We start from the raw sequence: 267104 nt of genomic DNA, 5'->3' as shown, positions 1-267104 counted from the left end.
TATTAATAATACTGATACTGATAGCCGATTATTCAGAAAGATATCGGCCGATGCCAATACCGATCTCTCCCAAATAATGCTGCAAATACAGGGAACCTTCTCATTTTGGTACATTATAATATTAGAGGTTAAAATGAACAACAGAGCTATTATATTCAACTGCTATTTATTTCCCGATATAATATTTACACTCAAATAAAAGCCGAAATGTTTTTATTAAACTCAGTTGCAAATAAGGTAATTTTTAAATTTAGGTAAAAACAGTTCATGGTAAATTCATTCAAACATACATATATAATTAACAGTAAATAAGCTCTTCTCTAGTGTTTTTATAGCTAACTAATGAACTGTGGACACTGGATGACTTTCCTGAGGTAATGTTAAATGCAACATTTAGTGATATTGTTCTCAAGCTGTTTTATTGATGTCTTTCCGTGGTTGAAACGCAGATTGAGTGATTACATGAGTCACGATACGGATTTTGGTAAGTTGTACTGTATCTTTCAACATACCTTCTGATATTCATGCATGTTTTTCTAGATATAATTTGTATTAAGAAAAGACTTGAATTGAGGCATTACGGTGATCTGTCACGTTCCATTTAAGAGCGTCAAAACGTCATTCATTGTTTGAATTTCGTGATAAAATGTACAGATTTTAAAAGCTGAGACTTTGTTTCTTATCAGAAGTAACAGAGCACAAAGCTCATTGTGATTATTGGATGACAGGCGCTTCAAATAATGTTTGATGTAGTGGGGAAAAAGCAGGTCTGGCAACCCTGGCTTGAACTATGAGTGATAGGGTCAAATAAAGCCTGAAATAACGTTGCTAGTTTTTAACTGTTAAAGTGTTAATGTCGTGTTAACTTGCCCTAAATTCAATATGACATTTTCTTCACAAACAGTTTGAGTAATAGTCTGACGCGTTTTTCTGCACCCTCTTGTGACAGGATATAATCGGCTGTTTTTAAACAATCGGCCGATGCGAAAATAAAAGCTCGATACATTGGTGCATCTCTAATTAATAACATCAAATCTTTAATAGCATTGCAAGTTAACTTAAAGAACAGCTCACCCAAAAAAAAAAAAAAAAAAAAAAAAAAAAAATCCTGTTGAACACGAAAGATATTTTAGTAAAAATGTGTTTTAGCAAAACATTCGCTAAAAACTCTGTACACATCAAATCCTTATGTCACACACACAAAATAAATCCAATTAGCTCTAATATTAGCTTAGTTCTAAGCTCTAAAGGTAAGCACAAAATTCATCCTAAACGATTTTACAAGTACCTGGATACAAGTACCACCTAGCACCAATAACCTTTGTGATTCATCTTATCTTGCGACCAATTATCAAGTAACCTTTTTTTTTTTTTTAGCGCATGCTAATCTGCCTGTGTGGTTAAACATCCCTCCTGCAATAAACAGCCAGTGCAATTACGTGCACCTTTGCTCCGGGCTCCTGCTTTATTTCCCTCTTATTTGCCCACCTATCCCCTCATATTGATCTCGGCCACGACGTGTGATCTTAATAATTCCGCCCTTTGTCGCTAGCCTGCGCTTGCCAGCCTCTGTGGTGTTCATCGAGCCCTCAGGCACAGGCCCAGGAGAGCCCGAAAGGTGTGTGCCGATAGACCGCGCAAGTGTGTGATGAGGGTCATTGTGTTTGTCACTTCAGCAGAACTCTCAAGGTCTCCCGTGTTTTAAAAGCGTGCTATCCCTGTAGTAAGTGTGGACGCCGCTAAATTGCTATTGTCAGCAGGGGAGCTGACAGCAGTATTAGGTATGTTTCGCTGGAGGTCGTCCAAGGTGAAATGAAATAGTAGTTAACCTGTGACATCCCCGAGCTAAGGCATATTAATAATGGCCAATGCATGTAAGGAGCGCCATTATTTCTTTCTAATGAGCACTGTCATTGGTGTTCAGAGGGCACGGCGAACGCTGCTATCTACTCCCTGAGCTGTTCGTTTAGAATTACACACGGTTTCTATGCTTGTTTTTTGCAGATTGGAAAGGATTTCTAATGTGTTGAAGCGGATATATGCCACTACCTTGACTTAGAAGAATAGTTCACTCATAAAGAATTCTGCCATAAAATTGACTTATAAACTTAGACAGCCACTTCATAATAGAGAAGGATCAGTCTCTCTATTAACGCTAATCATAACATGTTCTTATTCAGTTCAATTCAATTCCCATTTATTTGTATAGCGCTTTTCACAATACACATCGTTTCAAAGCAGCTCTACAGAAAATGCATGAGTCCACATTACAATTTATGGTGATCTGTTTTCAGAGTTACTTATTTCAGAAATGCACAATTTCTAAATGCACAATTTCAACAATGTAATAATTTAAGGCAGAAACAATGAGATCATTGAAGTAATGAATACTTGTTTGTTAACAAATGATTATGACATTTAGAAAAATGTAGCACTGGTGCATTATGATATGAAATATGATATCAAAATAAATTAAAATTGATCAATTTAAAAATAAATCAATTATTTTGATAGCTTCTTATTGTAGAATGATGGTTTGAATTTATTTGATGAAAAAACTGTAAAAACTGTGATATTGTATAATATTATTAAATTGAAATGTTTTCTATTTTAATCTATTTCAGCTGTTACTCCAGTCTTCAGTGCCACATGATCCTTCAGAAATCATTATAATATGCCGATTTGCTGCATATTAGAAACATCCCTGATTATTATCAATGTTGAAAACAGTCGTGCTACTTCATATTTGTTGTGAAAATCTTGATAAATTATTTGATGAATATTAAAAAGACCCACATTTTTAAAGTTTTTGTTGTCACTTTTAATACATTTTATGCATCATTGCGGAATATTATTATTTTTTTAATAGTAGAGCAGAGTAGAGTGTATATATAGAGTAGCAATAGTAGAGTGTATATCGCACAGGTTATGGACCACTTTAATTATGCTTTCAGCCCTTTTTGGACATTGTCGAAAAAAAAGAGCTGTTCAGTGGTGGAAAAGGGGGTTGGATCCGCATGAGGGTGAGTAAATAATGACATAATTTTCATTCTTGAGTGAACTTGTTCTTTAATCTACAATAAAAACGGTCCCATACCCCAATGTCCTTGCTATTGAATTAAACTTCCTCTAACACAGGCGTATAAATGCTTATAAAGCTGGTTTTTGCTGAATGACACAGCACTTTGCCTGCGGTGAAGCAAATGTGATTGCAGCCTACTTATTCTGCCTCACTACCCAGAGACACTCAGGCTTGGTTGCGGTATGCAGACATATTCAAAGTAATGAGCTGTGTGGACGTTCTTGTAGCAGAAATCACTTGAGAGCTCCGGTGGCAGCCATAAGCCACAGCATGAGTTCACAAATGATCGTCCTCATTATACTGATGAGCGAGGGGAGTTTTCAGAGCCAGACTGGTCCAGGACGCTTCATCATCTGTCAGCGAACTCCAGATGGGAGCACTTTCAAGAGCAATCAGGGACGCCATGTGATTCATCTGCATGGACTCACAGTTATGCTTTAAAATGGCGTTAAAAGAGAGTCATATTTCAGAGTAGCATTGGAGGATTATGTTGTATCTTGGGAACTTTACTCAATTTACTGTGTTCTAGTTTAATTTTCCAGGAATTGGCAACAAGAATGCAAAGGTCTCACTCATCATTATAGTCTTATCATATCATCTATATTTTAAGCATGTGCATTTTCAGAATTAGCGAGTTGTTGCTTGAACAACTAAAAAAATTGAGGAATTGTTGATTTGTTACTCTGATGCAACAACTTTGTGGTTTGATTAACGTGTTGTGCTTAGAATACAATGTAATTTTCTTTGCGTATGAGTTTATTAACATGCGGGGACAATGGCGGATGCACAAAGTTCAAAATTATGCTTTTCCAAGAAATAACGAAAAGATGAGCGAGAAGGAGAAAAAGAGTCTACTTCACCTTTCCACGAGGAGACAGCGAGTGAAGCGGCACCTATGGCATCCCATTTCCAGGACATGTTATTTCATCACTGGACTGTAGTAACGTATCCAGACCTGATGAAGGACCTGCGCCTGGACATGACGACAACACAGTCCTGAAGTGTCAACTAGTCTCTCCCCTGTGAAGGCCTCCTTCTCTTCCCTTTATCTCTGTACAGATAGAACATTGTCAAAATTATTCCAGTTCACGCGATAAACAAATTCTGTATTATGAATTTTTAAGGCCAGACAAGTAATTTGGTGAGGTCAATCTGTAAAGAAAGACTACACGACTGCGCACATATAAATCAAAACGCGCATACCTATAGATTAAACACGTAATACACATGTGCACGCCATCAGCGTTTTCACAGATTTCACAAGTTTGCGTGGAGATGATTACGTTTTTTAAAAAGTGTCCCCCTTCTGGATTGAAGTGTGGATTGCCTGTGACTGACTGTATTCATCAGTCCCTCCAGTTTTTCGCGATTCCGCGATCGCTGAATACAACGCAAAATCAACAAATTGTCGCATTTTTTTGCGATCCTGCATAATTCCTAATTTAACCGCAAAATAATCACAAAAATGAAAAAGACCTCACAAAACATTAAATTATAATCACCCAATTGAAATATCTCTAGTTTAATTAAAGTTTCAATGCATTTTACGTGGATACAGATGTTGCGCACGCGTGATGTCTGTGAGCGGTCTGTCAGAAACATGGCGAAAGAAAATTAGTCTCACCTGCCCTTTCACATAAGCGCCAGGAGCGGGCTAAGCAATATCCTGATATATTGCACGAGAGCATGCACGAGAGTGGGGGTAAATTGTTTTGTGTTGATCGAGTGACTGCCTGACTGCAGTGTGTGTGTGTGTGTGTGTGTGTGACTGACTGCGTGTCACCGCCTGTTAGCGTAAATTCTCTTTATAGCGCTTGAACAAATACACATAGCAACAATTACTTCAAAATATTCATCTTGGCGAGTATTTATGTAAAACTATCAGTAATAACTGATTGGGACGTTTGTCATTACTGTAGTAGGTCTTAAAGTGACAGTAACGTCTCGGTTACGGATGTAACCCTCGTTCCCTGAGTGGGAACGGAGACGTTACGTCGGATGACGACGATTGGGGTTTCGCTTAGAAGCCTATCACCTTCGAGTATATAAAACGAGCCAATGGCAATGAAATGCCATGGGTCTGCGGAATTTGCATAGCGTAACTCCGCCCGCCGCAGGGGGTATATAAGGAAGTACGCTGCACAAATGCAGATATGTCTTCGCTGAGGAGCCGAGACTGGCCCCAGGCGTTTTTCAGCGGTACAGCGGAAGTGGCAGGAAGACGTAACGTCTCCGTTCCCACTCAGGGAACGAGGGTTACATCCGTAACCGAGACGTTCCCTTTCGTGGTCACTCCGAGTTACGTCGGATGACGACGATTGGGGTTCCAGTCTAATCACGCCACCTCGGCTGTCTTCCAGTGCCCTGCGTAAGTCTGAGCTCCCTGTTGTGAGACTAGCACGAACGAAGGAGTCCTACTTAACACAGGGATACCAAGGTACACTGGGAAGCATATCTCCAGAGAGAAATATGCAATTATGCCCAGCCATTAATGGGGGGGACTTAGAATACACATATGACCCAGAGGGCTGCATATGGAAAATCACTGGGGTGTCCAGCCGCAGGTGGAATTTTAAACCCCAGGGGTGGCAAGGTGGCTTGCCAAGGGAAAGACACACGCTCACAAGGAGACTTACAGTGGAATACACATGTGGGGGTCGCCCAGAGGGGGAACCATGCACATGGAGGCACCTAGTCAAGCGCAAAAGCTGCGTTATGGCAGATTGGCATAACTCAGGCGTTGACGTCACCAGTGCTGGAGGAAACTCAGAGCTATCAGACTCACCTGAGAGAAATATCGCACGTATCCCGTCCGTGGAGAGGAAAGGCGAGCAAGCGAAGACACCTGAGCAGAATCTAGCACCGGCTGGTTGAAGCGAGTACATGAGAAGAAACTGGCTCTACTCGGAGATTATAGAATCTCGCGAATGTGTTGGGTGTCGCCCAGCCTGCAGCTCTACAAATGTCTGTTAGCGAGGCGCCATGCGCTAGAGCCCAAGAGGAAGCCACACTACGTGTGGAGTGGGCTTTCACACCAAGGGGGCACGGATGACCTTGCTGCTGGTATGCCAAAGCAATGGTATCCACTATCCAGTGAGATAACCTTTGCTTTGAGAGAGCCTTTCCCTTCAGCTTCCCACCATGACAGACAAAGAGCTGGTCTGAGGTCCTGAAACACCGCGTTCTGTCTACGTAAGCACGGAGGGCGCGTACTGGACAGAGCAGTGCCAAGGCTGGGTCTGCCTCCTCCAAGGGCAGCGCTTGCAGGTTCACTACCTGGTCTCGAAAGGGTGTGGTAGGAACCTTGGGCACGTATCCAAGCCGGGGTCTCAGGATCACGTGAGAGTTAGCCGGCCCGAATTCCAGGCACGCTTCGTCAACCGAAAATGCCTGCAGGTCCCCTACCCTCTTGATGGAGGCCAATGCAACCAGGAGCGCTGTCTTCATTGACAGGAACTTAAGCTCCACTGACTGTAAAGGCTCAAATGGAGCACTCTGCAGGGCAGTTAGAACCACTGAGAGGTCCCAAGAGGGTACGAGGGGAGGACGAGGAGGATTTAGTCTCCTCGCTCCCCTCAGGAACCTGACGATCAGGTCGTGCTTTCCCAGAGACTTACCATCAACTGCTTCGTGATGTGCGGCAATGGCGGCAACATACACTTTCAGGGTGGAGGGAGACAGCCTTCGCTCCAACCCTTCTTGCAGGAAGGAAAGCACGACACTGATCGGGCATTTCGTGGGTTCTTGATGTTTAGAAGAACACCAGTTGACGAAGAGGTTCCACTTCAACGCATAGGCATGTCTCGTGGACGATGCTCTAGCGGAAGTGATGGTAGCCACCACCGCAGGTGGTAGGGTACTCAAACCTGCCTCGTCCCGTCCAGGAGCCACACGTGGAGGTTCCAAAGATCGGGACGAGGGTGCCATAAGGTGCCCCGTCCCTGAGAAAGGAGGTCCTTCCTCAGAGGAATTGGCCAGGGAGGTGCTGTCGCGAGGAGTACTAGTTCGGAGAACCAGGTCCGGTTGGGCCAATACGGGGCAACCAAAATGACCTGCTCCTCGTCCTCCCTGATCTTGCGCAAGGTCTGCGCAAGAAGGCTCACTGGGGGAAACGCATACTTGCGTAGGCCCCGCGGCCAGCTGTGCGCCAGTGCATCCGTGCCGAGCGTGCCCTCGGTCAGGGAATAAAACAGGTCGCAATGGGACGAGTCGTGGGAGGCAAACAGGTCTACCTGTGCGTCGCCGAACTGATCCCAAATCAGCTGGACCGTCTGGGGATGGAGTCGCCATTCTCCAGCGAGAGGCCGAACTCGAGACAGCTCGTCGGCCGCCTGGTTCAGGTGTCCCGGGATATAAATGGCTCGAAGCGACCTCAGATGCTTCTGACTCCATATGAGGAGGTGGCGAGCGAGTTGCGACATACGGCGGGAGCGTAGACCACCCTGATGGTTGATGTACGCTACTGTTGCGGTATTGTCTGATCGGACTAGTACGTGCTGGCCCCTGAGCAGCGCATGGAAGCGGTGCAGGGCGAGACGTACAGCCAGCAACTCGAGGCAATTGACATGCCAAAGGCGCTGGGGTCCTGTCCAGGAGCCCGCGGCAGCATGTCCATTGCACATGGCGCCCCAGCCCGTGTTGGAGGCATCTGTTGATACAACAACATGCCGGGAAACTCGTTCTAAGGGCACTCCGGCCCGTAGAAAATTGAGGTTCGCCCACGGGGTGAAGGTCTGACGGCAGGCTGGAGTCACTGGGACTCGGAGCGTGCCGTGTTGCCATGCCCACCTCGGGACTCGATCGCGAAGCCAAAGCTGAAGCGGTCTCATATGAAGCAATCCCAGCGGCGTTACTGCGGCTGCGGATGCCATATGCCCCAGGAGCCTCTGAAATAGTTTCAGTGGAACCGCACTCTTGCCCTCGAATTGGCGAAGACAAGTCAGCAGTGACTGCGCGCGCTCGCTCGTAAGCTGCGCGCACATGGCGACCGAGTCGATCTCCATACCGAGAAAAGAGATCCTCTGCACGGGGCAGAGTTTGCTCTTCTCCCAGTTGACCCGAAGGCCCAGACGAACGTAGGAAGTAGGCGTCCTTCAGGTCGATCGCTGCAAACCAATCCTGCGGCCGCACACACTGGAGGATGTGTTTGGCCGTTAGCATCTTGAACGGCAGCCTGTGAAGGGAGCGGTTCAAGACGCGCAGGTCGAGGATTGGCCGTAACCCACCGGACTTCTTGGGTACAATGAAGTAAGGGCTGTAAAAGCCGGACTTCATTTCGGCTGGAGGAACAATCTCGATCGCACCCTTCGCCAGCAGGGTGGCGACCTCCGCTCTCATGACAGGGGCATTGCCACCGACCATAGTGAAGCGGACTCCCCTGAAGCGGGGAGGAGATCGCGCGAACTGAATCGCGTAGCCGAGCCTGATGGTTCTCGCGACCCAGCGGGACAGTCTGGGAAGCTCTAGCCAGGCCTCCAGAAAGTGCACCAGCGGGGTCATACGAACCACAGACGTACCGTCGGTGGGGCAGCGAGGCGGAATGACCGGCACCGGCGAGGGTGGCATAGCGGCCCTGTGCGGGGGCACGGTCATTAACCGCGTCCTGCCAGAGGAGGCCAGGGGAGGGCGCGCGTCCCACGGGGGCGTGCTCTGGCAGGGGTCTGGCGACAGAGGGGGATGAGAGGAGCGTGGCCCGTGGGCGGCGCGTGCTGTCATCCCGCACCTCTGGGACAGAGGAGGGCGGCAGTGGCGGGACCCGAGGGTGGCGCGCACTGTGGCCCTCGGACTCTGTCGGCTCAGGATTGGGGAATTCAATTCTGTCTTCAACCACATCAGGGTGCTGCCCGTCGTGGGACGAGCAGCGGGGAGTGGAGAACAAAAGATTCTCCCCCAGCCCTCCACCGGGGGAAGGAGTGGCCCTGCTACCAGCTCCTGGGACAGAATTGAAGCCAACCCTGAGCAGCCCGTCTCAGGAGCGCCGCTTGGCCTGGCGTTTAGCGGGCGGCGGGGCTGGAGAGGGCTGTGGCGCCTGCCTGCGGCTCCCTCCACAACGCGGCCCGGGTGAAGGTTGCTGCTGGGGCCGTGCGGGAGGGGCGGCCGCGGGAGGGCGCCCTCGGCGGCGAGCAGGCTGAGAATTCTGTGCCGACGGCTGAGCAGCGGAGCGTCGGGGCAGAATGTGCTTGATAGCCTCAGTCTGCTTCTGGGCGGTCGAGAACTGTTGGGCAAAATCCTCGACCGCACCGCCGAAAAGGCCGGCCTGGGATATGGGAGCGTCAAGCAGACGAGTCCGCTCGGGCTCACACATATCAGCCAGGTTCAGCCAGAGATGTCTCTCCTGGACCACAGCTGTGGACATCACCAAACCCAGGGAGCGCGCGGTCACCTTCGTCGCTCGGAGAGCGAGGTCGGTGGCGGCGCGCAGCTCATCAATGAGCCCGGGGTCTGTCCTGCCCTCGTGCATGTCACGAAGCATCTGGGCCTGGTAGACCTGCAGGATGGCCATGGCATGCAAAGAGGCAGCTGCCTGTCCCGCCGCACTGTAAGACTTCGCCACGAGAGTGGACGAGAATCCACAGGCTTTGGACGGGTGCTTAGGATCACCACGTGATGAAGCGCCTGCCGGACACAGCTGCATCACGACAGAACGTTCAACCGTGGGAATCCCAGTGTACCCATAAGCATCAGCTCTATCGAGGGGAGGAAAGGCGGAGAAAGCCGACGAACGATCGCGGGAAGACATGGGAGCCTTCCAGGATCGCGTGACTTCCTCATGCACTTCCGGGAAGAATGGTATTGGGGTTGGGCGGCGACGAATGTCAGCGGCCGCTCCCAAAAACCAATCATCCAGCCGCGAGCGCACCGGATCGGGCGGCGGGGACCACTCGAGCCCAATGGCCGCGGCTGCCCGGGAAAGCATGGCAGTCAGCTCGGGATCAGACTCGGGCAATGCTGGCACGCCCGAGGGCGGCAACACAGCCGAATCCTCACTTCCCGAGGACTCATGCCCACCTTGTGATGCAGTGATCGACATTGCATCCTCCTGTGGAACGCCAAACGAAACGCGCAGGGCCTCCGTAGAGGGACCAGCGGTTTCGGTTTGCACGCTCGCGGGTACCAATGCTGAAGAGGGGTGTGTGGACCGTGGACGTGTCGGCGGTTTGTCCCACACAGATACCCTCAGGTCACCCTGGCCACCAGCCGAAGTACAGCCTCTCGGGGAGACCGTAGATCGGGGTGTGGATGAGGGGACTCTCGCTCTGATGAGCTCATTGAGTCTCGGCCGCAGCATGGAGATGGTCATGTTCCCGCAATGAGAACATGAATCATCCACAAACGCTGCTTCAGCGTGATCAACGCCCAAACACGCTAAGCAGAGATTGTGCCCATCAGGAGAAAATACATCGCGACCACAACCAGAAGTGCACGGGCGAGACATCTTTAAAAAGACGTGCCACATGCAATGCTCTTTTTGTGAGAGGAAAACTCCGCGGATGTTGAAGCGAACAGGGAGAAATCACACTAACTGTCAGATCACTGACAAGATCAGCAGGGAAGTGTGCACTCGCTGAAATCGCCGTCACACCAACACCGGAGAGCTCGCTCGTCTCGAAGGAATGAGAAGAAATAACTCAGAATTTCGGCTTACGTGGAGTGGAGAAGTTCTCGGCTCCGAAGCGAAAACATATCTGCATTTGTGCAGCGTACTTCCTTATATACCCCCTGCGGCGGGCGGAGTTACGCTATGCAAATTCCGCAGACCCATGGCATTTCATTGCCATTGGCTCGTTTTATATACTCGAAGGTGATAGGCTTCTAAGCGAAACCCCAATCGTCGTCATCCGACGTAACTCGGAGTGACCACGAAAGGGAACCTAATTTACCTGCTGTTGTCAGTGTTGTTAATGTTAATCAAGCAACAACAATAGCTACAGCACAATTTAAAAAAAAAACGTAAATTATCCTCTGTTTGTAACTGTATCCTTGTATTTATTTGTCCTGTTTTGTTTCTTTTTGTTATTTGTTCCTTTGTTCTTATTTCATTACTGAGTGTTTACTTGATTATTTAAATCATTTCTTGGATGTTCCTGGTTGGGCCCATAGGTTGTTTTAAAAGTTAATTTGATGAGAATTTGATTAGACCAAAATAAACAAGCTTTATGCATTTTGTTTGTGATCTGTGTCATGTATGACTATTGTGCATCTGACATAATACTTTTATGGTAAATGTGATGTCCTAATTATAAAATATAAAAATCGCAATTGTTTTCACAAATTTCTGGAAATTACCACCACAAAATCAGTCATTTTGATCGCAAAAATCACACAAAAAAATCGTGAAATCCTGGAGGGACTGATTCATCGTCTGACTGTATGGATCAAATCCCTTTCAAGCCCCCAAACTTGTTACATCCCCAGTTAGCCTAGGCCAGGGATGGACAAACTCTGTTCTGTAGGGCCACTGTCATGCAGAGTTTAGCTCCAACCTTAATCAGCACACCTGAACCAGCTAATTAATGTCTTCAGGATTACTAGAAGGCTACAGGTAGGTAAGGAGTTTTACCAGGGCTGGAGTTAAACAGTGGCCCTCCAGGACAGAGTTTGCCTACCCCTGGCCTAGGGGATAAGGTAAGTAACAGTAGGCGATTGGTGGTGGTTTGAGGGACAACCAAGAGACCTCCTGATTCCTGCCCCAGCACTTTCAGCAGTTTCACTTTATTTGGATGGTCCCTTTAACACATTCTGTTGACTATAAGTAATGTTGCACCTACAGACCCTTTCCTAAAAATTAGAATATCATGGAAAAGTTTATTTATTTCCATATTTCCATTCAAAACGTTAAACTTCCATAGATTATAGATTCAGGGCCCACAACTTGAATGATTTCAAGTATTTAGTTGTTTTATTTGTACATAATTTGGGCTTTCAGCTCATAAAACCCACGAAAACAGGATTTAAAAAAATTAGAATATTACATGAAATCACACAGTAATTACACAGTGATGCCATGGTCATTGAACAACACAGTCTCACCCCCAAACGTCACATACTAACGCGTCTTGACCAAACGGCAACATACGACGAAAAGGGTACCCCTAAAACGTCCATATGTGATGTGATTCGGGTTATGGGTAGGTTTAGGTATGCGTTAGGGTACCGCTAAGAGGCGCTGCTGGTGCGCTTATGTCTTCGTCTCATATGGACGTTTTAGGGGTACCCTTTTCGTCGTATGTTGCCGTATGGTCAAGACGCGTCAGTATGTGACGTTTTGGGGTGAGACTGGGCTGCATTGAACCAGGTTTTGGTTCTTTTGGCAGTGTGGGCAGGTGCAAATCCTGCTGGAAAATGAAGTCAGCATCTCCATAAAGCTTGTCTGCTGAAGGAAGCATGAATTGCTCTGGAAATGTCCTGGTAGACGGCTGCGTTGAGTGGACAGCACAGTGGACCAACACCAGCCGATGACATGGCTCCCCAAACCAACACAGACTGTGGAAACTTCACACTGGACTTCAAGCATCTTGGATTGTGTGCCTCTCCATTCTTCCTCCAGAGTCTGGGACCTTGGTTTCCAAATGAGATGCAAAATTTGCTCTCATCAGAAAAGAGGACTTTGGTCCACTGTGCTTTATTAAATCCAGAGTCAACGCAGCCGTCTACCAGGACATTTCCAGAGCACTTCATGCTTCCTTCATTTTCCAGCCCAAATTATGTACAAATAAACAACTAAATACTTGAAATCGTTGAAGTTGTGGGCCCTGAATCTATAATCTATGGAAGTTTAACATTTTGAATGGAATTATGGAAATAAATAAACTTTTCCATGATATTCTAATTTTTTGGAAAGGGTCTGTACATGTCTACTAACTCTCATTAGAGTTTTAGTAGAGAATTAGTAGACTGGTAGGGTTTGAGTTAGAATAAATTTGAAATGTAGATGCAAAGTTACTTATAGTCAGTAGAATGTCTGTTGGAGAGCATCACAATAAAGATTTTAACAGTTCAAAGAGGGTGCTATAAATGTTAAGCAATAATAATCAGAAATGTTTCTTGAGCATCAAATCATCATATTAGGATGATTTCTGAAGTATCGTGTGACACTGAAGACTGGAGCAATGATGCTGAAAATTCAGCTTTGATCACATCAATAAATTACATTTTACATTATATTACAATAGAAAACAGATCTTTTAAATTATAATTATTTGTAATCATTTCAAAATATTGCTGTGTTTTGATCAAATAAATTAAGCACATAGACAATGACCTCTATGATGAAACACTTTAACTCCAAATGTCTATTTTTTGACATGATTACTTCTGTTCTGACGTCTTGACACACCACTAGCGTCTGCACAGATGGATTTGGTTCTTCGGTTTCCATGGAGTCAAACAAAATGTGCAATGGTTAAAGGAAGGTAGTGATGTAAATACAAAACATTCAACATATCTTAAATGTTTCCTTAATAATAAAAATGAAATGCTTTTGAAATTACTGTACATGATAGCAATGGCATTCAATGAATGATACCATCTAAATTTGCGCAATCTGTGGTGCTATCAATGCCTCGCTTTGTAATTCACCTTGAGTCACCTGACAGTGAGAAATGAATTTTGGGCATACTAGTGGCCAGAACCAGAAGGTTAACCTTTCATCACACTTTGTATTTGCTCTTTTCTACAGTGGTGCCACTAATGGCCATCATCGATCATCAAAAATGGTGTTGCAGCCTGGGGTGACTTTCCTGCAGCAAAAATACCAATATTACCTCCCACCAAGTCATCAATTTAATCAGTTGTATTGTATTTTTGCAACATTTTTACTTGGTTTAAGTGTTTTCTTTGGGTTTTTGAGGCTAAAATGTGGAAAAAAACCGGGAAGTAACCTAGCGAAAAATAAATAAAATGTGTATATATATATATATATATATATATATATATATATATATATATATATATATATATATATATATATATATATGTAAGGGATAATGTATAGAGAGGCGGTTGTTATAGCGAATAACAAGCCCGACAGGCTGAACGAGACCCCGACGCGAAGCGGAGGGGTCTTGACAGCCTGAAGGGCTTGTTATTCGCTATAACGACCGCCTCTCTATACATTATCCCGCTTATTACATGGCTACCTACAAAATAAATAAATAATTTGACACGAATTATTGATTTAAAAAGGAGTTTATTGATTTAAAAACGATTGTATTGCTTCCGCCAAAGAAAATAGTCCGTTCCGCGTCCATAGCAACGAGCTGTTTTTCATGGCAACGGTCTGTTATACTCCGCAGCGGTCTGTTATAAAGAAATAACAGACCGCATTCTACATTGGAATTCAGCCAAGCCATGTAATAAATATATATAATGCTTGGAAAGGTTGCAGTAAAAAAAAAAAAACAACCCTTTGGTAACATCAAACAGCAATCACATGCACATACAGTTTGCCAGGCATTACTGAAACTTTCATTGGGACTGCTTGGGTTTTATGCTCAGATGAGACCAGAACAAAGCTGTTTTGGGAAAACAGATTTGGTGTTTGGCATAGACAGAAACATAGCCATGTAGAAAATTACCTCATCCCCACTGTGAAGTCTGGTGGTGGATCTTTAATGTCGTGGGGCAGATACTCTTCCAAAGACCCTCGACAACTTGTTTGAATACATGGTATCATAAACTATATTAAATCAACACCTGATTGACCAGCATGACAATGATCCAAAGCACATTTTAAAATGAAAACCAGTGGGATGAGCTGAAGAAAAGGTGCTCTGAATCTGAAGGATCTGGAGAGATCCTGTATGGAGGAATGGTCTTGAATGTCTTGCCATATGTTCATCATTATAGGAGAAGATCCAGAGCGGTTATCTTGGCAAAGGGAGGTTGCACAGAGTATGAAATGAAGGGGTGTTAATAATTGTGGAATACGTTTCAGAAGAAAAAAAATATACAATTTTGGTATGGTAAGAATGGTAAGAATTTTCTTTTTCTTTTTTAAACCATTTGATTTTTGTGAATATTTTTAAATGAAAGACTAAGAGGTGGAACTGCAAAAACAAATGTTCAAACTCATTTACCAGCCCAGACAGCAACATAGTGTCTGCCCAGATCCGGCCCACATCTGGTTTGTGTGGAATCCAGGTGTACCAGATCTGGGCCGACACGTTCTCATCCCCAAGTCGTCATATACTGACGCTTTCAAAAATGCTTCAATATCTGACGCTCAAAGCACCCTTTAGCGTCCATATGAGACGCATAACCCTACCACAGACCTAAACCTACCCATAAACGAAGCGTCATATATTGACGCTAAGGGTGCTTTGTGCGTCGGATATTGACGAACTTTCGAAAGCGTCAGTTACATGACGCCTAAACCTACCCATAACCGAAGCGTCACATATGGACGCTAAAGGGTGCTTTGAGCGTCAGATATTGAAGCTTGTTTGAAAGTGACGCTTTGGGGTGAGAATGTGTTGCGCTGTCTGCCACTATTTGGAAGGATGCCACTATTTGTGGAAGCCACTGTTTATCCTTCCAAGAGTTCACTCTAAGCATGGTGAGTCTGCTTTTAGCTATTATGCCAGCCGCAGCTGGAACCAGCTTCCAGAGGAGATCAGATGTGCTCCTACATTAGTCACATTCAAATCCAGACTCAAAACACTTCTGTTTAACTTTGCATTTAATGAATGAGCACTGTGTCACTGTTTGTCCGACTGTTTATACTGTGTCTTATTTTAGTCTTTATTCTAAACTGTTTTAATTATTTTTAGTTCTTTCTCGTTTCTTTATTTTAAACTGTTCTTTATTCTAAACTGTTTTAATTATTTTTAGTTCTTTCTTGTTTCTTTATTTTAAACTGTTTTGTATATTCTTATTTCTTCTGATTATTTTTAATAGTATGTAAAGCACTTTGAATTACCATTGTGTATGAAATGTGCTATATAAATAAACTTGCCTTGCCTTGCCTTGCCTTGCCTTGCCTTCTACAAATGTGGCACACACATATATATATATGTATATATATATATATATATATATATATATATATATATATATACAAACAAACAAACAAACATACAATCTAACAGTATTTTGTTAGATGCTCTAAACAAGAAAGAAAAGAAAATCCCCCCACAAAAAAGATCATGTTTAGATATTTTACTGGGAAACACAACAAAAATTATGAATGGATTTTTAGATTTAGAATTAATTAATTAATTTGATTGTAAAAAAAATGGCATTAACATAACTCTAAATCATAATGTAGAGGCTGTAGTTGTGTTTTATGGTATTTAAGTCCCAGGGTCCTATCTTGCACCCAGCGCAATTGACTTTGTACACCGACGCATGTATCATTCCTATTTTGCACCCGCGCACAGCAGACTTTTCCCTCCACAGACGCACGTCGGTTAACTAAGAAATACACTTGCGCTCCCCGGGGCGGTTCAGCGCAAAGAGGCGGCGTGTTCCGGCGCAAACGTTCCCTCATGCTATTTTGCAGGTTTAGAAAACAATTCCGCCACTGACTGAAAAAAACTAGTTTAAAGTCAGTGGCGCGTTGCGCATGTTATTCATATGCTATTTTAAGGGCGCATGCTTGGCCATAAACAATGTAGAGTGTGCACAACGCGCATACACTTTGATTCTCTCATCTACACAGAAGCAGCAGTTTTCATTTTTGCAAATCATACATTATTACAATAGATAGATAGATAGATAGATAGACAGACAGACAATTTATTATAAAAGCATACATCTAGCTTACACATTTACCCAAATTATCATACGCCTGTTTAACCGAAGTTAATTTGGGTGTGTTTCTCCATCCCCAATGTCCCTGACGAGAACGTCGGTCTCCTCGGCTGTGAACCGCTCCTGGCACGCGCCTGGCAAATCCGCCGTTACAATAGCAATCCGCTATGGAAAAAGCGCGTCTGCTCTTAAAGGGAATGTGAGATGACGCTCTGATTGGTTTATTTCACGTTACGCCCAAACCACACCTATGAATAATGAAGCTACTTCAGACCAACCCCTTTTAGATTTGCGCCGGGCGCAAGAGTCATTTATCCCGCCGGGAAAATAGCAACAGCGCCAAGACCCGCCCACAAAGTTACTTGCGCTTTGCGCTTGATACTTGCGTTTCAGATCGTTAAAATAGGGCCCCCAGTCTGATACTAACTGATACAAACTAAACATTTTAATATATCAAAGATCTGACGTAATGAAGCTCTCTGGTAAAACCAGCTATTTCTTCTTTGAAATCAGCTTACTCTTCCTTGAAGTCAGATGAGAAACTGCCCTAAATTAGTGGCCAGCTAATAAGAAATTGTAAATGTGTCAGTCTGTAATTGAGCCCTGTGAATTTGAGACTAGTATTTAAACCGTCAAGGGGCAGAGTAGTCTTATTTATGTTCACAGTATACCAGAATCAGGATAGTCGTGCCAATTTTACTTTTATCGTCGTAACCTTTAGCCTTTTAATAGCCAATTTGCCCTGAGGAATATATATATATTACATAATATAAGGACCTTTTCAACAGTGTATTCAAACCGTGTTGCAGTAAATATTGAGTCCTGAACATGAGCAAAAGAAATTCCCTTAAAAGTGCATCATTTTGAAAGTCATTGTTTAATTTGCACAGTGCTTGAATGAAATAGTCAAGTGCCCCATTTGAGCTTTATATCCACAGTCATCATGTTGCTTATAGCTAGCTGTAGAATAACGTAATGCTCCATAAGTTTTCTACAATATTGTAGAAACTTGTTGTCATTCTGAGCTCATTTAAGCAATTGTGAACATCTTTTAGTCTAACTAGATGCTTTGGGCCTTAAAACAATAGCTTAGTGGATTGTTTATTGAATTTTCTGGGTGATACACACTTGAAACGCTCCTGTAATGTGGCATGCCTATTAATGTGTGAGATGTAATGGAATCTCAGGAAAGGTAGAGCCGAACACAAAGCGCCTGTGATAGGGATTCTATTATCTAGGTCTTGCTTCTGGCACCTCATGAAACATGGATGAGTTTTTACCCATAAAAGACTCAGTTTCCCTTTGATTTATACAAGAAATAAATTCTGAAAAGGTGAAAAGTCCAACGGATGCATATTTTATGTGCCTTCCACGGGCTAATGCATTTTAAATAAGCATCCCCAAAATAGAAAAATAAGTGTTGTAGAAAAGGATTAGACATTAACAAAATCTTTTCTCACATTTTGTCAGTGATCTATTTGGGTTCTTAGTTGCAAGTACAAGTCGACAGATGCATGAATACGCTCAATGAGAGTGTTTACTATTTCAGACGTGACTAGAAAAGTATGTGGATGTCACTGATGCCGTGTGTATAATCCAACAGACGCGATGCCTGACACTCAATGAATGAAATGACGATGCAACCACTAGAAAGACAACACAACAAACCATAAATGTTACCGCGAGACAATAAATTGAAGAAACTGAGGGCTTGAATACACAAAGGAAGATCATCAATGGAACAGGGAACAGGTGAGCACTAATAGGAAACCATGACAATGAATGATTAAATGAGAACACAGGCAACCATATAGAAACATGACAGCCATGACTAGAACGATAACTGTATAAGAGTCTACACAGATGAAAACATTCTGTTTAAATGCATTACTGAATGTCACCTGCTGCTTTTAATGTTCAAGCTCTTTAGTCGTGTGGATTCATATCAGCAGTCAATGTTTTTTTGTGTTTTTTTTAAATAATTTATCAGTTGGAAACATAATTTTCTGATTCCAGTTATATAGTTCTTCCGTGTCATTATCATTATAGTTGCGGTTTAGTTGCGGCAGTTTTCTCATAGAATTAAAACGATTATTCAAACTTGAATGATCAGTCAGTTTATAGCTTAGTAATACAGACTTCCAAAGTATTTTTTTTTTTTTTGGAAGCCAATGGCTACCGTCAACTTTCTGGTTGCCAACATTCTTTAAAATATCTTATTTTATGTTCAACAGAAGAAAGAAACTCATACAGGTTTGGAACAACTTAAGGGTGAGTAAATGATGACAGAATCTTCATTTTTGGGTGAACTATCCCTTTAAGTACACAATCTTCTACTTTTGTCATAATGTCCGATTTTCAAATGCCCCAAATCAAAGTTTGTAATATTTTGATTCATCCCGCAGCTGATTGCGTGGTTTATGGCTTATAACTGTATAACACTTTTTCTAAATGGTAAAATGTTCTTCCATACTGATTGGTATCAACCAATCATATTGATATTGAGGGACATTGAGAGAGAAAAAAAAAAGGCTGCTTTACACATTATGTATATTACATATATATGTATATCATATAATCTCATATTTCATTATCTCTTATATTATTTTTACACTGTTGATTATTTTCTCGCAATTGTATTTATTTATTTATTTTTGAGGAGCCGCTGCATCCTTTGCCTCCTGAGAAAGAGTTTAATCCCTTTACCCTTTTTTTAAATCATTCCTCCAACAGGAGATGTTCCTCCACTATGACTCTGTATAGCTCTTCTTTTCACACCCTTACAGTGGGAATACTTGCTGTCGAGTTCACACTCGTGGCCTTTGCGATTTTCTGCCTCCTTCCTCTTAACAAATGTCCTCCCTTTCTCCTTGCCGTTTCTGCTTTGCTCTTCTCCCCCAAAGGATGTTGGGTAGGATGGTGTTTGGAACTAATGACCTGATGAAGAGAAGGAGAGTTATGAGAGTTCACCTCCTCATGGGGAAGTGTAGTGATACCCTGCCATGGCTCTCGTTAACAACTGTCTTCATGTGCTGAGAAGGACGCGTGCACACACACACACGCACACACGCACACACACACACACACCTCTATGAAAAACATCACACGGAGTACAAGCAAATTTCATTAACATTGCAAATCCAGAAATGGAATGGAAACAGAGTAGAAATGTTTTTTCTTTCCTAGGATACCCAGTCAAGACCAGACTCAACAAACTGGTTTTAGGCTGGGTTCAGTTAAGTTTTGTAGAGTTTATTAGAAATTAGATATTATTTTGTAAACACTGGTAGATAATGCCTTAATGCCTTATTTTACTTTCTTTGCCACCGCTGTCTGTGAAAAAGGGATGCGCTTCTGTGCCGCTGCGCGCTCAATCCACTGCACGTTTTCGCTTGTCAGCTCATGCACCACAGCAACATAGGCGTTACTATATTTAGTTTAAAGCTCCACTGAAGTGCCTTGGAAAGTGCAGCTTTGTATGATGCGTTGACGTAATTTCCACTGAAACAGGAAGCTAAGGCGGGACATATTGAATGGCTCCTCCCCATTTTCAAATAGCCAATAGCGTTTAGTTTACCTCACAGACTGCAAGTCGTACTTGACAGCACCATGGAAGCGAATCCGAGCGCAGATGATACGTTGGATTCAATAGTAGAGGTGTGAATAAATTCTAGCTATTTCATTCTTAGCCAACGTACAGTTGGAAAACGCTAAAACTTGAGCGTTTGAGCAACCGAACACACATCTCCAGCCCATGTTGCTCCTTGACGTGTCAACGGTCGCTTTGGCCAGGTGGTGTTTATAGCATAGGGGGTGGAGCTTTAGATTCTAGAGAGCATTTGATTGGACAGAAGATGTGATGAGAAGCTGAAGTCGAGGTGATGTCATAAAAATTCTAATATTGTCAATGTTTTGGAACACACCAGCTTATTCATATCCTTAAGGCTAACATATTCATTCTAAAAGCTGAAAACAACTTGCATTTTGATTTTAAGGGGCCTTTATCATTCCACTTATTAAATATTTAATTCATAGACAGCTTTCTTTTTATCCCCATTATACTCTCTGTTGTCAGTGTTTCCTTGTCTGGACACAAACCCTGTGCACATGCTGCGTGGTATCGGTTGTTGGTATCAGAGCATTTTTATGAGTAAGTGTACACGAGTACAGTATGGAGCTGATATAGTCTGTTGGAAACCATTCTGTATTCATTATTAATCAAAGTGAATGCTGTATACTGTATGTCAATATTATATATATTTGACATGACAGGACACATAATTTTGTTGACATATTGACTTACAACAAGGAAATAAATAAATGATTTGAGAAAATGGAAGAAGTGTGAGGTTGCACCAACATGTCATTGAATGCTTCTTAACAGGTTTAACTTTGAATTTGAATTCATCATTATTCCAAAATATTTTGTTCTCAGTTTTGTGTCCAGTATTGCCCCAGTCCTCAAGATTCAGTGATATTCATTCTTTTCACATCACTGCGCATCTAAAATGCTGCATGTTTGCTTTTGTATTCAGTGCACTGACTGAAGCGTAACTCTTGTCAGCTCTTTCCTGGACTTGTAACATTAGCATGAGCAGAAAAACTCACAATCTGCTCCCTTGGTCATGAGTCAGTATATAATTTACATGAATCCAGGCACTGGTAAGGACAATAAAGGCCCTGGCTCACCACACATTGGGACATGACAACATCCTCATTGTACAACACCACTACTGGTATTTATGAACAACAACAGAACTGAAATCTTTCTGACATAATTTTTTTTTTTTTAATGTCATTTAGAATACATTATGATAAATACATTTATTTTTACATATACATGAAACTTTTCAGCGGTAATTAAAATATACATGTTAGCTAGATTATGTTCATGTCACAACTCGGCTGTATACAAATGCACGAAGATGAAGCAAGCAGATTCAAAAGTCTTTAATGATCCACACTGATGATATTTCAAATAAGGCAGGCAAAAGAAACTCGACCGTAACACAGATGAGACTGGACAACTAAGAGACTGTTTACATGAAACCGTTTTGGCCATTCGTTTACACGACAACAGTGTTTTGGGTGCCTGAAAACGCAAACTTTTGAAAACGTGTTTCGATGTCTCCATGTAAACAACAAAAAGGAGAATCTCTGAAGACGATGACGTCATGCACATGTTCAGTCTATAGTGTTTCATCGCCATCTAATGGTCTGGCAGCAGAATACAGCATTTTTAGTCGTTTTCGCTGCTCCGTGTAAATGGGGATCGTTTTGACAATGGTGTCGCCTGTACGTGGAAAACTCAAAGGAAAAACTTGTAAAAGTAGACACGCCTTCAGTCTGCCTGGACCGGTTTGTCCAAGAGTCTGTGTCATTCCTGTTGTGGTGTATTTATCATCTTAAGCTCAGGAAAACGTACAGATGTTTCCTATTTGTAACCCATCCCTCAAGTCAAGTCAAGTCATCTTCATTTATATAGCGCTTTTAACAATGTAGATTGTTTCAAAGCAGTTTTACAGAGATAAACGTATAGTTTAAGGCAACAGAGATTGTTTTGGCTTTATAGCGGTTCTTTAATAAAGTTATTTTCCAGCTAAAGTTAGTTTTGATTCGCTTCCGTCGCAACGATCATTTGTTATTAAATTAGGGGCCGCTAAGACGACACAATTCCCTCTACACAGACTTTAAACGCGAACCTGTGAGAAACGCTGATGGTGTTCACATGCGCATTAAGAATTGGTTCTATAGTTATGTGCGTTTGAATATATGTTGCGCAGGTTTGGAATTCCCTACATACCAAGCCTAAACAAAGTACTGGTGTTTCCTTATAATTTTTGATACAGAATTTTATTTTATTTTATCAATTCGGGGTAGATACGCAAATTGAGTTTTCCCGACGACGCTTTATCTGTAGAGTGGTAGTGGGATCCTCCATAGGGAGAGACTAGTTGGCACTTCAGCACTGCGTTGTCATCGGGTCCAGGCGAAGGGTCCTTCGTCAGATCTGGATACGGCCTGGATCCGGCAGGCTGCGGGAAAACCTCGGGATAAACAAAAGACACTAAAATTAGCGTAGATGCCATTCTTCTTATGATGTAACAAGTACATCAGGATTTATGGGAAGTGTTCCCGGTTCCAGCTGACCTAATCTATGCAGCCTAATATTGAATTATAGAAGTCTATAATGTATTATGTGAAAGCTAGGTCAAAGAGATGTGTCTTTAATCTGGCTTTGAACTGACAGAGTGTGTCTGCTTCCCGGACAATGTTAGGAAGACTGTTCCAGAGTTTTGGTGCTAAATAGGAAAAGGATCTACCGCCAGCAGTCGATTTTGATATTCTAGGTATTATCAACTGGCCGGAATTTTGAGATCACAATAGACGTGAAGGACTATAATGCGTTAAGAGCTCGCTCAAGTACTGCGGAGCTAAACCATTTAGTGCTTTGTAAGTAATCAGCAATATTTTAAAATTGATGCGATGTTTAATAGGGAGCCAGTGCAGTTTTGACAGAACTGGGCTAATATGGTCATACTTCCTGGTTCTGGTAAGAACTCGAGCTGCTGCGTTTTCGACCAGCTGTAGTTTGTTTATTAAGCGTGCGGGGCAACCACCCAGTAGAGCATTACAATAATCTAGCCTTGATGTCATGAACGCATGAACTAACTGTTCCGCATTTGTCACTGAGAGCATATGGCGTAATTTAGATATATTTTTAAGATGGAAAAATGCAGTTTTACTGATACTAGACACATGACACATCCCTGACCTTTACAGTACCAAAATTTCAAAACTGTCCCCATCTACAGTCAGGATGTGTAACTTTAATGATGTTGTCAGCAGAGCCAGTAAACGAAGTAAGGTATTGACATTGGAGACATTATTGGTCACACATTGGGGAACACTGACTGCAGATAGAGTCATAAAATACCTGCTTAAAAATGAATCTCCAGGCCAGCTGCCCTTCCATTGGAACATATGGATGGGAGTCATGGCTAATAACAGCCATCGCTACACAAAGGAAGCCATCTGCCTGCCTCACAAGGGGATCAAACACACTTCTCCAGCCAGAGCAATATCAGTGTCTGTGCAGGACAACACCTGGGGTTCGGGCCCAGTGTTTGCTGGTGAGCACACGAACTGAGCGGGCAACAGAGAACCAGAGTTTGAGCTAAATGATTGTGATTAGTGTAATAGCCTGTAATGCTAATAATAAATGCTAATTATATTATATGTATAAATGTAATTTTATTTTTATTTCCATAGTTTATGTTTTATTATTTCTGTCATGTGCTTTTGACATATTTTTTTTAATTGCTTTTTTTTTTTTTTTTTTTTTTTTTTAGTTTATGCTAACTTAAAATTAATTTATTTTGTGTATATATATATATATATATATATATATTAGTTTTTCATCTTACGTTTAGATTTTATTTTATATTATATTTATTTCTATTATCTATATCTAAATTCAAAGATGACTTTTAATAGTTTTATTTTCAGTTAATGATAACCGTGGTTGTAGATTTTGGCTAATTTGAGTATTCACTCAGGTTGGGTAACTGATTAAATTTGGGCTTGAATTTATTAATAAATGTGTATTTCACATAAATTAAATACAATTATTTGCATGATCAATATTCTAATAATATTTTAAAAGCGTTGCAGGTAATAGTGAATACCTGAGCTTGACAAAATCAGCTCTCTGTAAAAATCATGTGGGAACGGGATTGCATGCAAAATGTGGGCAGCTATTATAACTTTTGTGTCGTTTTGGTCGCTTGACCGTTTCCTTATAAAGGTCCAAAAATTCAAGTTTTTCATCAGGTGTGTGATGTTTTTTTCTTTTTTTTATGATGTCTTCCAGCCAATCGCTGCATTAAAGTTCATGGTTTGGAGTATGGTTATATCTGCCCTTTCCAATGAACACGCGCAGTAATCTCAGACAAATTAATCCAGATATTTTAATCAAATCCGCAAAATTGGTTTAAAACAACCACATTATCCAGAGATCAGTTATCACAAGATCTGGCGTCTGTAAATTCATCTCAGATGTATTGACAGGTATGAAGAATGGAACCATGGTCTCACTTTAAAGTACACTGGATTTGTGCATTTATTGCTTTATAAAACTTTGCTTCAAAAATTTGTATATTTTACATTGAAAGAGTCATGCAGTTTTATTCATTTCTTTTGCACGTTTGACGTTTCCCAGATTGTTCACACATTCTAGCAACTTCAGGACAGTTTTCTTGCATGATATTAGCATGCTTTACACACAACCTTTCCAAGATTCTCTGATAAATATTGGTTACCCTACTGCTCTCTCTCATTATTATTGCTATTGCTGTTCATCCTTGCCATTGTGATGAAGAAAGAAAGTTTGAAGAAATGTAAAGCGCTTGTCCGAAACGTTTACCGTCTCAGCCATGTCGAGTGTGTGTGTGTGTGTCATTGGCATGCATAGCCGTGCTCTGCTCAGCTGTCGCCGGTTGGTTGAGCAGGTGGGGAATGACCATCTGTAAATGAGCTGTTTCGCTCACAACAATGAAAAGATTGATGCAATTAATTTTTCATTATGTGCCTTCACCACGGATCCTAATCATTTTAAATCGTGCATGTGAAGAGCAGAAAAGTGGCATTTGTAACAGTGCGTTCAGACAGCTCCACTGGGAACTTTTTGAAAGGCTTTATTACGTGTGCATTAAACAACCTTTTTGCTTTCATCTGGGCTCTGCGATGAAGCCCTGGGTCCTGATCAAAAGCTAAAGTGCAACTAGTGTGTTTTTTTATTTGAATAAATAAGACTTCTGGGTGGGAATAACATCATTCATATTCCTTCTCTGCCCGATTCCCTAAAAAATGCAGTATGTGCAAGGAGAAAAGAAGTCAGACATTTCCCAAAGGAGCTGTGAGTCTGTAGAATTCTTTTTTTTTTTTTTTTTTTTTTTTTGTTGGCAAACAGAAAAGGTCAAAATAAGTTCATTGCATCAGCTTAAACTTTTGACAAACAGAATAAGCAATCTGCCAGATAGAGTACTGGAGGACAGCATGTGATATTCATTTGCTGAAGTGCCCTATAGGGGGCCCTCAAGAGACAGTGCTCCGGTATAAATGCCTGAGGAAATAGAAGTAGAAGAACTACAGCAAAAGTCTGCAGAAAACATCTTCATTATTTTTCACCTGTTTACACCCATTGCTGTAGCAAATGATGACACTTTACTTTTAAAGGAATAGTTTGCTAAACAAAAAAAAAAAAAAAAAAAAAAAAAGATGTAATTTACTTACCCTGAAATCATTCCAAACTCAAACTATACTGTGTTTCTTCTGTTAAACAAAAAAGAAGTTTGGCAGAATGTCTGAGCTTCTGTTTTCCATGCAACAATATTGGATGGTAATTTACACTGTCATGTTCTGCAAAAATCACACCTTAAAAGAACCTTAAAGTGGTTCTAAACTCAAAGACGGCAAGAAGGGGAAATTCACTGCATCTATTTTCTAAATGCTTAATGATCTTATTATGATTGATTCATCAATGCATGCTTTATTTTTAAGTTCATTCTTCTGCCTCCATTCAATCAACATCCGATGGATAGAACATCAAAACTACAGTAACACAGCAACAAAAAAAAAATTATAATAATCTGTCGCTATTTTTGTTACATCGCAACTTAAAAAAATAAAGGTTCTTTATTGGAATCCTTTATGTCAAGGTTCTATGAACTCGTATTTTGATATTCTGTTAATGTTCCTGTTTCCCTACTCTGTTTAGTTTAGATTTCTCTGGTTACGCATTATGTCCTCGTTTGTGTCTACCCATTAGTTTTAGCTGTGTCAAGTTTGGTTTCCTTCGTTTTACCCCTGTATTTATAACTCTCTGTTGTTCTTTGTCAGTTCTTATTGATGAATACTGTGGTTTTTGTTTTCTAGCCTTTCTCCTGCGATCTCCTGCCTGTATAATCCATCGCGCTCTTTAAGATCAATAAATTCGAGGCTTTTGGTCATACCAAGGATATCCAGATCAACCAAAGGAGGGAGATCATTTTCACATTTAGCTCCAAAACTCTGGAATAGCCTTCCTGATACTGTTCGTTGCTCAGACTCGCTCTCCCAGTTTAAAACTAGATTAAAGACGCATCTTTTCGGCCAGGCATTCATATAATATTTTTAATCTTACAGTTCAAACTACAATCCGGCCTCTAGTTCATAAACGCCAGAGGAGAACTGGCCCCCGACTGAGCCTGGGTTCTCCCAAGGTTTTTTTTTTTCTCCATTAGGTCACTTGATGGAGTTTTAGGTCACCATTAGGTCACTTGTTGGAGTTTTTCGGTTCCTTGCCACTGTTGCCTTTGGCTTGCTCAGTTGGGGATATTTTGGGGATATTTTATTTTATTTTATCAATCAATAAATTCCACTAGAAACAAACCTTGTTGTATTATTTTAATTTAATACCTCTGAAGCTGCTTTGATACAATCTGTATTGTGAAAAGCGCTATACAAATATACTTGACTTGACTTGACTTGACTTGACTGTTTGTTTGGGGTTATTAATAAAGACTGTGGGCCCTATCATACAGCTGGCGAAATGCAGCCCGACGCAGTTATCACTTTCATGTCCTGAGCCACGTTGTTTAAATAGCAAATGCTTTTGCGTCTATTTTTTCGCCCATGGGCTGCTGGTCTGAAAACCAGGTGTGTTTAGGTGCATTGTTGGTGCGTTGCTATTTTGAGGAAACTGAAATAGACTGGATAGGGATAGTGGCAGGATATATATATTTTTTGTTATTTAAAGAGCGCGTTAGTAATGTGCGCCTATACCTGTAGGCGGGTCCACACTTTGTCCCGTAGATGGTTTCGCTTTAACCTCGCGCACGAGCAGATCCGTTTCCGCGTTAGAGAAGCTTTCAGTTTTTCCGCTTGCAAATTCTGCCATGTAAATAGCGAATCCGCCATGGCGCGAGCTCAACTGGCTTTTAAATGGAATGGGAGATGAGACTCTTGGTTTATTGCACGTTATGCCCAAAACACACCCATTACTCATTAAGAGAATAGGGACAACGCTTTTAGACCATGCGCCGGGAGCACCGACCATTTTCCCGTCGTTAAAACTAGCAAAAGTGGATTCGGACATGACCTAAGTGCACTTGCACTGTGTCCTTTAGACCATGTGCTTAGATCCTTAAAATAGGGTCCTGTGTGTTGTTGGACTTTGTCATTGTGTGATAACCACAGCCACACTGTTACACTTTAAGAGAAGCTTTCAGTTTTTCCGCTTGCAAATTCTGCCATGTAAATAGCGAATCCGCCATGGCGCGAGCTCAACTGGCTTTTAAATGGAATGGGAGATGAGACTCTTGGTTTATTGCACGTTATGCCCAAAACACACCCATTACTCATTAAGAGAATAGGGACAACGCTTTTAGACCATGCGCCGGGAGCACCGACCATTTTCCCGTCGTTAAAACTAGCAAAAGTGGATTCGGACATGACCTAAGTGCACTTGCACTGTGTCCTTTAGACCATGTGCTTAGATCCTTAAAATAGGGTCCTGTGTGTTGTTGGACTTTGTCATTGTGTGATAACCACAGCCACACTGTTACACTTTAACATCCATTAACTTCGTCATACTTAAATCGTCATCTACTTTGCCTGTGTAAATAACAAGCATTTCCAGATTTAAAAAAAAGCCAACAAGAGGTTGTAATGCACAACATGGTGACAAGGGTCCTGTATCTTCGCTGAACTTCTATAACAAACTTTAAAAACTGAGGAGGAGGGCAGAAAATGTAGGCTTTACATGGATGTGGTCTGCTCTGAATTGTGGGTAATAAGATACAGTTCAGATGCCCTGGAGCGACAGATCTGCAGCATGTCTAAATCCACACTCATTTGCATCTTGAGTGCTGCCAGACATGTTCACTGTGGTGCGGTCTTCATGAATACAGAGCAAGTTTAAAAATGCTTGCTTGCCTCAATTAGACTGCTAACATAATGAATTTGGACCAAAGGGATAATTATAATTTGTGAGGATTTGAAGGGAAAATAATAAAGTCATTGATAGAGACTGGCTAATCTGAGAGCAGTACACAATTTCAAAAGTATATAATTTCAAGTGCATATATGAACACAAGAAATTAAGTTGGTCCCATTTGATGTTTCAATTCAAATTTATTTGACCATGTAGTTTATTAAAATGCTTCTTTGTCATCTACAGCTTGATAATCTGTTTTGTAAGTCACAATACAGTCTTAAAAATAAATGTTCTTTGTCCATAAATGTCCATTCTCGGGCCCAGAATTCTCAGCACAGCTGGTTAAGTGTGCTGGCAAAGACTGGCGCATTTGTATTTCATTCCATAGAGCTCGATTATCAGCCCCACTGTGAAAACCAAAGCATATTTGGGCCAGTTTTGCCCAGTGGTGGAAAGCGGCTTATGGTGCCATGAAGAACCTTTAACATCCATGGAGTTATTCAATTGCGCTAAAGGTTCTTTGCTGTGGAATAGGTTCTTTAAATGATTGAATTATTCTTATATATTGAAGGGTTTGGGAAGCCCATAATGGTTCTTCTATGGCATCGCTGTGAAAACCCCTTTTTGAATCTTTTTAAGAGTGTATGGAGAAAAAAAAAAGATTCATTTTGAAATATTTAGGTTCCATTACAAGGTTCCATTAAGAACCTTGCACATCCATAGAACATTTTCATTATACAAAATATTCTGTATATTATATACATGTTCTTCAGAATAAGAAAACCTTGTTCTTTTAAGGACTCTTATGGAACGCAGAAATAGAATTGTACTGATTGCTCTATTCCATGCAATCCTTCCCGCATTAGGACGGAGGCTTTCAAGCTTCAAAAAGAATGCAAAAGCACCATATATATAAAGCACCATATATGTTTCATATACATAAGTAGTCCATTTGACTCATGCACAAGCCAATGTTTGTTGGAAATATTATTCTTACTGAATAATAGTGTGCACCCATGTTTATTCGCTTGTTTATATATAGGCCCTATTATGGGCCAAGATTTGTGGTTACACTTTATTAAGGTGTCACTGTTACCTTGTAATTATATATTTAAGTACTGAGTAATAATAATTAACAACATATACTTACTATAGGGTTAGGTTAGGATTAGGGTTTGGTTTAGGGTTAGTTGCATGTAATTATTACTCAGTAATTAAATGTATAATTACACTGTAACACTGACACCTTAACATAAAGCATAACCCCCTAGTAAATATATGTTTTTAAATAATTTTACTCTCTACTTACATGTATAATTACACTGTAACAAGGACACTGAAATAAAGTGTAACTTTTGACTGTTTTTGAAATAAGTCTCTTATGTTCACCAAGGCTGCATTTATTTAGATGACAAATAACAAATATGAGTAAAAACAGTAATATATACAGTACCAGTCAAAAGTTTGGAAACATTACTATTTTTAATGTTTTTGAAAGAAGTCTCTTATGCTCATCAAGCCTGCAGTTAAAAAAAAAAAAAAAAAAAAAAAAAAAAAAAAAAAGTAATATTATGAAATATTATTACAATTTAAAATAATGGTTCTCTTTTTTAATATACTTTAAAATGTAATTTATTTTTGTGATGCAAAGCTGAATTTTCATCAGCAAGTACTCCAGTCTTTGGTGTCTTATGATCCTTCAGAAATCATTCTAATATGATGATTTATGATCAATGTTGGAAACAGTTGTGCTGCTTAATATTTTTTTTATAACCTGAGATACTTTTTTCAGGATTATTTGATGAATAAAAAGTTAAAAAGAACTGTATTTATTTAGAATATAAATCTTTTGTAACAATATACACTACCGTTCAAAAGTTTGGGAACAATAACTTTTTTTTTTTAAAGAAATTAGTACTTTAATTCAACAAGGATGCGTTAAATTGATAAAAGGTGATGGTAACAATTTATATTGTTAGAAATGTTTTTATTTTGAATAAATGCTGTTTTTATGAATAAATGCTGTTAACGTTTTACTCATCAATGAATCCTGAAACAAGTATTCCAAAAAAATATATTAAACAGCACAACTGTTTCCATCATTGATAATAACTGAGTATCAAATCATCATATTAGAATGATTTCTGAAGGATCATAAGACACCAAAGACTGGAGTACTTGCTGATGAAAATTCAGCTTTGCATCACAAAAATAAATTACATTTTAAAATATATTAAAAAAGAGAACCATTATTTTAAATTGTAATAATATTTCATAATATTACTGTTTGTTTTTTTTTTTTTTTTTTTTTTTTTTTTTTAACTGCAGGCTTGATGAGCATAACAGACTTCTTTCAAAAGCATTAAAAATAGTAATGTTTCCAAACTTTTGACTGGTACTGTATATAAAAAAAATTACAATAAAAAAAAAAAAAAAACTGGTTTCTATCATATCATATCAGAATGATTTCTGATTTCAGCTTTGATCACATGAATAAATTACATTTTTAAATGTAATAAAATAGAAAACAATTAATTTAAAATTGTAATAATATTTTAAAATTAGTGCTGTCAAACGATTAATCGCGATTAATCGCATCCAAAATAAAAGTTTGTTTTTACATAATACATGTGTGTGTACGGTGTATAATTATTTTCTAATACACACACATGCATGTATATATTTAAGAAATATTTGCATGTATATACTGTGTATATATATTTATATTATATATAATTTATAGTATATATAAATATTTTATATATAAATAACACATTTTCTTAAATATATATATATGCATGTGTGTGTATTTATATATAGAAAATAATTATACTCCGTACACAGACATAAATTATGTAAACACAAACTTTTATTTTGGATGCGATTAATCACGATTAATCGTTTGACAGCCCTATTTAAAATATTGCTGAAATTAACTGTATTTTTAAATAAATGCAGTCATGCAGAAGAGACTTTTTTTTTTGTTTTATGTTTCCGAACTTTCGACAGGTACTCTGTGTGTGTGTGTGTGTGTGTGTGTGTGTGTGTGTGTGTGTGTGTGTGTGTGTGTGTGTTTATTATTAATATTAGTAATGTTTGCCACATTCTCAAAAATAATTCTTAGCAAAAGTAATCCGTAAAAGACATGGCAATTCAAATCTCCACATAAACCCATAAACTGTTTAAAAGGCTATTTTTATACTGCATCTCCTCCATTATGATTATATTAGTGCTATTTGTAGAACATAAGCAACACTAATAGTGTTTTTGACCTGCAACTTTTTTTTCTTTTTTTCGTTGGACCACAAATTTATGATTATTGCTTTACAAAGGTGTCCTTTCCCAGATTACACACTGATGGTCATTACAATAGCCAAGCTGATGTTATACATCAAATCACACACATTCTGTTTTAATTACAAGCGGTCATGTGACTCTTCAATGTTGAGCTGTTGTGGCATCAGAACTGCCAACCTTCAGGATGGTCTCTCAGCTACAATTATATCCATGGGCTAAAATGTATCCATTAAATATAAAAAAAATCGGCAGATTGGAAGAAACATAAACCTTCCTTTCCCTGCCGGCAAGGGGCTACTTTGTAGGTGTATCCGTACAGCAGTGGATCAATACTAATGGGAGCATGGTGTAACTTACCCATTTAATTACACCTCCATCTCACTGCTATAAACAGACATGATAGTGCTCCCTAAAAGAGCTTAGTCTCCTGCAAGAAGATCCTCAACACATGCACACACAACACATCTGTCTGCCTTATGTCTCTGGAGGCCTCAGCTGTGTCATACAATAAGGAATGCTGCCCCCTACTGGTACGGCACATTATTTTAAAGTCCTGTTCCACATACATGTATATACACATATGTGACCCTGGACCACAAAACCTGTCACAAGTAGCAAGAGTATATTTGTGGCAATAGCCAACAATACATTGTATGGGTCAAAATTATCGATTTTTCTTTTATGCCAAAAGTCATTAGGATATTAAGTAAAGATCATGTTCCATGAATATATTTAGTACATTTCCTACCGTAAATGTATAAAACATTTATTTTTGACGGTGAACACAAATGAGAATTAAGGATAACAAGTGGGAGGGAAACGCCACAAAGACATTTCAAAACAAGCTCAAAAAGTAGACAGCAGATCAGACTGAAGTCATGACGAGAAAACTCATTTGCTGTTATGACCTGCTGCAAACGAGATGTATAACCAGACACCAGCTTCTGGCAGCGTTTCTGGGGCTGATAAAGAGATATTAAATTTGTACGTATTTTACGAGGTGGTTAATTCGTATGAATTTGTACGAATGACCTACCCCTTACTCTGCCCTGAAACCTGTCACTGGGGTTTAGATAAATCGTACGAATTAGCCACCTCGTAAAATACGTACGAATTGGTCGTGAGATAGCGTTGGTTTTGACAGTGGTTTGTCTTAAAGGGGCATACACACTTTAACTTTTAAAACTACGCATTTAATTAGACACATCTTTTCCAGAACATCAAAGAGAAATCACAGCTGACCATTTAGTTTAACTGGATTCTTTCACAACATATTTGGAATGAATATCTCCCAAAAAACCAGAAGAAAAAACAGGTCTGGTATGTTTAAATTGCAGTTGATTGCTGTTTGTGCAGAGTAGTGAATCAGTTGAATGCCACTAAACAGTGAGGTGTTGTTCGTTCACCATATAAGACAATGGTAATGTTCTTTTCAGTAGCTTGGCACTTAGACTAAACCTCACTCAATCTTAAGCTTGAAATATACTCAGGATACAAAAGCATGATTTCATTACGCCACTGCATTCCAATTCATAACACAAGTGTAATTAGCGCAAACTGTCTTCTTCCATGGTTTTCTGCCACAGCAATACAATGGTTCCAATGCATTGGCCAAGCACTGACCTCTGTGTTTAAGTTCTTGTGTTAAGCATTTGTTTCTTGTCTCAATGTTTTCCATCACTGTAATTTGTTCTCTTGATTGGGACTGTTGGCATTTAATAAGTAGGGGCAATTCCAGATATCCACATAAATGTTTGCTTTGTAAGAATGTACAAGGAGATATAAAAATGCTGACTAATGTTTTCTCATTCAAATCAGATGATTCCTATTAATTCAATAGAATGTGAGGGAATCATATCAATATGGCTATGCGATGGCTTAACTTTATATGACGTCATGAGTAATCCAGTCATTTTTATAGATCAGTGGTTGGCATACAAGTCATGAATCAGAGCACTGAATGTACTGGGAATAAGTTTTAAAGTCATTAAGCATGCTGTGCAAAACTACATCAAAGATTGCTCTAAAGGTGTTTTTTGACTCGCTGCATTTGGTGTCAAACAAATATGAAACATTTAGGATGTGCTTTGGATGCCTTGCACAAAGCGCTTCTTAGCCATTCTATTTGACCCAGAAAAGAGTGTGATGTGTTCGGCTTCACGGTCCCAGCTGACTTAATTAGAGGAGCATAAACTCCTGGTTGAACTCCATAACCTTCAAATCATCGTTTGCTCTCCTAAGTTCTCTTTTCTCCCTCTACCGTGTCTGTTTGTACTCAGGCTCTCTCCTCCGCCGTGAGATTCCACATTTCTCATGGTTCTTAAGGAGTGACGTCTTAATCTAGTCAGTCTGGTCTTATGTGAGGCGAATGGCGCGCTCCAGTCAAACACCACTGAAATGGAGCAGCCAATTAACAGACGCTAGGGCTGCTCTGAGGGGAATAATTGCATAATGAAACGCTGGATGTGGCGTCAGCGTAGTTCATTCTCATATTGTGAGGTCTTTTTCCCTCTTAGCTGTTACATGAGAATGCAAACATATAAGGAATACAGAACAAAATGTGTTTTCTCAGTTTTAAAGGAGACTGACGCTGCGATCTAAAGCAGAGCTCGATGTTCCATCCTTCAGTTCTGGGAGTTCACCATAGGGTGAGATACTTGAAATTAAATATGTCACAATATTTATATTGGCTCTCAGTTATTTTGAGATCCGCAGGCTGCAGCGAGAAATATTCATTGCTGCTTGAGGTAACGTCTTGCCAAAGACTACATACTGTCGGTGGATTTCACTTGGAACGTCAGGATGTGCATTCTCTTGAAGTACCAGACAGCATATGGTGGATGAGTTTAATTAACAGTATATATGGAAAATGCTGGATTGCTTACACTGTACGCCCACCAAAAGCCTACCTAAATATTCCCAAAAGGCCTGAAAATTCCCAAATGCAATTCCTCAGAGTAAAGAGAACATATTTTTCCACATTAAACTACTCAAATACCTTCAAAGCTTCAAATGTCAGAGTCTCAGAGCCTTATATTTTGACCTTGACAAAAAGCACCAAGCTCTGGGAAGTGAAAGTCAGTGAGTTTTAAATATGGTGCACCAGCATATGGTATTCAGCTTATTAGAGTCATAAAGCTCCAGTGGGATGTTGGATCCCAGCTGCTCCAGAGGTGTTTCCTGCACTGCTGGTGTCCTCGTCCATAATCTCCAGCTGACCCCGGTGATGATGTGCTTCTATATTTGCAAGTGATTTAATATTGCTTTAAAATTTTAGTAATATAATTCATATTTGCATTTATGCATTTAGCAGAAACTTTTATTTAAAAGTGGAAATCAGAATCTATGGATATAAACAGCTGGTACATCTGCCCATGTCATTTGCTAAGCTGAGATCAATGCTACAGTAGCATTATGGATTGAGCAATTAACTTTCCAAGGAAACAAAATATCTGTTAGTGGTTATGTTGATATAATAACAGTACAGCTTTAGTGGCTAAACAGTGGTACTGACACATACTGGCCAGGTGGCGCAGATGAACAATGAAATCACATTTAGGGGCTGTTTACACGACAACGTTTTCAACAAAAAATGTAAAACTTTTTATGCGTTTTGGTCGTTCGTTTAAATGACAACGCCGTTTTGGGTGGCTGAAAACACAAACTTTTGAAAACAGTCTCCGTGTAAACAACAAAAACGTGAACCTCTGAAGAAGATGATGTCATTCACATGCATATTACGTGTTCAGTCTATAGTGTTTCATCGCCATCTAATGGCCTGGCTGCAGACTATGGCGTTTTTAGTCGTTTTCGCGGATCCGTGTGAATGGAGATCGTTTTGACAATGATGTCGACTGTACGCGGAAAACTCATAGGAAAAACTTCTATGTTTTTAGCATATCGATGTTGTGTAAATGTACTCTTAATAAACACCAGCAACGAAACGTTAACACAAGACAAAGAACAGAAGCTAACTGAGGGTATAAAGACACAGGATGATGAGGAACAGGTGAGACACTAATATGAAACAATGAGTAACTATGGCAACCATGGAAACAGTGGCTGAATCCGAATTCGCCCTCATAACCTCAAATACGGCCTCATTTGACAGGACAGCGATTTGTAATGGTGTCCGAAATCATAGTGGATGTTATTGAGTGCACTCATTCAATCTCATAATGCACCACAATAACGAGTGTTCAGCCGATGTGCATTCAACGGCTGTCCGAGTTCGCTCACTCGTTTTCATTCACTCCTTCAAGTGAACTGTATTAGTGGACTAACGTAGGGAATAGTGATGGAGGGTTTAGGGGCCGATTTCGGATTCAGCCAGGGACTAAACACACAGGAACTGAACATAGGCAATACAAGACAAAGGAATGTTAAAATAAAAGTCACCGACCAAAGAAACACAGGGATATTGTGACAGGTACATATGAAATAACACAGCCTTGAGCCTTTGAGTCTTTCAGAAACATAAAAAAAAATATCTATAAAAATATATATTTTCATAAATAATAGTAACCAAAGTTAAAATGCATTATGATATTTGAAAATTCCTTGTTATGTCTGAAATTGGTTGTTTGTCATGTGTATACTTGTCATTCACTACACTTTATAAAGGTGTGTTCAGTGAATATAAGGATTATAATGTATTATAACTGTGGTTACAATTATTCATGAGACCATTATAAGGTGCATTGCATTGCATAATTAATGCATTAATACTTTTATAGTGCATTATATAAAAATGATTTAAGTAGTTAAAAAAAAGAATCTTACATACACCAATGTTTACACCATTTTTTTTTTTTTTTGGTATATGAAATAAAATAATAAAATAAAAAAAATATCAACAAAATATTCCAATAGCTATACTTTCCACATTAATTATAAAAATACAATATACTTCTGTGTATGTCAACAATATTATATTTTTCAGTTTATCTGCAAAAATTCTCAATCTCGGAAAAAATGTAAGAACTCCATTATGTCACCTGAGTCATGAAAGAGCAACATCTGAACAATATTCTGAACTTTATCTGGGCAAAAATTTCATTATGAAGCACAACTGGGGGAAAATAATTAGTAAAACTTTACAATAAGGTCTCATCTGTTAACATTAGCTAACGGTGTGAGCAATATATATTTCTACAGCATTTATTAACCTTTGTTAACATTAGTTTATATAAACGTTCATAGACATGTTAGTTCACACTGCATTAGCTAATATAAAATATACAATTATTATATAAAAAAAAATACAATAATGAAAGTGCAATACAAGTGGACCAGAATAAAAAATAATGTGGTATAGAGGATTATGTCAAATATTATAGAATATAAAATATGTAAAAGGTAAAATAATGTATTATCAGAACAAAATAAATATGCTAATACATATACACAGTGTAATTTACAATGAAATATATTCTGGAATATGTATATGCCCATATTATATGCAAGGAACAATGGACCAATCACAGTTGTGTTAGGCCTGTTTGATCCACTAGATGGGGCACAAAAGCAGGAAGTGTAGCATGTGCGTGTGCCATGTGAGTCAGCCTGAACTGCACTGGAGGATTATGATGCAAAATATGCTGAAAAAAACATGACTCACTAATACTACATGTGAGAAAGCTGATGTGAGGAAGCATTGCCCATCATAAAAAAAAAGATCTGAAACATCTCATTAAATCTATGTGCATGTTTAAAAAGAAAATGCTCATGTGCTTCGCATTAGTTGTTCCCAGATTGGCCATGGTGCAAATTTGAAAAACATCTTTCCTCCTGGTTTTTACGATCAGCCGTGTGCGCTCATGCTGATCGGGTCACAGGAATGGCGTTTCACCGAGGGGCCGTATAAAAACAGCCGTCCCAGGGAACTCCCAAGCTGCCTTTCTGCAACTCCCACCCTGAGTTAAATGATTCTGCAGGGTGTGAATCAGCTACGCAGGATGCCAGAAGGTCTCGGTGGGTCGGTTTACGCCACTTGCCTTTGTTTTAACCCGCGCTTGCAGCAGGAGCAACTGAATTGGTTATTCTCTGAGGCATGTGAATATTAAAAGGTCACGTCCTTTGTAATACAAAGAAACAGTGGCTATCACGTCAACACAGTCTGGAGTCGCTGTCCATAAACAAACCTGAATTATTTACTGTCTCGACCAAGCCAAGTGTAACTACATGTTAGTTTAAATGCTCTAATGAAGCATAAAGTTTGTTGTGTTTGGGGAACTTTCTGGTGACCTTGCTTGGAGGAGACTTTTGCTGTTATTTTCAAGATTTCTTGTTAAATGACACCTTCGCTGGATGTTAAATTGATGATAAATACCCCTGTCTGTATTCAAAAAGGTTTTCAAAATGCGGCCACGTATATGTGAAAGAAAATCACTTGGTAATGTCTTAATTTACACTTCTTGACAGCCGTGACATTAAACTGATTAAATCCTGCTACTTGTCTTTAGTTTTCTAAAAGTCATGTCATAGGCTATAGCATACAAAAACTTTTTTAATAAATAATTTTGTTCAGCAAGGATGCATTATTGATCACAAGTGAAAAAAGTAAAGATGTTTACATTGTGACAACACAAATCTATTTCAAATAAATGCTGTTCTTTTGAACTTTCTATTCATCAAAGAATCCTGGATTTTTTTTTAATCATGGTCTCCAGAGAAATATGAAGCAGCACAACTGTTTTTAACATTGATAATAATCAGAAATGTTTCTTGAGCAGCAAATTAGAATGATTTCTGAAGAATCATGTGACGTGATCACAGGAATAAATTACACTTTACAATAGAAAACAGCTTTTTCAAATTGTAATGCTATTCCACAGTATTGCTGTTTTACTGTATTTTTTTGATCAGATACATTTTTTCAAAGCATTAAAACATCTTACTGACCTCAAACTGTTATATTTTCATATTAAATTAAAAAGTCTCAAATTATGATAAAAGCTTTACCATTCTTCCATATTATAAATAGAAAATATGCAGCTCTGTATGTCAACAATTTCATATTTAAAATTCGCATACATGAACAAAACATAAAATATATTTGAGCTACAACATTTAATTTGGGCAAAAACATTATTATGAAGCACATCTGGGGGAGAGAAAAAAAATCCCATGAAGACTACAGGCTAGTTTGATGAAGTTTGGTGGTCTGTGGAGAAGACAGCAACACAATGCCATTATGGGTGGTGGCGTAAACCTCTTGTTCCAAAACACAGACTCCCCCTGGCTAGATCTCTTCAGGACTTCACTTAACAACATGGGTCAGTTCTTGGTTGTCGAAACATAGACATTCTAACTTGAATTTGAGCCAGTTTAGACTATCACCCCTCTGGAAAAACACCAAGTGGAAACAGGATGTGCACGCAAATTGCAAATGTGGCCCAAATACACATGGAGTGTTTGTACTGGTTGGGAAGTTAGTTTCTTAATAATATTCACTACATGGCTGCTTCCTATAGAGAACAGCTGATGTTTAAACTCATAATTACACATTTGCCATTGAGATCAAATTCATCCAAGGTAAGTTTTATTTTTAAGTTTTATTATCCAAAATGACTTACTATACAAATCTGAAATTGTGTATTGTCTGAGTAGGTACTACATTTGAATTGGAATTTACTTTGCGGCCGTTAAAAAAGTATTTTCTATATAGTATGAATATGGGTGGTATGAATACAATTTGGATGCACTACATCCGCCATGTTTTTACTGTCAAGTGACTAACAGGCGTCAGTTGCATCGCTTCACTATAGAATTAAAGTTGGTCCATTGGTCCAAAACAACACACCATTGACTTGCATTGTTTTATTTTTTGAGTGAATTATGCCTTTAATTAAACTGTGTATAATAAAATAATCATATGTTCAAAACTTAGATTCCATTTTTGACAATTATTGAACATTTGTGTTGACTGTGAGTCAAATCTGTGAGAGATCCACTCATCTCTGGCCCTCTTTACACCTGGTGTTTCAATCCATCTCTTTTGTCCACTTTCAACCACTTCTGTCCTGATTTCTTCCAGGGGAGGTGTTGTATTTTATACTAGTACTAATAAAAGGAAAACACAGCTGAACAAGCGTGCAGAAGCTCAACACTCCATTATTTTATTCTGCTTCTTTTTACCTCAACACTCCAAGTTAATAGCGACCCCTAGAGGCAGAGCATATTAACCCAGCATAACATTTTAACCCAACACAACAAGAGGGTCTATGGGCGGGTAAATGTATGTGTTTTTTTTTTTTTTTTTTTCAGATCTTTCGATCTAATGGACAAAATAAGCTTGCACAATTTACATATGAACTGACAGCTGCAAGACCAGCCGAACGCGATGAGTGTGTGTTAGAATTCAGGAATGCTGAGAGAACATTGTGCTTGGTCTTCAGCCGACAAACTTGGGTCTTCAGCCGACAAACTTGGGTCTTCAGCCGACAAAGTTTAAATCATGTCTGGCTAAAGCTCTTCCCATAATGTTAACGCATTAGGCCAGTAGATGGAGAGTAGACGGTATTATGTGGCTGTCTGAACACATTCGACCACATGAGCCTTTACACTACAAAAGCAATCTGAACGAATGTGTTTCCAACTACCTCTGGAAGTGGTCGAAAGTGGACAAGCTCCAAACATTTTAGACCCTGTTTACACCTATGTTTAGCGCCATCCACTTGTGATCCGATCGACTAAAACACATCTTAATACCAGGGGTCCGTTCTTCGAACGTCACTTAATACATCCGAGATCAAATGACACATCCAAGATTATATCATCGTGCTAATTATGATCTGGCTAATTAGATTCTTCGAATATACCTGCTGTTTATGATTAGTACCGCTGGATTGAGTTAGCTAAGATAACTGCGTGTTCATGGGTTGGTTTAAAAGGGGATTTGTAAAAACATTGATCAGCAACGCTGCTATTGGCTGTTCATCATGGCCAAAGAGCGTGCACAGTTTTTCTCCACAGCAGAGCAAGAGCTAGTAGTCGAAGTTTATACGGAATTTGAATGTTTAATGAAAACGCCAGGGAACACCTCAAAGTGTGCAAAAGCCAGGAGATAGGGCTGGCAAAGAGCAGCAGACAAATTAAATGCCTTAGTGGTGACTATGTTAAAGGGTTAGTTCACCCAAAAATGAAAATTCTGTCAGTAATTACTCACCCTCATGTTGTTCCAACCCCGTAAGACATTCGTTCATCTTCGGAACACAAATTAAGATATTTTTGATTAAATCTGAGAGTTGTATAACTCCTCCATAGGCTTCTAAGGGACTGAAACTTGCTGGCCCAGAAAATGTATTAAAGACATTGTTAATATAGTCCAAGTGATCCAGTGGCTCACCACGTAGGCTCACTATTGGCCGACGCTGGTCATGTGTGATACGTGGTGACGTGCAACACAGACGCGCTACGCTTAAACACTACGTGAAAAGACCCGAGGCCCAGAGAGAAGGCAATGAAAAGTGGAATAAAGTCATTATTTTTGTTTGTTTTTGCGCACAAAAAGTATTCTTGTCGCTTTATAAACTTAAGATCGAGCCACTGGAGTCACCTGGACTATATTAACGATGTCTTTAATACATTTTCTGGGCCAGCAAGTTTCAGTCCCTTAGAAGCCTATGGAGGAGTTAGACAACTCTCAGATTTAATCAAAAATATCTTAATTTGTGTTCCGAAGATGAACGAAGGTCTTACGGGGTTGGAACAACATGAGGGTGAGTAATTACTGACAGAATTTTCATTTTTGGGTGAACTATCCCTTTAAATGTTTCTATTACTTATTCGGCCTACAGTATATATATATATATACAGTACCAGTCAAAAGTTTGGAAACATTACTATTTTTAATGTTTTTGAAAGAAGTCTCTTATGCTCATCAAGCCTGCAGTTAAAAAAAAAAAGAAAACAGTAATATTATGAAATATTATTACAATTTAAAATAATGGTTCTCTTTTTTAATATACTTTAAAATGTAATTTATTTTTGTGATGCAAAGCTGAATTTTCATCAGCAAGTACTCCAGTCTTTGGTGTCTTATGATCCTTCAGAAATCATTCTAATATGCTGATTTATGATCAATGTTGGAAACAGTTGTGCTGCTTAATATTTTTTTTTATAACCTGAGATACTTTTTTCAGGATTATTTGATGAATAAAAAGTTAAAAAGAACTGTATTTATTTAGAATAGAAATCTTTTGTAACAATATACACTACCGTTCAAAAGTTTGGGAACAATAACTATTTTTTTTTTTAAGAAATTAGTACTTTAATTCAACAAGGATGCGTTAAATTGATAAAAGGTGATGGTAACGATTTATATTGTTAGAAATGTTTTTATTTTGAATAAATGCTGTTTTTATGAATAAATGCTGTTAACGTTTTACTCATCAATGAATCCTGAAAAAAAGTATTCCAAAAAAATATATTAAACAGCACAACTGTTTCCATCATTGATAATAACTGAGTATCAAATCATCATATTAGAATGATTTCTGAAGGATCATAAGACACCAAAGACTGGAGTACTTGCTGATGAAAATTCAGCTTTGCATCACAAAAATAAATTACATTTTAAAATATATTAAAAAAGAGAACCATTATTTTAAATTGTAATAATATTTCATAATATTACTGTTTTTTTTTTTTTTGTTTTGTTTTTTTAACTGCAGGCTTGATGAGCATAAGAGACTTCTTTCAAAAACATTAAAAATAGTCATGTTTCCAAACTTTTGACTGGTACTGTATATATATATATATATTTGTATTTCAATTTAATAATTAATTTGTTCATTGTAATGTCAGAGCCACCACCCACTAGAACATTGAAACAAGTAAAAGTGAAGTACAATAATATTCTACAAAATGGTAATCTTTACTAGGCTACTTATACTGTTCTTAGTCTCTTTTTGGCACTGTTAAATTATGTGCATGTCTGTTTATAACAGCAACCAAGAAAAAGGCTATGAAAAACAAAACAAAAAAAACGCAGGTGTTGGTCGTGCACCCCTTGTTATACCCCGGCAGAAGAGCTGGCCCTTGGGTTGAATGTGAACCAACCCATTGTGAAGGGCATCCCAGGGTTCAGCTCTTCCTTAGACCCACAGCAAGGGACCAGGGACCAGGAGCAGCAACTCCTTCATTACTAGTTAATTAGCTTTCAATTATTTTAGTACACTGTAAAATAATTTGTTGCTGCATTAAATAAAGTAGGCCTATAATCCAAATGGCTAGTCCAGTCAAATAAACTGTTAAATCTTGAGTAGTGATGAATTGCTTTGACTTATGAAAGTGAGCACTGCATGTAGGCTAGTTAATGTAAAAATATGTTGCCACGAGTTATTGATCACAATTTTCTCCAGTGTACTTTATTATAATGAAATTGTGTTTTCCTCTTTTGTGCAGTTTTACACAATACACCAACAATTTTACCTGTTCCCCAGCATGTGGTGGATGAAGCATGTGTAGTAAGTGGACTTTTTCTAACTTTCCATAAAAAGGGAAGAAAGTGCAACACTTTGAAATGCCCATTGTTTCCATTGCACAGGACAGTGAAGAAACCCTCTCAGATTACTGTCCTTTGGAGGAAGTACCTGTAAGTGCATAAATAACTTTACTTAATTTATACTTGTGTTCCTATTATTTCTGACTGCAATATGAGTTGCAAAAGTCCACATCTACAGAAGAGTCTGCACAAAGAAGTGATACAGAGGTTGGCAGTTTTGTGCTTTTCCTTTCTATTTTTGTTGCATGAGGCTTGTGTTGACAGGTTTTTTTCCCCCAACAAAAATAAAGAAAATGGTGTTTCCCAGTTCTGTCCCATGCAGCTCTGCCACTAGATTGGTCCAAGTGCACTGGCTGGAGGTCATCATCAGGCTGCACCTCCCCAAAGGGCTCCTCTGGCTTTTCAGACACTGAAATCTTCCCTTTAGTTTCCCAAAGGTCATATCAATGCGTGCCCTTGTCCTAGCTAGAGCTGCACTGTTACGGGTTTGTGCTCCGGGGTTTGGGTCAGGGAATGGGGTCATAAAATACTGCCTGCAGTCAAAGCCCCTGTCCTCAAGCAGGATCCCGTCGTAATCACTTGTATAATGGAAAAATGCAATTCTGTTAGGATCAGCAAGTGCATGTGATACAGAGCTTGATATTTATATTTTGCCTTAACACATTCAAATAATGTGCATAAATGTGACTTTAATTTTAAAATGATTGAGTCATGCACAGATCCTGGCCATTTTGCTTCTACATTTGAGAGATTGTCACCTTCCTAAAATAATTGCCCAAGTAATTTTTTCAGGTTTCTCAGAAAACACAAAAAACTGAACCAATAATTGAGGTTGAGTAGATTTTCGTTCTTCTTGCTGCAGCTGACATCTTGAAAAGCTTGTAAAATTGCCTAAGTCTCATTGTCTTTTGACTAGTCTTTGACTAAGTCACACTCTTGACATAGGCCATTATACTACAGGGGTAGAATTGCATGATCTGTTCAACTGAGGATGTGGGCGATTTTACCAGAGGCAGCCAGCATCATGAGGAGATGACTTACTGTATGCAAAAAAAAAACAAAAAAAAAAAAAAAAAAAACATTTTAGTCAAAAAATTACCTAGGCAATTATTTTAGGAAGGTGGCGATATGGAACTTAGACACACTCCATCTAAGACATTTTAATAAGTATTAATATTAATTATTTAATAATTATTCTATTATTTTTGTAGTATTTTTTTTTATATATAATATAATTACTAATCTGGAATAATAAGAATCCTAATAGTAACTCCCTTTCGGTTAACAAAATCTCCTTCATTGAGGCCTTGATGGGAATGTGTGTGCAGTCTATGGCGCCACCAATCACGTTAGGGAATTACTATCATACTGTAAGTCATACTTATTGGCATGATCATGATTGCATGATCTTCATTCAATTATAATGTACCTGCGTGGGCAAAAAAAAGAAATGAAATCTGCTTTACAACCTTGGGTCTTAAGTGGCTTAGAAATACCACAAAAACACCTAAAAACTGCTTGAGTGCCAGGTAAACTTTGCGAATGGCACAATCATCAACAGTCAAATCGTCAACAATCAAATCCAGCTCTGAATTAGCGACGTACGAAGAACAGGTGTAAACAGGGCGTTTGTTTATACTTGTTTGTTGACCTTCGTCGTCAGTGGATTCAGTAAACCCTTTTTCAGTAAGATCGTATTGTTTAAAAGTGCATTATGTTCAAATTCTCTTATAGTACCCTAAATGAAGAAAAGATTAAGTAGCAAGCACAGCGAATTCAATATTGTGTTCCCATACACATATACAGCAGTCCATTTGTCAGAGGATGTGCAGTTGTTTCCAGAATTACATGGACAGACAATACTCCCCTATTCTATGGGCATACAACACATTCTTTGACTAAGTAGCTGTTGCATGGGGAAAGTCATGGTCAGCTCTGTGGATTCTGAGACAGCAGGTGTACGGCAATGGTGAATTACTCCTCTATTTGACACCACTCACATATTTTTTTTTTTTTTTTTTTTTTTTTTTTTATAGTACGTTTCTGCCAAGCTTTGTGATTTGTCTTTGAAGCTTGAACTTTGTCAGGCCAGCTAGCCTCCCATTTTCACCTCTATCTTACTGAGTTTGAATCTGAGGTGGGGGGAATTTATGTGTAGTCTTGTTTAGCCAGATATTCGAATTGAAACATGTTGCTCTACCATTGAGCAAAATCCAGTCATTTCAATAGGAATCCGTGTAGTTTCTTGTGTATAATATAATATATCTGGTTTGATAATTGTTGGAGAAATGAATCCAGAAGGTTTCCACCAAAGCACCATGATTATCTGTCTCGACTTTATGAAACTGTTCATTCTAAAGGCCCCGATATGCTTCAAGTGCAATTGAAAAAACAAACTGCTGTAATGTAATTTTGAACAAAATCAAGCCAAAACGAAGTCTGTTTGGAGTTTGTTTCTGGAGTTTGAAACTGCTGGCCAAAGTGAACTTTCCGGAAAAGTTTGCTCCGACTGATAAACACCTTCAAACTCCCATTGGTCTGTGGTGATGATGTCATAGGTGGGTGTGGCTCTGAGGCCCCGCCTTCTTTGACGTGGAAATCTTCTGTTCAGTCTGTCGAGGTCAGACTCGACTAAAAGCATGAACACACTTGAGTGCCGCTTTATAGTAGAAATGGCTGTGGAAGTTGTTATTCAATTTGAAAGCAACACTGACATTGTTTTTCATGTTTAATTCTGTAAAGCTGCTTGATTTAAAGCAATCTTTTGTTATATATAAATAAATTTGTGCTATATAAATAAATTTGACTTGACTAGAGCGCTGAATCACAGAGCTGGTGCAAACGTATCCAGATCACTATGATCAGATGGTTTCTATGCTGGTACAAACTGCTATCATTATCTGCTTGGTGTTAGTTGTAAGTTAGCAGAACCTTAGGCAAGGTGTTTTACTGTATGTTAATTTTAAGAACATTTCCTATGGGACATCCTTCAGGGTTGTGCAGGAATGGGATGCTTGTTTGTGCAAGTCACTCCTATCGAACTGAAGCTACACCATTTATGTCAGCGGCCCAGATCCTTCATGGATAGTCTACCACTGTACTTTGTGAAATAGTGTGTGAGGTAAGGGCAGTTAACTTCCCATTCTCTTCACACATGCCAAGTTTTCTTCAAACGCAGACGGGAGCTCCATGGGAAAGTAGTTTGATGTGTTAAAAACAACTGAACCAAAATGTTGCCATTTGTTTCGGAATAGAAAAGAAACAGAAGAGAAGATCATGCCCTATTAAAGCTTGCCAACTCATTTTTGGATCTGCCAGTCTGCGGCAAATTGAACCGATTCTGTTTGTTTGAACTAGACAAATGATGCTAGCAAGACATCTTGCTAGCATCATTGCATGCTTAAGCATACAAGCTCAAATGGCATCAAGAATGTGCGATTATTATAAATGAGATGATCTCAATTGGTGAGTCGTGAGGCAAAACTAACCACATAACTATACATTTAGGATTCAAAATAAATTAATTGATCATTCCCTTGTTCAGTATTTAAAACTTTGCAATAATCTAGGTCTAGCACTAATGTAACGAAACATGCGTGCTAACCATTGTAGAGGGATCCCTTGTGAAAAAAAAAGTGTGCTTAATTGTATTGAATGTGCACTTGAAGTGTACTTCAAATCTTGTCAATACCAATGTAAGCACCATTAAAAACAATGATTGTTGACCAGGGTGCTGTACAATATATCAAAATTAAAATTAAAACCATATACAACATAACCGATTACAAACACAGACAAGACCAAAACTACACAAATCAGCTACTGTATGATTAAAAGCCAGAGGAAATAGACGTGTTTTAAGTTTTACTTAATCACTTAAAATGTACTTTAGGGGCAATTCTAATAATAACATGAAGGCTGTTTCAAAGTTTAAGAGCAGTGACGGCTAAAAATCACCTCTAAATTTCAGCCTAGCCCGAGGAACGTTTAGCAGTCTCTGGTTGGATGAGCTTAGAGACCTTACTGGATTGTGAGTAGATAGTAAATCAGAAATGTATGCAGGTCCGTTCAAGGGTTTAAAAACCAGTGACAACACTTTAAAATCAATTCTGTAGCAAACTGGAAGCTAATGCAAGAAATGTGCTCTTATTTCCACACACAAGTTAGGAGCCTAGCAGCTGCATTCTGTAGCATTTGGATCACCCTTTGAAAGTCCTTACAAGAAAGAAATTATTTTACCTTAGCTAGGACATGAAGGTAAAAAAATAAATAAATAAAAAACGGTTGTGATTAGAGAACTAATCTGTTTGTCAAATTTAAGAGCACTGTCAAAGAACACACCCAAATTCTTCTCTAATGGTTTAACAAATGAAGACAAAAGGCTAAAGTTTAAACAAGATGTGCTAACAGCTTCTGAAGTTTAAAAAACTAAAATGTCAGTTTTGCCTTCATTGAGGTGAAGAAAATGTAAAGACATCCAGGCCTTTACGTCAGCTAGACAAGCCAACAGAATATTCAAACCCCTCAGGGCAGATAGATTTGGTATCGAAAGCATAACAATGAAAAGACATACCGTGTTTCTTAAAAAATCGACTCCAAAGGAAGTATATACAAAGAAAATAAAATCGGAGCGAGAATAGAGCCTTGAGGAACACCACAACTAAGAGAAGCTCTGCCCGAAGTGAATTCACCAATGTTAACGGAAATGCTTCTATTACTAAAATAAGACTGAAACCATTTAATAGCATTTCCAATTGTGTCAAATGCTGCACTCAAATCTAACAGCACTAACACAGCAGTCTTGCCGAAATCAACAGTCAATATTATGCCATTCAGAATGTTTACCAGTGCTGTTTCCGTGGACTGGTATTTTCTATAACCTGATTAGAAAAATCTTGTTTTCATTCAGAAAGCTCTTTAGTTGGTGAAACACTATTTTCTCCAAGATTTTGGACATAAAATAAATTGGGGTTTTTAAGAAGTGAATGAACAATGGCATGCTTCATGTCATCTGGTACAGTGGCCGTTTTAAGGCAGTTGTTCATAATCATTTGAATAGTAAATCCAATCACCTCAAAACATGTGGGGGAAGAACATCATTGGTATAGATCCAGAAGGTTTAAGCTGACCTACAATATAGTAGTAAAAAGTGCTCTTGCTATTACAGATATATCAAGTCAGCTTTGGGAACCCTGGTGGGGGTTAAGGTCGGGAAACTCTTCTCTACAGTATTTTGGCACAGATTCATCTGAAATTCAAAACCAGTTGAGATCCACTGCTATAAAACATGTTCTGTCTGGTTATCAGGTATCGGTCTCATTATATAAACAGCTAAGATCAGATTAATGTAACCTTAAAAGAACACAATCACAAGTGTAATTAGTTTCAGCAGCTCACAGCACACATCATATACGCAAACCAGTTATTTCTCTGACGTTTCAGAATGAAAGGCCACTGTTAAACTTAATTGTGTATTACCCCTCCAGTATTATCCATAACCTTTTCCTTGGAAAGGCTTGATCAGACAGGCAGTTACACAGCTCACTTTGTGACTAGATTTTTTTTTTTTTTAAGTTTCCGCTCAAATTCAAAGGTCTTTCTTATTTTAACAGATGTGGGCAGGCCTGTAGCCGATCATTCCCAAGTGACCCTAACATGCACTTCCTGTCCAGTAAGCTAACACCCAGGAATGGAACAATCCCACTTTGTACCTACAAGTTCAGTATTAGAAAGAAGGGCTTTTAGTCCCTTTTAACATTTTTCACTCTTGCTTGATTTATTCCGTGTCTCTTGGTGTGGCCGAAAGCCCATTTAAACCAGTCGTTTTTGAAGTTTGCTGGAAAATCCATCTGGAAGCTGTGTTTTGGAATATGCTAGCTGGTCTTTAGCTGGTCCATTTTAGCAGGAATTAGTCTATTTCAACGGCATGCAATTATATAAATATTACATCAATATATTAATTCTTAATTAGAAATAAATGTCTAAAATGTATTACAGAAGGTATTAAAACAGCGTGTACGTACTCTTATGAGAAGGATTTGTGTGAAGTGTCTGAGGTTGATATGTGGTGAAATGGTACATGTGGCTTTACCACAAAAGGAAAACCCTTTCCACCATAACCAGTTGTTTACATATATTTGAAACATGTCAAATGCCCAGTTGCCACCCTGTGGTTAACATTGTTGAATAATTCTGTCTCTGTCTGTATTTCTAATCTCGAACAGCTTATTCGAGCAGACTGTCAATGTGAATGCCATTTATAACCCATTTTATTTATTAGTGATTTATAGCCCAAATTCATGAGTGAAACAAGATTTTTGACAAGAAATAATATAAAGCTTGATTGTATACATCAGGTACTGATCATTAAAAATAGTTGTCTGAGGGTTAGAAATTAAGAGAGATAATATATATATATATATATATATATATATATATATATATATATATATATATATATATATATATATATATATATATATATATATATATATACTATAGTGAAAAATAAATATACTAAAATGTATTTGAAGTACATTTATTTTATGTTTTTATTTTTATACTACATATACATTTACATATGTATGTACTTAATATAAATACCTCGTACTTTGTATAGTAAATTGGTATGCTTAAAGTCTGCTAAATTGGAACAACTCATTTTGAACTTAATGCACTTTAGTTATCCAGAAATAGTGCTGAGGTTCAACTAAACATATACTTAAGTATATTTGATTGTGCTAAAGTGGAACTATTGCTAGTATACTTCAGGCATACTTTGGCACACCTCAACATTTAGATGAAATTTACACCCCTAGTTTCACCCCTAATATATATATATATATATATATATATATATATATATATATATATATATATATATGCAGCTAGAGTTAAACTCAAAATATATTTCTAAGAGATACAAAAATCAAAAAAGGTCATTTAAAGATGTGCAAACCATTAATTGTATCTATGAATAAGTGAAAATTGAGATGGCAGTTCATGAGGAAATTCAGTCTGGTTTTCTGAAGTCTTAAAATTGGAGGCATATGTGAAAAATCACACACCCGGTTCCACACAAAGCTTCTTTGCCAAGGTGTGTTCACAACTAAAATGTATGAAGGTATTCCTTGTCCTCCCTTTTCTATAGACAGACCTTATATTTAGCCAGCAGTCACGCCACACACATTCAGACTGAACTCTGCCTCCACCCAATCAGAGGAAAAAGAGCAGTGTTGATGGGTACGCCGTTCCCGCCAGAGAGAAACTTCATGGAAAACAGCAGTGCACGTCGGGGAACGCCTACTGTCAAGGGAGGATGATATGGCATTGGCACTTCTCTGCCTGTTCGCTCTTTTTATTACCCTTTGTCATGGGGTATCTATGACAAAACTACGTTTAACTTGAACACCATTACATGTTGCATTCTTTACTGAGAGTGAAAACAGTGCTATTTCGTTAGTGCTGCTTGTATTTCAAGTAAATCACTATTATTATTGTTGTTTAATTTAGATATTTGTACCCTCAGGCATAGGAGAAAAACTCAAAACGTATTGGTCACAAAAAATGGAGCAATGAAGCAACTGACATCCAACCATCTGTTGAAATGTTGACCCCAGTCCAAACAGCCTGGCTGAAACTTGAGAGATTTTTCTTACACAATGAGATAAAGTGTTACAAACCCAACCCATGAAGCCATGTGTGAAGTCCAAGCCTCAAAGTGTTCTTCTGTTAGAGGTTAGGAGGTTATTAAACTATGAATGTTCCCTATTGCTCCTCAGAGGGTCTTTAAAACATTCAAATTTGGAACTCATAATGCACCTGCATTCAGACGAGAGATATAGTTCCTCCCTTCCTCTCAGTATATCTACAAGCAATTAAGGTCTTTGTCTCCAAAAAAAGAAGAATACAGTTTCAGTAGGGTGTTGTACTTTGAAGAGTCTAGCCCCACCATATCCTGAACAGATTATTTTTGGGGACAGCAAGATCTTTTTGTATTCACCAAGCAGGAAAGGTATTCTCTAAAAGTTAAATAATTACAATACATGTGGAAAGTTCTCATAACAACTGTTGCAAAACAAGGTGATGTGCTCACTGGAGACTTATAGCCTTGTATTTCCAGTTTTGTTTTTTTTTTGCTTTTTTTTATGGGACAGTCATTAAATGTGTTAGTAGATGTAGTGCTGACTCACGGCTGACAGCAAAGCAAGTGCGACTGTGATGGCGGTTTGTCTGTCTGAATGTTCTCAGTGACTGTATAACCGCAGAACAACTTGTTTTCTTCCTTGACAATATAATTAAGTATCCTTTTGTTTTGAGGATAATGTTTCAGTCCTTCAAAAAACCCAAATTTAGTCTGACTCAAGTCATTTTCTCACATTCTGGCCATATTTTTGTGAAAATTTACACTTGGCTAGGATTGCTCAGCTATCACTCAAAAAAGAAATATGTAATTCAAAACATTAATGGTTTACTTTCTTCTATGCAACAAAAGCATTTTATTTTGTAGATTCTTTTCACAGTTTTTTCCCCCATACAGTAACAGTTGTAGACAAATAAGCACCAAAAAGCAACACAGACGTTGTACGTGTGACTTGTGTACCATGTATAAAATCCTAATGGAGTGCTGCAAGAGGGATGCATTTTTGTAGGCCAAACCTGGAAATTAGTTAGCATTTTAGCACTTCTGATTCAATCGTCCAATCGTCTTTTTTGAATGGGATTTCTGTTAAATACAGAATTCTGTCATGAAACTCTAGATGGCGCAGGCTGACAGGTCCTTAAATCAATCTGATTGCAATTACGTCCTTCACTATAGGGCACAGCTGATTGGTTCCTGCTGTATCAGTAGCCAATGAGCTTGCTGCTGGAGCGAGTGATTTCCATGTTAAGTCAATGCGTCTGGAGGTCTTGCGGCGGGATAGACGCGTTTAGCGCGAAAGAGGCGAATTGAGAGTCTGGTGCAAATGCAATACGTGCAAATGATTTTATTTGGTGCTTTTTGTGCATTCACACGTTTGAAGCGAATTCGCGTCTCACACCCAAGTTGAAAAATCTGAACTATGGCGTCTGTTCACATAAAAACTTGATTTCAATATTTGAGACATATTCATTTTGTATTTGATACTATTTATTCCATATCCAGATTAGGTGGGTGAGGGCGAGGGTTATCCTCGCTCCGATGCGGGACAACAGGTCATCAAACTGGACATGCGCGGGACAGGCGGATGTACCACTGAAAGCGGCCGTCATCTAGGTGCAGCTCCTGGAGCAAATGGTGAAACTCGCCAAACTGGGTATGCCACTGGGGGGTCTGGTGGACACAAAGTACGGTGACTCTCGATGAATGCTCAATCAACATCAGCCATCTTGCAAACAGACAACAACCTAGCACCATAGACTGTAAAAAATATGGACAAAGCGTCTGTGACGTCACCCATAGACTTTCTCATGAACGGTTTTGAAGCCGTTTATGGGGGGTATGGGCGGCGCCATCTTGGAAAATCTTGGGAAATCCTAACCCCGCCCACCTTCTGGCCAATCCATATATGGGTAAAGGACGCAGCGCGAGTCACTCAGCTCGCTCTGCTACTCCGGTTATCTCTGTGTATATTTTAGGCAACGAAATATGTTATAAAACACCATCGTAACTCTTTTCGTTTTCATTTAAAGAAATCTTAAACATTATAGCCACACAAATGTGGTTCAGGCAACGCATATTGATTATATTCACTGCACATAACGTTTGCCTATTTATAACAAAACAAAATATAAAACACACCTGCCTCTTTTCGTTTTAAATATAATATAAAAATATTAAACATTTTAATATGGTCCAGGCAATATGTGCATTTGTACTAAACAAAGATGTTGCAGTAAACAACATTACAGATCATCTTCGTTGTATTAACATTTAAAATGACAAAACTCAACCGAGTCTATTTTTGTTAAATTTCAGTTTTATCATTATTAGCCATTATAAAAGTATAAGTAAAAGATACAATAAGCTATACAAAAAAAGCAAACAATTCAGTCAAACATCAGCGCTCTAGTCTAACGTTAACCATACAACGGTAAAGTTAAATACTTATAAAGTTATGAAACTTCCCCTCAGCCAAAACGATTGGCCAGGGAACAAATTATAGATTCACGAGACCAAAAATCGCCCGTTAGATACACAAGACGAATTATATCTCATGTTAAACCACTACAGAGACGCCAGAGTCAGCGGCAAACGTCAGAACGACTAGCCGAGGAAAGGCTGTTCCAGGCGGGGTACATGAGCGCCGAGCGCCCGGTCATCGCTGGATCTCACAACTGGATAAAATTTTCATAAATCTTTAAATAAACCACAGATTTGAGCTTTAAACAACTACATTATCGCCTGAAAAACTCTTAAAACTACATTTCATGATACAGAAACAGTAGTATTATATTTCAACTGTGTAAAAAAATGGCGCTTCTTATGTTGTCATTCTCCTTGGTGCAGCCTATGCTCGTTATCAGCTGTCAATCAAACTGTCAATCAAAGTTAACCACGCCCTTATTTGTCATACATTTTATATCTAAATACTATCTAAACTAAGGAGTTAGAAAAAACTTCACTACCCTCGCCGTTGTCAGGCACTCGGAACCTATCGAAAAATACATTAAAAGTCCATGGGACCAACCTGTAAAAACGTGAATTTATGCTGTGAAAACGGACATTTTAACATGGGGGCTATGGACATTTGCTCCCTTTTGTGACCTTCCCCTAGCGGATTTTCGATGTATTGCAGTTTTTCGCACTTCCGGGTAGGCTTCATTTTTCAGATTAGAATGTTGCCGCTTGCCTAGCACTTGCCCCTCCCACAAGAAGCGGATTTCGCCTTGGACCTTGTCCTATTCGCTTTGGACGCGCAAATGGATTCAAAATGTTCAAGTGTCCAACTAGACGCGATAGACGTGAATTTGACGCTCTATTCGCATTTGGTGAGAATGCAGCATAAGAGTTGTCATGACAGACAAATAATAAGGTCTGTTGGTAACCGAAGCTCATGATATGTTCATGTTTTATTGTATAACATAAAATACATCAGTAATTTCTCCTAGTGATTTTTTAAAAGCTTTTACTTACATTTTTATGGTGCTTTGTTTGCCTTTTTGACACTTGACAGCTTCCATTCATTTTCATATCCAATATTCCTTTTTTTTTTTTTTTTTTTTTTCAGTTAACTATTATTTGAACTAATAATTTCTAATATGTGTTTAAAGTACTTTTTTATTATTAGTAGTGGTGGGCCGTTGTCGGCGTTAACGTGCTGCATTAACGTGAGACTCTTATCGGGCGATAAAAAAATATCGCCGTTAATCTATTCTCAAAGTTGGGTTGGGAGCTGTCTATACTACGCAAGCTATGATGACTTTCACTTTGATATTTTAGCGCGGATTCGGTTCGGTGTTCGGTACGCATTTTCAAACCGAACAGTTCGTTGGACCATTTTTCCTACCGACCAAAATTTCGTTATTTCAAATGTAGGCGGGTCGCGCGTGGCAAGCGCGCTCATAATGTAAGAGACGCTGGCGCAACCACAACATTGTCCGACATCAAATGGCAAACGTAATGCAAGCGGAACGAAACTGAGCTACTTGTTATTGTGTGACGGACCGTTGTTTATCAGTTTGGACCAAAGCAGCGCGAGCCGATCTTGATCAAGAGATCCAGTAAATAAAGCATTTGAATTCGCCACAGAAGTAATAACATCGCTGCGAGATCTAGTGAGAAACATTCACATTTCTCCGTTATTAACGGATCAAACAGTGCGTAAACCAGGAAGAAACATTGTGCCATGAATGAACTATCCAGTGTCCACAGATCTGCAACATTTACCATGGATTTACTGTAGTAAAACTAACTGCAACCATGGAAGTTTGGCAGGAATAGTAGGCTATAATGCTTTCAAGTAACATTACATTGGTTTTATTTTGACATTATGAATAAAATTGCTGCCCTCAAATGTTAATCTGAACTAAAAATAGACCTTTGTTTATAACTACTACAATATTAGGCTACATTTAATTTTTTCCAAGGAGCTGTTTTGTTTTATATGCTCATCAAAGTAAAAAAAATAAAATAAAAAAAAAATCATACTTTATTATGTTAGTTTTAATAAATAAATAAAAAATCTCTGGCATTTGTTCACAAGTTCTTTTAAATGTCACTTTGTATTTAAGAAACACGTGCCCTTTAGTCATTATATGGGTAGCACACATATTCTGAATGCCTTCGCTAGAATTCAAATGAGCCATTTTAATCTAGATTAATCTAGATTAATTCCAAGATTACAGTGAGATTAATCTAGATTAAAAAAAAAATAATCTATGCCCACCACTAATTATTAGTTAACTGACTATTCAGAGCATGTTTACATTAGTTATTCTCTTTCGTATTGCAATAAAAGCCACCATCTTGCCTCTAGAGCATTTTTACTTTGTATGGATGTGTGTGGCAGGGGTCGGCTAAGGAAAACAACACACATCACCTTCTAGCTCAGAGAAATTACACATTTCAAATTCCTGTGAAAGGCAAAAGTAGCATTACCTCAGTCTTTCCACTGAATGTCTGCAGGGTAAAAAAAATACTCACTGCCTAAATATTCTCTTTTTCCAAGTGCAACTCATCCTTTCAAGAAATGTTATGCTCTTATCACTTTCTCTCTCTACTCCCCTCACGTTTTAGGAAATATTATTCTTTTTGATTGACATGTTTAAGGTGTTTTGGGTGATTACGTTTTGATTGAATTTATTTTCATTACTATTGTGATTATTGCAGTTGAGGATGATGATGTCATTATTATAATAAATTACTTGAGCTTCTTCAAAAGTTGACACCCTTCTGTCTATATTCCAACTCTGCACAATCTGGACATTCTCTCAATAAATTTCATGAAGTGCATACTGGATGCTTTTATACAGGATTGGACACTTATTGGCTGCTTTGGTGTTTAAGATCATTAGAAACAAATTCCGAACTGTCCGAACCTTTGAACGGTAATAAATGTATATAAATACAAAGAGTAGCATTTTAAAGTGTCCCTATTATGCTTTTTTTTTGTTCAGATATTACCTTCCATGTAGTGTGTAATATGGCTGTTTGTGAATGTAATAGGTCTGCAAAGTTTCAACGATCAAAGTCCATATAAATGGAGATATTGTCTCCCAACAGGATGTTTTTTTTTTCTAGTTATTCCAGTCTTAATGAACACTAACCTATAAAGCAGGGTTCACCAATCTCGGTCCTGGAGGGCCGCTGTCCTGCAGAGTTTAGCTCCAACCAGCTCCAACACACCTGTTTGAAAGTTTCTAGTATGCCTAGTGAGACCTTGATTAGCTGGTACAGGTGTGTTTAATTGGGGTTGGAGCTAAACTCGGCAGAACATCGGCCCTCCAGGACCAAGATTGGTGAACCCTGCTATAAAGGTTTGGAACAAATTTGCATAATGGCAGCCTATGGTCTTCAATGGTCGACCAATCACAACAGACTGGGTCATCTGACCAATCAGAGCAGACTAGACCAATCACAACAGACTGGGAGCAGAGTAGACCAAGTACAACAAACTGGGTCATCTGTCCAAAGAGAGAAGAGTAGACCAATCACAGTAGACCAATCACAACAGACTGAGCCATCTGACCAATCAGAGGAGAGTAAACCAACTACAACAGACTGGGTCATCTGACCAATCAGAGGAGAGTAAACCAACTACAACAGACTGAGCTATCTGACCAATCAGAGGAGAGTAAACCAATCACAACAGACTGGGCCATCTTTCCAATCAGAGCAGAGTAGACCAATCACAACAGACTGGGTCATCTGACCAATCAGAGCAGAGTAGACCAATCACAACAGACTGGGTCATCTGACCAATCAGAGCAGAGTAGACCAATCACATAGTATTTGAAAAACAGTAGGTGAAATGTACATGACCTACTATTTCCTCCAAGATTCTGGACTGCACATTCAATAAACACTTTACTATTCACAGGAGAGGATTTTTGAGTGGTTGTAAAGCAGCGCAAGTGACGCTGGTCGGTCATGTGACAGAGATTTAAAAAAAAAAAAAGCTTATACAGATGTGGCCTTTAAAAATGCGCGTCTCAGAGAAAAGAATGCCACAAGCACTTCCGAAATTCTGCGGGATCGTGCAGAAGGGGGATTAGGTGTTGGACGCAGGAAATACTAAAACCTGTAGATGGCAGTAGTGTTTCATGTGGCCATACTGAGTTGACGAAGTATGACGAATACAATGTTTTCTTTTGCCAGTTACATAAACAGTCACATATTCTTCATAAAAATCCGACTCAAACGCGCATCATTTGTCTTATTTTTTTTTTCCTGTGTACTTACAGTAGAAGAGACGTGATGTAGGCTATGATAACTGAGTCTTATAACACAATAATTTGCGAAGACCTTTAAAGAGACCGAGATCATTTGCGCAATATCATTATCTAATTTTACATTTAGTTCATTTTTGCATCTTAACGTTTTAAATAGTTTTAACATGGTTGTAATGCGCTTTTCTGCATTACACACAGTACTTTTTATACTATCATGTTTCCCTTATAGGCGTCGATTTCGGTGGGGACGGTGGGTACGCACCCACCAGATTTCGTCATGAGTCATTTTGTACCCACCACTTTTAACTTCAGTCCATATTAATTTGACTTTTGGTTCGATTTTTTTTTTTACCGTTTTCAGTGGTTATGAGGAGCTTAATTAATTTAACCTGAGATGTGCGTTATATCGCTTTTTGATCATTCTTTGTGTTGTCGAATTTTGACACAGTTTCATTATTTGTTCATAATAATTTGATTCATAATTATGTCATTTTTTTCTAAAAGTAAAAAAAACAAAGTTTTTTCTAAAAGCAATATTCTAAAGAGATACAAAGACATTGTACGTGTACCCACCAGATTTCGTCATGAGTCATTTTGTACCCACCACTTTTAACTTCCGTTGACCGTTTTCAGTGGTTATGAGGAGCAATATGAGAGAAAAATTTTGTAATCATTGTCTGACACAACAAAAAAATATATAATATTCATTTTATTTTAATTTTCGTGTTCGCATTTATGAGGGAAAAAACAACGTGTCAGTTTACGGTTATGGACGTGAGCGCTCTAAAAGCGGCAATAAAAGTCTGCTTTAAAACTTTCACAGAGACCTCAAACAGAACAGCTGCCTTTCTTTAAATTGAATTTCGTTTTGTATTAATTATATCTTAATTTTAATCAATGTTTCGTGAACCAATTGCCTGGATTTAAGAAGTAAATATAGCAGACAATCACGACATTGGAGGCGCCGGGCGATATCTCATAAATGAACCGAAACTCAGCGTGTAATGCACATTCACATTTACAGTGTATTTAGACACATTTAGACGCATTCATAATCATTACTTTTACCGGTTCTTTGTGGCAAGCTTTATGCGTGCGGTCGTGCGGTCGTGCGCTTGAGTGCGGCTATATTACGTAAACGCTCATGATCCATAAGTAGGCTAATTAAATTAATATAAAGGGGCGATTTGTCCACGAATTACTTAAATGAACAACTAGCCTAGTATACTAGTCGACTACAAAAAAAAAAAAACTTTTAGTCGAAAGCAGCCCGTATTCCACATATTTTCGAACCAGGCAACAGGACATCTGTGTTGAGCGAGGCCGTGGACCCTGAGCGGAATGAACGAGCGGAGCGGAATATTCAGAAATGCGCTCTCCACTCACGAGCTCTGATCGGAACAAACCCGAACCTCACTGTCTGCTGAACTTGCAGAATCATCAAAATATAATATTTTCTAAAGAAGAATTTTAAAACTTTATTGGTGGTAGTTGAGAAGAATTCCTCTTTCCATATCTAAATCATTTCGAGTGCAATATAAATGTATCATATTGTTATTCTTATTATATAAGAATAATACGTATTTTTTACAACATTTTTAACATATAGAGAATACAAGTTTAGCGTGTTGTGTGTATTTCCTAATTATAAGCTTTTGGTGAAATTGCAACAAAACTAAAAGAGTAAAAGTGCATAAAAACATAAAAACATGGCGTCGTCTCAAGAAATATCTGCGTACACACTAAACCACTGAAACCGACTCAAAACGATGTAGCCTAGTATACATACCAGACCAGGCACTGCAATTCTGCCACAGACATACACTAAAAACGGAGAAGACTTAAAGCATGCGCATAAACCTTGCGCGCTATACAACAATAATATTAGGCACAGTAGCTTCTTTTTTTTCTTTTCTTTTTTTATCAAGAACTTTGTTGAACAATATGAACAACCATAAATGGTCTGGTACAAAATATGAGTCACGATATTCGATAGTTAACGGATGCATAAAGCTTGCCACAAAGAACTGACAAAAGTAATCATGTGTCAAATATAGCAAGGAGACATTTTAATTGTTTACTAATCAACTAGTGTTTTATGTGTCAGTCAAAGATGTTGACAATGCTGACTCGTCATCTTCGCAGATATTGTGAACGTGCCTATAGAGAGAAATGCACACTTACAAAAGAGAGTTGTCTGTTTCTTTTCGTTTTGAATTGTTTTGTTTAAAAGTGGACATTTCAAGCTTTCTAGATACATTTCTGAGTTTCGGTTCATTTATGAGACGAGCTCAGTTCACGAGCAATGCAAGTTATATCGCGCCGGTGCCTCCATTTCCTGATTAAATCGTCTTAAATGCGTCTCCGTGTGGACAGAAACCAATGTAATCTTCCTGATTTAATCACGTAAAACACAAGTCTAAACACAAGCACCACTCTTCTGAATGATGGTAACCACAAACCTCCAAGAGTTTGTAAACCAATTGTTTGTAAAACATATTTAATATTTACAAATTCAAAAAAAAAAAAAAAAAAAAATGTTTTACAGTGTATAAATAAAACGACATGAAGAAAGTTATTTCCAAAATGTAATTAATTGCACAGTCTTTGTTTTAGCTGATTGTTTTAGCTGCTACCAATTGCACAGAGTCAAGAAATTACAACCACCCACCCCCCAGGTCTGCCGATTCAACCCCCAATGCTAATCGATCTCCTCTCAGGGAATCAAAAGAAAACCGGTTTTTCCAGTTTTCACCAGCGTGTGGGCGGGGTTTTAATCCCTTGCAGTTCCTTTGTTTAAATGCTATTTAAGCAAATATACTATACATACGCTTTAAGTTATTTCAAATTAATGTTTATAGCTTAATTTGTTGATATCGCGTAACTTAATTTGACATATGTTGATATAACCAACTGACATTGTAGATTCCATTGCATGCCAGGAAGAGGCTTATGCTTTGTTTTAAGTAATGAGCATTTACTATAATATAGCCGCACTCAAGCGCACGACCGCACGCATAAAGCTTGCCACAAAGAACCGGTAAAAGTAATGATTATGAATGCGTCTAAATGTGTCTAAATACACTGTAAATGTGAATGTGCATTACACGCTGAGTTTCGGTTCATTTATGAGATATCGCCGGCGCCGGTGTCGTGATTGTCTGCTATATTTACTTCTTAAATCCAGGCAATTGGTTCACGAAACATTGATTAAAATTAAGACATAATTAATACAAAACGAAATTCGATTTAAAGAAAGGCAGCTGTTCTGTTTAAGGTCTCTGTGAAAGTTTTAAAGCAGACTTTTATTGCCGCTTTTAGAGCGCTCACGTCCATAACCGTAAACTGACACGTTGTTTTTTCCCTCATAAATGCGAACACGAAAATTAAAATAAAATGAATATTATAATTTTTTTTTGTTGTGTCAGACAATGATTACAAAAATTTTCTCTCATATTGCTCCTCATAACCACTGAAAACGGTCAACGGAAGTTAAAAGTGGTGGGTACAAAATGACTCATGGCGAAATCTGGTGGGTACACGTACACTGTCTTTGTATCTCTTTAGAATATTGCTTTTAGAAAAACTTTTAGTTTTTTTACTTTTACTTTTAGAAAAAAACGACATAATTATGAATCAAATTATTATGAACAAGTAATGAAACTGTGTCAAAATTCGACAACACAAATAATGATCAAAAAGCGATATAACGCACATCTCAGATTAAATTAATTATATAAAAAACAGGGAACATTTTGTAAAAGCAAAACTGAACAAAATGCATACTTAAAATAATTGTATTAGGCTATGTGTTACCGAATATTTAATACCACTTCCCCATAATGTTGTAATTATTTTTTTAAAACAACATCTGTCAAACTGTCAATCAGATACCTCTTATCTGGTCATTTTTATTTTATTTTAGAAGTCATAACTGTTGATCACCCTTTGTATGGAATTTGTGAATATGAATATTTAGAAGATTTACAAACTGTCGGCAAGACCTCAAACCAACCCCGGACATTCTGAGACTAACGTGGAAAAATCTTTATGCTTAATGCATTAAGACAGTTCAATTAAAATATTTATTAATAATGTAATGGCAAATCAGATGCGCCCAAAATATAAATGCTACGCGTTGAGCTGCAACATTACCTCACAAGAAATATCTGCACAAGAACAATCACACAAGAAATATTTTCACGAATTAAGAATCTGGGTAAGTCGCATTATTTAATTGCATTATGTTAGGATGATTTTGTGTATATATATAAAAAATACTGCTGGGTTTTTACAGGCAGAGTCACGTGTATTATGCTCACACTAAATTCTCTGTTGCACTTATATAAATGCGCATTGCATGCACAATCATCTTAATAGTTGTACAAAAAAGTTATGCGCTACTGGCAAGAACGTCACTTTGCTGTTTTAATAAAAGCAATGTTAAATATTCTGCATGCACTCATCTCCTGGAAACCACAGCAATGACAAAGCATATAAAAATTCGTAAACGTTGTCCAATACCCCTTCTTGTCTTAATGAACCTTTTGCATTTACAAATATTTTCAAATGTCTGTATAATACAGTAGCCTACTGTAAATATTTGTGTCTATTACTATTTATAATTTATATTTTATTGTGGATGTTTTCTCACAATCGTGACGTAATGAAGTAAAAGAAAAAATCTAACGTAAAGTTGTTTTTTATGCGCCACCTGGTGGATATTCTGTGAAGCGAAACACATTGAGGGAATTTGTAAGTAGCGCCCCCCGAAAGCACTTGCAGAATTCTGCGAGACTCTACGAGACGAATTGCCGAATGCCGCGGGAGAAAACGCGCGTTTTTAAAGGCCAGATCTGTATATTCGTGTTATTTTATTACATTTAACTACAATCTCTCTAGTCTTATTGTTGTAATTAGGTTCAAAGTATGGCAATAATTAAAATATAATTAAGATTAACCACAAATACCACTGGCAAATGATTGGTTGTGTGTGTATGTGTTCATTTTATATTTTTTTTTTATAAGTTTTGGGGACAAAATGTCACCTCAAGGACAAGGATTTCAGATATTGACTTCTTTGTGGGGACATTTTGTCCCCATGACGTATGATTTACCTGAACCCCTATTTGGTCCCCATGAGGAAAACAGCATATGAATCATGTGATGTCTTGATATGTAAAATGTACAAATTGCATACAGTTTTCTGTGATGGGTTAGTGTAAGAAGAGAGAAAATACAGTTTGTACAGTATAAAAATCAGTATGCCTATGGAAAGTTCCCATAAAACATGGAAACCAAAATGGACACACACACACACACACACACACACACACACACACATTACCGGATGTCTGTTAGCACATTTATTTTGTACTCTAAGATGACTGTTATGTAATGATTTCAATCTAATTTCAGATATTTAATTTGATCGCTATACCATTACAGATGTTGAAAACAGTGATTGTATTTCCCATCCACACACTGCACTTCTCTTCTGTGTGCTCATTTCCTGTCTACCTGGCTGCCCAACCCCCATCCTGCTGGAGTAAAGGGAAAATCATTTAGTCTCCGCGAGTAGTTGTTTCCAGATGTGTCCTCCATCTTGGGCCTGCTGTGAACTGCTGCACAGACAACTTCTCAGACAGGAAAGTGCAAGACTCAGAAAGATGATCTCATCCTTCCCAGTTACAGCAACGTGAAGAAAGAGTGAGTAAGAAGCTTCAAGAAAAAGAATAATGAGGATGAATATCATAAATATTAGAGCAAATTAGTGATATTTCCAATCAAACTGTTTGAAATGGATTATGCATGATGGCTGCTGTTTACCGCTTTCTCTAACGTTTTAAACCATTAAAATAAAAACATCCAGCCACAAATAAAAGCAAATGCAGAAAATAAACCCTCTGCCCATCTCATTTCCTGTCATGAAGCATAAACGGTTTCACATTTCACCATGGTGAGCATATTGTAGTGTGTGCGATAACCACGCAACAATGAAGGCACTAGTTTGAATTTCGAATTGTGATGTGTCCCACAAAAGCCACATCCTTTGCTGCACTTGACTGTTGTCCTTGGCAATGAGAAGAGTGCTTTCATGTTTATAGATAGCTTGAAGGGTCGCTTTCACAGGAAATGATGTAGAATGCTTTATTTGTTATTTATTATATCAAGGAAAAACTGAATGCCGATCTATTTGTTTCCCGTACTTTGATTTCAGACAGAATGATCTATTGTTCATTTGGCTATTATACAATATGTTGTTCTAGAGACAGAAATGTAATGTACAGTAACAGCTATTAGTAAGCCACTAGAAGGCTGATTCTCTTATTTTAGTTTTATTTATATATTATTGAAGTGTTAATTCATATTTTGAAAACGCTTTATTCTATTTCATTCATTTTATTTTATTTTATTTCATTCTATTTTAATTTATTTTTTATTTAAATGTATTTAAGTTTAATTAGTTTTAAATTTCAGTTTAGTTTTTTTTTTCAAGTTTAGTCATTTTTGTACTTAAACTTATTTCAGTTTTTTACACTGTAAGAATAATATCTGTAGAAAACAAAAAAACAAAAAACAAAAAAAACAGATCAAGTCCTGTCTGAAAATTACAGACATAAAAGTTTACAGACAATTCCTTTAACCCTAAATCACAACACAATGCAATGCGTAATTCAAAACACATTTTACATTTAATCTTTATATTTTATTTTATGTCAGCTTTATTTCAATTAAATACATAAAAAATACATTTTAGTTTTAGTTATCAAGAACGACACGATTTTGAGACGTTAACCAATGGTGTGATTTTGGGGCGGGACTATCTGTTTATCTGTCCAATGGCAAACAAGTTTGGAAAAGCTGTTTGAAAAATCTTAATACTGCATGTTTTATTACTTCTGTATGTTTTATAAGTGCAAATTTTATTATATATTTAATTTCGTAATTATTTACGGTGCATTTACTTGTTTTGTTTCTGCCATCTTTGCTCATGGGCATGACTATTATTCACTTCTGACTACTGTTATTTATTTATTTATTTATTTTTACTATTGATATGTTGCTTTACAGTATAGACAGCTTATTTTAAGGAAAATGTGACAAAATTGTGTAGTTCTGGCATCTACCAGCAGGGGAAAACTGGTCATATTAACCAGCCAAACCTAATAAAGTCTGTCATATTTGCCACCCGAACACTGCTACTGTACTAAACATTGATAATTACTTGCATACCATGAACAAATCATGCATTAATGCCAGCACCCCTGCAGCTTTTCATAGGCAAGACAAACTGTCTGCATTTTTCTGGGACAAACTCTAGATGACAGAGGACCACTGAGGAGTTCAAGGGATTTTAATGGTCTTACGGGTGGATCTGTCTGCCTGATGTGAAAACACTGAAACCTTGGAAATTAAATCAAATGTAGAATCTGCTCAGCAAGAGAGCTGGGGAAGAAACAGCAACCCACACATACAAACACACACACAAACACTCCTTCCCTGTGATGTGGTACAGACGTCACCCGCAGGCTCGCTGTGCAGCCTTTAACCAGAAGAACTCATAAAAACCCACATGTTGCCCTGCCTAGCACTCAACCACTCTCACATCGAATATGCCTCAGACTGAACAGACCTCCAAACCAATTAAGACAGCTTTAGTACAAATGAACACAATGAATGCCTAAAGAACTGTGAAAAAACACGTCCGGAGCTTCAATAATCAATACAGCGCTTGCAAGACATCACAGTATGGGATTCGTCTTCTTTATTCTCCTCAAGCTATCATGCTAAATGTACAGACTCTTTTCAAACTTGATATAAAAGGGATTTCACATATACAACAAAAACATAACATTCTGTCATCATTTACTCATCTTCATGTTGTTCCAAACCCTTATGACTTTCTTTCTTCAACAGAACACAAGGTATTTTAAAGAATGTTGGGAACCAAACAACATTAGTTGACTTCCACAGAAGAAATAAAGTCGCACAGTGAACTGTCCCTTTAAGGGGAGGGACATTCTCATAGACGGTATTTGATTGGACAAACATTAGTACACACCCCTTAATGCAAGATGAGTCATCAATATTTTACACTAGTTTTCCTCTAAGAAAAATAATATTTTAAAACCATATATATGCTAGATGTTATATTATATGTTATATTATATCTGATATTGATTGCATGAGGCATGTAACAAATTTAGGGTTAAAGTTGAAAAATCTGCCATTGTTGGAATGCTTGTCGAGTTAATGAATTGCAGTAATTTGCAAACTGAATTTTCATTGTTCATATAAATCATGACGCATTCTTGTGTGAAATGACAGCAGCAAAGTAGCTCTGATCCAGCAATTAATTTCCAAGATTTAAAAAAAAAAATCTTTCAATTTGACCTAATTTCAGAATCAGTGTATATATATATATATATATATATATATATATATATATGTGTGTATCCGATGCTTCCATATTTCCTTCTATTCATTCAAATTATGAATGGTCTATGATGACTTATACATCCAGTCCCATTCAGTTGTTTTCAACAACATCCTCACTTTCTGATTTTGATTCTACAGTGGCGCATCTCTATACGTGACATTATGTTAAACAATATATTTGTTATTTTAGTACTGCTATAAGATTAAGCTCTCAGCTCAGCAGTCCCTGATTCTTTCCAGTTTCACTGTATGCGATTCGTCAGAATGATGCAAAACTGTAATAGCCGAATCACGAGATTAAAAAATGACAATGGCACCATCTAGACTGGCCAGGAAAGATTCTGCTCTAATAATTGCTACTCAAATGGACAAAACAAACACTAGAGCAGATGGAAGTAGGAAAACTGTCTCCACTAAGCGGGTTATAAACCCATCCAAAAGCTTTTTCTCTGTCACTACAAAGTTCAGGAATAGTCCACGTTGAGTAAGAGCACACTGTTAGTGTCTCGTGTAATCTTCTGATTCATTGTTATTCGTTTAGTGTTTTTCCGTCATTAATAGACTAGAATCATTACACACATATAGAACATCAAGTATAAATATAGCTGCAAGCAGCAATACGGGGCCAAGCCCTGCAAGGCAGAGCAAGCAACAGCCGCTGTAGCGCAATGCGGAGCCAGAAGAGCAAAACATCAGAAATTTAATGTACATCAAGCACAGTAAGCACATCAATTACAGCAGCACAGCTAGCATTTAAGCACCAACAGCAGTGCAGAGCCGGAAGGAATTTAAATTATTATTTTATACACAATTTCAAAGTCGCCCCACACTGGTCTCGAACCCACGACCACAATGGTTCGGGATTCATGACGCATGGTTGAACCACTTGCGCCACCCAGAGGACATGTTTTACAAAGCTGCAGAGGAGAGGCTTCAGTGTGTGAATGAGCACACAAAATCATGTTAACGAGATTAGCATGCTAAGCTAACTTAATGCTAATATAGCTTATGATGTGGTACATCCAATGCTGGCAAAATAGATATCCTCAGATTCGACATGACGCAAGGAATCGATAGACACCAATTTTATGATTTTGTGACAAACTGTTCACAAGTTACAGCCTCTGAAATAATTATGGGTTGACCTCATTAAGTTTGCGACATCATAACTTTTTTTTTCCAGTATAGCAAAAAAATCGGGGACAGTACTTTTATGCGGCTCAGTCCGAAGATCATTTGAGTACATGTTTGGACAAAATTAGACCAATTTTGAAGGAGGAGTAGCGAAAAAACTGTTTTACATTCACTCCAATATGGCGGCCAGTCACATTGTTGATAAATAACATATGAGATATCGTTGAAATCGGCATAAGCCAAGGAATATATTGACATAAAGAAATCAAATTTCAAGCAATGTTAGCAAAAGTTATAAGCGTTTTTTCAAAAAACAATGATATCTCTGGAACACTAGGTGGCGCTGTGATCAAATTTCTCAGGTACCTTCGGGCCATGCTAATGATGATCCATACCAAATTTGGTGAAGAAATTTCAAATAGTTTAAAAGATATTGCAAATTATGACATCATTCAAAATGGCGGACACGTGGTACATCCCATCATGGCAAAATCGATATCCACGGATTTGTCATGACCCAAGGAATCGATAGACACCAAGTTTATAATTTTCTGACAAACTGTTCATAAGTTATTGGCCAAAATATGCATTTTCCATATCTCATGACCCGTAGGTGGCGCTGTTCCCAACTTTGGCATGGAACCTCAGATCATGCTTCCGATGAAGTGTACCAATTTTCGTTTCGATTGATCAAAGTTTGGCCGAGCTATAGCTTCTGAACCAATTTTGGGTCGACCTCGTTAAGTTTGCGACGTCATAACTTTTGATCAGAGAAGAATAAAAAAAATCGGGGACAGTACTTTTATGCGGCTCAGTCCGAAGATCATTTGAGTACATGTTTGGACAAAATTAGACCAATTTTGAAGGAGGAGTAGCAAAAAAACTGCATACTGTACTTTTCAAAATGGCCACTACTGTAATGGGCGGAGTCTTAATGTAAGATATTGGTTCTAATCAGCATGATGAGATGAATCAGGTGTACTAAGTTTCATTTTTCTAGATCAAAGGGTTCAAAAGTTATAACCATTTCAATGTTGAATTTTTGAACTGCTGGTGGCGCTATAGAGTTGGACCTAGAGACTCAAAAATTGCTACAATTACTTTTCATTACCATCACTACAAGTGTGCCAAATTTCATCATTTTCCTATGTATGGTTCATAGGGCTGCCATAGACTTCAAGAGGAGGAAGAAGAATAATAATAATAATAATAAATATAGCTGCAAGCAGCAATACGGGGCCAAGCCCTGCAAGGCAGAGCAAGCAACAGCCGCTGTAGCGCAATGCGGAGCCAGAAGAGCAAAACATCAGAAATTTAATGTACATCAAGCACAGTAAGCACATCAATTACAGCAGCACAGCTAGCATTTAAGCACCAACAGCAGTGCAGAGCCGGAAGGAATTTAAATTATTATTTTATACACAATTTCAAAGTCGCCCCACACTGGTCTCGAACCCACGACCACAATGGTTCGGGATTCATGACGCATGGTTGAACCACTTGCGCCACCCAGAGGACATGTTTTACAAAGCTGCAGAGGAGAGGCTTCAGTGTGTGAATGAGCACACAAAATCATGTTAACGAGATTAGCATGCTAAGCTAACTTAATGCTAATATAGCTTATGATGTGGTACATCCAATGCTGGCAAAATAGATATCCTCAGATTCGACATGACGCAAGGAATCGATAGACACCAATTTTATGATTTTGTGACAAACTGTTCACAAGTTACAGCCTCTGAACCAATTATGGGTTGACCTCATTAAGTTTGCGACATCATAACTTTTTTTTTCCAGTATAGCAAAAAAATCGGGGACAGTACTTTTATGCGGCTCAGTCCGAAGATCATTTGAGTACATGTTTGGACAAAATTAGACCAATTTTGAAGGAGGAGTAGCGAAAAAACTGTTTTACATTCACTCCAATATGGCGGCCAGTCACATTGTTGATAAATAACATATGAGATATCGTTGAAATCGGCATAAGCCAAGGAATATATTGACATAAAGAAATCAAATTTCAAGCAATGTTAGCAAAAGTTATAAGCGTTTTTTCAAAAAACAATGATATCTCTGGAACACTAGGTGGCGCTGTGATCAAATTTCTCAGGTACCTTCGGGCCATGCTAATGATGATCCATACCAAATTTGGTGAAGAAATTTCAAATAGTTTAAAAGATATTGCAAATTATGACATCATTCAAAATGGCGGACACGTGGTACATCCCATCATGGCAAAATCGATATCCACGGATTTGTCATGACCCAAGGAATCGATAGACACCAAGTTTATAATTTTCTGACAAACTGTTCATAAGTTATTGGCCAAAATATGCATTTTCCATATCTCATGACCCGTAGGTGGCGCTGTTCCCAACTTTGGCATGGAACCTCAGATCATGCTTCCGATGAAGTGTACCAATTTTCGTTTCGATTGATCAAAGTTTGGCCGAGCTATAGCTTCTGAACCAATTTTGGGTCGACCTCGTTAAGTTTGCGACATCATAACTTTTTTTTTTCCAATATAGCAAAAAAATCGGGGACAGTACTTTTATGCGGCTCAGTCCGAAGATCATTTGAGTACATGTTTGGACAAAATTAGACCAATTTTGAAGGAGGAGTAGCAAAAAAACTGCATACTGTACTTTTCAAAATGGCCACTACTGTAATGGGCGGAGTCTTGATGTAAGATATTGGTTCTGATCAGCATGATGAGATAAATCAGGTGTACTAAGTTTCATTTTTCTAGATCAAAGGGTTCAAAAGTTATAACCATTTCAATGTTGGATTTTTGAACTGCTGGTGGCGCTATAGAGTTGGTCCTAGAGACTCAAAAATTGCTACAATTACTTTTCATTACCATCACTACAAGTGTGCCAAATTTCATCATTTTCCTATGTATGGTTCATAGGGCTGCCATAGACTTCAAGAGGAGGAAGAAGAATAATAATAATAATAATAATAAGAAAACTAACAGATACAATAGGTGCCATAGCCCCTTCGGGGCTTGGCCCCTAATTTGAATCAAATGTTGGTGTTGTCTGCCTGTAAAACCAACACAGTATGGATTTGGCTGACGTTTGGTATAGGTGTCTTTTTCTCTTTTCCTAACCCGACATTGAGCTGGAAAACTCCACACAAACAAACGGATGGGAGACGGATTTTACACCACATTACTTTATTCGTGTCCTCTGCCACCCTGTCTACTATCTGAGTTTCACTGTAATTACATATATCTTGTGATCTTTCTGAGGTTTCTAAATCCGAACTTTCAATATTTAGCATGGCTGCTGGCAGAACAGTGTGGCAGATTTAGTTTAGCTTCTTGGGTAAATTTAACCCAAGTTATCTAAACAAGGAGGAGGCAGATTCACATCATGAGGTCTTTCATATCAGACACTGAAAGGAAAATGAATGCTTAACAGTGTGATTTTGATTTCTTAGTACTGTCCTTAGGCCTATTTTAACTCACTTTATTCCAGACTTTTACAGTCAATTCACAAATATTTCCTTGAGTTGTGGACTTGTATCATGAACTAAAGGCAGTACAACTTTCTTTTTGTCTTTCTTACATTCTCTTGCATGACAGTAATGCAAATTGTGTGTGTGTTCATGAAAATAATGTCCCAATGTTAAAGAAATCTTAATGGTTTTGGAAGTACACATATATGAGATAATACAACGCGTTCTCATCCTAGGGCGTCATATACTGACGCTTTTGACATTTCGTCTACATCAAACGCACATGGCACCCTTTAGCGTCAATATGACATGCACAGAGCTTTGTTCGGTTATGGGTAGGTTTAGGTCTGGGGTAGGGTTAGGGTTAGACCGCTAGGAGGCGCCATCTGGCCCATATCTATCTGCGTCTCATATTGACTCTAAAGGGTGCCATGTGCGTTCGATGTAGACGAAATGTCAAAAGCGTCAGTATATGACGCCTTGGGATGAGAACGGGCTGGATAATATACACTACCGGTCAAAAGTTTGGAATAATTACGTTTTTTTAATGCTGTTGAAATATGTCTGATTTGGTGCTTAACTCTTTCCCCTCCATTGACAGAAATTTCCGTCATTTATGACACAACGTTTGACGGAATTTTCCATGTTTACACTGTTATTCTTTAGGGGGCGCTGTTACGCATCTTCTGAAAGAGTACATTTTAGGTGTGTTTGACTTCATGCAGCGCAGACTGATCGGCGGGATTTTCCGCTTGCTGTCGGGGGCGGAATTTAAAACGGAGATGTCAAGTCGGACACTTTCTGCTTCCCGTAGTGACTTACTTTATCACAGACAAAGTGGATTAGATGCAGTATTTGTCAAATACACAGACGTTTCAGACGTTTTCATGAAGCAACAGAAAAACTTTTCATGTGTTGCTTAATACATCGGCATCTGTACAAGAATGCATTTCAACAAAAGCCTATACTACTGTCTAAGTAAGCAATAAGGTACGATAGGCTGTGCTGTATCGTGAATAAGTCACGGCTGAAGGGCGTTGTTAGGCACGACGTGAAGCAGAGTAACCCCTACAGCCGTGACTTTACAGCACTAGCCTCAAGCACCTTATTTTTTTTTTATAAAACGGTTACCACACAATACAAATATTAAAGCCAAAGAATATGTATCAATGCAACTTTCATGAAGTAAAATCACTAAAAGCCTTCCTTCCGCTGGAAAAAAATAGTCCCTGACCTTAAACAGCAACAGAAGTTATATTATTTCGCCATTAGATGGTGGCAAAGACTGTCTTTATGAGTCAATCATTCTGTAGAGTAGACTTTTATATTGAAAGGACTGACACTTGTAAACACGGAGAAGCAAGACACAAATTGGACTCAACTGACAAATGACATGTCAGAGCACATGAAAAACCCTCAACTGTTAAAAGGTCAAGATATCAAAGCGGACATTCAAACGGATTGTTTATTACGAATATAAGACACACCTGAAGGAAAATGCTATATCTAATGCAGGTACACTCGCTCACTCGATCTCTCACAATAATCTACTATGAGCTTCAATGAACAATATCAATGAGAACATATGTTTGCGTTGCTAAGAGTGGTTGCTATGGGGCGGTGTTGTGTAGTGAGATAGAACCGTTTGGTGACGCGGTCATAGTCGTGTTTTATCGTGAATAAAGCACAGATATTGACCAATCAGAATCAAGGACTTGAACTAACCGTTTTATAAATACATAATTTACAAAACAAAATATAAATATACATATGTATATTTATATGTATTTATAAAACAGTTATTTCCAGTCCTTGATTCTGATCAAGGACGTTCGTCAGTGATGTGGATGAAGCGCATGAAGTCGAACACACCTAATCTCTAAATCAAAACTTAGCTAACTTGTTTTGTTTTGGTCATGCATGATTTTCATAACTACAAAAGTTTGGTTTGGTCTTTCTAAGTTTACCTAAGACTGAACGGCACAGCATTTCACACAACCTCTGTTAACTACATAACCATTTGTTCTTCTTGATTGTTGACATTGTCAGTAGGCAGTATGAAGGACTCTTTCAACACTTCTAGTATTGTTTTGACATCAAAGCTTTGCACTTAGCACCCAGCCGCTAATAAGCCATCAGTGAGAGTGAAGACATCCTAGCAGCTGCTGTACTGGAGGAGTGTGAAGTTTTACAGGGGGATGGGATGACCGAACGCAGCTCATTGTGTGCAAAAAACTGACCTCCACATAAACCTTCTGAATTCAGCATTATCCTTTTCACTTTCTCTTGACCTAAAGCCAGTTTCCCATTCTTTTACTTCTCTTATCATTTAACTTCAGATTAGATACGCAATCTTGCAAGCAAGAAGTTATCTCCATTGTAGAAAACAAAAAAGTCTGATGCCATTAGAGAACTTTACAACCTGGTTAGGATGAGAAACCTAGTCTGCATGACCCAACAATGATTAACCTTTAATATAACAAGAATAACATGAATAAATGTTCTATATTTAGAATCCCCAAACTCAAGAACTGTACACAGTTAAAATCGGTATTGATGAGAATAGTCTTTGCTGGACCTACAGAGAACCAACGATGAACCTTTATCCATCATCAGAGTTCAAAAGATTCAGAATGTGCATTTAACCGAAGCCTTACTGTTATTTATGATGAAAACCATCATATAGTCAATCTCACAACAGCTGAACGGGACATGTTTATATTAATTATCTTAATTGTATTACACTTCCAGTCAATAGTTTGAATAATTATGATGTCATGATTTAATATTTTTGAAAGAAACCTCTTCTGCACACCAAGACTGCATTTATTTGGTCAAAAATACAGTTGAAAATAACTGTTTTCTATAGTGAATATATAGTCAAATGTAATTTATTCCTGTGAAAAGCTGAATTTCCTGCATCTTTACTCCAGTCTTCAGTGTCACATGATCCTTCAAAAATCATTCTAATATGATGATTTGATGCTCAAGAAACATTTCTGATTATTATTATCAATCTATTTGTGGGTTTAAACTATGATTGCCTTGTTTTTTTTTTGCATGGGTGTCACAATGAATTAAAGTTTGCAAAAAGAAAAGAATAAGAGTATAAATACATTAGACATCTTTTTTATTAAATAAGATTCATTAATAACTACTGTAAATTGTGTTTAAAAATAATAGTCCCCTAGTAAAAGAAAGTTGTTTTTGCTGCACAATGTTCCCTTTTAAAAAACTGGGACCTTCAGTCGTCCGTTTGATGTGTTCCAAAAGCGTGTGATGTCCACATCACTGAAACGGGCCACATTTTACAAAACCTCAGACTGCCAAGATCTCCATTTATGAAAAACCTGAGTTTGCTATTTAGTGCTTAGCAGCACAACAAGGCTTTCCTTTCTCTCCCGCGAGCGGAGTCCGTCTGGCTAATGTTGGAGGAGCGTTTGGGAGCCAAGGGTCCTGCAGTCACTGCTGACTTCAAAGCCGTAACCTGAGTCTCTCTGCAACTCCACAATAAATCAAATAAACCATTCACTGGGTGTTTAGGGGGGAGGAGGGGAGTGAGACGGGCCAAACGCAGCGACTGAGAAAACAAGCGAGAGGAAGAAACAGACAAACCCCAAAGAAAAAAAGAGAGGGACAACAAAGCGAAAGGAAGCATGCAAAATATTTCAATTTTACGGTAAAAAAAAATGGTAGCTGTGGTTGCCAGAAATTTACCGTAAAAAATAGGGTAGCAACATTTAAGGTTTTACAGAGCTTAACTTAAATTTACAGTAAAAAAAAAAAAAAAACGTATTTCATTTCACACCATCATGGTAACACACATGAAAACTTTAAAAAGCCATAACCATTCATTTAACAACATTACATGTAACATAAAGCCCTGATGGTCATAACTGATTAGAAAAAAAAAACCTAAGAAAAAGTATGAAGAAACATAGTTATTTCAACAAAAATACATAATGTGAAGTGTCACGCATGGAATTGTGGGAATGTCAATTCACGTTTTTTCACTGTAAATTATACAATGATTTTTCACGTCCAAAAACTACATTTTGCGGTATTTTACTATCAGTTATTCACCGTATATAGTACGGAAACTTTCTGTTGACCAATTAACAATTTTTCACCGTAGCATTTTTACAGTCTTTTACCATTAAAATCACAATTTTTTTTTTTTTCAGTGTGGAAATAAAGGATGTTACAAAGTAATAGAGAAAGCCTTCACTGACAACAATTATAAGAAAGAAATATTAATGTGACAACTGTAAACAGCTAGGCCTAATCTCTACTTCACACCATTCTCCTGGGAAGGTCTAGAAGAAACACCTGATTTGATAAGTGAAAGTAAGTCTCCTGAGCTATAAAAGATGCACTCTGAAAAGAGTCTATCCAACTGCAGAGCTAGTCTGAATGCTACAGGTTGTCATCAAAGACCTGTATGGTTGGGGTTCACGGCACAACAACTGGAGGCCACGAGGCCGTAAGAGGTTAAGGAAGGACATCTCAGCGAGGGGGAGAGCTTCCCGCTGAGCCTGCTGGAGAATGCTAGGTATTTCTCGTCTTCGAGAATATGCAGGAATGCAAAGGGAGCTGACTTCCCAAAGATAACATCAACCTTATATCTAGTACATGGAGATTTACATTTACATTTATGCATTTGGCAGATGCTTTTATCCAAAGCGACTTACATCGCATTTCATTTTGTGGAGATGTGCGATTATAACCCTGCCAGCCTCATAATCATCAAGCTGACACTGAAGTCACTGTTTATCAAAGTCTGGACACTAGTCTTCATACTGAGTATTACATTGATGGATGGGAGTGAACTTTCTAAGGTTTTAGAACAACACACACACACACACACACACAAAAAAAACAGTGGCGAAAAAACGAAAGGGAGTCGAGGGGAAAGAAACTAAAGTGCTTTATATGGATTGCAAAAGTCGTTTGGACTCGAGCCTCCTCCGTTGAGACCTCCACCCTTCATTGGTTTGTTCCTCTTTCGCATGTCCCAAAATTTTATAGTTCAGGGTAAGACTGCAGCCAACTTCTGCATTACATCACAACAGGTGGTTGGTCATATGCTTGCCTCTCACCCTCCCTAAAGAGACTCTAAACAAATACAGACATATGAACCGATTTCACTCTCTTTAATGTGCCTAGAATGTGGGTTCACACCCATTGGGGTTGTTTCAAGACTGACTAATGTTATAACCTCAGCACTGACTAAATGATTGCAGTTCATTTAGCATTGAGGGCATTTTAAGATGCTCAGTATACAGGAATAGTTCACCAAAACAGCTTTCAAATGGACTACAAAAGTCGTATGGACTACAAAAAGGGTGCACTGACAAACATCAGTTTCAACTCATGGCAATTTGTTACTGCTTTGTAACAGTTTGTCTAATTGGTGTGAATTTGTGTGTTTTTGTGTAATCTGCTTACGCCCCACTGAAGATAAAGTTTAGAGGCTTAAAAAATCATGCTTACTTTTTAGCAAATATTGCACATTTCTGTACAAATCACATCATATGAATTTATGATGGGGGAAAAAAGGATGGATTGACACCAAACATAATGACCAAACATCATTAAGCATTTCAACACGTTGTGGCAATTCGTAACTAATTTATATATTGGTAACTTCTAGGTGACTAATTGGTACAAATTAATGCAGTTTAATTTGTATTGTATTGTATTGTATTGTATTTTAAATCTGCTCACGCCTCACTGGTGATTAGAATTAGATGTGGACCTTTATACTTGCTTTTTTTGCTAAAAATCGTACATTTCCGTATCACATCATACAAATTTATACAAAATGAGCACTTCGTAAAATAGTTACATTTTCTAATGAGAACGAGATGGGCATTTTAAGATTTAGAGTACACAGGAATAGTTCATTCAAAAAGTTTTTAAATGGACAACAAAAGTCTTATGGTCTACAAAAATGGTGCATTGACGCCAAAAATCATGACCAAACATTTTTTTTTTACGTTTCGGAGTAGTGAATTAATTATACAAATTCATACAATCTTATATGTTATGCTTATTCCAATCTATGGTCAACGGTCAATTGTCCACTTTAGACATTCTACTAAATTCAAGTAACTTTGCAGCTGCATGTCAACTTACTCTCATTAGATTATTAGTTAACTGTCTGCTTCATATCTCCTAACACTTTATTTTGAAGCTCCCCAACACACATTCAACTGACTATAAATAATTTTGCAACTACATGTCGACTTATTCTACTAACCCAAACAGTCTACTACAGTCTACTAATACTCTAATGAGAGTTAGTTGACTTTTAGTTGCAAAGTTACTAGTCAGTAGAATGCCGGAAGTGGACCATTGAATTAAAGGGCCCTATTTTAACGATCTGAAACGCAAGTATCAAGCGCAAAATGCAAGTAACTTTGTGGGCGGGTCTTGGGCGCTGTTGCTATTATACCGGCGGGAGAAATGACTTTTGCGCCCGACGCAAATCTAAAATGGGTTGGTCTGAAGTAGCTTCATTATTCATAGGTGTGGTTTGGGCGTAACGTGAAATAAACCAATCAGAGCGACATCTCACATTCCCTTTAAGAGCAGACGCGCTTGTTCTATAGCGGATTCCTATTATAACGGCGGGTTTGCCAGACGCACACCAGGAGCGGTTCACAGCCGAGGAGACCAATGTTCTCGTCAGGGACATTGAGGATGGAGAAACACACCCAAATTAACTTTGGTTAAACAGGCGTATGATAATTTGGGTAAATGTGTAAGCTAGATGTATGCTTTTATAATAAACAGTTTGTCTATCTATCTATCTATCTATCTATCTATCTATCTATCTATCTATCTATCTATCTATCGTAATAATGTAGGCTATGATTTGCAAAAATGAAACCTGATGCGTCTGTGTGTAGATGAGAGAATCAAAGTGTATGCGCGTTGTGCACACGCTACATTGATTTTGGCCAAGCATGCGCCCTTAAAATAGCATATGAATAACATGCGCAACGCGCCACTGACTTTAAACTAGTTTTTTTTTCGGTCAGTGGCGGAATTGTTTTCTAAACCTGCAAAATAGCATGAGGGAACGTTTGCGCCGGAACACGCCTCCTCTTTGCGCTGAACCGCCCCGGGGAGCGCAAGTGTATTTCTTAGTTAACCGACGTGCGTCTGTGGAGGGAAAAGTCTGCTGTGCGCGGGTGCAAAATAGGAATGATACATGCGTCGGTGTACAAAGTCAATTGCGCTGGGTGCAAGATAGGGCCCAAAGTGTTACCAAAAAGGATGTTCTGTATGAATGTGTGTAGTATGAATGTGATCTGGGCATATTACATTCGTCATGTTGTCTTTGTCATGTGACTTGCGGCATCAGTTCCATTGTTTCACTGCCATTTACAAATCCTCTCTCATGGGATAGTGAAGCGTTCATTGAATCCACACTCAAGAATCTCGCAGTATTAGGTCATCCGGGTACTTTTTGTCTGCTATTTAATGAATACTGTGAATTCAGACATACTTCTCTTCTCACACAATATTTTACACTTACTTTATAGTTGGCAAGTATGTATATCAGGACGTAGCACACAACCAAACCTCACTAATGTCAATGCTACCATATTTGATTTGTGAAGAAATGCAGTGAATATAGTTTCGAGTGTTTGGTAATGTGGTCTCATATGGCTTCAGAACACTTTAGCGCACCAACCACATGGACTGATGTGATTTTTTCAGTCATTATGGAGTTTGACAAAACAAGTTTCACTTTGATTATGTGAAGAAGAACAACTAGGAAATTCTTCAAAGAAAGAAGAAAGAAGGTCATCCATGAGTTGAATGACTTGAGTTTGGTGAGTAAATGATGACAGAATTTCCACATCTTGGCGAACAAACTCAGCACAGACGTCCATCTGAATGGATATGCATGACTCTGTCTTGGACAACAAGGCTAGATATCCAGCTGTGTACGCTTGTGCAACTCTTTCAGACAATAATTTCCCTGATGGACTGTGGAAGTAAACGGTCATCCTCTGTCTTGCACTTCAGTGCAAACTAAACAGGCCACCCAGGACATGAAAGCCTCCAACCCACACTGTCAAAGCCTTTACTGAACAGGCCTCCCATTCGAGATCGCTGGCCCTTCTCCAAACAACAAATTAAAATGTTCTACCCATCGAGCTCCCCTTGTCTCTATTATTTATGTATCAAATATATAACTGAGCTATACTCCCTCCCTGTAACATAATAGCATCCATTACAGTAAAGAGGAGTAATAGACCTGTTCTACAACTTTGATAAGCAGCCAAACCAACTGAGACAGCAAAAACTGTACAAAAGTCCCAATGTAAAGATTAGTCTAATAGAGTAGATTTGTGGTAATGCTCTGTTTCTTCGCAGTGATGTTGAACCGCATGCAAATGTCTCGCTGGGCCCAGAGAAGATGTATGTCAACTTTACGTGTGGAAGCCATGTGTATGATGGTCTGCGTCATCCCGAGAGAAAACCCTCAGCTGTACATCCTGTTAGTGGGTCAATGGGAGGTCTAATGCATCAATGAGCCTCTGGGTAGAACAATCACTTCCAGTTATGTAGCTAGCTAAATCAGTTTGGCACATGTTGATATGACATAATTTGAACCATTTTTCCAGGCTAAAATTTGTTGCACATTACTGGAACCAAACACAATATCATCTCAATCATTTGAGAAATCCAACACAGCTTCATTGGAAAAACATGCCTCTATCTACATTTCTGCAGAACGCTTCATACAAATCATTGCACTTTCAGACTGAAATGAACACTAGAGGCAGTAAAACACCAATAACGTTTATTACTTTAAATACAAATTATGATTTTGTTTCCTAAAACAATACTATGTTATGACCCCAAAACACATTTACCATTTATAGTGCATGATTTGTAAAACTGATACATTTTTATGTTTGCATGAAATAACCAGCTTCATATGTTTGGCTTTTCTGACATATTAAACTAGCTCGATAGCTCACCTGGTGCAGCATTGCACTTGCGATGCGAAGCGCTCGGGTACAAGTCCTGTCAAACATGAGTATAACAGAGCTCAAAGACTCATAGAGTCCTATCATACACCCGGTGCCAGGCGCTACGCAAGTGTTTTTTGTTAGTTTCAGCCCGACGCAATTCTCATTTTCACGTCCTGCGCCACATTGTTTAAATAGCAAATCCATTTGCACCCATCTGTTCACCCATGGGCTGCTGGTCTGAAAACGAGGTGTTCAGGCGCATTGTTGGTGCGTTGCTATTTTGAGGAAACTGAAATAGACTGCGCCATTGACCAACTGAAACCTGGTCTAAAGTCAATGGCGCAATACTTTTTTGTTATTTAAAGGGCGCTATAAGCGGGTCCACAACGCACGTACACTCTGTGCTTATTACACACACAGGGATGCGCAGCAGCACACAAACATGCCACATATTAAACATAAAAGGATTACAATGTAAAAGATTATTATTGTGTACATAAAGATATGGTTGAATCCGGTTTGTCCCATAGATGGTCTGCTCGCATCTCGCACACGAGCAGATCCGTTTCTTCTCTGGAGAAGCGTTCAGTTTTTCCGCTTGCAAATTCCGGCATGTAAATAGCGAATCCGCCATGGCGCGAGCGCAACTAGCTTTTAAAGGGAATGGGAGATGAGACTCTGATTGGTTTATTGCACGTTACGCCCAAAACACACCCATTACTCATTAAGAGAATAGGGACAACCCTTTTAGACCATGCGTCTCATCGTTTTTCCCCATCGTGAAAACTAGCAAAAGTGGATTCAGACACGCCCTAAGTGCACTTGCGCCATGAGCTTTAGACCATGCGCTTAGATCGTTAAAAAAGGGCCCATAGAAGCAAACTAAAATGGGATGGTTGCTTCAGCAATAAATCAGTTAGATTTAGGGTCAATTTTAGTGTTGGTGCTATGTTATTTTTTAAACACATTAGAGCATTATCCTTTTAGCGCCACTCACCGAATATTTCATTTCAGAACTTCTGTACAACAACCAACGCAATAAAATGTTGTCAGATTCACATTCATCTGTTTTTGGACATGCTTTTAACGCAACTTACTAAAACATGCAAGAAGCAACATAATATTAGATTTTTTCAATGAGCCTGGGTTGACTTCCAGGGTAAAATTTATTCCACATTACTGGTACCAAACACGATACCATATCAATCATTTGAGAATTCACAATGTGTCCCTGACTTTAGGCCGACAGTCAAAAGTCTGGCTTTGTGAGTCCAGATGTTAGCTTGTGAGCATGTTAGCATGTAGGCAAACACGAGGCTAACCACATGCATTTACACTAGGGTGGGTCTACACACAGCAATGAAGTGCTACAAGCTGTTAGTACAGCCTGAAATTGACAGACTTAACCAGAGCAAAATATGACGCAGCAAGTGTTTTGGAGAGCCTCCTGTCAGGAAATTTTACTTGTTAGGATTGAACACCACAAAAAGGGCATTTAGCTCCCTTTTTCTTTTCTCTTTTTTTTTTTTTTTTTTTTTTTTTCATAAACTTTATAAGGAGTGTGCTTTGTGTTAAACCATCTGTATAACACATGTCCAAGGGTTAAGAGCGTGATTTTATACAAAACACACCAGTTCCCATGCAAAGGCTTTTAACATTCTTCTTCAACTATTCGCATTAGGAATAGAGTATAACAAAGATGAAGTGTTATAGAGGCTGTTAAAGAGACCAATAAATAATTTGTTTTGAACTGAAGAATCATCTTAATGGAACTTATAACCGTATCTGTAACTTTGGAGATGATGTGTATCAAAACTGGCTTGTATAAAACCTAGTCACTGTGACTTATTCATGTTCCTTTGATCTGACCATGATTGTGTGAATGGACAGGAAGGAATGTGTGATTGAAATGGGGATGTGTGTGAAAAAGCTCTCCTGAGAAATCCAGAATACTGTCTGTCAAACTGACTAATAGGATCCAGAATGCATCCTCATGCACTAAGACTGAACTGAAAACTACAGGTAATTACTTGATCAGATTATTTTTTTAAATCAGTAAATCATATGCTTTTTTTTCTGCTGACTTTGAAAATCTCAAGTAGTGTAAACATAAAATAACGTTTTTTATTTTTATTTTATTAATTTAATGTGTCATAATAATCATTAAGTTGTTGGGTGTTACACTGTTTGACAACGCAGGTAAACTGTTCTAATATGTCATGAATGTCTTTAAAACAAAAACATTTTTGATGATGAATGATTCTGAAAAAAAAATAAAAAATAAAAAAAAATAAAAAAAAAATAGCTAAACTGTGTTATTTTTAACTGAAATAATAATTAATTGATTATAATAATGCTGAAATAAAAAGTAAATATTATATAACAGAGTATAACAAAGTTTAAATACTTCACTGATAATTAGAAATGTGGCCTTGTCAACTACCTGAAATAAAATAATTATTAAAATGACTAAAACTGAAATAAAAATAAATGATAGCTAATTAGAATAAGAAAGAATAACAACGACAAAACCTAAATATAATAATAATAACAATAACAAATGTTTTTTAAAAGAAAAAAAAAAAAAAAATATATATATATATATATATATATATATATATATACACTGTACATACAAACATACATATGAATACAAATAAATTAAAAATAATTTATACAAATAATTTGTGTATATAGCTCCTTTAAGGCTTTTAATTTGACGTAAAAGCACGTATAAGTGCAAACATTTTTTTGAAAATAAATACATAAATAAATAAATAAATAAAATTCAAGCTGCACAAAAAAAAACAAAAACATTAATGTTCATAGTAGATGAGTACATTGTCCATTGTCTTTATAAATGTTAATAGTTTAATCAATATGGACACAAAATCTGCATTGTGTTATTGACCAATATATATTGTTTCCTCTATCATAATGTAAAAAACAAAAGAGGGTCATATGTTGTTGTTATCAGGCTGTAATACAAAAACGCAGATGTTCATAGCCTGGTGGTATGTCTAATGCCAACAAGTTCCTCTGCTCTCTCTCCAGGACGGCCGAGACAGAGGTAGAGTAGGGGGTTGGGGGTAGAGAGGGGGGTTAATTGGTTCCTTATGTCCAACTACACCACGTTTTCCTCTAAATAACAGGGCTTTTTTGTTTCAAATAATGGCTTTTCCATCCTTTTCCATTTGCGATGGTAGAGGGCAAAGCAACAAACTCAAGAATTAAGTGATCAGTAGTTCACATTGCTTGTTTTTATTTAATTTTTTTTTTTTTTTTTTTTTCGTCAAGTTAAGAATTTTGGTATTACACATTACTAGAGTAATGGATATTCTTAGTAAAATGTGGGTGTTTATTGCCTATGCAAAACTCACTGCCACAATACTAGGATGTTCTGGACGGTTGCCAGGGCATTGCTGTGTAGTTGCTAGAGGATTGCTAGATGCTTACCTACTGATCCAAGTTAAAAGTACCATTATTCAAGGATGTTTTCAACCATTTGGTAGTGTGATAGGTGAAACCCTTTTAAGCATGATTGCTTCAAAGGTCATTAATGTATAATAACTGTGTAATTAATATAATAACTTTGTTAACGGTACTCTTTGCTCAAAAGCAACAGTAGCTTTACCCAAAACCAACACTGGCAAAATACATTTTATTTGTTGGCAGCATAGCACCTGTTTGCTCAGCTTGTGAATTGACCGGTTGATCAAAACCATGTAGATACTTGGGGTAATACGGACCAGACCTCAGATGTCTTTGAAGATCCTGTTTTATGTTTTTTCAAACAAGCGTCTCTCTTCGATTTTTCCCCTACGGAGAGAAGAAAGCGTTAGAATAGTAATATTGAAGCACCCCAGTTTATGTGTGCCTATATGGAAGGCATTAACTCAGAAATTCCTTTGAATCTGTGAGCAAACTGACAAGATGGTGGGATTTGGAGTTGCAATTGGCTTCAAAGGGATTCGCCAATCCTGCCATGACCCCCAGGACACACCCACGGTGAGGTATCGCTAACACGCAGTGAAAATGTGATTATTGACCTCACTGACTCAATAACAAACATATGTAAAGAAAGAGTGAATTTAATCACCATGTGTATGACGTTTCACTAAGGAATCAAGATATGTTAGTGCCAAACCATTTGAGGATTTGAAAACAAACAATAGAAGTTTATATTCTATACGGAAACGAGTCAGCAACCATTGGAGTGAAGACAAAATCGTTGTAATGTGCTCACGCTTTCATGTACCTGTCAATAGCCTAGCGGCCGCATTTTGGACTGGCTGTAGACGCGCTAACGCTGTCTGGCTAACTCCTGTGTAAAGGGTATTACAATAAGCGAGTCGTGAAAAAATAAAGCCGTGTGAATAACTTTCTCAAGGTCATTAAAAGAAAGAAAGGTCTTTACCTTGGCTAGAAGTCTCAGATTAAAAAAGCAGGATTTAACAACATTATTTATTTGCTTATCAAATTTGAGTTCTTTGTCAAATAATACGCTTAAGTTCTTCACAAACGCTGTATTGTACACAACCAGGGGACCAAGATTAGAACTGAGAGAAACAGAATTTTCAATTGGTCCAAATAAAATAATCTCTGTTTTATTATCATTAAGTTTCAGATAATTTAAACTCTTGTTATTCTTTTTGAATGGCAGATAAATCTGTGTGTTTCGGCATAGCAGTGAAAAGAGACACCATGTTTACTGAAAATAGATCCCAAGGGGAGCATGTACAACAAAAACAAAAGGGGAGCAAGAATGGACCCTTGAGGTACCCCACAAGTAAGTGGAGCTGAAGTCGACAAACATTCACCAAGTTTAACTGCATATCTACAGTTCGTTAAATAGGACTTAAACCACTTAAGGGCCATTCCTCGGACTCCAACATGGTTTTCCAATCGAGAGACCAGGATGTTATGATCCATGGTATCAAATGCCACACTAAGATCTAATAACATCAAAAATTAGATAAATCTATAGGATCCAGAATTGATTTCTTAATTAAAAGTTGCACTGTAGCATGCTTGAAATAGGCTGGCATGGAACCCGTAGCCAGACAGCAATTTATTAGAATCAAATTACTAGGGCCGAAAACATTAAAAATCTGTTTAAAAATACGAGTCGGAATAATATCTTGGGGACTAGTAGTGTTTAACAATCTCTGCCAGGGTCGAAATGGAAACAGGCTCAAACTGGTGAAAAACAGCAGAGCAAGTCGACGGAGGAACTGATGGATCATGATCAGATGACTGAAAAGAAGATCTAATACCAGCAATCTTGTCAATAAAATATGTACGAAAATCTTCACAGGTTTGTGCAGAAACATCAATACCATCAGAGGCAGGAGGATTCATAGCAGCATTCAATGTACTAAACAAAACTCTAGAATTACAATGATACTTTTCAGTAAATATTTGGCCCTCACAGTTTTGACCATTTCCTGATAATTTAACAACAGACCCTTAAAAATATCGTCAGAGACTTGAAGCTTCTCCTTCTTCCACTTGCGCTCTGCATGTCTACACAACCGACGGAGAGCATGAATGGAATCGTTTAACCATGATTCTAATTTTGGTTTAACACATCTGGCCTTCAGAGGTGCAATATAATCTAAAATATTGGTGCATGCAAAAGTAAAAGAATAGAGTAGCTCATCCGCACACAAATGTGATGGTGAACTTTCATAATACAAGTTGGAGGAGGCAACCTCATTATATAAGCTACAAAAATCATCAATAGTTTCAGAGTTCATAGTACAACACCTGCGAGTGGACATGCATGATTTCCCCACAGGGTATGTTAGAGAAATGTTGAAAGCAACAGACTTATGATCAGATAAATCAGTATCAGTAATTTCAAGATCACATACAGCTAAACCATAAGATAAAACAAGATCCAAAGTGTGTCCATGATCATGTCTTTAACAGACTGGACAATATTAAACAAATCAATAAGATTTAAAAAATCTCTTACCGTAACATTTGATGGACAACAAACATGAATCTTAAAGTCCCCTATCATCAAGATTCTGTCATGCTTCGTCATGATTCCCTCTAAAAACTCAGTAAACTCAAGAATGAAGTCATTATTTGTTTTGGGTTGCCGATACACCAACGCACACAACACCGGATTTCGTAAGTCAGTTTGCATCAGCTGTACTTCAAAGCTTGAAATGTCAGTCTTCATGCTTCGACAGTCAAATTTCTTTTTAAAAACTGATGCAATACCTCCATCACGACGACCAGTGGTACGAGGTGAACTAAACAAATCACAGTCCGGTGGTACAAGCTCTGTGAAAGGGCTGAGGTCACCAACATTAAGCCAAGTCTCAGTTAAAAATAAAAAAATCCGAACATTGCGAGGTTAAAAAGTCATTCAATATAAAAGTCTTATTTAATACCGATCTTGAGTTTACCAAGACTGGCCAAGATCGATTCATAAGCCGACTGTGATGCATAACCCAGCGGGCGAAGATTCATTGGATCTACTCCACCTCTACGGAGATGAGGCAAAAATACCTGAGAAGGATTAGGGTCGAGAGCAGGCACAACAGGCAGAATCCAGCCGCACCGGCGGCTCCAAGCAGTGCCAGGAGGAACAACGATCCAAAACCAGCTCACATCGGTGACCAAACGAATAGGCACAAGGCAATGCCAAAGACGCCAGGTACAGTTTCCCTCTAGTAGAAATACCGCCTCGCTTTCCGCGTCTGCGTCGCCGTTTCCTCCTGGGAGTGGCGTAATACAACCGACGTAAACTTCCCGGTATAGAAAACTCAAATGGAGGAACAAAGGTATTTGATTCTCTTGGTTTCTTGGATTCTCCTGTTTGATCAGTTTTTCAACAGAGTTTCGAATAGTGAGTAATGTTTGCTTGTCGTAGACCAATGCAGTTGAGACATGTTGAAAGATCAGAGAGAAAACAAAACACAAAACAAACACAAACAACCAGGCAAGATGCAGACGGCAAGCCATACACGCTGGCACCATCACAGATCAGCTGAGTCTTTGCGGTCTCCATATATAGCTCCATAATAGCTCTCTATATAAAGCATACAGACTTTATTCAAGCCACAGAAAAAAATACAATCTTCCAGCCTAGGTGGATGTCAACATGTGCATTAAACAACAACTTGGGACTAATATAATCTAATTTAATAGAAAAAAATGTAAGTGGCTCTCATGGGTTGCAGTGTATTGGTAATCAAATAGAGATATATGATGCAGAATGAACAAATAATCAACTTTAATGGACACTTACAGCAATAGCATAACAAAAGAATCAACATAACATCAACACAATATGAAGAGCAGAGTAAAACCGAAGGCTTAAATACACAGAGGGAAGATCACGAATAGGACTAATAAGAAACCATGACAACGAATTAATGCCTAGCACTCAGGCAAATTGTGACAAAGAAAGACAGTGAAACTGAACATAGCTGTGACATCACAGTTCAAACTAAGGAGGGAGGGTGAGGGCTCTGGAGGAGGAGGAGGAGCAGGCTGAGGAAGACACAGAGGATATGATGGCCAGGGAGGAGATGAAGGTGGGTAAAGTCAGGGCAGGAGACTGACCTAAAGCCATGACATAAGGTCATGGTGGATGAGCCAGTAGAGGTGGAGCTTGATGTGATGGTCCATGGTGGAGCTGAAGTAGCATTGAGCCAAGGTGGAGCTGATGGGTTGGAGGGCCAAGGTGGTGTCTGGGGCTTGGAGACTTGAGTCAGAGCTGAGGGATCCATTTAGCAAAGTGGGAGCTAATGACTGGGATGCCCTAGGAAGATCTGTGCAGCAGAGGGGAACCACTGAAGGAGACAGCAGAGGCAAGGCCAAGGGACTGGATGGCTTTGACAGTGGAAGAGGGAGAGGGAGGATGGGAGGGATCATCCACAGTGGAGACTTAGTGCTGGGTTTAACCTGCGACGACTTTTGTGCTAGGCTTAACCAGCGACGACTTGGTGCTAGGCTTAACCAGCGACGATTTAGTTGATTTGAAACTGGATGGGACTACCATTGATTGTAGCATAGAAGAAACCTCCTCATCCAGCTCATCATACAACAATTCCTCAGCTACCAAGATCAGTTTATGTGCCTCTGCAGCAGGAGTATGGGAAGGGATCCAATCCATTTGGATGAACTCCAACAATATGCCCTCGATGATGGACACTGTTGCCGGCTCACACACCTGGACAGACTCCACATTAAGCTCGGGCTCCGGTATGAAAACAGCTTCTGGCGACCACTCTGACTCTGACTTTGTGGTGGGCTCGGGCTGCGAGTCAGCAGTGGACTCTGGCTGTTCCACGGCGGGCATGGCTGACGGCTGGCTGGGCTCTCAGTCTGAAGTGGGGCTGGTGATGTCCTCATCGGCGAGGCAGATAGTAAAAGGTAAGTCATTTCGAACCAGCACCCACATACTCGGAGAAGCTCCCTCGAGGACCATCCACAGGCAGGCGTGCCTTTGACTGTTCATTGAGACTGGTGTTAAAGAAAAAAACATAACGAGTTGTCGGGGTAGTGGGTGAGGCACACCAGATCAAGAGAGTCCCTCTTGTAATCCTGTAGGAAGCGATCCCCCTGATCAAGCAGGAGGAGATGGACAGCAGGGATACTATTTTTTTCTTTGCTGTGAGAATCTTATTTAATGGTCTTGTGTTCTGTCAAGGGATGCAGTGTATTGATAATCCAATAAATATGTGTGAAGCTGAATGAACAAACTTTAATAAACACAGAGCAATAGCATAACACAAGAACCAACATAACATTAACTCAAGATGAAGAACAGAGAAGAAGTGAAGGCTTAAATACACAGAGGGAAGATCATCAACAGAACAGGGAACAGGTGTAGACTAATAAAAAAACATGAATACAAGTCAGGCATATGGTGACAAAGAAAACAAAGACTAAGAAACTAAGCAATACAGTGAAACTGAGCATAACTATGACAGTGGCGCTCTGTGGCGTGGCAGGATTTTAAACAGCCTCCGGAGAATTAGCTGGGTGATGCGGACAGACGCCTCTCATAAAAATCAATGGCAATCAATCTCGTCCATGAAAATTAGCCAGTTCTGCTGAGCTTGTTCGGTCCTCACCAAATGCCAATTTTATGAAGCATAGACTGTTGGGTGGAAATCCCTAGTAGAGTCTTCTTGGACAGTGTTCCCACCAGTACACAATTTGGATGTCTCCCTCATCTGACCCAAACATTTTTGGTCTTAGAGTCCCAATGAATGAGTTGATGAGTTGTTTTGGGTGTGTTTGATTAGGAAGAGCTCAGAAATGGGGTAGATTTGGGTTCCTACAGGAACAGGGTGGGAACTAACAAAGTGCATGTACACTGTAAAAAATTTCTAACCCTCCCAAATCAAAAATTTCAAGTGACCGATAACATCTAAATTTTTCAATTGGCCCAAGTAAAATTCTGTAAATTATAAAATTAAATTTACAGATTTTCACTTGGGCCAATTGAAAAATTTAGATGTTATCGGTCACTTGAAATTTTTGATTTGGGAGGGTTAGAAATTTTTTACAGTGTAACTGCACTTACTGGCTGCTTCTAGGAGATTCTATTCTGCAGAGACTGTGAGTGTTTTATGGACAGTATGTCTTGACTGTGACCTGTTGTGTTTTGCTAGCAAGATGTAAGCGTCACTTCTTGTAGCTTGACATACTCATTACAGCATAGATGTGGGAGTCGACTCATTAGTCTTGTTTGACCCAGTTAATAGCTAAAGTGTGTTTACTACAGATGCCAGTAAAATGCTTTTCAATCAAATATGCCTTCAGTAAAGGTCCTCTGTCATTTGCTAGGAAACTAATAAGACACCAAAGCTCATTGCCTCTATCTCCAGTTTATTTAATCTGTCTCTGACAGCAGTCCGGAAGGTCGCCAACCCCTCCACTATATGACCTCCTGTTTCCTCTCACTCTCTCACCCTCATGTCCTGAACTCTTGTTCTAACTGTTTCGCCGGCCTGTTATGGCAGGAACAAGAGACACCGGGTCTCCTGTCAACTCGCCTGGCCTACATGTTTAGAAATTTCCCTACTCCCCCTGAAAAATATTGAGTAAGAAGCAAGTTGAGTTATGACATGCCTGGAAGAATGAGGAAAATGTGGCTGTGCTTTCAGTGTCATGCTGGCGCTGTAATGCTAATAAAATAATGCTGTCTTTTTTCAGACAATACAAACAGTCACTATTTAAAAGAGATTTGTTTTATGAGAAATCTACAAATACAGACTTTCCTTACTGATTATTTTTCTTTATTCATATAGGACGAGTAGTTCTTGAACTTTTCCTAATGATGGTGCACCATGCAGTGCAACATGAATGTTAAATTTAAGTTTGGCATTTGATGGTACAAATACTGTTAAATAAATTAATAATGCAATTACAGACATTCCTATTTGTAATTTTGCAGTCACTTTTAGAAAGGCTGTGTGAAGAAAAAAACTATAAAAGTCCTCAGGGAAAATAATGCTTGTCTGAAAGAGTTTTAATAAAAGATTTGTAATCTAAAAATCCTAAAATTTTAACATCATCTAAAAAAAAAAACATCTAAAAATGTTTACTGCTTACAAAGTTTATAGTTAAACCAATAAAAAAAATAGCAATAAGATATATATATATATATATATATATATATTAGAGGTGGGCATAGATTAATTTTTTTAATCTAGATTAATCTAGATTAATTTTGAAATTAATCTAGATTAATCTAGATTAAAATGGCTCATTTGAATTCTGCCGAAGGCATTCAGAATATGTGTGCTACCCAAATAATGACTATAAAAGTAAGTCTTTGAGAACGGGTTTCTCAAGCCAGGTTGGCGCATTAGACCAGGGGCTCATCTCCTGTTTCCAAAATGCATCACAAACTGCTTGAGAAAGCTGTTCTACTCATAGACTGTAAAGGTTACTACTGTACTGTTACCGTCCATAGGCAACATTAGGTAGGCCTATGTTATTATCAACTACTATAGGCTATCAATTAGGGATGGGCGATATGGCCTAAAATCTATATTGTGATATACATTGCAGCCTCTTGCGATAACGATATACAGTATATTATAATAAAACCATTTCAGAACAGGTTACACAGACCCTGCTAAACAACTGCTAAATGTATTTTTTTTAAAGGGTATATGTAGTTTTGATAACATATATTGTGCAAAACTATAAGTATACAACATAATTTTGCAGATAAATAAAATTTAAGTACACTAGCTGCAGAGACTTAAGTAGGTCTAATGTTTATTATAACTTTGAGCTTATGAAACCCCAAATTTAAAGTGATAATATTGTCTAACTGATGTCTTTTCAGTTAAAAAGAAACACAACAACGATTCTTAAAATCGGGCATAGACAGAGATTATGTGTTAACGTTACACCACTAAGATATATTGGAATGAGAATAATACGCGCGCGCTGGTATTCAGTGATATCATGTTTCGTTTTGAATTTGAGGTGGTAGAACGGATTAGTCGTGTGTTGACTTACCGAACCGTTACCCCACACACTCTGTCTATAGTTTGCTGCTGTTTGTCGGACGGCTTAAATCCGAACCAAGTCCAAATAATGGATGTTGCAGCTTTCACGTTCAGCCGTGTTTACTTAAGATGACGACGAATATGCGTTGCAGCCGGGTTTACCTCGCGGCCGCGGGTAGATTGCGTCATCATCTCCCAACCCAATTTGGGGAATAGATTAACGGCGATATTTTTTTTTATCGCGCGATAAGAGTTTCGCGTTAACGCAGCGCGTTAACGCCGATAACGGCCCACCACTAATATATATATATATATTAGTGGTGGGCCGTTATCGGCGTTAACGCGCTGCGTTAACGCGAGACTCTTATCGCGCGATAAAAAAAATATCGCCGTTAATCTATTCCCCAAGTTGGGTTGGGAGATGGCTCTACACAAGCTATGATGACGCAATCTACCCGCGGCCGCGAGGTAAACCCGGCTGCAACGCATATTCGTCGTCATCTTAAGTAAACACGGCTGAAAGTGAAAGCTGCAACATCCATTATTTGGACTTGGTTCGGATTTAAGCCGTCCGACAAACACAACGGACGAACAACGGTTCGGTAAATTAACACACGACTAATCCGTTCACCTCAAATTCAAAACGAAACATGATATCACTGAATAGGCAGCGTGCGCGTATTATTCTCATTCCAATATATCTTAGTGGTGTAACGTTAACACATAATCTCTGTCTACGCCCGATTTTAAGAATCGTTGTTGTGTTTCTTTTTAACTGAAAAGACATCAGTTAGACAATATTATAACTTTAAATTTGGGGTTTCATAAGCTCAAAGCTATAATAAACATTAGACCTACTTAAGTCTCTGCAGCTAGTGTACTTAAATTTTATTTATCTGCAAAATTATGTTGTATACTTACAGTTTTGCACAATATATGTTCTCAAAACTACATACACCCTTTAAAAAAAATACATTTAGCAGTTGTTTAGCAGGGTCTGTGTAACCTGTTCTGAAATGGTTTTATTATAATATATATCGTTATCGCAAGAGGCTGCAATGTATATCACAATATGGATTTTAGGCCATATCGCCCATCCCTAATTGATAGCCTATAGTAGTTGATAATAACATAGGCCTATGTTGCCTACGGACGGTAACAGTACAGCAGTAACCTTTACAGTCTATGAGTAGAACAGCTTTCTCAAGCAGTTTGTGATGCATTGTGGAAACAGGAGATGAGCCCCTGGTCTAATGCGCCACCTGGCTTGAGAAACCCGTTCTCAAAGACTTACTTTTATAGTCATTATTTGGGTAGCACACATATTCTGAATGCCTTCGGCAGAATTCAAATGAGCCATTTTAATCTAGATTAATCTAGATTAATTTCAAAATTAATCTAGATTAATCTAGATTAAAAAAATTAATCTATGCCCACCTCTAATATATATATATATATAATATTAATTATATATAAATAATGATATAAATATAAATCCAATTAAAAATGTATTCTGAAAACAAACCTTTAGAATTTTGCTTCCCAAATGCATGTATTTTAGGATTTTGTGGATTGTAAAAAAAAAAAAAAGTAAAATTGTAATACAGGTGAAATCAAAAACAAGGGAGAGCTGGATGCATTCGCAGTGAGTTTACTGGCACATAAAATACATATACAAATCCAAAATAGAGACCAGAGAACCAGAAAAATGAATGATCAAACATACAGCCAGCCATGAAGGACAAGACTTGACAAGAAAAAGTCTTGCTATATCAGTACAAGTAAAAATTGTGAAGTTAGTTTATACAGTTCATATAAGTATTGAGAGAATTGAACTTTTAAGCTCATGCAGTCATTTTATAGCTTAATCTGTTGATTCTAAAGCGTATTTATATTACCTTTATATATTTATTCCTTTAAACTGTGAGTAAAAATAATTGATAAACTAAAAGTGTATGTGTGATCAATTAATAATTGCATAAATATCTAAATCACACAAAATTATTATTCTAAATAAGAGTTACTAAAAGCCCGACAATTTTTTCTTTAAAAAATCATTTGTTATGTAGTGACCTGTAATTTGGAGTAGAAACAGGTGGCCTGACTTTATCATTTGTTCACAGCTGATTGGTCCAATTTCGGTTTGAGTTCGGTTTGCAACCTCTTACCTGGAACATAACCTGCCCCGGACCAGATTAGCCATGGAGCATAAGTTACTATGGCGATGAACACTGCTAAAAGCCAAACCAATTTTATGGTGCCTAACCCAGGGTTGGCGCAAACTAAACTGAAACATAGCTGGCTAGCCACCTAAACCGGCTTCATGGTATAGGCCCCAGGGAACACAGGCTGGGATCATCACAGGTATTTTACAGGAAAAAGATTGTTTGTTTGTTTACAGTGAATTACCGGGTTAATTACTTGTTTCACAATAAAATGTTGATATCTTACACTGGCCAGTCCAAGGTCATTTGACATTTTCATGTTATGAATGCACTGAACAGACAATCTAACAATGTTTACTGCAGGAAGAAACACTGGTGCTATTGGCTTGAAGCTGAACAGTTTATAATAAGAAGAAAAGCTTGTTAAACCCAGCTGTAAGTCAGATGTTGCTTCTTGGTATGTTGTTGTGCAAACTCTAAAAGAAATTTAACCTCAGTTTCAATCAAACAACTGATTACACTGTAGAATGTATCCTTGTTCATGTGAAGGGCTCTAATGGAAACATGTTGGACCACAATTTGGAGCAAAGGTAAAAGACATTTTCTACTTTTATGCAACGTGACAGCATTTATCCCAACAAATAAGATTTGAAGTTTGGTTCACATGCCTAGCATTGCTACAGATGCATTTAATGGCTCGACTCAAAACTGCATTTTACATTTGAACACAGATCTGAAAATTACTCTAAATAAAACGTGCAGCTCATGGACCCTTGAACTGCACACATGAAGTAGTTAAGGAGTTGTTTGCATAACATATTCCTCAAACATTGACACTTTTGCCTAGTGTGAGATATACTACAGTATGTGTCCCCATAAATATAATGCAAATATACTTTCTGCATTTTAATCTCACTTTATCCCAGTGTCTTTGCTGTTAACTTTCAATGATCACACTTCACCATACAAAATAACTGCAATTATTTGATTTAAACATCCTACGGAGCCCTGCACCATGACATGCAGGGAAAAATATTGTAGCCAATACATTGTTTGAAAATATAGATTTATAAATAAAACATAGATATTCCTAATTCTAAGTAACTGGATTTTTGTGTGGGTTAGTCCACTGGTAGTGTACAAAGGATTTTACTTCAAATCTACTTTTACACTTTCCCCGCCATTGATGGAATTTTTCAGCGATCCATGTTTTCACTGTTATAAGATAGGGGGCGCTATTACACATCTTCTGAAAGAGTGCAGAATCTCCGGATCAAAACACAGGTGAAGAAGATGCAGAAACAAGTGGTTGCTTAAACAAATGTAAAATAACGCGATCATCAAATATTAAACCGCGTATAAATAAAAAATGCCAAACGTTACAGAATGAAATGTCGAAAAAGGGACGTTTTGGGGGTGTTGATGGACTCGATCCACTCCATCTGTGTTTTGATCACCGATCTGGATCCGAAATGCGATTTTTCTCCGTTTTTTTGCTGAAAATGTTGCTTTTTTATTTTTTTTTATATGAAACTAAGCCATATTCAAGTTTTTTAAAAAAGGATGCAAAAAGGAAAAAGTTAAAGGTATAAAAAATAAGTCCTAAATAGGAACATAGTATAGCCTACTTGAAGTGCAAAAATAATATATAAAAATATATTATAAGCTACTGTATGATGTTATGTTCACTTAAAGAAAACTTAGCCTACAACTATACTTGCAGTATAAAACTAGTAGTTTACTGAGAGTATAACAAAGAGTACCTTTATAAACTAAATTTACTACACGTACACTTATAAGTTCACTTGTACAGATGCAGTACAAATGAGAAACGTAGTTATGAACTAGGCCTACTAGTTGTGCACTTAAAGTTTACTTCTGTTACACTTATACGTAAAAGTATACTTTTATACACTGAAAAGTGGGCCAATTAATTTCCAAGCAGTATTGAAACAGAACACTAACAAGTTAACTACTAGTACATTGCTATTAGTATACTTACTACATGAGGTATACTTAAAAATATATTTGAACCTTACTTAAGTATACTTAATAAAATTAACTTTTAGTAGACTTCTATTTCGTAAGGAATGGCATTTTAGATTAGATTGAAATACAGCAGCAGGTGCTGTATGGATAACAAGTGCCCAAAACTTGCATTATGTTCAGATATTTTTGTTTTTCTACTTTTGAGAGATGATCTAAATATGTGTGGCTAAAAACAAACCTGTGCTGCAGTTTTGTGGAGGTTTTACCCTCCAGGGCTTCGCACCGGTCTTGGGACTGAAAACTTTATTTTAATTAAAGGACTGTGAATTTGCCTTTCCTTCTGCTTTTCACTTTTGCTCTTTTATCAGCGATTTATTTTTGCATGACGTTTTTGTGGAAGTGTTCAATGTGTGTTGATGTACTGTAATAAAGAGGAAAGAAAAAAAGTGTAAAAATACAAACAAAAATAGTGCTTCATACAGTAAATGCTATACATCTCTCATGAATGTGCCAATGAGATTTAGGGTGGATGTCAATATTATCAGTGAACAACTATTAAAATGTTCAGCTGATTTGATATGATGCATTTGGTAATAGTGTGTACAGCCAAACGGCCTATAAATCTAGATTTTAAACTAAAGTACTCGCGCTCTCTCTGAGAAGTGATCTTCAGTCAGTGCGCGCTCAACCAAAGCGCGCACACACAGCCGCCTCTCGTGAGTGGCAGATTTACACGGTTTATTACACATAAACGTTCAAATACACACGGTTATGTAAAAAATGCTCGGTGAATATTTGCGTCGGTTATGTGAATATGAACAGCATGTGTATGTCAAGTGACGGCAGCCTTTAAAACCTGCTATTAACTGTCTGTAGGCCTATTAATAATGATAATAAAACAACAAAAGAAAAGCTATAGGTTTAATCTATATTATGACTATGCAGTTATTTGATTTGTTTATTCAATTTCTGTAGTATTTTTACTTGAATACAAGACCTACTGTTAGACCTACCTGAAAAAATATACAGCATTGTTTAATTTGTATCTTTATACTATTTTATTCATTTATTTATGCTACTTCTTCTGATATGTTAATTCATTCTTGTTTTATTACTATTGCAACAAATTACCTAATTAAAACACAAATAACATTGTGTTTTTAAAGTTAACGTTTAAGTAGGCTATTATTTTTGTTTGTTTGTTTGTTTTATGTGTGTAACCCCCGTCAGGCGATTTAGGGGTTAAATCACAGTAAAAGGGACAATAGCTCACTAGAATTTAGATGGTTATTTGTAGGAACACTGTAGACCAGATGAATACCAATCAGAAGACACAAGAATTTGTAAGAGGCAAGTGCACACACACACGTAGATGAATTAAATGCACTTATTTATGTAAGGTAGAATAGGTTTTTGGGATTTAACAGAATACACAAATTGAGTGTATCAATGACACTGTATAAGCAAAAACAAACAAAATAAATAAAATAAGGTATAAATCGTTTAAATTGGACTTTTAACCAAATAAAATAACCAAAATGAATTTGAATTGTATGAGACTCAAATGTTCAGGTCTAGGTTTGATTCCCCCTTTCTTTTTTTTTCTTTTTTTTTCTTTTTTTTTTTAACTATGATGACCTTGTCAATATTATTTTAATTTTAGCACTTTAGATTTCAAACTTATACAAAACTCAAATACTATACTCAAGGTAAACAATATATAATAAATCAATAAACCCAAAATATCAGTAACTCTTAGAATGCAATACAAAGTTCAGATATAATGCAGAGTTCAATCATGTCAGTCCGAATAATAACGAACAGTATTTTCTTTCCTCAGTTCCTTATAAAGGAAGATCCAGTAGCCTACTCCAAAACATTTTTTTAAATAAATAAATACTCCAAACCTTCAAGAATCCAATTAAAATATTTTGTTGGGAGTGATGTAGATGGCCACGAAGACAAAATAAACAAGCGTCTCTGATCGTCTTATGGCATGTTCACAACAAACGCCAATTTGCGCGAGTAGATTACAATGCGAAGACGCGAATAGACGCAAATTGGGCGACGCGTTTGCCCCGAAGCTCTATATTCGCCTCAATCGGAAAATTTTAAACTCGAGCGGGAAAATTCGCATGACGCTTAGAAATTTTGTTGTTGATGATGATGATGATGATGTGGTGCGTGAAGACACTCCCTTTCACGCGATGTTTTATTCGCAAGTAATCTAGAACGAGTAACGCGATGCGAATACACTTCGCGTTTGGTGTGAACACACCATTACGGTTGGCTCGCCATCCTCAACGGTGCACATACTAGTGCAGTCCATGAATAGAAGGATCCAGAATCTAGATTTTGAGATAACAAAACTGGCCGATTATCTTGTGTATTAATGATATTTCTTATTTTCTTTCAGAGTTTCACCAGATGACACAAGGATGGCCTACTCCATTGGATTTCAGCACAACGATGGTCACAAGGATCAACAGGATAAAGGTAAGACCTTTCCGAAAACTACTCAACTTTGTTTCTAAACAAAATATCTACAAAACATAAGGGGTTTGTTCCTCGCAAATATATCTCTCAATAAAATCTAATAACAAGATTTTGCACAACTTCTAGCTCATGCTTCTCTTCTCATGTTTTCTCAATTTTCCTAGGGGGAGGAGTCCGCTTGATCTAATTACACGTGATTGACTGCTCCCCTGTGCAGCACTTTGCACATTAAAGGACAAGTTCAGTATTTTACACTTAAAGCCCTGTTTACAGATCGTTTCTGATGAAATAGAACGGTTAAGATTAAAATTTGGACACATGCTGCTGTCCCGAGAATTTTAGGTTTATTTCGCTTCTCCCCCCCACCTACACAATGGTAGTCTATGTGCACTGGAACAATCCTTCCTAAAACGCATTAAACTTTCGATTACAAAGACGTGAAACTCACCGAGTGGTCAGGGGTGTTCACTGATATGCTCACACAAAAATCGCTGCAAAAGATGCTTTCCAACAGGTTTTATCGTAGTTTTTGTCCAACTCCATTGACTTGAATTGGATGAACTGTGTGCGGTACGGTATTACTCCGCCGCTGCTTCTTCTGCTTCTTCTGTGTATTCAATTAAATGCCAGTGGTTTGCTTGTAATTGGCAAAGGTGCATTATCGCCACCAACTGGGCTGGAGTGTCTATTATTCAAGCTCTCAACGGAAGAATCTACGGGTGTGAGACGTTTGGAAAAATAGATCCACAGTTTTACAACGAATGGTAAAACACCTGTTGGAAAGCATATTTTGCAGCGATTTTTGTGTGAGCATATCATTGAACACCCCTGACCACTCGGTGAGTTTCACGTCTTTGTAATCGAAAGTTTAATGCGTTTTAGGAAGGATTGTTCCAGTGCCCATAGGCTGCCATTGTGTAGGTGGGGGGGAAAGCGAAATAAACCTAAAATTCTCGGGACAGCAGCATGTGTCCACATTTTAATCTTAACCGTTCTATTTCATCAGAAACGATCTGTAAACAGGGCTTTAAGTGTAAAATACCGAACTTGTCCTTTAAGCTAACTACAATGTTATAATTAACAACTAGGGGGCTACATAGAACACAAAAAAATAGCATTTTCTGCATGTCCCCACTCTCTATCTCTAAACTTTACCATGACATATAATGATTAAAATCTCTCAGAAATCTTTTTTTTTTTTTTTTTTTTTTTTTTTTTTTTTGCATTGTCGTGTGACTTTATATCCAATCTAAGCTTTAAAATGTTTTTTCTTCATTTTTGTATATTTGATGAAATTGTACCTATGACTGAGAAGGTCAATCTCAACATACTGTCCTGTTACCTAAATTATTTCTTAGATTGTATTTGTTTATTTTAAAAAATATTAACTTTTGGTAAGTCACTAGAATTTGCTCAGTGTCCTCATGCTATTAGCATGTATGCTATGTGGCCATATGCCATGTATTTGATAGCTTTTTGCTTAAAAACTCAGTCCTGTTACTTTCAGTCCTGTTACTTATATGATAAATAACATAAGTGAGTTAAAGTAACAGGAGTGAGTAGAGTCCTCTGTTTTGTTGATTTAATACTGTAAATATTAGTTGATATAATACTATTCACCTGAATTATGAGTTTTAAGGTTGCCATTACTTATATTGTAGACATTAACATTTATTTTTACAATGTGAACACCATACTTCCATGAAGCCAGTCCACCACGAAGTGACTTAAACATTTTGTCTTTATCTTTCTTATATTTTGTAGAAGATGGAGAAAACCCATACTATACAGGTGCCAGAAACACCCACTAATGGCATATTGCAATGGAAGGAGCAGAACACACCCGCAATTAACCCTCTCTTTTCTCCCTTTTTTGTCTTAACTTCCCTGTTTCTCCCTCCCTTCCTCTTCTTCGCTCTCTCCTTCTTTTTCTTTCCACCTCCTTCGCTGTGAAGTACAACTAGCACATAGTGCATCACTTCAACACAGAAACCTTATGCACACACAGTCATGTACACTCTCTCTCATACACACACATATATACACTCATTCCTGTTACCCAATGTTCATTCCTGTTAACCAAGTGTTTATTCATGTTACTATTTTTTTTCTTTCTTTTTTTCTAAAAACACTAAAGTTAAACCTCTGTTTATATCAGTTTTGTTTGGTCCATCATTTATACAATTGTTTAATGAATTACATTATACAAAAATTATAAACTTGAGGCTTCGGTCTTCTTTAAAATGAAATATATATATATATACAGTATATATATATATATATATATATATATATATATATATATATATATATATATATATATATATATATATATATATATATATTTTTTTTTTTTTATTATTAAAATACACCTTGCCTTAATATATAGTGATTTTTTTGTCACAAATATCAATTATTTGAACGTATAACCAACAATGTCTTTAAAATAAACACTTTCTTGTGGGGAAAACAAAGAAATTAATTGACATGCTTTTTAAATAACGCATGACTTTCGGTATCAGGACTGAGAATATGCGTCCATCTTCTGCCTATAAACCTTGTAAAAAAATGAATTAAAGTTGCTTGAGATTGACCAATACACATTTTGAATAGTTAAAAATGTGTAGTATTAGATTCAGTGTTGGAAAAAGAAATCTAGCCAGTGTGTGTTGACACTTTTGACCATTTGTATCAAGGTAATTTTTGTGGACCATGAGGTCAGTTTAAATCATTTTCATCTTTTAAAACCAACCAAATTAATTAAAAGTGAGATAGATGACGGTATGACTACCTATATGAGTAGTCAACACTTAAAAAAGTTATCATCATGAATCACAAGCACATACACACTGTAAGATAGGTAGTTCACTCACAGCTTATACAATTTACTGAGTGAGCTGACAATGTGTTTTCAATTACGCACCACGCCAGCGCGCCTACAGTGAGTGTTTGCATTTGCGTGTGTGTGTGTGTGTGTGTGACGTCACCCTCACATCTCTCTCTTTCGCTCTCCTCTCTGTGAGAGTGTTGCTGCTGAGTCTCAGTGCTGCAGTTGTTCTCCGAGTAACGGGACAGAGGTGAATTATCCCAGCTCACATGCCGTATGCGCGCGACTGCGAGGGAATAAAATGAATATTCACAAACAGCCGTGGACTAAACAGCGCTGAACAACAATCGAGCCCTCTCTCTTAACCAGACGCGAGCTTTTAGTACTTTTTTTGAGGAGTTACTATTCAGTTTTGGAATAACTTTGTTGGAGTTCACTGTCACTACTGCAAGTAAGTATTTAATCTCAAGGTTTAATATATGAAAATGATACATGATATTTGTTTTTCCCCGTATATTAAGTATGCATATGCAGCAAAAGCAAATTTCGTATCTCAGAAACAGTAACGCGTTGCAGTGTTCAGCAGGAGAGGCTGGGGAACTGGAAACAAATATATATTTTTACCCTCTCATTAATGCATCCTCCATCATATTAGTTTAGTGATGCATAAATTAGAAGATATAAATCAGACCTTTTGTGTTTATTTTTTATTTTTTATAAAGCTTTTTAGGGGTAAGCATAAGTGCCACCCTGTTCCCAAAAGGTGTCAAACTTCAGTGTTTGCCCCAATTTACACTAATACCTCCCCCTCACTTCCACACAGACTAAACACTCACAAGAAGATGATAACATGTACCTAACAAAAGGGGAATTGTTTCATACTGTGTTGTGTGTAGGTACTGTTGTACCAACCAGTTCTGGTTTGAAATTCAGATTGATAGCAGTCAAACATTCCTGGCCCTTCTGGCCGGCTCCCAAAATACACGCCTTGTAGTACCTTATTTTGCAGTAAACAGTATGAGTAGGTGTGTTTGGTCCCGATCTGAGTGGACTGTGCAGGATAAAATGGAAAATCATGTCAAGGAATTCATTTATTTTCATTTCATTAGCCTGTGTCATGATGTGGTCACACTTAGTTGTTGTAAGATTACACATGAAACCACAGTTAAGCTGCCTAATGGACTGTACATTTGATTTATTAGGCAATTCACAGAGTGAACGGAACCTCATCAAAACTATCAAATAACTTAAATGGAAATTTAAGGATAAAGTTTAGACCAAAACAAAGCAAAATCTTCTATTTGACCTTCCTGGGATGCACCGTAAACCCTAACGCTCAAAATATTTAATTCGTTTGAGTAGGGTGAACTTAAATCAAACAAATTAGTTCAATCGAATTGACTTACGAGTTAAAAAAAAAAAAAAAAAAAACTTTCTTTTTCTTTTGAGTTCATAAAACTGACACATTTTAAGTAATCTGAATTGTTTTATGTTTTATGAACTTGTTTCATTTCATTTAGACGAACTTAAATTTAGCTGAAACTGGACTGGGATTTTAGCATTTACTGAACTAACTAGTTAAAGCTATAGTCAAGTTTCCTCTACTAAAAATATTTAAGTTGAGATCACATGATAATTTTAAGTTAAATGAATGAATGAATTGGCTTACTCAAATATTTCAAGTTAAGAGCAATTCAAATACTTGCTTGCTTAAACTTTTCTTAAACTTCATTTCAAAATAAAAAATCTGTCATTATTTACTCACCCTCAAGTTGTTTCAAACCTGTATGAGTTTCTGTCTTCTGCTGAACACACAAACAAGATATTTTGAAGAATGTCGAAAAAGTCAATGGGGTCCATCAACTGGTTACGACATTCTTCAAAATAGCATCTTGTCTGTTCGGCAGAAGAAATAAATTCATACAGTTTTGAAACAACTTGAGGCTGAGTAAATGACAGAATTTTGATGTAACCGATTACCTAATTTTTTTTTTAGTTTTGTCAACTTATTCGGGTTTACATTGTGCAGTCAGGTGTATCTCAGACTTTAGATTTGTAGTATTTGTTTGAACCTAGTGTCGACTGAATACATTCGACAATATTTATTATAGAGTAAAATACATACGGCATGAAAGTAAAAATACAGTTGTTGTCGTTTTTTTTGTTTTTTTTCTCCTGCATTGTGCTCTTTTAAAATGGGTAGACTTAACATGTTTAGTGCCAAGGTTTTTGGTCTGACGCAAGCTAGACAGAGACAGGAAAGCCTCCCCTTTACAAAAAACACACATGGTACTCCATGGCCTCCCAGGTCAGGACTGGGAGCAGCTGTGGAGCCGATCGGAGCTGGGATGCCAGTGCTGGTTCCTGCCCTTCCTGCTGTGTGTCAGAGCTGCTGAAGGGAGATATCAAACTCCAAAATGTGTTCAGTGGCCTTCAATTATAGATGCAATGGCGCTTTCTAAATAAATAGGTCGAAATGGGCATGGCTGGGAGGTCCCGTGACTTGTTGCAAGTTTTGGTTGATGATTGTGCTCTATTGTGTGCTATTTTAATGGCCACCCAGTCAGTGGTATAAATAAGATATTGTATTTTGATATATGTGATCTTTTGAGATGTGTGGTTTGTTGCTTTGAATGTTGCAGTTGCAGATGTCAAAACAGTTTAGCTCAGCTATAAGGTTTATTGATTTCGAAACTGTTGGTTATCTTCATAGGATAATGATTTGTTGTGGTGTTGGTGTCAAGCTGTTATCTTAAGATTGTTTTATGTCCTTACTGGAGTTTATGGCGTCTAGTCTGGTTAACTTCAAAGACAAGCTCACTGTATGCATTGTGGTAGGCTGTTGTAACTTTGTGATGACTTGCTTACTTGTTGGGTGTATCACACACACACACACACACACACACACACACACACACACACACACACACACACACACACACACACACACACACACACACACACACACACACACACACAAATGGGGTGTATTCTATACAGTATATAAACAAATATAAAAAAAAGCCTTTCTCTCTTTACAAAAAATGTAAAGAGAGATTTAAAAAAAAAAATGTTTTTACAATTTTACATTATTTTCATGAAAATTAGTTGTTTCTCCTAAACTCTGTTCTGCTTTTTTATTTGTATTTTTACAATTTATTTTAACCACATTCAAATAAAACATTTATGTAATACAATGAGTTTTTTTTTTTTAAATGTCAGCTTGAATTAAAAGCAGTAAAATACATGATATATAAAATCAATACAATAAAATTATATTTACTGTAATATTAAGTTGCATCATAGTAATGAAAATATGATTTTCCCCACTGTGGTAGAGAATTATGAGAGGGGCTGGGGAATGGCATACTAAATGTTTATGAAAATAATGGTATAAAAGCCTAGAAAATGGAAATAATTATGAAAATAATTGCCTTATACAAAAAAGAAAAGTCTTAATAACGATCTTAATTTAATATTCAAAATCTACCTTCTTTAGAAAATATAACCTGTACTTGACTGGTTTTCTGAGAGTGAAAGACTAATCAGTAAAACTAGTATTTTAATAAGTTGCAAGTTATTTGTTGGTATTAAAATGTGTGTCTCACTTGGCATATAGTCTATACAAGATGCATTGTTGGAAATGTTGGAGTGTGCAGCCCATATGAATCCAGGACACACCCATACACAACTGTGACACAACTGTGATCTCATCCAGCCTCATGGTTATGGGGGAAACTTGAGTTTAATAGTTCAGAAGAGTGCATTCAATCACCTTTTGGCTTCTTCCTGAAGTTTTCTTACTTTGATGTCAGTGAATACTCTATTTAAATGATCTGTCATGCTTGTAAAACAACATATCAAGTTCATTAGATCACATTCATTTGTGAATCCAGCTTATTAATCTATTACCCATTTAAGTAATCCTCGTAAAGCTTCAAAAGTCAAGATTATAATTGTTACTGCTAGTTAGCATGTTATAATTCGCTCAGTTCTAACCGATGCCAGCTTAATGAGACCACTTTTAACTGGTTTCAAGTTGGGTGTTCTATAAAACAGTGAATGACACGGGAAGTCCCTCATCTCACGCCGAGATGTTGCCAAGAGAGTTGAGTCGAGAAGATTAACAAGATAGAGTAACTTGTGTTGGGTACACGTTTGACCCTACTTGTAATATCCTTAAGAATGAAAACTGAGTAAACAATTTTGACATATAAGGGTGTTTAACATAACAGAACCACGTCATAAGGGCTAAAAGTAACTACATTAGAATAACAAATGCAGCTGCGGAGATGAATCACTAAGTTGACTGCCAATTAGCAGTATGTGTGTATAAAATGTCTTAATAACAAAAGAAAACTCGCAGTTCAAAGCAAACAGAGTTGTGGCTCCATGATTCACAACACCAAAATTGCCTCATTTGTGAAGGAAAACCTAATAAGAAATCTCAAAAATAAACATATTTACCCTCATATTGTTCGAAATGACTTTCTTCTTCCATTTAACCCAAAGGGAGAGATTCTGAAGAAAGTTCACGCTGCTTCTCTGGAATGGTTTACATGTATTGATGACACCAGGTTTGTCAATGATGACGGGTGACAACCATTGATGTGTGGTTGACGTCAAACCTGGTGTATTGGATCTTGACCATCTCATATTTGGTATGTGTCTCATGCAAATCCATTATATGGCTTTATATGACTTTGAATACAGTCATATAGACTTATTTTATGATACTTGTATGCTGCTTTTTGTCATTTGTTTGAGCTTGAAAGCCCCTATATCCATCCCAGGGTTAATATTGTTTACTAAAACTATTCCTAAAACTAAAATGAAACAAAAATGAATTAAACCTAAATAGTAATACTAATGACAAAAGCACAAGAAAAAAATAAATAAATACAATTAAACTCAAAAGAAAAACTTTAAGAAAAAGAAAAAAAGCTAATCAAAAAATAATATTATTATTACTATTGAAACTATAATATTATAAAATAACACTGAACATCCATTCCACTTTCATTTAGATTTTTAAGAGTAGTCAGGGCATTTCTATATTCCTTTTCATTTCATTAAGAAAGATAGTCATATTGGTTTTGAATAAATGAAGACATAATTTTCAATTCTGGATTAACTATTTCTTTAATGGAGACAGATGGATACTTTACAGGTTTGGTTATGAATACCACAAAAGTATAACCTCAAACTTACCACAAAATTGAACCCCCGTGACCCACTCTGAGCAAAAACGGAGCAATATCATGTCAGGGAGTAGTCATTTGGAAACCACTATAGCTTAAAAAAAAAAAAAAAGGAGCACAAAACAATTATGTTTGAGTGATGGGAAAAATTCGAAATAATCATGTATCCTATTTCCTTCATCCAAGTGAATTTTCCAAATGTTAATCATTGTGTTTCATAATGATTTTGGCAGCCATCTTGTGGGAGTCATTAGGTCTGATGATTGTTTTGCAAGGTTTTATAGCTTCCATTGAATATAAGAGCACTTTAGGACCAGATGCTTCCTATCCAGGATTAAACACTGTTCTGCCATGACATTCCTATAATTCAGGGAGATAATGCCACCATACACAGCTAAGCTAACTTATAGGTTGATTGCATTCACCAAACAATTCCCATGTTCAGATCTAAAAATGACTGAACCATGAAGATCCAAATGTAGATTCCATAATCTGGACTTTCTGAAGAACTGGAGGATTGTATGCTTGAATTGTGTGATATCTCACTATACACAGTACAGGTCTTCCATGTCAACATTTCCAAAAACAACTGTCCATGTGAAGGTTGGTTTGTTTTGACAGTGACCCACATTATGGCAGACAAAAGTTATTTTCGTGTCAATCCTATACAAATCAGTCTGAACGATTAGACTTCAGCAAATCTGTCTGATTCTATGGAATTGATTCAGATTGGTGATGCATTTTGAATTTGATTCCTTGACTGTTTGTTGAAAATCATATTTAAGGGTGATTTTACATTTGGTTTAATTGTCATGCTATGTCCCTGTTTAACTCATGCAATGCAATTACAATTTTAACAGTTTTGATTGGATTTGGATTTGGATTATTTCAAACAGTGATGAAATGTAAACACAGCAACTCTGCATCAGATAATTGAATGCATCGATTGTGTATATTATAATGCTCTACGTTTGTGCATTTGTGTTTCCTTTATTTGGTTACGCGCTTAAGTCTGTGTCACTGTGTTTTACTGGTTACCATAGAAGTGCGATCAATCAATGCAAGTCAAAGTGTTTAGTTTCTCTGGGTTCCAAAATTATTTGATGACATTGTGTTTTTAAATATAGTTACAAAATGAACTTTTAGCTGAGTGCACTCCACTCACCATGCCACCACAGCTGACCAGTCAGGTTTCAGAAATAGGATCAGAAATGGAATTAGAGGAAGTAGCTAAAGTACTGAGAGCTCTTTCCTTCCACCTTTTAGGTCTTGTCTTCCACAAGACGAACGAATGGTGACTCTCCGTTAGTTTTCTGAGGGCACCATACGATAAGTCAATATGACATGAAGAGTACCTGAGGATGTAACAACGAAGTATTAGACACAAACAGTTGTGTAGGACATCCAGAGCATCTGGCTCTACAGACCCGGATAATACAGATTTTTGCACGCCAATCATGCTCTATTTATGTGGCTTCTTAACTTTAGGAGGGGCCACTGCCTCCCTTGGATCCCTACGTCTTTTTGGCATGGTGTGCCACCAGACTAACCAACTCCATTCTCCAGTGGAGTGCCGCCACCAAGTGTTGCAAAGAGGCTTTTGCTGTAGCAATGCTGTAGATCAGGGATGTCCAGTCCTGCTCCTGGAGAGCCAACGTCCTGCAGAGTTTAGCGCCAACCTGATCCAACACACGTGCCTGGAAGTCTGGTTCAGTGTGGCCATCCAGGAGCAGGATTGGACAATCCTGCTTTAGGCAGATGGATGAAGCCCTTACCACATTGAGCCATCAGAAATTGCTTTGTGCAATGTTAGGATGTCCTTCGCTGATTTGCACATAAGAGATACTCTCTTCCCTTGGGATAAAAATCATTTTGAAATACATTTGATCTCCAGGGTGTTCATGATTTTAGTCGAGTCTGACCTTGACGGACTGAACAATAGAAATGAACCGCAGAAAATGTCCATGTCAAAGAACCACACCTATACGTATTCGCCACAGAGTCATGATAGTTCAAGAGTGTTTCCCAGCTGGAGTGAACTTTTCTGGAAAGTTTGATTGGGCAAGCTCTTTCAAACTGCAGAAACAAAATGAAAACTAAAGGTTCTTGGTCACTTTGCTTTTTTAGCAGTTTGGCCATTTTGCGGTTTTGCTCACTTCTGTTTGAACCATGTTGTTAAGATGCTACTAACTAAATGGCTATTTAGCAGGCTGGTTGGGTTTCAGGTTTAGGTGTAATCCACTGCTTGGTAGAAGTGAGCTAGGTTATGTTTTCCCATTTTCTCTTTTCTTGTGTTTTAGATGAGAATTCAAGGCTACCTAACTTCTAGTACTGAACTAACATCTCAAGGCCAAAACAGAAAACTACACTGAAACTGCCCAGAGTTCTCAGCAAACTCTACTGAACTTCAAAACGATTTTGTAACAGTCCACTCACACATTTGTGGTGCAGATCAAAACCCTTTCTTTAGGGGGATTTAATGACTAACTTTAAACACATTGTGTTTCAAGATTGATGTTTCCAAATAAATTAATCAAGTTGTGACTGGTCCTTTGTGATAAGCAATAAACAACGTTGGTACTGTTTTTGTGTCATTTATGCAGTCCATCTGTAATGTTGTAGCCTCTTCCTGAGGCTGTACGCAATACTTTTGATACTTAAGTATATTTTAAATCAATTACTTTTGTTTTCCGGATAAGTACCTTAACTTATACTTCACGTTCCATGAAGGCATTTTTACTTTTACTCAAGTATGACAATTTGGTGCTTTACGCAACATTGCGCTTCCCTTATTTATTTATTTACACAGTATATGTATTTATCTGTTTTCATAGACAGAGGCTGTCTGAGAATCATGTAATATAGGGACACTGTATGTACGGTGTGCACTCCAAACCAAATATTTGGAGGCTTGTATGAGCTTAAGGGTGCTAGAGACAGTAAGTGAAAGAGACCATCAGCACATCTGCAACCGAGTCCCAGATAAACCTGAGGTTCAAGTCCATGGAAGAACATGTCAAAACAGGTTTTATGACACTTGTTGTCTTACAGAGTTTTGCTCCAGGGGAACAATTATGGTTACAATGTTCAGACTGAAACAAACAACTTCCTCCCAAATTAGAAGTGTCTAATGGGGTCAGATGGATGTGGTTTCTCATGAAACAAAGCAGAAGTTCAACGATTGCAAAGCATATTTTCGGCTGGATATTATATATATAAGTATTGTATATATTTAGTTAGCATATAGAACAGTTGGTTTCACCCTTTTGATGGTCCACTTTAAACATTCTACTAACTATAAGTAACTTTGCAACTACATGTCAATTAACTCTCATTAGAGTGTTATTTAGTATACTATTAGGTTAGTTATAAAAGTTATAAAGTTACTTATAGTCTGTAGAATGTCTGTTAAGGAGCATCAAAATAAAGTGTTAGCAGAAATTAAGCAGACAGTCTACTTATACTGAGAGTTAGTTGACATGTAGTTGCAAGTTATAGCCAGTAGAATGTATTAAGTGGACGATCAAAATAAAGTGTTACTTAACAATTAGTAAATTTCTGCATTATCCAAAGCAACTTGCAAATAAGGAATACAACAAGAATTTGGTACATTACATTACATTAATTGTAATCGAGAGCCTTGCCTGTAGCCTATATGACACATTATCTTTTGTAATACTGTAGCCTATATCTTTAATACAGAAATAAGTTTCACTTTATTTTAAGGTGATAGTTACATTGTACTTACTCAAATAAGTTACTTACTCAAAACTACATGTACTTACTATAGAGTTACGGTTAGGGTTTGGTTTAGGTTTAGTTACTTGTAATTATGCATAATTTACTGTTATTACTATAGTACATGTAGTAGCGTGTAACTACGTCACCTGAAAATAAAGTGTTACCTAGAATTGCCCTCAAAAAGTCGATGTGAATCCACCACCACTTTACCTGAGTTCCTGAACTCATCCTCCTCACTGTTTACAGCTTTCACATGCCTGCCTAATTATGGCATAAATTAGTAACATTTGTGTCTGAATCACATTGGAGTATTGCTTCACAGAGCCTATGCACTAATGCGAACAATTTATTCTTTGTAAAAATCCAGTTTCATTGTTTTTGTTTTTTTTTGTTTTTGTTTTTTTTTTGTCTTTTATAGGATGGGTGCAGAACAATGCCTGCATTGTAATTTCAGTCAGGCAAGGGACCAATACTGAAATAATTCAAGACTGGTGCCGTTGCTCGTTCCCTAACCTTATTCTCAGAAAGCTTTCCTGCAGAGTATCTATATTGCATAGTATTGTTTGCTTGTGATGCTATTCAATATTGAGGATTAAGGTCTTTGTCTCATTTATTTAAACTCTTGTATTTTTTTTATTTTTTTTTACCAAGATTGTCATTAATATGTCACTGTTGGGTGTATTGAAACTACAATGGTGTCAAAAAGTATTTGGACACTTTAAACCATGTTTTACAATAACACTGTATGAATGGTCAAAAGTAATTGCAAAAAGGCATCATTGCAAGAAGTCAAATTATTTCTGTAGAAAAGCTCATTTGGGTGAATCACCTGGAAAATGAGAGAGTGCAAAGTGACTGGTAATTATTTGTATTAATTAAATTATGTAGACCTTCTAAACACTGTTTAGAACAAGTGTTTACTTTCACATAATGTTTCCTTGAGTTGCAGTCTTGCACTGTTGTTTTAGCAGGAGATACAGCCGAACTGTGAAGATACAATGTTATCAAATGCACTCAGCCAAGGCCGTTCTGGAATTTCCTTTTCTCTGTCTTTATCCATTGAGGATGGGTTCAGCAACAGTGCTGAAACTGTGGCTTTGAGCATTGCTGCAGCTGAGAGAGGAAGTTCACAGACATTTGTGCACAGACCACTCTTGTTCATTGCCTTTAGTTTAGCGAGATCAGAGGCCTGAGGCTATATGATAAAACACATTGACACACAATGACAGGATCTGTCTGTCTGTCTCCCAGCACTATGGACCAATGTGTGGTGATGATAGCTTTAGAAGTACACAATAACTGTGGAAAGGTCATCCACTCTTGCTTGGCATTTGAATTCTAAACAATTGATAGCATGCTGAGCCTCAGATAGCTGCATGTGAGCTCAAAGAAATGTCTGTTTTGAAGTTTTAATAGTTACAATAAATGGTTCTATTTAAAAGTGTTCAATTTTTTTTAATGATATTCAATGCAACCAGGTTTTCAAACACAACCTAAAACACACATTGTTTATTCAGTTTCATGTTGTTCAACTTTCTTCTGTGGAAAACAAAGTGTGCATTTTTGAGAATACCTTGGCCACACTTTTCAGTACAGTGAAAGTGAGTGAGAAGGAAATTTCAATACATCCAAAGTGACTAATAACTAACATCACATGTATGGCTTTTTAAGGATTAAAAGCTCTAGCCCCTATCCATTGTAATTGCTGGTAAAAGAACAACCATTAGTAGATTACTCAGTTTATGTGTTGGTAAATGACAAAATTTTCCATAAAGTAATTTTAAAGATTTAATAACTTCATGAATGCAATTTAAACAAATTTGGATACTGAGACTGTAGACAAATGTTACCACAATGATTCTTAAAAAATAATGAAACCCTGCTGAACTTTACTGATTACTTTCTTACACATAATAAGGGTTAAACTATCTTGCAATGCCCAAATGGGGCCTATTTCCTGTGTTGGGTGTTTGGAAAGGAGGAATCGCTCAATTCAGTCCTGCATTGATGTGTTTAATAGTTAGTTTTGAGAGTTAGAATACCATGCTTCAGACTACCATTTTCCCCATTTGTGTGTTTATGCAAGCTGTATTTTTTTTTTTTTTTTTTTCAATGTTTAGTTGGCCTTTCCTGGTCAACATTATGCGTTAACATGCTAATAAAACAGGACCAGATGGAAACTGCATGCTAAAAAGCTGATATGTGAAATATCTCACTGTGTTCTGGACATACTGTTGAATTAAATAAGTGCACATTGTTGAGAAGTTTATTACCAGTTAATTTATGTGGATGTAACATGCATTATAAATGCTCTTCTGCAATGTCACAAAAAAAAAAAAAAACATAAAAAACATCAACACTTTATTTCAGAATTATGATCATTGTGCCTATGGCTCTAAATCAATTGGCATCAATGCATGTGGGTGGCAAGTCTACTGTGTATGGCATCAATGTGAAATTACATGCCATAAATAATGCAAGCCTTTAAGCCATATGTGACCTTTCATTAGATTTCAATTAATGCTGAAGCTCTAACACCTTTTTGATATTTTTTTCAGAAACATAACCTTTCAGGATGGACGACGGACAATGCTACTACAATGAAACCATTGCCTTTTTTTACAATCGTAGTCACAAGTATCTGGCCACAGAATGGAACGCCGTAAGCAAGCTAGTGATGGGACTTGGGATTACAGTGTGTATTTTTATTATGCTAGCTAACCTGCTCGTGATGGTGGCCATCTACGTCAACCGCCGATTTCATTTTCCAATCTACTATCTAATGGCCAACCTAGCAGCTGCGGACTTCTTTGCGGGACTTGCCTATTTCTACTTGATGTTCAACACGGGACCCAATACGAGACGGCTTACAGTCAGCACGTGGTTGCTTCGCCAAGGCCTCATCGATACAAGCCTAACAGCCTCAGTTGCTAACTTGTTAGCTATAGCCATTGAGCGCCACATAACTGTGTTCCGCATGCAGCTGCATACCCGCATGAGCAATCGACGAGTAGTTGTAGTTATCGTCATCATCTGGACCATGTCTATCGTCATGGGCGCCATTCCCAGCGTGGGCTGGAACTGCATCTGTGCCATAGATACTTGCTCCAACATGGCCCCCCTCTACAGCAACTCCTACTTGGGCTTCTGGGCCATCTTCAACCTGGTGACCTTCGTGGTGATGGTCGTTCTTTACGCCCACATATTTATGTACGTACGTCAGCGAACCATGAGGATGTCCCGGCACAGCTCAGGTCAACGGCGGAACAGGGACACTATGATGAGCTTGCTGAAAACTGTTGTGATTGTATTGGGTAAGTTCTGCTTTCATTCAGGGTTTCATCATTAGTAATTTAGGCTTGGTGGGCCTGCTGAAAAATCCAGCATAAACCAGCATGAATTCCATGTTGCAACTGGTATAGTGCTTGCTCTTAAGAAAACAGAGCTGGTTTAGCAAGTCCAACAGCAACCAGAATCCCATGCTTGTCCCAGCATGCAAAACCTTATTCTGTTGAACAACAGTGCTGGATTTGTCTGCAGGGGTCCTGCATAGTTTAGCACCAGCTTTCCCCAGCATGGGATGGTGGTCCTCCAAGGAAAAATTGGACAACCCTGCACTAGCATATAGACCCTGATTCCAACCCTGCTCTTGGATGGCCACCGTCCTGCAGAGTTCAGTTCCAACGCTGGTACAGCACACTTCCCTGTTATGTTCAAGTACTCTTGAAGAGCATGATGAGCTGGTTCAGGTGTGTTTGATTGGGGTTGGAACTAAACTGTGGGATGGAGGCACTCCTGGATCAGGGTTGGACACCCCTGATATAGTCTAGATGGCCTAAATGCTAACAGACACAAACTAAAAATTGGAATTTTATTGGGCATTTGAAGACATTTTCATTATTTAAGGACAAGATGTTAGTAATTGCTTCCTTGTTCTTCATATGAAGCTATTTGAAATGGTGCATCCAAATTCGAATACAGCTAATGCTGTCTGAATACAGTAGATGAGGAACTTTGTTCAAACTTAGTTTGTTCAAACAAACTTTGCGACCATTAAAAAGTGTGTATGAATGTGTGTAGTACAAATTAAATATGGATGTACTTCATCCCTCATGTTGTCATTGTCATGTGACCAACCAGAATCAGTTTAATTGCTTCACTGCCATTCACAAATCCTTTCCCATGGTGTCATAGTAAAGTGTCCACTGGATGCACACTTCAAAACCTCTGCTGAATTAGTGGGCCATCTGAGTACTTTTTCACCTACTCTATAGTGGGGAAGTAGGTATATTTGAATGCAGTGTGGGTCAATTCTCACACTCTTTTACTTGCAGATAGATCTACATCAAAATAGCTATCGTATCCTTTGGTGCAATCATAAGCAGATGGCCAAAAACCACAATGACTTGATCAACAAACAAACTGTCCTCACTGATTTTTATCTCATTTTTAAATGTTGGGAAAAAATCATGAAGGTCAATACTCTTGACCACTAAATCTTTGCAAAAAAGCACATGAAACGATCTTTTTTGGTCAACCGCGTTGTGAATATGAGCATCATGGAGCCAAACTGCATATGTTTTCTGAGAATCTGTCCTTTAATGATGTCACTATGACATGGAGATTTGCTCTGGGGATCAATTCGTTCTCTACAATTGCTGTTCACGCTCATTGTTTTTTTTTTTTTTTTTTTGGGTGCAATTACATTTGTCCACTTCCTGTCAAGGGAGGTCCTTTAATGATACAAATTTACGCACTAGGCTCCATGTTGTGGTTCAAAATAACCAAAAGCCCATATATATATATATATATATATATATATATATATATATATATATATATATGAAGAGTTCAGATGCAAAAGCCTCTAAGTGCCATCTGAAATTTTCTTCTAGAATGATCATTTTTATCAAGCTTGTATATTGAAGTTCAGTTATTTCACTTAAATGGCAATGAAAATGACCTATATTAATTGTCATTTAAGTGAAATTACTGAACTTAAATATACGAGCTTGATAAAAATGATCATTCTAGAAGAAAATTTCAGATGGCACTTAGAGGCTTTTGCATCTGAACTCTTCATATATATATATATATATATATATATATATATATATATATATATATATATATATATATATATATATAAACTACTGGTCAAAACTTTTAGATCGGTAAGATTTTTTATGTTTTTAAAAGAAGTCTCTTCTGCTCACCAAGGCTGCATTTATTTGATAAAACAGTATTATTGTGAAATATTATGACAATTTAAAATGACTGTTTTCTATTTTAATATATTTTCAAATGTAGTTTATTCCTGTGATCAAAGCTGAATCTTCAGCATCATTACTCCAGTCTTCAGTGCCACATGATCCTTCAGAAATCATTCTAATATGATGATTTGATGCTCAAGAAACATTTATTATTATTATCATTGTTAAAACAGTTGTGTACAATTATTTTTTCAAAATTCTTTGATGAATAGAAAGTTCAAAAGAACAGCATTTATTTAAAATAGAATATTTTCTAACATTATAAATGTCTTTACTGTAACTTTTGATCAGTTTAACTCATCCTTGATGAATACAAGTATTGATTTATTTTATTTCTTTCCCCCAAAAATAAAATTTAAATTCTTACTAACCCCAAACTTTTGAAGGGTAGTGTTTAATGTTACAAAAGCTTTAGATTTCAGATAAATGCTGTTCTTTTGAACTTTCTATTCTTGAAAACTCTTTTCAACTTTGATAATCATAAATGGTTCTTGAGCATCAAATCATCATATTAGAATGATTTCTGAAGGATCATGTGACACTGAAGACTGGAGTAATGATTGATCACAGGAATAAATTACACTTAACTATATATTCACATAGAAAACAGCTGTTTTAAATTGTAATAATATTTCACAATATGACTGTTTTTGTTTGTATTTGTAATCAAATAAATGTGGCCTTGGTGCAGAAGAGACTTCTTTTAAAAACATAAAAAATCTTAGCGATTTAAAACTTTTGACCGGTAGTGTATATATATATATATATATATATATATATATATATATATATATATATATATATATATATATAGTACTGTGCAAAAGTCTTACACTGTAAAAAATTTCTAACCCTCCCAAATCAAAAATTTCAAGTGACCGATAACATCTAAATTTTTCAATTGGCCCAAGTGAAATTCTGTAAATTATCAAATTAAATTTACAGATTTTCACTTGGGCCAATTGAAATTTACAGAATTTCACTTGGGCCAATTGAAAAATTTAGATGTTATCGGTCACTTGAAATTTTTGATTTGGGAGGGTTAGAATTTTTTTACAGTGTAGGCATGTTAATATCCCCACCCCAAAAATGTCCCCAAAAATGGTTTTAAGTCAGTTATTTATATCTTTTGCTGTAGTGTGTCAGTAGGAACTATCAGTTTACATTTCCAAACATTCTTTTTGCCATTAATTGTAATAATCCAGTGAGATTTGTGTATGCACAAGGAGTCTGACAACAGCCGGTCTGATCTGATCTCACCATCATCGAGTCCGTCTGTGATTACATGAAGAAACAGAAGAAACTGAGACAGACTAAATCCAGAAGAACTGCGGGAACGTCTCCAAGACGCTTGAAGAAACCTTCCTGCAAAGCTACAGTACTGTGAAAAGTACTGGCACTTGTGTTTAAATACTGTAAAGTGAGAATGCTTTCAAAAATAAAATCATAAATTGAATTTATTTATGATTTAACTTCTATTAACTAATTCAAATCAATATATGGTTGTCACGATCCACACACACAAAAAAGGAAAAGGGAAAATCCAAGTGCAGTATGTAATGTTTATTTTAAGGGGTAATCCAAATCATAAACGTCCAGGCAGGGGTCAAAAATCCAAAAAGCAGACCAAAACATAAAACAATAAACAGGAACAAAGCAGAACAGACCTCACGAGTGGTGTGATGAGTAACAAGGACACCGTAACACATACTAAACAGACAGGGTTATATACACAGGGAAAACAAGCTAAACAAGATAACAAGGGGGTGTGGTAAACTGAAACACCTGTGAAGACTAATCAACATAACGGGGAACAACTGAACATGACAAGACACATGGCAGGATCACATGACAAGCAGGGAATAATATGACAGACACTAACAAGGAACAAGACACAAAACCCACACCGTGACAATGGTGTAACGACCCTTTGCGTTTAAAACAGCTTTTGTCCAGGTACACTTGCGCATAGTTTTTCAGGTAGCTTTGCAGGAAGGTTTCTTCAAGCATCTCGGAGACGTTCCCGCAGTTCTTCTGGATTTAGTCTGTCTCAGTTTCTTCTGTTTCTTCATGTAATCACAGACGGACTCGATGATGGTGAGATCAGATCAGACCGGCTGTTGTCAGACTCCTTGTGCATACACAAATCTCACTGGATTATTACTAGAGGTGGGCATAGATTATTTTTTTTAATCTAGATTAATCTAGATTAATTTTGAAATTAATCTAGATTAATCTAGATTAAAATGGCTCATTTGAATTCTGCCGAAGGCATTCAGAATATGTGTGCTACCCAAATAATGACTGTAAAAGTAAGTATTTGAGAACTGGTTTTTCAAGCCAGGTGGCGCATTAGACCAGGGGCTCATCTCCTGTTTCCAAAATGCATCACAAACTGCTTGAGAAAGCTGTTCTACTCATAGACTGTAAAAGGTTACTACTGTACTGTTACCGTCCGTAGGCCTATGTTATTATCAACTACTATAGGCTATCAATTAGGGATGGGCGATATGGCCTAAAATCCATATTGTGATATACATTGCAGCCTCTTGCGATAACGATAATAAAACCATTTCAGAACAGGTTACACAGACCCTGCTAAACAACTGCTAAATGTTTTTTTTTTTTTTTTTTTTTTTTTTAAAGGGTGTATGTAGCTTTGAGAACATATATTGTGCAAAACTGTAAGTATACAACATAATTTTGCAGATAAATAAAATTTAATTACACTAGCTGCAGAGACTTAAGTAGGTCTAATGTTTATTATGGCTTGGAGCTTATGAAACCCCAAATTTAAAATTAGAATATTGTCTAACCGATGTCTTTTCAGTTAAAAAGAAACACAACAATGATTCTTAAAATCGGGTGCAGACAGAGATTATGTGCTACACCACTAAGATATATTGGGAATGATACGCGCGCGCTGGTATTCAGTTTTTCGTTTTAAATTTGATGTGGTAGAACGGATTAGTCGTGTTTTAACTTACCGAACTTACCCCACACACTCTGTCTATATAGTTTGCTGCTGCTCGTCGGACGGCTTAAATCCGAACCAAGTCCAAATAATGGATGTTGCACGGATCTTTTACACCAGCTTTCACTTTCACCCATGTTTACTTAAGATGACGACGAATATGATGCGTTGCAGCCGGGTCGGTGTACCTCGCGGCCGCGGGTAGATTGCGTCATCGAGCCAGCTCCCAACCCAACTTGGAGAATAGATTAACGGCGATATTTTTTTTATCGCCCGATAAGAGTCTCGCGTTAACGCAGCACGTTAACGCCGATAACGGCCCACCACTAATTATTACAATTAATGGCAAAAAGAATGTTTGGAAATGTAAACTGATAGTTCCTACTGACACACTACAGCAAAATATATGAATAACTGACTTAAAACCATTTTTGGGGACATTTTTGGGGTGGGGATTTTAACATGCCTAAGACTTTTGCACAGTACTGTATATATATATACAGCTTTACTTAAATGCTACGTAATATGTTACCCTTCACTCTATTGTGCCAACTTCAAGTCGACGAACAATGTAGCCCTTGAGAAGGCTGAGGAACCGTCATAGTGGTCTTGCGGCCAGTTCCACTGTTTGCCTTGCACTGCTTCAGTGTCATGCCTTGCCGGCTCCCCCAGCGAAGCCTGGCCTGGATGAAAAGGAAGCCAGTCATGGTGCTGTGCAGGAAACAGTACTGTTGTTGTTTGGACCAGGCAGAGCTTGTCTCGAACCTCTAGGAAGGATGGATAATAAGGGTCTGGATGAAAGCACAGTTTGTAGACTGTGATCTCACCCTGGAGATAATAGATGTATATGTGGTAATTACAGTGTGTAATTAATGTTTACATAATAGAATCCTTCAAATTATACTATAGAATATTTAAAAAATATATATATATATTTTTGTTTTTTTTGGTGATTATGACTTGCTATATAGTTATAGCTAGGCCAAATAGCACTTATTCTGACTTAAGTCACACTTTATTTTAAGCAGTCTTTGTTACAGTGTAATTATACATTTAAGTACTGAGTAATAATAATTAACTACATGGACTTACTATAGGGTTAGTATGGAAGCTTGATTCTGCCACAGAGGAAAAAATGAAAAAAGGTAATTGTGACTTTCTATCTCACAATTATGATTCTGATATAAAATAAAGTATGATATGATATATTTATGATTTAAAGTCGCAATTGTGAGTAATAAAGTCAGAAATGTGTGATTATAAACTCGCAATTCTGACTTTTTCTCAGGATTGTATGTTCATATCTGGGAATTCTGACTTTATAACACACGATTGGGAGATATAAAGTCGCAGTTGCGTGTTATAAAGTTGATTTTGTGAGATATAAACTCGCAATTCTAATTGGCAATTGGGAGTTTATATCTCACAATTCTGAGAAAAGATGTCAGAATTGCGAGTCTATTTCTCACAATTGCGACTTCACTCAATTCTGACTTTATAACACGCAATTTCGATTTTATAACATGCAATTTTTAGTTTATATCTTGCAATTCTGAGAAATAAAGTCAGAATTGCAAGATGTAAACTCTGTGAGATAAAAAGTCTCAATTATCTTTTAAAATGTTTTATTCTGTGGCGGAAACAAGCTTCCATAGGTTAGTGGTTAGGATTTGGTTAGGGTTAGTTGCACGTAATTATGCCTAATTTATAATTATTAGTAACTAAATGTTCCATATGTAACAATGACGCTGTAAAATAAAGTGTTACCCTTAGTATTCGGACTAATCTGACTAACTAAATGTGCCCTGGATCTCTGAGGATATTATTAATGCTCGTAAACATTACTTTCTGGTTTAGTGAACGTGTGTCAGGCTGAGAAAAAAAAAGAAAAAAGGGAAAAAAATCACCAGCTGCAATGTGTTTTACCAAGGTTATTTCAGTATTTGTTGGGTATGTTTGTATACTTCGTTAGGAAAATAAATGGCTTTGGTCTGATTAAAATCCCTAAAACGAAATACTAATTATTAATTTATTTGTTTGTTTGCCTGTTTGTTGCCAATATGTCAGACAACAAAATCATTGATTGAATTAAGAATAATGCAAGTTAAAAAGATTGAGGTTATCTAGTCTTCCAGTCCAGTGAGACATGTTCCCTTTAAAAGTCTTAAAGGTACAGTAGCAGTTTGTGTATTTTGTAAACTGGTAGTGTACATTACAACAAAATACTATACATGTTCCTCATCTCTGTCTAGATTAGTTCTTCATTATCCTGTGTGCAGTCCATATGAATGATCCAGGAACTATGGAACAACAGAGACGTAACAGAAACGTTCGCTGGAGTTAAAGATTGGACTTTAGGAAACAAAATCAAAGGCTAAAGTGTGTAGAATACAGCCTCTTTAAAATAAAGACTCTATTTCCCGGCTTTGTCTGTATTAGAGTTCATTGTAATTTCCAAAAATTCTCTTTTGTGCACTACATTCACCATATCCATTAATTATAAATGACTTGAGCTTGTTCTGTCAGACCAGGTGCTTGTTTTTCTAGTGAGTTCTGCTGTAACATCACTGTGTAATGCAATACCAATCCAGGGTTTCATGATATATCCACCAAAAATAACTTTCCAGGAAACAATGAGACTCTGCTTCTCCCCACACTTACAAATAACTTCCACAAGCTATAATGAAATCAGTTTTTGTTACTTCTCAAAGGCATGATTCATCCATTGTTGAGAGTTACTCAAGGGCGTATGAAGTATATTTGAATAACATAGTTACAGTGATGATGAAATCATTGGATCAGTTTCCGCTCCTCAAGAAAACGAGACATCAGGACTCGTGGGGTGTAGAACAGCAGGGTGTTTCATTCTGAACACATTTTGCCAGTGTTGAATTTTCATTTTCAGGCCATTGTTTCTTGCCTTATCAGCATTACTGGATCACATGACATACTAAGATATGCTTACATGGCATACAGATAATTTTTTTGGGGGAAAAAACACATTTGCTAGTCTATGTTATTTTTTTTTTTTTCCTCATCCTAGTTTCTTGGAGGAAGTGACCAGTTCTGAAATAAAAACATAGATTATGATTAGCTGACCGTTGCATATATCATGTGAAAATATTTAGTTGATTTTACTGGCATCTTGCCCCTTGAATCTCAGAAACTGCCATAATCATGATTCCTGAGAAATGTAAACATCACAGCCCATGAAGCAGCAATGAGTTCATGGTTATGGAATTATATCTTCTTGTCAACCATCCATTAAATTGGAGTTAAATCAGATTTCTTCAACTATGTCAGACATAAACAACAAGCAACTGCCATATCTTGTTATGCAAGTGATGACTTGAATATCAGCTTCCCATTCACAAATTCAATCATGAAGTCAGTATTAAATTGCGTTCACAGCTCAACCCGATTCTATTCCATATGGGAGATTGTTTCCGCCACGGAAATTTAATTATAATTTAAAAGATAATTGCGACTTTTTATCTCACAATTGTGATTTTTTTCTTTCTTGCAATTGCGAGTTTATATCTCCCAATTCAGACTTTTTTTTTTTTTTTTTCAGAATTGTGAGATATAAGGTCCAATTCGAGGGAAAAAAGTATTTTTTTTTTTTCAGATTTGTGATTTATTAACTTTATAACACGCAATTGTGAAAAAAGTCACAATTACCATTTTATTTTTTGACACAAGCTTCCATACTTCTATAATTACTTTGTTTCCATCAAAAAAAAGAAAGAAAAAATCAGCCCAAAACACAGTCATCTAATACTGAATAAACACATAAAATATCAGTTGACTTTTCTTATTTGAATAAAACATAGACTTAATGAGCCGATTCCCCAGAAATTCCAAGGAAAAGCTAACTGAATTGGGAGGGCAGAACAAATGCCCGTGCTCTTGGCAAGTCCTCCAGTCTGGAATCTGCTATGCAAAGCATGCACTAAGCACTTCCACAGGTGTCTCTGTCTCACTGAGTTCCCATCAACCTCCTGCTAATGCTGCATATTTTTGACCACAAACATTTGACCATGTGTTGTGGTGTTTGCCATGAAAAAGATAGCACTTGTTTTGCAGAGATAACTTCTACTCGTGGGTGGATAATGGTGATAGACACTGATTAGTTCTGCATTCTAGATTTTAAAGATTACATGATGTTTGTTGAATGTGAGTCAATGTTTGTCATGTGACAGTGAATCATGCAGTGTTGTTGGAAGCAGCAGATAGAGGCTGTAAAATTACTACACAAATCAATATCATTTCTGACAAGTTGCTCAAATAACAAATTCTACTTTTAGTCTCATAAAACAAGGAGGTTAAACGTTATGATGATTTGCAGTTTACATTTAGTACAACTTGCTGCTTAACCGTAGTAACTTTGTTGCACGTCTGCTGTTCGAACCACATTGGTTCAACAATAAAACTGTCGTAATGACGTAATAACATCTGCTAATTAATCGGTTTGAGATCAAATTAATGTGGGGTTATTGTTGTAAATAACGAACATGGCATCTGTGGACTGTGGACATCTTTTGTTCTCCGTTGTTTGTTAGGCCGCATTTACATTACATGGTTGAGACCCAATTCTGATTGTTTTGTATATGACCCATGAACGTGTAAGCAGGAAAAAAACACATCGATGCCTATATTCTCAGATCGGTTTCAAGCCTCATTCATATGTGGAAATAAATCTGATATGCAATGGATACGTGCATTTGCATCTGCCATGTAAGCGGACAGATCGTACGTCATTGAAAAAGTGACGGTGGTGAATTACGTCAACTCTGGTGAACACTAAATGCGATCACATGACTCTCTCCAATGGGACAATGGAGGACGAAAGCTCATGCTGAAGTTTTATGTCTTTGGGGCGAAGAGACAGTGACTTTTAAAGATGGTGCGGAAAACATTTAATTTGTGTCCGTTGCAAATTGTGCTGTTTTTCCTTCTTTTTTGGCCTAAGCTTTTCCATGTCAGTATAGGAACTAGCCACCAGGGTGGTTCCCCGGAACTAATGTTTCCCTCAGGAACATTTTCCTGGTTGCATTCGCACCGCAAGTAGGAACTGTGAAGTGACGTAAGATGCGCTTGATCTTGTAACTTTTATTTTGAAAAATAAAAATACAAAGAAATACAAAATCATGTTTGGCTTGGTCCCCTCAAAGTGGATTTTCTCCTTAGCGTAAAGGTTAAGAGGCCCATCTATCACTGTTTTCCATGTTTGTAGAGTTAGTTTCTGGAGTAAATATATAGGCTGTGTTTACACAGCTTTTTCTTTTTAAATAGCGGGCGCTGTGTTTCACATGTGTTCGGCCAATCAGCGTCACTAACGTCACTGGTAGTTCCTATAGTGCAGGTTTAGACCTGACTCTGAAGTAGGAGGTAAATTAGTTCCCCCAAAAGGAGATCCTAGAGCTAAAATTGTTCCTAGTTCCTAGTGCAAACATGCCAAAAATGGATACTTCTGCCAATAGTTCTAGGAACTATGAAAAGGTTCCTCCGGTGCGAAAGCCCCTTATGTCTACATTGGCTTGTTTCACCAACTGTATAGTGTAAATCCAGATGTTGGATATAAGTCACTTTTAAAAGAAGATTATAGTCAACCAATTGGAATTGGGCATCAACTGCAGTGTAAATGTGGCATTAGTACCTTAAAATTACACATTAGTACCTAAATGGTACATATTAGAACCTTTTGAAAGGGTACCGTCCCAGTGACAACTGTTGTACCTTTTGTGTTATTTTGCGCAAGACGTTTTTTTTAAAAGTTGAACTTCTGAGCGGAGAATGCCATGTCATGTGCAAGATTCTGCAAATGATGCGAGTCCAATTGCCCAACACGTCTGTCTAGAACATGTTTAATAAACGACGGAAGATCAGTGTAGTGGAATGCAAAAACACATTCTGCATCAGTTGCCCATTGACGAGACTCTAGAACTCTCCAGCACCAACTGAACACACTAAAAATATAAAGTGGCTATTATTGTGTTGTAGGTCACACTTTAGTTTAGGGTCCAGTTCTCACTAACTATTAACTATGACTTTTCCTCAATAAACTCCTAATTCCTACTTGTAAAGTTAAGTTTAGGTATTCGGTAGGATTAAGGAATGTAGAACATGGTCATGCAGAATAAGGTATTAATATGTGCTTTAATAAACAGCCAATATCCATTGATATGCATGCTAATTAGCAACTAGTTAATAGTGAGAATTGGACTCTAAACTAAAGTGTTGTAAACATGCTGAATAACCAGAAAAACAATAAATCGCTTGGCTTCTACTTTCTAATAGAATCAAGGCATGAAACCATGTTATCCTTTAGATATGGTCAGGCCCTTGCCTTTGTCAAGGAAAGCCAAAAAATTGTTCCTAGACAAACCCAACATTCATGTGACTTGGCAAAGTAATTTCGCCTCTGAACCTGAATCTCTTGCAGTGTTCGTCTGAACACCCCAGTCATTGTGCCTGGTGGTGTTAATAAGCATTTGCGGAAGTAATAAATCGAAATCCTGCTCTAAGATGAAGCAAGGCTTTGAGCAGCTGCCAATTTAAGCTGCTTATTCAGCTTGTAAGTGGAAGAGAGCTTTAATGGAGGGTGAGGGGTGTCTTTACGGCCCTGTTTGTACCTAACCAATATCCTGTAGTTACGACATACAGAATCTAGGTTGAAATATCATAGCATTACCAAAAAAGCAATACTCCTCAACTGGGTGCTTTTTTAAAACTGAAATGTTTGTTTGTAAGCATGAATCCATGAAGCATTTGGGGAATGATTCGTTTTTGAGGTCCAACATACAAGGCTTTGAAGTCATTCTAAACAGCAGTTTCAGTCAGTCTAAACTTGCTCAGTTTTACTCCGTTTTAACTCATCCACACCCATGGTATTGGCTTTCTTCGTATGTCTGTGAAGCACTGGGAGGAAAACTTACCCCAAACACACAGTTATCCATCAAACTAATTGTTATTACATAAAACGCACTTTAAGGATACAGTGCATCTAATTATTACATGTTGTTGTAAGTGGAAATGTGGTATCATATCACGATTATGCCACTTACAGAATCACTCAAAAGGGCTGAATTAAATCAAAATGGTGTTGTGGTGGATTAAATTCCAATTTAACCAATGTCGAATTTCATCCTAAATTAGATAACATAAATATTACTTAGCAAAATCTAGTTAAATGTTTCTGAGAGAGCATGTCTTCAGTAGATTTACTGTATGCTATAACAGCAGGCTGACAGATTTGATATCGCAGTTCACCACAGTATAGTAAGCAAGACCAAATTATTTGATTTTAAGTCGGGATCAAGTCTGAATCCACATGATCCCGACTCCTGAGCCCAAGGACTCGGAGTCCCGAACTCAACCAAGACCATAACATTTCTGGGATTTTTCTCTCTTCCAAAACAAGCTGATTCTCTGTTTCAAATTAGTTTTCTGAGATGTTCGTGTAAAAGAAGCTCTCGATGCTGCTTCCTTTCTCACAGCTGAACCCACAGTGAAAGTGCTTGTGACGGAAATCATCTTCGTTTCAAGTATATATTTTTATTTAGAGATTCATTATTCTCAGAAGAACTATGAATCTAAAGTGGCATCAAGTTTCCAAGTAAAACCAACTGGACGTTTGGGTGTGGGGACCAGTATTGAGAAAACTACGGTTTCACCTTTGACGTACAAAAGTATCAGAATCTCTCACTTCAAACGCAGTCTTCAGTCCCCCTCGTTCACGTCTCTGGTGGGTTTGCTCAGAGAGAGCAAAACATGTGGCAAAGCCATGCTGGAAACAGCTTGCAGTTTATCTAACGGCTGAGAGTCTCCACATAACTTTCTAGTGATGTCAACCATTCAAGAGCAGCTGCGTTTGACTTAAAGAAGAGTAGTGCTTTTGCAAACGTATTTCTATCTTGCAAAATAACAACTGGGGCCAAAATGTTCTTTTTCAGTAAACATTTTTTGTTTGTCGAAGTCATGTTAGGTTAGATTCATAAGGAAATGATATGAAAGGAGAAGTTTGGCACCAATAAAATTTACTATAGGGATTTTTTTAAGCACTGGGATGCCTGCCTGCCTGCCCTTCTGTTAGTAATGGAAACGGCAGATATTCATTGCCTTATATTATGAGATGTAGGCTCCATCCAAAACTTAGTCTACTGCCTATATAGGGAACTACCTTAAGACACCATCCCTGAAGGAAGCCTTCAAATCCTGTCTTCACACGAATCACATCGGACACTTGACTTGCAATTGGTTTCAATTCCATTTGCTGTTAGCATGTTGGTAAGCTAATGCTATAATACTCTAAAAAGTATAGAAATATATCACACAAATATTGGCTAAAATAGACTATGAATACTTTTCAGCATTTAATAAACATTTATATCACATTGTCCCTTATAACAATAGCAGTATTATTCAAGTTAATTTTATTATTAAATATAAATTATAAACATAAGTAAAATTTAAGTAAATTGTCCTCGTATAGGCTACTTTATGTATACTCACTTACTTATAAGTGAGTTGTAAGTGTACTATTCTCCTTGGGACTAAATTGGGCCACTTTTTAGTTTATAAATGTATATGTTCAAGTGTACTTTAACTCTTTCCCCACCAGCGGTTTTTAAAAAGTTGCTTGGCTCCCAGAATATTTTGTTGTAGTAATATCTGAACATACAATATATCAAAAGAAATAACAGAGCCTCTGCTTAAAAATTGTCCTCTTTTTTATCAAGTTTCATTAAAAAAGCAAAATTTTGAGCAAAAAGCTGAGAAAATCGCATTTTTGTAAAAGACTACGTCTGGATTGGATTCAGAACAATGATCAAAACATGGATCAAAAGATGGAGTAGATCGCATTCATCAACACCCCCAAAGCTTCACAGTCCTATAATAGCTCGTCCTGGGTCGACATTAGGCAGTCTTGATTTATATACTGTTCGATATTGATGATCACATTGGTATTGCTTGTTTCTGCTGCTTCTTCACATGTATTTTGATCAGAAGATGTGCAATAGCGCCCCCTACTGTATGTAAGCAATAAGGTACGAGAGGCTGTGACGTATCCTGAATAAAAGTATTATTCCTCGCTCCTCCCCCATCATGATTGCACACGCCCCCTACTGCTGATTGGCTACAAGTGTGTTGTACTGCTCGGTCCGATCCACTTTCAAAAGCATTTCTCAGAAATCTCTTAGTGCACAGTTAAAGTTATTGAGCTTGACTGTGCTACTTTCACACATTTTACGTTTTACAATACATCCTGCAATTGCCTCAAATGAATTGCATCCATTTCCTTTTGTTTTTCAGGTGCTTTTATTGTGTGCTGGACGCCTGGTTTGGTGCTTCTCTTGCTGGACGTGGTCTGTACCAATTGCAATATCCTGACCTATGAGAAATTCTTCCTCCTTTTAGCGGAATTCAACTCTGCCATGAACCCTATCATATACTCCTACCGGGACAAGGAGATGAGCGTCACATTCAAACAGATCCTGTGCTGTCAACGTCAGGAGAACGTGAACGGGACTGTGGAGGGTTCAGACCGATCCGCGTCCTCCATCAACCACACGGTCCTGAGCGGGGCTCACCATAATGACCATTCAGTGGTCTGAGCTTCTACAGGGGCCAGGATCCACATAGTATAAGCAAGCAGAGACTGTGAAAAAGGCATTTTCATCATCAAAAGACTTTTCTGTCTTCATAATGTTTTGTCACTATATTGAACTATTCAAAGGCTAATCCAAAAGGATTTAAGTAGCCAGTTTAACACAAATCCTATTTGTTCCCGTAATGCCTTAAGTATGGTAAAAGGTTGGATGAGTATATTGGCTAGTTGTAATTTTTTGGCCAGATCGTTGTAAATCGAGGAGTTACACGTTGTTGTTGGTTTTTTTTTTTTTTGTCTTGTACAGCAGGTGTTGAAGTGAAGGACGTAGTGAAGTATCCAGTGAATCTGCACTAGAAAGAAAGAGTGCATGTAAGGGACCACTGGGAAATAAATTTGGTAAACTATGCGAAGTACTTGATTATTATTATTATTATTTTTTTGCACTGCAGGTTCATCCCTTTGATACCAAGCTGGCACCAAATATAATACCCAAAAAAATATTTCTTTCAGCCCATTGAATGATTAAGGGGTCCAAGGGGCTGAGAATGGAGATGAATGCTTGAAAGTGAACATTATGAGGAGTATTAAATATTTATGTGAAGCTGGGTAAACTTATACCTCAGTAACTTGAAACAGCTTAATATACGCAACTTGGCTTTATACCTTTCCTGACACAAAAATTGCCTTATCTGTTGGTTATATCATTCCCAGTAATTTTCAATAGGGATCAGCATCCGTGCCTTATTACTATATACAGTGTGTATATATATATATATATATATATATATATATATATATATATATATATATATATATATATTAATATCTGACACCTTTTTATGAATTATATTCAGTTTTCAAGGTATTCTGTTCACGTTTCTAAAACACATAATACTAAAATAATAGTTAAAATGAAGATTATTTTTATGGATGTTCAATTTATTCCCACAGAATTGACCGGTTCATTGAAGTGATGCAACTTACCTTGTGTCATGGCCATAATCAAAATGAAATGTCATAAAAAATAATGGTTCAACATGACTGAAATTAAATTATCGAAAAGCGTCTTTACTTCATTTACCAACGTATGTACGTATGTATATAATAAGTGTATATATTCATATGTTAGTCAAAAAGGGAATGTTTATTGTTTAAAGTTAAAACATTTGAACCAAGGTATAGCTATTTTTAAATATTTTTGGTTCTAAACATCTTCTTTAAAATCTAATTTCATCATACAAAATATATTTTCTTGGCCAAACATGGAATGACAAGTGTTTTAGTATACAGTGGCCCAAAAAAGTATTTGGACATTTAGGATACATTTAATGATAAATATGACACTTTGTTAGTCTTTGTTACTCGTCACATGTCCTTTCTGTAGTAACAACAGTACATTTTGCATAATTACATGCAACTAACACTAAACCAAAACCTATTCGTAACCCTAACCCTATAGTAAGTGCATGTAGTTCATTAATGAATGACTCCGTACTTAAATGTAAAGTTACACTGTAACATGGACACCTTAAAATAAAGTGCAACCCTTTAACACCTTGTTACAATTTTACATTTAAGTACTGAGTTATTAATTAATGAACAACATGCACTTACTATAGAATTGGGGTTACGAATAGGTTGTGGTTTAGTGTTAGTTGCATGTAATTATGCATAATGTACTGTTGTTACTACAGAAAGGACATGTGACGTGTAACAAAGATGCTGTAAAATAATGAAACTAATTCATTGTAAATGAGAATGGTAAGTGTCCAAAACATGTTGGGGCCACTGTTCAGATCATAATCTAATTCTAACATCTGTGAAGTTAACAGTTTTATATGTTGTATTGTTTATAAGAGGGAACGCTATTCGTGAAATAACCTCCAGTTTAAAACTGATGTAAAATGAGTGTTGTAGAAAAAGGCTTTTCCTTTTATACCCTATAACATTTTGAACTTAATGACAGTATTGCTTTAATGTGTATTCATGTTTAAAATGGCATTGTGTGTAATGAGAATGAACTTTCCACTTTAATATGGATGAAATTTGAAGATTTGCACTCTGTAAATGAATTGAGGATTTGGGGCTGAGATAATGTAATTTTAAAACATATCAGTATTACCAGTTGTCATACAAAAAAAATTATAATAATAAATACTAACATTGTTATTATCAATTTTACACTGAATATATGTGTGACCATTTGAGTTTCTTGAGAACTTTTCATGTTATTTGTCTTTCCAGGAAAACAACCTATAAAACCTCTTTTTTTTCTTTTTTCTTTTTTTTTTTTTTTTTGTTAACCAAGTAGCAAATGTTTCAGCATTTTTGCAAGTCTTACTCTGTTGCGCAAGCAAGTTTGAAGCAGTGCAGTGCTCCAAATGACGTCCGTCCAGAAGAGACAGCTGTGCTTGACGGGTCATGGGCCATAGGTTCATTCTAGGTTGAAAAAACGACACTATGTTTCCTGTTCATTTCAGAAAATGTGACCATATTCCAAAAAAAAAAAAAAGATGCTTGGCTTTACTTGTTCTCTTAATGAAGTCTGAACTCTGAAATCCTGTATGATAACATTCACTTAACAATGTCATTCAATTAGTGAACCTTCTTAAAATAAATCTGTATATGAGTCAAATCCTCATCTGTTGTGCGTTATTTACACATACTTCTCATTTCAAATTACAATGTTCACAGCTTTGCATTGAAATTATGAACTGAACTTACTTGAATATCAGCACAGGCTCATTGGAAAAACATATCAGTGGCATTTTAGCTAATTTTGTTCTTTTGCAAGGGAAAAATGTGTCAGTTCCCCCATAATGTCTTGGCTCACAGTTGACAGATATTTTCCAGAATTACAACAAAATGGAGCTTTCCACCTTTCCTGCAAACTGGTAGGAAATCCTTGTGTTCAGGCTGAAGAGTGATGGGGATATTACTCCGTCTGTGCTGATGTCACTAATACAAGAACTATTATAAAACAAACCCTCTCTGGCCTCATTTTTGGACGCTATACGGAACATGCCTTATATCTGTAAAAACAATGACTGGTATGTGCAACATACAGCCAAAGAGATTCCACAGGACAATTGCAGTTTTTGCTTGGAGATAGCCAAGTTTATAAACCAGAGCAGCTGGCGTCAGAATTCCTCTGTATTTGCGTTCCTCTTTAGTCATGTGTGATACTAGACATGGAGTTTTTCAAACAGCTATGAAGGAGAACAGTGTTCCTGTCCCTTACAGGCCTTTTCAACACCAATGGACTGTTGAATAAACGGCTTAGACTAGTTTTACAAGGCTGGTCATAACTTTTTGTTTAAGTCAGTTACTTAGATTGGTCTAATTTAAATCCAAAAAGTAAGGTCAGTTTTGAAGCAGTCAATCAAGTTTACATGATTTACAAGATGGATTTCCACTATAATCAACAATTATATAAGAAACATGACAAATGTAAACATATAAAAGAAAAAAGAAAAACCGTTATATCTTTCGCGGCCAGGGATTGTGCGGTATTCTGACATGTGACGTCACGGGGTTGGTTGGCTTTAATAAACCCGGCTGAATGTAGGAATATCCCAACATCAAACTGTCTACACCACGGTGTTTCGACCGCGAACAACTAACGTTATTACAGTCATTATTAGCTAACAGCTGTAAGCATGAACTAGCTAACACTAACTTTGTGTTTAGCTAACTTAGTGAAGTTTATTAGTCCCAGACAAAAAGACGACGTCTAACGTTATATGTTTACAAACTGCACATGGAAACATTGTTTGCGATGTCTGCCATCATATTCCTGTCTCTTGTCAACACCATGTAAGTTAGCATGTATAAATATGTGCATTTGAGCCGATACGGCGTGGGAACCGAGCAGTGGTACGTCGTTATGTCGAACAGCCGGTGGTGGTTTGGGGCGAAGAGCGGGTTGGCAACGCTACCTGGTGTCAGTGTGGCTGTTGTACTGCGATGCCCACCGTGTCAGAGTCCATCTGCTTTATATAACGTTAGACGTCGTTAGTTGTTCGCGGTCGAAACACCGTGGTGTAGACAGTTTGATGTCGGGATATTCCTACATTCAGCCAGGTTTATTAAAGCCAACCAACCCCGTGACGTCACATGTCAGAATACTGCACAATCCCTGGCCGCGAAAGATATAACGGTGTTTCTTTTTTCTTTTATATGTTTACATTTGTCATGTTTCTTATATAATTGTTGATTATAGTGGAAATCCATCTAGTAAATCATGTAAACTTGATTGACTGCTTCATTTCCCCTTTAAGACACAGCGGCTATGTTTATGCAACTGGCCACATATGCTAGTTTTTTAATTTGTTGAATGTTGGGATCAAAAAGGTCACTAGTTGAAATATTTGGAAACACTTTATAATAACGGCACGCTATTCTATTTTACATTATTTTCTGATTCACCCTTGTGAAAAAGAAGTGTGGTTAGTGTGCACTTGTAGTGTACTTCAAATCTTAAAATTGTATAAAAAAAAAACTGTACTTGCAGATAATACTTTACAGTACATCATTATGTGTTGACTTGATTACAATTTTAACTGTAGTGTGTTATTCAATGTTGCTTTTAAAGTTCATATATTTTAAATGGGTAACGTTTTATTTTACAGTCGCCTTGTTTCACATTGCATGTACTTAATATAGAAACAAGTCAATTATGCTTAATTACAAGCAACTAACCCTAAACCAAACCTTATAGAAGTACATTTGAAGTGTAACCTTTTAATGTTCTAAACTGCAACTAAATTAATGTTGGTTTAACTTAAAATTTACTTTTTTAAGTACATTGAAATTAAAAAATGTAGTTAGTACAATGAATGGTTTAATAAATAGAAACTCAAAATGTTATCTGAACCACATTAATAAGTTGATTATACAAGTTGTGATAAGTCATTAAAATACTTTTTACAGGATACAGATGTGTAACTACAAATATATTTAAATATCATGACATACAAGTTTCAATAGAAATTACATTAAAGTATGTTTTATTAAATGCCATAAATGCTTCTCAGTGCATTATGTGTAATATAGAATATATACGTAGTTGTAACTTTAACCATATTTGGAAGATAATCAAAGTAATTATGACATTACACATAAAAAAGCACTCTAAAGTTCCGCTTATTGCATTTAATATAAATTTACAGTACAATTTATTTTATTTGTACATTCAGTTCACACTTAAGTGTATATTCTTTTAAAATATATTATTTGAAGCAGTGCAGTGCTTTACTACAGTGCAGTACTACTCTTTTTAAAAGTATGCTATTGTACTTCTTTTTCACAAGTGTGATACAACATTTTTCATTGTAAATTGTTTTATCTTCATTCATTTTGAGTTTGAGAGAAAACTCTTTATAATATTGATAACACTATAGTCCTGCAGGAAATATGAATGAGGCAGGCACTGTAGCTGGTCAATTCAGTTCCAAGAATAACCTTTTATTTACCAAAAGATACATTTTAAACTTGTACAAGAGCGCATATATGCATGATGTGGTATCCATTAAGTAATTCATTAATGCAAATATCCAAATACTACTGTTCTGACATTTAGGAGACCACGGCTATACTAAGCTGTGCGCTCAAGTCCAAAATAAACGAACCGAAATGGGAACAGTCAACATACTGTCCACTTTCCAGGTTTATAATACTCCACCCTCTCAGTCAAAGACCCTGTGTCAGACCCCGAGAAACACCAAAAACTGGCTAGCGATGATTTAGACAGAAATTGAAGGATAAAAGGAATTATGTTTTAGCAATAGAAGAACAAAAAATCTCATCAGTATTTTAGTTGCTATTCCTAGACACCAGTGAGCTTACATGGCGATCAAACAGAGACTTCTAGGTCACTGAAGTTTCTGCTTTCTCCTCAGAAAGTGACCCTAGTAATCTCATGTGTTTCCACATGAATTTATAAGATCTCAATAAAATATGAGCCAAATGATCTGGCCTATGTTATCTATACATTCATTCTACAGCTCATTCAACATTTGATTTTCTTCTAAGGAATTTTATGAGGAACATCTGAGATGTTGATTCTTAAATGAAACAACCTCAGAGCAAAACAGTTTTTATTCATGGCTGAAGAGAATAATGACATTTGTTTGGTTTCTCCCTTATGAAATCCTTAATGCTATCCAATTTCAATAGGACTTTTTCTTTTTTGTATTATAGTGAAAAAAAAAAAAAAAAAACATTTCTTCTTCTTCTTTTGTCTTTTGGAGTGATCAGGAATAATCCGAAATGTGGTGCTTTTCACCGTTACATCACAAGGGTCAGAGAGAGTGTATGGTTTGAATAAAAATCACTGAGGTCCAAATTCACCCGCTCAGTTTTGTTGTGGCCTCTCCGTCTTCTAAACGTTCTCGCTCATGAATCCATTCGTCACTTGTTTTTCCTGGCCTGCTACTCGGACGTCTGTGGTTTTGCCTTGCTTACTCCTGGAAATTTCAGGGCCATTAAAAATACTCATGGCAAAGACAATGTATTTCTAGGATTATCAGATATGACCTGACATTCTTAGATGATAAATTAAATGCTGGGATAGAGAAACTGTCCCACACACGTTGAAAGTAAATCCTTCACCATCCCTCTTCATTAAATGCCAGTGTGATTTAATACTGTCTCAGTAAGTTCCTGTTTTGAATGCTTATAGCAAAAACTGGCTCAAATGCAGAGAAAGATAGAGTCATAAATCATGCTCCATGAGGTCATTGTAGTTCCTGTGATGTAACACTGCCCCCTGCCTGCTAAATTGAAAAACAAGTGTCCAATAGACTAGCGATTTCTTAACAGTTACCTATATACCACAAGTGATGCTATTGGAATTGAAAGGTTTCAAGACAACACCATGAGAATTTTAATAAATAGTTTTATTTCAAGCAGATTCATATCCAACATCTATTCATATAGCTAATAACCACTTATTAACAGAGTTGGTTAAATGATGTAGTAATAATAATATAATAACATGATAATAACACAAAAAGTCATGCTAAGCGTGTATAACAAATTATCAAAGCATATTTTTCTGAATTTTTGTCAAAACATCTGTCAAAGGTTTGAATATGCTGAACTGAAAATGAATTGGTGAGTTCTACCAGACACACAGTTAAGTGTCCAAAATACATGGAAAATTTCATGATATATTTAACATTTTGGTCACTACATATTAAACATACTTCCGCTTGTGTTATTTCATAGGTTTAATTGCTTTTTATTTTTATTTTAAGCTGATTTCTTTGTCTCAATTCATGACAATAAACTCATACCAGTTTAATATTAGTGGATTATGAGATATGATATGATATGATGCAATAATGTTACATACACTTCTCTACAATATTGCCTGATACATTTTTCACTCACTTCTACTTACATCAAATATAATTGAGAACAAACAAATAACCATCTTAACTTGGAATATCAATTAGTGAAAAAGTAAATGAAACTATTATGTTATAACATAAAATAATAAAGTGATGATGTGCCACTTTGGAATAAGCTATTCTACTTAAATGTTTTAAACTTAAATTAAACAATAACAACATTATTCAGTTTACAGCACTATAGCATGTTCTTGAATGAACTTCTTTTATGAATGTTACAAAACCATAACAAGATGCACATTACTCTCACAATTTAACTCAAAGTAGATCCAAAGCAGAAAAAAAAACAAAAAAAAAAACAGTCATACTGTATGTCTCTGCTTGCAGAGATTTCAGTCTAGGTTCTTGCAGTGACTGCACTACATCCGCCTTATTATTAGACGTGGACCTTCTTTACTGGAGATCCTGTTAATATGAAACCACCTCAAATCTTGACTATCTCTCATCTGATGCCTTCGTACATCTGCGTCATTGAAAGAAAACAATTGAAATCCTATGAACAGACGCAAGCATTCATCTTCAAAGACTTTGAGGGATCAGTATTCCTTAAGGTATGCAAGCTTTTCCAAAAAATGTAGGCTTCTTTCCTCAATGCTCCTCTGGGTTTTTTGAGTATTTGTTGGCACTTTAAGGTTTGTTAGGTCTCCTCTGGGTTGTCTGGAGCTCTTGTGGATACCTTAAAGTGTTTTATCCTTCTTCAATATCCCTCTGGGCTCTTTAAGATTCTAATGAGTTCCTGAATAGTTGCAGCTTTTTGATTCTTTAAACTGCATTTTTAAAAGATCCTCAAGATTTGAGCATCTGGTCATGCATTCTTTCCAGGATGCGGTGAATGCTAGCAAAACTAGGCCGGTCAGTGGGATGAGTGCTCCAACACAAACGCATGAGGTTATACAGCTCCTGTGGGCAGTTTTCTGGACTGGCAAGAACATTTCCATCCCTTACAAAGTAGATGACCTCCTCATGGGCCATGCCGTAGTAAGGCTGCATGCCATATGAGAAGATTTCCCATAATACCACACCATAAGCCCACACATCTGATTCACTGGTGTAGCGGTTGTAGAAGATAGATTCGGGTGGCATCCAGCGAATTGGGATGGCATCATTTTCACTGGCTTTGTAGTAATCAGCCGCATAGATGTTGCGTGAGAGACCAAAATCTGCAATTTTCACAACCAAGTTTTCTGCTACCAAGCAATTGCGGGTAGCAAGGTCACGGTGCACAAACTTGCGCTCTGACAAGTACGCCATTCCTCCCGCCACCTGCTTGGAAATGGAGAGCTGCTCCAGGCAGCTGAGGGGTGGGTAACGCTCAGGTTCTGACACAAGACTGCTGCATGTCAAGGTATCCCGACTTAGACTGGGCTGCTGGGTTGAAGAGCGCCATCTCAGAAATTCATTCAAGTCCCCATAGGCCATGTATTCAAACATGAGACACATGGGCTTCCCCACCGCACAGACTCCTACATGGCAGATACACAAATGACAGGTTTAGTTACACTTCCAACTGTTGATACCTAACCAAAAATAGACTTCTGTTATTCTAACACTGGGTCGCGGCATTGAATCTGGTTCCGGAATGCCACAGAGGGGATTGATCCAGGGTTATACACTGGGTCAACTCTAAAATGGATGAGTCGAGCTATTTTAAGGCTTTTTCGATTGCGGTACCCTTGGGGAATGGGCATTCGTGTAATAGGAAGCAGATGTGGTTCATTTTAGGATTGTCCACAAGCAGATGTATTTTAAAAGTGCAAGCTTTTGAAGGCATACAATTGTGATACATTACCCAAGAGACGGACAATGTTGGGGTGATCAAACTCAGCCATGAGTGCAGCTTCTCTTTGAAAGTCATTCTGCATATCGGTTGAAGCTTCCTCTTTCAACATCTTCACTGCCACCATGGTGAATGGCTCCATCGGCGAAAGACATGGGGCTCTAAAGGACAGCAGGCACATTGGGAACTAGTAGTTACAGTTTGCTTGTATCAAATTTAAGTAATTTTAGTCAAAATTTGCTGATCCAACCGATGGATTTATAACAATATGAATCTGGAATATAAATCATTTGATGACTATTTAGGCAGCATTACCCAGCGTTTGAAGTAATGTACTAGGCAGAGCATTACAACTGTAAAATTACTGTACAGTTGATAGTGACATGGTAACCCATACTTGGGATTTGTCCTCTCCATTTAACCCATCCAACTTAGTGCACACACATTAGGAGTAGTGAGCATTGAACACACACACACACACACACATTGCAAACCGCGGACACACACCCGGAGCAGTGGGCAGCCATTCACCGTGCCACCCCGGGAGCGATTAGGGGTTAGGTGCCTTGCTCAAGGGCACCTCAGTCATTTCCTGCCGGAATTGAGAATTGAACCCACAACCTACGGGTTAACAGTCTGACTCGCTTACCATTAGGACACAACTGCCCCTGTACAGCCAAAGCCATGTGTTTCTTTACACGCATGCAGAAGCCTGCAGAGCTTGGCAGTCAGCATATACAATCTTTACTGTAATGATAAACACTTGACTCTGGGCAGTAGTAGTAGGCAATCTTCACTAATCTCAAACCAAATTCCTCCCTACATATTGTCACAAATTGTCAAACAGGTCATAACGCCTTTTAAAATAGTTTAAATGGTGATGCCAAACTGTGGAAACAGCATCACAATGGCAGAAACTCAAGAACCAACTTAGAATTCCATTAAGATTACACTTCCTGTGCAGAAGGCTCCTGTGTGTTCCTGGAGAAGTAAACACTTTTCTAATGGGTGTCTATAAATAACCTCCCCAGCAGGGCTTGCTCACACGATAGTGTCTACAGGGAAGTTTCATATTGAAACACATCACATGTTTAGTGTGACCTATTCAGCATCTTATTTCAGGAGACAGCCATATGGTGTATACATTTTACCCACTGCTGTAATTCCCAGGGGTATCTATATACTTGATATCAGGATTACATTGTGGTTTTGTCTGTATACGTCAGACCTTTGCATGCTGATTTACCATTGGTACATTTTTTTTTTCCCTAAATCTAACTGGTGAGTCACTAAAGAGTTTCTAAGAATTCAGTCATTTCTCAAAAAACAAAAACAAAAAAAAAAAAAACCTGGATTCATTTAATCATTCACACAATGTAAAAGTTCATTTTGACAAAACCATGCAAAAGAAAACATGATCAGTATAAACACTGACAGTGCCAAACCAGGACAGACATTAGCACCACTGGTGTTACATTTGCTTGTAACATTTGGTAGCTCTCACCTTGCCTGAAACACCCTACCGAAAGCCCCCTCTCCAATGTCACGGACATATTCAATGTTGTTGCGTGGATATTCGAGACTGAGGAGCTTGGAGTTGAGAAGGAGAGGCAGCCGTTGGTACATGGGGTTGGGGTGAAGTCTGTCCAGCAAGAGCTCTGAGGGGAGGGTGGTCAGAGTAGGTGTATCCAGTACCCTACTGAATACAGAAGCACATTTTATATATATATATATATATATATATATATATATATATATATATATATATATATATATATATATACTAATAATTTCGGTCATGCAACTTCCAAAGCAACGTCAAGAACACTTTTGGTGAGAGTTTCCAGTAGTAGGGGTGTACTACTCTCAAGGAGGCTTCTGGAGGACCACCTTCCTGCAGAGTTTATCTGACCAAGGTGTCCAGGATTACTTGAACATTACAGGAAGGTGTGTTGGAGCAGAATTGGAGGTAAAATCTATATGACGGTGTTGCCAATCTTACCTCTGGGGGGGGGGGGGGGGGCTACATTCCTGCAGATTTCAGTTTCAGCCCTGCTCCAATACATCTGCCTGTTATTTTCAACTAAGCCTGAACACTTTGATTAGCTGTTTCAGGTGGTTTGATTTGAGTCCACGTGTGGTAGGCCAATGGTAACCTGTGTTCTAGTGCAGGGGTGTTGGAGCTAAACTCTGCAGGACAGTGGACCTCCTGGAGCAGATTTGGACACCCCTGTTCTTACCATAGAGTTACCATAGATCAGGGGTGTCCAAATTCGGTCCTGGAGGGCCACTGTCCTGCAAAGTTTAGCTCCAACTTTCCTCAACACACCTGCCTGGAAGTTTGTAGAATGCCTAGTAAGACCTTGATTAGCCGGTTCAGGTGTGTTTAATTGGGGTTGGAGCTAAACTCTGCAGGACAATGGTCCTCCAGAAGCATTATTGGACACCCCTGGCTTAGATTATGGGTGCTTCTCAATCGGAAGGCTTCATCCTACGAAGGCTGCAAATCTCGGTTGCCACATCATCAAACGTTGCTGAAGGCCATCTCAATATGAAGGATCCTTGGAAGGCAGCCTTCGTTTCACATCCTATTCGGCATGTTTTGAAGGACGCAATGGATGTATCCTTTGCGGCATTAAATCACCCACAATCCTTTGCACATATTCAAATTCACGAAAATAAACTGACGGAAAATGAGTCGGTACTGAGCTAGTCTGAGTTTATTATGAAATGTAATACAAAAATGATGTTTTTGGACAAAGTATGTTATCTTTTGTTTTGCTGTAAATTAATAATTTAACTCTAAATTGCCAATAATGTAAGCCACTGGGAGACCACATACAGTTGTCATTCACTGTACTGTAATAGGACGCCAGTTAATATAAAGATTTGTAATACAAAGTATTTTTCCAAAATTAAATTGAAATAGTATTTTCGTGCGGTGACCGCGAGGTGTAAACATATATGACGTAGCCATGCGCACTTCCTATACCATCTCATATTTTAGCGTTTAATGCTGAGGAGGACACTAGCCTACAAGCCTCCGAAGGACTAGACTAGGAAGGACGCAGCCTCAGTAGGATGCAGCCTTCTGTTTGAGAAGCACACTATATAGCACACTATATGTCTTGCTAGAGTTAGATTTATGGTCGGGATTATGATAGTTTAATAGGAAATGTTGTTTCATGACTAACAATAGATGTAGATACAATACACACCCTACTTGGTACATCTACATCTGTCCTAATGAGTCAACCTCTCTGGGGTTTGAGCCTTCATCCTTTTACCAGCGCAGGTAATTGTGTGAATTCTATGAGTGACTATACGACTTAAATGAGATTAATCAGTCCATTACTCACCTTTTCCTCTTTTTCCACATTTTCTTTCTTCTGTGGCACATGAGGATGAGGATGGTAAAGAAGGCCGCCCCAGCAAAGCCAGCAATGACAAAGATGATAACGCTCATTGAGTAGGCCGTGGACACAGGAGGGGGTGGGTATAACTGGACTGGTTTTGGAATCGAGGGGGCAGTCTTCACACTGATAACTAAAGAAAAGAACAACAATGGTGATGCAGATGATTTGGAACAGCTTTTGTTTTATATTGACTTATGTCAGAGTAAACTGTCAATCTAGGATTAGCTACTCCAGTCAACAATGTATCTTATTAATTGCTTAGGTATACATTTATATACCTTCTCCACATCTGGGCACCAGACAGTACTCCCAGCGTACATTGGGGTTTGTGGTGTAGCACCATGGCCTGTCACTCTCTCCACCTGGGTTACGACAGTAGTTTTCTGCATTTCGCAACTCAGGAATTACATCTACAGAGAGTCTATGTTGATGGGGATCCTGAATGGGATAAAAAGAGAGCGGTCAACAAACAAACTCAAACCTGTGGTCACTCACATATCATCTGTGGCTAAATTCAATATCCCCATTATCCCTGATATTTCCAGCATTCCCAGGTTAAAAACCACTGCATGCATTAAACCTTTCACATTGTTTTGAAAAGAGACAAAATCTTCTCAATTCAAAACTTGATTTCAAAGGAAACTTCTGGATTTGTGTATTTTGACCCTCTATTGTTTTTGCTGTGAAAACAGTGTTTCCTGTGTACATATCGTTTGAAGGTCACTGAGCGCATGCCAACATGCAGCATTCGGATTGTTTGGGGTTAGGGTATTGTTTGAGGAAAGTGATGAAAAAACAAGTTAGTATATTTGATTACAGCTACAGGAGGAAACGATAGCATGTTATAATGCATTTTAGTTTATTCATTTGTGCATTTTTAACCCTTTGTCCAATATTCTAAATCAGGCATGTCTCTTTATGAGCATTTCAACATATGCAAACATTTTTTCTTTGTCAAATTAACTACTGTCAAAGATTGGAAAGGCTGCATTACCTACAATGTCTAAAGCTATGCAAAAGTACTGTAGCTACTTGGCTGACTACTAGCTAACATTATTTTCCCTACACATGTAGTCTAAGTGACGCCAGCCTTTGGTGAAGAGGAGGCAGTACTAGTTATTGCAATTTGATTAAAGATTACGAAGACAAAACATCCTTTAGAGTAACATGCATTGAATAATCTCACAAAATATGAGCAGGAACATTTCTGAGAAAAGTAAATAGAGTCTGATTTTCTGCTGACTTTAATACAAGCATTTACCTGCTCGTTCCATCGCTGACAGGGAATGGCAGATGCTGTGACATTGTGTGTTCCTTGGTAAAATCTTCCTTTGTCATTGTAACATGTTGCTATAGATATATAAATGACAAACGGTCAAGTATATTGAAATGTGTGTTTTTATGATTAATATTGCTGTTTGACAGAAACAAAAAAAAATGTAGTGGAGTCTAAAGGTCTGAGGCTGTTAGTCAACATCTTTATTTTCGTAATTTAAAATAATTTAATTAATAATACTAATTATTTTACATTAATTTCAGTGTTGTTTTTTTTTTTGTTGTTGTTTGTTTTTTAACAGAGGAATTCACATACAACTGTAAATGAAAATAAATCTAAGATATCTTTAACGGACTCTCAGACTTATAGACCCCACTAGATGTGAAGAGAATATAAAGTCAAACTCATACTTACATGTAACTTGATCTTTATTGATATCTGAATAAAAGACAAAAAAATAATGTGTTTTTCATTGAAATTCATTTGAATCATTAACCAGTTATGTTATCATGCAGGTTTCTAAAAGATACACACAACATAATACCCACTTTCCTACCATTTTTCATTACCATTTCATTGCCATTTCCCACTGAATTTTCCCGCTTCACAAGTTAGACAGCAGCTTGCAAACATGGCATGGAAACTTTTAGATGGGAACATTTACTCAGCTGTCCAACATCCCCTACTGATCCTTCCTCACATGCTTTGGCTATAAAACACACTAATCTTGTCCATCTACAGGTTCGCTGTCGTCACATTCCTCACTAGGCATTTCACATAAACAAACAAAAAAAAAATCCTACAGCATTGTCCTGCCAAGAACCATACGTGGCGTTTTTCCACTAACACCCATTGTTTTCATGGGACGGATGCTTTATGGACATCACTGACAATCAGCCCCAAAATATCACAGGATTTTCATAACTAAACAAAGATCGAGCCGAATGTCACCCCACAGGAAGATGTACAGTAATGTAATAGCGTGTCACTCTTACCAACGTAAGGAACTGCAGTACATGAGGATGGGTCTGTTTGTTGGCTGGGTAGAGAGGTGCATTCTGGGAGAGGGGTGCTATGTGTGAACCCTTGATGAGATCTTTCCTCAGCAGAACGCCACTCCTTATAACAGTACAGCTCTTTTACTGCGAGACAGTGCTCCCTGTGAAACAACAGCACAGTTTCTGTTTTATACGTATACTGTATATACAGTATATATAGCATGGGTGGTGCTGTGGTTAAAACTCAGGGCTAGTATTTAAAAAGTTACTGGTTTCTGGGCCGACCACCATTGTTCCCTTAAGCATGATTTTTAACCTCAGGTTGCTCCACTACTGTCAGTTAATTTGGATAAAGGCATCTTCCAAATGACAACTTACTAAATAGTGATATAAATCATTTTCTGCATGTGGTGCATGTTCTGTCCATGAGGAAAATCATGTCATTTGAAAATATGGACTGAATTTGATTATAAAATATATATATATATATATATATATATATATATATATATTTGATTTTTTTTTCACAATATAATGCAAATATACATGGAAGCCTGTATTTGTGAGATACATTTAAAAAAATTACAAGAACTAAATTATATATTTTTTTTTAATATCTCACCGGAAACTACTTTTTAACCCTTAAAGGGTTAGTTCACCCATGAATAAAAATGATCCCATGATTTACTAACCCTCAGGCCCTCCTCTGTGTTTATGACTTTCTTCTTTCAGCCAAGCACAATCAGAGTTATATTAAAAAAATATCCTGGCTCTTCCAAGCTGTATAATGGGAGTGAATAGTAACTGAGATTTTGAAGCCCAAAAAAGTGCATCCATCCATCATAAAAGTAATCCATACGACTCCAGGGCCCTTCTGAAGCAAATCAATGCATTTTTGTGAGAAAAATATCCATATTTATAACCCAAAATATAAACTGACTACAAACTATAATCACTAGCTTCCGGTAATGGCCGTATGCGAGTCTAGTGCCGGTGGAAGAGTGACCTCTGACGTAACGTAAACTTAGGTGAGATTTGACGCCTCTCGCGGTTCAAACAAATAGGGCAACAAACTCAAGCTCCTGAGACATTTCTCCTCAAAAATTCTAGTTTTAGACTTCTAATTCATGACCAGTGTTTTGTTTTCCTCTGCGCTTCCACGTTCGTCAATACGTCAGATGTCACTCTTTTGCTGGAACTAGATTCGCGTACGGCCGTTACCAAAAACGCAAACACATATGTTATCAAAAACTTTACAAAAACGCATGTCTTGGCTTTAGAAGACCTTTATTAACCCCCTGGAGTCGTATGGATTACTTTTATGATGCACTTTTGTGGGCTTCAAAATCTCCCATTATTACTATTCACTCCCATTATAAAGCTTGGAAGAGCCAGGATATTTTTTATATGACTCTGATAAAAGAAAAAAAGGGAAAAAAGAAAGTCATATACACCTTGGATGGCTTGAGGGTCAGTAAATTATGGGATCATTTTCATTTTTGGTATTTGCATGTATGTTTCGACAAACATACTGGTAATTATTAAATAAACTTTACATACTGGTAAATTAAATTTCCGGGTCTTTAGTGACCCTGAACTATATCTAACATGGAAGGATCACTAACTGCCATAATAATATAAAACTCTCCTGATATTTAATAACAATTACAAAAGAATAAAATTAAGCATATTTGGTTTCCTTTTAGAACTTGGAAGGGTTCTACTGGAGCTGTCATCGTCAGAGCTCATTTCCCAGTACATTCAGCATCTGGCCCATATTCATGCTCTCAACCATCAACCAAAACTATCATTTTTAACATCTTCAAAAATCAATATTTTGATCGCTGACAGATTCTTCACCAAATCCACCACTCAGTGACAGTGACACTAATGTTTGACTGCTTATAGTACTTGCTCTGCTAGTTAGGAAATCTGATCCAAGCTACTTTTTATTCAACACTTTTTACTCAACAATTGGTGAAAAGCCACCACATACAAAGAATGACTCATATAACTTGTTTGTTTGGATTATTTTTGTTTACTGTCCTATAGGAAAAAGAGTAGAAAGGAAAACAGTATATTCTACATGGTATATTACCATGTACCCCACATGCACAACAAAACAGAACCTTTTCATTACCTGCAGACAGGTTTAGGTGCTGGTCCTATTCCAGAAGGATTGCAGTCCTGGAAGGTGGCGTGGCAGAGCAAGGATCTGGCAGCAGGCCTGCAGAATGAGCTGACCCCGTCCAGTTCCCCCCATACACTCTGAGCCAGGTACTCCTGCGCATCCTCTGGGTTCGGGAGAGAGTAGTTGAAGAACACCAGAGCGTTGCGACGGAGCAGGTTCCGACACACTTCGCCCCTGTATGTGCTGCAATAGCCAGCGTTGCCTTTGTACAGTCTAAATAGGATAAGACATCACAATGCAATATTAAAGACAACACAATAATGATACAACACATTGCTACAGGTTTTTATTAAATTTGCTGTGGTTGCAAAGGCTTTTCAAAGGATGGTTGCTGTTCTTTATGCATGTTCTGGGTGATTGATTAATGATTCAAGTAAACCTTTGTGAAAAAGAAGTGCACTTAATTGAATTGAATGTGCTCTTGTAGCACAAACAATAAAAAAAATCGTTTTCAACTAAAAACTTTCGGTTTCACTTTATTTTGATGGTCCCTTTAACACATTCTGTTAACTATAATGTTGCACCTACATGTTGACTAACTCAAATTAGAGTATTAGTAGAGTATTAGTAGACTGGTAGGGTTTGAGTTAGAATAAGTTGACATGTAGATGCAAAGTTACTTATAGTCAGTATCTGTTGAGGAGCAAAATAAAGAGTTATCAGATATTAAGCAGACAGTCTACTAATACTCTAATGGCAGTTAGTTGACATGCAGTTGCAAAGTTACCTATAATTAACAGAATGTTCAAAAGGGACCATCAAAATAAAGTGTTACCAAACTTTCAGCTCATTTACATGACAGCAGCATTTTGGGAGCCTGAAAACTCAAACTTTTGAAAACCGGTTTCAGAGTGCAAGTTTTTGAAAACCACACCATTATCGTCTTCCTGTAAACTACAAAAACGTGCATATGTGAAAATGGTGACAATCATTAGATTGTCATTAGAGTACCATTAGGTCACTTGATGGAGTTTTTCGGTTCCTTGCCACTGTTGCCTTTGGCTTGCTCAGTTGGGGATATTTTGGGGATATTTAATTTTAATTTTATCAATCAATAAATTCCACTAAACAAACCTTGTTGTATTATTTTAATTTAATACTGTGAAGCTGCTTTGATACAATCTGTATTGTGAAAAGCGCTATACAAATATACTTGACTTGACTTGACAATCAATCATTTCAACAATACAGCGTTTTTAGTTTTTTTCACAGATCCATGTGAACGGTGATCATTTGGACAATGTTGTCGTCTGTAAGCAAAAAACGCAAATAAAAAAACCATAAACCACAATGAAAAACCGTAATAAGAACTCGTTTTAAAAGCACGTTTAAGTGCACTTCTTTTTCACAAAGGAAAAAGCCAACCCAATCTCACAGCACTTCGTACATATTTTATGTGGTGGCTAACTCGTACGAATTCATATGTTTGTCGAATTTGTACGTTTTTTGCTAAATCGTACATATTTCACGAGTTGCCCAATTCGTACGAATGACCTACCCCTGACCCCACCCCGAAACCTACCCATCACTGGGGTTTAGACAAATCGTACGAATTTGTACGAATTAGCCACCTTGTACTCACTCGTACGAATTCGTACAAATTGGTTGTGAGATAGCGTTGAAACAGCCCACCTTGAAATATTCTGCTGTAGTCCCAATACACGACTTGGCTGAATCCTTAAATATCCATTTTTTCTCATACCAGTTAAAACGTCTGATGGCTTTGAAATGTAACAGCTCAACTCTCCTCAACAAACCACATAATCTGACGCATTAATCATGTTTGTAATACAAATGGTGCAGGAAAAACCATAACTCTCTGAGAAATAATAACAGTGATGCTTACCCTAGCAAACTGTGTTTATGAGATATGTAGTAGGGTTTGGAAGTTGTCAAAGAGTAACTTTGCCCTCATCATTGACTTCTGCTAAACAGAATGGCTGTTTTGGACTCAAGTCATATAAAGATGTTGCTTCAAGGTTTCCATACACAACTCCGTCTCATGACTATGCGCTGACGCATGCACACACTGCGCAATTGACAAGAATAAAGTGCCGTTCTTACAATTAGTTCATTCTGTTTAACTTTGCTCTAATTGCATCCAGATGCTGAATCTGAATCGTTTGGAAAATAGCTTGGTTTATTTAAGTTCATGTGTAACTTAGACCATATGGCGTGTCTGGCTTTTAGGGAAGGAGTGAACTGCGTTATCCAGCACATGTGTATATGTTTGCATTTATCATTTGAAATCAACAGAGACATGATGATTCGATTTTAGTGGCTCTTTCCAGTGAAAGAACTCCAGTCAGCGCAAACGCAACTTCCGACTGACTTGAGTCACTACACTGTCATGATCTGTCTTTCATTTGTTTTATTGCATACAGGTTTCTTATCAATTATAGCTCCCCATCCAAAGATGATGTCATATTGAATGACAAGCCCTATTAACATGATTCACTATCAACCCTGAGTCTTAGTGTGGTGACTCGCTCACGGACAAAACTTACATCTTATCTATTTTAGTGTCCTTGTTACACGTACTTAGGAATAACTATAAAATATGCATTATGCAATAAGTATGCAATAATTACATGCAACTATAGTCCTTAACCAAACCCTAATCCTAACCCTATAGTAAGTGCATGTGGTCCCACTTCATATTAAGTGGCTTTAAGTACTATGTACTTACATTGAAATTAAATAATTTGATACGATAGACATATTGTGTACATGCATGTTTTTACATTGTACTTATGTTTTAAAAATAGCTGCATGTATACAGCTGTAATTAATGTATGCAATTACATTTGTAATTACACTGTTGACCCTTCCCTTACACCTTAGCCCACCCTTAAACCCACCCAATCCACCACACCTGACCCTAACCTTACCAGTATCACACCTCAATAGCAGCAAAAGTGTTTTACAATACATCATGAACACAAGTACATTGCACTTATTTTTCGATGAAAGTACATAGTACTTAAAGCCACTTAATATAAAGTGGGACCAAATAAAGTGTAACCCATAATGTCTTATAACTTTTGATTTTGAGGTGATATGACCTACACATGTTCTTAACAGATTTTGTAAGATTCACCCAGGTAGGACTCATATACACTCTTAAAAATAAACCTTTCAAAAAAAAAAAAAAAAAAAAATTTATATATATATATATATATATATATATATATATATATATATATATATATATATATATATATATATATATATATATTTACAGTTATGCCACAAAATAACCATCATGGGTTTTCTTGGTGAGAAGAACACTTCTGAGCTTTTTTTCCACTATAAAGAACCTTTTGCCCAATGGATGTTAAAGGTTCTTCATGGAACCATAGATGCCAATAAACAACCATTATTTTTAAGGGTGTATATATTATATGCTGAAGTGCCACTCAATAGGATGCAAATTTATTCTTACCTCCATTCTATGGGAAAGTGACAGGATCCAGAGACGGCCACCAGAAACAGGCCCAAGAAGAGAGAAAAGCACAAACAATGTCTGTTTAATGTCCGAGAGTAACACATCCACTCTGTCGGCCTGACCATTCTCCTGTCATGCAGTGCTTGGCTCAATGTTTGTGTGTGTGAGAGGAGGACAGAGACAGAACTTGGGGGGTCTTTCTGGACATACAGCAGGTGTGAAGTTTAACAGCCCTCCCTGATTTCATGTGACAGGATTCAAGAATCTCCTCCACAGAATAATCCAGTCTGACCAACGCTATCTCACGACCAATTCATATGAATTTGTACTAAAAGGTGGCTAATTTGTACGAGTTTGTACGACCTCAATCGTAAGAATTCGTACGATTTGTCTAAACCCCAGTGATGGGTAGGTTTAGGGGCGGGGTCAGGGGTACGTCATTCGTACGAATTCATACGAATTGGGAAACTCGTAAAATATGTACGATTTAGCAAGAATCATACAAATTCGTACGAGTGAGGTCGTAGAAATTCGTACGAATTAGCCACCTTGTAAAATAAGTACAAATTGCCGTGAGATCGGGTTGGTCTGACAGTGTGTCTATCTTCAAAACTTTTAATTTTTTTTTTTTTTTGGGATAAACACCCATAAGAAATAAAACATTAGTCAGGCATTATCACACATGATACATTATTATATCTAACTTTGCAGATGCTGATTGACCAATAAGGGTCAAGTATTCTGGAGAGCCATGTAATAAGGAATATGTGGTAGAAATGAACATCAGATAGACACATTTATTACTCAGTTAATTCAATAATTAATCCCATATTGCCTAATCGTATTGTATACATTCTCTACATGTCTAAAGCCCATTGTGGCATGTTTGCGCAGGGATGCTTTTCAGGGCTTCGAGGAGGCAAACGAACAGCTATGCAAACACAAGGCAAGCTAACTGAAATCCTGGCTCCAGAAACACAGCTGCTGAAACTTAGAGAGCAGTCTCATCATATTTACACAAAGCAGCCAGAGAAACATATGGCTGAAACAGTAGGTCACAGTGGGGGAGTGTTTTACGAAGCCCCGTTTCATGGGCCTTTGTTAACAGAAGCATCTCAAATTGATTTTGCTAAAACATTATGACTGGTGACATTACAGCCTTACAATAATATACTGTGGCAGTAACCTGGAACAGTGACTGTAGTAGTTAGTAATGTGACGTACAGTATATCATATTGCTAAATGAAAATGTACCTTGTTATTTACACTACTGTTCAAAAGTCGGTACGATTTTTTCAAGTTCTTAAGTCTCTTATAAAACAAACATACAGTAACAAAAGTAATATTGTGAAAAAGTATTACAATTTAAATTGTAATATATACTAAAATGTAATTTACTCATGTGATCAAAGCTGTATTTTCAGCATCATTACTCCAGTCTTCAGTGTCACATGATCCTTCAGAAATCATTCTAATGTGATGATTTGATGATCAAGAAACATTTATGATTATGTATTGCTTAATAGTATTTTAAGAAACCATGATATATTTTGTTAGTATTCTTTGATGAATACAAAGTTTAAAAGTACAGAATTTATTTGAAATAGAAATATTCTGTAACATTATAAATGTCTTTACTTTTGATAAATTGAATGTGTACTTGCTGAATAAAAGTTCTCGAAACGTTTGAATGGTAGTGTACACCCATGTACTTCAAAGAATGCCATAGTATTACCACGATAAATGTTGTTTCCAAATTAACATGGTACTTTTTTTGTAAGTGCATTTTGTCATGTCGGCATTATCAATTATAAATGCATATGCATGCACTATTGGACTATTTGGAGATCATTTTAAATAAATGATTTATAACAGTGACATTTGAACTATTTTGAGGTTTCATGTCACCTCTCTATTCATGTGTTATAACCCATATTAGCATTTACCATAGTATCCATCCTTCATGCTAAATACCATAGGTACTACAAGGAATGTTACTACAATAAAATAGTTATTTGGTATCACCACTACTGTAATCTAAATTATAAATATTCTGAAATCTTCACATGCTGTTTACAGGAAGCCCCATTTTTATATATTTGTAGTTATTTTTTACAGTTGAGTATCAGTATTTCAGTATCTCTGCTATTTTACGAGACACTATGGGACTTTTAGGGACAAAGCAATAGACAAACTATTGGATATAGTAAGACTCTTTAAACTGACCTGAAACAGTTATTTTTGCTGTAACTTTGACGGTATTGGCTCCTCCGCTGTGCTGGTTAGTAGCCTGACAGGTGTAGAGAGCTGGTTTATGAACCACTACACGCAGAACAGATAATATGACTTCATCCACCAGCGTCTCCTCCACTGACGCTCCTGAAATCTGCAGATAACAAAATACCATCAGCAACAGCATAACATCCTTTACCATGATAAATTCACTGTAATGTCTGGCCTCTACATTTGATCAAATGCCAATATGTGCAATATAAAAAACACTACCATTCAAAATATTGTGGTTTTTTTTTTAAGACATTAAAGGGGGGGTACAATGGTGTTTCATGTATTCAGAGTTGTTTACAGTGTTAAAGAGATATATTCTCATGCTAAACATGGGCAAAGTTTTAAAAAAATATTTTGGACGAATAACGGAGAATTTCTATGCTGAAAATCTTACTTCCGGGTTGGTACAAGTTTCGGCTGTTTTTTTTTAGATCGTGGATCTAATGACGTAGATCAGAGTGCAACTCCTTATATGAGCATTTCTCCCGGAAAAGCTCGCCCGCGCGCACGTCGACTAGAGGAGAGCGAGACCGCGCACATCAACGCGCTTCAACAGGAAATCATCGGCAGCGCTGCATAGGATTTGTTCAAGAATGTCTCCAAAAAAGTGTGTATTTGGATGTGAGGGAAAGCTTACCGTGTTCAGTTTTCCAAAGAACCCAGTGTTACAGGAACAGTGGATGCCGTTTGTTTTTCCGGGGCAGCAACGGAGTGTAGGAAGTGCGGTTGTGTGTTCTGGTCGTTTCAGTGACGAATGTTTTATTAACAAGGCTCAGGTCGACGCTGGATTTGCAAATCGTTTGCTATTAAAACGTGGAGCGGTCCCAGTGATAAAAGACCCCATTCATGTAAGTACAACTGGATCAGATTTCTGTCTTTTGCTGGAAATAAAGCACTACCGCTTGACTCTATAGCTCCGCCTCCAGGACCTCGGCTTTTTCCGGAGAGAATCGGAAAGCTGTATTTTTCTTTTCTAAATATAATAAAACTAAACACTTTTTTGAGATATTAAGGATGCACTACTACTCTATAGGTACTCAAGATTAACATGAGATTAGGTGAAACTGTGCATGTTATGTAGGGGAGAGTGGGGTGATTTGTGCCAGGGGGGGAAGTAGTTCCACCCCTTGTTCTGGAAAACTATAGAATAATTTGGTCATGTGACCACATAATTTTGAAAAGCAATCAATTTTACTCATCCTCCAAAGAAGAGAGATACATGGCATGAGAGTTAAGCACATTTTAGTGCAAAAAACTGTTTTTTCCCTTTCGAAGTAAATTTTATATGATTAAGGTTTTTTGATTGTAGTGTCTGGACAATTATAGACAAGTTTGAAAACATTTCACACATGTTTTAGTGCTTTAGTAGGCTACACAATGAGTCTATACAGTTAGCATGATGTTAGCTCTTAACTGCTGGATCATGCTAATTATTCAAACTTGTGGGTCTGGGGTGATTTGTGCCAAAGGGCATGGGGTAAGTTGTGCCAGATCCAGACCACCTAGAGACCTACATACTCACAGGGGATAATCTTGAGAAGTGAGGAGATGGGCATGCCTCATCATTGTTTAACTTAGGCCTACCTGCTATTTGTTTAATTTAGCTAACACTGATTTCAGTTTTGAGTTTGCACTATGTTAATAAAGAGAAGTTTAATTCAGTTTTTAAGTGGCCTAAGTCACAATAGGATGTTTAGAAATTAGCCTAGTAACTTTATTCTTATGTTACATAATTGACAGACAGCGTTCTGTCAACAGGCATCTATTGCCAAAGCCTTTTTGCCTGAAATGAGTCACAAATATCATATATTGTGTTGCTATGGTGCTCTAAATGGTTGCTAGGGCGTAGCTTGATAGCTTCACAATGATCCTGAGAGACTGATGGGTTGTCTGAGTAAAATGAGCCCGCCCCCTTGTCTCTATGACACTGTGATCCAGAGTTGTGTTCAATACAAAATCCCCATGCAATTGACCATAGTAGGAAAAACGCATGCTATGGTATTTCAGGGTGACAATATCTAAATAAACCTTAAATTAGTCATTTTGTATTGAATTTGTCTTGCTTTCATATAGCATTACGGTTCATAACATTAAAATGTTCTGTTTTACTTCAGAAAGCACTGGCACAATTTACCCCAACATATTTCCCCAAAAGGCACAACTTACCCCGCACCAGGGGCAAGTTGTGCCATGAGACCACTTTTTTCCCAAAAGCTATATTTCTGAAACTATTTATTTCAGATCCGAAGTTATTATTCTCAGGGATGCACAACATCCTGAAATACATGTACATCGTTAAGTTGAAGGCATTACTGTCATGGCCTCACTTTAAAGTCACTTTGAGTAAAAACTGGCACAACTCACCCCACTCTCCCCTACCCTTTAATACTTTTATTCAGCAAGGATGCATTAAATTAATCAAAAGTGAAAGCAAAGGCTTTACCACTGCTACAAAAATATATATATATACATATATATTTAAAATAAATGCAGTTATTTTGAACTTTCTATTAATCAAATAATCTTTAAATAATGTTTCCACAAAAAAAATATGAAGCAGCACAACTAATTTCAACATTGATAATAATCAGAAAAGTTTTGTGAGCAGCAAATCATCATATAACAAAAATTTCTGAAGGATCATGTGACTGGAAAAGTGATGCTGAAAATTCTGCTTTGATCACTTGAATAAATTACATTTTACAATTATAACAATATTTCTTTTTTACAATATTACAGATTTTAACTGTATTTTTGACCAACTAAATGCAGCCTTGGTGAGCAAAAGAAACTCACCAAACTCACAACAAACTTTTGAACAGTGGATAATAACAACAATAACAATCACAAACAATTCTTATGGCAAGTGATGTACTGTACCCACAAAATGTAGCAACTATAAATTAATATAGCTGAATTAATATACAGTTCTGCTGATGTACGATCACAGGTGTGCATATGCTTTTCAAATATGACTTATCTAATTAACTTCTTTTTAACTAAAACATTCATGATATTATTTTTAATAGCACAGAGATTCCAGTATGTAATTGGGAGCTATTTGTATTTGTAATTATTACAAAATAGCCACTAGTGTTCTTCACAGTATATGTGCAGAAATGCATAATAGAATAGAATAGAATAGAATAGAATAGAATAGAATAGAATAGAATAGAATAGAACATAATAGAATAGAATGGAACAGAACAGAACTGATGGGTCAAATGCAAGTCACATGATTATTCCAACAAATATAACAAATCCCTCTATTTATCGTTTGGATGTGTTAAGACTCCTGCTATTTTGCTAATGTGATTTGTTGAGTTTATGAGAACATTATGAGAGCCTGTAGGAATGTCAGTCTCATGCTGCGATCACGGCTCTATATTTGACGAAGTGCGCATGCAGCTGATTTTAGAAGGCACTTCATCTGGCTCAAGAAAACTAATGAGCTGAGAGTCCTGCCAGAATGACACTCAGACGGGGTAATTTTAATCAACGGTCTAATAACATCTCACAGGTTTCAGAGATGCTCTGAGGGTCAGAGGTCAAAGTTCATTTATCAATCATCATCATCAGCTATGACAGCTCAAACTATTTATCAGAGCAATGTTTTATGTATAAAATGTATTTTCTAAGTTATTTCGTAACATTATCAGTGAAAAGAGCACTAAAGGCAAAGTACATTAATGGTAATGATTTGGTCCAAGAAATTAGTGGATTTAAAAACAAATGTTCCACAAATACCATAAAAGGTATTGAATAGACGTATTATTCTAATAACACATCATTATTGAAAGCTGTATTTGATGTGAAATCTTTTTAAACCGTTTTTACATTTTTTTTGTATGCAACATAATAATGATGACATTACTATTATTTTGAAATGTTGAAATATAAAATATTTAAATAACAAAACAATCAAATAATAAAAAATGCAGATGCTCAAACATAGTGAACATTAAAATGATAAGATGCGCATAACTGCAGCACTAAGTGTGCATGGAAAAACGTGACTGTGATCTTGAATGAAAATTGTTGAGTTTTGTGTATTTTAGTCTATGTCATCTATGCTAGCTTACAACAACAAAAACATACTGTTTCAAATGGGAATATGTCAACAGAGTTTGCTCATGCGTCACCTTCATTGTGATGTGTATGCGATGTTTAATGGGACTTTATATACTTGACATCTCCAAAATGTATACCATTAACTTAGTTTTTTCTCAAAGCGTAGTGCAACAAATAGCAGAACAAGCTGTATATATAAGTCAGTATGTTCATTTTTCTGTTTCTATACTGGCTGATGCTAAAAAGCATTGTAGCACTTGATTGTGTCCAAGGTGAAGCTGCCTCCCCCAGAGATTGTGTTCCCTAAGCAGGAAACTCCTTTTAAGTTCAATGGGTCGAAGCTGCCTCCCCCAGATATCAGGCTTTTTCTCTCTAAGTAGGAAGCTCCCCTATAGTAATAAGGTCGAAGCTGCCTCCCCCAGATATTGAGGTGCCCAAAGTAGGAAACCTCCCTTATTTGTCCAGCTTGTAGCTCCCTCCCCCAGATATTTGTGTTTTCTCTCTAAGCTGGAAGCTCCCTTGTATCTCATTTAGGGTCGAGTGGTCTCACCAAACTTTTTTATGGTTTTAAGTGGTGTCCTCTTCTCCCCTTTGAGCTTCATCCTCAAAAGCTTTCGCCCAAGATTCGCAAACCCTTTTTGTTGTTAGGCACCTTTGGGAGTGCTGGAATCTTGAGATTTTGGATATTTTAGAGTTTCCTGGGTTGAACTTAGAGTAGTATCCTCCCCGCTTCTCGGGTCTTGAAGTAGGGTCTTCTGTTCCACATGTCGAGCTCTTCCGATCTCTAGAACCCAATGGGAAGTTGCTTTTTCGCCCCAGTTTTTGAACCCTTCATGTTGTATGGCACCTTCAGAAGCACTGGTGTCTTGAGATCTGGGTTAGATGGTGATTTCAAGTGGTTGTAACTAGTGCTTTTTGGGTTCCCCTTGATTTGCCAGTCTTCAATATTCAGTGTGGAGTAGAACCCTTCCCCACTTGGTGTGATTCCTGGAATACCATCTCTAATACAGCTATGTTTAGTGGTGTAGCTGTGCTTTTCTGCAAGCTCCCCTTAATTAGCGGGTCCTCAATGTTAAGTGTGGAGTTTAACCCTTCCCCACTACTGGGATTCCTTTCAGTATGGTCTCTAGAACCCGACAAGCGATATTTGCCCCAGTTTGTGAACCATTTTTGTTGTAGGGCACCTTCGGGAGAGCTGGAGTCTTGAGATCTTCGCACGGTGCTGCAGTTTCTTGAGTGGTTGTACAGTAGCTAGCTCTCCGCTGGCTCCCCTTGATAAGCAGATCTTCTGGGTCGAGCGTAGATTTCTCATTCCCTTCTGTTTAGGGTCTTTAAGTAGGGTCCCTAACTCCTCCGCTCCCCTGGCAGGAGCTCGGTCCGATTCCTGGAATCACATTTTCTAGACAGTGATATTGAGTGTTAGTAGCTCGCACTTAGAGAGCTCCCCTTGGTAAGCAAGTCTTTTGGGTTGAGTGTGAGTGGTATTGCCCTCACTACCAAGGTCGTCATGCTGAGTCCTCCGCTCCCCAGAGATACCCGTCTCTGAGCTCCGATGAGAAGTGGCTTTTTGCCTTTTTGCATCCCTTCTCATTGGCAAGCACCTTCGGGAGTGCATGGTCTCTTGAGATTGTGACTGTAGTCAGACAAGGTGTGAGCACTTTTCTACCGAGGTAGTACGATTTCTAGCTCCCCTGGGGTGTCTAGGGGTAGAACTTCTCCTAGTGACAGTGACAGGCTAGGGAATTGACTTACTCCCTGAGCCAGTATTCATTTAAAAGGTAACATCTAATATATATGGATAGCAATACCAGACCTTTGAGTTATGCCCTTGGGACGAGCACTTTCCTTGCAAAGGGTATGACGCGTGGGTGGTGGCCGTAGGGAATATTGTCACTGACAGTCCACCGGTTACCTGAGTTGGGGAATTTTTTGACTATGGCATCTAAGAAAGATATTGTTGCTTTTGAACATGTGCTTCAGACACCTACACGCTCCAATAGTGCTACAGACTGCAGTACTGGGTACTCCTGCAACATAAGCAATGACATACATCTGAGTGAAAGAGACGCCGGGAAGTTAGCGAGGGAAGGATGCTAGTTTACAAAAAAAAAAAAAAAAAAAAAAAAATCCTGTATCAATAGGAAACATGTCAACACAAAAGGAAAAAAAATATTTTTGCACAAGCATGGAAGCAAATCTTGTGCACATACTTGTGCAACTGAATACATTCTGCAAAAAAAAATCTTCAACAGAAAAGCAAGTAAAGCAACAAGCAAGAACCCATCAATGAGAATATCATGCAAAACAAAAATAAAACACAAAAGAGTGAATAGTGTTGTCAGATTTACAGAAAATAGATTAGTTTGGGCAGTCAAGGGTTAAACCATTCTGCATCTATACAACCTCACCTGAGAGGTCAGTCTCTGCTTTAGTCTTTACTGCTCACACTGTTGTTCCATATCGTGCCAAAAAATAGAAGTTTCAACCACCGTTGCTTAGCCAAACCAATATTTATCTACGCACATCTAAAAAGAAGTATTCAAATATGATTGCCAGTATCCAAATGAAAACAAAGAGAGCACAGCTTGTTCAGATCTACTCTTTACACCCCCTGACAGAAGCCTGAGAAATTTGAATCTTGGACTCTCCAGGATTTAAAGACTTAAACGCTTGTTTGCAGACAATATCTTCACCTAAGACTGCTGATCAGTTTTCGAGTTCCCTTTGTTTCTGTCTACCAAAATCCACATCCAAAAACGATCCCAAATAATGATAACAGTGCAGAGGTGTTTTGAATTCTTTTCTTGATCTTGATATGGCTTAAACTTTATTGCTGAGGTCTGATCAGCGCCCTGAGAAATGATTGTAGTTTGAATCCTGATAATAGTGACACCGACCAAAGCATTTACAGAACGCAGGCCTCCCATCATTGTACTGGCAGCACATTTGAGATATGCCGTCTGACATTTAACATGAATGAGCTCTGCTCTCTGTTCCAGTAAGATGAGATGAAAGTACAAATTAATTTGCTTCATAGAGCCAAAGCAAACATGAAGAGCAAGAGATTGATGTAGAGGAAAGATGGGGAGGAGAGAGAAAAAGTACTGTAGAGTATCTTATAAAGTAGAGAATTTACCGTATTGCCATTTTCAAGCCAAGTTATAGATGGGATTGGGTTGCCAGTGGCATTACACTCTAATGTAACCTCTGATCCGATCTGAACTCTCTTCTCCCTGGGAACTTTCAGAATCTTGGCAGGAGCTATGGGAGAGACAATGACAAATTAGAAAACAGAAAATATTTTTAAAAGCTTAGAAATGTACCACTTGTATACATGTTGGTTTCATATAGTTTTGAAGAAAAAAAAAATATTTTCTTGTAAAACATACTCCAATAATCAATAATCCCCAATTATAATACAAAATGTGATGTGGTACAGTATAAACATCAACTTAAATGTGATTAGATGTTAGCACACTGTAAAAATATCCCATTATTAAACAAAATAATAATAATAATAATAATTTTGTACAATTTAATTTATTTTTAACAAAAAAATATTCATTACGTTTTTACCATATGACATTGTACAACCTGAACTAATGTTCCCTTGATGTAAAAAATAAAAAAGTCAAATTATGTCAAAGGCACTAATAGACTACTAACTGTTGGTTGCACCACACAAAATATGTTATTCATATATATATATAACCCAAATTTGACAATTTTCTAATATTAATAAGCAGTGAAGCAGAAAATACTCTTTTTCAAACAAGCAATGACACTGATTGTAAGTTTTAATGCATTTTAAATAAGAATAAATAAGAATAAATTAATTAGTAAAAATAGAAGTCAGCATTGTATCATTGTCTTATAAACATAAAGTGACCCAAAAAGTATCTGGACACTTAAGTCATAATTAAATTGTCTGAATGTTATTGCATTAGAAAATCTGAAGAGTACAATAATACTTGAATGAGGATCAAAGCTATTTTATGACATACCCTGTACTTCAATAGTGACTGGTTTGGAGTAAGCAATTCCAAAACTGTTTCTGGCCACACAGCGATACAGCCCAGCGTCCTCTTTCTTGATGTTGTTAATTTTTAGGGAGCCAGATTCCAAAACTGTTATACGACTATTAACCTACAGGACACATGAATGATGGAGATGTTCAGAAAACACACAATGCTTGAAAACCATATTAATATGGATCCAATAAATTAATACTGAGAAGAAAATTGTACGTTAAGAAGAACGTTCCATTTACCTTAATCAAATCATCTTCTTTGATCCAGGATATTTCTGGTTTGGGATATCCTAATGTTAAACATGGCAACACTGCTTTGGACTCCACAACCAATGTCATGTTAGTAGGATGTCTTTTGATTTGGGGCTCTGAAAAAAGAATAAAAGTTCATGGGACTGATCCTCAAACTTATCTCAAAGCAATGCATAAAAAGCAACAGATAAAATCTTAATTTGGAAAATTCAAACATGTCCACCTAAAATGTGGATTATTCATAAATCAAGCATTGAATAAGCAGTGCTCTAAGTAGTTATGGTATGAGTTGTGAGAGTATTTGAACATACTCATCTTCAGCTGTAAAGCTCCACAGCTCTTGGCTGGTTCTCCAACTCCATTGTTAGCAATGCAGCAGTATTCTCCATTGTCCAGATCCTTTACATTGGGAATGATCAGCATTTGGCCATTTTCTTGTATAATGTATCTGGAATCATAATACCTGCATTCAAAAAGTAAATGTTGAACATACTTCAGAAAACATTGGTGTGGAACTTTGCCAAGGTCTCTTCTGAAACCTCTAAACCAGTTTGTTGTGGAGAATTATTATTTTATTTATTTTTTAATTTTACGGATGGCATAGGATAATAATGAAATGTATGAAGGAAGTTCTAACCGTATTGGGTAATTATTCCGTGTCCATGAAATATCGGCTTGAGGGTATGAATCAACCTCACATATGAAAGTAGCATTATGATCCAGAGAGGCATCCACTGTCTCAAGCAATGTTGTGATTCTGGGTGCTAAAATAGAAAAGGAAAGATATATTTGCATCAACAAATCATAATGAAATGTTAAATTACTGTATACAAAGAGGTATTTGGTTACAATTGTTACAGTGTAACAATTACATTTAAGACTTAAGTACTAAGTAATATTAATTAACAACATGCACTCACTATAGGGTTAGGTTTATGGTTAGTTTCATGTAATTAGTCATAATTTACTGTTATTACTATTGTAAGAAAATGTAATGTGTGTTTTTATTCATCCTTCAGTAATCGTGTTATGAAAATAGGACAGGCTTACAAGACATGCTTTTTATAATTTGACCCTAAATAGTAATAAATCAGACATCGTAACAGTTGTTCTCAGAAAACTATCTTTTCACAACAAAATATTTGACATTCTGAACACCGCGCACAGCTGACCTCAGAGAGGGTGATGGAGGGAGAGCAAGCTTCTGATGGAAATAACTGTGAGAATATAGTGCTGATGTTATCCTAAGAATAAATCCAACTGATAAGAAACACATCCCTTCAGTGACTGAGGGCAGAGTGAAGTTTAGGTCTCGTTACACTAACAACAATGTTTTTAAAGGTAGCATTGTAATTACAGTGATGTTGTTGGTGTGTGGGTGGGGGGTGGGGGGGGGGGATACCATGTTCCCTTCCGAAGGAACTCAACGCTGCGTCAGATTAACTCTATGGGAACGCTTCTGTGTGAGCCAGTGTCTGAAGCATTTGTTCCATTGCACCAATGAAATTTGAAGTAGTCAGGTGACAACATGTAAGTGAGTCAAGCAAGACTATAAATAGACGCACGGACATATGTCATCAGCTTCTTCGTCTTCAGTAAGCCGCTTTCACAAGTTCACACTTACATATAATTTGAGGGGGTAAAGTTTAATGCGTATTTGGCGTGCTGTCCGGAGGGAGGGCTCCGAGCTCGGAGTTCGGCCCGAACCCAGAGTACTCCCCCCCATGTAAATGCTTAGGACTAGAAGCGTGGAGAAGGGGTGGTGGAGGGATGCTGCAAAACTGTCAATGGATTGAGGTGACACTGCTGAGTGTATATATACCTCTTATCATTGATTGCTGAGTGCTCTCCACTTGTGTTAATTATCTGAACGTGCTCCTCCCGAACTTTGTTAATAAAACATCATTTGTTTGACGTGTGAGTCATTGTTTGTCTTAGATTCCATCTGTTGGGAGTTAATATGGCAAGCAAACAATTTAAAAGATGCGTGTCTCTGTGCACACGCTTCCTAACAGAGGATGATACACATGATTTTGGCCTCCTTTGTTTGGGAGTAGAGCACATGCGGTCGACTCTTGAGAGAGGCAGAATGCATTGTGAGCATTCACGCTAAAAAAGCTCCACTTCGGCCAGGCTCACTTTAAAGGGATAGTTCACCCAAAAATGAAAATTCTGTCATTAAAGGAGAACTCCGGTCAATTTTAACATTGAGCTCATTTTTTTGTAAATTTGGAGTGCTGTCAATACAGAGAACAACGACAAAAATCGGTGTTGCCTACACCGTGTTATCCTCTTTTTAAAATGTGCACCCTGTTGACTTCAATGGGGCAAGTTTTAAACCTGCTTTTAGCCTCTTAACATCCTTGATGTGTCATTACAAGTGCCCAGCCATGTGAGTGATTCCTTCAGAGTGAACACGGGTGAATCTGACTGCAGTAGATGTGAAAGATATTAATAAAAGTGATGTTAATTCAGCTAGCGCACATACCTGTATTTTCTTCCTGTTTTCGGTCGAAGTCCACAGTAGTCGATTGTCGAGTTCACACGCGTGATAACCTATGCGCGTGAACTCGGCAATCGACTACTGTGGACTTCGACTGAAAACAGGATGTAAATACAGGTATGTGCGCTGGCTGAAATAACATCATTTTTATTCATATCTTTCACATCTACTGCAGTCAGATTCACCCGTGTTCACTCTGAAGGAATCACTCACATGGCTGGGCACTTGTAATGACACATCAAGGATGTTAAGAGGCTAAAAGCAGGTTTAAAACTTGCCCCATTGAAGTCAACAGGGTGCACATTTTAAAAAGAGGATAACACAGTGTAGGCAACACCGATTTTTGTCGTTGTTCTCTGTATTGACAGCACTCCAAATTTACAAAAAAATGAGCTCAATGTTAAAATTGACCGGAGTTCTCCTTTAATTACTCATCCTCATGTCGTTCCAAAGAGTTTCTGACCCCCTGGGAGCCTGGCATCTGCACCCCGCGGTTCGGGTCCCGTGGCTGACAGCTTGAAGATTAAGATTGTGGGGATCGCAGGTTAAGTTAGCGGACAGATCTGGGACGTGAATTTCCCTTTATCAGTCTTATCTTGGGAGTTCTGGGGGTGGTCTTGGGAAGCCCCCTATGCAGCCTCTTCCGGCCTGCCTGATAATGTAGTAATGGAGTCGGATTTGTTTGAAGTTGAGGTGTGAGGATGTTGACTTGACATTCAGCTCCATTTGTCATCAGCTGCCCTTCTGGGCAAGATCCTCTGAAGTTCTCGTACGTCTCCTCTTAGGAGGACTGATGGTTGAGCAGGCAGTGAGAGAGATAAGTTGTTCTCTCCTGCCCATGGAGTTCCATTTTGTATTTGTTACCCTAGTTTGGGTTGCTTTTAGGGTCTGCGAGACGGGCTTCGACTTATATGGTCCTCTGCTGCCCACTTCAGCTTCATGATAAGACCGAAGGTGAGAGAGGGAATGAGACACTGTGTCACTTTGCCATACTGCACACACACCTGGGCGTCTTCCTTCAGACCATTAGAATCTGATAACTGTCACGTCTCAGTGCTTATTTGGACTTTAAGTTTGTGTTTTGACTAGTTCCTGTTTTCCTTTGTTCTTTTCCCGCCACTCCTTCGTTTCTATGGTTACTGTCATTTAGTTCAGCTGTATCACCTGTGTTTAGTTAATCATCATCATCTGTATCACCTGTGTTCCGTTAATCAGTGTCATCTGTGTTTGTATTTAAGTTCTGTCAGTCTCCGTCCGATCTCCGTTATATTTAGTGTGTGTTGCTACCTGATCTGCTGTCTTGTGATTTATTATATTAAACCTTCGTTTGTGGAAATATATCTTCGTCTCCGTCTGCCTTCCTGCAACCACCCGTGACAATAACGTATATTTTTGCAACTATTTATATTATAGTCTCGCTTACTCGCTCATAGGTCGTCACCTGACTACTTCAAAGGCCAATTTCATGCTTTGGCACACATGCTTCAGATTTTCAAGACTTAGTTTTGTCTTGTTTTAAAATACAAATATCTAAACATTATTAATCAAGATACATTAACTTAAGGAGCAAAATGACATAAGCTATTAAGTCTTGTTTTCTTAAAAAAAAAAAAAAAAAAAAAAAATTCTGAGAAGTACATAAAAAGTAGACAAAGTATGAGTTTAAAAGAAGTATAATAATAGCAAACATTTTTACATCTTTTGAGACCAATTCTGATTATAAACGTGCTCATAGTGAATTTAATGTGTAAAATATTAACAAAATTAAATAGTATGTTTAAGTTCACAAGTACTACGTTTTCAGCCTAGTAACATGTTAACTAACACCAGACTGTTGAAATGAGTTGTGTCAAGTCTCTTCGTGAGAACTGCTATTTGTGTGTCACGTGGAGTTGTAGCCTATGTAGGGTAGTATGAAGTCACTAATAAGGGTCCATTTCATTTCATGCTGCCTATTTATGCAACTAGACAGCTCAGGTTTTGGAACAGAACCAATGGTTGTGTATATGCATTACATGAATTTTAGGTTCACAAAGTAATATTTAGTCTAATTTTAATTACAGCAAGATCAGCCCTTTACTATTAAAGCCATTTTATGTAAATTTAAAATGTATGCTTCTGGATATCACAATTTTAGTTCTGAAATGTTTACTCTTTATGTTACGTAATATTTGTTTTAAGAGTCATTAAAACAGTATTAAACATTCACTATAAAATCTGTGGTCAGTTTATTGTACTTCCCTGTCTGTCTTGTAATAATTGTTTTAGCTGGAGTTTTATTGTTTAGTCTGGCACTGTTACGTCAAGACACATCAACTCCAGGAACTTCTCGTCTTCTCATTTCTTTTGCAATCGCACTTCATTTTTTGTTTTCTTTTCTTCAAAGATTAGTTTCTTCAAAGGGAAATACGACAAGATAAATAGGAATAGCTTAACCTGCCAGAATTTTCTGGGGGAAAAAAAACAAACAAAACTGTATTCGTTTTCCAAATCTCCCCTTTCAAGGTCATAAGCTCCTCTCACATTCAGAAACTGGACCAAAATGGATGCGCTATACTGTGCTCACTAATGTAATTATCACAGGTCCACATGTCACATATATGACGCTTGTGCTAATTTCAGATTTGTTATATTATTAGAGAGAGAACAATGTGCTAACTTCCCCTCTCTCTTACTCTCTTTGAGTGCAATATGAATGGCATGTATTGCATGACGTGTCTTTGTTCCCATTGCATTTATCTGTTGTTTCAGAGGAGTTGAACTGTGAATCAATCAGTTAAGCTACTTGATAATCACCTGATGATCTTTAATGTTCTTAATATAATCACTGAGTAAATTGTGAAGGCAGAACAGCTGAAATGTTTGTCTTTGTATCTCCTCTTTTAAGTCAATAAATTATTTTTTAGTATTATTTAGTGCAGACCTTTTGTATTGTCTGACTAAACAGGTCTCAGCACTTAATTAGCTGGGAGAGTGTGGTGAGTGCTTTGATTGGAGTATTATTTATATACTGTTATTATTTATTCATATTTTAACTAGCTTTTATATTTTATTTTCATTTAAATTTTAGCTTACGTTTTAGTAATTTAGTTTTTAGTAATTGTAGTACTTCAATTTAAACTTATTTCAGATAATTGCCAAGACAACATTTCACATTTTTAGGTAACTTTTTCATTTCAAGTTTAGTTTACGTTTTAGTGCTTTTGTCATTTTTATTTACTTATTTTTGCTTGTTTTTAAATATCTATTCAGCTTGAATTAATTTGAGTAATTTTATTAGACACTTTCAATTTAAAATGATTGTTTTAGTTAGTTGCCAAAACAACATTCCTAGTTTCTAATCTAATATATATTTTTTATTTCAACTAACGATTGAAATATATATATATATATATATATATATATATATATATATATATATATATATATATATATATATATATATATATATATATATTATTTATTTATTTTTAATAACACTGTTTTGCTCTTTCAGTCACTTGGATTTAATGTTAGTTGGTTACACTTTATTTTGAATTACTTTAGACAATTCTACTGATTGTAAATAACTTTGCAACAACATGCCAACTAACTCTCATTAGAGTATTAGTAGACTGTAGTAGACTGTAAGCTTAGAGTTAGGTTTTAATTTTCAAGTTGGTAGAATAAGTTGACATGTAGTTTCAAAGTTACTTATAGTCAGTATAATGTCTGTTGAGGAGCATCACAATAAAGTGTTAGCAGATATTAAGCAAACAGTCTACTAATATGCTGATGACTGCTAGTTGACATAATAGCATAGTTGCAAAATTACTTATAGTTAGCAGAACATCTAAAGTGGACTATCGGACAGTTGTGTTACTGTCATGCCGTATTTCCTTGAATTGTCATCAGTGGAGAAAGATGTGTTTGGGAACCAGACGGTGTAGGTACGTCATCTTAGCAGGGGCTAACAGGGCATAGCTAACTAGCAAAACAAGGATTAAACTTGTCGGCCTGCTGGCCTCACATTAATTTCTGCTGTCAACTGCACACAACTCCTCTAAAATCATTCCGGGAGACCAGCTGAGCACTTTAGGTCGCTTCAAACTTCTTTTTTTTCCCAGGAGGGAATGCAAAGTTCTTGTCTTTTTAAGGTCTTCTCTGTCTTGTATGCAGATGAGTGATAGCGGTGAAGCTGGAGCCTCATTCATTTACACCATGACTATGCAAACCTTGTTTGCTGTCGGCTGCGTTTTCTCACGGGGATGCATTAGCACTCCGCAGGAACACAACCTGCCAATTTCCCAAGTGTGAATCAGCGGATATATCACCTGTTCCTCACAAGAGCATCCAAGGACATCATCATCCCTGACCTGTTAGCAACTTAAGATGCTGCTTAGGGTTTTGTGTAACAGCCTCACTCTTTGCTTATCCATTTTGATGTAAACAATTTACTTCAATGAACTCTTATTTTTTCTTTCATTTAAGAAAAAGTCTAGCATCATTTGTTTGCGGATGCCATCTACTTTGATAATTTGTTATATCTGACAAATAGTTAAGTGTCTCAAGTGTCCAAATACTTTTTGGAAGCCATAGGCCTATATAAAATCTAATTTTAACTAGTTCAGGGAAAGTCTTGATGAACTATTATGAAGATGAACTATTTTACATGTTCATCTTTCTTTAGTGTGTAATGTTGCTGTTTGTGGATGAAAAAGGTCTTAAAGCACAAAGTCCCTCCAGCGGGAGTTATTCTCTATATCAGTGTCAGTGTTTCTGAACTCCCTGAAACGCCTCCATTGTAGTATTGAGGTTTCTTCCGGGAACAAATGTGTCACAATATTTTAAATTTAAATAATTCCTACCCAAGGCATTTGCAAAATAAAGGGGCGAGGCCAGCTTGAGTTGCGTTAGTAACTCACAACACACTGATCCAGCCGACCAATCAGAGCACATTGTACTTTTCAGAAAGAGGGGCTTCATAGAAACCAAACAGGACTGTGTTTCCCCGTTAGCCAACTATGGTCACAACTGTTCAAATCTGTTGGTAACGACGGAGCATAATTGCTATTGGGAAACACAGAGCGTTAAAGTCAGACTGGGACAAGAGGTGCTGCAACAATGTCAAATGTGGGGGAAAATAATGTGTTTTTTGAACATTCAAGCATGAAAACCTTTTCTATTAGAGCCCAAAAACACCAATACTTTGAGAAAGTGCATAAAAGATCTTCATTAAGGATTTCTTGAGCTATATGAATGTTAGTCTTGGTTGCTTTTGCTGCAGTTTTTATTACTGCTTCCAGTAGTGTTGAACATCAGTATTGTCCAGTTTCACCGGTACCTTACTGTGTGAATGACATTTGGTGTGATCCCAAGAAAGACGTACTGTATGCAAAGGGTGAGAAGGAAGATTGATTTTCCTTGTGCAGGACACTGACAGCCAGATGAGGTGTGGAACAGCTACTGATGCTATTCATTTGATTAATTTAATTTGAGGTAGTGTGTACGTCAATATCAAATTTATACCTAACCATCTGATCGCATAGCATTTTGGCATCATCTATTGAGAGAGTGATTTATAGCAGTGGTTCTCAGCTGATTTTGTTCCAGGATCCAAGTGGACATTAAGTGGCGACGCTGCCGAATGTAACCTACAATTAATGCAGGCTGGGTCTTATTTCCTTTGACATTTCATAGTTCATGGTTTGTTAGGATGAATGTATGTCAATGTACCAAGGAACAAATGAATTTGTGCCAAAAATAAGATAACGTTTGATTAGATGCAACTTTTGCCGTCGACAACACTTTTTCTTCTACCCTTTTTAGACAATGTATCCAACTATGCCCAATTCCATGTACTTTTTATTTTATTTTATCAATTGCATTCAGAACAGACCAGCAACTAATTAAGACTTAAAATATATTTTTGCATATGAGCGTTTTGTCAATAAATGGTATTGTCACAAAAAAAAATAGCACTGGTTTTGTGTAGTTTATTTGTCAGGTTTTTTTTACTTATCAATTATTCTTCAAGTACTAAAAAAGTGTTAATGGAATATGATTCTTATCCCTATTCATGACCCATCTGTTGAGAACCATTGCTTTAGAAAGTCAAACTTTCTATTTTAGGTCAATTTTAAACAATTGTGTGCTACACATCTTATACAGTATGTTCGATTGAAAGAAAATAAAATTTCCACCACTGTGTTTCTGGCTATATGAAATACACATTCCAGATCTGGCAAGCAAAGCATTCCACATGCATCCAATACATTACCTAGCAATGCCACACTCAAACAATCTCAATCAATATTTTCCAACAAATCATTCCAAGTTGTCACTGTGTTTGCTCTAAGTAGAACAATTGATTTTAGCATGCTGTCCAAAACCAATACGCCTTACTTATGACCTCATAAGTTATTTTAAGATGTCGATTAGTAACCGCATGAATGTATCTTAAGAAAAAAACGTTGGGCGTTCAGTGTATCTTCCCCATCTGGAAACCAAAATCATCATAAACATTTCCAGTTGGAAGACATTGAGGTTCAAAGCTCTGAGGTTACATATGCTTTAAGGTTCACCAAAAGTCATATGTCACAAATTATAGCTCAGGCTTGACGTGACCTCACTATTTAAATCATAATTACACAAATCGATAATTACACCCATCTGTCAATGATTCTGAGATTGATACTGTAAAACATTGAAAATGATTCTACAATTCTGCTCTGTCTGAAATGGCTTCTCTCAAACGGTCAGGAAAACCAGACTATAATAAATGTTTATTCATTGTGGGTGCAAAGAAAAATGTGAGAAAGTTTTCTTTGACTTGATTTGAAAATGAAAGGTTTGAAGCGCTTGAACAGGGTTTGGTGTACATATTGTGGAACGAACATGCTGGAAGCTTTCTTCCTCTGCTTTAATCTATGATGACATAAAGTATTTGTTATGAATGGCAATTGATACGGCTATTATTAATACAGCAGCACATGTTGTAACAAGGCACAGTGGTTGAGTCAAAAACAGCTCCTTTCATAACAAACTTTTGACACTTCATCCATTACTGTAAATATTGCCATGCATTGAATATCTCATGTAGTGCTTTCTATGTTTATGTGCATTTCACACACTTTAAACAAAAAGTTGCTTCCTTAAATCTTTAACTACAATCAACTTAGATATTTAAGTCATTTCAACTTAAATCACATTAAACTAACTTGAATCTTGAGTTGAATGAGTTGAATCTTGTATAACATAAAAAAAAAAAATTGCTTAACTTATTGAAAGCAATGTAAAAACACATGTTGTAATAACGTATTGATCATCTATTTTTACAGTGTATTTGGCTGAATTGTGTCATTGTGTAATAAAAAAACATAACCCCCTCCTCCTAATAATAAGCTATTTAATTCTTCTATTGTGACAAATACCTCATTTATTGTGACAATAAACTGTTTACATAATAAACTTTTAACCTGGTTAATACCAAATTGATTTAAAAAAAGTAAAAAAAGTACATAATAATATATATATAATTTTTTTTTTAAACTCCATGTTATTCAGCTTGATTTGAGAAGAGCATTCCAAAGAGTATTTTCACATTTAGTGTGCCCACACTTCAACAGATCTTTAATCCTAATTTCTCAATAATCAACAAACTGCCTTAGTTCACCATGTGGTCAATGCTTACACAACACAAGTTAGTTCCTCACAATGAGAAGCCATGACTCACCTCTCTGGATCCCTTCACTCAGGCTGAAATATGCCAGAACAAGTATCAGTGGAATGTTTTTGAGGACCTTCATGTTCACCTTAGAACGATCTGCTTCGAATCAGCTTTAAAATCCATTTGTCAGCCTCATATCAAAGCTGTGAGATGAAGTCCCTGCAGATAGTACAGTATGTATGTGTGTGTGTGTGCGCGCGCTGCAGACAGGCCTGCGATCTGTTCGAGTCACTGTGCTTGTGCAGTTAGCTGAAGATAGACAGGACCAGCTGCTGGATATGCTTACAGTGATATGAGGGGGACGAGGTACAGAAAGTGCCCAGAAAATACCAATAATGCCATTTTTATATAAGGGGAACATGATGTAGTTTGTATGTTTGTACTGCCAAAATTCAGAGCTCATATGATTTAGTATGAACAATTCACGGCATGAATGTAATTGTAGGAAATATATCCCTATCACAGTGTCTGTGCTAATATCACTAGCAGCATTCAAAATATAATCTACACTGCATAATAAATAACTTAATATTTAAAAAAATGCCTCACTTCACTTTAGAGGTTCATTTAGTAGACTTGTTTTAGTGGTATTTGCAAATTTCACACAATTCCTTTTGGACTCATGTTATGAATCCACTTTAACTGCTGAATCATCTTGCTAAATCATATTTATTGACAGTCAGTTTGAGAAGTTATGTGTCTCTCTATGTGACTTGGACAGCACTCAGAAAAGCACGCCTGCCCTCCCTCACTCATAGCAATAGCATGACAGACACAGCCTTTGCATTCAAGTCGCCTTTGTATGGAAGGACCCACCTGTTGCTCACTGGCCCGTATGTACTGATTTATTTTAAGCTGGAGAGTGAAATTTCCCAAAGTGACTGTTTATGTCCCCATCCTCTGCGCTTTTGCCTTTTATGGTTACATGCATTAGAAAATATTATTCTGAGTGCGTACAACTCACTATATGCAATCTGCTAATTATCACTTCTGAAGTGGTGTTTGTTTTGACAGGTTTTTTATGTATAGAACTTCTATCCTGAAAGTACATGCGTCACTGAGTCTGACTTAATTCAGTCGGTTCTGCCAAAATGAAGAGAAATTACACCACCTTTTCTTCAGGCACATTATTTCTACTAGTTTCAGTAGTTATCACCTTTTAGTTTGATTGGATTCTCTCTCTCTCTCTCTCTCTCTCTCTCTCTCTCTCTCTCTCTCTCTCTCTCTCTCTCTCTCTCTCTCTCTCTCTCTCTCTCTCTCTCTCTCTCTCTCTAATACACTAACACACACACTGGCCACTTTATTAGGTAAACCTGTTCAACAATTTGCAGATGTCCAGTACAGAAGTATGTAAATAAAAGTGCAAAAAAACAATCTCTCGACTCCTGTGAATTTTTTTCGTCTAGCTGACAAATTATCTCATCACCCCGACATTAACTTTACAAATTATCTGCTGTCTGGTCTCAAACACGGTTTTAAACCCGGCGTAGAATGTCAGCCCACTCAGAACATCATCTGCAATAATCTTCAATCCTCTCTAACAGAGCCTGAAGTAGTAGACGAACTGATCAAAAAAGAAATCGAATCAGGTTTGATGATCGGTCCCTTCGAAACACCCCCGTTTGAACCTTTTCGTATTAGCCCCATTGACGTGGCTACCAGAAAATATTTAGGGGAAAAGTGCATGATAATTGATCTCTCAGCCCCTCACAACTCCCCATTTCCAAGCATCAATAGTCTTATACCACTCGAAGAATATTCTCTTCATTACCATGATAATGAACAAGCCATAACGATGATCGCTGGCCATGGTGCATGGTTGGCAAAAGTGGACATCACTTCAGCTTTCAAAGTAATGCCAATCCACCCGGATTCATTCCATTTATTATGTTGGATTCAATCCAATAATTACACAATTCCTTACCTTCTCCATTTGCTCGATGATTTCTTAATCATTTCACCACACGATGCCATCCTTGCAGCATCCCTCCTCATGGTGCAAAAGGTTTTCGCAGTGCTTAGGGATCCCGATAGCTCAGGAGAAAACAATGGGTCCAACCACAACCATCAAGTTTAGAATAATTTTGATTGCATCCAGTCTCATAGGGGCTGTTTACACGGCACCGTTTTCAACTAAAAACGTAAAACTTTGTATGTGTTTTGGCCGTTCGTTTACATGACAATGGCATTTTGGGTGCCTGAAAACGCAAAGTTTTGAAAACGTGTTTCAAAGTGCAAGTTTTTGAAAATGGTCTCCGTGCACATGCATATTACATGTTCAGTCTATAGTGTTTCATCGCCATCTAATGGCCTGGAAGCAGGATACAGGGTTTTTAGTCGTTTTCGCAGATCCGTGTAAATGGGGATTGTTTTGACAATGGTGTCGTTTGTACGCGGAAAACTCAAAGGAAAAACTTCTCAGTTTTAAGCATATAACGTTATTGTGTAAACGTACCCATAGACTGCCCAAATTGTTCCAAAATCGAACTCCTCTCGCTGCTTGGCCACCTAAACTATGCTATGCGCATAATTCCGCAAGGCCACCCTTTCATCGCGCATCTCCTCGCCCTCGCGTTATCCGTTCACGTGCTGGAAGACCAATTTATTTTATCTTGTGAGTGCAAAAACGCCCAGCTCCTAGACACACCTCAGTCCTCAGCCTCCTCTGCCCTTTTTGAGCTCTATCCGATCATCGTCGCAGCTTCTCTATGGGGGAAAGAGCGGTCAACTAAAAGCATTCTGGTCCATTGCGACAATGAAACAACTGTGCACTGCATTAACAAAGGCCGTTCTCGCACACCTGCATTAATGCCACTCCTCAGACACCTCATCTGGATCTCCGCTTGCAATCAGTTTATAATAACTGTCAAACACATTCCAGGCTCACAAAATCAAATCGCTGACTCTCTCCCGTTTCTCTTTTCAGAAATTCAGGATGCGGACGCCAGAAGCGGATCCAATTCCAACCCCAGTCCATCATTATTCTCAACTGATCTTCCCATAAATCATCCGCTAAAATCCCTTCTGGACATTCCTATCAATTCCATCCTCCAAGCAGTTTCACCTAGAACCCTCAAAACGTTTTACATAGCATGGAAACTTTCAAAATATTGAAACCACAACCTGCCGTTTTCCCAATTTCTCTCTTTATGAAGTTTTATTAACAAAGTTCGGGAGGAGCACGTTCAGATAATTAAACCTAATTAAACACATGTGGAGCACATTCAAACAATCAAACCTAATTAGACACGAGTGGACCACACTCTGTTATTCAACCCAATCAACGAGGTAAGAGGTGTATATATACTGCAAACTTACCTCCGTTCGTTGACAGTTTAACAGCATCCCTCCACCACCCCATCTCCTCACTTCTAGTCCTAAATACTCTTTCAACAACGGGGGAGTACTCTGGGTTCTGGCAAAATTTCCGAGCTCAGAGCCCTCCCCCGGACAGCACGCCAAATACGCATAATCTTTTGTTACGGTTGTGATGCTTTTGTTGTTGTTCCTGCTGTCTCCTTCTTTAGGATTGGTCCTGGACTTTATGAGAAGCCGTTGGTGGTTGGACCAGAGAAAGAGGCCTGGACTATAAAATCCCCTGGAATTCCTCTGGAGGGAGCTCTCTGTTTTTTTTGCTTGCACTTTGTTGTACTGTGTGTTTGACCTGTGAAAGTGTAACACAATGTCTGCTGTGCTCTTCCTGTGTAGAGTTAACAGAGTGCTGTTAGCCACCTAATTCTGGGTGATATGTTTTTAGAAACCTCAATGCTTGTGATTACATCTGTTATATACCAGCTACATGACTTTGAGAAGCTGTAGGGGGTGAGTGCCTCGTTTTTTTTGTAGGCCAAAAGGCCTTCACTTTTCTCCTGTTTACTGGATAGTTAAGGAGATAGGGTACTTTTTCTGTATCTTTTGTTTCTTTTATTTGTGATCATTAGGGAAGTTAGCTTTCTTGTGGGAAAGTTAGTTTCTGTTTGTTTGTTATTTTGGCATTAGCTCACCCCTGAAGATTTTGCTTCATATATTGCTTTGTTTGATTTACTTGATTTACTCAAAACACTTTGTAAACTCTGAGATACCATATTCTGAAAACAATCAAGAGAGCAAGAGAAGTCAAATAAAAAGACTAACTGAGAAGCATTGTGTTGTTGTTTATGTTACTTCCCTGACCTAGACCAGGGTCCGTAACATAAATTGGGGGCTCGTCCATTGCATATCAATGAATGTAGTTGATATTAGTCATACAAGCATTTTTTGCCTGGTCATTTTTCTTTGGTGCTTGACGAATTTGAGGAGTATTAGCATGGAATTTGATTTAACGTCGTTTACATTGTCTCCTACCACGGAGGAATTTAATAAGTGTCGTAAAGCTGATTTGTTACAAATTGCAGATTTCTTTAATATTGGTGTTCATAGGGAGGGGCCAAAACGATTGGTTAAAGAAGAGTTGCATAGCAAACTGGTGGAGGCTAGAATTTTGCCAGATGAATCTGTGGAAGGAGTAATTGAGAAGGGTGCTGAGGCAGCAGTAGATGGAGATATCTTTCCTTTTTCAAGCATAGATCCTAGTCATTCTCGATTTGATCCTATGCTGGCTATTAAATTGAAGGAGTTGGACCTGCAGTTAAAGAAACAGGATTATGACGCGCAGCTTCTTCATTTTCGGACTCTTGAGTTAGAGGCTGATAATAAATTTAAATTACGCAGTTTGGAATTGCAAGCTAGATCGTCACCTAATGTGCCTGTGCCTGTGCCCAGGTCTAGACCACCATCTCCTCGTTTGCCAGGGAATGTTCCAATTTCACCTGCACAGAATCAAAGTCCACCCGCTACCTCTTCTGTTGGTGCGTCTGCGACCAGCTTTGATGTGAGTAAATACGTTACACTTGTTCCTCCTTTTAGAGAGACGGAGGTAGACTCCTATTTCGTCGCTTTCGAACGCATAGCAGCTACATTACGGTGGCCAAAAGAGTTGTGGTCGCTGCTATTGCAGTGTAAATTAGTGGGTAAAGCTCAGGAAGTGTGTACAGCTTTACCTATTGAGCAAAGTTTGAATTACGATACAGTTAAAGCTGCTGTTTTGAGAGCGTACGAATTAGTACCTGAAGCTTATCGACAGAAATTCAGGAACCATCAGAAAATTACCAGTCAAACATTCGGCGAGTTTGCTCGTGAGAAAACGGTGTTGTTTGATAAATGGTGTGCAGCAAGCAGAGTTACAACATTTGAGCAATTACGTGAACTCTTGTTGTTAGAGGATTTTAAAAGTTGTGTTTCAGAGAACATTGTTGTATATCTGAATGAACAGAAGGTCTTGTCTGTGACTAATGCCGCTGTTTTGGCAGATGAATTTGTGCTCACGCACAAAACTGTTTTTACTCCGTCTGTGTGTAGAGAGAAACATGGTTCATCTGTTGAGTTTCCTGTGAGAAACAGCTCAAGGGTTTTTTTTAAGGGTAAAGGAAAAGGAGAGAATAGAGAAGCAGCTTCGAATGTGTTTCGTAATACCAATGTGGCTCGGGAGGGAGAGAGGCGCGTTTGTTTTTTCTGTCGCGAGCCAGGACATTTGATTGCTGATTGTAAACGCTGGAATCAGATTAAACCTCCTGAGAAACCAAAGGGAGTTGCTCTGGTTCATACTGCTCCCTCTGTGTTTAATTCTATTAATTCGCATACAAATTTATACTGCCCTTTTATTATGAACGGTGCAGTATCTCTCACAGGGGAGCAGGGAAATTTGAAGCCGATTACAATCTTGCGAGACACTGGTTCGGTTCAATCCTTTATTGTGGAAAGCGCACTAGACTTCTCAGAACAGTCATCCTGCGGATCAAGCGTGTTAATCCGTGGTATTGAGCTCGGCTGTGTTAAAGTTCCTTTGCATTCCGTTTACCTTCAATCTGATTTGTTTACAGGAATTGTAAGTTTGGGAGTACGTGCTCAGCTTCCGATAGAAGGAGTAGGTCTGATACTAGGCAATGATATTGCTGGGGGTAAGGTGTTTCCTCAGCCCATTGTTGTGGATCAGCCAGATGTGTCTGGGTTTTGTGAACAGCTTGATGTAGGTCAACAGTTTCCTTCTGTTTTTACTGCCTGTGCGGTAACCCGTGCTCAGACTAGAAAGTTTGATGATGTTTTAGATGTGTCTGAAACATTTATGACTGATAAAGTTGACAGAAATGAATGTATGCAGGATGTTTCTCCTAATGTGTGTGTTTCTGACCAGGATGTTGTAGTCCAGTTGGAGTCTATGCTTGGGGCCGGAAAAGAACAGCTGGCGGCCGCACAGAAAGCTGACCCGTCTCTAGCCAAATGTCTCGCTGAGGCTGTACAAAAAGATGTAGTAGATAAAGATGTGGCTTATGTTTGGGAGGATGGAGTGCTTATGCGTAAGTGGTCCCCATCAGAGAAGGATCTGAGCTGGAAGACTGTGTTTCAAGTAGTGGTCCCTCATAATTATCGTGAACAGATTTTGTGTTTAGCTCATGATCATGCTCTCTCTGGTCATCTCGGAGTAAACAAGACTTTCGGTCGCATTCTTCGCTATTTTTTTTGGCCTGGCTTGAAAAAAGCGGTTTCAGAGTACTGTCGATCCTGTCATGTGTGCCAGCTAGCTGGTAAACCTAATCAGGGAATTCCTAGTGCTCCTCTTCATCCTATTCCAATTGTGTCGGAGCCATTTGAGAGAATTATTATTGATTGCGTTGGTCCATTACCCAAGACTAAGTCTGGTTATCAATATTTGCTGACTCTAATGTGTGCTGCTACTCGGTACCCCGAGGCGATTCCTATGCGTACCATTAGAGCTAAGAATGTGACTAAAGAACTGGTCAAATTTTTCTCTACATTTGGTATTCCCAGAGTTATACAGTCAGATCAAGGTACAAATTTTACCTCCAAGCTGTTTTCTCAGGTTCTGGACTGTTTGTCTGTAAAGCATAAACTTTCTAGTGCCTATCACCCAGAGTCACAGGGAGCACTAGAACGCTTTCATCAGACCTTGAAAAGTATGTTGCGTACGTACTGTTTTGAAACTGGGAAAGATTGGGATGAGGGCGTTCCCTTGGTTATGTTTGCTGTACGAGAAACCGTTCAGGAATCCTTAGGTTTTAGTCCTGCCGAATTAGTGTTTGGGCACACTGTGCGGGGCCCGTTAAAACTGTTTCGTGAACAGTTGTTGGCAGAGACAACCCCCCAAACGAGCGTACTCGAGTTTGTGAATTCCTTCAGAGAACGCCTACGCCGAGCTCGTGAAGTGGCACTTTCGGAGTTGGGCCACACTCAAATTAAAATGAAGACCCGCTTTGATAAAAAGAGTGTTTATCGAAGTTTCCAGGAAGGTGATTTGGTGCTCGTCTTCCTTCCTCTTCCAGGGTCCTCATTGCAGGCAAAGTTCTCGGGTCCCTATACTATCAAGCAGAAATTAAGTGACACAGATTATGTCATTAATACTCCTGACAGAAAGCGAAAGACCAGAGTGTGTCACATTAACATGCTTAAGGCCTATGTAATGAGAGATGTAACTCCGAAGGATGTAGCTCAGAGTTTGCCAAAAGCCACTGATTCCATCTCTGCTGCTATGGCAGCTGTGTATTGTCCTGAGGAGGATGGGCTTAGGATGCGAGATGTATCGTGTGCTCTGTTGGACAATTCAAAGCTTTTAGTGGATTTAAAGTCCCATTTGTGTTATTTGAGTGAAGCGTGTCAAAGTGATGTTGTTGCGCTCATTGAAAAGTTTCCTGTTCTTTTTTCTGATGTGCCTAGTCAAACCACAGTGTTGGAACATGATATTGATGTGGGTGATTGCTCTCCTATCAAGCAAAATTTCTATCGTGTAAACCCCATCAAGAGAGAAATAATGCAAAAAGAGTCTGCATACTTGTTAGAACACGGTTTTGCTGTGCCAAGTTCCAGTCCATGGAGCTCACCCTGTCTGTTGGTGCCTAAATCAGATGGGAAATTTCGGTTTTGCACAGATTACCGCAAGGTAAATTCCATCACGAAACCTGATTCCTATCCTTTACCAAGGATGGATGATTGTATTGATAGGGTTGGCGCTGCAAAGTTTGTAACCAAGCTTGACCTGTTAAAAGGTTACTGGCAGGTACCCTTGACCGCCAGGGCTTCAGAAATCTCTGCCTTTGTTACGCCTGATCATTTCCTGCAATACAAGAGGATGGCTTTCGGGATGCGAAACGCACCCGCCACTTTCCAACGCCTAATGAGAATAGTGCTGGCTGGGTTAGAAAACTGTGAGGCATACCTGGATGACATTGTTGTTTATTCATCTGATTGGGAACAGCATCTAACAAGTCTATATGCAGTTTTTCATCGACTAAGTGATGCATCTCTTACATTGAATCTTGCCAAATGTGAGTTCGGTAAAGCGGTCGTGACATATCTTGGGAAATGTGTGGGTCAGGGACAGGTGCGTCCTGTCAATGTGAAAATTGAGTGCATAATTGACTTTCCAGCTCCCAAAACGAAACGAGAGCTGCGTCGTTTCTTGGGAATGACGGGATATTACCGTGCTTTTTGCAAGAATTTTGCTGAAGTTGCATCACCCCTTACTAACTTACTGAGTCAATCCAAAGTTTTTGAGTGGAGTTCAGAATGTCAGTCAGCTTTTGATGCTGTTAAAACGTTGCTGTGTAGTGCCCCAGTTCTATCAGCTCCGAATTTTTCACGACCATTTAAATTGGAAGTGGATGCGAGTGAGGTGGGAGCAGGCGCAGTCCTTATTCAGGAGGATGTTACTGGAATTGATCACCCAGTATGCTATTTTTCAAGGAAGTTTACGAAATCGCAGCGACATTATAGTACAATCGAAAAAGAGGCTCTTGCACTGTTGCTTGCACTTCAGCATTTCGAAATTTATCTTGATGCTTGTAATGTCCCTATCCTGGTGTATACTGACCATAATCCCCTGGTTTTTCTGTTCCGGATGTCGAATTCAAATCATAGACTGATGCGCTGGTCTCTTTTGATACAAGGTTTTAATTTGGAAATTCGGCACAAGAAGGGATGTGAAAATGTGCTTGCCGATGCCTTGTCACGTGCACCATGTAACCTTGAGGATTAAGAATTGTTTTGTGATTACAAATAATTATTTGTAATTTTAAGGGTGGGGGTGTTACGGTTGTGATGCTTTTGTTGTTGTTCCTGCTGTCTCCTTCTTTAGGATTGGTCCTGGACTTTATGAGAAGCCGTTGGTGGTTGGACCAGAGAAAGAGGCCTGGACTATAAAATCCCCTGGAATTCCTCTGGAGGGAGCTCTCTGTTTTTTTTGCTTGCACTTTGTTGTACTGTGTGTTTGACCTGTGAAAGTGTAACACAATGTCTGCTGTGCTCTTCCTGTGTAGAGTTAACAGAGTGCTGTTAGCCACCTAATTCTGGGTGATATGTTTTTAGAAACCTCAATGCTTGTGATTACATCTGTTATATACCAGCTACATGACTTTGAGAAGCTGTAGGGGGTGAGTGCCTCGTTTTTTTTGTAGGCCAAAAGGCCTTCACTTTTCTCCTGTTTACTGGATAGTTAAGGAGATAGGGTACTTTTTCTGTATCTTTTGTTTCTTTTATTTGTGATCATTAGGGAAGTTAGCTTTCTTGTGGGAAAGTTAGTTTCTGTTTGTTTGTTATTTTGGCATTAGCTCACCCCTGAAGATTTTGCTTCATATATTGCTTTGTTTGATTTACTTGATTTACTCAAAACACTTTGTAAACTCTGAGATACCATATTCTGAAAACAATCAAGAGAGCAAGAGAAGTCAAATAAAAAGACTAACTGAGAAGCATTGTGTTGTTGTTTATGTTACTTCCCTGACCTAGACCAGGGTCCGTAACACTTTACTCTGTTTAATTGATGTAAGGGTGAACTCGTGAATATCCGTTACGTCCTTCATATCTCACCTTAACAGAGTAAGGTGGTCCATAAAAAGCTATCTAAGCGGCATTACATTTTTCCATAAATTAGCCTACAGTAAGCCTGCCCCTGCCATAAATAACTCTCAAACTTCACTTCTCATCAAAGGAATTAAAAGATCCCATCCCACCCGCCCGGATACCAGACAACCTATTACAATTGACATACTCACCAAATGTATTTCAACACTCTGTCTCGGATACCATTCCACCTACACCGCCCGCACAGCAATGTTCATCCTGGCTTTCTTCGACACAAATATCCACCCTACAATTTCAGATTTACAGATCGTAGATAACGAAACCCATATCTCTCTTCATTAAACAAAGTAAAACTGGATGAGCTAAAAAAGGTCACTTCGTTTACATTTTCAATCTGCCAACTCCCATTCAACCGTACCATTCTCTCATAAATTACCTGCAGTATAGACGTTCCATGTTCAAATCCCCACTCGATCCACTCTTCGCAGACGACTACAATCATCCAGCCACAAGATTCTGGTTCCAAAAACATCTTAATGTAGTTCTCATCCAGTCCGGTATCGCAGCAAATCAATTTTAAAGTCATTCTTTTCGTATAGGAGCAGCAACCACAGTCGCCCAAAAAGGTCTTTCCCAACAACAAATGCAAATGCTTGGTCGTTGGTCATCAGAAGCCTTCAAAACCTACATCAGATCCAGACACCAAGCCCTAACTAATTAAATCGTTCCCATCACCTGCATTCATTCATTAAAAAAGAAAAAGAAAAGTCAAACCCATTTTTGCTCACCATATTCACGCCTGCTATAACAAAAATTTGTAATTCGCTTCAGTGTATTTTTACAAACAATTGCAGGCTCCCCCGTTCACACGCAGTGAGGGCTCCCCATTCGTGGGCCGGGCTCAGTCCCCCTTCCGAAGCACCGGTTGAGCCCTTCCGTTCAAATAGCATTGAGAGCCTGCCTGACTTAGTCATCGTCGGACAACTGCGTTTGTGTCGCCATGTGGGCTCCCCGTTCGTTGGGCAGCGAGGGGTCTATTCCCGTGTCCCAAAACCCTTCGAGGCGCTGGTCGAGCCCTCCCGACCAAATACAGTGGGTGCCCTCCGTTCGACTGCAGGTGGGGATGCCGTGGGCACTTCATCCAGGCTCCAGCCGGATACTGCGACGGCCCTCCCGGTCGAACGGCTAAACTCAATCCTGAATCACGCTCGTATAATCTTGCGCAGTACTCAAGAGCTTACAGTTCAAGTGCTGGCGGGGCTTACCCGTCCGATCCCTGCGAGAGCCCTCTCGGTCGAAAGGTTAAGCGTGGTTTTGCAAATACCTTCTCGTACCCTTCACTTTTTTGGGGGGTTAATTTCACATCATTTTAAAATTGCTGTCCTGTGCTTATATGGCTTTTTTTGGGGAGTACTCTGGGTTTGGGCCAAATTAGGAGCTCGGAACCCTATCCCGGATCACGCCAAATATGCATAAATTACTATATTCAAGGTGGCTGTGGATCAGGAGAGGAGAGGCATGGCGTGTAGGGTAGTAGCGCTACCTGGACATAAGCTGGGACCTAATCACCCCAGCTGGGTCGCCTAGGGGAGGGGGTCTGATTGTTGAAAGACCCGTAACCCCCCGTGATCCTAGGTTACATCACTGATGATATGTCCAGGTGCACCAGACGGTGTATCTAAAATCTTCTTTTCTGGAACAACCAGTGACTACCAGGAACAGTCTGGTTGACCACCAAGTACAGATTGGTGACAGCTGGAGAGACAGTGGACAGCCCGGAAAGACGGCACCGGGGGAGTGAGGGGTAGCATCCCAAGCTGCACCTTCTGAGAAGAAGGAACCCACAAAAGCTACGAATCGACCTACAGGAGATTTACCCCTAGGGATTCCCGAGAGGGGGGGCGGAAGAGAATCCCACAGGATGGATCAAAGGACGACGACATATGGCAATGAAAACATGACGATGACAATGGAATGTATATGTGGCAAGATATGCAAGAACCGACATGGCCTGCGGATCCACCAGGCCAAGATGAAGTGTATACAGAAGGAGGTAGAGTCACAGCGCACAGGAACTACACCTGGTGAGACGCAGGAGGAGCCAGGCCCGGAGTCACCCCACAGTGCCCGGAGCCTCCAGGTGATGCAACCACCTGATGCACACAGGACATCAGAACATCGTCGGGTGAAGTGGCCCCAAGCTAGCAAGGAGAAGGAGTGGCGCCAGTTTGATGAAGACGCAGATACCATCTTGGAGGCAACTGCCAAAGGGAGAGCTGATCGACACCTCAAAACGATGACTACAATCATCATCAGCCTAGATGCAGAGAGGTTTGGACTTGAGGAGAAGCGAGCAGCGAAGCCCCCTTATACCATGAACAACAGAGCAAGTAAAATCCATCAGCTCAGGCAGGAGCTGAAGACCTTAAGGCAGCAGTTCAAGGTTGCAAGCGAAGAGGAGAGGGGACCGCTTGCGGAGCTACGCAGCATAATCCGCAAAAAGCTGATGACCTTGAGGAGAGCGGAGTGGCATAGGAGGAGGAGGAAGGAGAGGTCCAGGAGGAGAGCTGCCTTTCTAGCGAACCCATTTGGATTCACGAAACAGCTGCAAGGACAGAAGCGCAGCGGCCAACTCACCTGCTCTAAAGCTGAGGTTGACCACCACAAGAAAGCAATCCTACAGTGATGAGTACAGAGAGCAAGACCTAGGCCCCTGCAGGTTCTTGATCAATCCACCTGCACCGGCTCTGGACTTTGACGGGAAAGAGCCCGGCTGGAAGGAGATCTAGGAGGTGGTTAGAAGGGCAAGGGCAAACTCCGCTCCAGGGCCCAGTGGAGTACCTTATAAGGTTTACAAGAACTGTCCAAGACTACTCCACAAACTCTGGAAGATCCTGAAGGTGATTTGAAGGAGGGGAAAGGTAGCAGACCAGTGGAGACAGGCAGAGGGTGTTTGGATCCCGAAGGAGAAGTCTCAGAAAATCAATCAGTTCCGGACCATCTCACTGCTGAGTGTTGAAGGAAAGATCTTCTTTAGCCTCATTTCCAGGCGACTGACAGACTACCTCCTGAAGAATTCCTATATTGATACATCAGTCCAGAAGGGAGGAATCCCAGAGGTATCTGGATGTCTGGAGCATACAGGTGTGGTCACTCAGCTTATCAGGGAAGCCAGGGAGAACAAGGGGGACCTGGCTGTGCTGTGGCCGGACCTCGCAAATGCCTATGGATCCATACCTCATAAGCTGGTCGAAGAGGCACTGAACCGGCATCACACCCCGAAGAAGTTCAGAGACCTCATCCTGGACTACTATGCCAACTTCCATCTGAGAGTCTCCTCCGGAACGACAACCTCAGAATGGCACAAGCTTGAGAAGGGGATCATCACTGGCTGTACAATCTCAGTCATCCTTTTTGCACTCGCCATGAACATGCTGGTGAAATCTGCGGAAATGCAGTGTAGGGGGCCCCTCTCTAAGTCTGGAGTTAGACAGCCACCCATCAGAGCCTTCATGGATGACCTGACAGTGACCACAACATCTGTCCCAGGCTGCAGGTGGATCCTGAACGGTCTTCAGGAGCTGATGTCCTGGGCTCGCATGAACTTCAAGCCGGCTAAGTCAAGGTCCCTCGTGCTGAAGAAAGGGAAGGTTACTGACAAGTTCCACTTCTCACTTGGCACCACCAAGATACCATCACTGACAGAGGAACCTGTGAAGAGCCTGGGGAAGGTGTTCAATTGCAGCCTCAGAGACGCAGGTTCCACAAAAGCGACCAACCAAGACCTGGAGACCTGGCTGGCCGTGGTGGACAAGTCTGGCCTTCCTGGCAAGTTCAAGGCCTGGATTTACCAGCACGGTATTCTCCCTCGGATCCTCTGGCCCCTCCTGGTGTATGAAGTCCCCATTTCAACGGTGGAAGGCTTTGAGATGAGGATCAGCAGGTTTCTGCGCAGGTGGCTGGGACTGCCTCGAAGCCTGAGCAGCATTGCTCTATATGGGCAGAACAACAAGCTGAAGCTTCCCATGAGCAGCCTGAGCGAGGAGTTCATGGTGACGCGGTCCAGGGAGGTCCTACAGTATCAGGAGTCCAGTGATCCAAAGGTTGCCCAGGCTGGGATTGAGGTCAGGACAGGGCGGAAGTGGAGGGCTGCCGTGGCAGTGGACGATGCAGAGTCAAGGCTACGGCAAAAGGTGTTGGTGGGCTCAGTGGCACAGGGGAGAGCTGGCCTGGGCAGCAGAAGAACTCCTCGCTACGACAAGGCTTAAGGGAAAGAGAGGAGGTCGCTGATCCTGGAGGAGGTGCGTGCAGGAGTTGAGGAGAAGCAAGCTTGCCAGGTGGCTGGGATGCGGCAACAGGGCGCCTGGACAAGATGGGAGCAAACAGCGGAGCGCAAAGTCACATGGACTGAGCTTTGGAAGGCTGAACCCTACAGGATAAAATTCCTGATCCAGGCGGTCTATGACGTGTTGCCAAGTCCATCCAACCTCTTCTCCTGGGGAAAGGTGGAGACACCAGCATGCCCCCTCTGCCAGAGGAGAGGAACATTGGAACACATCCTCAGCTGCTGTCCAAAAGCCGTGGGCGAAGGGCGTTACCGCTGACGGCATGACCAGGTCCTAAAAGCCGTAGCGGATTCTATCTGAGGGGAATTAGCCACAGCAAGAGCCTCCGCCCAGTGAAGACCACAGCTTTTGTCAGAGCTGGGGAGAAGTCAACACCAGCTGCCCGGGGCACCTCCTCTGGCCTGTTGGCAACGGCGCGAGACTGGGAGCTGTCAGTTGATCTGGGCAAGCAGCTGAAGTTCCCTGAAGCAGTTGCCATAACAACATTAAGGCCAGACATTGTGCTCACCTCAGAGGCCTCCAAGCAGGTAATTCTCTTGGAGCTCACAGTGCCTTGGGAGGACCGTATGGAGGAGGCCAATGAAAGAAAGAGGGCAAAGTACTCCCAGCTTGTGGAGGGTTGCCGGAGCAATGGGTGGCGGGCAATATGCCAACCCTTCGAAGTGGGATGTCGAGGGTTTGTGGGCCAATCCCTTTGCAGGGCCTACAAAATGCTTGGCATCACAGGAGCGAGCCAGCGAAGGGCCATCAAGTTGGTCACTGATGCTGCAGAAGTAGCATCAAGGTGGCTGTGGATCAGGAGAGGAGAGGCATGGCGTGTAGGGTAGTAGCGCTACCTGGACATAAGCTGGGACCTGATCACCCCGGCTGGGTCGCCTAGGGGAGGGGGTCTGATTGTTGAAAGACCCGAAACCCCCCGTGATCCTAGGTTACATCACTGATGATATGTCCAGGTGCACCAGACGGTGTATCTAAAATCTTATCTGATTTCATTTATGTGTGAACTCGTGAAATTTAAGTTTTATGTAACAAAGTTCGGGAGGAGCACGTTCAGGTAATCAACCAATCAGCACAAGAGGAAGCCAATATAAATATATTCTTCCTTCACCTCTGTCCAATGACAGTTTCACAGCATCCCTCCACCACCCCTTCACCTCACTTTTGGCTGGTTTTCTATCCCAGTCAAAACGACTGATGACTTCGCAACATTCTTCATAAACAAAACAACAACCATCAGTGGCCAACTCTCCACACCACAAACTGACAAACACATTAAAACAAATACACACTCTCTCTCCTCCCTCTCTCCACTCTCGGAGGCAGAAATTTCCAAACTTATCCTTCCAATCATCCTACTACCTGTCCGCTTGATCCTATCCCCTCTCACCTCCTTCAAGCCATTTCTTCTTCAGTTATACCTGCACTTACTCACATCATCAACACATCTCTTCACACTGGTACCTTTCCCACAGCATTTAAGCAAGCTCGGGTAACCCCACAGCTTAAGAAACCCACTCTAAATCCAGCACTTTTGGAAAACTATAGACCGATATCTCTTCTTCCATTCATTGCAAAGACAATTGAGTGAGTTGTGTTTAACCAACTCTCCATGTTTCTCGCACAGCAACCTCCTGGACAACAACCAATCTGGCTTCAAAAGCGGCTCCTCAACTGAGACTGCCCTGCTCTCAGTTTCTGGATGAAGAACCATCATCTTCAACTCAACTTTGCTAAAACAGAGCTGCTTGTATTCTCAGCCAACCCAACACTTCAGCACAACTTCTCCATTCAACTAGGTTCGTCAACCATAACTCCTTCCAGGTCAGCCAGGAATCTTGGAGTTGTGTTTGATGATCAGTTAAGTTTCACAGACCATATTACTCCAATGACCCAGTCCTGCAGATTTGCCTTATACAACATCAGGAAGATCAGAAGCTTCCTATCAGAGCAGGCCACACAACTCCTTGTCCAAGCGCTTGTTCTCTCCAGACTGGACTATTGTAATGCTCTCTTAGCGGGCCTTCCGGCATGCACTGTCAACCCTTTGCAACTGATCCAGAATGCAGCAGCGAGGGTGGTCTTCAACGAGCCGAAGAAGGCCCACGTCACACCTCTCTACATCAGTTTGCACTGGCTGCCAATACTGTACTGTATTGGCTCTGCACCAATATACCTAAACTCGCTAGTTCAGACGTATGCGCCCTCCAGAAGCTTGCATTCTGCAAGTGAACAACGTCTCGTGGTGCCATCCCAAAGAGGCACAAAATCACTCTCATGGACCTTTTTCTGGACTGTTCTCAATTCGAGCAGCTGAGTCTTTAGACATTTTCAAAAAATGTCTAAAGACACATCAGGCTGCTAGAAAAAGCCATTTTCAAAAAATGTCTAAAGACAGAACTTTTTCGTCTACACCTGACCAATTAATACTAGCACTTACCTTTTCTATTCTATTCAATACTATTCTATTTGTTTAGTTTTTCTGATAAAAAAATAAAAATAAAAATAAACCTTGCTATGTGTACTGTGTTAGACTAACTGAGACTTGTTAAAGCACTTGTACAGTATACTGTTGTCCTCTTGCTGGTCTGTTTGCTTCTATTGTTCTCCTCATTTGTAAATCGCTTTGGATAAAAACATCTGCTAAATGATTAAATGTTAATGTTAATGTAACTCGTTACAACCGAGGTCTGCAGAAGTGCATCTCTGAACACACAACAATCTCTGAAAATAGGTAGGGGCAGAATCTGATGTAAGCAACATGAAAGCATGGATCCATCCTGCCTTGTATCAGTGATTCAGGCTGTTGGTGGTGTAATGATGTTTTTTTTTTTTTTCTTGGCACACTTTGGGCCCCTTAGTACCAATTGAGCATCGTTTAAACACCACAGCAGTCCTGAGTATTGTTGCTGACCGTGTCCATCCCTTTATGACCACTACTTTCAGCAGGATAACACGCAATGTCACAAAGCTCAAATCATCTCAAACTGGTTTCTTGAAATGATGTTTTATTAACAAAGTTCGGGAGGAGCACGTTCAGATAATTAACACAAGTGGAGAGCACTCAGCAATCAATGATAAGAGGTATATATACACTCAGCAGTCTCACCTCAATCCATTGACAGTTTTGCAGCATCCCCCCACCACCCCTTCTCCACGCTTCCAGTCCTAAACACTTACATCCGGGGGGAGTACTCTGGGTTCGGGCCGAACTCCGAGCTCGGAGCCCTCCCTCCGGACAGCACGCCAAATACGCATTAAACTTTACCCCCTCAAATTGTATGTAAGTGTGAACTCGTGAACATGACAATAATATACTGAAACTGACTCCACAGTCTCTAGATCTCAATCCAATAGAGCAGCTTTGGGATTTGGTGGAACAGGAGATTCTCATCATGGATGTGCAGCCAACAAGCAGCACTCTTGATAAAAATAATATCACAACATTTATTTCCATCAAGAGGTGTATACATTTTTGGTCAAGATCTTGTATTGACAGTGCAAGAGTCCAGCACTCTATAAAGTCTCCTCCAGCACATCCCAAAGATTTTAAACTGTGAGAGGTGATGACTCAGAGGTGTCGAGTCATGTGTGAAAAATGATTCTTCATGCTCCCTCCAAACCATTCTTTCACAGTTTAAGCCTGATGAATCTTGACATTGTCATCATGGAATAAGACCATGATGTGTCTCCATGCTACATACTCCATCAATTAGGGTTAGAAGAACTGTTGCCAAACACATAACATGCTAGAAACATAGTAATAACTGCAATAATGAACTGATCGAATCCAGACAGCATTTTTTTATTTTTTATTTTTTATTTTATTTTTGATCACAAATACAGTAATATTGTGAAAAATACATTGTTAACAAACAGTTATTGTAATATATTTTAAAATGTAATTTATTCCTGTGATGAAACAAAATTCAGCTTTGAATTTTCAGCATCATTACTCCAGTCTTCAGTGTCACATGATCCAGAAATCATTCTTATATGATGATTTGATGATCAAGAAATATGTCTGATCTATGTTGAAAACAGTTGAGCTGCTTCATATTTGAGTGGAAATCATTTTTGATCAGTTGCATCTTTGTTTAATAAAAGTATTAATTTAAGAAAAAGCTTGATGAGCCCAATCTTTGGAACAGTAGTGTATGTACTGGGGTTCATGAAATGGAGTCTATTGTAACAGCAAAGTTAACATCATTTGGAGGCTGAAGACAGCTGCGATTCCTCAGATGTTCCTTTCGTAACCCTAACAGTCACCCAGAGTTTTGGCAGACATTGAGACATTACAATGATCACGCAACAAGCATTCTGCAATACAATATGAGTGAGACAGAACTAGACCGCAGTCTGACTCCAAACGTACCTTTCAAAAGGTCCAAATCCACGCAGGCCTATCTATCTATCCAGCTGTAAATCACTGAAAGGCTGAAAATAGTACGTAAATATAAAAACTCCAACACAGTGCCTTCTAATTTCCTTGTAGGTCTTTGTGTCACTTAAGTTATACTGCCATCTCTTGTACAGTTAGAGAATAGATTTCAGCAATGGCACATTCCTATTTAGCAAACTCATAGATTTCAAAAGCGATCCCAATCTGTAATGTGGGCTAACATGTTCAACCAGTTGCACAGCTGTTTTTACTTTTTAAATTTTAGTAGCTTTGTGTGTGTGTGTGTGTGTGTGTGTGTGTGTGTGTGTGTGTGTGTGTGTGTGTGTGTGTGTGTGTGTGTGTGTGTGAAGCAACTGCAGTTTAAATGTGATGTAATGTAGCAACTTTCTAATTATTAAAATGGATGGCTAAAGCAAAATCATAGTGAGTATGTGAAAAAAGAGATTTCAAAACATGGTATATATTGCGAACCTCTGCGCAATATTTTGAAATAGTGTGGAGTTGTTGATGGGTCTTTAAAAGGCTGGACAAAGGTTGAGGGTCAAAGTGCACTTGTGTTTTGTCATTCTTTCTGAATATTGCAGCTTTTGGGAGTGTCTAATTGTTTTATACATCAGAACTTAACACTTTAGCTGCAACACACACACACACACACACACACACACACACACACACACACACACACACACACACTTGTAAGAGGGTGGTTATTAAGTTTTACAAATGGGCAAAAGAAATTGTAAGGTCAAGATTAATTTAAATGTAAAGATTGCATGGAAGTTAGTCTAAAATACAATATATCATTGGGTTGTATTATATCATGACTTGAAAGATATGATTTGAAGTTATATTTACTATTTAATACCATAGCACAAATCTAATAAAACTGTAACATTGTACAATAAGGTTCCATTTGTTAACATGAACTAATAATGAACTGTACTTCTACATTAATCTTAGCTAATGTTAATCTCAACATTTACTAGTTAATGTACTGTGAACTAACATAACTATGAACATTTTTAAATATTATATTAAAAATATAATGCATATTGTTTATGTTTACCAAAAAATTATTGATTCTAAAGTGTTACCAATTAAAAGTATGACCTTAATTAAAGTTATTTAATTTGACTTTTCTATTATTATTTCTAATTATTTTATAATGCAAAACTTTAATTCAGTTTTTTTGTATATTTTTTATTTTATATTTTTATGTTGCTGTTTTTGCTCCACATTAATAATTTTAAAATATATTCAAATAGAAAACAAATATTTAAATATTACTATTTCACAATATTACTGTTTTTGATCAAATAAATGATGCCTTAATAAGCATAAGAAACATTTCTCAAAATTATTGACTGAGGAAATGTTACTATTATGATAACCCTATCAAATATGTAGGTTTGTGAAACATTTTGAAAGACTATATTAATCAAAAACAAATTTATCAAAATAAAGTGTGCAATATATTTCCAGACCTCTTCATTAAATTAATTTCCCATAAATCTCACACCCTGCACACAAATCTTTAAGGTAAATGAAATTAGAACAAAGAAACATCCCACTATTGACATCTAAGGCCACTGCGTCACTAATAATTCAAAAACTTCCTGTTCCGCCGACAAATTCAAACCTATGGGATTCATACCTATGGGTGTGTTCACGCATTCACTGCATTGACAGGCATTCCCAGAAAGTCCTTAGAAGAGGTGAGTTGGATCAAGTTACAGCACAACATTGTCATAACCTCCAGGAAAACACCTGACGGGGACTGTAGTTCTTCATTCTGTCCCGGGCTGTGACACTGCTATAGCCGTGGCCGTTTGGGAAGAGATATGTGACCCCTTCCTTGGTAAAGTCCACTGACACTGGATATAAGCAGACGACAGGTGAGTGAACTGTGAGAGTGTTCATGTGCCACTACAGTATTGTGTTTAAAGAGTTACGGTTACACTCTATTTTAAGGTGTCCGTGTTACAGTATAATTAAGTACTGAGTAATGTGAATTATATGTACTTACCATAGGGTTAGGAATACGGGTTGGTTTACTTGCATGTAATACTGCATTATTTATAGTTATTACTACAGTAACTACATGTAACGTGAAAAAAAAGTACTGTAAAATAGTGTTACCAGGTTAAATCAAGTTTGCTTATGAGAAGTATGCTTTTATATATGTTGCTGGCAGTTGCCTTCATGCAAAAGTGACTTACAAGAAAGTAGCCTATATGTGTTATGAAATTACCAGCTAAGGAACTAAGAAATTCAATTGAAAACATGCTAATGTTATGAATATACACAAGGGACTTCAAATCTTTATCTAAAATGAGTTCTGAATTGAATCAAACACACACTGTGGCTTTAAATTTCAAAGTTGCTTCAGCCATTGTTTGTTTGATTGCATTGGCAAAGCACTGCTGACTGACGTATTTACATACAGATGCACAGATCTTTTGTCAGTCAAAGCTGTTTGCATTTGTATCTGTGGTTTGTAGAGAGCGTGCTCTAACTTGAAAAACCACACCACTCCCTCAAACGCACAAATTCACTCAATGTTTCTGGTCGGACTGAGCAAGCAATGTGAAAGTACAACTCAAACAATCCTAAACACACAAGACCGCCAGTCTATTTTTTCCTCCAATGGCCTCAGGCTTTAGTGTTTTTAAAGCACGGCGTTTTGAAAGGGTCTGATTGCTAATAGCACATTAGCATGGACGCATCAGCTGCCTTCACTCAAATACCAGACACTAATAATGCTGACAAAAAAACGTGTTTGGACACAGTTGGAATTCATCTGAATAAATATCTTGAGAGGGATACAGCAGTCTTGACTTGAAAGTCTTCATGGCTTGAGTGTGTCATTAGTATATTTTAATGGTGCTTAAAAAAATGCATTCTTTCTTTGCAGATCGGGTTGGTGTGTTGAAATGAATGCAGGTCAGTCAAACTCTGTTGTTCTAATTGGTGCCGGAAAATCGTGCTCCAGGTGAGTAGTCATATACCCATATATATATTTGTTTTGCTCATGTTTTCATCATTCAAGTTTATTATTATTATTGGTTACACTTTAATTTCGATGGTCCACTTTAGACATTCTACTAACTATAAGTAACTTTGCAACTACATGTCAACTGACTCTCAATAGAGTATTAGAAGACTGTTAGGGTTAGGTGTTTCGGGTTTGGGTTGGTAGAATAGGTTGACACGTAGTCAACCTATGAATGTCTAAAGTGGAGAATCTAAACAAGTATCTTTCTTACTTTCTTGCTGATTTTTTTCTGGATTCAAAGGGCTCAGTTTTCCTCTTTACTGAACACCTACAACTGCTTTCTTAAAGACTCAACACACCTGCAGCTCACTGTCTATGAGGTAAAACATCATACTTGTATCTTTATGTAGATAATGCATTCATTACATTACTAAAGCTCAGTTAATACATGTGAGACAAGTTTGACCATTCTAGAGGGTATTTGAATGCACCATGTGGTTTTGCACCTGTGTGGACTTTGGGCCTATAATCATAATTTGCCATAAACTGTATTGTACTGCCCTCTGCTGGGACAGAACAGTATAGCATATCAGTAATAACCGTGTCATGTCTGCTTTTATAGAATGAAGGGAAGGTGACATTTGAAGGCATCCTTGGCATTTCCTGGGGTGTGAAGAAACCCATTCAGTTACAAATACAAGATGAGAAACCGATATTTACAAATGAGTCATCAGTCAAGTCACCAGACCCCTTGAGTCCACTCGGAAATAAAAGGTTTGTATTCTTTTTAAAAAAAATTACATTCCATTATTTATGTGTAAAAAGTAAAAACCAGCTGGTCTATTTAAAGGAATATTTCAGGTTCATTGAAGCCTGAACTCTTATCGACAATATCAGTGGCATGGAAAATTGACTCGTTCCTGTACTGTACAATGGATATCTATGGGGCCAGAGTTTAAATTTGGCATGAAACAGAAGTTGCAATAGTCTTTTCTTCTCTAATGTGCCGGATATCCGAGTGAAACTCAGACAAGAAAAACTTGATTTTGTCCGTGGGGAATTGATTGGATGGTTGTGGTTTGTGATTGGTGGATCTCATGTGAGTGACAGGTTGCTCCGCCCTCTCGTCAGTAAACACATCATCAGAGAAGAGGGAAGGGAAGAGATTTTGATTAAAGACTACGAGGCACATGAATTGAAAATGATTTATACTAAATACTGTAATATTTCATTAAAAAAAAATAAGAATTGTCAATTTTGAGTTCATGGTGACTTTAAAGACCCCATGAAACCAAGTGATGCTGTATTGATACATTTTCTACTGAAACAAAGATGGAGTGGGACATATCGAAAACATAATCTCTAGTCTTTAGTCTTAGTTTGCTTTTGGATTACATCATAAACATGCTTGTATGTGGAATTAGAGGAGGGACATTCTCATGCTAGAGAGCATTTGATTGAACAACATTTGGATAAGCATTTGATGAGTCATCAATATTGTTTGGTTTATTTCCAGAAAGAAAATGACTATAAACTTTAAAATATCAGCTAAAACATTACTCATATGTAAATGAGTATATGAATATAAATAAGTAGCCTACGTAATAATTTAAAATCCTTAAGGGATAGTTCACCCAAAAATGTAAATTTTTGTCATAATTTACTCACCCTCAAGTTGTTCCAAACCTGTACAAGTTTCTTTTTTTCTGTTAGATATTTTATTATTAGATATTTTAAAGAATTCTGGTAACTAGACCCCACTGATGGACCCCACTGACTTCCATAGTAGAAAAAAAAAAAAAAAATACTACAATGGGGTCCATCAACTGCCTGGTTACCAACATTCTTCAAAATATCTATTTTCAGTAGAAGAAAGAAATCATACAGGTTTGGAACAACTTGAGGGAGGGTAAATGATGACAGAATTAACACTTTTGAATGAAAATTACATGATAAAAATAAAGTCATTAAAAAAAAAAAAAAAAACTCTAATTACATGAATTAAGTTCAATCATAATTGAATCAGAATTTACAGGTTCACGGCACAATCTTGTAGTCCAGTTTTGAACAGAACAGAACTAACTAAACAATGAGTATATCTACAGTGGGAAGATAAGGTTTGAACATTTAAGTGTGAATAAAATGGGTGTGGCAAGATTATAACAGGAAGCCAGTGGACACAAAACAAACTTTCTGTCTTAGATGAGATTAAGCCATTTGTACAGTCTGAACATGACTAAATGACCTAGAAATCATTGTTAAAGACTTTGTCTTTTTATGCTTTCTCATTAGAGTATATGCTTGTGATTTAATAAAATGTTATGTCCCATTAGGGGTATGACACGATGGGGAGAATTTGATGATCTTCGTATTGATGAACTGGAGGAAGCTGAATCCACGAAACCTGAAAATCCTACTCAAGGTTACATTTCTTATACTTGTATTACAAGTACAGTCAGTATAGAGTGCACCCTTTTTCAGAGGCGCTGGTTCCGGAAGTATTTTTTTCCATTATTTTTTCCCTATAGGTATTTTAAAGTTTTCGTTAAAGAGTTGTAAGCCATGAACCAAGACAATCAGCTACGAAGTGAATCACAACTGGCTACAAACTTTGATTTGAAGCAGTATTTGAAATGCAAACAAAAATACAAGGGTACAAGACTGTGAACTTTACGGCTTTAGTGAGGGAAAGAACTACAATCCCATGAAGCATTGCAAACAGCATATTTTAATTAAAAACGATGGAGAAATATAAAATTACTCAATCACAAATGTTGAAACAATATATTTTAAGATTATTGCAAAATATGCTTAAATACTAATATTTAAGTATTTTGAGGGCGAATGGAGATCAATTCGATTAATCCATTTGCAGTGCTTCATGGGAGTGGGCGGAGCTAACAAGATCTTTTTCCGCATGTTGCCTTTTTCTATGGAGAAAACGAATGTTTTTACTTCGAGAACCCGACTGTTGCGCTCTATTCGATAACAGTGGAATTAGCACTATGGCAACATGTGTTTGTAAACACAGAAAATACATATAAAGAAAAACAGTATAATTACTTAATATCATGCAGTTTGATTTCTGCATTAAAAATGGCATTACTCCTTTAATTAACTAAATCTCTCTTTAAGGCTACATCCAATACGAGAGCAAGACTTTAGGGCCTTCACGGACTGTGCCTATCAGTGAAGAAAGTTCATATCTGACCCGAACCGTGAGTGATGCCTCGCTGGTGAAAATGAGGGTGAAAAGTAAGAAGATGGTAGAAAGTCAGAGGAACAGAAATAATCGCTTCTCCATCAATGGACACTTCTACAACTACAAGGTCTGTACCTTATCTACCATGACCAACATTGAAGCCAGATGTAAATTATCAATAATATTGTTAGTATTATATTGCTTGTTAGTATTATATTGCTTTGATAGGTATTTTATATAGTTTAACTTTATACATACATCTGTAAAAGTCCAAAGGGGAACATGTTTTGTGAACTTTGTAACTTTAAATTTGTACTTGTACTAGCATCTATCAACGTATTTCACCATGATTGTTGAGTTTTCTGTAAATCGTGCTATCGTGCTGTTATCAGAAATGTCCTACTTCCCACTTCTGAAATTGCAATTTCGAACTCATCGTATTCAAGTGCTTTGCTGTCGGAAAGAAAAGGAATCATGGAGGACGCCAGGTTTATTCTTGCCTATTTATTGAGGAAATCTCATTAAAGCCAGGTCAAAACATCAGGCACTGAGGTTGAATCAGTGTTGACAATGCAACATTGTTTCACCGTCTTGCCTTTTAACATGGGTGAAATAAGGTCTTGTATCAACATTGAATTAACATTGAATGCTTCATATAGTATATGTGGACTCATGAATATGCAAATTAGCCCCGCCTCCATGCAATCACACAAGCTCAGAATACCTCATCAACTTGGTCAACTTAACTGTAGAAAAAGCTGCACAATGGCAAGTGGAAATACTGGTTTAAATCAGCCATGTATGTTTGAACCAGAAACTGATTCAGAAGAAGTAGTGTAAGAGTTAATTACAGGCTCGTATAGTCCGTAAGTCAATGCATCAGAATGGTAATGCGTTTTATGTATTGCTCTATACAGCATTGGGCACATCACAGTAATGAATATGATTAGCCTTTTGCTTGACTACATTATTAAACATCTAATGCACAAACCATGTTCCCATTCGCCATCCCAGATTCAGACAGCTTCCTTCTAAAAATCATATCCTTAGAAACGCTTTGAACAACTTAGAACGTCAGTGGAGAAAGGCATTTAGTTTATCATAACATTGTAAAATACATCATATACATAATTCACCCACTATATTGCTAAATGTACCTGATTTTTCATATCAACAGAAAAATATACCAAGATAATGTCTCAGGTTACTTGACTGTAACCCTGTTCCCTGAAAAAGCGGGAATGAGATGCTGCGCTCATAGCACTATGGGAAAACATTTTTGTTTGACCAGTTGTGAGTGTGTGGCAAACACGCCAAGGAAGCTTGGGATGTCGACTCAAGGAGCATGAGCATCCAAGCTATAAAATCTGATGAATGTGTGCAGAGATGACCAGCCTGCCACATCACATATTTGTGGCAAGGGCATCCCTCATCCAGTGTGACATTGTTTGCTTGGTGGAGGTTACGACACCCATAGCAAATGAAGAATTGCTCTGACTTAAACCACTGGCTAGTGCAGTGAACATAAGTCTGAAGAGCACAGATTAGACACATTCGGTGAAGTTTCTCCTGCTTCTGTACTGAAAGGCGGAGGACAGAAGGCTTTAAGGGGCCACAGCTCGGGCCGGGGATTAAATATTGATTAAATAAGGTTCCTCCTGTTCGATAATATCCTTCCTCTATGTTTGGTTGAGGAGGGATTTTATCGCTGAGAACCAATGATCTGCAAACAAGGTGCTATCAATAAGAAGTAAGACCCTTTTTGACACACCTTGGCCAGGAGAGCGAACGGTGCAAATGCATACAGGCACAATCAGGACCATGTATGCGCCATTGCATCCAGACCCAGGGGAGCTGGGGGGCTCAGAGAGAAGTAAAGGGGACATTGCACTGTCTCTTGAGAGGTGAAGAGATCCACTTCTGCTTCGTAGAATCTTTCCCATATCTGTTTGACTATCTTGGAGTGAAGTTTGTGTTTGGGTCGGGTGAAATCAATGTTTTCTTCAAAGCAGCTGTATAGATGAACTAAATCAATACCTTTTTTAGAACAGAAATGAACCATCACAATGAACTTAAGCTGGACTATCAAAATACTTTCTTCTAGATCTGCTGTATAGCTGAAACAAACTTTGTTGCTTTATTTTCCTGTTATCAATGTAAAGCTGCTTTGAAACAATCTGTATATTGTAAAAAGCACTATACAAATAAAGGTGACTTGAATTGGAGTTTCCATTCTCCGTTTGTCACAGCCTGTCTAGATAATGAATCTGCTCCCACATTCAAATGTCCAGGAATGTAAATCGCCCTGAAGGACAGAAACTTGTCCCCAAAGCAGAACCATGTGGACACAGTTTAAGTAGACTACCGTAGTGTTGAGCACCTAGGATATTGTAGCCCCTTAACTGCTGGAGGAAGTCCTTCAGGGCCAGAAATACAGCCATCAATTTGAGACAATTGATGTGCCAATCGAGATGGCCACTCCAGATCCCTCGGGCTGGACGGCCATCTAAGACCGCTCCCCAGGTCGTACAGCATATTGCAATTACAACCCGCATCAAGAGTGGGAACCAGGGATAGGAACTGGGATCTGAGCCACATAGAACAGGTGACGATGCCCACGGCGCATAAACCTTAATTGCCTTTGAGGATCCGCCCTTGAATGAAATCCCCTGGCTTTGAGCCACAACTGAAACAGTCTTATGTGCAAAAGGCCAATAGCTATCACAATGGATGCAGCTGCCATAAGACCTACAAATCTTTGAAAGTGATGCAGAGTAATTTCCACAGTTACAGACACAGTTGTGCCCGCATGGTGACCGAGTCCCAGTACGTTGTCCTCTAGGCAGGAGAGAGAATGCATTTCTTGATGTTGAGTCACAACCCCAGATAAACCAGATGAGTGACAACATTCAGATGTCGAATCGCAGCAGAGCATGATCTGCATCCATGTATTTTGTGTATGTGCGGGGTGACAAGGCTAGGCCGAATGGAAGAACCCGATATTGGTAAGCTTTGCCCCTGAAAGCAAACCTCAGGAACTTCCTGTGTTGTCATAGAATTTCACGATCTCTATATAGGAGCCTGCCCTTGAAAATATGTGAGATGAGTATGAAGCACTTTAACAGTGAGCAATTCACAGTGCTCACACTCGCCATGCTCAAATGCAAGGGGAGCATACCCTTCCCCCAAATACTCAAAGCAAAAATCATGCGTCTCGAACTCTGGGATGGGCCCTTGACAAGCAGGCACGAATCGCCTAATTTTTCACACTTGAGAAATTTCTGCACACTGACAGCTGGAACTCTATCTCCTAACAAAGTGGATAGACAGAGAGAGTAGCACACACACACACACAATGCGGTCTCTGAAGACATAGAAACCTGAAGGCGCACCTGTTTCACATCCACACTGACGTGACTGGTTACAATATTATTTGTGACGTAGAGAACAAGAGTGATTTCAAACTGCGTTTCTGAGACATATATGAGTTTATATTTCACAATTCTGAGAAATTGAATATAGGATTTTGTATAGTGTTCCCTGCATCTCATTTGATTTATTCCATTCAGATGACTCTTCACAAAAACTATTTTTCTGTCAGGACCACTAAATATGATTGACAATTAGCATACAATTAGGATTGGCGGTATGGTTCTGTCCTGGGCAAGAACTCCCTGCGCACCCATGGATAAGAGCAGGGAGAGCAGCAATTAGGGTAAACCGAACAGAACCAACATGACTGTATTCCAGATATCATGAGTTCAAGATTTTAATGTACAACATATTTCGAGAATTTATTCTGATTCAAAGGGGAATCAGAATGCCAAACTGACTGACGAGAGGAGGAGCTGGGGATGGAGGAGGGTAATTAGCTCCAGAGAAACGCAACAGCTGCTGATAATACTAAAGGAGCTTATATATGTATACAGTGATAGGCGTCGTATTCCTAGACGTGGATCAGCTGAGAGTCAGCTGATGCGAGCTTGACTAACGTGACAGAACTGACGCTAAGCTTAATGTTTCTTAATGCAAATCTTTTTCTTTTCTTTTTTTTTAAGTAGCATTAACTACTGAATGCACCTTTAATGTGCTAATAACAAATTTAACTAATTGTATTGTAGTAAAAAATAAACCCAGTTAAATGACAGAATCAACCAAAAAAAAAAAAAAAGAAAAAAAAAGAGAGAGTGTAAATTTGAAGGGTCTTGTGAGCAGACCAACTATTTAAATGAAAAGTTCCCCCATTAATGAAGTCATTATTAATTCATCCGTATATACAAATTTCTTTCTTCTATGAATACAAAAGGGGAATATTGTACTTGTTTTGTGAGCCTTTTTATAGCATTCCGGTTTATTTTGTTTACGCAGACATCTATTTTCACGCCATCATATGGAGCAACCACAAATGTGCACATTACCAGCAAGATGACAACACAAGAAGTCATTACACAGCTGCTTCAGAAATTTAAAGTAGGTATTATTATTACTATTGACAATTCAATACATAACCCCCTTAACATTTTGCTAAGTAATTTCAGTCATTTTGTTGTACTTGACTCATGATATCCACCCTTAATTTTGATAGACAAATTCACAGATAACCTTTTTGTAATGCAGGTAGAAAACAGTCCAAATGAATTTGCTCTCTACTGCATTCATCAAAGTGGAGGTAATGTAGAATTATTAATTCAGTTTTATGTTTTCACCCTCAATTTATTCCAAAACATTAAAAAAAGCAATTCCCAAGGAACAAAATAGTTTTAACTCTTAATTTAAATCTTAATTTAGTTCTAATTGTGGCAGTAGTTTATTTTATAATTATATTATATAACCCCCCCTCCCCCTCCCTCCCTCCCCCCCAGTTTTCCAAGATTCTCTGTCCTAGAGTTTAGACTTTGCTGAAATTCACAGAATCACATTTCTGATTGTTAAATCCACTGTTGGTAGAGAAACGAAGGTTGAGCAGTTCAGACCTGCCACTGTGGGAACGTGTTCTACAGGGACCATCAAACAGCATTATGAAAATGTTCCTCATGGATGCAGACGAACAGGAAGTTAGCCTTGATGTAAGACTAGCTCTCCAGACATGACAGCAATTTGTATTTCATACTCAAATAAAGTTAAACTAATGTCCTGTTTCCACTGCTTTAACAGGTCGCTCAGTACCTCAATTTAGAGATGCCCATTTTGAGAGTAATTCTGCAGAAGCTGGAAGAGCAAGAGCATCAAGAAGAACAAAGAATAATTGCAAAGTAAGCAAAATAAAATGTGTTTTTGCCAATGACTTTAGTGTTGCCTGATAAGCTTACGTATGTTTTTTATCATACAGGTATAAAACGGAACGGAATCTTTTGTTGCAGTGCTTGAAAAAAATGATGCCGGTCAAAACCGAGACAACTGTATAAATGAAGTCTTGGTAATGGAAAACTGTTTTCCACATGAAGTCTCAGGGTACAAAGAGAAATGGAAAATAAGATGGAAACTGGAGTCTTCAGGACAGAAATCAGGACTGTGAGATGTTCAAAAGTGCATGTAGGCCATTTCAAACATGGCTTTAATGTTTGTGGTTGTAGTGTAAATATAATGTAAAATAGTTTTCACATAAATGTAATTACAATATTTATCATGCGAGAAACCAAATAAAATACTGGTATTTGATTTGCAGTTTATTTGTGGATTAATAGCTCTATTGCTATACTGTGGTTTGCTCTCAAGATTGTATTCTTGGAAATGTAAAAAAAAAAAAAAAAAAAAAAAAAAGGTTTACAAAATGACTTCATAAGTTCCAACTGGCTTACTGTAGAATTCTGGAAAACATCTGCCAGTGGCAGATTCTAAACTTAACCTTTCTTGGCAAAATGTATCACTTAAAATCACATATCATTTTGTCATTACATAATTTGTTTTCGAATAGTTTACATATAAATACTGATCTCACTTCACTATAAATTCTCACCATTTATAAAAAAGCTTAAATTTTTAGGTACTTAACAAAATATAAAATTCCTTTCAAAGGGAGCTTTTTTAATCCACATTATAAGTTTTTACAAAAGTACTCCATTCTACATAAGCTATATATCAGAAAAAAAAAAAAAATGTGTATGTCAAGAAAAAGAATGTGTGGTCTGGTCAACTATCCAAAAGTGCAAAACTGTGGCAACTTGGTGTCCATGTGAAATTCAAGAGGATCTTCTGCAGTTCATCTTCTGCACATCGTGGTCATCATTCATTTGGTTAAGGGTTACCTCAAACTTGCATGCCAGTTGCTAAAAAAAAAAAAAAAAAGTAAAAAATAAGACAAGTACAGTAAAGTACATTTTTGTTACACTGGCAACAATCAACTAAAAATGAAGTATATATGTAAAAAAAAAATAAAAAAGAAATTACCTTTTTTGCCATTCCACAAGCCTCAATATTTGCATCATCTGATTTGCGGCATTTTGTCTTTCCAATAGTGGCCTCTATTTTGTAGTTTATCACATTTGTTACCTGCACAGACACGTTCACTCACTGTTATTCAATGCTGATTAGAACACATAATATACACAGGAACAGTATAAAAATATGAAATCTGTACCTGAATGCGAGCCGATGTGATATTGATAAGTTTGAAGTATTTCTTTGCTTTGGACTTCATGTTGAATGCCTCTACAGCTTCTTTAGCAGCTTCTTGAACATCTTCACTCTCTGGGTTGGCGTCGTTCCAGCCACCGAGAAGCTCCACATTTCCTGTGAGACACGGAGAGGGAATATTAATGACAGCACTTGTTTTTTGTTTTTTTTGAAGAAATGTATTTGCATTGCATTGTTCACTTTATGTCAAATTATAGCCTATACATTTCACCAACAAAGATTGTTTTTTTGTTAATCCATTGCAATTATGATACCTTTTTTTTGATAGGAAATGTATTCTGTGAAGTACCATAATCGAAATTGAGACTTTTTATCTCGCAATTCTGACTTTTTCCCCTCATAATTACAAGTTTACATCTTGCATCTACGACGTAAGCTAATCTCTCAATAATAATTACACAGTAGCCTAGCTAGCCTATAAAAACTAGCTATAGTCTAGATATCCTATTTGATATGACAGTTCAAATTCTGATAGGCCTATTTAAAATATTCACATTTAATGCACACGACAATAAAAATAAAATAAAATAAAAACACGTTCAACATTTGAAATTGTGTAAATAACCCAATGTAGAACAATATGAGCTTACTTGCTACAACTATTTCTTCCTCCAAAGGCTGGTCAGTAGTGCTGGCGTGAAACACAGAGAGAAAAGACACGAGGAGTAGAAAGCAGACATCCATGGCTTCGGCTGCGTGCTCTCTGAGAGAATGACCCAGGGAGTGAGGAGAATCCTGCCATGTAGACACGGAATGCGTGACGCGTCCTGGTGCCGCACGCGCCCTATCCCGCCCGTGAGGGTGGAGTTCGTGTGACGCCCACTGATGTAATGAGCCTGAAAGGGTGAATCCACACAGACGGTGAGTCAAAGGAAACATTGTGTATGTATGTGTGTGTGTGTCTGTGTGTGTCTTTAGGTCAGAAAATGAGGAAATAAATGGTAATCTTCTTACGCCGTAAGCTGCCGGTCTGCTTAGACAGATTTTCGGCATGTAATTTAACTTCCTGTCACTTACAGGTGAAGCTTACAAAGAGTTTAACCACACTTGAGAGCAAACGCCACTGCTTATTTATTTGTATTGCATGCAACTGCATCTGTAGGCTATACTGTATATATATATATATATATATATATATATATATATATATATATATATATATATATATGTGTGTGTGTGTGTGTGTTTGTGTCTGTGTGTGTGTTAAAGTACCTTGCATACAACAATCATATCATATAGAAACATTATATCAGTATTACATAATAATAGATTAAAGTTTTGCATGTATGGATTAAGTTTTGCATGTATGGTGTCTAATATGGTGCCCTCTTATAATTTCTTAAACAAAACAAGAATAATACACTCTAAATCCCAAAACATGTTTTGCTGGTCCCAGGAAGATAATCAGTCATTTGTCCTGAACATTGACGTCCAAATACCTCTCACCAAGGCCACATTTAAAAACAAAACAATCTAGAACATGAGCTACAAAAATCACACCCACACTGCCAAACAAAAGCCCAGACAAAACAATCAGCCCAGAGTCACTAAAGGACATGCTGACAGAGCACAACAGATATATATGAAGAGTTCAGATGCAAAAGCCTCTAAGTGCCATCTGAAATTTTCTTCTAGAATGATCATTTTTATCAAGCTCGTATTTTTAAGTTCAATAATTTCACTTAAATGGCAATGCAAATTACCTATTAATTGTCATTTAAGTGAAATGACTGAACTTAAATATACGAGCTTGTTAAAAATGATCATTCTAGAAGAAAATTTCAGATGGCACTTAGAGGCTTTTGCATCTGAACTCTTCATATATATCACCAGTGCTTTATAAAATACTAAAATTCCATCGTCTGTAGGCAGTTCCAGTTTGCCTTGTTTACAATAATCTCTACAGCACTTTTTAGTGGCAATGTAATTGTTCAGTTATCTCATCTGGCCTTATGTCATGTCTGTATGTGACTGCATTTCGGACCAGTGATGACATATAGCCTTTGTAATTACAATGTGTGATGTACTATGGTATTATATTCATTGTGTAATATGTATAGTTTGATTTGAATGGTTTACACCCATTAGAAACAAATGGTTACAAAGAGTTGTGCTTATCAGGCCCAAGGATTTTACTTTGTCAGGGAAATATTAGGGAGTAAATGGGGAAACTCATCCTCTAAGATCAATTATGCCATCAAGTATATCAGATGAATACAGTCTCTTTTATAAGGACTATGATCACCTCAGTTACCCCGTCATGTTGGTCAGTCGCAGTGATAAGCTAAGCCCTGTAGGGCTTAATGCTGTTAAAATGCTCTTCTGTTCTACAAGCTTCTTTAAGGACTTGAACTGACGATGAACTATTAAAACCCCTCTGACATACGCAGACTGATTTGCATGTGTATTTAGGTTAATGATAAACAGAAAACTTTAAAAAGTGTCACTATCAAATACTGCATATATCTAAGTGTATGTACAATGGGTGCCTATATTTATAGTGTTACATTAGGCTACTTGTGTTTAGAACAGGTCTTTCTGATTCTGATCAGTGTGTAATGGACAACGTTGATGTATTTTGCTGTAGTCTGAGAGGATGTACTTAAAGTTTTAGACAAATTAATCCATTTGACAGTTTATAATAGTCATGACTGAAACAGAAAGTCCTACTCTATCAATTAAATTCAATGTGAAATGCTGTAAAAATTGCCCAGTTCTATTAGCAAACAAATGTTTCCCCAACAGATGGCAGCATTTGTTTTCATTTTGCATGCATGGACATTTCAGTTTATAAAATTGCATTTATTTTTCATAATAAAAATATTTTAAGTATAATTTTCATATAGCAGGCATAATTGGCATTTCCTGTAACAACATACAGTAACATTACAATAAAGATGCACTTCAACCACTGACGATATATAGGCTAAATCCAGCTAAGTGGTGCTTAAGAGGGTCTAAACGTGGATCAATAGGCTGTTGGTCCACCAACACTACCTGTTAAGCAGAACTCGCTCTTTTCTTGAGTTGCTAGCAGGGAGAAAAGTGGTGACGATTCCCACTATTTCAACCAACAGCCTGCACCGGACCCCCGGATACCCTACCTACAGCCTGACTTGTGGTATGAGGCCCACCAATATGAATTATTAAACCTCAAATATCTCTGGTGTGACGGTTGAACCCTCGCCAGGCCTGGTGGGCATTAGGTGCATTCACATCTAGAATGATAACTAGTAGATAACTGGCTATAAAGATAACTTTAGCGATAACTATATTAGCGTCCACACCAGTGGACAATATTGTTGTTTATTATAAGTGCGTGCTTGTCTGTCACTTTAAATGCTCAAGCTCTTTAAAGCAGGATGGATTCTGATTGGCTGTCAATGTTTTTATCATTCGTCAGCTAGAAAAAAATCGTTCTGAAAGTGATTCCAACGATATTGTTTCTCTGTGCTGTTATCGTTATAGCTGTGGTGTGGACTGCTGCTATTTTATATGTAGGATGATTTTTAGATCTATATCTTTATCGTTATCATTATAGTTATCGTCCTTGGGGTGAACAGGCTTTCATTCTCGTTTCCATCAGACACTCTCCTCTCACTTATAGGGGTTAGAATTATTCCATTATATACATAGATTATGATCCACAAGAGGTTCACAAAAATCACAAATCACTTCTTGTGCATTTGTGGAACGCAAATTGATCATCAATTTAAACAAAGTGCCCATAGAATACAAAATGAGTCTGTTCCTACCCCAAGTGTAAAGCAAAACGTGATTGGTTGTAGTGAGAATGTGCTACGATTGGTCAGCATGGACCAATATAATGGAATAATGGAACAATTCTAACCCCACACTCGTTCCTCCGTGACTGTTACTTGTGGCCCTGTATGTCTGAGGAGTTCAGTGCTGCCCTGAATATGCAATCTCGAAGTCTCCTCGCCAGCTTCCAATGAGCAAGCTCTCTCTGTTGCCTGTCCCACATCACCCCTGGTCACACAGGGCCGTAGCTATGGCACCCGGGTTGTTGCTGTTGGCTCCCCTCCGGGTGGAGAGTCCCCATATGTCTGAAAAGACTGCCTATACAGCTCTAGAGGCCACTGAAGCGCTATTCTGTCATTAGGGGCTTTCGCACCAGGTAGATATAGAACTTAGTTCAAGGAACAAGACACCAGGGTGGTTCCCAGAGAACTAATGGTTCCTCTAGGGTTGCATTCGCACCGACAGTAGAAACTCTGAAGTGACGTAAGCCGCACTTGTTGTTGTGACTTTTATTTTGACACCGCTGAGAATGCCAGAGCCTGAGCTCACAGTGCGCGCATTCTCCATGTTTATTAGTTTACGATCTATCTAACAGTCCTGTCTAATACGTTATTAGATAGAACTGTTATACATAGAAAGTAGACAGTAATGAAAAGGTATTAGCGTATGCCGTGTGGTTGATGTCCAGTGTCGCAAGCTGAGCAGAAATACATAATCATGTTTGGCTCTGTCCCCCTTTTCTCCTTAGCGTAAAGGTTAAGAGGCCCATCTATCACTGTTTTCCATGTTTGTAGAGTTAGTTTCTGGAGTAAATATATAGGCTATAATCTGTGTGTTTACACAGCCTATTTTTTTAAATGGCAGGTGCTGGTGTTTTGCGTGTGTTCGGCCAATCAGCCGAACACACGCAAGTGTGCTGGTTTAGACCCGACTCTGAAGTAGGAGGTAAATTAGTTCCTCCAAAAGGAGATCCTAGAACTAAAATCGTTCCTAGTTCCTGCGGTGCGAACATGCCAAAATCCGGGAACTTCCGCCAATAGTTCTAGGAACTATGAAAAGGTTCCTCCGGTGCGAAAGCCCCTATTCAGACACTCCAGTCTCCCTGAAGGCATGAGGTCCTCAGTTCATCTTCCAAGTCTGGAAGGCATTCTTCTCCCTCCTAGGTGTGTCAGTCAGCCTCTCTTCTGGCTACCAGTCTCAGACCAACTACCTCATCGACTGGGAGTCTCTCGATCAGGACATCATCCTGGATCCGGTGAAGCAGTCGATTCTCTTCCCTTCCGGAATTCCTGTTCCCCCTCAACGAGGCGTGTCTGCTGACAACACATGTGTAGCAGAGGCATCAAAGCACAGCTGGATGTACGGAAAGTGAAAAAGGCCAAAAGCATTGGTGCAACATTTAAATGTCTTGACACTGCAGCATAATAAAATGGTTCTCACACTCCAGTAATATTTCTGTGAATTGAATTAATCTTGCACATAGTTTTTGCATTATGTCTGAATATATTCAGTTGAATTTTGCCCATACAAATTGCCTTATCTGTCCGTGTTGACGTCCAAACTCAATGCCTCATATTATTGTCTTATTATTATTTATAAAGATTGCAAAACGTCAGAGATGACAGGATTATGATATACAACTTTGTAAACAGTATACAAAATGTATTAACAATATGTTCAATGTCACCAAAATACACATGAGAAAAAGAGTTCCTCATATTATTGTCACAAGGGAAACATATTTTCAGGTGACACCTTCTATGTTCCCTGTATGAAATAAAAATAAATAAATAAATATGAATAAAACCATATATTGCTATTATTACCCTCTTTAATATTTTTCACATGCAAGATGCATGGGTGCAACATGACATTATAATCATAATTAATTAACATACAATTTCAGAGGGCACTAATTAAAGCAATCAATTAATCAAGTTAATAAATGGTGTTATAAATTAGGGAGATGACCACACAACATTGTCGCCTGAATTTCTATTCTTGCTGGCACATTCCAACAATGGATCCCAAAATGTATGAGAAAATCATGAACTATAAAACAAGGCACATGCCCATTTGGCATTAAAAAAAAAAAAAGACCATAAACATGTAATTCGCAGACTTTCCTCCAATTTCCAAATTGATGGTAAGTAATCTGTTCTAAATTATAATTATACAGTGGAGATAACTCTAGATAATTCCACAGACAGGAGTGAGGTGTAGTGATACACCAAGACTTGATACAAACAAAAAGCCCATACTTGTCCATGGACTATAGGCTTCTTATAATTGACTTGTCAGCAACTAGAACATCAAAAATAACCTATCCTGCAATTTCAGTTTAAATTAGCCTATTTCTTTCATTGGGCCTTCAGAACCTCCTTGTAGATTTTGTTTAGATTTTACTAGCAATAAAGCTATTTCAATAGATGGCCAACTTTACTACATCTCCTCAAAAAAAATGGTATGGGTTTGAGAAAATAAGTGGTTGTTGGACAAAAAAAGGCCAACCAAATATTCACAGAATGCCATGCCAGCCCTACGGAGCACACTGTGGAACGGAAGAAACAAAGCTTGCCATTTCAGCGAGGTTCTTCTGGCCTGGACATCGATAAATGGGTAAATACTAAATTATTCCCTTTTAACTTTGCTGTGAAACATACAAATGGATTATGTTTTCTCATGTGGTTATTTCTGAACATCAGGTTTTGCAGTGTGCCCAGTGCCGATTCAGCAGACTGTCCATCAAGCAGGAGCCCAAGTACATCCCAATATGTGTATGTAAGCTTGTCCACAGATGTGCATGGGTTTTGAGAGCGGTATTTCATTAGTTCACAGAATATAAATGTATTTATTGAGCTATTTTAATTTTAAGGTGGATAAGCCTCTGGAACTGCTGGGCATGGACTTGGGAATGGGAAAGTCACCAAAACCAACCAGGGAAAAGAGTACATTTTCGTCCTCGTTGACTATTATACAAAATGAGCCGAGGCATATGCAATTCCAAATAAATCTGCAGCATAAATCTACAGGTTTGGGGCACCAAAGAGAATACTCACTGACCATGGCACTGAGTTTGTAAACCAGGTTTGTAGTTTGTTGAATGAACTAAATTCAGTATGCACGGGAATGTAATGGTCTCACACATTTTTTTTTTTGATTAATGTTAATGTATGTTTTGCAAACAGATCAATGAAGAGCTCTGTGCCTTCCTCAATATTGAGAGAAGCCTCTGTGCCCCATACCATCCACAAACAAACGGGCTCGTGGAAAAACTAAATGGAACCATTCAGAGGTGAACCTTCATTAACGGGTTGCTTTGTGGGAGTGCAATATTCAGGGAAATATTGGTGTCTTTGGTTACTCATAACTTTCAACTCCTTTTGGTTATGACTCTAGAGCCTTGTGCAAACTAGTGGCTACAAGACCAGAAAAATGGGACGAGTACCTAGATGCGGTAATGTTTGGTCTTAGAACCAAGACACAGCTGACAACTAGGTTCTCACCATTCTTCTTAATGTTCGGCATGGAGGCACGATATCCTTGTGAGCTGCCTGAGACGTATGAGGTATGTGATAATTTACATTGTTCCACATAAAGATCATGTAGTATCAATTACAAGTTAGTGAAATAATTTCAATCTTCAATGTTTCTGAAAAGGTAAACAGCACAGAGGAACCTATGATAGCAGAGGAACCGGTGATAGCAGAGGAACCCATATCAAAGGCCATTTCTCTGAAGGAGAAGATGGACAACATTGTAAAAAAAAGAAAAAAAAAAAAAAGAAAAAACAGTACAGGAGACAGAGGGTGGCAAATCAGGCACCATTTTTTTTGTAGGGCAGAAGGTCCTATGAAAAAACATAAGAACCCAGCAGAGGAAAGGGGGCAAGCTTGTGCACTTGAAGCTTGGGACCGTATGAAATTATCCATTTGCATGACAAAAGCACAGATTTAAGGGATGAAAATGGCAAGATATTCCCCAAAATCAACACTGACCATCTCAAACCATTTAAAAGACACACATCCCGGATATCCCATAGAATTACCCAAGAACCACAACATAAAAGAGCACACAAAGAAACGTCATGCCCTTCACTCACACCTGTAGACCTCACCATCACCAAGTCATATGAAAACCAGCCCCCACCATCACCTCCATCCTCACCAATTGACTTATCAATTTGAACAAAGCATTCAACAAAATCTACTAGATCCTCTCCCCTGTCTCCATTGAACTTTTCAATGAAAATGCCACTTTTCTCTCCTGTGTCCCACACCCCTACAGTGACGACACAGGTACCAGCTGACCCAACAGACGCAGTGCATGGCCATAAGTGTTGATGTAAAGTCAGATCTTCTAATAGATCAATATTAGTGTCACGATACTGCTCCAAGACGCAGACGTGAGATCCAAATGCAGCTTTATTTTAAGGCGTAATGACACTAAAACGAAACTTCACAGTGAGTGAATGAGTGAACATGGAATAAATAGGCTGAAACTAACAAGGTAATGAGATACAGGTGAATGCAATCAGTGATGATGAGTCCGGGCAGTGAGTTCTGGGAAATGTAGTTTGTGAGAGTGACAATAGTCTGGTGTGGAGTGCCCTCTGGTGGCTTTCAAGGGCACTCCAGCTGGTGACCGTTACAATTAGTCTGATTTCTAATTTATTTGTGAGGTGATAGCCAGGTGCAATGCTGTTTTTGGTTATCCTCTGTAGGTATCAAAAGTGCCTGGGCTGGAAACAACAGTTATGTACTGCTGTCCAGAGTGGGACCCTATAAACTATTATACAAAGACCTACAGATCGGCCCTGGAAGGGAGTTGGAGAGTGAGGTACACATTTCATTGATTTTGACAGATAAGCCTTTCATCTGCTATGCTAATATTTTGTATTAATGTTTAATTTTGCAATGTTTATCAAGGTTATAAATGCATATCTTTCCCTGAAAGTGAGAAGCACAATTTGACCTCACCGGGCAAAGCATTCCATATGGACACATTTGCCATGACAGACATGGAAGGGAAATTATGAAAGGCTCAAGGTGTCCTGCAAATTTGATTTATTTAGCATTTTATTACTTGTGCTAATACCCATTTTGTTCAGGACTTTGTGTACATTCGTTTGTGCTGTTGGTACATACTCAAGGCTTTGGTTTGCAAGGTATAGATCAGGGGTCTCCAACCCTGCTCCTGGAGGGCTACTGTCCTGCAGACTTTAGGTCCAACCCTGTTCCAACACACCTGCCTGTAATTATCAAGCAACCCTGAACAGCTTGATTAGCTGGTCCAGGTGTGTTTGATTGGGGTTGGAGCTGAAATCTGCAGGACTGTAGCCCTCCAGGAGCAGGGTTGGAGACACCTGGTATAGATCATAATGGTGTGGGGTTTTTTCTTTTCTTTTTCAGATGGACCCTGTAAACTATGAGGTCATAGTGGGCATTGTAAACGAGGGCCACCACTGGTTCCTAGTTGTAAGTATTTGCGGTATAGAAGTCTCCATTGAGTTTTCCCTTATCCCCTTAATACTGATTTGCAATAATATACCCCTATCGTGTTGTCTGGATATTTTTGTATACCCATCCCAACAACAACAACAACAACAACAACAACAACAACAACAAAAACAAAAACATTCTGCTTGACTCAATGGGAGACATCAAGAAGAAAAGGTGTTTGGAGACAACAAGGTATTTTTTATGCACCACAATCATGTGTATTATTGTGTAATATACTGTATGCTTGAAAGAGAACCGTACCATCTTGTTTGTAGAGCCCTGATGGTAGCAAAGGGTGTTTCAGTTTCAAACTGGGTGTGTGAAAGCTTGCCTAACCCACTTCAGAGGGATGCTATATCATGTGGTGTGTTCGCTTTGAAGGTGTGTGATTATAGCTTGGTAGCAAATATTAAATGTTCATTAAAATGGGATGATACTTTAGTTCATTTTTCTTGTTACTTCCTCAGTTTGCTGAACACATTCTGTCCTATGGTAACGCGGCAACTACACATTGTAGGCTTAGTATAATTGCGTAAAGGGGAACAGGAATTTCGGAAGGGAACAGAATCGACTCCTGCCTTACTTACTCCACACGGATAATGATATCAATTACTGAATTAAAATTAATTTTGATATTTGTCTTATCAAAAATATCAGGGTGATCCAACTGTCCGGATATCACCTGAAAAAAACAACAACAAAAAAACGAAAAAAAAAAAAAAGTCATGTCATTTTAATTAATTAATATTTTATCTAATTTTATTATTGCAAGACTGGTCAGCCAAGACAGGGAATTCGTTGTAGTTCCTGAAAAGTGGATTCTGTTAAATAAAATAACTTAGAGCTTTACCATTGCAGATCTTTTTTATGCTCAAACAGCAACACACTTGTTGAAAAAGTGGGAAAGCAATATAGGACCCCTTTAAACAAATACCGGTATCTACATTTTCTTCACAAAACGACATACTTTGAGGGCATGCTATAGTCGAATTGGAAAGCATCATGTTTAGCCTAGGTCATCCTCAGTCGTGTTGGTATCATTCCCCGGTCGACTCGCGATTTAATTCAAAGGAACCGATTCGGTGATTCGCGATCATGAATCAAATATCACTAAAAGAACAAACAGTCCGTCCGTCAGACCGGTGAGCTGAATGAAATGAGGTGAGGAAACGGCATGTGTTAATATACACTATGTCTGGTGTTTTTGTGTTATTCGCAGCTATGTAAAAGCAGTATTTGTTTAGGTTTTTATGTGCATGTAATGTTGGCTAATAAATGTAGTGACTTGCTTTGAGCAGTGGATTAGCTGATGAGCTAGTTAGCAGCAAAGCTAATGCTATATATAAAAAATAAATAAAAAAATAACCAAGCTTGGCAAATATATCCTATCGCAATACTGATATAGTTATCAATTTAAATGTAAAAGCACCACTGTAGTGCAGTTTTGCGAGACTTAAAAAAACATAATGTTACATATTTCGGCAACCTTCATGTACTTTTAATGCAATGATATCTATAACGTTACTTATTGATTCTTTTTTTAGCGATATATTATATATATGTATATATATACACACACACACATACATAGACATTACTTAACATGCATACATATGTGTTTAGATGTGTGTGTGTTTATAAATCTGCTATTAATATTCTTACAAATGTTTGATCCGTTCATGCCTTTATTGATGATGTTGTCATGAAAAGATCATGTGGTCATGATTCACAGTTTAATGGAGGATATAAACAGTCCTGGACAATCTGTTGATGGTGACAGTTTGTCTATTGGAAAATAATTTGTGATGTGTTATTAATATGAGATGACTTAAATTTAAAACAGCAATTGAGAGGAAAAACTGAAAGCGTACTGACACTGTTAAACTCTCATCTGCCCTTAGTCAAGTCAGAACTTTTAGAGCATCATAACTATTAGCCTAAGCACCATCTCATTAGCAAGGGTGCTTTAATTTGTGTGTGCTTGTGTCTTCCAGCAGATCAGGTTTCTGACCCCTCCATGGAAGAGGCCAGCGATGAGGGGTTTTTACTCAAAGCTGGATACCTCATCTTTGGGCATGTCTGTGCCTCTGAACCTGGCCGTGGAGACTGAGAAAGCTCAGGCCCTGCTCCAGACCTTCAGCACTGCCTCTCTGTTAGCCAGCGCAGGCCTGGGCGCTTTCTGCTTCCTCGTCGACCCCTTTCTGACGCTCCCCTTCATCCAACACCATCTGTGGCTCAGGGCTGTCCTTGATAACGCCGTCCATGGCATCATTGGACTCTGGTCCTGGGCCATCGTGATTGGGTTGAGGAAGAAAAGTGACTTCTATGAAGTCGTCTTGGCTGGGTTTCTGGCCTCTATCATTGACCTGGACCACTTCTACATGGCTGGATCGTTGTCGCTCAAAGTGAGACCTATTTGTGTCTTTTATTAGCATCTGAAACATATTTTTTTTCACTTGTACTGAAACAGTAATTACTTAGGTACGCTGATTCCTAAATATTTAGTTAGGAGCGTGTGTAGGTAAGTCCTTCATTTTTAAAAAAAAAATAAATTTAAGTCTTAAATATCTTAAATGGTACAACGTCTTCATAATCATTATACAATGTCTTAAGTTTGGGGATGGGCAAACATGAATCACGATACAGTCTAATGCGATTATTAAACTTCAAAAGACTATGATTTCATTAAATAAATATGAGCGCTGCACGTCTCAGAGTAAACGCTTGTACATTTCTCTTTGTATCCCTTTATTAAGGAAAACACATTCATTGATACATTTTTATTGTGCCACTAAAGTTTTCTTTTAATCCGTTCCTTAATATATCATTTTAGGAGCATGTTATCCCTGGGGGGAAAAAACAAACAAAAATTAAGTGTCAAGCCCTGTTATTAATAATATCATAATCATAATTGGAATGAACAATTCTTCTAGCAAGCAAAATAATGTATTATCCTGACCATAATCTGTATAAGGTTTGCCTAGAAACATAGCAGCTTTGTTCATTAATATAAACATTTGTTTTATTAATTTTAGAGTCTCTTTATGCAGAAAAGTTGGTACAGAAGCATTTCTGTAGTGGCCTTTAGGTGTCTTTGCATAGACTGTTTAATGCTGCTCGAAGGAGCCATACACAGTTACATTACAACTATTTGCTTTGATACTATGGGCTGAAGTGGGTCAGTGCAGGGATGATTTACTTCTGGCTTTTGTGGCATTTTGTCTTTACACTGAATTTTGAGCAGACATAGAGCAGCCTTAAAGGGTTAGTTCACCCAAAAATTAAAAGTCCGTCATTAATTACTCCTCACGTCATTCCAAACCCGGAAGACTTTCGTTCATCTTCGGAACACAAGGAAGATCTTTTTGATGAAATCTGAAAGATTTCTGTCCCTACATTGAAAGATACACTACTGCCAAAAGCTACACTAAGTTCATAAAGTGAGCGTAAAACTAATCCATAGGAATTGAGCGGTTTAGTCCAAATTTTCTGAAGGGACACGATCGCTTTACATGATGAACAGATTGAATTTGGGCTTTTATTCACATATAAACATTCATCAACTCACAGATCAGTTCTGGTAAACGGAAGCTCAAGCATGTTTGCTAGACGTGCAAGAACCAATGAGGTTTGAGCTTCTGCAAGAACCAATGAGGTTTGAGCTTCTGCAAGAACCAATGAGGTTCATTCTTGTGTTGCGCAGCACGTTTGAGCTTTAGCAAGAACTATTGAAGTTCATTCTCGTGTTACGTAGGGTTGGGTATCGTTTGGGCTTTATACGATACTGGTGCCAAATCGATACTTTTAAAACAGTAACGTGCCTGAACCGATACTTAAAAAAAAAAAATGAAAGAACGGCTTTTTTTATTGAAAATAGATTACTTAAATTGAACAATATATTAAGAGTTTAAAGTATACTTAAATCTATAGATATAAGTAAATACAAAGCAACAAATTTACAATAAAAACTCAGCTAACACACCTAACCCAGCTGCAATAACTTAACACTACATACGTTACAGTACTAAAAACAGCAAAAAAGTCGGTGTTCTTGGTAGCTTCAAAATTCAGCAATTCTTTCGCAGAAATATCACCAGATTTGGCTTTCTCTGGCAAAATACAACGCCTCTCCTGACTTATTGCATGTCCTGCACAGGAGAAAACCCTTTCAGATGGTGTCGATGAGGCCTGTACACATGTGTTTGAAAGTGCAGACAATCTGGGGAGGCTGTCCCGCTTCCCCACCTCCAGGCTACAGGGTCTTGTCCTGATGGGATTGAAGACAGACTTGTGTAGATCTCAATCTCTTTCTGGACCTGTTCAGCCAAGGAGAGGGCACCACTTTTAGTGGTCGTTGCCTGAAGTAGCTCTCGGTCCTCATCCCAAAACGGCAAAATGTTGTTGATTTTAAATAGCCTATTACAAGATTATGAACATACATGTTCCTCTGCCTTGTCCTCCTCATGGCCATCCAATCCTTCCTCCTCAATATACTGAAGGCTCTCCATTGTAAGCTGTAGAAACAATATTGCACACATAAATAACAGTACTTCATAATAGAAACTGTAACATGGCACACATGGGAAACAATCTACTTTTGAATTACAATCTACTGAAGATGTTTGAAACAAACAACTTTTTGAGATTTCTAAGGCTACTCTACTTGCTGAGAAGTTGCCTCTTCTCCCGCAGGACGGTCTTAGCCATGGAGGACCTCTTCAGCCACACCACGATAGCTCGAGGTCTGGCACACCACTTTGTAATGGCACTGATGCTGTAAACCTTCTGGGCCGCCAGGTTATGGGATGGGCAAAGCACTCAACCTTTAAAAGCTTCACAGTCTTCAGTGCAACATCCATATTGCTGGCGCTGTCTACTGTAGCAGCTGCAACACTTGTGTTTATCTGGAATTTCTCTAGAATGCACTTTATCTCGTCTTCCACCATGAGGCCTATCTGTGACTCATACACAGCTGTGTTGTCTGCTGAATGTGGCCATCACTGGTGTAGTGCACCGTAACTGTTAAATAGTGGTCCTGTGCCACTTGAAGCAAGAACCAATGAGGTTCATTCTCGTGTTACGCTGCACGTTTGAGCTTCAGCAAGAACCAATGAGGTTTGTTCTCGCGCGTTTTGTTTGTTTGCTGATCAATGATTAAATGTGAATAAAAGCCTTAATTAAATCTGTTCATCATATAAAGCGATCAAGTCTCTTCAGAAAATTTGGACTACACCGCTCAATTCATATGGATTCATTTTAGATGTCTTTATGAAACTTTTTGAAGTTAAAGTGGTAGTTGCGTAGCTGTCAATGGAGGGACAGAAAGCTCTCAGATTTTATCAAAAAGATCTTCATTTGTTTTCCAAAAATGAACGAAAGTCTTGAGGGTTTGGAACGACATGAAGGTGAGCAATTAATGACAAATTTGATTTTTGGGTGAACTAACCCTTTAACTCCGTGGTGTAAATATGACTTTAGACGTTTTTGACTTAACACCCCCTCGTTGTCCAATACAATATTTGAAATTTCAGGTTACATCTTACTTTTTTTTTTTTTTTAGCATTTTAATTTTTAGATTTTCTTTTAAATATAGATATATTAATATATTTAAAGATGATTAAGTTTCCACTGAGTTAAAAAATAATTAAATTTCAGTTTTTAAATAAATGTGCATCTGGATTTGACCAATTTAATCACTTTTGCTCACGGGATGAAATAATCATGGTTGATGACTCAAATTACCGCATTTCTACAGTGACACTTTTGCTACATTTTCACTGCAAGTGCTGCAATTTAAACCCAAACACGGGCCTTTATCCTGATCCAAAGTTTGTGCTGTTCCCCTCCACCAGGCTGCTGTGAATCTGCCGCACAGGCCTCCTCTGCACTGCTCCAGCCTGATCCCAGCGCTGTGCGTGTCTCTGCGCCTCCTCATGTGGGCCTGTCGGCTCAAGGACTCCTGGTGCTCCCTGCCCTGGATGCTGTTCATCTCGCTGACGTCACACCACATCCGCGACGGCGTTCGCCACGGCCTCTGGGTGTTTCCGTTCGGCAACACGGCGCCCATCCCCTACTGGCTGTACGTCACCATCACAGCCACCCTCCCTCACCTGTGCTCTGTGCTCATGTATCTGACCGGCACGAGAGACATGATCTCCACCAAACACGGAGTCGCCATAGACGTCTGATACACTGTCTTAATTGATGTTTGTTTGTCTATTTATGTTTCCCAGCACAAACATGGCACTGGAAATATTTCCATCAGCTGTTCTCTGCAATTATTGCCATTCCAACACTTTTTGTCCTTTTTCCTTCAGAGATTTCCAGTCTGTTTGATACTTTAACTACTGTAGTTGTTCAGGTATGAGTGTGAAATCAGGTTGCATTGACTGTGAAGACTGTGAATATTTTAATATGTATGGTGAGGTTTAGCGGTGGGCGAAGTTAAATTCTAGGTCTATTTTGCAGCAGTTTTAGTACAATATTTCCTAAAAAAAAAAATCAATCTCAGAGCAAATAGAGAAGTGACATTAAGAATTTTTGCAGGTTTTTGACCAATTAATAAGATAATGTCAGTTTATGTATATACACACAGTAGTCAACATTTGAAGTGGATCAAAACCTTTCCCCAAAGTTATACATGAATTTTGAACAATGCCCATTCTTGTCTTAGGACAACTTTGATGAACTCTTTTGATCCACTTTAAATGTTGAGTACTGGTACTCCTGATATTTTTTTTTCGTATAAAAGATGGTCAAAAGGCTTCAAATTACAGACTATTTTGAAAGGATTATTTCTATGTTTGCTCTACATTTTTTCTGATCTGGATCCAGATTCTCATAGTTATAGTAGTAGATAATATTTAAAGTAGTTGATATTTAATGTTGGTTAATATTTAATAATGAATTAATTTTAGCCAATATAACAATAGTAATACAACATTTACCCACATACTGTATATTAAGACGCCACACAAAGGCTTCAGTGAGTGATTTGAGTGATAATGCAAACAAATTGCTGATTTATAGTTTTGAATCAATTTTGGCAAAAAAAAAAAAAAAAAAAAAAGGCCCATTAAAGTCGCTTTCAGAACGAGCAGCTTTCTGTTGGACAATTTGGCAAATCCGTATGACTAACTTGAACACTTTGGGAAATCTTTCAGCCTCGTGCAATTCCCAATCACTTGGATTTCTATTACTGGTCATTAATGCCCCTGTTTCTACTAAGATTTAAAGTTGTAATGTTATTAATGCTAATGAGAAAATGAAGGATTGCGAAGTGACTTAAACTTAATGGCTAAATAAAAAGTGCTTTTAAATCTAGTGCATTTAATTAACATTAGTAGCAGAATCATTGTGAATATTCGATATTGTCGCCCAGCCCTAGTATAGATGGTCGGGAAACACCCTTACAAACCTTATTTGAAAGCTTCAGCATTGTGTTGTTCATATTTAGCTTAGACTTGTCTATTCAAATAATCCCATTTTATTGCACTGATTTTCCAAAGGAACCACAGGCACAAGGCTGTGTTCACACTCGACTCATGATGTGTCATGCGTCCAGGAATAGGCACTGGGAATGGATGTGTTGATGGTCTTAGTGTTTGTGCGAGGTGATTGTGTGTTGTGTATTTGCAGTTGAAGGTCACTGTAGGCGTACTTGAAGGACGTGTTTCTCTCTGTAGTGATAGAAAAACACTGCTAACATGGAAAACTCCTTAAAGGAACACTCCACTATTTTTTGAAATAGGGCTTATTTCACCGTCTTTCCTACATTTAGATAGGTGGGCAAATGCATTTTTGTCTCAGTGCATGCATTGTTTTAGTCTGGCAGGGTCACCGCTAGCTTAGCTTAGCATAATGAAGGGAATCCTTTGTTGCCAGCTAGCATGTCCTGAATAAAAGTGATAAAAAATGTTTTTTTACTTGTGGCCTGCGTATTCACGAGTACAAATAGCAATGCAGATTAAGACTAGGTGATTTCCTAGGCAGATATTGACTTGTATATGGGCTATATTGGGGCGAAGCACTGCTACTTGGGCGCGGAGATATTGCCACCTGGAATCCCCATAGGGGAATCCCCCAACTGTCTCATACCAGCATGACCTGCACCAAGTATACAGTATATGAGAAATATAGCTAGCCCTCAGTCATTTCATTTCACAGGTAACGATAACAGCTTTTTCCTTTTTTTTTTTTTCAGTTTGGTTGTTCAAGTTAAACAGGTTGAACTCAGCATGAGGTTATACTAGAAGAGGCAATTTGAACTATAGTCTATATACAGCAGCTCAGCATCTATCTTACAACCGAATAAAGACACAGATTCATGTAAGGAAGAGTGATAAAAGACAACATACATGTGCACTTTGTTCTGTCTGTGCTTTGAAAATGGATGGGACGGCCGTATCCTTCAGGCGTAGTACCGTCTTTCTGTGTCCATATAGCATTTTTTCAAAGTAGTCCTCCGGAGCAAAATGCTCTTCGCAAACACGATACCGTTTAATTTTGTAGAGAGGTGTTGAAGTACAGATATCCAGAGCTGCTAGCCATTGATTTCTCAGTTACACATTCGATGGAATTCTGTGAAACATTACATTCGTATATGACCTTTTACTATTCATGTAATTACCATATTTGCTGTAGCTGTTACTTCTCAAACTAAACACAGTCCAAAAGCGAAGATATTTGGTGCAGGTCACGCTGGTATGTTGAGGAAAGTTGGGGGATTCCAGGTAGTGTGTGATATCTCTGCGCCCAAGTAGCAGTGCTTAGCCTGTGCTTCGCCCCAATATAGTCCCAAGTCAATATCTGCCTAGGAAATCACCTAGTGTTAATCTGCATTGCTATTTGTACTCGTTGTGAATACGCAGGCCACAAGAAGTAATTAGGTTTTTTATTTAATTGAATCTTTATCACTTTTATTCAGGACATGCTAGTTGGTAACAAAGGATTCCATTCATTATGCTAAGCTAAGCTAGCGGTGACCCTGCCAAACTAAAACAATGCATGCACTGAGACAAAAATGCATTTGCCCACCTATCTAAATGTAGGAAAGACAGTGAATAAGCCCTATTTAAAAAAACAGTGGAGGTTTCCTTTAAGGAATCGGATAACCTTTTAAAACAGCACAGAAATACTTTCTGTTGTTACTGAAGATAATTGCTGCCTTTTTAGCCACAGGCTTTGGAATAACTGTAAATACTTGCCAGCTTGGGTTTTATTCCCGAACCACTTGGAACTTTTAAACTATTAAATTAGAACGGATATTAACCGTCTTTGTATACGAACTGCAATTCTGCTTCTTGGCTATTAATCCAGCTCCACTGGTTCATTTTGTTTTTATTCAGTTGTTGTTTTAATACTTCAAAATTGATGTGAAGTGCAAACATGTTCCTGAAAGCTTCAGATCTTGGACTAAATGCTCACCTCTGCTTTTTTCCAGGTCAAATTATAAACCGGACGTTGTTCAATATTAGCGTTTACAGTACAGTGCATTGTGTATGAATAATTTGTATTTATTTATTTTTTGGTAAACTTTGTTCTTAATATGTTCAATAGCGTACTGGGGTTATGTTGTGCCCAAAAATATTGAATCAATAATTTAATCTTCGCTGTCACATTGTTGTCTACATTCACTGCACCCATTTCAAACAATTAATTTCCAATAAATGGACACAGTTTGTGTTTGTCTGCTAAACTAATTCTCATCATCACACATCAAGATGTTACGTATTTTAAGATTTTGAAAATGTCCGTTGATTTAAATGGATCAGGAGACGCATTTATTATCGTTGTCAAATCAGGTGATTGGCTTTGAGTTACAGCAGTGTACTGATATGCTTATTTTGATAAGTAGTGATAGTATTGCACATTTATTCATTATGGTATTAAGGGTAACAATGTTTAAATAATATTTTTGGTTTGACTGCTTCAGTTGTCAAGGCCTTTTCAACCCTGCAGAGGGAGCTGTAGACCAACTCCAGACAATGAGTTTTGTTCCTTTTATATTTTAATTTTCTGTTTTTTTTTTTTTTTTACTATGTAAGTGGTGTAAATATTTATTTTATTTATATGCTTCTTTGCACTTGATTGAGATTTGTCAATAATGTGGTGTTGATGCATTGTCAAGAAATTACTGAAAGCATTATTTCTGTCACCAGTCACACTAAAGGTGTGTTTGCACTCTTCTGTTATAATTGGTTTCAGTCTTTATTTGTTGCTTCTGAAGCTTTTGATTTTGAACAGCTATAATGAAGCCTCATTTGATGTGCTTAGAAATGCTGTTGTGTTCTCAGGCATTTGTTTAAATAAATCAAGTCACAGTTAAGTCAAGATAATAGTAGGGTAAGATTGGAAAATGTGCCACACTTAAACACAGTGCGTGTTTACTGGTAAATTGTAACATTTCGAGATGAGTTCAGCATGTACAGGATGGTGATGCATCGTCCAATCTGTTATTAAAGGGATAGTTTATCCAGATTCCAGAGAGAAAAGTGCTGTCTTCATTTACTCACCCCCGTGTACTTCTAAACCTTGTATGGTTTTCCGTGAAACACAAAGATGTTTTCAGTGCTAAACATTCTTCAAAATCTTTTGTGTAGTGTGTGTGATATGTAACAACATGAGGGTGAGTAAATGATGACAGAAGAGAAGTTTAAGTTTTGGATGAACTATCCCTTTAAGGAATGTCATATGACAATAAACTATTAATTCATATTGAGTTATTATATTTAATGAACACTGCGATAGCATCTAAATATGTCCACACTATTATGCTTTTTCAAATATTACCTTTCATGTAGTGTGTAATACCTGTTTGTGAATGTAAAAGGTCTGCGAAGATCAAAGTGCAGGTAAATGGAGTTGTGTCCTAAAAAAAAAAAAAAAAACGATTCTGAATTGCCTGAAAAGAGTCGTCAGTAATTCCAGTCTTACTTCTTGCTCGAATCTATGTAGGTTTGTAACAAATTTGCATAAAGTTTCTTCACTGGTTCCTTACGAACAACTTTTTCTTTGACCGGCCCTCAAGCACTGTAGCTGGGACTGGAAGAGTTTGGTTTGTGTTGTCGACATGTCGACATGTCAACCCATGGATGAGGACTTTCTCGAATTTTCATACCAGTGTGTATCAAACGCTGAGGAAGATCTGGAGCTGAAATTCAGATATAGTAATGAACTTTTGGTTTCCAACACGCGTTGTAAGTGGTAGACCAATCACAACAGACTGGGCCATCTGACCAATCAGAGCAGAGTAGACCAATCACAACAGACTGAGCCATCTGACCAATCAGAGCAGAGTAGACCAATCACAACAGACTGAGCCATCTGACCAATCAGAGCAGAGTAGACCAATCACAACAGACTGGGCCATCTGACCAATCAGAGCAGAGTAGACCAATCACAACAGACTGGGCCATCTGACCAATCAGAGCAGAGTAGACCAATCACAACATACTGGGCCATCTGACCAATCAGAGCAGAGCAAACTGTCGGAAAGGCAGGGTTCAACCCATTTCAGACACTGAAATGATAATGTATATTCTATATGATTGCATATTGTATATATGTTATATGTATAATGTTTAATGTATGTATAAGATAATGTATATTATGAGAAAAAAATATTATTTTCTGACCTAGGTTGCAAAACAAAATTAGGAACCTTTAAAATCTTTAATCTGAACATTAAATTCGGTGACAATTTTATGTTAAAGTACCCCTATCAATAATCACAGCCATTCAATAAATGTGTCAAGAGGAAAAAATAAAGGTCAAATATTTCACTTCAACAGGAGTTTCACATTCCCTCAAACCCCTTTACAAAAAATACTTAGACATTCACTGTTGGTCTTATTTGTATCACACTGGCTTTATTCCAGTGACCAGCAGATAAAACTAAAACGGTACAGCTATTGACATTATTTAAAACACCATAATCAAGGTCTTAATATGCAGCATAAATGATTCAGAAGAACATGTAAATATTAGGACTATATGATTTAAAGTCAGTATAACATGTAAATCCCAACAGACTACAAATCGCCATACTCAAATATTGGAGGTATATTATTTTACCAAAACCTTGGCCGAGTAACAGCAAGCTAATTTTGCTGTATAAACTCAATGAGCAACTAAATCCCTTGCCTGATTTTCATGATTAAATATTTGTAAATTGGTTGGAAGCGAGTTGCTGAATTTCCCCGTAGAAACAAACTGATCAGTGAAAAGATCTCTCACCGATCCATGACTAAAGTTGTTCTTCACTTAACTTCACGAATAACCCTATGCACCTCCTGTCCTGAATATCTTGAAATTAAGAAAATCACACATACTTTTTCTTCACATAAAATAACTTTTATTTCACAAAAATATAAACAGGGGAATAATAAAACAGCTTATGTTGTACAGAAAAATATACTATATACATTTACTGTGGACGCCTTTGTGTTCAACTTTCCCTCTTTAACAGGCAACAGTAGTCCATCTTACCAATACATCTGGATTTGACACCATGCATGCAACATTATTAAAAAAGCAAACGGGAAATATATATATATATATATTTCTCCAAGAACCTGTCCTGCTTGAAGTATATATTCTCTCCATCCTGCCAGGAACAGATGATTTCTCATCGATCGGCTTGTTCCCTTTGGTTCGGGTTTCTGGAATCGTGAGGTTGAATTTCTCTGAAGCGAGACTTGATGGTCAGTGTGGAGCGACGGCCAATAACACACCATTAATGAGTCACTTTACAGATGCAGTTATACGACAGAGGTCTAAAAATAAACAGAAATCTGATATTTTCGGCCTGCTATGGTGTTCGGACGCTTTGCTGAAGTGGTTCTCAACTGGTCACGACCCAAAGCTGCAACAAAGCCATTTGCATATCGATTGTTTTAGTAAAAATCTGCACACTAGCAAAACTAGACAGACAGTAAACTGAGGCGGGAAAATCAATATGACCCCAGACTACATTAAATATGGGTTTATTTGTAATGAGGATAAACATAATTTGTGGGGCTCATTTTTAATGGAACCCGAGAGAACATAAATGTTAATATTTTGTGGGCAGGTGCAGTTTATAGTTATATTAATACATTTCAGTGTTTGATTTTAATCATTTTTGTTTACTTTGTATGATTAACAATTTGGTACTGCATTGGCCGCCACATGAAGTCGGAAGCAAAACCAGTTGAGAACCACAGATTTTCCTGAATGCTGATAATCATCATATAAATCAAATGATAATTCAGTCTAGAATAACACTAACCAAATCTATGTACTCTCAACATGCGAGACAACTTTAACCGAAGCAGGGAAGGAAGAACATATGACCGACTAAACTTTAAACCAAGAGGTTGGCTAGTCTCAAATATGAATGACTGACAAAACCAAACACTTTTCTTTTTGCATTGGAAAATGCTTTACGCTGCATAGGTTGGAGATTTTAAAGGGTATATCATAACAGCACAGATCCCATAAGCCACTTTCAGTATAAATACTGCTGTTTTAAAAATACACAAATCATCTTGCTGGTGGAAAGGAAACAGGCAAAAAAAAAAAAAAAAAAAGGAACATGAATGCAGAGGTTACAAGCAAATGGTGCAAAAATGCATGAAGATATGTACAAAAAAAAAAAAAAATAAAACATCTGGCAAACTTCTTTAGTTAATTTTTATGCCGGGTTCAGACTAGATATTTATATCTGTTATGATAGTCACTGTGTCAGATTATGCGATTTCCTAAATTCTTGTCGAGTTGTGGTCAGACTACACATTGCTTCCCAACCAATCGTCGCCTACCGTCTTTAACAACGTGCGACCGACTTCTGGAAACAAGAGCGTAAACAATGGCCACCGTTAGCTTAATGCTAATTCCAGAACTCACCCAGTTTCTGATATGATAGCGGAGTCGCTTCAGAAACTGGGTGATATCTGGAATTAGCATTAAGCGAGGAAACATCATAAAGGCAGGAGTATTGTTGATATATAGTGACTCAACAAACCTTTCCTCCATTGCGTAATTAAACATGCTAGTCTTTGGCTGTGTCCCTTAAACATGACACTATTTGAGGGAATCCGCCATTTTTAGTGGTGTCCGAAAGTATAGTGTATGTTATCGAGTGCACTCATTCAATCCCATAATGCACCGCAGTAACGAGTGTACAACCAATGTACGCTCAGCGGCTAGAGAATACCCATAATGCACTGTGAGTCGCAGTCTGTTGTCGTCCAATATGACACACTACACAAGATGAAACGATCGATTCTTGCGTCCCGACGCCTGATGTTGTTTACGAATCACCACGACACACTACGTCAAATGGATCGTGCCAAAATCATGTAGTCTGAACCCGGCATTGAAAGAAATGATCACAGTGACATCTTAACAAATATTTAAAAAATTTCCCTAGTTATTTTTAATTGGACAAGAATAACATTTGGAGATAGTAACTTATACAAACACAATAACCATTTTATGACTTTGTTTGGACAATGTTCATTATTTTTGTTTGTACCTATATGAAGGATACGTATGCTAAAATCTTATAATTCAATAAAATCATACATTTTAAAAGAATTACAAAATAAACGCATGCATTGAGCTTTATGACACTGGAGAGCAATGTACAACAGAGCAGTATGCTGTGTAGAAACTATTATACAGTATAAATGTATAACACATAATATAACTTTATAGATGAGCTACCATAGAATTTAATATCGCGGATATCTATTAGCTTCAACAGAAACAATCAGCTTTAATCACCTTACAAATGTGTATATGTGACATCGTAAGACTGATTTACATTCATGTCTCGATTCAATGCTTTTATAAAGGAAAAGTCAGAGAAATTAAATGCATTTATTGAAGGTCCTTTTTTTTTGTTGTTGAACACCAGTTCACCGAAAGTTTCTAATCGTTACTGGCGTAAACTTTCAAGACATGAACTCATGATGAAATGCATTTTTACGGGAGTTTATTACCGAGAATTTGAGGCTGGTTGGAAACTAACCAGACGAAAACAATCAACTGCAGATGCGTCCACCTGTCATTAACTTCGTTTCTTGTGAAGAGATTTCGCAGGATGAAAGACAAAGCCGTCTTTGTGTCTCCAAAGAAAGTCCACCGCGTCCATCGCTGGAGTGCCAAGACTTTCCGTCTTCCAAAGATAGCAGCTGTCTAAAGGTCTTGTTCGCCAGATAAGTGAGTTTGAGGACTGAAACACTGACGAAGACACTTTCTCCATAATGCCCCGTATGCTGCGCGCAAAGCCAAGCCTTTTCACAGCGTTCCATGAGTCCCCAGTGGAGGATATCGGGTAGAAGGAATTACACAAAAATATGTTTTTCATTTGCTGTGAGCAGAAGAAAGCAAAGAGAGAAAGAAATCCTTGTGTTTTTCCATTGCATTGTGCTACATTGTAGACTGTACATGTTCACAGTGGACGTCCCTCAGAGCTCTGCTGAGAGGAGAGGTGTATTGTGGGTAACGGAGTCTGTCAGCTGTGGTGGCAGTGGTGGTGGTTCCCTATACTGATGCCCTATGTGGGCTGAACTGGAGACGGACAACTTCTCAAATCTAGAGTTAAACAAGAAAAATAAAGATTTTTTAGAGCCTGATGAACAACAGCAACAAAATGCATGAAGCAACAAAATGATCAGGTCATATATATATATATATATATAATGCTTTTACTGCTTAAATGAATGCTTTTATTCAGCAAGCATTCAATGAATTGATCAAATCTATTTAAAATAAATCGTTTTTTTTTAATCTATCACAAAAATATTAAACAGCACAACTGTTTTCACCGTTGATAATAATAAGAATTAATAGACTAATTTCTGAAGGATCACGTTGGACGTAATGATGCTGACAATTTCTTTCATTTTATTCCCATTTTAAAATATATTCAAATAAAAACAGTTATTTTAAATTGTCATAATATTTCACAATACCGCTGTTTTTACTGTATTTTTGATCAAATAAATGCAGACTTGGTGAGTTTATGGAAGCTCATTTCTGCCATGGAATATAACAAATAAAATAAAATATAAAAGGTAATTTCAACTTTTTATCTGAAAAAAGTCAGAATTGTGAGAGACAAACTCGCAATTGTGAGAAAATTTTATTGCAAGTTTATATCCCACAATTCTGACTTTTATTTTCTCATAAAAAAACGTGCATTTTTGATGAAAAAAAGTCAGAATTGTCAGATATAAACTCGTACAGTAACGAGAGAAAAGTCAGAATTGTGAAATAAAAAGTGGAAATTACTATTTTTATTTTATTTATAAGATTCCATATAAGAGACTTAAAAAAAAAAAAAAAAAAAAGAATGACCCCAAACTTTTAATTGGTAGTGTATTTTGTTGTACATTTTGTATTTACTTTGATATTTTCTTTAAAAAATCATAATTTATTTATCCACCCTCATATCTTTTGAAACATGAATGCTGTTTTTTTTTTAACTATAAAAAATGTAATTAAATAAATAACAGCATACAGACTGGAATGACATGAGAGTGAGTAAATAATGACATAATGTTAATTTTCATTGAAGTATTAATCATTACACCATGTGAGAGAGATTGGAAGATTACAGGCTAATCTAGAGCAGACATTTCTCATATTAATCATCGTATTTACATCTTTTCCCACTTGAGTCACAAATTTAGATCTGAAGACGTATGAAAAGATGCAAAGTTCAAAGTGAAATGCTGTTTATGTCTTAGTCTTCAGTTTTTAGCATTACTAATTTACAACATTCAGAGCTCATATAAAGTAGACTACAAACTAGCTATTACTGTAAATGGACCATGTACTACCTGCTCTATAATATTAATAAGCAAAGTTTTTGTCCTAATCAATTATGGAAAATGGAAATGTGTGGCCAAATTTGAGAGCATAATCACTTACTGTACTTGCATGCGGCCTTATTCATAAAACACCAGCAGAACCAATTTCTGTAAATCATATGCAAGATCATTCCTAGGAATTTCTATGATCTCATTGAGTTCAATGTGATTTGACCAATCACTGAGCTCCGCCCCCTGATTCACGGTCAGATCGGATTGGTCCATTTCTACAATGCATTCACTATCTGAAATCTGAACTCTTTAGCTGCTATGGCCATTAATATGACATGAACTGATGTACTTTAAATGTAAGTTTCTCTCTTATGAACAACTTGGCTGAGATGTGATGCTAGAAAAATACAGAATCAGAGGTATTTGTCTTGACTTGTTTGTAAATTACTATCTCCGAACACGTTTCTCGCACAAGTCCTGCGGTCTGTCTGCAAACCACATTAAACGACAGTACAGAGAGAGAGAGAGAGAGAGAGAGAGAGAGAGAGAGAGAGAGAGAGAGAGAGAGATATTTAAATGCAGCGGCTCAACAACAATAACATAAACAACACATAGAGCCCTTGTTGACGGAGATTTACTAACAATAAAACATCTCAAGTCGCTAATATTACTTACTCAAAATCATCGGGTTAAGCTATTTTTTGTTCAATACGAAAACATTGATTTGGTTAGAACTATGTCAAGCACTGTAAGTTCAGGAGTGACTATTATATTCTGTAAACACCTGAAACTATAAATTAGGGGATTCACTCACACATTTATTATGTGCAGTGTGTTTTTGGCGCTCCTTAAAGCTAAGGAAAAGTCAAGAGGAAGTATAGTTGGTTTTGTTGACTGCATTTTTAACTGAGTTTGTTTTTTATGCAGTAAAAATGGACGGCTGGACACTGATGATATACTCCAAGTATCAACATAGTAACCATAAATGGATCGTTTAGCATGCAGTCTCTTCCAGACTGTTTAAACCGAGATGGGCCAATCGCCAGAACAGCAGACGCGAGGAATGTGAGAATGGAGACAGAAGTCTGAGCCAGCTTACTTTAGATCGGGATGGACTTCATCTTCACCATGGAAGTCAGTTCCTGTTTCTTCACATTGTCTTGTTTCCTTTGCCTCACCCTATAAAAGGAACAGTTCAGAGATCAATAAACTAATTGTCTTTGTCATATGGCTGCAACCGATTTGTATGTATTTAGTTGTGAAATATAGATAAATGTAGCACAATTTTCACCATAGAAGCACGATGATAGTTAATAACACAGCCACCATGACCGCTGCAAACAGCCCCAGCAGAACCAACAGACCGAGGCTTCCGCTGGAGTGTAATGAATCTAAGGAAAAAACAAAACACATGAAAAAAAAACAACAACACATAAAATGAAACAACACATAAAACAAAAAACACAACACAAAACACACGAAACGTACAACGAAACAAAACAAACACAAAAAACAAAACGAAACAAAGAAATAAACACATAACAACAAAAAACACACAACAAAAAGAACACACAGACATAACACAAAATCAAACACATCACACTAAACAAAAATCACAAAAAACACAAAATAAAATAAACATAAAATGAAACAACAGAAAACAAAAAACAAACAAATACACAAAACCAAATTGTTTTTTGTTTTCACACAATACGAAACCCAAAAAAACAACAAAAAATGAAACCTAAAAACACAACACAAAACAAAAAACAAACATAAAACAACAAAAAACACAAAACAAAACACAATACATACAATAAAAAACAAACACACAAAAAAACAAATGCAAAACAAAAAAACAAACATTCAACAAAACACAACGCACAAACATAAAATGAAACAAAAGACAACACACAAAACAAAGCACAATAAAACATAAAACAAAACAAAAAACAAACACACAAAACAATACAAATTGAAAAATAACTAAATAATAATAATTAAGTGAAAAAGAAAATTAGATAAATATTGATGTTTATTGATTTGCTGGTATATTTTTTTACGTACATGTTACTGTGTATAACATTTGTACAACTAAAAATAAATTTGAAAAAAATATTAATAATTATAATAATAATGATTTCCTCCTTTTTCTTAAAAAGTGATTTCATTTGAATTATTTTTTTATTTGCCCTAAAACTGCTGTCTACAGCCATAAACTACATTATTATATTGCCATTTTTAGCAAAACGTATTGAGTATTTTATAGGTCAAATATATTTACTTCATTCCAGCCTTGAGCTGATAAATATGACTCTTGCAATTGTACAGCATGTACACAAGCTAGATGAGTAGTTATAATTAAACGGCCTGGAAACAGTTAGCTAATGAAGAGCAGAATGAGTCATGCTGGTGTCGCCACATAACTGCATGACGGGAGCTTTGATTGGTCAAGGCCAGATGATGGGGAAAACTCCGCCCACCACAAACAAGACCAAACCATCTGGATAACATTTAGGGGGTGAAAAAAAAAAAAAAAAAAAAAAAAAAAATCTGGCAAAGAACTCAAATACATCTGATACTTTGTTAATCTGAGAATGCGTATAAAATTCCCTGCCAACACTTCTCAGTTACTGAGCAAAAAGGTTATTTGTTGCAAAATGCATTTTTAACAAAATAAATAAATAAAGCATATGTAGAATGAAACTGTAAATCAAATACCTGGCGACTTGCCTGTTGTCCTCACAAGAGATGACAAATTGTCAAATGGATAGTTAAAATCTGGTTCCGCTGTTGGCTCTTCCCAAGGCTCTAAAATTGCAAAACAAATATAATTATATATATTTATACTACTTCTGAATTATTCATGACCAGCTCCCCTAAAAAGTAATGTCAGAATAAGTTTTCCACTGACGATCCAAAGCTCATCATTTAATCTGCATTCATGAAGTGGACAGCACACATCTTTACTGTCTGACAACCAGCGAGGGCAAAAACAATATTATGTTGGTACTTTTCTTCCAGTACAGTAAGGCTGACACAGACAGACCGCTCCATTTCAGCACATGTTTCTACACAGCGAACCACAAGACATGTTTCATAAGGAGATCTGCTGAACATGAGTTGCCAACATCTAAATATAATTATCTTCCTTTATTAGATTTATCAGAAATCTGCCTTTGAACACAGTCTAATATCCTGATGAATAGCTGTGATATTATGTGATTTACACTATTATTACATTAGTTATCTGAAGGATTTGATAGATGATGGTTTATATATGGTTTTGATTCATACATGCATTTTTTAATTAAGTTAATTACACAAAAAAAAGAAGCAGCAAATTTTACGGAAAATAACTACATTTTTTATAGGACTTTTCTGTTATTTTAAATTATTCAAAACTCTGTGTGTGTGTGTGTGTGTGTGTGTGTGTGTGTGTGTGTGTGCGTGCGTGTGGACTGACCGATCCAGGGCCGGGCCTCCACCACATCACTCCACTCACTCCACTGGCTGTAGTTGATCAGGGCGTCCTGAGCTCGGATCTGGATCTGATGAGAGTGACCCACCAGAGCATCCATGATCTTCAGACTCGTGTTCTCCTCCGTCTCCAGCTGAGGGATGATACACACACACACGTACACTTAACAAAGGACACTGAGTTCACTGATGCTGTTATGATGATCATAGAATTTAGTGACGAAAATGTGTATATATACTATTGTTCAAAATGTTGGAGTCGGTAAGATTTTTTTTATGTTTAAAATATGTTTTATAAATGTAATTTATTCCTGTGATCAAAGCTGAATTTTCAGCATCATTACTCCAGTCTTCAGTGTCACATGATCCTTCAGAAATCAGTCTAATATTATGTTCAATCATCATGTTGAAAACAGTTGTGCTGCTTCATTTTTTTTATGGAAGCCGTTATACTTTTTTTTCAGGATTCTTTGATGAATAGAAAGTTCAAAAGAACCACATTTATTAGAAATAGAAATGTTTTGTAACATTATAAATGTCTCTACTGTCACTTTTGATCAATTGAATGTTCTTTCGCCTTACACTAACCCCTAAACTACCCCTAAACCGTCACACCAAACGTCCTGCATTTTTACATGTTCAGAAAACATCACTTAGTGTGATTTATAAGATGTTTTCCTCATGGGGACCAAAGCATTTTCCCACAAGGACAAGGATTTAGGATATTGCCATCTTTGTGGGAGCAATTTGTCCCCATAACGTAGGATTTACCAGGACTCACACACACACACACACACACACACACACACACACACACACACAGAGGGATCTAACGACAGCCAACATCTGGTTGTCTGATGAAAGGCCAAGCTGCCTGGTGAAAGCAGATAAGATCAGCCCATGACTGTGGGGCTCTGAGATATGAGAGCAGTGTGTGTGTGTGTGTGTGTGTGTGTGTGTGTGTGTGTGTGTGTGTGTGTGTGTGTGTGTGTGTGTGTGTGTGTGTGTGAGAGAGAGAGAGAGAGAGAGAGAGAGAGAGAGTGAGTGAGTGAGTGTGTGTTTGTGTGTGAGAGAGAGAGTGTGTGTTTGTGTGAGAGAGAGAGAGAGAGAGAGAGAGAGAGAGAGTGAGTGAGTGAGTGTGTGTTTGTGTGAGAGAGAGAGAGAGAGAGAGAGAGAGAGAGAGTGTGTGTGTGTGTGTGTGTGTGTGTGTGTGTGTGGGTGTGTGTGTGTGTGTGTGTGTGTGTGTGTGTGTGTGTGTGTTCTAGGTGTTCTAGGTGTTCTTGTGTTCTAACAACACAAGAGTAAATAATATCTGATTTGTTATTATTCAGTTTAATTATTCTTTTAACTTAGGATGTGTAAAAACAGAGTAATAAAACACTGTAACCGGTGGTTGCGGGTTGTTCATGCTTATGATCATTTATATTTATTAATTGTTTCATTATTACAACATTCATTATTACTATTATTATTATTATTATTATAATATTGCTACACACTTGTATGATAGGATTGTCAGACAGTTATATCTACTGTGCTGATGTTCACTGTCAGCACTGTATCAGGTTCTCACCATTGACCAGAGGTTGGAGCCGATGGGCCGGTAGTGCAGTTGGAATGTTAAGGGAAAAGATGACAAGCTTTCAGTCGGCCAGGATGAAGGATAACTCCACTGGACCAATAACTGTGTGGGCTGACCTTCCAACGGAAGAACTCGAACATCCTCCGGAGGATCCGGTTTTACTGAAGCCACATAATAAAAGACATGAATTCTTATTATGCAGAGCAGAACAAAAGGAAGAAAAAAGATTCTTATTTAAGAATAAGAAGGCATATAAACTTACAGAGTTCATGAGTATCTATTTGGAAAATGGTGGAGTTGGATCCCAGCGGGTTGATTTCGGTGATGTTTACCAGGACCTTCGGGTGGGTCCAGAACTGTGGGTCAGTAATTGTGCACTCCTTCACACCAATGTGCTTCTGCTCGCAGGGTTCGACCCCTCGGCCTCTAACTCTGTATAAAACAGCAGAAGTAACAGTGAAGGGAGTGAATCTCAAAAGGCTGCATTTATTTAATCCAAAAAATACAGTAAAAACAGTAATATTGTAAAATATCATTACAATTTAAAAGAACTGTTTTATATGTGAATATATAGTAAAATGTCATTTATTCCTGTGATCAAAGCTGAATTTGTCAGCATCATTACTCCAGGCTTCAGTGTCACATGATCCTTCAGAAATCATTCTAATATGATGATTTGATGCTCAAGAAACATTTATGATTATTATCAATGTTGAAAACATTTGAGCTGCTTCATATTTTAATCATATTCATATTTGCAGGATTCTTTGTAAAGTTGAACGTTCTTTGAAAAAGTTGCTAATTAAGCATATTCATTTCTTATTATATATATATATACATACTGTACATATTAAATACATAAATAATATTTAATATTTATAATTAATAATTAAATTCAATTCACATTTATTTGTAAAGCACTTTTCATAATACACATCGTTTCAAAGCAGCTCTACAGAAAAAGTAAAGAAAATGCATGAGTCCACATTACAATTTAGAGTGATCTGTTTTCAGAGGGAACTGTCTAAGTTATGTATTTCAGAAAGGTACATATACAAAATCACATTTAGCTAAAAAAAAATTAATTTCAACAATGTAATAATTTAAGGCAGAAACAATGAGCTCATTGAAGTAATGAATACTTGTTTGTTAACAAATGATTGACATATAAATGTGCAGCATTGGTGCATGTTGATAAGTATTATCAACATAATAATAATAATAATAATTATTATTATTATATATTATAATTTTATACAACACAAGATAAGACTGCACCTGTAGGAGGTTTTGTAGATTGTGGGCAGGTGTGTTGTCTTAGTTTGTACCCAGGAGCAGTAGATTTTCATATGACTCGGCATCTGGCAAGAAACACTGACGAAATGAGGCGGATCTAAAAAAGAAGAAGAAGAAAACAAAAATATCTCATGGGATAAGTTTAGACACAATAAACTCTATCTGTTGAACGCAATCCAAAACATCCAAACAGACAGACGACACAAGAGAACGGTTCATAGCGCATGCGCTGCGTTCAAGGACATGAGGGTTCGTAATACGATAAATGAACACACATGCAATCTCACCCTTCCTATCAGAAAACTGTGGAGCTGTGATGTAGGGTCTTCCTGTTAGCGGAAGTGCCCCGAGTTAAACAGAAAGGGCGTAGAACTGCACACTTTCTTTTTCAGCCCCCGGGGCACAGAGTGCTTCCGTTTTACTAGTACATTTCCTGGCTTTCCAAGGATTTGTCCTAGTACAAGCACTATTTCAGAGGCATCACGCAATCACGAGACGTAGCCTGTACCAACATTTCAGTTGTTAATACCATTAATTCTCAATATCAAATATGATCCTCAATATAAATTTCAACACCACAGAAAAAAAACTAATATGCTGCTGTGTTAAAGTGTAAAAGATTTACAATATATAACTATTCACAAAGTAAAATAGTAGCATGTAACATCCAAGTTTTTTTAATTAAGTACCGTAAACATAATTATGGAGAAAGTTGAAGTAAAGATCATAGAAATAAATAAAGTAAATAAATAGCTGTGGTTTTCTCTTAATTGTCTATTATTTGATTGATATAATATCTGCATAAACTTCAAATCTTAACAGTGTGTATATATATATATATATACACACACACCGACCTGTGATCCATATTTGGGTTGCAGCCCACCAATTTAGAACCACTTTCCCATTGAAGCACCCTTTTAGAGGCCTCGAGCACTTCATGCACTTCTTGGATATATGATCTGAGATGAAATGTGTAATGAGTCTAGACCATGATTCAAAGTGTATCGGATGTGTTATGTTTATGTTGCTACAACACTTTTATTTGTGTAAGCCAACATCATTTTTAAAGATGAAATAATCAATGGAACTTAGTCGCGGTAGATGCCATATTTGATTTTATATGGATGAAAATTAGGCTGTGAGGGATAAACGTTGTTGAACGGTGTTAGGGTTAGGAAGGAATGTCTTGGGTTCTGTACAAGTTAAGTTCAATCAAGAGCGTTTTTAGAAGAATGTTGATTGACACAGAAAATTATTTCGATTTAATCCTAAAAGCATAGATAGATATGTCCCTGAGACAATTATTTAAACCCTTTTTCTCATATATTTTATCAAATGATTCACATTGTGAGTCAAAACACGAAACAAGGGACTCTTGTATCTCTGAAGTTGACTTACGTCCCAGGCGTAGTTTGATGGACTGCAGTAAAGCTCCTCGTTCATCATGGCAGCTGTAGTTGCCTTCCATTGAGTGTGTGGTGTTCAGTAGTGCAAGCGAGCCCTCGTGTGTTTGCCACGTCGGTACTGAGCTCCCATTGAACCGCCATTCCACCGGAGACCTGACGACCCCATCCAAAACTCAAAGTCAACATCTCAGTCAAGAACCTTCACCTAGTTTCCTTGCAAACCTGTTTTAATCAAAGATATACCTACGACCAAATAACAGCTATCAACGCCAACTGGACCTACGTATCGCGTTACTCGTTTGTGTGTCTTGCAAATCTTATTTTTGGCAGCCGTATTCTCTTGGATAGCATCTTTTTTGGCGAGAAATATGATTTCTCAACAACTGCATTTATATGAAACACAAGGCTTGCCAAAATCTGAGGCTGGGGAATCAACCCCCCCCCCCCCACCCCCATCCCACCCCCCTCTAAATAGCCTCAATGTGTCCAAACCCTATAAGGACTGGCCTCATGCCCCTACAGAGGGTGGTTAAGCACACTATTATCACTCCTTACAGGAAAGCTTAGCTCTGGAGTCTGATGGATTTCTAGCAAAAACTTAATATAGACTGGAGTACGTACCCGCCATGTGAGCCTCCGCATGTGAGGGTGACCCTGGAGCCCAGTCCACCGAACTGGACGTCTGAAACTGAAAGCAGAAGACATGTGAGCTGTTCTATTCCAGAGTTGTCAAGTGATTATGTTATCAACAAGCCAATAGCACTGGAATTTTGACGGAGCCAAGTGTGCCGCGGCACACAGCCTGAAAAGTGAACCCTAAACATTTTGATCGCCCCCTGGTGGCTGGCTGCAGAATAGGTCATAAACCCCACCCTTTTTTAAATAAAAAATCCAATTACACTTTTTGTAATTTTGTAATAAAAGATGGTTTTTAGGTAGTTCACACTGAGTTATACCCTGGTAATCCAGAGTTCTCGCGAGAGCACAAGTTGAATTTATACTCTGGTGTCGAGTAATGATGCTCATTAAATATGCCCCTCGATCTGAGCTGCACCAATCACATCGGGTTATCTGATATAGGTGGGCCAGAGGCGAGGTAAAAATGACGACAGCGTTGTGACGTCGAAGTCATTAGTAAACATTGCAAGATGGCTATGGATGAATACCAGTTGTTTGAACCGGCTTTGGCCGCTACAATGCACGAGTTAGACATGGCTTTTTATCTAAAAGAGGAACAGAAGACGGTGCTCGAATCCTTCCTTTGCAAGAAGGACGTTTTGCCGACCGGATACGGTAAGAGTATAATCTACCAGTTAGCTCCCCTGGTAGCTAAGTGTATGGGGTTTATTGTTGTGATTGGTCGTAGTGTTATCCAATTGCGTGCAGTGAGATTTTCAAATGCATGCTTGGTGCCGCCCCTCGAGCAGGCCGATTTTCATTAGTCGACGCCAGACCATTAATCTTTTAGATTTAGGTCTGGATTTCCAGGCTAACTGAGGTATGTTCAATTGTTCTTTTTTTCCAATAAGTTTGGTTTTAGTTAGTTATTCGATGCTATAAAAACAGGGTGTAACATCATGATTGAGTCTGCGTGAGTTTCGGGGTCACCTTGATACCGCGGCAGAGCCCGGCTCTATATGGCATCATTAACAATGACCGTTTCAGGGATATTTTGGCTTCATTTTTCTACAGTGGAAGAAAGTGGAGACACGCTGTCCGTCTTTTTTACAGTCTATGGTCGGAGCATTGGTGGTGTATGTTTTTTTTTTACTATAAACTATAAAATAAAATAAATAAATAAAGAGCATAAATATGGCTGTTGAATTTAAAATGTTAACACATGCAATTGATTAAATGCTTAAAAAAGTATTTTTTCATTGTCTTTGTAAGGCTGGACAAACTGGAAGACAGGGCAACTCTCTGAGAGAACAAAGGAAATTAACATTTGAACTCACTCTTGTGCACCATTTGTGTGAGACGCAATTCTCACCTCAGAATCATCCTAATCTACATCTCTTTCCCTCTTCCCCCATTCCTTCTCTCTCATGCTGAGATCACCAAAATTCACCCAAGAATCTATATGGTTTAAAGTGAATAATTATCAAACAGTATTACATGTTTGGTATCATTTGAAATGTCTCAGTGCGACTGGTACAAAGGTCTCACCCCCAAAGAAGTAAACCAAAAGGTAGTTTAGAGATAACTCGCACACAGAGGAGGGTGTGTCTTCCAGGCAAATGGCATCCTGCTCCCAAAAGGTGTAAACTCTGAATGCAAATTTCCATTGTTAGCAAATGTTTCCATGTGAAAGAAGTTTCTGTCTATATAAAGAAATGCAACAAGAGGCTCAGGGCAATTTGTAACTCAAATTAGCCCGTGATGCTGAGTGTATGCAAAACACTTCGCATCATGTATTTTATAATGTCAGGTTCTCATATTCTCTCTTTATTCCAGAGCATTTGATGTTTTGTATTTATTATCTTTGAACTGATTATGAAATTGGCATGATACATTTACCTGACATAATACATTGTTACATTTGATTTTATTCCGACTGACTCTGAAATTGTTTTCCCAAGTAGATTACACGGATTTGTGTATTACCGCAAGTTTTGTGTCAGATTAGTGATGACTAATATTTGGCATCAATTCAAGTGTACTTGGTTTGCAAAGACAAGAAGTGAATTTCCATTTAGGGCAGCAAATGTGCTGCTTGACCAACCTAAATCTTACTTTACATAAGTGTATGTGGTAAATCACGGCATGGCCAATCCAAAGCTATTATAAGAGAAGTAAAGTTGGTTGACGTATCTGTAGTAGTGGCCATACCTCTACTGAAGTAAACGTTATGTTAAATTCATGTATATGCAATTCCATGGGGGCTATAGAGCTGGTAAGTCCCGCCCCTTCCGCTAATCCCCCTGGACCTCTAGGTTGAAAAATCGTCAATGCAAGTGAATGGGAGAAAATAATTATTTTCTGGTCCCGTTTGAATTTTGCCATGAATGTGAACATATGTTGTCTGTGAATTTTTTATATAACTTTTCGTGTAAAGAATACTACAATTTAGCGGGTAGAAGTTTGATACGGTTAGACTTTGTGTGAGAGCACTTTGTGGACTACAACTCTTCGCTGCTTTCGACGCGTTTGAAACATCAACACCACTAGCACACGGACACTAGCTCACGGATCCCGCTAAACATGGCTGTGTCTTTGGTGCACTTCACCGCCTTCTTTCAGGGAGAGGACAAAATCGTTGAGGTTGGCGAAAACTACGGGTAAGTCAACTTTATGGGGTGACGTCACATAGGCGACATGTAGTCTTTCTCGTTATGTCTTTTCCACAACTGCTAGCCGAAGAATCATACCATATACTGTCAAACTCGTAACAAGAAAAGTTATATAAAAAATTCGCGGAAAACATATGTTCACATTCATGGCACAATTCAAACGGGACCAGAAAATAATTATTTTCTCCCATTCACTTGCATTGACGATTTTTCAACCTAGAGGTCCAGGGGGATTAGCGGAAGGGGCGGGACTTACCAGCTCTATACCAAAGTAGCTTTGATTGTGTAAGCGTGAATGCGACCAATCTCAGGTATATAGCATTTACCTCTTTTTGGTGACCAAAACTGATGAGCTTGTGAACGTGAGACCCGCGTTTAAACAGAAGACGTGAGGACCTCTGAGTGACATAGCTTCCTAATCTATACGGGTAAAATATAAGTAAAGAGTTAAATAGAACAATCAAATGTATTGCTAAACTACTAAATAATTGACCAATAACCAATTGGCAATCTAACTTAAATTCAATGTCGTGATAAAGTGGAGTCAGATATAAAATGGAGTCAGATAAAAGCTTAAATGGAATTAAATTACTTTGCCACGCGGAAAGACAGTAACACGCAGAGACCTTCACCCGTCTAATTGGAAACCCCCATTTGGACCGATAAACAGGCTTACACTTTAATGCATTTATACATTTATTGAATTAACAAATGTCATCATCGTGAAACGCTCGTCATTCTTAGACATTTTACTGTGAATGCCGATGGAGCCGTGCAGCAAAGCAGCAAAAACACCTTCATGAAAGATTACGTCCATAAAGTGGTGGGGAAAGTTTATTTATTTGATTTGTTGCAGTCTAAAGGGCCGTCTAACCAAAGAGCGATAACTATAAAGATAACTACAGTAGTCAACATTTGAAGTGGATCAAAAAAATTAATCAAAGTTGTCCTAAGACAAGAACGGGTATTGTTCAAAATTCATGTATAACTTTGATGAAAGGTTTTGATCCACTTCAAATGTTGACTACTGTAAAACGATAACTATATTTGCGTCCACACCAACGAACGATAACGATAACGATAACCAGCAGATGTCCTCAGCATACCGTGTTTTCAAGCTAGTGTAATCGAGCTAATAATCTAACAGTGAATTAAGCTGATGTAGTCAATATAGAGCAATAAAAACAACACAAAGTCTTTTTCACTGCAACTTCAAAGGAAGCAAGACAATGTTGTCGAAACGAGCGCTGGATACCTGATGTAATATTTCACACCATTTATTCAGAGGGTATGAACGATTGTTTTCCATGCCAATTTTCTTGAAAAGTGGCTTGACTTGTCAAACAGTGGTGGCTTTTTCTGGACCTCGGCGATTAACTTCTCCGCAATGTCGTCTGCCATTTTAAATGTGCGAGCCCTTAAACTAGAATTGATTCTGATTGGCTGTCAGTGTTTTATAGTTCATCAACAGCTGTAAAAAAATAATTCCGAAAGTGATCCCAACGATATCGTTTCTCTATATCGTTATAGTTGTGGTGTGAACTCTGCTATTCTTTAATATTGAGAACGATTTTTAGAACTATATCTTTATCGTTATCTTTATTGTTATCGTCCTTGGTGTAAACGGGCCTTAATAGTTGCTTCCCCCAAATTCCACTGCTTCATACGTTCATCATTAAAAGCCTAGCAGAGATTCTATAGCAGGAATCAAGGTGTTTATGTTACTGTGCTTTTCTGCCTAGTCAGAATTCAGTATTTATATCAGACATTTACTGCCAAGAGTTAAACAAAGAAAGGCAAACACACATGCGCACAGAGACACACACACTGGGAGTGGCGTCGTTCCAGTGGTCGGGGTTTTAACTGCGCTCAAGAAACGCTCGTGCTCAATGTCGGCTTTCAGGAAATATTGGCAAAAGCATATTATTTGAAATCCCACCACATTTCTCAAATGTCTCCCTCTCTGGCCAGCTAAATAGCAGCCATAACACACACACACACACACACACACAAACCAGAGTGGCTAACATTAATTGAGCAATTCATATGTAGGGCAATGGAGACTGGGAGTTTTAAACAAAGATGTTTATTGTTCTAAAGAACAAGGCCATAGCTATGTTCCTGGTATGGATTAAAATTAAATTTTCACATGATGAATCTTTTTGCTATCTGGAGTAGTTGTACAGTATAATTTCACCCTGCTTTGACTAAACGAAGACACGCTACAAAGACTTTTGACCAATTCCATATGCAGGAATACAAATCCAAATACTAGCAGCAACCAAGTCCAAATGCTAATGTGACTAGCTATCCTGATGCACTTCGGCTCAAATAAAAACAACCCGTACCTTCATTGGTCCATATCTCTGATTTGACGTGGTCAGAGAAGAGGATGATGATTCCAGTGACTATTAGATCGCCAAGGCATGACACTAAACCGGGCATCTGTGAGGGAAGGGGAAAAAAACAACAGTTTAGGCTGTTAGTCAAAGGGAAGTTAATGGGTATCATCCTGTGTAAAACATCCACCTGCTTAGCAACCGTCAAGGCTGTGAAACAACATAACATTTAACCGCTCTAATTTTGATATAGGCAAACAAGACACCATGGCAATACATGCGTGACCATCTGATATTTCTGTATAAACAGCACAGAGAATCAACATCACTGCAAAGCGGTGTTGACATGGATGATGGTCAGTTTTAACAGTTCTGCAGAATTCTGGGAAGTTATTTGGCTAAGTATATTCGCAATAACTAACTGGTGAGGACATTCTGGGTTATGACGTCAAATGAAAAGGGCCCGCTATCTGAAAAACGGCCCAAAGGAGCCTTGTGTCAACAGACTGTAAACATTTTAAACAAATACTGTAACTGACAGGACACATCTGTCATGTATGCGGTTGGGATTTGCCTGGCAGGTATTGTTTTATGACAAACGGATGCATCTAAAGCGTAAAGGAAAAGCAAAGTAAATGCAGGAAATATCTTAACATTCCAATAGCTGAGGTCAATAAACCTCACAACAAGACTCAGGGGAGTTTATTAATTCATTAATGCCAGAAAATGATCTCCAAACGGAAGTGATAAACAAAAGACCGTATGACTTATTTTTGGGAAACTTAAATTTCAACAAACTACACAATTAGGGAGCAAAAACAAGTAGAGAGGAAAATAAGTAAATGAAATAATGAATTAATTACATTTAAAATAATAACATTTATTTAAAAAAAAAAAAAAAAAAAAAAAAAGTTACATAATGCGGAATGATTTTTTGTTGGAGTGATGATAATAGTAAATCCGAAGCAGATAGACAAGGTATCTTGCTTTGAGAACGTGGTATTTAACATCATATAAAAGACATTTAAGAGATCATCTAGCTCCATATTGCCAGAAAAATCACAGTGAAATTGTACATTAAAAACAAATTAAACACACAAACAAAAAAAATGGACACTGAAATTACCAATTTACTGAAAGTTACAGTACACTGAAATGAGCGCTGTGAAAGATTTTTACTTCCATGTTTATTTTACTTCAGGGCATCACCTTACCATATTTGGATAGGGCTTCAGACAGAACATTAACTTGTTAATAAAATCACATTGTCTTGGCTTGCACATGTATGACGCATCAGACCGCTGTCAGTTTGGAAAACTGATGTTCTAAAACCACAATGTGTGCTGATATCCACTGAAGAAAAACAAACAAAGACACCGTTAAACCACTGGGCTTCCCAGTAAGAACCATGGAACCAAATTTATCTGGGGTCTTTCCTGCTACTTCCGCTTAATGTGAGCAAACCATAGGGTTGTGCGATATGTATCATCTACGATAATATCCCTAATGTTTGTTTTAATGATATGCAAGCCGGCATTATTGAGAATGTCAGTCGCTTTACAAGAACCAAACAACACACTTTCAGTTCATGACGTAGTCTGGCCATTTTTCCCTCCTTGGGTTTAGTCTTATATCAAATGATTAATGACAGCAATGTCACACAAGAGTGCTCTTACTGAATATCAGCACACATTTCATGAATGATTCAATGACCAAATGACTCAGCCTTTTGAATAAATGACTCAATGACTCAACTCGTGAAGCAGCCAAATAGATATAGTACAGTATAGTAATAAAATAAACTTCAGAAGATCTAATAACTGGATTCACTGAAGTTTGTGGCATTACATTTATTAGATATTCAAAGACTTGTTTGTTTAATTCAAATAAATCCGTATTTGCTGAATGTCATAATGTCTTAGTCCAAGAATTAACACTTAACCAACTATTTAGCCCATAGGCTTCGTCCTTATTATTGTTATCATTGTCAACTTCTTGAGCAACTTCATGGGAGAGCAGATGGGTCAGAGAAACCCTCAGGATTTTGTCATCATTCTTGGCAGCAGTAACCCAGTAGCCTGATTGTAGAAGATTATATGTAGTAGTAATCAACAGACACATATTTTAGTGAAAACGACACAATCCTCCAGAGTAAATCAGTTTTCAGAGGGGAAAAGTAAGACTAAGACTCACAGAGCAGTAAAAACATCCTTGATTTTTTATTTCAATATGGTTTAGCCATCATTAGTATCTGACATCTCTTGGTAATTCAGAATATATGAATTTTCCTCAGTGCATCAGAAGAGTTTGACTTCTCAAAACCACAGGCTAAAGTTGTTCCCATTAGTTTTATGCTACTTTATTGCAGGACTGCACCAATCTGCAATGTTTTTCCCTCACTGCTAATCTAAAACACAGGCTTATAATGCCTTGCAATTATCATATTATGCTTTTTCAGATTGTATATTTCATGCACTGTGTAATAGCTGTTTGTGAATGTAAAAAGTCTGCAACGTTTTAAAGATTGCAATTATTGTTTCCCCAAAGAAAGAAGTGATTCTGAACTTACTTCTTGCTCTACATAGGTTTGTAACACATTTGCATAATGCCAGCCTATGGTCTTCATTGGCTGAATGTGAACAACGTCTACTTTAACTCTCAAACACCGTAGTTGTTGCTGAGACTGAAAGAGTTTGGTTCATGTTGTTGTCATGTCAAGAAGACACTGTTTTTTGTGCTGCAAAAGCAACTTCCAAAGGATGAGGACACGTGCTAAAATTGAAACGGCAAAACCTATGTCATGGTTACTGTTTGTATCTCTGTGTATACAAGTGCTGAGGAAGATTGAAATTCAGATATGGTAATGAGTGTTTGGTTTCTGACACATGCTGTAAACGGAAGACCAGTCACTGCAGACTGGGCCATCTGACCAATCAGAGCACAGTATACCAATCACAACAGACTGGGTCATCTGACCAATCAGAGCAGAGTAGAGCAATCACAACAGACTGGGCCATCTGACCAATCAGAGCAGAGTAGACCAATCACAACAGACTGAGCGATCTGACCAATCAGAGCAGAGTAGACCAATCACAACAGACTAAGCGATCTGACCAATCAGAGCAGAGTATACCAATCACAACAGATTGGGCCATCTGACCAATCAGCAGAGTAGACCAATCACAACAGACTGGACCATCTGACCAATCAGAGCAGAGTAGACCAATCACAACAGGCTGGGCCATCTGACCAATCAGAGCAGAGTAGACCAATCACAACAGACTGAGCGATCTGACCAATCAGAGCAGAGTAGACCAATCACAACAGGCTGGGCCATCTGACCAATCAGAGCAGAGTAGAGTAGACCAATCACAACAGACTGGGTCATCTGACCAATCAGAGCAGAGTAGACCAATCACAACAGATTGGCCCATCTGACCAATCAGAGCAGAGTAGACCAATCACAACAGACTGAGCGATCTGACCAATCAGAGCAGAGTAGATTCTCAGAAAGGAGGGGTTTAGAGAGGCTGAATCCTTGATCTTGGATGCATGTAAACATATTGAAGGAGACAAAATTAGGAAGCTTTTAAATAGGATTTAGCATAAAAATAGCACTTTAAAAGTTTCATAATGTGAGTTAAGCTCACTGAATGTACAATTAATCCTGTACAAGTGTATCTTAGGGTGCCAAACCTGAGGGCATCTCAAAGCCGGCAGTGGTCATTCTCTTATTTGACGTAGTTTGTTATCTGGATGGCCTCCATGTTCTCCACTCTCAAAAGACTGTCAAATTCAGCATTGAGGTGCAGCTCCTTTCACGGCCCATGAAGACCTTCTGCATGATATCATCAAGCATTTGCAAGAGTAAAGTGTTTTTCTGTTGGTCTGAAATGGGACATCGCACTTTAAACCACTTAAAGGCTGTCTGATTATAATAACAGTGGCTGGACAGTGTGGACTGAATGTTTTTGGGGAAAATGATCAATATGTTAAGTTTATGTTGTTGTTGGTAAATGATTTTATAAATCTATACAGTTTTGCCTGTTTTAAGATAGTGTCAACTCTAAGCATTTGCTTAAAATCAGGCCTTAATCATTACAATATACAGTTGAAATGATAATATTTTAGCTCTTTTGAAACATTTCAAAATGAAAAAAATAATTAAACAAACAACACTTAGAATATTAACTGTCAATACTATACCACAATACTATTACTATATAAATATATAATATACAGTACCTCTCAAAAGTTCGGAATATAAGATTAATGTTTTTGAAAGAAGTCTTTCACCAAAGCTGCATTTATTTGATAAAAAATACAGTAAAAACATAGTAAAATGTAATTTATTCCTGTGATTAAAGCTGAATTTTCAGCATCATTACTCCAGTCTTCAGTGTCACATGATCCTTTCAGAAATCATTCTAAATATCCTGATTTGCTGCTTGAGAAACATTTAGGATTATTATCAATGTTGTGCTGCTTCATATTTCTGAGGAAACCATGATACACTACCATTCAAACGTTTGGGGTAAGTAAGATTTAAAAAATGTCAAAAAGGGTTTATATTTGAAATAATTTATGTTATATTGTAATCATTTTTTACTTTTTTTTACAGCATTTTTGATCAAATATAAGATATATAATAATAATAATAATAATAATAATAATAATAATAATAATATAGTTCTATCCAAACCATTAATTATTCCAAATATTTGTGTGTGTGTGTGTGTGTGTGTGTGTGTGTGTGTGTGTGTGTGTGTGTGTGTGTGTGTGTGTGTGTGTGTGTGTGTAAAAAATAATTATTGCTAAATGAGAAGAGAAAAGCTAATAAACACTAATTGTGACTAAGAGAAATATGGTAATCATAGTATTATGCATGTTATGATGTTTATTACTTAATTTAAAAATATATAGAAATTATACAAATAAAATGGATTTACAAACATTGCATGTTAGACAGGATCATATCATAACACACCATCAATTGTTCTGTCACAAGACCCGTTTGCCTTTCGAATCTCTCACAGAGTGGATGCACCTGCGGCTCTTTGCGATAGAGCCAGAAAGGGCAGAGTTATGATTCCGGCTTCATCACCCCCACCCAATGGAATGCTTCGACTTTTCCTTAACCACAAAAATGCATCTCCACACAAGAGCTCTACCTTCCACATGTCAAACCCACAGCGTGAAAAACCAAGAGCTAAACGGTGACCACAAGCCAGTGGTAAATTATATATCAGGGGCATCTCCTTATATATTATTTAGTCTGTTGCCTGTTGTTGTTCAGGATGGCTGGTTCGAACGCAACAGAACGACGGAGCATCTGGCGAAGATAAACACAGAGCTGTTAATCCATGTTAAAAACAGACCCTCAGGACCCATAACATCCTTTAACTTTTCCCAACATTATGGGCAGGTCTAAAGGTTTTTAAATAATAATAATATTAAATTATAATATATATATAAAAATTATAATTTAATATTTTTATTATTTAAAAACCTTTAGACATATATATATATATACACTGTCTATAATTATTTTGTATATACAAATACACATGCATGTATATATTTAAGACAAATGTGTATCTATCTATCTATCTATCTATCTATATATATATGAAGAGTTCAGATGCAAAAGCCTCTAAGTGCCGTCTGAAATTTTCTTCTAGAATGATCATTTTTATCAAGCTCGTATATTGAAGTTCAGTAATTTCACTTAAATGGCAATGAAAGTTACCTATTAATTGTCATTTAAGTGAAATTACTGAACTTCAATATACAAGCTTGATAAAAATGATCATTCTAAGAACATTTCAGACGGCACTTAGAGGCTTTTGCATCTGAACTCTTCATATATATATATATATATATATATATATATATATATATATATATATAGTAATTGTTTCCCAGCACTAATACATATATACATATATTCAACAATACCCTTTCATTTCAGCCTTTTACAATTAGATTTTCAACATATGAATATTTTAAAACTAGTGGCAAAAATAGTACCCAGCAAGATCACTCACAATACAAATTTTGCTAGAATAATGTAGTGTCTACATGCCATGAATATCCTATGACAATCATTCATAAAAGGTTTTGTTTATGTGCCATTACAAGATCTTATTGAACAGTGGTACTAAATGTTCCTAAAATTGCCATTTATGAAAATTAAATGGCTTTGGAGAATTTTTCCAACCACACGTTTTCATATTTGAATACTCAATGCCAAAACAAACACATACACACACAAATGCACATATGCCAGCCAGATGTTCAGTTTGCATAATCAAGCATGTAAAAACCCCCGAAAAAAAGTCCAAATTTACGACCACAACGCATGGCAACTATCAGGTTCTGGAACACAAACACACACACACACACACACACACACATATGGATAACCTTCCCAAAATATGAATCATCAGAAAACCTACACGCAACTGTAACTCTGCTCATACATTACAATCAACCTCACTTCACTATCGAATCAAAGTATCAAACACCAGCCTATGGCTCTGTTCCAAAACCTACATATAGAAAACTTCAACTTAAATTACAATTTTAAATGTTGCCTTGGCAACTAACTAAGATAAAAAAAAAAAAAAAAAAAAAGTTGAAGTACTACAATAACTGACACTAAAATAAATAAAATAATATAACTTAAATAATATAAACATAAAAACTAAATCAACATATAAAAATATGTTGGCAGAGGCTATTTACACTAACTCCGCCCACCACTGTCTGATTGAGCCAGACAACATTACAAAAGAAACAGGAGCAGTGGCATGGAGAAACCACCTTTTCCCAAACTCATTCTTCTCCATTTTCCCTTCGCACAGTTTACACTTAGTTACGATAATTTTACACTTAGTTACGATAATACACAATACACATAAAATACATAACACACAAAAGTATTTTTTGTTGAAAGGACCACGAGCTGGCACTTGAACTCGGGTATGTGCTATGTTCAGGGAAAAGGGGACTAATAATAGAATAACAGAATAAATAGGACCAAATAAAAATAAAGAAAATAAGAACAAATAATCAAACTACCAGCAACAGCACAAATAAATACAATAGAGCAAAGATCCAAATAAATTAAACAGTGCTTTTCAAATTTTTGAGGTATCTAACAGTAGTTTTCAGGTACAGAAATTTAATAATGTAATCAAGTGGGCATTGCATATCATCTTCACTGTATAAATTAAATAAAGATTAATCATTATTAAAGTTACAAAAGCTATTCGGTCAAGAGCAGTGAGTGATTTCCTTGTCTTTTGGTGTTTGATTAAAAACACAGACAACAGAAATATTAGGCTACTGTCACTTTAAGAAATAACGCCCAGCTCTAATATACCTAATACATGTGTGTTGTCTTTCTCTACTGTTTACGTTCACTTAACCTACTATGTTTGATAGAATACTGACAAAGACGGGCATGCTGATTTGTGTGAATTTGTTAGTTTAAGCGCAAGACTTGAAAGAGAACTCAATATTTGTGTGCTTTCCGTGTGCGTGCTTCGGATGAAGTTACGTAACGTACAGTAGCTCAACAGATGTAGCAATTCAACTGCATTTTGCATTGTACCTAATAAATACCTTTAAATAAGCTCAATTTGATTTTATTCAAATTTTTACTTTGAAATTATGTTTTTTTGCCATCTTGTGTAACTAACTATGCAAATACTGTGGTTACAAAAAAAACAAAAAAAACAGTGTAGCAAGATATTTGCTAATATATTTCCATGAATGCACAGAATACTATCATACCACCCAACATTAGCATTGTCTTTAATACTATTTAAGTCCTATTCATATAGAATGATTTCATAAAATACTTCCCTTAAAGGTCAAATTAAGTCCTCAGTACTTAGTTACTAATCGTTTTGCAAGAAAGACAATGGACCAGAAGGGAAAAAAAGAGAGGTGGAGGAGGATAGGGGGAACTTGAGAGACTCAAGTTGCCTCAAAGTAGGAAAGACAGCCAAGAAAGTGCGAAGGAATGCGCAAGTCTCGCCAACATTTTATGTTTCTTTCCATTGAATTCCAGCGTTTGCTCCGTGGGGTTGCTACGCCTGCCAATAGAGGCCAACTCTCAAAGTGCTATGATAACAAGAGATAAGACTCTTATGTGAGTCTTTTCTGATATAATATCATTTTCAATGTCAGCTGAGCTGCAACAATTGTATCTCCATCTGCTTCACAAGCTTATCGCCCATTGCCGATGTTTGTATATGGAAAATTGAAAAGGCATTGTTTATAAAAGGCGTAGAAGTAAAGACATCCTGTGGCCTTGTGTGAGGCATTGCTCGAAAAAAGAACAATGCCTTCGCCGACTCCAAGCACACTTTTTGGTACGCAAACACTTTGCAGCATCTTCTGTTTGGACATCTAAACAAGTTCACTCATTTCAGAGGTTGTTTGTCTTTCTTTCCAGCTCTAATCATTAGGACCCTTGCAGTGCAGTGCAAGTCTAAGCATAGATCGCAAATATGACTCATGAAGTAACATGCAGTCTTTTTACGAGGGAAAATGCACATAGGACGACTGAAAATAGACAGTGTTCCCTCTTTGGCACATTCCAACTCATCCAACACGCCTGAATGGAAAACAGACTGCCTGACAAATGGAAAGGCTCACGTGAGGAATGTGAGGCACATTTACCCTGGTTTTCATGCATTCTTCTCTGACAGTTGTTTCCTAACCCACATGCATATGTAAGCGGTGAGCGTTTCAGACGAAATAATTAATCAGTGCAAGTGACATTTCCCTAGATTCTCACCTTTGCAAAGGGCAGCGGTTGAGAACAATAACCCTACGAGAGAGCTGATGGTGCACTGGACAAAACTGGCATTTACGTTAATCTCCTGTGTGTAATGAGCCTGGTCAACAGGAACATAAAATGTGTTTGAACTTTTAACACTTGATCTGGCACCAGCTAATTTCGGCAACAGATGCTTGATGGAAGCTGACAATAGCATCACGGAAAACCAATACAGTTGTTCTTAATAAAGTTGAAGTATGCTTGAATGCTTTAAGCATATTAAAAAGACAGCTAAATCAATGATTAGCCGTGATTAGTAATCAAGGTCAGACTTTGAATTCTGACTGGAATAACTTCAAAACAATTGAATACACCTCTACTATGAGCAGCATGTTATAGTGTATTAAAATTAATTTAGCTATTTTTTAGAGCATAAAGTTAAATATGTTGGGGTGACACTGTAAAACTGATTGATAATGACAAAAAAAAAAAAATGTTTTTCCTTTATGCTTGATGGTTACACCACAGGACATTTAAATTTAAACTTTTCTTGAAAACGGATTGAGTTTTCGGCACATGTGTTTTACATTAGATTTTCCCTTAGTTCTCATGACCCTTATTCCAAGTTGCTATCCAACCAGAAAAGTAAACACAAATACTTATTTAAGCTACAAAAGTAAATAATACAGATAGATTAATATAAAACACTGGTAACACTTTTGTTTGGGTCCAATTCTCACTATAAACTAGTTGTTAATTAGTATTTATAAATCCCATATTAATGCCTTATTCTGCATGACCATATTCTACATCCCTTCATTTAGCCAATACCAAAACTTATAACCACTACCTTACTAACTATTAATAAGCAGTAAATTAGGTGTTTATTGAGGCAAAAGTCATAGTTAATAGTGAATATGTGTTGCCCAAACTAAAGTGTGTCCAGAACACTATATTAGTTGGGGATTAATACATTTTTCGGTAACACTTCAGTTTAGGGTCCAATTCTCACTGTTAACTAGTTGCTTATTAGCATGCATATTACTAGGATATTGGCTGATAATTAGTTCTTATAATGCACATATCATTCTGCATGACTATATTCTACATTCCTTAATCCAAATACCTGAACTTAACAACTGCCTTACTAACTATTAATAAGCAGTAATTAGGAGTTTATTGAGGCAAAAGTTGTAGTTAATAGCTAGTAAATAGAAGAAAAAAAAAAGGACCCTAATCTAGTGTGACCAATTTTTCCTATTATATCATTATTAAACTACCCATTCCTCATACTAAAATAACTTTAAGTGGCTCTAGAGGCGTATCGCTTCAATCTTGTTGTATTCACTTGTGAACAGCTAAACAACATAAACATATTGTTTAGCCAAAGAAAATAAATGAAATATATAAAAACAAACATTTCTTTAATGTCTTGCTAATGTTGTCTAACCTCGCCCTTCTTGAAAAGCCATTTAGCTAAATCTTGAAAAAATTGTTTGATTTCCTACTCGTGTCCTTGTAAGTCTGAGATGATTGGATGCGTTTTCCCAGAGTTGCCTGCGGTGCAGGGCCACTGCAGGTCTTCGGAAAAAGAGAGCGAGCGGTTCAAGCACATCTTCGCAACAAGAGACGAGTTTCAAGGGATTCAAGGAAAATAAAGCTGTAAGTAATCTTCCCTGTTGTTTGAATGGGCAGAGATTGCTAAACAGTCCAGGATGTGGACACACAGGGGACCAGGACTTGTGTTCTGTCTTCGTAACTTGAATATAGACCACCCAAGGCCCTTCAGATAAAGGTGTGGTTTACAGATAATTGACTGGCAGTGCTTGCAGAATATGAGCCCATATTCTAGGAGAAAGGTGATGGGGTCCGGGTCTACTGGGAGACTCAGGGAGAGGTTGCCCTTTTCAGGAAGAATGGGTAGGGATGTTTTTTCATCTGAAGATATGGACTTTGTCCAAACATTAACACTAGGTACAAGATGAAGTCTAGTTGGGCAACAACTGGTGGTTTTCAGTCTTACAAAGAAATACTGGAATTTTTGTTACCATGAGAACAGCACTGAAATGATGTTGTGTGCACTGCTGCCTAAAGGCCTGTTCACACCGGGACGAATTTCGCGCGCGATATTCGCCGACGTTTAACGCCTCGTGACTAAGGGCGCCAATGTGAGTGTGCACACCGACGCGAAAAACGGCACGCGTAAAAGCGTCATTTTTTAAAAAACGCCTCGGGTTCGTTTTTTTGGTTTGACGCGCCGCGTCAAAAACTATCCGACCAATGAGATTGGCTCTTTTGCTCACGTGTCTGGAGCTTCTGAAGTTACAGTAAAACACAACTTGGGGGCACTCAAACACAAAACGGTCTTGCCGAGCACATATACGTAACGGCGAAGAAGATATACGCCAAGTAGCATCTACACTGCCAAGAAATAAGACGAGGAAGATGCAAGGCAAGATGATTGTAGAGCTGCTGGTCTCGTTGGTGTCGGAACATAAAGAACTATATGACAAACGCGACAGCGACTACAAAAATCTTGATAAAAGATAACTGTTATGGAGTGGCATTGCACCTTGTGTACCGGGGTATTTCTGTTTTACATTAAGCGCCATCTAATGTCAGGGAATGAATTTGCATGTTCACTCGGCTCATCGTCAGCGAAAATCGCTTGGGTGTGAACACAAAAAACACGTTGAAAAACGCTGGCGAATAACGCGTGCCGATATTCGTCCCGGTGTGACTTAATGACTTTAACTTCTTCTGGATCTGGAAGGACCTGGAACTCAACCTGACGTAACTTTGAATATCACAAATCAGCCTATCAATTTCCTTTCAGAATTCATTGAATATCGTCGCTGTCGGGCAGAAACCTTGCATCTCCATTTTTTTTTCTGTATTTCTGTGGGTTTTGCAAAAACGTAACCAATGAAAAGTATTTAAAAAAAAAACTTGTGACTACACCTAATATCTCCATTGGATCTTCAAACTCAAACTGTCAATCAAACCTTATAACTCCGCCCCTGCACGGTGGAAGGGTAAATAAAGTATTGGTTCCTTAAATAAGTACAGCATCTTCTTTACTCAAGAAACACTATAAATATATAAAGACTAATGGTTTATGTATTTGAGGAGCGGAGAAGAGTGTTTTATTCTAGGATTTATCATCGTAATTATAAATACTTATTTAATTATTTTTAAGTACTTAAACTATTTATAAGTACTTATTATCATAATTAAATAGCTTGCATGTAGCACTTCATCTTTAATAACATGATATTGTGGCCAAATTATATTTAAAAAAAATTAAAAAAAACTGACTGACTGCATACCTACAGTAAACGTTATAACCAGTAAGCTGGTGAAAACGTAATGCGATGCACTTACATTTTTTTCCATTTCTTGAAAAGTAGCGTTTTTTGCAAAACAAGGACTTCAGGATAGATTATAGATTATATCTGTAGAAATCTAACACAAACTTCCAATGTCAATGTAGGTTACAGGAACTGTTCATCTAAAAATGGAAATTTTGTTCTTATTTACTTACTTTCATGTAATTCCAAAGCTTTTCCAATTTATTTACTCCATGGGACACAATGATTAATTTTTGAGGAATATGAATGAGGACTGGGGTGGTCCTGAAAGAAGTGTTGTACTTCAGATAGTTTCATTGAATCAGTTAACACAACACTGTCTGAATGATTAATTTCTGAATTGGACTGATCCAGTTCTCTGTGACTCAGTACAACAATGTATGACTTTGTTAGTCATATGGAATAACTTATATGATACTTTTATTGAGCTTTTGCACTCTTTAAAGCCTGAAATCACTTGACTGACAAATAAAGCTGATATGGACCATGTTCAGCATGATTTGAATGTACATTCATGAGTCATGATCAGTGTTACAAATTTACACTCTACCATTCAAAAGTTTGAGGTCAGCAATATTTTTTTTAAAGAAATTCATACTTTTATTATGCAAGGATTAGGGATGTAAACGGTTAATCGATTATCGATTAATTGTCGACAAGAATTTACTCGATTAAATTAAATTAATTGTCCGCTAATTGAACATTGCGAACGTGACACGAGATTCTCGCGGGCGGCGAGAGACCCGACACAAACCTGAGGCGGCAAAAAAGAAACCAAACATGAGGCGGTCAAAACGGAGTGGAGTGTGGGAGCATTTCAAATTTGAGGTGAAGGAGGACGAAAAGTGCCACCATTGCGCATTTCATATGCTTCAGTTATTGTGTGTGAGAGAGATCTCAGGACTGGTGGGAGCATACTGGCTTTAAATATTGGCTTTAACGAGGAGCAGTGGGTCCGAAATTTTGTTATGTACAACAATATGTTGTGTCAACGTTTGTCCACATTCCTCTCCTTCGTCGTGTCCGTCCCTTTGCAGAAGCGCGTGGGTTTCTCTCGTCATTAAACCGCGGAGACGTTGCCTAATATGCCTCAGAAAATCCGATCTGCCTGATTAACTTACATGACAGTCGCATTGGTAGCCTACATATCCGATTTATATCCGATTTATTTCCACATATGAATGAGGCCTGAAACCGATCTCGATATATCCGAATGCATGCGTTTTTTTCCTGTTTACACTGTCATAGAACACATCGGATCTGTGTCACATGTGAGCAAAAAATCGGAATTGGGTCACATTTCACTGATAGTGTAAACGAGGGACGCCCTCTAATTTTACTGTCACCTTCCTCAGGGATGATTTAAATTGTGTTCAGTTCTATATTTGAAGTTTCCAGGTCGAGTAATCTTACTGTTACCTTTCTCAGACCAAGGGGGATTATAAGTGCTGCTGCTAATGTTTCAAGTTTTTCATACAAGTAGTTTACCAGATAGATTATTATCTGTAGGCTTAATATAGTGTAGGCTAAGCCTACCCATGTAGATTTTTATTTAAAATTTATTTTATGTTGCTTAATGTTTCACATGCAAAAGGTGAGCCAGTCAGTGCACAATTAATTTTTATGTATTTTAATTTTCTGTGCATAATTTAATTTGTTAAACTACAGAAATGCCATTATCTGTACCGTATCCCAACTGTTACAATAAAACATCAATTGAGCAATATAACATGCATTTTTATTCAGTAGCCTATAAGCAATATTTTGCTTTTTATGTTAAAGACACTATTGATACCGTGAGAAATTTACATTCTCAGGAAAATAGCCGCTTATCAGTTAATCGTTAATCGATCGATAAGGTCAATCAATTAATGATTAATGAATTAATCGATAATTTGCATCCCTAGCAAGGATGTATTACATTGATCAAAAGTGACAGTAGATGCGTATACATTTATAATGTTATAAAATATTTCTATTTCAAATAAATGCTGTTTTTGTTTTTTACTTTCTATTCATTAAAATATACTGACATTTTTTTAAATGAGACATATCATGCTTTTAAATCGTTCCTTTTTACATATAAATCATACATTTGTGGTCTATATAAAGCGGAACTGCGATGCTTGGGTCTGAATTCCTCATTATTATAGCTCCACAGGCCCCTTTTCTACCCCTTTTCTGATGTGCGTCTGAGAGCAACTCGTTTTGGTGCGGTCTCTTTAAATACAATTGAGACACTTCATACCCCGCCCCCTCTCCAGGATGCAGAGGTGACACTCGGTTCAACTCCACCCCGTTCGGCCATTTTTGTAGTTTGATAGCAGAGATACGATTATCTAGCGGCACAGAAACTTTTGGACATCCAAGATTTGTGTCAACACAGAAAACATTTTATCATTGGATAGTTTTTTTCGTTTTATTAAAGTGTTGTTTTATGTCAGCTTAATGCCCGGAACGCTTTTCAGAATTGATAAGGCAACTTATTTAGCACAATTCACACGGTAATTCAGGAAAAAAATATCTCCGAATGCTCCACATGAAACTTTGGTCTTCCGACCTTTTACCACCGTGTCGATTTATTTTGATTAATATGTGCGAGGGAGAGAGAGCAAGACAGCGCCTAGTTTGGAGACGGTGAAGACTTGTTTACACCTTTGCCTGGCTCGGAAGAGAGAGAGAGTGCGTGCGCGCGACCGGGTCTCTCTCTCTCTGCTCGTTCTTTCAGTTAAACATGCGCCCTGTCACAAGCGCAGCAGTTCATCTACATTACTCACCGATCAAATAAGACTTTGGCGGGACAAAAAAATCGCTTTGGCGGGCGCTAAAACAAGTTAAATGCAGGAAAAACCCTGTTGCTGCTGAAGTAGTTATCCTTGAAGTGCTTCGCGTTCGCGCACACAAAAATTACTTTATGGGTACATTTCCGTTAAAAATAAAACTCAACCAGGCACTTCGAAGAGGTTCTGATGCTGGGAGACGGTGTAATGAAGCGTGTGGGTTACTACATCCAACAACCGAACATTTTGACTTACTCTCTCGTAAGTTCTGCATCTTTGAGCTTGGACTACAAAATTGTAGCGAGAAATAAAAATGGCGGATTGCTAGAAGTGTTGAGCCGGTAGTCGATGTCCTTATTTGGCAGTTCCGCTGCAAATACTGTGACGTAATTGTTCACAAAACATCATAGAGAACAGAAAAATCGGAACAGGTTGAAAAATAAGGCCAAAACAGAATATAAAGATATCAACGAAGCACCTGAAGAGAATAATTTCAAATTTTCAAAACACTAAAAATATACAACAAAATGCATTTAAGGGCTAAAAAAGTGGATTTAGCATGATATGTCCCCTTTAATGGTTTCCACAAAAAAAAAAAAAAAAAATTGTAAGCAACACTGTTTTCAACATTGATAATAATCAGAAATGTTTCTTAAACAGCAAGTCAGTATATTAGAATAATTTCTGAAGGATCATGTGACTCTAAAGACTGGAGTAATGATGCTGAAAATTCAGCTTTGCCATCACATAAACTGAATTGAATAAATAAATACAATTTTAAATATATTACAATAGAAAAAGGAACTGGAACTCTGGTCCCCATTCATCGTAACTGTGAATTCTGTGAATCTTAATTCAAAGTCTTCCCTTTCCAGTTCTATGGAAGAAAGTAATGACGAAAGATGAAAGAATTTGAATATTTTGGTGAACTAATCTTTTAGGCTTAGCTCAATGGCAAATTGTTGCCAAACTATGTAGACTGGATAAAATCTATGACAATTATGGTTGCAGATCAAAAGGAAAAAAAGTTATCATCCACATTGTCAAAAGACGTCAACCTTTCTGCAAGGCTCCAGTGTCTCTAAGGAAGCGTAGAAGTAAATTTAACCTGGGTAATGACACAGAAAGCAAATAAACATGTGAGCCAATGCATATTTCAAGTCGCCCACCCAAAGCCTCTGTGATACCCTTCTACATGGGGAAAGCAGATGATCTAACTAGTCAAAGAAAGAAAATAGCATCTGTTTGTGGACTGCTCACAGTCAATGTTTGTGCAGTTTGACAGACACAGCTAAAAGTCTCCTCGAAAGGGGTAAATTATGCACATTTGGACCTGGCTTTGAAAACAGGCATCGGTTTGACGTGAAACGGGGATAAGGCTGCGGAGCACAAGAGCTATCATAGCCACTCAAGGCTGGAATTTCCTCAGGCACTGGCCAGAATAAGATGGCTACCAGATGCCAGCTATTCACTAAGCTTTTGGCTGGTTTCCCAGGAGAATTGCAGCCTCAGCCAGTTCTGCTAGAAGGTAGACTGTCCGTGAACACTTACCCTCATTTTACTCAACACAGGATTAAACAGAAAGGACAAAAGCATCCTCCACTGATTGATTGCCTTGTTCTTTGGTTCCAAACATGGCCTGAAGACTTGATTACAACTTAGTATGGCACAAACTTTCTCTTGGAAGCAGCACCTTTCATGGAAGTTGCACTTTGGAGCGTTCTCGGTTTATGACACCAGTCATTTACCTCGAACAAGAGGTTTCCATAGACCGCAGTTGTGAGTCACAGTTAAAGCCAAACTTGGAAACGTTCATTGACCCATCAACCTCTGTGCACTGTGTGAAAGCCACTATCTGCTCTTCGAAAGCAGACGTCGCCGCGCTCAAGGAATTAGAAGATCTCTCTGAAGAAGGACCTCATCGACAATGACAGCTCAACACCAGCCTCGGCTGCTTGGCATTTAAAATGGCGCCACAGTCCCGCTGCATGTAATTATGGAGGCCGTGCGGGCCAAAGCTCACTTCGACAAGCTACCACATCACGAACAGCACAAAACTCCACAAAGCCAACATGTCATTTCAGCAAACGAGCGAAAGCAAATAAATGTCAGACGACGCACAGCTCAGACCAGCAGCTGCAAGAGCCTGTTTCTTGAATCTGTATCTGGCATGAGGAATATGGCACTGGATCTGCAGAGTCTCTTTATATTCAATCAATGCCAAGTGAGTCATGGGGAGTATAAACCCCTGGAGTGCATTGTGAAGTGCTCTGAATGGCTTGTTGAACGTTCTCCAGTGTCGTTTATCAAGTCTCAGGCTGGTTGAAGGTTGACACAACTCCCTGTGGAGGTTGATACTGTTTGACCTGCTGCATGTGATAGGGGCTGAATAGAGACAACTGGAGATGATCCATTGGTAAAAGGTTTGCTTAGCATCAAACAGCATGACAGCTAGAGTATCAGATGTTGCCTGCAGGTATATGCATTTGTATATGGTTCCCAAACAGATGGGAGTTCTCTCCAGAAGATAAAGTACTTTCTTTGTGCCTATGACTCACACCTGCTGGGAAACGGCACACATATTCTCTTACCACTGTTCCAACATGCTTGGCTCATAGAATGCCTGTCTCTGGCATGAGAGGGGAAACAAAAACTGCACAACATCCAGACACAAGCACTGCAGCACAACCGAACCCTCTGCAGACAGAACTTTGTTTGAATATCCTTCCTGATAGCAGTCATATGCCTACCAAACATTTATTCTTGTAATGTGTGCATAGTGAGGCCATTCCTCAAACGGATTACAACCATTTGAAACCCCTTATTAAATCTGAGTGGCAGCAAGAGATCTTCAGAGATAAAAGGCTTTAGCTGAATCAAAGTGAGTTGCCATGACAGGCCCGAGCCAAGAGAATTATTACCGCCTAAAATCAAACTGCCAACACTTATAAGTGAGGTAATTAGAACCCTTATGTCTCATAAGATGATTTTAAAGAGAAAAACATGATACTAGTTTTAAAAGATGGATTATATATACTTTTAACTTTGTTGAATCTATTATTTTCCTATTTTTTTTAATTATTTATTTTTTGTCCCCCATTCAGACTTTCTAAAAGTATAAACTTTTAGGGCGTTTTCACTCCTTTAGGGCGTTTGTTTCAGAACCCCCTTACTTCGGTTCGCTTAGGCATACATGAGCATGACAATCACTGCGGGAGCATAAAAGGAAGAGCGACGACAGTGAAGGGCGAGAGAGGATTAAACATCACATTATGTTTTGTTTATGTGCGTGTGGCAGTCGTCCATGAGGGGCTGCCGCTTTTACTTTCTTTTAGTTATTTTACTTTTAGTTATTTTAGTAACTAACATGAACTAACAATGAACAATACATTTGTTAAAATATTGATTAATCTTTGTTAATGTTAGTTTATAAAAAATAGAGTTGTTCATTGTTTTTTCATATTAGTTCACAGTGCATTAACTAATGTTAAAAAGTAAAGCGTTGCTTTTATATTATTTGTAACAGAAAAGGCAAACAATCAGGCTAAAATACTTTATCATTTACCGTCAACATTCAGCAAATAGTTACATCATTTAAACAAATCTCTGAATATCTAATAAACATTTTATTTCACAAACCTTGCAGATTTAATCAAATCCAGCTGTGATATCTTAAGGATTGTGCATTTGTAGCCTGCATAAACGTGTTACTGTGAGTGAGGGTCGGTCCGTGCGAAAGTGAGTGAATGCAAATAGAAGATCAGCTTCACAAGAGACGCAATCGAAAAACTTGAAATCCTTCATTTTAAAATATGCTGTGCTATATCCATTTGCCCACTGTGTCATATTCATATCGTTTCACTGTGTGCTGTATGTAAAATTAGCATTACCTTGTCTTTATTTGAAAAAATATGATTACCAGTGCACACGAAATTACCAGATTACTGAGTGCCCTGTTACAGTGTTTACTTCCTTTTTATTCATATATTTTTAAACAATTACTTTATTTGTGAAAAATACTATATTAAGATTGCAAATTCAAGAAGTTGCCATCTAAAGTACAAGCATTTTTATTTTAAGGATTTGTTTTCTAATTTATTTCTAATTTATTAAATATTGATTAAAATAAATATAAAGTATATATATATATATATAAAGTATATATATATATATATATATATATATATATATATATATATATATATATATATATATATATATATATATATAGCTTTATATCGGCCACCCTGCTCTCTAAGATATCGGCATCGGCCATCAAAAAACCAATGTCGGTCGACCACTAGTCATGAAAGCTTATTGTTTGCATGCGTCTTTAAGCTCTGCAGTTTAAAAACATGTGATTGAAGAGCAATTAGCAGCGAAAGAGAACTCATTTCAGTATATGAAGTCGCTGCTCAGAGTGTGTGAGAACAGAACTGAGTGCTTTTTCCAAGTACTTGCAAGTAAACAAATACATTTATGTCTTAAGTGAACGTAAACAGTTGAGAAAAAAAAAAAATGCACAAGTATATTGGATCCATGCAGTCGGTCTTAAAGTGACAGCATCCAAATGTCCCTGCTGTCATTATTAATGCTAATCAAACAACAACAAAAGAAAGAAAATCTCTCACTGCTCTTGATTGAATCACTTTTGTATAGAATAAATGTATATTTAAATACACAGTAAAGACTATGCATTTTTTCATACATTTACTTTATACATTTTATGTAGTATTTCTAGTGCTTAAAGTTTTTCAGTTAGTCCTTTTTTTTCATGTGTCTTTGTTCTATTGTAGTTTGTTGTCTTTTTCACTTACTTTTTCAGTTTACTTGTCTTCAGTAAGCTTGAGAGTTTTTTCATGATATCTATTGTTATCGTGAAATAAAATGACTCATATTGCGCTATAAGATTTTGGTCATATCGCCCACCCCCATGTAGAAGTATAAATTATTATTAGTAGTACTTCACTAAGGTTAGGCTAACTAAACCACTATAAAGTGTTACTAAAAACAGTACAGATTACGCAATATAAATGCCAGATGAAAACGTTTTCAAATGATGATGGTCAACATATGCAAAAACCTTATATCTGATATCATTTCATTATAAAAAAACTTCAATCAGGTCAAAAAAAAAACTGAATTTAATATTCAACACAAAAATAAACTCACTTCTTGCACACCCTGCCATTTCACCACGTAGACTTCAAAGACCAGGACAGACATTCTCTATTTCAGTTTAATTACCGCATTTCCCAACTGTGGGGCTTCACCAAAAGTCGACACTTTCAACTCATAAACAAACCCTTAACGAACTCTTCTGCAATGACTCACCCTGCCCTCGCATTAGTTTCAAGGAAAATGACTAAATCTAAAGCATCACGCTGCATAATTAACCGCCCAATTACTGTCCAATGCATATATATATATTTATATCTTTTGTAGGGAAACTGATCCTGAGCAAATACATACGAAACCGTTTAGGCAGCCTAAGAGAAATGTATGAAATCCCATCTAGGGCCTCAAGCAAGTTAAATCTTGGAGCAGGCTAGAGCCAACACACCGTCGGTGTGCCAGTGAGATAGTCGACCACGTCCCCTTCGCTGAGGCCCTTTTCCCCGGACAGAACAAAGAGCACTCAAGTCTAATTCGAAATTGATTACAGCCACTCATAATGCGTGCTGAAATATGCATTGGAAACGAGTGTGCTGAACGAGGAACAGAGCTTGGCAAGTCAGAAAACCAGAGAGGATTCAGAGGGGATGGAGCCGTGCATTCCACCGCCAAACAAACTTTGCAGACGTATCGCTTTCCAGCATTAAGTGGTTTAAAAAAAAAAAAAAAAAAAAAAAAAAAAAACTGAACTTGTTTTTCTCATGTTTGCATTCCGCTTTCTAGTATTTACAGTACATAAACTTTCTTACATATGAGGAATGCACATCTGGGCAGATGTTGTCTATGTAGGGTTCAGCTGCTAGACATGATGATGTTCTTAATACCTGGCTAAAGCGAGGCCTGATGTGGAAACTAAGAGAGTGGTCTGTATTTAAGGAGTTTTTCAAAAGTAGTCAAGACAGTTTGGACTGTGCAACCAGTGTACACTGGATCCAAGGTTAAAATACACAAAGAGTTTCAGCACAAATGACTGGAGACACTATTCCCAAACAGTTTAAAAACAAAGACCTTTCCAAGAGATTATAAGCATTAGATGTCTCGTTCTGTCTTATGTCTAAGATGTACAAACAATTATATTCACCGTCAACTGTAACTGCACAGGCAAGCTTATGAAAGCACACTGGAGTAAAGAAGAGTAAGGGAAAGCAATGGCAATTGTAAATGACCGGATTCTGATTGGCTGTTACTGTTTTATCTTTGATCAACTGAAAAAAAAAAAAAAGAAAAAAATGAAAGTGAAAGTGCTATCTAATGGCGTTATCGTTACAGTTGTTTTGTGGACTCTATTTTTTACATTTAAAACAATTTTCAAAACTATATTGTTATCGCTATAGTTGTGTGAATGGGCCTTAAAACTAGAGGTGGGCGATATATCGTTTAGACGATAATATCCAAATTGTTGTCTGGACGATATGCAAAATTGGGATATCGAATATTTCATAATTTGTACAATCCGACCCCCCAAACATGAAAAGAGCTGAAAGAAGTTAAAGAGAAAACAAATAACGCACACTATAACATTCTAAACAATTATATGTAGCGATTTTTAACACTGTAGGGCAGTACTATTCCCGGAAGCAACGAGTGGCCCAGCCCATGGTCCCGTGTCGTCAAAAACGCACGAAATAGTGCGCGCAGAAGCACATGCGCAAAACCGTTTTGTAAAATGATATAAGAATTATTTTTATTTTATAATATGTCATTTTACAAAAGGACATTTTACAAACCTACGTTTTGCGCATGTGCTCCTGCACGCACTTTTTCAGTCACAACACAGCAATCAGAGGAGGACGCGCTGAAAACTGTAATGCTGTTCTCTTCCTTCATAACTCGTACTGAGAAGGTTTGAGTTGCAGAGGAATTTGTGACTTTTTCACCTGTTCAACCACATCAAAGTTTCGTAATTAGTAAGACCGTGCTTTTTCTCTTTTTGTTCTTATGTGCTGAAGGGCCGCTGTGCCTTGGTGAAACGGTGTTTGTACGTGAAGAGCTCTTTTCCAAAACGCCATAAACCTAAAAAGCTGCCTCAAAGAACCAGCAAAAGTAATGATTATGTAAAATATTGCAATAAGACATTTTAATTGTTTATTAATTTCTGTGTCGGCTGCAAAGATGAAGTTTATGATAGGCTATTCTATTGACTCGCGATCTTTGCAGTAGGCTAGTGAACGCACCGGAGAAATGCACATTTATTAGGCTACATAGTTTTATTTTTATTTTTATGCATTAAATCCAGAAATTGGTAATGAAAAAAATATTAAAACTAAGATACAATTAATACAAAACGAAATTCGTTTTAAAGAAAGGCTTTGTGCTTTCTGTTTTGAGGTCTCTGTGAAAGTTTGAAAGTCTTTTAGTGCGCTTTCAGAGCGCTCGCGTCCATAATGGAGAACTGTCACGTAATATTGTTTTTTCCTCATAAATGCAAACACAAAAAATAAAAGACAAAAGACTTTTTTAAAAAGACAAACCATCAATTTTTGAAAAAAAAAAAAAAAAGATGGATTTTGCGTTTTGGGGAAAAAATTGAGGGATTTATAGCGTTTTGAAAAGAACATTTTTTACTTTGAATTTATCATCAACAATATTGTTGTTTGATTTAATAATCACTGTTGCAAGAGGTGCCTAGTTCCGTTTTTTTTTTTTGTTGTTTTTTTTTTTTTTGTAAGTGCACAAAGTAGGGGCTAACTCAGATTCTGTTTAGTTAGCTCCTTTATTTTTTTATTTTTTTTCTATAGCCTACAATAATAAGTCAAATGCAGCAAGTCAAAAGACCAACTGGACCTTCTTTGCCAGTTTGCACACATTTCTTTGAAGGATGGCAAAAATATCGTCTGAATATCGATATCGAGATATTGGAAAAAAATATCGAAATATTCATTTTTGTCAATATCTCCCACCCCTACTTAAAACTCAAAAATGTAACATCAGTAACTTTTTGTAACGCATTTTCCATATCAAATTGTTGGTCTTGCTTTTATACGAAGTCTCATATAACTTTTAAACGTCCTTCTTAATCTTAAAATATGTCAAGTTTTTAAGGATGTTGTGCTTTGATTAGCATATACACATTAAATTTAATTCTACACAAAATATTGAAGTTTACCATTTGCTGTTAGATTTATCACAGATCTCCATTACAATTATAGAGCACTTGTGTTTCAAGAGTCACATTGGCCTAGTTACACCTTTAAGTGATTTTAGTAATGACTGCTAATATGTCAAAGTTGTTTGAGGCAAACTGCTATCTATGCTCTCCTCTATTTAGTCATGTGACGCTGGCAGAGTTTATTTTTGGACACATGGCACTTCTATTGTTAATACAGTTATTTATTTCCTAAACAGAATATAAAGTATCAGCTTCACTGTAAACTAAAAAGGTATGGCTGATCAAGCCCATAAGGGGACAGGATCCCCAACATTCAAACTAATGACAAATCAATATGCGTTTCAATTAACAAATTGTACATTTTTGTAAAATGAAAATAATAATGAAAGAAGATTTTAATGCTATTCACATTTGGTTACGTTATCAAAGGTGAAGATTACTGACATAAATAGAAAAAGATGAAATTATATAATAAAATAAAAAGTACATTTAAAACATGGAAAAACAACTTTTAAAAGTATTTTAAAAAAATGACAGAAGAAAAGCTAATAAAAAAATATTTGAGAATAGCTACTCTATCAAATATTTTAAAGTGCATATAGGCTATATATATTTTTTATTTTTTTTTATTTTTTTTTTCAAGTAAATTTGCTGTACGTAACGTTTCTACGTAGTACACAAGTTACTGTAGAATAGATAAATGTTTTAACAAATAACGATGTTCCTCTGTTCCACAGTAAATACATCATCACGTAGTCTACTCAACAGGTATCGAGCTGCTAGTTACTGTGTACATGCGAAGTTATCTCCGTCTTTCAAATGCAAATACTTAAAACATAACGTTTTTAACATAATAAACTGCTTATCTTCACTGCAGCGCACAAATTTCCAAGCGCAGCTCCCAGAGCTCACAGTTATATGATCTCCCTGGGGTCGCCGAAACTTTGTTCTCACTGCCACTATGATGCCATTTCTAACACACACAACATTTTCCCAAAACGTAGCTCTTAAAGTGCTTCTGGTCAATCCTTACCTTACTTTTCTTCAAACATTAAACGAGCATTTTGACGCGGTTCCTCTCCATTGCTTTGGCTTCGCTTCACATTCGTAGTAGTCAGAGGATTTAGATGAGACTTCCTCTCCGCTGTTCCCATTGGATTAGAGCTCTGTCAGTACACACATGCTCGCGCCAGGATTTCCTGTCCTGGGCGGTGTTTCCACTGGCATACTACCATTCTTTTCGTACTTAAAAAACAACAACAAGTGTGTAGGATGCCTTCTGCACATTTACTCTATGTGATTTTCTGTAATGACTGGAACAACCTTGATTGTTTTTAATTATTATAATTACAGATGAACAGTACAATCTAATCTCAATAATAAAAAAAAAAAAGTACAAACTAATTACAGTCTCCACTAAGCTTACAATAAAACTTTGGTAGCGTTTATAATATACAAATTATGCTAAATTATGCCTACATTCGTTATTAATAATGCACACGTATGCATGCACGCCTATATTAAAACTCTTAAAGTAGACAAGAAATTGAAGTTATGATAGACTTTTCGGTAACACTTTACAATAATGTTATTAGTTAATACCTTAGTTAACATGAACTAAGAATGAATAATTCTACAGCATTTATTAATCTTAGTTAATATTAATTTCAACATTTACTAATACATTATTAAAATCAAAGGTTATATGTGTTAACATTAGTTAATGCACTGTTGGAACAAACAATGAACAGTTGTATTTATATTAACTAACATTAACAAAGATGAACTAATACAGTAACAAAAGTATTTCTCATTGTTAGTTCATGTTACATTAACTAATGGTAACTAATGAACCTTATTGTAAAGTGTTACCAACTTCTCTTTTCTATTGTGACGTTTACCCCAGTAGTGAAACTGCTTCTCAGACAAATGCCTTGTCCAAAAACCACTTGACCACTTGACCACTTGTCTACTTGAACTTTTGATTACTCGATGGGACACACGCATAGTCTTGCAAAAAATGCAAGTGTTCACAGAGCTTTTATTTATTATATTAAATAAAAGTGTGGGTATTTCTGCCTTGTCCAAATACCCACGCTTGCGGTCTTGGCCACGTGAGAGCGCGTGTACGCGACAGGAAGTGCGCAAGACTGTCCCATGTCTTAAAAATGACAAAGTGCAGTGCCCTTAATGCACACTAAACCCACACTATCTCCAATACCGCTTCGGAGCGGTTTTCAAAGCTAAGCGTATCCCATCATGCATTATGTTCGGGAACTTGTGAGCCCTGAAATCACGAGATATCGAGGAAAACATTCCACTGTAATTTAAATGAATTAAATATAATTTGGTATAGTAAAAACATAAAGTGTTGCACATTTTATTGGTGCAAAGATGAGTATGGTATGTGTAGGACTTTTGTAACTGCACTTAATTAGAAGAACCACAATTTTAAATTAGTGTCTTCTGTTAGTTAGCGACTACTGAAGTTTATTTTAAAATGCAAAGTATTGAAAAAATATTAAATAAAAAACACTTGTAAAGACTATGAGTGTGTCCCATCAAAGTTTTACTCACACTTGCAGTCTTTACGCCTACTTGAACACTTGGGCCAAATAGAGGAAATACATCATGCAAGTATACAAGTGGTCAAGTGCAAAGACCGCAAGTGTGGGTATCTGGACAAGGCATTCGACAAGGCAATAAACAAGTGTCGGTCAGGACTTGATTTGAATTGACTGGAATTGATTGGACGGTTGTGGTTTGCTATTGGTGGATCTCATGTGAGTGACAGGTTGCCCCGCCCTCACGCCAGTAAACACATCATCAGAGAAGAGAAGAGATGCAGCAAGAGAGAGTGGAAGTGATTTTCATCAAGGTTGTGAGGCACATGAATTTCAAAAATAATAATGATGCGCTCTAATAAATGGATACTGCAATATTCTATTAAAATTATAATACTTTTTACCAATTCTGTCCATTTCATTTTTGGGTGTGGTCTGTCACCATGGAAACAATACTACATGATGGGTTCATGTACAGTGTTGAGCACTGAACAACATAAACATATTAAGCTTGAGTTTTTGCACACAACATTGCAGACGTGGCATTTACGATACATAAAACCCAGCAGGTTTTAGGTATCTCAATTAATTCCACCTTTACTAAAGGTAACCTATTCCTAAATGTTATGACTTGACTTTGCTGCACCCTTGCTGCTGATCGATTGCTCCTGGGTCGACTGCTGGTTTGCGTCTGTAAGCTCCATATAGCTTTCTGTTTTGAATCTCTATTTTCCTTTTTTATTGCTAAATATAACTTACTCATCAACATATATTAGATATAGTCTCTCGCTAGCCTGTTAGTCCGTGCTTGCCATATTTTTATTTTTTTGCTATTATATGTTTATATTTAGATATGTGTATATATATATATATATATATTTATTTATTTATTATTATTATTATTTTCCTTCAAGACTTGCATCTTGGATCCTATTTCAAGGTTTGCGTTTTCGAGCCGCCAGACACGCGTTAAGGGTTTTCTGTTAGAACTGTGTCGTGTAAGCGGCCCCTAAATTAATAACTAATGATCTTTGCAATGGAAGTCAATCGATCGAAACTAACTTTAGCTGGACAATAACTTTACTCTAGAGCTGCTGTAATGCCAAAACTCTGTTACTGTAATTTCCTATTATCACTGTAACGCTGCTTTGAAACAGTCCATATTGTTAAAAGCGCTTT

The 267104-nt window shown here is 37.8% G+C and overlaps 6 protein-coding genes across 7 annotated transcripts; 3 read left to right on the top strand and 3 right to left on the bottom strand.

Moving 5' to 3' along the window:
* Positions 1-101167: 101167 nt before the first annotated feature.
* lpar1 (lysophosphatidic acid receptor 1) lies at positions 101168-128449 on the top strand. The gene is made up of 3 exons (XM_079862131.1): positions 101168-101453; positions 112503-113258; positions 127507-128449. The coding sequence occupies exons 2-3, from the start codon at positions 112520-112522 to the stop codon at positions 127806-127808; spliced, it is 1041 nt and encodes a 346-aa protein (XP_079718257.1). The 5' UTR covers positions 101168-101453; positions 112503-112519; the 3' UTR covers positions 127809-128449.
* Positions 128450-134683: 6234 nt separating this feature from the next.
* Positions 134684-169374, bottom strand: musk (muscle, skeletal, receptor tyrosine kinase). The gene is made up of 16 exons (XM_079861172.1): positions 169182-169374; positions 159602-159728; positions 159276-159427; positions 158953-159080; positions 158687-158828; positions 157819-157943; positions 150548-150711; positions 144827-145090; positions 142684-142847; positions 142103-142126; positions 141674-141762; positions 140691-140850; positions 140356-140542; positions 138501-138695; positions 137009-137157; positions 134684-136682 (listed from the first exon to the last, which is right to left on the bottom strand). The coding sequence occupies exons 1-16, from the start codon at positions 169252-169254 to the stop codon at positions 136006-136008; spliced, it is 2820 nt and encodes a 939-aa protein (XP_079717298.1). The 5' UTR covers positions 169255-169374; the 3' UTR covers positions 134684-136005.
* Positions 169375-189464: 20090 nt separating this feature from the next.
* rassf6 (Ras association domain family member 6) lies at positions 189465-200327 on the top strand. Its single transcript, XM_079861399.1, has 11 exons — positions 189465-189724; positions 190744-190821; positions 191126-191204; positions 191447-191598; positions 193158-193246; positions 193960-194153; positions 198395-198500; positions 198648-198695; positions 198974-199092; positions 199181-199278; positions 199356-200327. The coding sequence occupies exons 2-11, from the start codon at positions 190763-190765 to the stop codon at positions 199429-199431; spliced, it is 1020 nt and encodes a 339-aa protein (XP_079717525.1). The 5' UTR covers positions 189465-189724; positions 190744-190762; the 3' UTR covers positions 199432-200327.
* Positions 199762-201503, bottom strand: LOC307152608 (cystatin-C). Its single transcript, XM_079861400.1, has 4 exons — positions 201250-201503; positions 200604-200755; positions 200414-200515; positions 199762-200292 (listed from the first exon to the last, which is right to left on the bottom strand). The coding sequence occupies exons 1-4, from the start codon at positions 201341-201343 to the stop codon at positions 200206-200208; spliced, it is 435 nt and encodes a 144-aa protein (XP_079717526.1). The 5' UTR covers positions 201344-201503; the 3' UTR covers positions 199762-200205.
* A 9500-nt stretch (positions 201504-211003) lies between these two features.
* tmem267 (transmembrane protein 267) lies at positions 211004-217237 on the top strand. Of its 2 annotated transcripts, none has more exons than XM_079860535.1 (3): positions 211004-211083; positions 211920-212327; positions 215775-217237. In XM_079860535.1, exons 2-3 carry the CDS (start codon positions 211956-211958, stop codon positions 216108-216110), a joined length of 708 nt encoding a protein of 235 aa, XP_079716661.1. In that variant the 5' UTR covers positions 211004-211083; positions 211920-211955; the 3' UTR covers positions 216111-217237. The 2 variants fall into 2 exon arrangements, with proteins under 2 accessions (XP_079716661.1, XP_079716660.1); XM_079860534.1 differs by having other exon boundaries at positions 211012-211083; positions 211917-212327; positions 215775-217019.
* Positions 217238-222424: 5187 nt separating this feature from the next.
* il11ra (interleukin 11 receptor subunit alpha) lies at positions 222425-264539 on the bottom strand. The gene is made up of 12 exons (XM_079860445.1): positions 264395-264539; positions 240142-240238; positions 235125-235191; positions 234496-234656; positions 233077-233191; positions 232061-232230; positions 231790-231959; positions 230203-230350; positions 229458-229547; positions 228028-228127; positions 227836-227915; positions 222425-225504 (listed from the first exon to the last, which is right to left on the bottom strand). Exons 2-11 carry the CDS (start codon positions 240236-240238, stop codon positions 227837-227839), a joined length of 1197 nt encoding a protein of 398 aa, XP_079716571.1. The 5' UTR covers positions 264395-264539; the 3' UTR covers positions 222425-225504; position 227836.
* Between the last annotated feature and the right edge of the window lie 2565 nt (positions 264540-267104).

The sequence above is a fragment of the Squalius cephalus genome, assembly GCF_949319135.1.
Source record: "Squalius cephalus genome assembly, chromosome: 24".
Lineage (NCBI taxonomy): Eukaryota > Metazoa > Chordata > Actinopteri > Cypriniformes > Leuciscidae > Squalius > Squalius cephalus.
This window is presented reverse-complemented; position numbering and strand designations above follow the sequence as displayed.

What these genes read in the sequence shown, in the direction of transcription:
- tmem267 (XM_079860535.1), top strand. Translation starts at nt 211,956, where the DNA reads ATGAGGGGTTTTTACTCAAAGCTGGATACCTCATCTTTGGGCATGTCT. An exon ending in CTGGATCGTTGTCGCTCAAA is followed by an intron (nt 212,328 to 215,774) that starts GTGAGACCTATT and finishes CCCCTCCACCAG; the next exon opens with GCTGCTGTGAATCTGCCGCA.
- il11ra (XM_079860445.1), bottom strand. Translation starts at nt 240,238, where the DNA reads ATGCCCGGTTTAGTGTCATGCCTTGGCGATCTAATAGTCACTGGAATC. An exon ending in GCTCCAACCTCTGGTCAATG is followed by an intron (nt 230,351 to 231,789) that starts GTGAGAACCTGA and finishes ATCATCCCTCAG; the next exon opens with CTGGAGACGGAGGAGAACAC. An exon ending in ACTATCATCGTGCTTCTATG is followed by an intron (nt 227,916 to 228,027) that starts GTGAAAATTGTG and finishes TTCCTTTTATAG; the next exon opens with GGTGAGGCAAAGGAAACAAG.
- rassf6 (XM_079861399.1), top strand. Translation starts at nt 190,763, where the DNA reads ATGAATGCAGGTCAGTCAAACTCTGTTGTTCTAATTGGTGCCGGAAAA. An exon ending in CTGCATTCATCAAAGTGGAG is followed by an intron (nt 198,696 to 198,973) that starts GTAATGTAGAAT and finishes CACTGTTGGTAG; the next exon opens with AGAAACGAAGGTTGAGCAGT. An exon ending in AACAGGAAGTTAGCCTTGAT is followed by an intron (nt 199,093 to 199,180) that starts GTAAGACTAGCT and finishes CTGCTTTAACAG; the next exon opens with GTCGCTCAGTACCTCAATTT.
- musk (XM_079861172.1), bottom strand. Translation starts at nt 169,254, where the DNA reads ATGAAGGTCCTCAAAAACATTCCACTGATACTTGTTCTGGCATATTTC. An exon ending in GCACCTAAACCTGTCTGCAG is followed by an intron (nt 142,848 to 144,826) that starts GTAATGAAAAGG and finishes GTTGTTTCACAG; the next exon opens with GGAGCACTGTCTCGCAGTAA. An exon ending in CAATAAAGATCAAGTTACAT is followed by an intron (nt 141,763 to 142,102) that starts GTAAGTATGAGT and finishes ATATATCTATAG; the next exon opens with CAACATGTTACAATGACAAA.
- LOC307152608 (XM_079861400.1), bottom strand. Translation starts at nt 201,343, where the DNA reads ATGGATGTCTGCTTTCTACTCCTCGTGTCTTTTCTCTCTGTGTTTCAC. An exon ending in GGAAGAAATAGTTGTAGCAA is followed by an intron (nt 200,756 to 201,249) that starts GTAAGCTCATAT and finishes CGTGTCTCACAG; the next exon opens with GAAATGTGGAGCTTCTCGGT. An exon ending in TCACATCGGCTCGCATTCAG is followed by an intron (nt 200,516 to 200,603) that starts GTACAGATTTCA and finishes GTGTCTGTGCAG; the next exon opens with GTAACAAATGTGATAAACTA.
- lpar1 (XM_079862131.1), top strand. Translation starts at nt 112,520, where the DNA reads ATGGACGACGGACAATGCTACTACAATGAAACCATTGCCTTTTTTTAC. An exon ending in AACTGTTGTGATTGTATTGG is followed by an intron (nt 113,259 to 127,506) that starts GTAAGTTCTGCT and finishes TTTGTTTTTCAG; the next exon opens with GTGCTTTTATTGTGTGCTGG.